This window comes from Anabrus simplex, chromosome 14 (assembly GCF_040414725.1).
Source record: "Anabrus simplex isolate iqAnaSimp1 chromosome 14, ASM4041472v1, whole genome shotgun sequence".
In the NCBI taxonomy this organism is placed as follows: Eukaryota; Metazoa; Arthropoda; class Insecta; order Orthoptera; family Tettigoniidae; genus Anabrus; species Anabrus simplex.
Window position 1 is genome coordinate 26,601,479 of NC_090278.1, and position 237,422 is coordinate 26,838,900.

Sequence of the window (237,422 nt, forward strand, 5' to 3'; positions counted from 1 at the left end):
GGATGAAGTTAGCTAGCAAATGGGCATGGAAATCCTCAATAGATGATTGCTCGGCAATGGCTCTTACGATTTTATCAGAGAGAATACCAATAGCATACGGATAGATAATTTGCAAAATTTGACATGGCGAAAGAGAAAAAACAAGAGCATGATCCTGAAATTCCACTAGAAATCTTAAAAATGAAATTACATCACTGGTGGTGTTGACGGAAAACTTAGAGATACCTCTAAGCAACATTGCCAATGGATGAGGCAAGCTACTGAACCCAGGTGACATAGTCGTTAAAGGTTTCAATGGCAAAGAAGTTAATTCCGAGCGGATGTTACCCAATGACGCACGGCGTTCAGATTCGTTGTTCGATGGGGCAGAGATAGTTTGAGCAGCAACGGTTATCCTATTGACTTCTCCCTGAGGAGGCTCTTCATCACTACCTACGTTCACTGTGGCGGGTTGATCAGTTTTGGGAGGAACTTCGCCGGTTAGCAATTGAGTGACCTTATTAGACAATTCAGAAATAGTTTCAAGGAGCGTATTAGCGTCCTTCCTCTGAACGTCATTCACCTTTAGAGACAACAGATCATTAACTCTATTTGCAAAGTGATACAGCCTGCCTTGCACACGCTTAATTTGATTAGGAGACGGATCGTTTTCATCAAAAAAGCTGACTACAGATGCTAGCCCAGTAATATTCTCGACGATCGTGGAAAGAGAGTCATCAATTTCTTTCTCTCCCAAATTGGGGATGGAAATGGGCAAATCAAGGGACTCTCTAAGCTTGTTGGTGTCGATTGCAACCGTGCCTCCAGATTGCACATTTCTGATAGTTAACTCGTATATCAACTCCTCTTTGCGCAAATAGTTAAGGAGGAGAACATCGCGAGGGCCGGGCATGATGACAGAACAATTTTGAAAAACTCAAAAAATTCCAGCAACTGAGACAATTGTTAGAGTTCGAATCAAAGCAATGTTTAGCCGTCAAAAGGGGCTAAATTGAGACCCATTCAAACCACGCTCTGCTACCACTTGTTACCGTGTTTTAGCGGTAGGTAGAGGCGTAAGAAGGTGCGGGCGTGAATGGGTTTCAAACTACGGAATCAAAGTTAATGTAAAATTAATTTAAAATTTAACTAGGTTATATTTTCTTTTCAAAAACAAAGCAATAACAGACATGGCAGGTACAATGTAGCAAAACAAGGGGAGATACAATATTTACAGGTTTTGGGCTTCACGCCCTGACTTCAGCGATCAGCTCAGTTTTACCACAAACACAAGTTTTAACAGAGGGGCAGAAAACCCCATTCATCCCTAGGAGCCCCTGGCTCCGAATTACACAGAAAAGCCTCCACGAGGCATATGACACTCCATTTTCAAAAGAGCGATCCGCTCTTAAAATTTAAGCCTCTCAAAGGCCACACCAAACTCTACCTTCAAGCTGTCCTCTAAGGACGTATTCACAGGGGTAAAATACCCAACCTACAGAGGTCTATTACATGAAAAGAAGGTTGATTACATGACCTCTAAAATAACAATTTGAGAGGAGGCGATCTTGCACTCCTAATACACTTTGTTGTTTTTTTTAAAACCTAATCTGGCTCTGGGCCGCTAACGCAAGGGCTAATCCCATACTACAGAGGTGACTTAGAGAAGAACACTTTACATTACATAAACGAAGAATAGTTTGAGAAAATAAGTTCACCTCAAAACAAATGTGAGTGGGAGCTCGAGAGGGTTAGCACTCTCTATCCCAATATGTAGCTTTACAAGAAAAAGATGAAAAGAGTAATTACATTTTAGGAAAAGGTTACATGATGGAAATGCTTCGAACCCGCCGCGAGTGTTAAACTGCCGACCTAGCAAGAAAAGAAGTTATTAATAGGCCATTACCTGGTGTTGAACGGCAGAAGAAGAAAGAGGCGCTTCCCGCCTCCTGCTATGTACTTAATACACTGAAAGATGGAACAGAAGTGGCGCGGAGACCCCAAAATCAGCAGTTTATATCCTCTCGCGGAAGATTCTAGGCGTTAGGGGAAATAAAACACCCTCCCTCAAAGTTTTTATTGGCTAGGGAAAAGAAACCCCTACATAGAAGAAGAAGAAACACATTATTGGTGGAAAATTAATTAAAGAAATTCGGGATTGGCTAGATCCAAAATAAGGGGAAAAAGAGGGGTATACAGCCAACTTAAACCATGACAGAAAGAAATTTAACAAAGAACAAACTCTTGAAATAAAAATTTCTCCAACAAAATAGTTCTTTGATCTCGCACTAGGTTGCACTATTGTAATTCTTCAGTAGTGTCCTCTAGAAGAGAAAGTTCACACTTCTTACTTCAAGCGAAACAAAAACACATCAAAAGTGACACAGTTCAAAAACTCAAAATTTTCCACGTGGTGACATCTTCTGAGAAAGTAGAGAATTAATAGAATAGATAAAGTTCAACCTTCCTCCAGAAGAGGAGTTTCAACTGGCGCAACTTTTAAATAAACGGTGTAGAGGTGTACCGCCCGGTACAATTATTATTATTATTATTATTATTATTATTATTATTATTATTATTATTTGCTTTACATCACAGGGACACAGATGGTGGTGGTGGTGGTGGTGGTGGTGGTGGTGGTGATTATTGTTTTTTAAGACGAAATACAACTAGACCGCCATCCTCTATGCTATATTACACGAATCAGATAGAAAAGAAGGAAGGGATCCGACGCTTCGAAAGATGAAGGTATCAGCCAAAAAATACAAGAGCCACGAAGAGCGTGAAAATTCAAAACTCCCTAGGCCTGGAATGCTCTAATACTGTCGGGGTGGGAAAAGAACAAGAGTTGACCAAGGGAGGTCGGATAGGATAGATGCAAGTGAGGAGCCTGGCACAAGTAAGCACCAACACAGACAGGTCTTATTGCGAAAATGAAGTAGGGCAGCGATAAGAGTGGGAAGGAAGCGGCCGTGGTCTTAATTAATTCCATCTCATTGACTCCTCTGATGAGTCTGGCGTCAGGAAGGGCATCCTGTCGTAAAAAGTGGCTACGAAGCTCCATATCACTTCAAAACTGACCCCGTAGAGAAGCGAGACTAGAGTCGGGCATACAGTTATTAAGCTTGTGTTTTACGTTCAATTACAGTACGGTATCTATTCTTACACTATTTAGGGTAAATTTCGGTTGTATTTTTAAACTATTGTTAAAATAAATTTCCAAATTACAAAGCTTCATATATATTACTGCCAAACATTGTATAGATTTAAAATTCTACCTTAAAATTCTACCCTTAAACTTATAAAAATACTATTAACTTCTATACTAATAATGTTTACTTTGCAGCTCTTATGAAAAATGGTTTGTTAACACGAAGAAGGATTTGCAAGAAATGAACATCACACATCAAGACATCCACAATAGAACCACCTTCAGAAAAATGTTACACACATCTGAGGGTTTCCTAGAGCCAGAAACAGCGACCAAGAAGAAACAACAATGGACGGCTGAAAGAAAAGAAGCAGCAAGCAGGAGGATGAAGGAGTACTGGCGTCAAAGAAAATTTAAATCATGAGGAGTTATTTACGTGGTCTACAGCTGGCCAAAATCGATGAAAGAAGAAGAATGTTTACTTTAGCCCTACGTATAACCGCGGCGGCTGGCATGACTTTAGGCGGCCACATATCATATTACTAACTCCAAGTCTATTCTGCACTTAACTCAGCTTTTCTCTTAATAGTTATTTAAATGTCTCTTTTACATTCATGTTACAGTACACTAATCTGTTATTATGTAGGGTATTAGGATGTTTTTTTAGTTGTTTTTTGTTTTTTGTTGTTTCGTTCCTTTTTGAAGTGATCGACTTAATATATTTCTTCGTGAATATTGGTTGTACAATGGAGAGGAAGTTACGAAGCTTAACTTATCCTACTTGCGTCCACCTTGAAGACGTTACAGAATGGAACTGGTATAACCATGTTTGTGGTGGCTGTTAAATAACTTAACAAGTATCTGTAACCGGTACGCGTTTGGACCCAGTTACTGAAATAACAGATGCTCGCCAATACTCGCGTGTACTCGGTTAACGAGGGCAGCGCGGGATGGTACACGCTACCAGTAACTGCCTCGAGTAATCCGTATTTCACTCATCTGTATTGGCTCGTAAACGCGTATATTTAGCAATACGGGAATTATGAAGAGGGCACAGCCGTGCGGCCGTACCTCCTCGCTGTTATTGGACATCGCCAATCTCTACAGCTTCTCCCACTGTTTTTGCTCGGCCGGGTTGCTCGTCAACTTTACTTCAGCTCCCTGCCGACCTCAAAAAATCACATGGCCGAACTCCGCACTGGAAGTTGGCCATTCCGCAATATACTTAGTTCTTCCGTCATGTCCTTCACCAGCACCACAACTACCCCCCGAACTCCACCTTCACCTTCACCCTACGATGCATCTCTTCCACAACGTTAACTTACTCCCATCCATCGCCAGTCATGTCTCCATCTGTTCCAATACTACCCAACTCTGAACGCCCCAGCCTTCTTCGTATCCCACCTCGCTACTTCCAGCACCAGCGAATCACCGACGCACCAGCCTCAACTATTGCAACCGCCGCACAACCAACTTCGTCACCACCACCGCCACCGCCGCCTAAACCCGTTGCCACAACAATCACCGAACAAGAAGGTGAAATTCAAGCAGCAGGCGTCCCAGCCCGGCGGACGTTCCGCATTCTGAACTCATCTGGTCCGAGCACCTTAGTACCCATCCATCTACCATCAGAAGACGCAGTCCATCGCCTCATCTCCAGTGGAGCACGCATCTACCGACGTCATCATCCAGTGGAACTCTCTCGTTCTCCTCCTCGACCTTCCCCCAGACGTCCTTCCGTCGCTACACGTTATCGCACCCGGCCAGCTCATCTTCCCTATCAACCTCGTCACTACGTACGCCCACCACTTCTGGCAACTCGTCGCTTCTTCCACCCACCTCCACATACCGATCTCTATCGACTCCTCACAACTTCCCTAAGTCACATCGCTGCAGCCCTACAATTCCTCAACCCATTCCTCCACCCTTGCACTGCCGTATACACTTCACTCCTTGTACACACCCACTCTATCTCACATCTCCCTAGTCAAGAGACCCCACTATTCCTCATCCATGACTTTGTAACATCGTTTTCACATATTTCACTTATGAAAACTTATTCGACAACAACGCAGCCGTACTCGATACCAGTAACTACCCCAGTAACCAGTATTTATGTACGTTATTTAAACTTGTAAGTCGGTAGGCCTAGATGCAGAGTGGGTCTCGGCCCATAAGTGACCACGGCTCGACCGTGGTCCAACAGCTCTGCACTCTGACCGGCCAACCGAGCAGAGGAGGGGTGGCCACAGCTCTACCTCTGCATTCAGGAGACGGGACAGTGCTGGACCTCACGGCTGGCCCCAATCGTCGGCTGTCCTGAGAATGATTTTCCGTGGTTTTCCATTCTCCTCCACTAAGACGAATGCCGGGACGGCTCCTTGTATAGGCCACGGCCACCAACCCCGTAACCTTCTCCGAGCATCTCCTTCACCGTAACGAATCTCCCGGCCTGAGAGACGGCGTCACCGCCTAAGAGGCCCGCCTCCCCCTTCAGGGGAGGAATGAAAAGATTTTAGTAGTAGTAAACTTGTAATTAACATTATGTTTAAATGATGATGGATGAAATTTTCGTTGTATTTGTCTTTCACGTTTCTGTTAAGCACGTGCCGTGGCTTTTCTATATAGTTATTTAAGCAAGGAATTTAAATTCATTTATTCTTGTGTCATTTGAGGTATTTTTTGTTATTTTAAAACTGATCGACTTCATGTATTTCTTCCGTGCGAGAAGTATCTGTCGGTAGAGTAGTATTTACATAAAAGGCAACTTAAACTACCGGGCGAGTTGACCGTACGGTTAGGGGCGCTCAGCTGTGAGCTTGCATCCGGGAGATAGTGGATTTGAACCCCACTGTCATCAACCCCGAAGACAGTTTTCCATGGTTTCCTATTTTCACACCAGGCAAATGGTGGGGTTGTACCTTAATTAAGGCAACGTCCGCTTCCTTCCCACTCCTAGCCCTTTCCTATCACATCGTCGCCATAAGTCTTATTTGTGTCGGTGCGACGTAAACCAAATTGTAAACTTACAATTATGGCTCTTAATTGAGACTGCTTACGTCAACCTTGCAGTTGGTACACATTATATACTTCCATACTCATCTGGCGCTGCTTGCTCCGAAGGGCCTTTGGCCTACTAAAAGTGACCACTCCTCTCCCCGAATGCCTGCAGATTATGATATGTCGCGTAGTCAGCGCAATGAATTCTCTGGGCCGTTATTTTCGGCTTTCTTCCCGGAGGCCGTCATCTCACCGCCAGATAGCTCCTCAAGTGTAAGCCTATATTAGGCGAATATTTAATAACGGACCGCTCTTATAACAGAAGTTATTTTTAACAGATAACGAGTATTTTTTGTAACTGCTTCACTTACAATAGTTAACCAAAAGTAACTGCCAAGTCCATTTCTACCCGTAACTTGTTTTATTGTTTGTTCTGTCCTCAGTTAAAGAAACTGCGGCATCCAAAAATTACACGTAATTATGCTTAACTGACTTACGTGAACCGAGAAAAGGTATTTCGTTCTCCTTTTTTTTTTTTTTTTTTTTTTTTTCCATTCCCCGCCCGAAGGACGGGGCGGGCTCCTCAAAGCGTGACGCGCTCTCTCGGGCCGGGAGATGTGTAGTGAGAGTGAGGTGTGATGAAAGAGAAAGATGGGAAAACGATGTTACAAAGTCATAGAGGACTTGGCTAGGGAGATACGAGATAGAGTGGGTGTGTAGAAGGAGTGACATGTTATACGGGAGTGCCCGGGTGGAGGAATGAGTGGGGCGTTGTAGGGCTGCAGCGATGTGACTTAAGGAAGTTATGAGGAGTCTATAGAGATCGGTATGTGGAGGTGGGTGGAAGAAGGAACGAGTTGCCAGAAGTGGTGGGCGTACGTAGTGACGAGGTTGATAGGGAAGATGAGCTGGCCGGGTGCGATGACTTGTAGCGTCGGAAGGACGTCTTGGAAAAGTGTCGAAGAGGAGAGCGAGAGAGTTCCACTGGATGAAGATGTCGGTAGATGTGCGCTCCGCTGGCGATAAGGCGATGGACTGCTTCTTCTGTCGGTAGATGGAGACGTACTAAGGTGGTCGGTCCAGAATAGTTCAGTTTGCGGAACGTCCGCCCTGCTGAGACTCCTGTTGCATGAAGTTCCTGGAGGACTTCTCCTTCGGTGATGGTTGTAGCAACACCGGAAAGGACGCAGCTAAACATGGCGGGTTAGACGGCGGCGGTCGTGGTGGTGGTGGTGGTGACGAAGTTGACGGTGCGACGGTTGCGGTAGTGGATGCAGGCGTTTCGGTGATTCGCTGGTGGTGGAAGTAGCAAGATGGATACGTAGAAGGCTAGGGCGTTCTGAAGTGACTTTCATAGGAACATATGAAGACAGTACTGTGGAGGGATGGGAGTAGGTTAAAGTTGTGAGAGGGAGTCAATGAGGGGTGAAGGCGGAGGTCGTGGTAGTCGTAGTGGTTGTCGTTGACATGGCACACATCAAGTGCGGAGTTCAGCCACTTACTTTTTAAGGACGGCGGGGAGCTGATTACAGTTGAGGAGCAACCCAGCCGAGTAAAAATATTAGGAGATGCTGCGTTTGGATATGCCCAGTAACGAGGTCGATGCGAGATGGCGAGATTCCTCCCTATTTCATTCCATAGACAGACCACATAAATTGAAAACAGAATGTATACCATCTATGAGTACTTTCAAGAAATTAAATACAATCAGTCTTTACGAGCATCGTCTTGTAACAATATGTATAACACGGCAATGAAACTACTGTATTGATAATCACGAAACGCATTGAATTATTTTAACAGGAATGAGTAAATGGTCCTGCATTGAAGTATAGAATTTGCAAAATACACAGATTCATTCAGACTCTTCAACTGAAGGGTCCGGCTTCGAAGTTTCTCCTGTTACACTGTTTTCTTTGAGAATTTGTCAAAGGTTTCAAAGAGACGACAGCGTTAAGATACGACTTAACGGCAGATGAATTTCTGCTTCTATAAAATCAGCATGAGTCCTTCAACAAGAAGGTACACGACCGATTCCACTGGCGTCTAGCAATGTACGTTTAAACTAGCTGTAACGGTGCGCTGCCTGGTGGCTATAACGCGAAGCGAAAGCAGTTTTTACACCGCCGTCTCGATCCTCCTATACTGCCTGCTCCTTAGGGCATTAATACATAATGACCGAAGGCCTGCTCTATGCAAGGCTTTTTGCTTAATAGGCTACGACAAACATTCTCCGCTAGATGGCAGGCATAGAAGCACAAAGTTCTTCGCGTGTTATTATGACGAGAGCCATCAATACACTTTGCAGTATAGTCATATGTTCATTGAAGCTCGTAAATAGCATCAGTAAAATTAAATATTGATAATATTACCTGTATGAAGTCGTAGTTGGCCTCTTCATGTCGTATTTTAAAGATTTTCCTGGACGGATAACCGCCGACCACAACGCAATTAGTGGTATTTTTATCTTCTATTTGTGCTCGGTGTCCAGCGTCAATTCCGACACCGTACGAGGCCACGACAGTTTATCGCTGTTTGAAAAGGTGGACTCCCAGGTGGACTAAGTGATTGACGAGAGGTGTCACCTTAGGACTTTCTAAGACACTCACATCTTAATTCGGCCGGATTCAGCAAAACCCAGGGATTCTGGGTCTGCTCAAAGGTCAAACGGGTGCCTCCCCCCTTCTAATCTTGTGAGATAGAGACTCATCACAGCATTATGTTCAGTACTGCCACCACCACCTCCGCCACCACAACTACCACCACTACCAACGTGTCGCTATCATCCAGCGCTTCGACGATCACCACTCCAGCACAAAGTTGAGGGGTACCATCACTCCGCAGCCACCACCTCGTCATATCTTAGCAGAACCAGTCCCACAAAGAACTACCAGGATCGCCATGAAACGCTCCATCTCAAATCCAACAGATGACGACACCACCGCCCGGAAGCGCCTTTTAGAAGCCGCCGCAAAATCAGGATCATCTAAATCATCAACCACCACCCCCATGGGCACTCCAACTCTCCCACCAGACATTAACTCCCTCTCCGAATTCCTACCCATATCGCGAGCCCGCCGACCAACTATTAACCTCCTCACTCTTCAGAAAACTCCCCAAGGCACACACACCTTTCTCCTGCACAACCCTTCACCAGAATTTCGCCAGCAAGGAAACATCTTCCCCACGCTCGTCAAATTCAACATGCAGCGCAACGAGATAACTGCTATCCGTCCAACTTCTAACGGTGTGATCACTAAAGTCAACAGGAAGGACGCCGCACCGCGGTTTACCCACACCAATGTTAAAATGGCTTGGTGTGAACATGATATGAAGCATGAAGTCCAATTAAAATCATATGTTAAAACTGTTGTTCAAAACAACAAATTGTCAATTATAAAACACCGTAAGTGGCTGTACAAATAAAATTATGTGCGTATTGTACATAAAACAGTGTTGTGGTGATGCCACATTGTAATAGATTTCTTGATTAGGAGGTGTAGTTATACTGATGCAAGTTGAACCTGATTGTGTGTTGACAATAGGGGCCTCCTTGCCCGTCCTACATCGACCACTCCACCTCAAGTGCTAAGGCTAACATTGAAGATTGACAAGACGCTATCACGCCGCGTCACAAGATACAAAGACTTTGCATTTACTTATTTTAATGTGTCCTCGCCTTATTTTTAATGTTATGTATTTGTATTTGTGACTGAAGATGTCCTACAAGAGGACGAAACATATTTCACGAGTGTAACTTAATGTAGTCTTTGTAATAAAGACAATTACAGTATTGTAAAGGTGGAATTATAAAATCTAAATTTTCACAAGTTGATACTTTGGCAATACGGGCTCTAATATGAAATTTATAACGTGCAAACCTGACCCAACTGCAAGCCGCAGCCAAACAAACCTTTAATATGCACTTTCAAACCTCCCACTCCGGCCTCAACACACATTTCCATTTCACCCTCTCTTGGGACCCTAGTATAATCATCGATAGTGTCCCCTCCCGATCCCAGTCTCCTAAGCCCATCTCTATCCTCTTCCTTAACATCCAGTCCTATCACTCCAAACGCCTCCATCTTCAAGCCCTTACAGCCTAACACCCCTTCCATGTCCTCCTCAATGAAACTATGCTCTGTCCTCATCCGTTCGCCCATCTCAATGGCTTCAATCTATACCGCTCGGACTACCCCTATGACATCGGCCAAGGTGGTTCCGCACTAGCTTCATGCACGTCACTCCCAGTCTACATCCACACACCCCTTTACCCGCTCTCCTTCCCTGAATCCATTGCCGCTACGATATATTTCCCTTCCCCAATCCTACATGTTGTCACCATTTAACACCGGTCCCACCTCCCACTACCTCTGACCTATATCTCCCACCTCCGTGGTACCTTTCCCCATTCTGTTCCTAGCAGACCTTTATCTAACATACCGCTCCCACGTCGAAATGGATATTTTGCAAAACCTACTTAACCACATCGATTGCTCCCTCATCCCTATACCTCGACACACCCGGCCTTCCTCCAACACCACCCCAGACGCCATCATCGCCCATAATTCACTTGCCCACCTCCTACAAGTCTCTCTACTTCCAAGTATTGGCAGTAACCACCTCCCCGTCCTTGTCCAAATCCCCTCTGCTAACCACCGTTTTCCACCTCGCCCCCCTATCCACATTACCACCTTCGCCCAAGCAGACTGGCCCTCCTACCAGACTCACCCAAACCCTGGAAAAACCCCTCTTCCACTGAACTGTCAACAATCCGTAGACACCCTGAACGCCTATATCTTATCCGCAATTACTGCTGCATCCTCAGCCCACATTCCCACTACGCTCCATTCACCTTCCGAACCCCGACTTCCACCCCGTTCTGTCCACCTCCAAATGCTCTCCCTATCCTGCCTTCGCCAATTCAAATCCACTCGCGATCCTTACTTCCTCCACCTACATCGAGAGACCCTCCGCACTATCCGGAACTACCTTGCAGCCCACACCCGTCGCTCCTGGGCCCATACCTGCACCACTCTCAACACCGTTCCAAATACTGGAGCAAGCTGAACACTCTCCTTGGTCAATCCTCTACTCCTAAATATCCGATTATCGACTGTGGCGTCGCTCCAGCCAACACCACGGAGAAACTGGAGATCTTCGCCCAGCATTTCAAACGCTGTTTCAACACACAGGCCAACTGTAATTTCGATATTTCAGACAATCAGCTTTACCTAAACCTAGTCTCTTCCCCCGCGCTCACACCCTCCACGAACCACACCCTCACAAACCACCCTCTAGACGATCCTATCACCCCCATTCGATATCCGTTTCGTCCTATCCAAAACCCGTAACACTGCCCCTGGACCTGAAAAGACCCGCTACCTACACATCCGTCAAGCCCCTCCGATCCTTTTCACCATCCTAGCCACACTCTACACCTTCATCCTTCAAACCGGCTTTTACCCTTCATTCTGGAAACACACCGCCATGCTTCTTTCCCCAAATCCGGTAAACCTCCCTCAGACCTTGCCTCCTACCGCCTCATCATCCTTATTACGGTCCTTGCCAAAATTCTCGACAAAATCCTCGTTTGCCGTCTCCACTCGCATCTACGCAGTAACCACTTATTTCCCCCCTCCCAATTCGGCTTCCGTCCTGGCCTATCTACTACTGGTCAACTCCTTCGGACTCAGCGAGGGATCCCACCCCTACCGCTTCAAGGGCAGTGTCCTGGAGCGTGAGACTTTCGGTTGGGATACAACTGGGGAGAATGACCAGTACATCGCTCAGCCAGCCTCACCTGCTATGCTGAATAGGGGCCTTGTCGGGGGATGGGAAGATCGGAAGGGATAGACAAGGAAGAGGGAAGGAAGCGGCCATGGCCTTAATTTAGGTACCATCCCGGCATTCGCCTGGAAGAGAAGTGGGGAAACCACGGAAAACCACTTCGAGGATGGCTGAGGAGGGAATCGAACCCACCTCTACTCAGTTGACCTCCCGAGGTTGAGTGGACCACGTTCCAGCCCTCGTACCACTTTTCAAATTTGGTGCCAGAGCCGGGAATCGAACCCGGGCCTCCGGGGGTGGCAGCTAATCAAACTAACCACTACACCACAGCGACGGACACTAGTTTCTAACTTTCGAATTTCAATCGTGGCTGACCGTAACGCTTAAAGTTCGTATGTGGCCAGTTTAATGGCGAACTTATGAATGGCGCTCCTAAAGTATCTCCTCAGATCGCTACTTATTCATCGCACTGTAGTGGAAGCAATAGGAAATTAACGCTGTTCTGCGTCCTCTCTGAAATATATGATAATGTTATCAGTGAGCGAGATAACTTGAATGTGGAGATACTGGTTGCTAGTTCGTGTTCTGTGCGCGCTATTGAAGCCAGTGTTATGAAGATCTGCAGTCACCACAAAATAGCTCAAGGTAAGCAGACGTTGAGTACCTGTTATTATTATTATTATTATTATTATTATTATTATTATTATTATTATTATTATTATTAATATTATTATTATTATTATTATTATTATTATTATTATTATTATTATTATTATTATTATTATTATTATTATTATTTGCCAGAAGACTGTGGGGCCTCTTAAAGCGGCTGCATTGCCGGTCCTAACGTTACGTCTCTGCACAGCCGCACACGTAGCAAAACAGACGTGGTGAATTTTACAACCTCTGAACCCCATAATGTCCACTGTCGCTGACAATTTAAAAAAAGCAAATGAAAATGTTCGGTTTTGTATGAAAAATAACTGAAAACAATTAAAACCATTTTCGATGAACGCTGTTCCCTGAAAAATAAAATTTTATCGACATCTTCAAAACCTGACGTGATAAAACAAAACGGTTTTCATATTTGAAATCATCACGAAAATCTGCACTAGAAAGAGTAAACATCACTTTCGATATCTACCCCTTATTATTATTATTATTATTATTATTATTATTATTATTATTATTATTATTATTATTATTATTATTATTATTATTATTATTATTATTATTATTATTATTCTCTTCTTTCGAATGGGCCACCAGAGGACCACGTGCCAATTTCAATTCCTTCTTCTTTGTTCTTTCCTTTTCTTCCAGTACGCTTTCATCTGTTCACTATGTTTCTTCTTTCTGCCTTCGGACCACTTTGAACCAGTCTTTTTTACTTTCCTACCTTGGAATCCTTCTATTTTCAATACTTTTTTCCCAAAAGCCTTCTCTATTATTTATTTCTTCTGTTGTTATATTGTTTTTTTCTAAATCCTTTCTTACTTCATTGACCCAGCTTGTCGTTGATTTCTTACCCCACAAATATCTGAAAATCTTACTGGTTAATCTACTATCTTGCATTCGATATAAATGTCCAAAAAACATAAATCTCCTTTTCCTCATTATATCTGATATATTTTCTATTTTTTTATATATTTCAGCATTACTTCGTAATTTCCAACCTTCTGCTGTGTTTTGTGGGCCTAATATTTTCCTCATGATTCGCCTTTCTAGTATTTCTAGTTTATCTAAATTATAGTTTAATGCCAGACATTCGCTTGCGTATAGGCATTCTGGCTTCACTACTGTGTTGTAATGCCTTATGTTTGCATTTTTGGATAGGCACCTTTTATTGTATATATCTTTGGTGACACCATAAGCTCTCTCCATTTTATGTACCCTCTCTTCTACTGCAGATTTTTCTAAACCATTTTCTTGGATATTTCCTCTAGATATTTGAATTTTTTTACCCTCTCTATTTGGCCAATATCTGTTTTCAGAAATTTTGGTGCATCCCAAATATTTGTTAAAAATTTTGTTTTTTCTGCAGAAATTCTTAAGCCAGCTCTGCTGGCGATTCTTTCCAAGACATTTACTTGGGTTATAGCAGATGTCACATTTTCAGAAAGTATTGCAAAGTCATTATTATTATTATTATTATTATTATTATTATTATTATTTCTTAATCTGCTTACCCTCCAGGGATGGTCTTTCGCTCGGATTCAGCGAGATATCTCACCTCTACCGCCTCAAGGGCAGCGTCCTGGAGCGTGAGACTTTGGGTCGGGGATACAACTGGGAAGGGGGACCAGTACCTCGCCCATGCGGCCTCACCTGGTATGCTTAACAGGGGCCTTGTTGGGGGATGGGAAGATTGGAGGGGATAGACAAGGAAGAGGGAAGGAAGCGGCAGTAGACTTAAGTTAGGTACCATCCCGGCATTTGCCTGGAGGCGAAGTGGAAAACCACTTCGAGGATGGCTGAGGAGGGAATTGAACCCCCCTCTACTCAGTTGACCTCCTGAGGCTGAGTGGTTCCGTTCTTGCCCTCATACCACTTTTCAAATTTCGTGGCAGAGCCGGGAATCGAACTCGGCCCTCCGCGGGTGGCAGCTAATCACACTAACTACTACACCACAAAGGCGGATTATTATTATTACCGGGGCTCGAAAATTCCCGGTAGTGTACTGGAAATACTAATCTGGCGCCTAGGTTTTTCCGACGTTTCTATTCCCAATTTTTACTTGCCACTACGTCTGATTTTTATGCCCATGGATGGCTTAAAAGCAGATTATAATAAATTCTTTACAGGATAAAGTTTAGTGTTTCAGATGTCCGGCTCCATGGCTAAATGGTTAGCGTGCTGGCGTTTGGTCGCAGGGGTCCCGTGTACGGTTCCCGGCAGGGTCAGGAATTTTAACCATATATGGTTAATTTCCCTGGCACGGGGACTGGGTGTATGTGTCGTCTTTATCATCATTTAACCCTCATCACGACGCTCAAGTCGCCTACGGGCGTCAAATCAAAAGACCTGCATCTGGCGGGTCGCAGTCCTCGGACACATTCCGGCACTAAAAGCCATACAGCATTTTTTTAATGTTTCAGATTTTATCTTAAAAAATATATTTAATTACGAGTGTACAATTACAAGGGTAGAATAGGAGTACCAGTATGTTGTTCTCTTCAAGCTGACAAAGAAGTATTGATGCAATATGGAACAAAACACTCACGAGTGAACGTAGCACCAGGGTGTTTGATGATACTTTTACCTCGCCAGAAAGGAAGGAACTATAGAATTTGGGAGAGAAGGAGATTGAATCATTGGCACAGCATTTTAAGAACCAACTTGTGGGTTCTGCCATGGACTTTGAAACAGTAAAGCAGAGCATTCTACACGAATTCAAAGTGCGGCAAGGGGATGAAGTGAAGCGAGCGTTTGAGAAAAGTTGTATCAAGCAAAGACAGATTTCCTATTTTAGGCAAGTTGCTTCGTATTGTGTCACCATTACCTGCGTCAAGTGTTCCTTGTGAGAGAGGATTTAGTGGGGTTGGAATACTTGTACGGAATGGCATTTGCACGGAGCCCTTCACTCTACCTAACAGTACTTGGTGAGTCAGAAGTAGGATGGTGATATTTGCACGAGGCCTCGATTTTCATACACTCCCGTATGAATAGACCCGAACAGTACATCTCATAGTCTCGATTGAAGAGCTGGCCTACCTCCTCGGTGTAAATTGTTGAAATCATACTCTCCGTCTTCCTCGCACGTTTTTTTTTCTACACTTTATCTCATTTCATTCGCCGCTTCGGATTTTAAACATGACCTGCCTCGCCTAAGACCATATTACTTTTTCTTGTTATTCTTCCTTTACAGACGGGCAGAGTGGCTCAGACTGTTAAGGACCGGGCAAGCTTGCATCCTGGAGACGGTGGATTCGAATCCCACTGTCGGCAGCCCTGAAGATGGTTTTCCGCGGTTTCCCATCTTCACACCAGGCAAGTGCTGGGGCTGTACCTTAATTGAGGCCACGGGCGCTTTCTTTCCACTCCTAGGCCTTTCCTGTCCATCGCCGCCGTAAGACCTATCTGTATCGGTGCGACGTAACGCCAATTGCAAAGAAAAAGGCTTTCTGGGCCCAAGATGGCAGGTTCGATCCTGGGTCAGTGCGGTGGTATTTGAAAGGGCTCAAATACGTCAGCCCCGTGTTGGTAGATTAAACGGCACGTAAAAGAACTCCTGCGGGACAATCTTTCGGCACCTCGGCGTCTCCAAAAACCGTAAAAGTAGTTATTGGGACATAAACCAATAACGTTATTATTATTATTATTATTATTATTATTATTATTATTATTATTATTATTATTATTATTATTATTATTGTTGTTGTTGTTGTTGTTGTTGTTGTTGTTGTTGTTGTTGTTGTTGTTGTTCCGGGGTATTTGTGGATCGCAGAGGGGAAAGAAGGTGCCGGGATGAACGGGTCTAACTACAATGTCAAGAATATAATTTAAAACTTAAAGTGAAGGTTATATTTTCAGACAACAAAGTTGGCAATTGTTTTACAAGTAGCAAACGTTAAACAAGATTGGTAAAAAATATAAGATTCAGAATCTTAACACCTTGGGCTTTAAGCCCCTAGCTTTAAATTTCCTGAGTTACACGCTCAAGTTTACACAAATCACAAACTTATTCAAGGGCAGAAATCCCACTAATTCATGGAGCACTTGCTCCCAACATTACAACATCTAGCCTTCCAGAGGCATTCGGAAATCTTACTTTGAGAAAGAGCTAACAGGCTCTCAGTTTCTTTTAGCCTATTCAAGGCAATATCAGAAAGTTCCAATCAGTCGCCATCAAGGCACAACTTACAAATTTGAAGCAGGAGTATCTTGTACACAACCTATTGGGCCTTTGCGGAAAAGAACAGGTTAAGTAAATGGCCCGAAACACAAATTGAATGGAGGCGTGTACTTTCACTCCTAGATATGAACTCTTAAAACCTAAAGGGCACTAGGCCGATGAAACAGGGGCTATTCCCAAACTACTGAGGTGACTCGTATAGAAATAACTTTAATACATGGCAGAAACAAAAAAAGCCGTAGCACCTCAAAGCAAGATGAAGGGGAGCTCGAGAGGGTACATTTACAGTTGAAGATTTTATGAAGTTATTACATTAGACGGCAGAAAGTTACATTTTTAGAAAAGAAGGTTACATGGTTAACGATTTCGGACCTTTCCCTCGGGTTAAACTGCGGAGCTAGCAAGAAATAAAGATGTTATGTGGCCATTACCTTATAGAAGTTCTAGCAGCTGACGAAGAGGCCTCCCGCCTCCTGCTTGACACACACACACTCAGTAAGATGACGATCAATTGGCCAAGAGACGTGAAAAACCGCAGTTTATAAACCCTCGGGGAAAGTTCGAGACCATTCAAGATTAACCTAGCCACACCCTCTCATTTTTATGGGGTAATTTAAAAGTTACACTCAAAAGCGAATGAGAAGAAGAAGAAGACTGTGATTGGTAGGAAATTAAATACAGAAATTAGGGATTGGCTGGATTCAAAACTGGCGGAAAGAAAAGATAAATATTGCCAACCCAAACATAAATGAACATCAATTAGTATAAAAAAGCTTATGAATACAAAACTTCTTTAAATCAAAAGTTCTTTCACTTCGCACCAGGGTGCACGATCCTAATTTTTAGCAGTGACATCTATGGAAGAATGTCCAAACTTCTTGATGAATGGCAAATTAAACAAATAGAAATACAGTCAGTTCAGGAAACTTCACAGTAACAAAATTATATCAGATTTTAGTTGTGACATCTTTTGAGTAAATTTATAAGTTGGTCTAGTTTCAATTTCACAGTTCCACCAGTAGAGGAGTTCTTTTTGGCGCTAGATTTAAATACGCAGCGTTGGGGAGTACCTCCCGGTACTATTATTATCATTATTATTATTATTATTATTATTATTATTATTATTATTATTATTATTATTATTATTATTATTATTATTATTATTACCGGGCGGTACACCTCTACGACGCAAGTTCAAATCGTGCACCAATTGAAACTTCTCTACTGGAGAAACCCGGAACTTTAACAACTGAACTAACTCTACTGTTTATCAGAAGATGTCACTGTGTATTTTTTATTTGCTTTTGTTTTTCAGTGATCAAGAAGTGTGGACATTCTCTAACAGATGTCTCTACCAAAAACTATGATAACATACTCTGGTGTAAAGGAATGAACCTTCTTGGAGAAATGTTGTATTCATAAGTTTTGTCTACTAAATTTTGTTCCGTCTTTTGTGGGTCGGCAATATTAAGTTTTCTTTCCGCCTGTTTTGAATTTAACCAATCCTAAATTTCTGTAATTAATTTCCCACCAATAAGGTGTTTCTTCATTGCATTGTGTATAAGTTTTTGCTGTCAACCAATAAAAATTGAGTGGGTGTGTCTACTCATTCCTGGAAGGTCTCGAATTTTCCACGAGGGTATAAAAACTGCTGATTTTCTTGTCTCCGGGCCACTTCAGTAACATCTAGCTTAGTGTGTGGATATGTAGCAGGGGGCGGGAAGCGCCTCGTTCTTCAGGCAGCAGATCTTCATCAAGGTAATGGCCCCTTAACATCTTTATTCCTTGCTAGCTCAGCAGTTTAACTCCCGGGGAAGGTTCGAAACCTTTAATAATATAACCTATATCTTTAAATATGTAAGCCATTTCAATCTTTGTAAATACTCCACTTAACTGGAACTGTAACTCGGGGATAGAGAGTGCTTTATCCTCTCGAGCTCCCCTTCATTTGAAATCGAGGTGACTACGTTTTCATAACCGTTTCTTCTCTTCCTTAATGTATTAAAGTTTTCTCATACGAGTCACCTCCCTAGCTTGGGATTAGCTCCTGTGTATCGGCCTAGAGCCACTTAGGTTTTAAAATGTATATTTAGGAGTGCAAGTTCACGCCTCCAGTCCTTTCTGTATTTTGGGCCAGTAACTTAACCTGATGTTTTTTTTTTTTTTCTTCATGCGAAGGCCCTGTAGGTTGGGTACATGATACCCCTGTTCCTTTGTAAGTGTGCCTTGAGGGCAGTTAGAAGTAGAGTTTGTTGTGGCCTTTGATAGGCTTGTAAGATTGAGAGCGGGTCAGCTCTTTCTGGTATTTTGCAAGGTGCCTCGCGGAGGCGTGACATTTTGATTGCTGGGAGCTAGGGCTCCATGTCATTTGGGGCGTTCTGCCCTTTGGTATTTTGTGGTTGTGAGCTGAGAGCTCAAGGACTGACGAATTTGGGCTCGTAGCCCAGAAATTGTAAAGACCCCTGAACTCGGGCTTTCCTTGTAAAAGTACTCTGGTACCTGATTTTGTTATTTCCCCTAGTGGAAACTGGTTAAATTTTTCGCTAATCTGGGACTTCTTGATCTGTACCTGATTTAACTTGTTGTTATTTGTCGTACGTTCAAAAATTCTATGTCACTATTGTTAAGTTTTGAAAATATAACCTTTATTGAAATCTTTATTCATCTTTCGAACTTGTAGTTAGACCCATTCCAGCCCGCACCTTCTTTCGCCTCTGACTTCCACGGATAACTCCGTAACTATTATTATTATTATTATTATTATTATTATTATTATTATTATTATTATTATTATTATTATTATTATTATTATTATTATTATTATTATTATTATTATTATTATGTGCGTATAGACCCAGTGGATCACGCAAGGCTCTATCGATTCTGTTTTCTGAGTTGCCAAACAGCTCTCATCCTTTCTCCATGGATCCTTTTTCGTTCTTCTGTCCACTTTGCTCCAGTCTTCTTTTTAACTTCGTTTTCTGGTTGCACTTTCCATCCCATTATTTTTTTCCTATAGAGGTTTCTGTCCACGGTGGCAGTTGAGTTCATCTGGGCTTTTTTCCAGATCCTTCTTCACTTCCAGTACCCATGGAATATTTTTTTGATGTTCTATGTAGGTGAGAATCTTGTGTGTCAGTCTACTTGCCGGCAGTCTGCGGACGTGCCCATAAAATTTCAGACGTCTTTTGCGGATGTCTGCTGCAATGTTGGAAAGCTCTTATTATCTTTCTCTTTCTTCCTTTCTTTCTTTCTTTCTTTCTTTCTTTCTTTCTTTCTTAATCTGCTTACCCTCCAGGGTTGGCTTTTCCCTCGGACTCAGCGAGGGATCCCACCTCTACCGCCTCAAGACCAGTGTCCTCGAGCGTGAGACTTTGGATCGGGGGATACAACTGGGGAAGATGACCACTACCTCGCCCAGGCGGCCTCACCTGCTATGCTGAACAGGTGCCTTGCGGGGGGATGGGAAGATAGGAAGGGATAGACAAGGAAGAGGGAAGGAAGCGGCCGTGGCCTTAAGTTAGGTACCATCCCGGCATTTGCCTGGAGGAGAAGTGGGAAAGCACGGAAAACCACTTCCAGGATGGCTAAGGTGGGAATCGAACGCACCTCTACTCAGTTGAACTCCCGAGGCTGAGTGGACCCCGTTCCAGCCCTTGCACCACTTTTCAAATTTCGTGGCAGAGCCGGGAATCGAACCCGGGCCTCCGGGGGTGGCAGCTAATCACACTAACCACTACACCACAGAGGCGGACAAGCTCTTATTATTATTATTATTATTATTATTATTATTATTATTATTATTATTATTATTATTATTAATCCTTTACATTTACTTTTCTTGAAATTGCGCCGTAATAAATCAGTTGATATGTATTGATATAGTCCACAATGTACTGATGTCCATTGTAAGTCAACAAAGGCTTCGCCTTGGTGTTCTTAGTGAACTCCATAGCTGTAGAACAATACCAGTTCAACACGGAACTCTTGTTGTCACCAGGTATCAACTGTAGCAATGAAATCTAAAGGCTTCTATCTATCTGTCTGTCTATCTATAGATCTACCGCGTGAGTATTTTCCCTGCTTCTGCTTTACAGCTCTCGTTGGGCCTCAGTGCAAGTGTCACTCTTTGACATACCCATGCTTAGTAATTTCTAGGAATGTCAGGTGTTCCGTGCAAATGTCAACACATTCCATGTCTGTGCAAGTGTCACAATATCGGATTTAGTTTCTTTAAGCTATTAAATAACAATTTGATGTCATCGATGGGGTCGGACAGCCTCAATGATATAATGTTATTTGTTACGGGGATACCCGTGGAATGCAGAGGTGAAAGAAGGTGCGGGTTGGAATGAGTCTAACTACAAGGCCGAGATACGAATTAAAATTGCATTAAAGGTTATATTTTCGAAAATAGCAAAACTTAACAATTATCGCATAGAATTTGAACATTCAACAAACAACAACAAGTCAACAAGTAATCAGGTACAAGACCAGGAAAGCCAAGATTTAGAGATATTTTAACAATCTGGGCCACAAGCCCTAATTGAGCACTCAGCTCACAACCACATATTACCAAAGGGCAGAAATCTCCTCATTACATGGAGCACTTGCTCCCACCTAGCACAGTCAGGCCTCCTAGAGGCACATATCCAAATACAAGAAAGAGCTCACCCGCTCTCAATTTTTCAAGCCTACCAAAGGCCACAACGGACTTTACTATTAACTGCCCTCAAGGCACACTTACAAAGAAATAGGGGTATCTTGTACCCAACCTAATGGGCCTTAATAGAAAAATAATAGGTTAAGTTAATGGCCCGCAACACCAAGTAGAATGGAGGCGAGTAGTTGCACTCCTACATGAAATCTTTTTAAAACCTAAGAGGCACTAGGCCGATGAACCAGGGGCTATTCCCAAACTATGGAGGTGACCCGTATAAAAAAATTTAAGACATTACAGAAAGGAAGAAAACCAGTTACAAAACGTAGTCACCTCAAATCCCAAAATGAAGGGGAGCTCGAGAGGGTAAAGCACTCTCTATCCCCGAATTACAGTTAAAGATATTTGAAATTTTACAAAACGATGGGAGATTACATGTTTATTACATAACAAAGGTTTCGGACCTTCCCCGCGGATTAAACTGCTGAGCTAGCAAGAAATAAAGATGTTAAGTGGCCATTACCTTGTTGAAGAGCTGCTGCCGGATGAAAGAGGCGCTTCCCGCCTCCTGCTACACTTCCATACACTATGCTAGATGTTGTTCGATTGGCCGAGAGCCAGGAAAATCAGCAGTTGTTATACTCTCGGGGAAGATTCGAGACCTTTCAAGAATAATTAAGACACACCCGCAGTCGTTTATTGGGTAGCTTACAGTTACACATCCAAATCGAAGAAGAAAGACACGATTGGTCAAAAATTAATTACAGAAATTCTGGAAATTCAAAACTGGCGGAAAGAAAATATTGATATTGCCAACCCACAAATGAAAGAACGAACTTTAGTAAAGAACAAACGTATGAATACAAAATTTCTTCAAATAAAGTTCTTCCACTTCGCACCAGGGTGCATGGTCATAGTTTTTTGTAGAGACATCTATCAGAGAATGTCCACACTTCTTGATCAATAGAAAACAAACAAATTGAACTCCACACAGTACTGACAACTTCGTAATCACAAAATTTACGGTAGTGACATCTTCTGAGCAACTTATGAGTTGATACAGTTTTTAAAGTTTAGAGTTTCTCCTGTAGATGAGTTCCAATTGGCGCAGTATTTAAAGTTGCGGCGTAGAGGTGTACCTCCCGGTACATTATTAATCATGAATTGCCCACCATTAGAGAATTTTGATCCATCCAGAACGGTGGAAAATTGGTATTTCAGACGTGTGCATGGAAACAAAGCACACAAAACACACACTGCTGCTTTGTAAAACTTCACTTATATTGCCTTCATTTGTTGTCATCTTCGAGGGAGAGCCTGTTCACTAAGTCAAGTCTGCACTTTTTATATCGGTTACTGTAATATAAGGTCAAAACATGTAGGCCTATGCATTACACTGCATTTGTATTATTGTGGCACCCGGTTTTCGGAACTGGCGCCTAGGTCAGATTTGCGGATGATTTAGCTTTCTTAGCCCTTGACTATGTCTTTGCTGGCAGGACGTAGTGTTTATGGTGCACTATGTCTTCTGGTATGGGCTAGAGCAATTTTGTTACTTTCATTGATTTGTCTCTGTCTTATCCTTGGCTTTGACAAAATGAAAGTGACTGAGGTATGAGTGATGCTAGTAATGCCATTCCTTATGCAGCCAGTCCCTGCTATGAATGGTATGAAAATGTAGCTAATAGGGTCAGTTGGTGCATGCATTTCAGTGGGCTTGGCAGACTGATATGTAATAGCAACTTCTGGCTCGGTGAGGAAAGCAACGGGAAACTACCTCAATCCTCATTTCCCTAGTACGCCTCTTCAGTGATGCCTAGGCCATTTATGACAGCTGATGGCGGAGCTGTTGAGGATCCAACCAGCCTTCGGACTGAGGACTAAACATACACATACAGCCCTTGACTTGGAAGAAGTTGCTGCCCAGATCACCAGTCTCCATAAACTCGCCCTAAAATAGGATTACAAATATCCTTTGAGAAAACTAGGGTCGCGCCTGAGCAAAGTCTTCATAAATGATCAAAAAATTACTATAGTTTTTCTTTCTTTCTTTCTTTCTTTCTTTCTTTCTTTCTTTCTTTCTTTCTCAATCCGTTTACCCTCAGCGTTGGTTTTTCCCTCGGAGTCAGCGAGGGATCCCACCTCTACCGCCTCAAGGGCAGTATGCTGGAGCGTGAGACTTTCGGTCGGGGGATGGAACTGAGGAGGAGGACCAGTACCTCTCCCAGGTGGCCTCACCTGCTATGGTGAACAGTGGCCTTGTCTGGGGATGGGAAGATTGGAAGGGATAGACAAGGAAGAGGGAAGGAAGCGGCCGTGGCCTTAAGTTAGGTACCACCCCAGCATTTGCCTGGAGGAGAAGTGGGGAAACCACGGAATACAACTTCGAGGATGGCTGAGGTGGGAATCGAACCCTCCTCTAGTCAGTTGACCTCCCGAGGCTGAGCGGACCCCGTTCCAGTCCTCGTACCACTTCTCAAATTTCGTGGCAGAGCCGGGAATCAAACCCGGGCCTCCGAGGGTGGCAGCTAATCACGGTAACCACTACACCACAGAGACGGTACGTAGTTTTACAATGTAAATATCTTGGAGAAATCATCACACACAACTTAGACGAGAAAGAAACATGGATAATAGAGTTAGCAAAATGAAAAAGGGCCCACTTTCTAACCTGGTCAACGTATAATAAGATTCGCCTGTCAATAGAGACTAAGATCCAACACTATAAAACCATAACTCTCCCGGAAGCTACTTACGCTTGCAAAACCCTGCCCCGAATTAAAAACGAAAGAAGAACTGATCAGCTCTTCAAAACGGAAAGAAGAAGCATCAGAACTTGCATAAATAAAAAATACCAGGTCGAAGGAGCCTGGAGAATCCTTCCTTTAATGAAACTGTATATCGAGAGATTGACCCAGTCATCAGTACAATGAAGAAGAAATGAATCTCGTATTTTTTTTTCACATCTTGTGACTTTTATGACAACTAGTGATTGAGAAATCTTGGAGAGAAGACAGGAGGACATGGATCCAGGAAATTCAGCGACATCTCAAAGCAGCTGGACTCGAGATAGCAGATGCAGACAACAAATATAAAATAATATAAACACCCTTCTTAAAACTCACAAATTTTCAGCAGAAATTACGCATAGAAAGGATATAGCGATTTCAGACGAAGTGAGAAAATTACGATCAGAACGAATGAAAAAGTACTGGACAGATCACAAGAACCAACCAGTACAACCTTCAAAAAGAATTATTATTAATATTATTATTATTATTATTATTATTATTATTATTATTATTATTATTATTATCAGCAGCACTTGTACCCGTTCTTCGCACGGGAATTTCCAATGGATTACTTTATTATTATTATTATTATTATTATTATTATTATTATTATTATTATTATTATTATTATTATTATTATTATTATTATTATTATTAGTCTATTATTCTTCTTTCTTCTTCGTTTCGGCCTGCTGTGGACCACGTTATTTCAACCGTTTGCATCCTTGAGCTTTAATTCTTCTCCAGTATTCACGCATTCTCGTTCTGTGAGCCTCCTTTCTTTCATCAGTCCACTTCTTGCCTGATTTCAACTTTGGCCTTTCTTGGAACCTCTTGTATCCCTGGAGCTTTTTCTGGAGAGGAGCACGTTTCTGGATGTCTTCGAGTGTGATTCCTATTTCTTGAAGGTGTTTTTCAACTTCGATAAACCAGCGTCCCTTGGTTTTCTTGTTAAGAAAGTAGGAAAAGATCCTATTGGTCTGTCTCTGTGTGCTCATGCGTGCTATATGACCATAAAAATTAATCTTCCTTTTCCGAATCGTGTCCGTTATCCTCTCCATATGCTGGTACAGACCGCTGTTGTGTCGTCTCCTGTACTCACCATTTTCTTTGATTGGTCCAAGAATCTTTCTCAGGATTTTTCTTTCTTTAGCTTCTATCTTCTCCATCAGACCTTTTCTGTTCATTGCAAGGCATTCTGCTGCGTACAGTGCTTCCGGGCGTACAACCGAACAATAATGCCTAAGATTGGCGTTGATGGACACTGATCTTTTGTTGTAGACATTCCTAGCCAGCTGATATGCCACCTCCATCTTGTTGATTCTGCACATGATTGCTTCTTTCTCAGAGTTGTTAGGTACTATCCACTCGCCTAAGTACTTAAACGTTTCCACCTGCTTGATTTTTCCCTGTTCCACAATGAGCTCTCTGGGAGCTGGCTTGATGTTGGTTATAAACTCTGTTTTTTGGAAAGAGATTTGGAGGCCAGCTTTTGCTGCTTGGATTCTCAGTTGGTTAATTTGTTTTTCAGCAGTATCTAGGGAATCAGAAAAGATCGCTAGGTCATCTGCAAAAGCTAGGCAGTCTATGGTAAGATCATCTTTCTTATATCCTATTCTAAGGCCATTCTCAACCTCTTCCTTGCACATCTCCTTGCGCCATTCCCGAATGATTTTTTCAGAACGCAGTTGAAGAGAAGCGGTGATATTCCATCCCCTTGCCTTGATTTCGAAGACGTTCGAAATTTCTCCCCTGAATTTCACCTTGGACGTAGTGCTGGTTAAGGTCTGTTGAATGATAGCCCTCGTTTTGTTGTCTAAGCCCATTTCCTTCAGAATGCGGAGGAGTGTGTGTCGATCTATGGAGTAGTAGGCTTTTTGGAAGTCAACAAAAGTAACTACAACATTCTTATTTCTGGATTTTAGGTACGACAGGACAGACTTAAGGTTCATGATCTGCTCTGCACAAGATCGTCCTTTTCTAAAGCCTCCTTGGTATTCACCCAACTGTGAATCAAGTTGCTCTTCTGGCCGAGTTTGAATGGCTTTGGAGAGAATTTTGTATGTTACTGAGAGAAGGGAAATGCCGTGATAGTTGTTTACATCTGTTTTGTCACCTTTCTTATGTAGGGGATGAATCAGGGCTGCTGTCCAATCATTTGGGATCTTCTCTGTTTCCCAGATCTCGCGAATGATCTCAGTTAGTTTATCGATCGCCTTTTCACCTGCAAACTTCCAGAGTTCAGCAATTATCGCATCTTCTCCAGGTGCTTTGTTGTTCTTTAATGATGTAATTATCTGTTTGATTTCCTCTTTTGTGGGGGGAGAAGAGTCTGGGTTGGGATGTCTGGATTCTTCAAAGGTGAATTCTGATTCTGGTTCTTCGCAGTTAAGAAGAGATTCAAAATATTTAGCCAAGATTTGGCAGTTATCCTTGTCGTTGTAGGCAACTTTTCCACTGTGATCTCGGAAATGTAGACTTGGTGGGGTGTACTTGGTGAGATTGCGTTTGAAGGCTCTATAGAAATCCCTAGTATTATTCTTATTGAAGTCCTGCTCGATCTGTTTCAGTTGTTTTTTGTCAAATGCGCGCTTTACTTGGCGGATCACTTTCGCTGCTTGTTTCCTAGCCTCCAGAAAGTCTTCATATCTTTCTGGAATCTTCAGGGAATTCCATCTTTGCCAAGCGACGTGTCTTTGTGTTATGGCTTCATCACATTCTTGAGTCCACCACGGATGCTTCTTTGGTTTCTTTAGCAATACTGTCTCCTCAGGCGTTTCAACAATGGCATTTTTCAGTTGTTCCCAATTTTCTGTGTCCAAAGACTGAAGTTTCTGAATGAATTCTTCGCTGGTTTTCAGCTTTTCTGTATCAAATTTGCTAGTTTTCTTTATCTTAACTCTTTTGGTGTTCCTTGGATGAAGCTTAATTTTGGTCTTGGATAGATAGTGGTCTGAGTCAAGGTTAGCACTTCTCAGGACTTTAACATTTTGGATCTCTTGTGTTGCTTTTCGTGCAATGGCAACATAATCTATTTGAAATTTTCCCAAGTGAGGATTTGGTGATATCCATGTCTTTTGTTTTCTCGGTAGATGTTTGAAGGCTGTTGACTTAAGAACAAGATTGAATGCCTTACAAAGCTCTATAAGCCTTTCCCCATTTCGGTTGGTTCGTCTGTGGGCTGGATAGTTTCCAACGATATTTTGGAATTTCCTTTCTTTGCCAATCTGCGCATTGAAGTCTCCAAGCAAAATGATTGTGTGTTTGTCAGGAATTTTTTATATAACATCTTCCAAGTCCTCCCAGAATTTGTCTGTTCCTTCTGGGTCTTTCTTGTTTGCCTGGTTGATTGGCGCATGTACATTCACAAGCGTGTGTACGTTGTTCATACTCCGAAAGCTAAGCATTGAGACCCTGCTGTTAGGAGAGCTGAAATCAGTGACTCAATCAATAATTTTCCTGCTGACAATAAATCCTGTGCCAAGGTGTGTAACAGTTTTCATCACGCGTTTGCCAGTTTTCCCTTTGAAGATTCTATAACCTTGTGATTCAAACGCATGTTCATCAGTAAACCTTGACTCTTGAATTGCTGTAATTAGGATTTCATGATGGGAGAGGACATCCGTAAGATGTTTGAGTTCACCAACTTTCAAGAGGGAGTTGGCATTGAAGGTAGCAAATAAATTTCGGTGTTTATGGCTGATTATGTTCCTAGGAGTCTCCGATACCTCCTTGCATGTAGGTGCAGGCTCTCCAGAATCCGAAGGCCTGCTTGCGTCACTCAAGGCGACGGTGGATTGGTTACCACCAGAGGTACAATTTCCTGTTGAATTTTCCTCCATGCTTTGCAGTTGAAAACTTGTAGTTCGGGGTCGGTGTAGTTTTACATCGACCAAGTTACTTCCAAGGTTGTAAGCCTTGGAGAGAGCCTGGTGTTCGACTTGGGATGGCATTTCCTCCATACCCCATGCTTCGGTTCTCCCGCCGGTACTCGGGTGGCTGATTGCAGTGGTTTCCCACTGGGCGATGGGGGCGCCACGTCCCTACGCCATATTAGTCTATTATTATTATTATTATTATTATTATTATTATTATTATTATTATTATTATTATTATTATTATTATTATTATTATTATTATTGTTGTTGTTGTTGTTGTTGTTGTTGTTGTTGTTGTTTCGTTTCAGCCAACTAAGAACCACGTCATTTCAACTGTTTCCCTTGAGCTTTAATGTTGGTCCAGTATTCCTTCATTCGTATACGGTGTTGCTCCTTTCGCTCTTTCGTCCATGCCTTTCCAGTTTTCAGCTTCGGCTTTGATTGGAAACTCTGATGTTCTTGGAGTTTTTTTCTTAAGTGGAACACACTCCTGGATATTTTCAAATGAGATCCCAATGTCCCGCAGATCTTTCTGTACCTCACTGAACCATGCCCACTTTGCCTTTTTCTCTTGGAGGAAAGTGAAAATGCGGTTGGTTAACCGTGTTGAATCCATGTGTCCATTATTATTATTATTATTATTATTATTATTATTATTATTATTATTATTATTATTATTATTATTATTATTTATTAGCAGCAGAAGCAGCAGCACTTGTACCCGTTCTTCGCACGGGAATTTGCAATGGATTACATGTTCCCTTTTTGAATTTATGAGAAGTTACATCCTTGTATTAAAACGAACGTTAAATGCGGCATGTTAAACTGGTACTTTTCTATGATAAGACGTGGCAGTAACGTGAAGTACAATAAAGATGACAGAATGGGGATAATTAGAGAGTTTACTGCACGTTTTTCCTTACTCTGTTTAATTTACCCAAATGAAACAAAATGATCGCTGCAAAATTGTACAGGCTAACTATATACTGTAATGTTGATGGAAGTAATTGTTATTATTGTTCAACTTTACCTTTCTCTCTCAATTCTAATTAAAATATCGCTGAGAGAAGTTCCGTAAAAGTGATGACAGTAGGCGCCGAACGCGACGGAGTGCGGGCTGTGGCTATACACAACTGTCTCGATGATCAGATGTTAAGATTTTTTACGGTACGCATATTTCCGAACGATGAGACACCGTTTCGTTATGTTATAGTGCAGTGATTGTCTGGTGCATCTCTGATTAACTGATTTACTGCATTCTTCAATCCTTTTAATAGCGAAATCGTAAGGAAATTTGTTACTGTATTTATTTTCTTAGGTTTAATTTGTGCCAGTTTGCTTAATGCTTATTACATTACTTTAAGTCAAAAGTATTCGAAAAGTGTGATCAGTCTTATTTTTGAAATTTCCAATTGAAAGTTCCAATGAATTAGGCATCCTGTGAGAAGTAATTTTTCTTACTTGCGGCGTTTAAAAACATACTGTAGAACTCGATCGCCGAGAAGAGATTTTGTGTGAAAGTACGATGGGATCAGATTATGTTAAATAAGAAAAGTTTTTCTTTTTGTCCATGATGTCCGCTAGATTCTTACTTTTACGAATAAAAACAGGCCAAGTAACAAAAACTTTTTTTTTGCTAGTGGCTTTACGTCGCACCGACACAGATAGGTCTCGTGGCGACGATAATACATTTGAATTAGGTCTTTGCTTTACAGAAGTTTTAAGTTATTAACATAGAATATTAAAGGAAAAATAGAGAATATTAGAATAATTTTTTGGTCTCTTACATTGCCACCCCAGTCAAAATGCTCAAATTACGCCCATGATTCTCGGTTATATATTGTTGTTTCTCTGACCACTGGAGTGGCGCTGTTGACGATAACCTCCCTTACCGTATTAACGTATCTGTTCTATAGAAAAAAGTAAAATGGCTCTTTAGTTCTTCCCGTTAACCCCCCTTGAAGTGCCACGCACCAAGTACGGTATTCCACGGGACTTGGACAAAAAATCCGACTTTTCGTAAACATCTCCGTTATTTACAGTCATATAATAAATACGTATACAACATAAAATAACGGAAATATATACAGTCTTTTGAGAGAACAAATATATATTAAGGTTGGTCATGTATATTTTGTGGGAGTGTTATTTTTTTATTATTTTGCTTTACGTCGCACCGACCCAGATAAGTTTTATGGCGACGATGGAACAGGACAGGCCTAGGAATGGGAAGGAAGTGGCCGTGGCCTTAATTAAGGTACAGCCCCAGCATTTGCCTGGTGTGAAAATGGGAAACCACGGAAAACCATTTTCAGGGCTGCCGACAGTGGGATTCGAACCCACTATCTCCCGGATGCGAGCTCACTGCTGCGCGCCCCTAACCGCACGGCCAAATCGCCCGGTTTGTGGAAGTGCAAAAGCACTGTTTATCCTCCTATAAACCCCAAGTCTATTCAGGGATTTAGAAATGAATTTGGCCCTAAAACCTTCCCAAGAACAGGTAGATTCTAAATATAAAGTTTCGTAGAAATATATCCAGCAGTTTTCTACTTGTAGCTCGACAAGACTATAACAGGTGAACCTCTAGGATTGTTCACTGGAGACCATGGGGACACAAGAGAGGCATTGGAAGACCCTAGAAGAGATGGCTCGACGACGTAAAGCTGTTGGCTGGAACACGCTGGTTCCAAGTGGCTCAAGACCGAAGACGATGGAAACATACGGAAGAGGCCTATATCCAGAAGTGGATTGAAATAGGCTAGAAAAGAAGAAGAAGAAGAAGAAGGACTCAGACAAACAGACACCAAAGCTAAAAAATATGTATGGTAGATTATTAGAACTGAGACAGTTAACTGTACGAAAATTTCACCAAAATATTTCAAATAACAGACACACAGTCGTTACGATTTTATTTATATAGATTACCGAGCGAGTTGACCGTGCGGTTAGGGGAGCGCAGCTGTGAACTTGCATTTGGAAGATAGTGGGTTCAAACCCAACTGTCGACTGAAGATCGTTTTCCATTGTTTCCCATTTTCACACCAGGCAAATGCGTGGGCTGTACCTCAATTAAGGCCACGGTCGCTTCCTTCCCGCTCCTGACACTTTCCTATCCCAACGTCGCCATAAGACCTATCTGTGTCGGTGTGACGTAAACCAAATTGTAAAAAAAAAAAAAAATCATATTCATTACATTTTTTGTTAATTTCATTTCTAAGTAGTTCAGTAACATTTAATACCTTCGGAATATGCTGTAAAAATCTTTTGTTTGTCATTTTAAATGGACATAACAACTCATTCTAAATTTTATAATTAAATATTGTGATGTTTTCTTTTTTTTTTTTTTTTTTTTTAGGATCACTCTGGTATAGCAGTTCTGGACGATGCAAGAACAGCATGTTACAGTCCCGTTTTGGACAGTGCTGGGGAATGTCAGTTTGGTATTGGAGACATGGAAATCCATGACCGCATCACTCCTCAAATGGTTTGTTCTGTGCTATAATATCATTCATTTTTAATATTCTCCTTAAAGTATAATATTTTTATACATGTTTTATGCACTAGAAGAGAGGTGCTCAGCAGGGGAGGCTGGCGTGACGTAAATGTGGGCAGCTTATGTAGCAAGCATACGTCACAGTGAAGCGAGAGAGCAAACACACTTTGCAGGGAAGCGAGGGAGCATTGACATTCAATTGTCGTTACTAAGCTATCCTCCACTGCTCAGCGAAGTGTTGAATGGGGGTAGATTATTTAAAATGAAACTCTATAATCGCAATAACAAAAACTGACCTTTTCAAGATATTCTGGTTTGATTAATATTGTGCTCGATATAAACGGTCAGTTTTATTTTCTTATATTTATCCATTCAATGGAAACCGACATTATAATTTTTGTGTTTCAATCTACAAAAGTACAGGGTTTGAGTGTACAAGCTACAATCTACAATTCCTTGGATGGGAATGACAGTATTTTGACTTTTTTTTTAATTCCTATTATTCATTAATTCATTAAGCAGAAAATAATACAAGGGTAATCCCAAAAATAAGGTCTCCTATTTCTTTATAAATACAGAACTCTGTTTGTGTGGCTGTTGGTCACAATATTGTGAAGAGTGTTTCCCGCGCTCGCATACAAACATGCACATGCCGCGCTGAAGCACTCAATCTTGGCTTGGCAGCCGTTGAGAATGGAGCTCCCGTTGGATGTTACCGCCAAGTGCGAAGTGCGCGCATTTATTCAATTTTTGAACGCAAAAGGTACTGAAGCGATTGAAATCTATCGCCAGTTGACGGAAGTGTATGGTGAGTCATGCATGGATGTCAAAAATGTTCGTAAGTGGTGTAGAGAGTTTGCAGCCGGTCGGACTGAAATTCACGACGAACGAACAAAGGAGCGGGAGACCATCAATTTCCATCGAGACAGTCGTGAAGGTTGACCAAATCATGCGTGAAGATCGGCGGATCACTCTGGATGATCTCTGCTCTTTGGTACCTGAGGTTTCCCGAAGCACCGCTCACAACTTCCTGAACAGCATGACGGCGAGCTGGTATGACATGGGCATACAAAAACTGTCACAGCATCTACAAAAGAGCATCAACCGAAATGGTGATTATGTAGAACAATAGCTAAATGTTCAAGCTGTAAAATGATGTAAACCATTGTAGAAATAAACAGGTCTACGTATTTATAAAAAAAATAGGAGACCTTATTTTTGGGATTACCTTCCTATAATTACATAATGCAACAATGATTTTGCACAATCCTGTAGTGTTGTGTGACTTCCCTGTCCACCGAATTTCTGAAAATAGTATTTAAAATTTAACAGGCGTCCGGTGATATGATAATAGATAACTTCTGAATGGCAAGAGGGAGATATTTACTATCAAAGATTAAAGTACAGCAACAATGTAAATGTACCTACCAAATAGATGTACAGTATCCTTTCAAATAAATAACCTCATTGATTTTATGCCCAGTAAACATGATTGCATTGTTGGTGAGTTTATCAGATAATTTAAACCCAAACAACCACAAGGCACAGCTTATCCACCTTAATTATATTAGAACTATTTCTATAGCACCTCTTAAAAAGTAATAGTGAAAATTGTAATTCATTACATATATTACAATAATATTTGAGGTTGTAGGCCTATTTATTGTATCCGGTCAGAATACATAAACTGCAATGAACATAAATTATTTTTTACAAAGTAAATTGAAAATGACGTGGATTTTTGCCCTCTTTCTTTTATTATTTTCTGCCTTCATTTCAAACTCCGGCATCGCCTCAGTGATCGAGAGTGACTGGGAGAACTTTGCCCAACCTTCACGACCTGTGACGTAGCCACGTCACTGTGTTTGAATAGCATACGCTGTGCTCATCGCCTGCCAGCCTGTACACTTACAGTGCTGGGCGCCCATGGGACGAAATGCCCAGCGTGAGCACCTCTGCACTAGTATAAAAGAGTTACAATCATCTTTCAGTTTATGCCAAGACAAATGAGACAAAGTACAGGAAATCTTAACATTACACCATGACCTCACTCCTCTTCATTGTTAGTACAGTCATCAGGGCTGAATCAACACATCCTTTTGTCTCCGGTGGGAAGAAAACATGAGGGCCTTATCACATAGCCTAATATCCAATAAGAAGAAAAAGAAGAATAGTTTGCAGTGATCAAAATAGAAATTTAGAAATGCTATCACAAAAAGGATATGATGCACCAAGAACAAATGGTCAATTTTCTACAAATCTCAGTACACAGTTACAGCTCAAGCAAATAATAGTCATTGATTAGCATACAAACGTGATTTATCTGAACTGTCTTGCCACCAGAGGCCATGAGCCTCCTTTTATCCTTGGCCTGTAAAAGGGCTCACAAACGCTACTCGAACGTAGTGGACTGTTGTTTCCGGCTACGTAAACCTCAACCATTTGACGTGCCTCTACAATGAAGAGAATTTACCCAGTTAACAGAGTTTGAGAAGGGACACATTATTGGAATGCGTAAGGCTGGATGGTCATATCAGCAAATCACCAGCCACCTATGCCATTCTGACCAGATTGTTAGGACAGGCACTCATAAGGACCAGGCTCAAGACTTCCTCGACTGACCACCAGAAGAGACGAATGTCGAATCTTCCGAGAAGCATGTGGTAGATCCAACTGTTATATAAAGTTCCATGTTTTTGATCCATACTGAATTTTAATCACAATAACAACTTAACTTATGTCATAATGGTCCACCTTTTCAATACTATATCACATTTTGTTTACATTACATTTTTAGTTGAGGAACTAGTTTTGGCCTTGACTGGCCATCATCAGCCATAATACAAAACTGTACAAACATATCTAATAAGTAAAACAAGTGTACAAACATATAAAAATGATGTTAAAAGGTATTAAACATCTGGAGATCTTAAAATGAACTACATAAACACCTAAAATATAAGATGAAATTAAAATAAGGCTCTTAGTGAGATCTAAAATCCTAGATGCAATGAGGCACACAAGAGTAGGCCATGCACCACATGCCGCAACGAAAGGTTAACTTCATGGACACAGCATTGAATTGCTAATATCTACTAGCTGTAATCTAAGAATGTGCCAGTTATTTAAACATATCTTCGTGTGCCGTCCTTGACTCAACCATTGACAACTTTCAATAGAGGAACTTTTTCAGCGTTTTTCAAGACATTTTAACAAGAAGCACTAATGAAAGATTTTAACATGATATAACACATTTAAGGATTTTATATCTCACTAAGAGCCTTATTTTAATTTCATCTTATATTTTACCAGGGGTCCCAGCCAGAAAGTCAAACTAATTTCCCTGACATTTCTCTCATTTTCTCTGACCAAAATATTGTATTTCCCTGACAAAAATTTGGCATTTGTGCAATTTTCAACAGCCTTCTCCAGCCCCATTAGCTGTCCAACACACATCTGTACACAACATTTATTACTTTAAATAGGAAATACAACATTTTGAACAGTACATACTATTTAATAATGATCTGCCAGATAATAATAAATGTTAATACATTTTATTTAGACATGGATAATGAAAGTATTACTATTAAAATTGCTAATGAACACACAATGTTGGTAATGATGTAAAAAAATGCAGCGCAACATCAAAATTACACACAATTTTTTCTGGCGTATTTTATCTTCAATTCTGGCTTCACATTCTTGTTACTGCATTCTTTTAACTTTTTTTTGTCTTCCAACTTTCTTATTTCATCACTTATTCTTCGTTTCTCAGCTTTTCTTCTGTCCTCTTTTTTGACCTTCAGGTGTGTCTTCTCCAAGTAATCCTGATATTTCTTATGAGCACATCTCACCGATAACAACATTCTATGATTAATTGGTATGCATCTGACACCTCCATAGTACAAAATGGAATCATACACTTGGCTTTGTGCAATAATTGATTCCTCATGCATGTTTTCTACCAACATTGATTTATTTATGGAAAAGCCATTGTCCACTGCAGCATTTCCATGAGACAGTATAAGACAAAGCTTTATCACTTGCCGAAGTTCACTATACTGTTTGTTTTCTGCTAAAATGTCAGTAAAGAAAATGTCTAAACCCATACTGTCATCAGATATTGAGATATATTAGGTGCCTCTGTAGATCAGTGTTAGAGAGTTGGCCTCCTGATCCCAAGATAGCTGGTTCAAACCCGGCAGAGGTAGTCAAATGTTTGAAGGGCGGAATAAAGTCATACGACACTCCATGTCGTACGATATTGGCATGTAAAAGATCTCTGGTGACACATTTGGTGTTTACCCAACAAAATTCATTATATCTCAGCCCTAGATGCCCAAGAGAGTTTCAGTATACTCGGTCTACCATCTAGTAGGCCTAGAATAAAACGGAAAATCAAAATTCTTGAGCAGACAGCCAGATAGCATCAAACTGAAATGTCTGCACATGCTAGCTGAGGCCATACAATTATTATTATTATTATTATTATTATTATTATTATTATTATTATTATTATTATTATTATTATTATTATTATTATTATTATTATTATTATTATTGATATATTGATATATATTCTTTGAATTTAGTTTCCAAAGCTTCCTTTGATTCATAACATAGAGAAATGTATTGTGCTTTAGCCCTGTCGGCCACATTTTCAGTTATTCTGTTAGCTTCATGCAACACTTCCAAGACATATTCCATTCGGGTCTGACCAAGATTTGGTTGCTGATACGTTATGTGTGGGTTCAAAGTCATAAAGACCTTTAACTAATCTATACTTTAAAGGACTCTTATCCAACAGTTTTGTCACAACTGCCACTAATATTTTCTGACATTCATGTTTAAGACCAAGAATTTCTCTCTCTGAAAATTTTAGTTCTTTAAGTAATTTTTTCGTACTAAATTCAACAACAACTTTACCTGCCTCAATTAAGTTTGTTGGGTCCTGTAGATCAAGCAAAATCACACTCCTAATATAAATGGCATTTTTCAGTTTACTACGCTTGACAAAGCGATTCATCAAACTTCTTAACAGTTCATTCAGATGAGAGTACAAAAATGGAGTAAGCGGTTTGTTACTTTGAAATCACCTGAGAAAAGGCTCACATTCCAAATAAATTGTTTTAGAAAAATGCTAGTTTGGATTTTTTCTTAAATATATTTACAGGACTTAACTTTCTGGCAACTTAGCATTTGCAACAAATGCCTTGATACGGTGAAATACTTCTAAGGTTTGTTCCAAACAATGAACATTTTCAAGCCATCGTACTGTACAACCAGTCACTGCAGTGAACTGGGCCCGGCGAGCTGGTCAGTCTTTGAACAAATAATACATGTTACGCAGGAATAAGTTATGCTCCCAATTTAGAGTCATTAAACCTGTTTTAACAGCTCCATTGATGACATGCAAACCACACTCTCCCAGGTTCAATAACTTTTTCCCATCAGGATTTTCTGTCTCCATTTCCACTTCAAGCTTCCTGAGAAAGCTCAAGTTCACATTAACCTGGATCCGCCCAAGATTGAATTTTTTGAGAATAAAGTTGTAACTTTTAGCATTGGATACCGTGCGCGCGGTTTCAATAATAAGAGTCCAAGAAGACTGTGTAGTTTGCCGTGCCATATATGGCACGCTGGGCGGATTCAGGTTAACCCCATCCACTGAGACCTGCAACAAGTTTTTTCTTCGAAGAGGTTGCAGTCCTTGATTAAATTTCTGCAGCAGATCTTGCGCAGTAGCACAACTCAGAAAAACAATGTTCCAATGCCTAGAAACCACTTTATGAGTGCTGATATTAAAAGTCAGACAATGAGATCCATTTGTCCTTGTCGCATTACCTTATTAGTTGCCTCTGTGGATCAGTGGTAGAGTGTCGGCCTCCGGATCCCAAGATAGCGGCTTCAAACCCGGCAGAGGTAGTCGGATTTTTGAAGGGACGAGAAAAGTCCATTCGACACTCCATGTCGTACGATGTCGGCATGTAAAAGATCTCTGGTGACACATTTGGTGTTAACCCAACAAAATTAATTAAATCTCAGCCATAGACGCCCAAGAGAGTTTCGGTTTACTCGGTCTGCCATCTAGTGGGCCTGGAGTAAAACGGAACGTCGAAATTGATGAGCAGACAGCCAGATGGCATCAACTTGAAATGTCTGCACACGGTAGCTGAGGCCATACGATTATTATTATTATTATTATTATTATTATTATTATTATTATTATTATTATTATTATTATTATTATTATTATTATTATTATTATTATTATTATTATTATTATTATTATTATTACCTTACTGAGTGACTCATCAAAAGAAACTACGTAGTCCTTACAAGTTTTCAAATGGTTTGTTAATAACTCACTGAAATGGTGCAATACCATGATTAATCACATAGGAACACTTACTTTCACCAAAGCTGAATTTTGATGCAATTGCACTATCTGGGAACGTAAGTTTAAATGTATCACGTATATCTGCACATGAACTCCTCTTGTATTTACTAGCAACAACTTTTAACGCCCATAAAATTTCTGCTCTGGCTACTTCATTTTTATCAAAATAAGAAGTAGCACAGTGTACCGACATTCCACTTTCTATCCCTGCCTCAGTCTTTACTGTTTCTGTTGAACTAGTTGCTACACCTCTTAATTCTGTTGATTTAGCGCTATTTTGACAAAAAATTATGACAATGATGGCTGTCTTGATTTAATATTCTGAAGCTGAGTGTGTTTTGGTCCAATCTATGTGAATGAATTGCTGAGTTTAAACTTCTTGCTGCACACATTACAGTAGTCTTCAAATTTATTGTCCGGTATCTACATCAGTGAGCCAATCTACAAACTCTGGATTAAGGGTTGAATCCAGCCACTGATAGTTGAAAGTTGTTTTTCTTGCCATATTATCTAATGCATAGGCCTAATCTGAAACAAAAGAAAAGCATGTTAATTGTACACAAAAACTATATCAAAGCACAAATACATTTATCTCAGCAATGTAAAGATAGGCTACCTTGTTGGGATAAAAAAATACTTGTACAGCTTGGTAGTGCCAGAGCCGCCACCACACACTGTTCAGTATTTCAACAAACTCATCTTGTTTTAATGCTACCATACCCCGAAACATGTAAAATTTTAATTTTTTTAAATATACCTCAACTTACCTCATCAATTGATCACTTTTCCTTGCTTTAAAGGAAAGATTCACAGGTTGCAGTTTGTCAGCAGTATGAATTACCTGACACATAACAAATTTGAGTCAACTTCCCTAACTTTCCCTGACACGCCAATTCTTAAAAGACTTCCCTGACAATTTTGTAATTCCCTAACAATCCCTGACTTCCCATTCCCCCTGTGGGTGGGGGCGGTAGAATAACACCCACGGTATCCCCTGCCTGCCGTAAGAGGCGACTATAAGGGGCCTCAGGTGCTCTGAACTTTGGAGCGTGGGTTAGCGACCATGGGGCCCTCAGCTGAGTCCTGGCATTGCTTCCACTTACTTGTGCCAGGCTCCTCACTTTCATCTATCCTATCCGACCTCCCTTGGTCAACTCTTGTTCTTTTCAGACCCCGGCGGTATTACGTATGGAGACCTGGGGATTCTTTCATTTTCATGCCCTTCACGGCCCTTGTCTTCCTTTGGCCGATACCTTCATTTTTCGAAGTGTCTGACACCTTCCATTTTTCTCTCTGATTAGTGTTATACAGAGGATGGTTGCCTAGTTGTACTTCCTCTTAAAACAATAATCACCATCACCACCACCATCCCTGACTTCCCCTGGCTTTCCAGGTCGCTGGGAACCCCATTTATGTGATGTGCACATAGTTTTTTTTGTTTTGTTTTTTATTTGCTACTTGCCTTACGTCGCACCGACACAGATAGGTCTTATGGCGACGGTGGGACAGGGAAGGGCTAGGAGAGGGAAGGAAGCGGCCGTGGCCTTAATTAAGGTACAGTCCCAGCATTTGGCTGGTGTGAAAATGGGAAACCACAGAAAACCATTTTCAGGGCTGTCGACAGTGGGGTTCGAACCTACTATCTCCCGAATACTGGATACTGGCAGCACTTAAGCGACTGCAGCTATCGAGCTCGGTCATAATTAATTTTAGGATCTCCAGATGTTTTTAATACCTTTTAACATCATTTGTGTATGTTTGTACATTTGTTTTAGTTACTAGATGTGTTTGTAGAGTTTTGTAATATGGCTGATAATGGCCAGTCAAGGCCGAAACTAATTCCTAGTTAAAAATATAATGTAAACATTACATAATATAGCATTGAAAAGATGGACCATTTCTGACATAAGTTTAGATATTATTTCAACTGTTTTGTCACCCATCATGCAGAGGTGGGTAAAACCATTGTTATAGGCTCCTGTGTCAGCCCAAATCATTTCCAGGTGCTTCGCAGAAGCGAATTTGGTTTCACAGCTCTCATTACGTGTCCTGTCAATGACGCCCACCCCTCACAGTGATGTTGGAAATGAGAATCCTGGACTGCTACAGACTACAACCTGGTCGTCGTTAGTGACTAATCTAGGTTCTCTTTGTGCTCTGTTGACGGCTGTGTTTGTATCCAGAGACATCGTGGTGCGCACCTCAATCATGCATTTGCTATGGCGTGACACACTGCCCACCACTGCTGGCGTGATGGTCTGTGGACATCCTTCAGCTACGTGTGTCGGCACTCACCGCAGGGCTTCCAGGTGGTCTACTCCAGCATGATAATGCTTGGCCGCACACTGCAAGGGTTTCATAGGAACGATTCCATATCTTTGTCAAACAGCCATGGCCTGTCTGATCCCCAGATTTGTCATCAATCAAACATGTCTTGGATCACATGTGACACCAACTTCAATATATAAGATCTAGAAAACCATTGCAGCAAATATGAACAGATATACCGCAGGATACTATACAAAACCTGTATATTGTATATTATTATTTGCGTATGGACGTTGTTAGATCACGCATTACATTTATGATTTGCCTTTCTAACAGACCATATTGCTTTCATTCTTTCACTGTGTGTCTGTTTTCTTTCCTCTGACCACATAGTCCCCAATTTTAGGGACTTCATTCTCTGGCTTTACTATCCATCTATTTATCTTCTGACAGTAAATGTTTCTGTCCAGTATTTCTGATGTATCTATCTGGGCCTTTTCCAGATCATTTTTAACATCTTGTATCCATGGTACGTTCTTCAGTTTTTCAATATATGTCAAAATCTTGTAGGTTAGCCTTGAAGACGATAGTCTGTGAACGTGTCCATAGAATTTCAGTCCTCATTTCCTGATGTCTGCGGCAAGGTTGGACAGTCTTTCTGTAACTTTGCATGATTTGAGTCTGTACCCGTTTTCTTTTTTTCTCTGGGCCCAGAATTTTCCTCAAGATCTTCTTTTCCTCCTTCAAGTTGTTTTCCAGATCACCTTTATTGTTAAGTACCAAGATTTCACTTGCATACAGCACTTCACCATATTATAATGTTTGATTTTTGTATGTAGGGACATGCATTTCTTGTTGTAGATGTCACGGGTTCTCCAATATGCTCTTTTGAATTATTGTTATCAGACTTTCTATGCTTCCTTTTCCAACCCTGTTGGTTCTAGGATATCACCGAGATATTTAAAGTACCGGTATGGAACTCGTTTGATCTGCCCATATTTTGTTTGTAATTCCTGAATGTCAAATTTAGTACATATTATTGTGCTCTATTATTGTTGTACCGGGAGGTACACCTTAACGCCATGCATTCAAAATTAGCACCTAAATGAACTCCTCTATCGAACTAAAGTGGAAACTACTACAACAGGAACTTAGAACTTTAATCAGAAGATGTCACCACCGAAATATTATGTAATTTTGTTATTGTGCAGTTTCCTAACCTGAGTGAATTTCTCCTTGTTTTGTTTGCCATTCATCAAGAAGTTTGGACATTTTTCCACAGATGACACTGCCAAAAGACTATGATCATGCACCCTGGTGCAAAGTGAAAGAACTTATAATTTAAAGAAGTTTGTATTTCTAGGTTTTTGTAACTGATTGATGTTCATTTATTGTTGGATTGGCAATATTTCCTTTTTTATTTCCGCCAGTTTTTAATCTAGCCAATCACTAATTTTAATTTTTCACCTATCACAGGCTTTTTGTTCAATTCTGAGTGTTACTTTTGAACTCTACCAATAAAATTGAGAGGGTGTGGCTAGTTTAGTCTTGAATGATCTCGAACCTTCCCTGAGGGTTTATAAACTGCGGCTTTTCACGTTTCTTAGCCAATTGATTGTCGTCTATCTGAGTGTATGTGTTAAGCAGGAGGCGAGCGGCCTCTTTCATCGGCAGCAGAACATCTATAAGGTAATGGCCACATAACTTAATTCTTTCTTGCTACCTCCGCAGTTTAACCCGAGGGAAAGGTCCGACTCTTTAGTATATAACAACCTTTTTAAAATGTAATTTTCTTCCAGCTAATTTAAAACTTCATGAAATCTTTAACTGTAAACCGGGATAGAGAGTGAAGTACCCTCTCGAGCTCCCCTTCATCTTGGTTTGGGGTGACTATGTTTTTCTCTAACTGTTTTTCCTACTGTAATGTTTTAATGTAATTTCTATATGAGTCACCTCAGTAGTTTGGGAATAGCCCCTGTTTCATCGGCCTAGAGCCCTTTAGGTTTTTTTAGTGTTCATTATCTTGGAGCGCAGTTCGCCTCCAGTCAGTTTGTGTTTCGGGCCATTTACTCAACCTATTCTTTTCTGCAAAGGCCCTATAGGTTGGGTACGAGATACCCCTGTTTCAAATTGTAAGTTAGCCATGGGAGGCCAGAGAGTGTAAGATTTTTTATGTTGCCTCGAGGAGGCTGAAAGAAACGGAGAGCCTGTTAGCTCTTTTTCAAGTTTTGTAATTGTAAAGAGTGCCTCTGGAAGGCTAGATACTGTATTTTGTGAGCAAGTGCTCATGATTTGGGGGATTTCTGCCCTTGACTTATGGTTGCTGATTTTTAACTTAAATTGTGTAAACTGGATCCGGTATCTCCGGAATTGTAAAACTAGGGGCTTGAAGCCCAGAGTCTGTAAATATCAATAATCTTGGATTTTCCCAATCTTGTTTAACGATTCCTATTTGTACCTGTAATATTGTTATGAAAAAGATTTTGTTCGGAAAAGAAATATAACCTTCTGAAGTTTTAACTCAATTTTTTATATTATAGATAGACCCATTCAAGCCCACACCTTCTTTCACCTCTGCGTTCCACAGACACCGCGGAACAATTGTAATCATTTATGTTCGGTACATCAATTGAACATGGTCCATGCAGTAGAGATAAGAAACCAGCTCTTGTGCTCGCCAGGTGGACCTATACTTATCTATACTCTACTCAAGGCCATAGCGAGGGGGACGGATTACTGGGGGGTTAGAACATCCCCCCCCCCCCCATCATGGAAGTTTTACAAGAAGAAAATAAACAGATAGTGACAATAAACTAAATAAACATTCAGAGACATAACTGTAGAACCAACAGATCTCACTTGCATCAGTGTCCTTATAATGACAAGTTATTCGTGCACCTTCTTTGTGATCATCCATCCTTTTGTAAGATCAAACACCCCCCACCATCAGCCAATCCTGGGTATACTACTGACTTATCTCTCCGAGCTTGTTCAAAACCAGACCTGCACAGACTTCACCCGCTTGTCTCTGTACTCGTCCTGTGTGCGTACACTTGCCAGGTTTACATAAAATCAGTTTCATGGTCCGTATCGCACCTCAATAGATTCACAATTAAGTATTTATTATTTTCCACCTAGTCGATACAATGATTGCTTAAGGCAATTTAATGGTTAAAAGTGGTACCCGTTTCGTATTTTATCAACATCTTCAGCCACAAAACACTGTTTAGATGAAAAATATATAAAATTGACAAAGTAATGCTTAAGAGGAAGTGTCCTTAAAATTGCCTTAAGCAATCATTGTATCGACTAGGTGGAAAATAATAAATACTTAATTGTGAATCACTCGCCAGGTGTCACCTGGTTTGCGCTGGCATTTTACTGGGTGAATCAAATATAAACTGGAATTATTCTTTTTACAATTTTATTGAATCCACCAACAAATACACAACAAGCCCTTCATTTTCTACATAGTCTCCCGAATTTGAGACACATTTTTTTCCACTGAATTGGCTATTTTTTTATGCTGTCCTAGAAAAAAGAATGTGAGTACAGCCAGTTGCGCACGTACTCCTCTACCGCTGCATCATCATGAAATTGCTTTCCTCTCAGTTTTTCTTTCAGTGGTCCAAACAAGTGGTGGTCACAAGGTGACAAGTCAGGACTGTAACGAGGATGTTCCAGAGGTGTCCAATGCATTTCCTCCAGTTTTTCCCGTGTTACAACAGCAGATGATACAGATGTTGATTCCCATAGGGAACCTGAAATATTAGTCCTGACAACAGTCGTGCAGAAGAAGAACATCTCAGATCAGTTGCCAGCGACATTTGTTGCGATATGTAGTTTTTGTCTCGACCAAAAGACGGCAGTAATAAGCTGCATTCACTGTCCTTCATTCATGCAAGAAATTCAAAGCAAAATGCCTGTATAGTCCCAAAAAACTGTTGCAAGCACCTTTCCAGCAGAAGGCGTGTTTTGGCCTTGACTGGGCCAGCTGCACCTCATTCCCGCCGCTTGTTTTTACTCCGGGGTGTAATGATGAACCCAAGTTTCATCAGAAGTCACAATGAGATGCAAAAAATCTTATCCTCCCTCCCTCGTAGCAATTCAGTTGCCTCTGACAAACATCCTGGCAGATATTTTTTTGTTTCTGGGTGAGGAGATGAGGAACTCACAAGCTTTGGTGCCTTCTTTCGCCAGAAACTTGATGATGATGCACTGCGCAATGGATGTGTGTACCTCTTGCTCGCTCATAGCGTACTGAAGCGAGTGGTCGCTCTTTGGTGTATGATGCATCAAGACCCCTACTCCGGACATCCCCACCAACAACTTATCAAAGCCCCACCCATTTCCATTTGCTAATTTTAAATTCCAGTTTATATTTGATGTACCTAGTATTTGTGTACTCACCATTCAACTGGAATGAGTGCTGAACTGCGTGGACAGGAGAATGAGAATAAGGGTTGACAAGTGTACTCGTGGACTCAGCGCGTGGGTAAATATGTCCCAACTGACGATCTTTGTTTATCAGAGATTTGGAAATAATTCCCATGAGTTCGCACTTGAATGCTATTACTTGTGTAGATATTTCCATTAGTTTATGTATTTCTTTACCTTTCTGTTTTATTTCTTTTCCTTGTACTGAAAAATACATAGATATTTGTAATTTGTGACATACCTTATTTTAATTGCTATCATAGTGTACATGTTTTAAAATGTTTAACCCTCTCCTGCCCATATTTGACTTTATGTTATCCACAGAAGGGGATGGAGTTATTTCTAGACACCATCCTGAAAATTCAGACACTTATAAAAAAAATATTGCTGTACAAAATTGTAGTAATGCACACCGCGTAAGCTGAGAGCCTGTCTCAAGAAACTTTCCAAATACAGATCTGTTGAAGTGAAGTAACATTTTGTCTGCATTAGTGTCAGGTATGGAAATAGAGATTCACACCAATATGTTGTTCCAAAGCAGGAATGCAGTATATTGTCATATTTCACTTTGGAAACATTCGTCCAAAATTCTTCTTCTGGTGACTGTGCCTTCGAGAATTTAGAACTGTATCAGAGTCATTTTGAAAAGTTAATATTCATGGACATTACCTTGCATATCCATTGAACAGTTGAGGAATTTTTGTTCAAAAGGCACTATTTTTTTTATGCTAGTTGCTTTACGTCGCACAGACACAGATAGGTCTTATGGCGACGATGGGACAGGGAAGGGCTATGAGTGGGAAGGAAGCGGCCATGGCCTTAATTAAGGTACAGCCCCAGCATTTGCCTGGCGTGAAAATGGGAAACCACGTAAAACCATCTTCAGGGCTGCCAACAGTGGGGTTCGAACCTACTATCTCCCGAATACTAGATACTGGCCGCACTTAAGCAACTGCAGCTATCGAGCTCGGTAAAGGCACTATTTCCACCCTAAGAAAGTTGTGGAAAAATGCAAGGAAATGTATAATAAAAGGCACATTGAATGTATCCATGATCGGGTATGATGTTCATATTCATCAGTACATTTATATTTCTTTTCAAAACCAACAATTCAGTTTTTTTCTTTCTTAATCTGTTTACCCTATAGGGTTGGTTTTTCCTCGGACTCAGCGAGGGATTCCACCTCTACCGCCTCAAGGGTAGTCCCTGGAACGTGGGACATTGGGTCGGGGGATACAACGGGGGAGAATGACCAGTACCTCGCCCAGGCGACCTCACCTGCTATGCTGAAAAGAGGCCTTGTGGGGGGATGGGAAGACTGGAAGGGATAGACAAGGAAGAGGGAAGGAAGCGGCCGTGGCCTTAAGTTAGGTACCATCCTGGCATTTGCCTGGAGGAGAAGTGGGAAACTACAGAAAACCACTTCCAGGATGGCTGAAGTGGGAATCAAACCCACCTCTACTCATTTGACCTCCCGAGGCTGAGTGGACCCCGTTCCAGCCCTCGTACCACTTTTCAAATTTCGTGGCAGAGCCGGGAATCGAACTTGGGCCTCCAGGGGGTGGCAGCTAATCACACTAACCACTACACCACTGAGGCGGACAATTCAATTTTTTATAAATAATTTGTGAGCTATTCTGTGTCCTGTGGCAAACATCTATTGGTGTCAGAATAAATTAATGAAGCATCTTTCTGGTCTGGATTGTGCATGGCATTCGATAGTATTCAACTACTGCAGTGCATGTGGATAAAATACAAAAAAAAAAAGTTTCAAGTAGAAATAGCACCTTTTGAACACATACTCCTCAATTGCGTGGTGGTTTTTTTTTTTTTTAACTGTACCTTATACAGCTAGAGTAGCCTTCTTGCTCACAAGGACATGGCAGGAATCAATTAGAACAAGTGTCCCCATACATCAGATCACCTGAATTTTTTACTGAATCAGGGTACCAAGGGAAAAGATATTCACCATACTGGGGGACTATGGAATAGTAGATTATTAAAAGCAATCAAAGGCATTTATGTTGACAATTGCGCTTCAGTGAGAATTGATGGTAGAATGAGTTCTTGGTTCAGGGTACTTACAGGAGTTAGACAAGGCTGTAATCTTTCACCTTTGCTGTTCGTAGTTTACATGGATCATCTGCTGAAAGGTATAAAATGGCAGGGAGGGATTCAGTTAGGTGGAAATGTAGTAAGCAGTCTGGCCTATGCTGACGATTTGATCTTAATGGCAGATTGTGCCGAAAGCCTGCAGTATAATATCTTGGAACTTGAAAATAGGTGCAATGAGTATGGTATGAAAATTAGCCTCTCGAAGACTAAATTGATGTCAGTGGGTAAGAAATTCAACAGAACTGAATGTCAGATTGGTGATACAAAGCTAGAACAGGTCGATAATTTCAAGTATTTAGGTTGTATGTTCTCCCAGGATGGTAATATAGTGAGTGAGATTGAATCAAGGTGTCATAAAGCTAATGCAGTGAGCTCGCAGTTGCGATCAGCAGTATTCTGTAAGAAGGAAGTCAGCTCCCAGACGAAACTATCTTTACATCGGTCTGTTTTCAGACCAACTTTGCTTTACGGGAGCGAAAGCTGGGTGGACTCAGGATATCTTATTCATAAGTTAGAAGTAACAGGCATGAAAGTAGCAAGAATGATTGCTGGTACAAACAGGTGGGAACAATGGCAGGAGGGTACTCGAAATGAGGAGATAAAGGCTAATTTAGGAATGAACTCGATGGATGAAGCTGTACACATAAACCGGCTTCGTTGGTGGGGTCATGTGAGGCGAATGGAGGAGGTTAGGTTACCTAGGAGAATAATGGACTCTGCTATGGAGGGTAAGAGAAGTAGAGGTAGACCAAGACGATGATGGTTAGACTCGGTTTCTAACGATTTAAAGATAAGAGGTATAGAACTAAATGAGGTCACAACACTAGTTGCAAATCGAGGATTGTGGCGACGTTTAGTAAATTTCAGAGGCTTGCAGACTGAACGCTGAAAGGCATAACAGTCTATAATGATAATGTATGTATGTATGTATGTATGTATGTATGTATGTATGTATGTATGTATGTATGTATGTATGTATATGGATTGATTTGTTTCCATTTACAGGTAGAAAAATTTGAAAGCAGAATACGACAAAGCCCTCTAGTCGTAATGGATGGCAACATCCCCAGAGAAACGATGAATTACATCCTTGGACTCTGCAAGGATGCTACTGTACCAGGTAGGAAATGACCTTTCTCTTTAATTCTATAGACCAAGGACAATGATCTCACTCAAGGCTCTACAGACTGAAGTAACTGATTCTCCCATGTTGCGATCTGTGCGACATACGAGCAAAAGTGATAGTAGTTGATGTATCATCGGCGGCTATTGCATCAAAACATTGTCCTCATGTGGAAGCGTGATCATAATGTGTATGCCGATAAATGTTGCCAAAAACATGCTGCATGCATTCTGAATTGTTATTCAACGATAACCGTGCACAATGTTTAGAACTGATGACTAGTGATCACAAAACCTTGTAATATATGGTACCAGTACTTTGGTGTTTTCCATAAAATAGAGCAATTCAGCTAAACAAATTCTATACCCTCTATTTGTATAAATGTTTTAGTAAAAGGAAAATAATGAAGATCAGCTCTTTTCGCCACTACAAAGCTAATACTGTTACGTACTTCACGAAATGTGTTTATGCTTTGTATGAAGAACCAAGGCCAAACTGAGTACCACGCATAGTTCAAAACAAAAACAAGTCACAAACTCTAGTCGTGACAAAAATAACAAATCATTGGTTTACTGGGCAACTATTATTAGGAGTATTACAAACAACCTTGTCTTATCTCAAGGAATATTGTGCATGAAATCATTATTTATAAGTTCACTCAGCTGGGTTCTCGGACCATATCAGAAACAGTAGATTTGATTACTCGCACACTCAACACAAACAACATTCAGCTCCGCCAAACCGTAGGCCTGCTAGAGTGCGATTACTACCTGATGACAAACCTGCACAAAACTATAAGCTTGGAGGAGAACAAAGGTGGTAGAGGGGATAGATGCTGCTGTGCTAATGGGAGGGAAATAAAGTCCCGTCATACTAACGTAGTCACCTGCTGACAGCAGAAAGAGAAGCACAGACAAGGGTATTCAATTACTAGCAGCCAACATGATCACTTCCACAGCAACTAGCAAAGTGAATGTTCGTTTCCACCCGCTCACGCTATAGCACATGGACTCGTCCATATACAAAAGTAATTTAGTGCACAACTAAGGTTCTGCACCATCGAATAGAACTCGTGCAGTGTTCTCCCTAGGACCATTTTAAAGGGCGCACTGCCGTGCCGTTTTTCCAGCCGCCCGGCTAATATAACCTAGATACATGCTAGTTACATAATATTAATACATATTTAAGTCACTGGATGCTCCAAATTAAAATGTAAATACTGTAAAACTGTTTATTTAATTGATAAATCTTCATTATTGTCAGCACAATTGCATCAGTTACATTGGAGTTTAAATGTTTAGTTTGACTATCATGTAGTGTCATGCGCGAACGGTGTCTGGAGTAATGCGGAATCGCATGCGAGCACTTGATTCCAATGACGTCACAAACCCATAATGCACTCCACACCAACCGAGCGGTAAGCCCTGGTGTTACATGATTATGAATGGGAAGAAATTTTTTTTTTTTTTGCAAGGTGCTTTACGTTGCACTGACACAGATGGGAGGGGCTAGGAGTGGGAAGAAAGCGGCCGTGGCCTTAATTAAGGTATAGGCCCAGCATTTGCCTGGTGTGAAAATGGGAAACCACGGAAAACCATCTTCAGGGCTGCCGACAGTGGGGTTTGAACCCACTATCTCCCGAATACTGGACACTGGCCGCACTTAAGCGACTGCAGCTATCGAGCTCAGACGGGAAGTAGAACACTATGAGTTCATAATACTCCGTTATGTCTTGTCCGTGATAACAACACTAAAGTCAATTTTTCAGTTAATGTTTGGTGTCTGATATTACTGAATGTCCTTTCTGGATCACTGGTAGAGTATCGACCTCCGGATCCAAAGACAGTGGGTTCAAACCCGGCTGAGGTAGTTGGATGTTTGAAGGGTGGAAAAAAAGTCCATTCAACACTCCGTGTCATATGATGTAAGCATGCAAAAGATCTCTGGTGACACATTTGGTGTTTACCCGATAAGATTCATTAAAACTCAGCCTTAGACGCCCAAGAGAGATTTGGTTTACTCTGTCATCTAGTAGGCCTAAGAGTACAATGGAACGTCGAAATTGATGAGCAAGCAGCCAGATGCCGCCAAATTAAAATGCTTGCACACAATACTGAGGCCATATGATTACAGTATTATTATTATTATTAATGCCCTTAGGGGAATAAGTTGAAATTTTATCATATTAAAATTTTTACGTAGTATTCCCCACCCGGCTTCTCACTCCTGCCATCCAGCTGACGAAAATTTCTGGGCAGAACGCTGAACATGATGCAGAGATGTCTTAACACCTCTTACAAGTGATGATCATTGCACTAAAGCTCAAGGAATCTTGAAATACTGTCTCTTACTGCCCATCCCTAGTGTTCAAGTGTATTTTGCCTCTTAAACAATGTGGTTGGAGTAGGCGCTTTCAGCACTAGCATAGACATAGGAGCATAGCAAAGAGGTAAATCTCGCTTTACCTAGCTTCAGTGCTCATTTCCTTAATATTTCTCACTTAACCCCTCAGCGACAGAGAACATTTGAGTGCCGCTTTAGCCATCGGACAGAGGTGATTCAGATGTGAGCACTCAGAGAATGCACCGATCTCTTTGAAAATTTACTGTTACCAGTAGCGGCGTCTAAGGGGGGCGAGGGGGGCAGTTGCCCCCTCACTTTGTAGAGAAAACATTACATTTTATTCTATTTTAGCCGGCTGAAACAAGGAACTATAGGAATTATTAAAAAGCAATTTCATCAAATTTTTAATTATTAAGAAAATTATTGTCGAAAATACGCACAAAATGTCGTTTGTCACAGCTAACCGATTTGTATAGCGCCACGGCAAGTAGTGGAGACTTCGCAAATGCTATGAGGAAGGGGTATATTTTTTGCTAAGGTCGTGTACACTGAGGTATGATTCACCTGCTTGCCGCGTGCATTCATCAGTCTGGCAGTCTCTTTAATATCGTCTGTTAGTTTCTTAGAGTATAGTCAAATACTAAACGATTTTTTAATTTTATAATCACGCCGTACTTCTATTTAATTGTAATACGTGTGTAATATTGTTTCTTTGGTGAAAGTTTTATTGTATAGCAGGGCCTCTCAGGGTGCATGCACAGTGCAAAAGATGACGTTCACTTGGTTGACCAGAGTGCAGACCCCCGCTCCTCGATTTGGAGCAACAATGCTGTCTCTCTCACTCGCTCTACCTGTCTCCCTCTTCCTCACTTGCTCCGTAGTGCTCCAAATCTGAGCCGAGTAGCCCAGAGACGAAGCGTTGGTCCGAGCCGAGCCAAGTGCGACCGATGCACTGTGCACAGGAACTCTGCGCCTCAGTTTGCACGCGTGAGATTTTGGGCATTTGAGAAGCCATTTGTTTAGTATTGAATCAAAATCTCAAAAAAACTATTATTGCTGCACTTAAGTTAGTAAACTATCAAACTTTACCCCTCTGTCAAAATTTGCTCAGAGAGCATAAACAACTTACCATTTTGTAGCTTTTTTGTTCAGTTTTGATGTGTATAACCCCCCGCTATATCCCTCAACCCGGCTACTTTCTGTTGTCTGTATATTTTATGCCCCCCCCACTTCTAATTCCCAATCGCCAATACTGACTGTTACAACTGTTTGGCTCTCAGACTATTTTCAAACATTTACAGTAGGGACTCAAAAGAATGTAGTGACGTTCTTGTATTTGCCTCGGTTGATTCACAGTAGAATGAAAACTAGGGTAATCGTTGCCTCAGAAACTTTGAGCAGAAGAACCGGGAACAATATTTCAAATATTCATTTAGCACAAATCCCAGCTTAATGGGATGATTAGTTGATGAGAAAGAGAGCAGGTGTTTTGTCGTCCATTACGTGGTCGTGCGCACTATGCCCTCCCATTCCTTATGTTAAACATTCACTCTCGCTTTCCTCAGTTCAGTCTGGTGCAGTGCTGTTATTGCCTGATTTATTAAAATTTAATTACTTCTCTTTCATTCAAACTGCACCATGCTATCCTTCTGCGCCATGCAATATCGTATTTCAAAGTGAGAGGGAGTCAAGTAATTACGAGTCTTAAGAGGTTTCAAGGTGTTAAAAGAATTATAGGAATTCTCACCAGATGATGTCAACATTCATATCAGTGAAGAGATGGTGATTTATACTAACAACCTTCATAAGGAAACATCCTGAAATGAAATATACATCCACTAGAATGCAGCAGAAATTTAAGTCTGCATGCTCGCAAGCGGTCACACTATTTCAAACACTTTAGAAAGGAAAAAAGCAGCATTGATTTAGGCGGATTCATACATACAAGGAAGGCAGAGATCTTCGCCTTCAAAGATATACCATTTCTATCTCGCCAACTTTAAAATTTACAAGCTAGAGAAAAATAAGGTTAGGCCTACAGGGGTCTATACCATGCATGGAGGTCGGCAGCATGTGAAGAACAGGTCTATATGACGTATGGTGGTCGGCGTCTAGGGGTTAATTGACCTTTAAAAATTCAATAAAATACCAGAAAGATGTATTACTGTCAAGAACAAGGACTTAATGTGAAGGATTAGGGAAGAGGAACTAGACTCGTGCTTTTCTAAAATTTGAAAGATGTCCATTTTCTCCATTCTGTCCAAAAGCCTTTCTTGTCTTTCCTATCATCTGTTAGGTCATCAGTCCAGAGGCTGGTTGGATCCTCAAATAGCACCACTAAAGGCTATGCGATTACAGGAAAACTACAAAAAACCAATGGTAGCAATGAAAATAAACTACACAAGATGAGGAGTGAGGTAGTTTGCCATTGCTTTCCTATCATACTTCTTAAACATTTCATCATGCTGGCCTGCATTTTACTCTCCTATCTTACCGTAAGAATCCAGGTCCCTGCCTCATTTATCAGTATAGGGAAATAATCCATCTTGTATCATCTTTTCTGTAATTAAAAAAATATAAATCACCTTGGGCAAAAGCCCTGATGGGTCTACCAAGCAACTGCTTCTCAGCCTAAAGCCCTTCAGATTATGAAGTAACACAGCATCAGCACGATGAATCCTATCGGCTGTATTCTTGGCTTTCTCACCGTCAGAAACCTCCAGAGTTGTTTTCATGAAGGCTGATGGGACCTCAAACCAGCACTTAGATCTAGGCAAAAACCTGACTACAAATCAAGTCCGTGCCCTCCAGGTAAAAGGTAGGCTCACTGCCCGAGACCATGGGATTAACTCTGTAATAAATTTTAAAAAATTAAAAATTGGAAGAAAAAAAACGTATTTTAATTACCAGACACTGTTTGGCTATGGCTGTTACAGGAGCCTTTAAGTCAGATCTCCCACAGGGTGGCTGGCTGGCGTGCACTATGTGAGGTATTGCATGTAGGTACAGTGGAGGAATGTGTTCTGCACAAGTCACAGAGAAGTGTAGACAGTCTCCAACCACTGGAATTAACGATCAATATGTAAAATCCCACAACTTGACCATGAATCAAACCTGGGGACCTCTGACCAAACTACCATATTATTATTATTATTATTATTATTATTATTATTATTATTTAAAACACTAGGCTGATTTCTGACAAAAGCTCTTGGCCTGTAGATTTACAGTTTGTCTTTAAAAGCATAAAACATTTCTTACCGCATATTTTTAAATTATTAAAGAAAAATGTAGCATTCTGATTGGCCAAAGCACTCGCCAGTACTTCAAAGCCACCTGCTGGTTCTGCTGTGCATGATGTAATTCTAAAGGGCCCACATGCATGCACCGTCTGGTACAACATTTTCTTGCTGTGGTCTACGTAACTGAGCAGTCAGTCATGGATTTGTGATTTGTCGAGCATATCACATACAATTTTTGTGTTCGCTTAGCTGATTGGTAAATGTGTTGGAAGATAGTCCGCCTAGTCAATACTATTCATTTATTTACCTTTCACCTTAACATCTAGTACATGTTTCGAGAATATAATGCATTCCCTTCCTCAGCTAGTAGATTAAAATTCATTATACAATAAGACCTGACTAAAATATGGGGGCCCCCATTAAAATTCAAAACAATGAGTATGACAATGTGACACTTAAAAAAATTTGGATAGTACAAACATAGAATTAAAATCCCATTTTGTCAAGTACAAATTAAATGGGGGCCCCCGTATTTTAGTCAGGTCTTATTGTATAATGAATTTTAATCTACTAGCTGAGGAAGAGAATGCATTATATTCTCGAAACATGTACTAGATGTTAAGGTGAAAGGTAAATAAATGAATAGTATTGACTAGGCGGACTATCTTCCAACATATTTACTGTTACTAAGTCAATACGGATCCAATCCCAACCATCATGGTCAAGATTATTAATAATAGCTGATTGGTAACAGTCTCAATGACAGCTGGAATCGTGTACATCATATCTATAGCGCGACATGTAAATACATTCTGTTATCACTAACTTTTACTATTTGAAAAGATCAACTACTTCCCAGATAATTTTGGCTGCTAAATGGACAAAGTTTTACGTGAAGCAAAATAACCTAAAACTAAAATTTAAAATTAAACTTCAACAATAACTCTAAAGCTACAAAATAATTTGCAAAAACCAAGCGAGTGGCTGCAGGGTTTGGGTCACGTTGCTGTGAGCTTGCTTTCGGGAGAGAGTGGGTTCAAGCCCCCCTCTCGGCACATCTGAAGGTGATTTTCCGTGGTCCTGTTTTCACACCGGTCAAATGCTGGGGGCTGTACCTTAAGGTCACAGTCGCTTCATTCCCACTACCGATGATGATGATGATGCTTGGTGTTTAAAGGGGCCTAACATCTAGGTCATCGGCTCCTAATGGTACGAAATGAGACAAAATGTTATGACAATTTAAAAATCCATAATCCTCCACTGACCAGAATAAAAAACGTGAGGACGAAGAAAGAATGGATGGATATGAAGTTAAAACAATCAGTGGATCTGACCCGCAATGCCCTGCATTCCCAGAAACTAGTGTTAAACAATAGTATTACTGACCAAGGGACTGCTTCTAAAGCATAACACTGAATCAATGATGCTTGTAGTCTGAAAGGGTCCAAAATCCAGGTCATCGGCCCCTCACAATGGTACTTATCACTAGGAAAATGGAACCAAGCTATTTGTCATGTTGCAATACTAATCAAAAGTAGCGTAGACTCGCGGTATTCCACATCCCCACTACTAGTCGTTTCATATCCCATCGTCACCATAGACCTATCTGTGTCGGTGTGACATTAAACATTTATAAAATAAATACAGTTTGTAAAATATCATTCATCAACACAATAAAGACATCTGCGAAAATTCACTTCACACATAATAAACAAGTAAAACAAATCCTAAAAGTAAGCGTTCAAGAAAGTGCCCAGGCAGCGCATAGAGCAATTTTATATCAAGACATGATACCTGACCTTTTATAACGAATGCTACAGAGCACCACGGTTTCTCTAGTTGTTGTTGTTGTTGTATTAAGCAAAAAAACCTACATCTTAGAAGCAGATTATCACAAAATTATTGAGACACATTACATTGTTGTTCTATGTTGCTTAATTTCTTTATTTGAAAAAGAGAATAATGTACATCATTTCACAATAAAAAAACAATAAAAGTAACAGGAAAAAATACTTGAAGAAATAATATCAAGAAACTACGGACGGAAAAAGACAGAATTCTAACAGATTCTTCATAGAACAATACATTTTTATTTCAAAATGTGACTGCAAGTAGAGCAGAATTCTTGCAACAGTAATTTCAAAAGACAGTGAGATAATATGCTCTCAAAAAGCCAATAATAAATGGATCACAAAGTATAATCAAAAGGAGAAGAAAAAGAAGCATTTTACTATTGAAATAGTAACAATGTGTATAATATCAATCTTAGGAGTAACAATCTTTACAAATGTAAAAAAAAAGATAATTTATACACAGTTGGGAAATGTTTTAATAAATTCTACATGTATAATCAATATAAAGTAACCATGTACATCTTATGTACTGGCACTGGTAGCATTAAATTTACTTCTGACTTTTTCCAGCACCATTAAATCTATCTCAGAAGACAACAAGAAAAATTGTGGTATTATTGTTTATGCAAATATTCTTATCATCTAATACAGTGCATCTCAAATTAGCTTTCATTGCAATATTTAACAAGAATACCTTTTGTTTATAGAGAATTAACCTTCCTGCTGTCATGGTATCTTGTAACTCTCTATTACCAAGGGAAATAATGCAATCACCCCACTAAAATTACAGGACATGATTAATGTTATTGGCTTTACGTTCCACTAACTACTTTACGGTTTTTGGAGGGACATGATTAGCACAGTGGGTTACCTACTACCTTCACACCCAGTTGGCCAGTTGATCCTGGGTTGAAATTTTAAGCTCAAAAATCACGTGGTGTCAGGAAGGGCATCTAGACTTAACACCTAGCTAAAACCAAAATGAACCTAGGTGGCTCCCCAGGCAACTAAACTCAACCATGAAGTTGATCATTGTGCCTCGCCTTACACAGGGTCTGTCGTATAAACTAAGACCGTCCAAACGGCGTTTTTACTCTCCGATACGTAAGCTGCAGTATTTGAGGCGCGCACATAGTTCTTGACCTTGCAAGGAGCGTGCATGTGTTCGACCTAGCATCAATAGCCAGTCTGAATTTCAGCTGTTAACACGGTGAGACAGTTATCATTGCAACACCCTATTTTCGTACATAAAAGTTATTTTAAGTACGAGTCAGCTCAACGGGGACGCGATGCATTTGTTCAGCAATTTCCTAGTGAAGTACCACCTTCGTGAGCACAGATTCACAAAATTGTAAATAAACTACTGGCTGAGTGCTCAATAAAAAACATGCACGCACATGAACAATTTTAACAGAGGAAAAGCTAGACGACATTGGTGCGAATCTTGAAAGATTATCAAATAAATCACTCACAAAATTAGCACAACTGAGGACCCGTGCTGCTCTGCAGCATTCATTATAAATAGGTCAAATAATGTATCTTATATGAAACTGCTCCTTGCGTTGCCCTGGTAATTTTTTGAAAAGTTTCTTTTAGGATTTATTTTACCTGTTAATGTGTCAAGTGAATTTTTGTGGACTTTTTTTTTGTATGACATTTCCCACTTCTTTTATTAAGTAAGATTTTATTTAAGAATGTATACACACTTAAAGCAGGGCGGCCACGCACGACATAAGGCAGAGTACAAACTCCGTGGATTCGGTCTTAAGTTTATATGAGAGACCCTGTACAGTCTCTACATCAAGCCCCAGAGGCCATCTTGAAACATCTGGAATCATCTAGGAGTTACCGGTGCTGTCATGTAACTTGAGGGCTCCTCCTGTTAATCTGCATATTGGTAATTTTTGTATAACAGGCATCAACGAACTACAGAGCTTTCCTCTAAATTCATATTGTTTAGCTGCTTCTTAACTTCTATAGCCTCTAGGATTTTTCTTTCAAGATTCCAGGGCATAACTATATTGTATTATTGCACGAAAATTCTATGTATAAGCAATAAATTTCATTGTTAGGCCTGTATTGATGGATATGACTTACTATGTATTGATTAGGTGGAGAATAAACTTATGTTTTGTAAAATGTAAGAAAATTATATGCAAAGCAATCTACTTTGGGATGCACTGTTCAAATATATAATTACACATTCATAAAATGTTGTATTATATACATAACTTCTACTCTTGTTAAATTACAGTAAAGACAGCTGAAATGTAGGAATCCACTTCCAAGAAAGTACAAGAACTAGTAATAAACTGGTGGTTTGTTCCTCCAAAGGTCTCAAAACTAGTTACATAACCAGGAAATTGCTACCTTTCATCTGCCATTTTCTTCAACTATTATTATTATAATATAATCACTTCATTTTTACTCCAGCTAATACTGCTACATATACTAATGTTTGTAGGATTAAACCTTGACAGCTCAAGAAAGATGTGGTTTGACTTGTAACTAAACTCCAGCATCTTAGTCTTTGTACTGTCAGGTTTCTTCTATTTGCTAAATAACCTGGTTGTCCTAAGAATGAAAAAAACTTTCTCCACTGGTCCATGATTTTTAATTCCCACTTTCTGACCTGAGATCTAAGCTCAATTCAGAGAAAATACATCATATATCAAACAGTCTCATTTGTATTCAGTTTATAAACTGAATACTGGAATGTTAAAAACGTTACACTGGGGAACAATTTTAAACTTATTTTCTGTTAACTTTAATTTTTATGCTTATTTTTACTAAAACGGACATTTTGATTCTGAATCTGCAATCAGTTTTCTTGTATCACGTCAGGCATTTTCTCTACTGCTTATCTCCTTGCAATAGGCATGCTGATTTTTTCTATCATATCAAGTTGTTTTTCTCTGTCACATCTCCAAGCGATGTTTACGATCTGCCCTCAAACCAGGTGATCCCAACATTCTACATGGATCACTTGTTGATAGAAAAAATATTATATTCCCACCTTTGCACTTGAAACTGGAGCTCATGAAGTAGTATGTGAAACCTTTGAAAACTGAAAGAGACTGTTTCAAGTATCTCCTTACAGCATTCCCTGGCCTGTCATATGAAAAAAAAAAAAAAAAGGCCAGTGTGTTTGATCGTCCACAGATTTGACAACTGATCAGAGAGCCATATTTCATTGGGACAATGACAAAACTGGAAAGAAATGCTTGGTTATCATTCAAGGTTATTGTCACCAACTTTCTTGGAAATAGAAGAGCAGAGAATTACACTGAAATCATCCAGAAACTCTTGGACTCGTACAGAATGCTTGGATGCAACATGAGCATCAAGGTGCATTTTCTGCATAGCCATTTAAATACGTTCCCTGAAAATCTTGGTGCCACCAGTGATGAACAAGGTGAATGATTCCACAAAGATTTAAAGGTCATGCATGGAAGCATGCTATCAGGGTAGATGGGATCAACATATGCAGGCTGATTACTGCTGCAGTATTTGGAGAGATTGTCCACAGATTTCACACTCCAGGAAAAGCTATAAGCACAAATTTTTGCCAGAAGTGGAATGAATTGATTAAGATTATATATATAGAAGTAATATATCTTTGTGTGAACAAAACTGCTCTTTGAATTGAACATTATTCTTTTACTTTCCATTCTAGAGTAGAGGATAGGAAAAGACAGGTGGAACAGGGTCATGGGAAGGAGAAAAGGGAGGAGGAAGTAGCTTCTGCAGCTATCAGGAAAGATAGGGCTGACCAGGAGGAGAGGGGATCAAATGAGGTGGGTAGGGTTGAGGCTCTGGTCATGGGGGATTCCATCGTTAGACACGTGGGGAAAGTGTGTGGAGGAAAGGGAACCAGGGTAGAATGTTATCCAGGAATTAGGTTGAGGCAGATGTTGAGGAAAGTAGAAGAGAGGGAGGAGGGGAAGGAGAAGGTGGTAGTGTTTCACGTTGGTACCAACAACGTAAGGCAAGCTGATATAAGTACCAACATAGTTGGAGATGTGTGGGATCTGGTAAATGCAGCACGGGGGAAGTTTAAGAAAGCGGAGATTGTTATTAGTGGAATACTGTGTAGGAGGGATACTGACTGGAGGGTGATTGGGGATTTAAATGAGACTATGGAGTGGGTATGTGGGAAACTAGGAGTGAAATTTCTAGATCCTAATGGGTGGGTAGGAGATAGGGATCTGCGCTCGGATGGCCTTCATTTAAACCGCAGTGGTACGTATAAGTTAGGAAATTTGTTTGGAAGGGTAATAGGGAGGTACATTCAGGGAAACGGGATGGCCTAGGGAGCGGTGATAAGGGAACAGGGAGCTGGAAATCAAGTAGGGATGACATAAAATTGTTAGTGTTGAACTGTAGAAGTATTGTAAAGAAAGGAATAGAATTAAGTAATTTAATAGATATATATTTACCAGATATTGTAATAGGAGTTGAATCATGGCTGAGAAATGATATAATGGATGCAGAAATTTTCTCACGGCACTGGAGTGTGTATCGTAGAGATAGGATAGGAAAGGTGGGAGGGGGAGTTTTCATTCTGGTTAAAGAAGAATTTGTAAGCTACGAAAAAGTTAAAGATGAGACACATGAAATTCTAGGTGTAAGGCTCATTTCTAAAGATAATAGGCAACTTGATATATTTGGAGTGTACAGATCGGGAAAGGGTAGCACTGATGCGGATTCGGAATTATTTGATAGGATAGTTAGCTATGTGGGAAACGACATGGAAAGAAATGTGATTGTAGCGGGAGATCTGAATTTGCCAGATGTCAATTGGGAAGGAAATGCGAACGACAGGAAGCATGACCAACAAATGGCAAATAAGTTAATATGGGAAGGACAGCTGATTCAGAAAGTGATGAAACCAACCAGAGGGAAAAATATTTTGGATGTGGTGCTGATAAAACCAGATGAGCTCCATAGGGAAACTGAAGTAATAGATGGTATTAGTGATCATGAAGCTGTTTTTGTGGTAGTTAAAAATAAATGTGATAGAAAGGAAGGTCTTAAAAGTAGGACTGTTAGTCAGTACCATATGGGTGATAAAGCAGGTATGAGGCAGTTTCTAAAAAGTAACTATGATCGGTGGAAAACGGTAAATAAAAATGTAAGCAGACTCTGGGATGGGTTTAAAGAAATTGTTGAGGAATGCGAAAACAGGTTTGTACCTTTAAGGGTGGTAAGGAATGGTAAAGACCCACCTTATTATAATAGAGAAATAAAGAGACTAAGAAGGAGGTGCAGACTGGAAAGAAATAGAGTTAGAAATGGCTGTGGAAGTAAGGAGAAATTGAAGGAACTTACTAGAAAATTGAATCTAGCAAAGAAGGCAGCTAAGGATAACATGATGGCAAGCATAATTGGCAGTCATACAAATTTTAGTGAAAAATGGAAGGGTATGTATAGGTATTTTAAGGCAGAAACAGGTTCCAAGAAGGACATTCCAGGAATAATTAATGAACAAGGGGAGTGTGTATGTGAGGATCTTCAAAAGGCAGAAGTATTCAGTCAGCAGTATGTAAAGATTGTTGGTTACAAGGATAATGTCAAGATAGAGGAAGAAACTAAGGCCAAAGAAGTAATAAAATTTACGTATGATAACAATGACATTTACAATAAGATACAAAAGTTGAAAACTAGAAAAGCGGCTGGAATTGATCAGATTTCTGGGGATATACTAAAGACAATGGGTTGGGATATAGTACCATATCTGAAGTACTTATTTGATTATTGTTTGGCCGAAGGAGCTATACCAGATGAATGGAGAGTTGCTATAGTAGCCCCTGTGTATAAAGGAAAGGGTGATAGACATAAAGCTGAAAATTACAGGCCAGTAAGTTTGACATGCATTGTATGTAAGCTTTGGGAAGGCATTCTTTCTGATTATATTAGACATGTTTGTGAAATTAATAACTGGTTCGATAGAAGGCAATTCGGTTTTAGGAAAGGTTATTCCACTGAAGCTCAACTTGTAGGATTCCAGCAAGATATAGCAGATATCTTGGATTCTGGAGGTCAAATGGACTGTATCGCGATTGACCTGTCTAAAGCATTTGATAGGGTGGATCATGGGAGACTACTGGCAAAAATGAGTGCAATTGGACTAGACAAAAGAGTAACTGAATGGGTTGCTATATTTCTAGAAAATAGATCTCAGAGAGTTAGAGTAGGTGAAGCTTTGTCTGACCCTGTAATAGTTGAGAGGGGAGTTCCTCAGGGCAGTGTTATCGGACCTTTATGTTTTCTTATATATATAAATGATATGAGTAAAGGAGTGGAATCGGAGGTGAGGCTTTTTGCGGATGATGTTATTCTCTATAGAGTGATAAATAAGTTACAAGATTGTGAGCAACTGCAACGTGACCTCGAAAATATTGTGAGATGGACAGCAGGCAATGGTATGTTGATAAACGGGGCTAAAAGTCAGGTTGTGAGTTTCACAAATAGGAAAAGTCCTCTCAGTTTTAATTACTGCGTTGATGGGGTGAAAGTTCCTTTTGGGGATCATTGTAAGTATCTAGGTGTTAATATAAGGAAAGATCTTCACTGGGGTAATCACATAAATGGGATTGTAAATAAAGGGTACCGATCTCTGCACATGGTTATGAGGGTGTTTAGGGGTTGTAGTAAGGATGTAAAGGAGAGTGCATATAAGTCTCTGGTAAGACCCCAACTAGAGTATGGTTCCAGTGTATGGGACCCTCACCAGGATTACCTGATTCAAGAACTGGAAAAAATCCAAAGAAAAGCAGCTCGATTTGTTCTGGGTGATTTCCGACAAAAGAGTAGCGTTACAAAAATGTTGCAATGTTTGGGTTGGGAAGACTTGAGTGAAAGAAGAAGAGCTGCTCGACTAAGTGGTATGTTCCGAGCTGTCAGCGGAGAGATGGCGTGGAATGACATTAGTAGACGAATAGGTTTGAATGGCATCTATAAAAGTAGGAAAGATCACAATATGAAGATAAAGTTGGAATTCAAGAGGACAAACTGGGGCAAATATTCATTTATAGGAAGGGGGGTTCGGGATTGGAATAACTTACCAAGGGAGATGTTCAATAAATTTCCAATTTCTTTGAAGTCATTTAGGAAAAGGCTAGGAAAGCAACAGATAGGGAATCTGCCACCTGGGCGACTGCCCTAAATGCAGATCAGTATTGATTGATTGATTGATTATGTATACAACTTGAATTATTTTGGAGGGTATTTGGTATTGTAAAAACCTGACATGACAGAAAAAAAAAAACTGAGGTCATATTTGGATTCCCCAAACGAAAGATTAGTAAAAAATAAGTCTCAGATCGAAGTCAACAAAAACTCTGTTCCACAGTGTTATTTTAGCATCAATGAATATTGAAATTTTCACAACTGCATTGTGTTTAAAATAAACTTTCAATGTATTATGTAGAGTTCAGTACATATTGAAGAGATGTTGAAAGTTTATTTCAATTATTAGTGTTGCTTTCCTTTTCCCATACATGTTACAAAGTTCATTTCAGTACTAAGATGAAGTATAAGAGCAGTTATAAAATTAGCAATAATTTGGATATGTTGTCAGACAACTGAAATTTATGGAACTATATATCAATGTCCTATGCCCAATTCAGGAAGAACTCCAAGCTTCATGTAAACATCTTAGTCTTCCTAAACCTGAAGTTTTATCGAAAACATAAGTTAAGAACCTTCATAAAGATTTAAGAACTTGCGAATATGAAACTTGGAAGACATTACATGGACGAGGTAGGGGTGTTGAATATTTTCAGATGTATCTGAGTCTAACAAGTGGATTTCTAACAAAGTTGGATTATTCACATCTGAATGGATCACCTGCCTTGAAATGAATGCAAACGTGGCGGCTGTCCGTACCATTCCAGGCAGATCCTAAGGCAGTACCCGATGCAGACAATGCACCGAGAACGAATCGCTTGGACATGTCTTCAGATTCTGTGACAGAGGAACATTATTACATAATTCATTCCATCACATGGTTAGGTCTAAGATTGCTAATGCTTTGTGAGAGAAAGGGTCGCAAGTGCACAAAGAAATCCACTGTATTTCCTCAGATGGATCTACTAGAAGAGTTGATATTATTGCATATTCTAACACCCCTAGGCATGGCATAATAATTGACCCTTCTGTCCGATTTGAGGTTGGTCTTCAACAAGCTGAGGAGTTGGAAAAAGAAAAGAAAGCTATCTATGAACCTACCGTTAATTATTTCAAAGACAGGTATAAGCTCAAATGCATTGATGTAATAAGTCTACTGATAGGAGCACAAAGTGCTATAGTTCGGGGTTTTCTTTCAAAATTTTTTTAAAAAAAATCAGATTCCAACTTCCGTATGAAATGAGAGTCACCATAGTGCTAAAGAAGATTTGTCAAATTCTGAATCATCCTCTTAATCCACACCTCTAGGAGTTGTCTGAAATTTTACATCATATTATTATATTTTCATATTGTAATTATAACTGTAATGCTAATTAACATTGTCATGTGGGTATACTGAGGAGTCCTTTGGGCTAGCTCCATTGGGAGGCAGTTTTGTAAATAAATAAAAATTTCAGTATATTTTATTTTGTTTTGTTTTAAAATGCTATTTGTTTGGGGCATCGACCTACGTGGATCTTTTGCCCCTACTGACACCATATTGTATGAACATGCATGTAATTGGAATGGCGGTAGTGTGGAATGTTGTGTGTGAGGAAAGGAAGATTAAGGACGTCACAAACACTCAGTCCCCAGGCCAGGGATATTAATCATTACAATTAAAAATCCCTGTCCCGGCCGGGAATCGAACCCGGGGCCGCCGAGTGACAGGCGGACGCGTTGCCCCCTACACCACGGGGCTGGACAAAATTTCAGTACCTAATATTTTAAAGATGGCAGCCAGCCATTTACCTATTTAAATCTGCAACTGTGGAATCAGATTGAATTTGCCACGGTTCTTTTGCGTCACCAGCCGCGCATATTTGGAAGAACCCTGCATGGCATTTCCAGTCTCAATATCTTCAATACTTTTGCAGTCAAATAATTTCCACTGTTGCTATCACTACCCTAGAACTCTGATTCATTTTCCAAAATGTAATTATTGCCATAATCGCCATCTAAAGCAGAATCAAACTCTCGTCATAATCGCGATGCCGGTTCTACTACATAATGGATATTTAATACCGATGAAAATAAACTGTTGTTCAACAATCCCAGTATCACACAGAAATACAGACAGCATTGTTTACCAACAGTACATGCCTGGTTCCGTACAGTGTTTATTGTTAAAATTTATATTGAGAAGGGATTTAATATGCAAAGATAAGCAAGACACTATGTCATTGCAAGCTGAGCTCGTCATTTGATTAATGTGCCAAAACACCGCGCACGACCACAGCTAATCAAATTATGCAAATGGGTTAATATGTAGGTATTTTTACTGACCTTGCACATGTTTTAATCTGCTAAAAACCACAATAATGGGCAAATCACAAAATAAAGCCTTGCACGTGTACTTAAAATTCAATTTTGCACAAAAAAATGTTTGTAACTCCAGTGGTGGAAATTATGCTTTTACGTTAAAACGCGCATGGCAGAGCTCTAATACTAGTCAACACGAACATTACGCTGTCTTTCATTGGTTGAAGTATGCTCTAGTCTCTGCTCCGGCACTCGTCTCCTCTAGGTAACCATACTGCTACGATTGTACAAAACTTGTCAATGACAGGTGGTGGCTATTGTCTTAAAGGTAACCATCCTCACGCATTGATGTAATAGGTCTACTTCAATACTTTTGCAGTCAAATAATTTCCACTGTTGCTATCCCTACCCTAGAACTCTGATACCTTTTTTTTTTTTTTTTTTTTAATATATTTCAACTTCCATACAAGATGAGATAGTCACCATAGTACTAAAGAAGAGTTGTCAAATTCTGAATCACCATCTCAATCCACACCTTATGCTGTTGTTTGAAATTTATATCATATTATATTTTAATATTGTAATTATAATTTTAATGTTAATTATTACTGTCATGTGGATATACTGAGTTCTTTGGGGCTACATCCACTGGGAGGCCGTTTTGTAAATAAACCAAAAATACATCCATTAGAGAATGGTACCGAGTTACAGAAAGGAACTTTGTAACAGCAGTAAAATGCGGAAATAGTTCACATCCGAATTATAATCAACATTTATCATGGAGGAAAGGAAAACACAGCTAATTTTTATCATATAAATTTTTAGCAGTATCATATAACATTACACACTTGACAGATTGATTGTCTACCACAAAGTAAAAAAATAATTTCTGCTTTCCTATTCCACAGAGAAGAAAGAGATACTACAAGATATTAATATACTACTTTATAGAAATTTATTTACTTTCAGTTTAATATTGGAGAAAAGATTCCTGTAAAGAGAGAAAGATTTCCTCTAAATGGATTTTAACTCCACATTCAGCAAGTTTTTAGGTTATTTATTAGTAAGTTATTTTGTAATTATAACAGATTTCAAATTCCTAATTTTATCAATTCATGTAAGGCAATTTATTACTAATATCAATCCTTATAACAGTTATTTTGAGCATAAAAGATATTGTACTAACATCTCCAATGGATTACAGAACAGATAGTGTTACAATTAAGAAAAGATGTGCAACTTCAAGACTTCATTAACAGGTTGATATTGTTGACAAAATGTATTTAAAAATCTAATGTGCACTTTTTATGTCATGACAGTAGAACCAAATCTACAGTGGCCATCCAGAATCTGTTTACCTTAAATTGCTTCAAAGATTTACAAAACTAGCATCAAATCACTCCTATTGCTTCTTTTAAGAGAAACTATAAGAACTTCATTGATTATTAATTATCTTCACATGTCTGTTTCTACAATCTTTTGAGTCACATCCAAGGATAGCAAACCAAGGTTTAGGTTCCACACAGAGTAGAAACAATTTTTTCTTTTCAATGCGTGTGAGTATTTTTCAAAAATATTTAAAAATAAAAGCTTGGAAAGTTCTGATATTATACTTTTGAATAAATAAATGTGTACAAATTGAGATAAGAAGCTAGGCCAGTTGTAGAGAAAAATTATAGTACAGTCTGAATAAGTGACCAGCAATTTCCAAACACTGGAAGGATATGCTATTCTAAAGATCTATTAATGTGGATATTAAAATACTAAAAACCACTACCTTCACTTTTTTTTTAACTTCACTATATAATGTCGGTTCTTAATATCAGAACTTTAGAAAAACCACGGTGCATATCTATGCCAATGATCATATCTCTGAAAACTCTGCTCAATTACAATCTGCCACTAAAAATTTCTGTATCTAAATTCTTGGTCTTCTACTTTCGTTGTATTAAATATTGTTGGTTAATAATGTACTTTACGATGGCAAAATAAGTAGTTCACTTGTATTTCTTAAGTAATAATTACCAATTATTTAATGTGCATTTTGTAAAAGAATGTTTAAAAATAAATGCTTGGAAGTCTTGAATGATTAGTCCATAATGACAGGAATGATAAGCATACACAATTGACCAAACCAGTTGGCTACACAATTCTGGTCACGTAGCTGTGAGCTTGCATTCGAGGGATGGGGGTTCGAACCTTGAATGTGATTTTCTGTTGTTTCAATTTTAACACAAGGCAAATCCTAGGGTTGTACCTTACTTATTAGTTGTCTGATGAGTAATTACTGGTGGCAATGAGGGGAACTATTTGCTATAAACAGAGTGATGCAATCTGTTACCACGACACAAGAAAAACAGTCATGTAATTGCAGAACACTTGTGAATTGTCTTAGCAATGGTATTGCCATAATTCATATGCTGTGAACTGCTATAAGATATCAGCTGATTTTCTGTGTTACTTCTGTGTTATTCAAGGTTACGAATTTCATAATTGTTCTTATACAATTGTACTGAAAAGGTGGATCCTTAAATATACCTTATTTTATTGTAATTACTTCTGTGTTGGTTAAAAAGCTTTTTGAAATGCAAATTCCTCCAAACAGTAATGTGAACTGATTCATTTTTCAGAATAGAAAGATTATATATAATGGTTTTGTAAATAAAAAAGAACAAAGTATCCAAAACTCTGAAAAGCCTAATGATGCAGGTTGAAATGACAAAGCATTGTGTACATTGCTAGGTAGTGTAAAATAGATGATAATGGAGGTCTCTGGCAAGTAAATCAAAGGAGAATTTAATTGAAGGTCTTAGGTGCTTATGGTAATTATAGTGTGATATTCATAAGAAAGAACATGGCAGATCTGGTGGGAGGAAATCATTGACCACAAAGGAAGAAGACAAAACTGAATGATTTTTAAAAAAGTGTTGTAGCCTACATTTTTGGATTATTATGAAGTACAGAAGTTATTTCCTGCTGGTGCCACGACATGGTATAGAAACTCGAAAGGATTATGACAGATGTTGTTGAAAAGCAGTCATCAAAGTGATGAGGAAACTAACACTGTGGATGTTGCAGCCAGTAACGTTGACAATAGTTTGACAGATACAGTGGATGAAGATTTTGATGACAGATGTTGTACTTCAGAGGTGCGCATTAATGCATTACTGCAGCAGGTGTCTACATTAAAATATACATAATATTAGTATCAACAGCATAACTGCATGCAATCTGTGTTCTACATTCTCAGCCTGCTAACAATCGCAAACTGTGTTTGTGTTTTGCAAGACACTCCTGTGCCAGTGCTATAGATACGAACAAACATCAGCAGTAATGGCTAATCGACTAATAATAATAATAATAATAATAATAATAATAATAATAATAATAATGACCTCACCTGCTGTGCACAGGTATTGTAATCTGACCACATTTAAGCTACCTGCATGTCAATATCAGACAGGTAATACCAAGGACTACCGGACAAGTTGACCGTGTGGTTAGGGGCGTGCAGCTGAGCTTACAACCAGGAGATAGTGGGTTCGAACCCCACTGTCGGCAGCCCTGAAGATGGTTTTCCGTGGTTACCTATTTACGCACCAGACAAATGCTAGGACTGTACCTTAATTAAGGCCACGGCCGCTTCCTTCACACTCCTAAGCCTTTCCCATCCCATCCCATCCCATCCCATCCCACAATGAGACCTATCTGTGTCGGTGTAACATAAAACAAAATGTAAGAAAAATACCACGGACTGCTCTCAAAGTGATACTTTTATCATATCCTTTGAAATTCATGTGGCCAGTGAGAATGTTTATCTTCTCATCGTACAAGTTGTTACCATGGGACATGATATCTCCTGCTTCATATCTTTATGTCATTTTATTGCAAGATGATTTCTTTCAGTTCAAAAACTGACTTTAACCAGTAAATAAAAACCTCTCATCAGTTTATTATGCCAATCCATCTGATGTATTGTACAGCATTTTACTTCCTGAACAATATAATCATAACAGAATAAAATGTATACCACAAACTTATATTTTACTATGCTTCATTTGTTATTGGAGTCTCGGGCAAGTAAATCAAAGGGGAATTTAATTAAATGTCTTACGTGCTTATGGTAATTATAGTGTGATACTCATAAGAAAGAACATAACAGATTCGGTGGGAGTGAATGAAACAGCTGCACACTTGCTTCCTATTGACTGCTAGTCATTTACCTGCGGGTACCGCTGTTATCACACGGTTCAAAGTTAAATGTTACTATTTGTTCTAGATAAGTATGGCAAGAAATACGTTATTACTGTCTGTGTAGAAGGAAATTCTGTCAGTTCTGTATTGTGAGCAGCTGTTTTTATTCTTGTAAAGTAATACACAGATTGTTACGTTCATGAATATCTATTAGTTATAAATGTGTGACAATGGCTCTTCTAGAGGAAGGGCTAGAATTTGCCCTTCACACGAGAGATCCTCCTGTGTCCATTGTATCTTAGTAAAATATGAATTACCAAAACATTTCCATTCCCCACCCTGAAGGGGAAAGGCAGGCCATCTAGAGGAACACTCCTTCTCTAGATAGGGATAAAATGTTTTTCTTTCATGAATCAACTGCATTTTATAAAAGTTTAAGAACTCGTTATTACCGTATTTACGTGAATAATCCCCGCCACCGAATAATCGCCGCACCCTAACTTTAGCAAGGCTCATTTTGAAAAAAAAAAAATGCCAACATTGACGCACATAAAACCCGCACCCCAATTTAGCGCCTCAAATTTTTTTAAAAGCTATGTGGGGATTATTCGCGTAAATATGGTATTTGCCAGTATTCTGACTTTTCTGCTTTCCGAGAAGTGGAAATTGACAATGCTCAACTCTTATCTCTACAATGAAAAATATGACTTTTGTATTTCATGCTTAGATCATTATAGAGTTTTTACCAGCTTACACATGATTACTACACTAAGGACTACAGAATCCAAAGAAAATAAGGGGGGGGGGGGGGGGGGGATGCCTGAGATTCTTTTGAGCTGCGTGCATTGTGTCAACAGTAAGTGATCGTCATTCTGGATATTTGATCCTATATTCAGCCTTACTGCTTGCCTACTGAAGTGGTGAGAGCTTCTTATACCTACTGTAAATCATTATTTATTCATTTATCTATTCATTTATTTATCTAGCTGATTGTATAGTTCTGTATTATTGTATGTTTAGTCAACTTAAGTGATGATTTTTTTTTTTTTTTCTCGCTGAAACAATATACAGTTTAAAACATGTTTGAGTTGTGGACCAGCAAGCTGCGAGGGCATCAGCTCGCAAATCAGTTGATTCAATTCAGCAATACCATTCAGCTGTTTTGCTCTCGTGCCAAATCTATCATGTTCTTTCTTATGAATATCGCATCATAGGCACTAAATTAAAAATACAGGAATGTGGGTCGTTACAATAATAAGAATTTCAAGGCATTGCAATTGTGATCTGGACAAACAATGTGGACATATTCCATTGCTTTGATCCAGAATCTTAGTACAACCTGTTCCAACCTGGCAGATTTTTTTCCCTTTGGCATCATTTAAATACAAAAAATTACTAAGATGAGCTTGGTGTCTTTCTCAATATAATATTATTGTTAAATTCTCAAAAATAACAGATAAATGTGTTATGAACAAATGCTGTTTTCCTGACCTTTTGGGCCAACTGTACGTACATACTAAAATAAAACTTGCATCGCTCTTATTTATAATTCAATTGAATATTTTAAATATTCTTCAGTAATCACTCAAAATATTCTTCTTGACTACAGAGAAATTGCCAGTAACAGTGAAATAAACATTGCCAAATCACGTGTGATAAAAGTCAACACCACAATTTAAAAGATCCACTAACAAATTACAACATTTATGTACAATACCAATATTTTAAGTTTTAAGTAGGCTCATACGTAATTAACATCTATAACAAAAGGCAACCGTAAAACAAAGACTTTACCATAATCTCCTAAACTCGAGAATAGTTGCGGGTCAAATAAAATTGTATTAGTGAGAACTTACATGATTTGTTCGTAACTACTACAATATAAAAAAGACTATAAACCACTTTGTATATCAATATATAATGCAGATATTCTTCATCTCATATTATCACATTATTTCCTCAACTCAGAGAGAACTGATCTTAGCTAACAAAGAATTAGAATGCACAAAAGTACATTTAAATGGTAAATATCAATATTTAAAATAGAAATGTCATTACTAATGGTTCTGTTCTTCATGTAAGAATAACAGAGAAAATAACTGATCAGATCTTGGGAAGTCAGAATGTATCTTTCAGTAAAAACTAACTGAAAGATGTAAACTCACAACAATCAATGTATTATTTGTCACGTTTTCAATTCTTCTAACCTGTGCAAACTATAAAATAGGAGCTAATAAGCTACAGTATCCTTTGTTAACATGATATTTGAAATGGTAAAATAAGCCACTTCGTCGTTTCAGATGAAGTGCCGTCATTTCAGCATGTGTACTAAAGTTTAAAATGTCAACGTAATCTCAAAGAAATTTACAGTTTTTCTTTTTTTTTTTTTTTTTTTTTGTATGTAACTAATGGAATCCATTAAAATATTACATAAGAAATACTAAATATTCTTCATGAAGGAAAATTCTTCATTGTATACATTACAGTCTTCACACGAATCCATTCCTTCCTTGGTTGGGGTGCATCTGTGCCACCAGGTTACGAGACTCTTTCCTCTGCTGCCAGCCTCTACGAGAATCCTATTAATCAAAGAACAGAAAGATAATCAACTTAGTAATGGAATTATTTTGTTGCTCCTTTTCTGCTAAAAGTTACGACCTTTATAATCATTTTCTGGTATAACTATGAATGATAGGAATTATTTTGATTTTCTGACCAAAATGCATCAACTCAGAAGAAAACTATTCCTGCATTGTAGTGGCATTACCATTTGTTTATGTTCGCACCTAACATACATAACTAATGTGAAGCTAGTTCCTGCACATATGGTGCCCTTGCATAGCTACTTGGACTACTCAAGAACTAAAATGAACGTCAGCACCAAGGCTGCCAGACTATCTTTCATGATCTCCCGGTCATCCTATATGATCTCCCTTGGTTAACTCTTGTTCTTTTCTGACCCCGACGGTATTAGGTTTGCAAGGCCTAGGGAGTCTTTCATTTTCACGCCCTTCATGGCCATTGTATTTCTTTAGCTGATACTTTCATTTTTCAAAGTCTCGGACCCATACATTTTTTTTCCCTCTCTCTGATTAGTGTTAACAGAGGATGGTTGCCCAGTTGTATTTCCTCCTTAAACAATAATCACCACCACCATTTAAGATTTAAGAAAGAATGTCGCCTGCCAGCTCTTTTAAGAGCCTTTGGGATCTGTTTTGAGAATCCTCCAGATCAACATTGAAGGAATAAGCAAGTCTAAGAGTGACTACCTATCCAACTTTTTAGAGGAAATGAGTGACTCGCATTGAAGCAGGCTTTGAGAAACAATTGAAGAGTGGAGCTGTGTTTTTAGATCTGACTGCTGCATACAAAACAGTTCTCGTGTTAAAATACCGAAAACCACAGTCCTTTTATCTGCGCACGTTACATTTAAATGGTTTGTTATCATTTCCAATTCGTAGTGACATGTGCAGAGAGCGCGCTTTCCAGATGACCTCAAGGTCACGAATAACTGTAATTTCTGAAGTTTTCATGATTTTTTTTTCTCTTTCCAATTTGATTGGATTAGTCACGGGCAGAATTGAATATAATGCATTTGAGAACTTTTGAGAATCGATACTTACATTCAAAACCATGTTTTTGAGTTCAACATAACCTTTAAAAGTCAATGTAGGCCTAATTTACGCGGTACAAGATTTCCAGAAACTGACTATGAACAGTATACCGGAGACCAAGTTACAATGGAAGATTAAGAAAAGAAGGGATTTCGCCATCATGTTGGACGCTTTTGTATCTAATGTGCTTTATTTTATTAGATGTGAGAATTAAAAACTACTTGTGGTCGATTGTCAATTGGCTTGGCGTTATTAGATTTTTCAAAGAGTTTCGCTAATCAAAGTTGCTGAACTGAAAGAAGTTTTCACGGGAAACAGACGAAGACTCCCCTGTAAAATTTAATATAAAGTATCAAGATTTTGAACTTGCATACCAGTAATTAATGTGGTTTCGTGGTTTAACATTTCTGTCTCTCATCCAGAGGGCCCGGGTTTGATTCAGACCAGGTCAGGCAATTTTACCTGGATATAAGGGCTGGTTCCAGGTCCACTCAGCCTGCGTGATTACCTTTAATTGAGGAGCTATCTAATGGTGAGATGGCAACCCCAATCTAGAGAGCCAGGAATATTGGCCGAGAGGATTCATCACAGTGACCATGCGTCACCAATATAATGGTCCACTATTGGACATTATAAATTTTCCAGCTAACTCATTCTTGGTTGCCTGCGTTTCGCCCTCGTGTGCTAAGTTGGGCTCATCAGTTGGTAATTAGCACACCTACCAAGACGCAAGGCTAGTGCATACCGTGTAGGCCACTGCATAGGCTACTTGAAGCCACCAGCAGTGCCAATGCACTATGAGAGACTATGTCTCACTTCCAAAAATTGATGCCTGCCTGGCCATCAGATAGCAAGTAGCCTATGCAGTGGCCTCCACGGTATGCACTAGCCTTGCGTCTTGGTAGGTGTGCTAATTACCAACTGATGAGCCCAACTTAGCACACGAGGGCGAAACGCAGGCAACTAAGACTGAGTTAGCTGGAAAATTTATAATGTCCAATAACGGACCATTATATTGGTATTATAAATTTACTCATTCAGGACAAATATTTCATGTTCCCTATGGGAATCAACATCTATATCAACCATGCGTCACCTCGTAATCTGCAGGCCTTCGGGCTGAGCACCGTTCGCTTGGCAGCAAAGGCCCACTGGGGCTGTAGTTTGGTTTGGTTTAGGAGTTTTTGTAAGATTATAATTATACACATTTCATTTTTGTGATGTTTAGCCAAATTATTGGTGGTTTTCATTCATTCCCGGATTTTCTGTTTTCCCGTGTTGTACGTTTTATTTTCATGGTCCCTCGAAAAACAGAGAGTCGAGGTTCCACTGTAGACTTATTTTCGTCAGTGACCACTACAAAGTGTTGTACCCAGCTATTGCTGGTAATTTTTTTGCAACCGCTGTCTGATTCATTCCATCATTCAAATCTTTAAATGCTTCTAATTTTGTATTAAAATTGATTTATGCTGAACAGAGACCTACCTATGTACTAGAAAATAACTGGAAGACAGATTATTTTTACAGGTTGTGTACTGTAAGCCCTACTACTAACTCACAGAAATTCCCATCCTCCAATTACGGTAAAAGCCATACCTGCTACTGTCCATAAGGCCAAGCGAATCACTTTCCGAGAACCATTCAAGGTCAGGGTACATATCATCAAAACAGCATGTATCAGAAACTGATTCATCACAGTAACAATTAACGTTAGTGAAACAGAAAGTTTGCCAGGAGCATACAAAAATATCAATGCAGCTTTGGTGTTATATCAAGCTTCATTTATACATAAGTTCAACTGTATATGGCATCTGCTACATGTTCTAAATGGTGCACGAACTTCCCTTTTAAGGATACTTACCAAATAAAGGAATAAAGATGCGAATAAATGAAATAAGAAAGACAACACAGCAAATCCATAAGACCAAGAGAGGTAATTGTAGTTGGGATACATCAGCCAATCTCGACGCCAACACTCGCCCCCAAAAATAGCCACAGCCAAGAAGAGAAGGCCAGCTGGAAAAAATAAAACAAATCACTGTACAGCCACTATTTCTGTATTCATTGATGCAATTAATACAATCAGATTCAGATTCAATACTCTAAAATTAGGTTTCATCATAAGCTATGTACTGAGGAATTCTGCCACCTCAAGTAAACCCTCAATTACCATGATCAAATTTCTTGGCACCATCTACATGTTTGGTTTCTAGGCTGGTCATGCAATCAGGATATCTGGGATAAAGCTAGGAATGGAAATGATCCTTATTTAAAAATCCATTATATAGAAAGAAGATAAATTAATACAATTAATACAATGTGGCTGAACATATAAAAGCATTGATAATCACAAAAACTCCAGTCAGTATCATTTAGTAGTAGTATGTAGTGTTACATGAGAAATGAGTTGATGTATTTATTTTTTATTTATCTTTTTACAATTTCATTTAGGTCACACCGACACAGATAGGTCTTATGGCGATGATGGGATAAGAAAGAACTGGGAGTGGAAAGGAAGCGACCATGCCTTAATTAAGGTACAGTCCCAGCATGTGTCTGGTGTGAAAATTGGAAAGCATGGAAAACCAGGTTGCCAACAGTGGGGTTCGAACCACTATCTTCCAAATGCAAGCTGATAGCTACATGACCCAAACCTCACAGCCACTTGCTCGGTTTTTTTATTTATTTAGCTGTGGCAGATTTGACTCTCATGGGCGACCTGCACATCTAAGTGTAAGACGATGGATGATAGCAAGGTAGGAAGAGGGTGAGACCCAATGCTGGCACACAGCCTACTCCTGTCGAATAACACCAAGCGGTCTGCTCAAGGCTTAACACCTCCATTTGATGGACAAATCACCATCAACATCATCACACAACCTCGCTCCATATGAACACTGTGGAAAGGCATTTGGCATGCAATATAGTGATTAAAAATTGTACACGACCACCTCTCCTACCCTGCAGGCCAATATTCTGATGGTGAACATTTTTCCACCAACAAGACTCAAACCAACTAACTATGGAGTCAGATAACAGAAACTTGACACTTAAACTATCATGAGAGAAGATATGGCAGTATCTGTGAAAGAGGAAAGTGCTTGAAGGACTTGTAAGGAAAGTCCAGATGGTGTGCAAGGATTGTACCAGCTGCTTGCGATTTGGGGAGGGGCACTCTGCATGATTGATGACCAAGAGTGTTCTTCAGCAGGACAGTGCACTGCGCCCACTACTGTTTATCATAGTTACGGATGATGTAATGATGAACATTAAGGAAACACTGGGTGAACTCGACACATTTGCCTTTGCTAATGACATCATGATTTGGGAGAAAACAGAAGAGGAGCTGCAGGCAAGACTCGACAGTTAGAGGGTCGAGTTTCAGAAGTTCAACCAAAAGATCAGTTAAACTAAGACGGCCGTGATGGCAGTGAACAGAGATGGCCGACCAGCAAGCTTCAAACTAACGTATCACCAGTTGGAAGTGTCGACAGTTTCACCTACCTTGGCAGTCTCGTCTCTTTTTACATGTTGCTTTACTTCGCACCAACACATATATGTCTTATGGCAACAATGGGATAGGGCTAGGAGTGGGAAGGAAGCAGCCATGGTCTTAATTAAGGTACAGCCTCTGACATTTGCCCGATGTGAAAATGGGAAACCACGGAAAACCATCTTCAGGGCTGCCAATATTGGGTTTCAAACCCACTATCTCCCAAACAGAAGCTCACAGCTGCACGCCCCTAATCGCACGACCAACTCGCTTGGTAGAATAGTCTCCAGAGACAATTTAGCCTCAAGAGAAATCACTAACAACGTGCAAATGAGCTCCCTCTTGCACCAACAAGTGATGATAAGATTAGCGATGTTCAACAGCTATTTGCGACCGATTCCGACATATGGAATCTAAACATTCACCCTCACAAAGAGACTGCAGGTGTTAGAGGTCAATGACTAGGTGAGGCAGAAAGCTGGGATTAAGAAATCTCTACTAGACAAGAGTCGGTTCATCCAGACTAAAGTGGTTCGGACATGTGATCAAGATGAAGCCTATGAGAACAGACAGAGTGCGCTTGGAAAGAGAGGCAAAAGGAAAAACGCTGGCTGGGGCCAACCTACAAACTGCTGGATGGATACGGTCAAGACAGATATTGCAACTAGGGGAAGACACTGGATGATGTCGTGAAAAACAGGACATTCATGAATAGAGGAGTGTGGAAGAGACTTATCAACATTACACAGGATACTGGAACTGTAAACCAATGATGATGATGATGATGATGATGATGAAAAGAGCATATTTTTTTTTTGCTTTATGTCGCACCGACACAGATAGGTTTTATGGCGACGATGGGATAGGAAAGGCCTAGGCATGGGAAGGAAACGGCCGTGGCCTTAATTAAGGTACAAAGGGCACTAGGAAAGTTTTGCAATACCCAAAAACAGTTGGCTGGGCACCCCTGTTATGTTGAGGGATGAAAAGAGGGGTGAAAACCAGTCTAGAAGATAGCGAGGCGCGACCTTCACACCAGTTGTTACCAAACAGTGGGATTGAAAGCAATTTAAGATGTCAGTGTGGTCTAAAGGTGAATATCGCGCAATTATCCAGTTTTTCTCGTGGATTAACGGTTGAGCAGTGCCTGGAGGTAATGACTCCTGTGCTGGGGAAAGACTGTCCACATCGGACAACAATTTTCCGCTGGTACAAAGAGTTCCAGAGGGAAAATTTTGGGGTTGAAGATGATCCTCATTCTGGACGACCGTCTGAATCAGTGACTGAGGAAAACATTGAAACTGTGAGCAAAATGTTGCAGCAAGAGAGGCGGTTGACATATCAGCAGGTAGAAGAGACCCTCCACATCCCTGTACCAGCTATTCATTCGATTCTACATGATCATCTTCGTGTTAGAAAGGTTTGTTCCCTTTGGGTCCCCCATTCACTTTCAGAGGAACAAAGGGCACATAGAGTGAAATGGTGCCGGAAAATGCTAAAGCAGTTTGAAAATGGGACTTCGCGTAACGTCAATAGCATCATTACAGGTGACGAAACTTGGCTTTATTATTACGATGTCCCAATAAAATCCCAGAACAAGGTGTGGCTGTTTGAAGATGAGGGTACTCCTGTGACTGTGCAAAAGTCAAGGTCAGTGAAGAAAAGGATGATTGCAGTATTCTTCACTAAACGGGGCATCCAGACTCGGGTTGTGCTAGAAACACAAAGGACAGTTACTGCGAAGTGGTACAGTGAGACTTGTCTGCCTCAGGTCATCCAGGCTCTCAAGCAGCTCCGTCCAAGGTCACGGCTCAGCACTTGGCTCCAGCACATCGAGCTAATGTAACAATGGATTTTCTTTCTAGATCAGGGTTGACTGTGCTTGATCACCCTCCATACAGTCCTGATCTTGCCCCATGTGACTTTGCACTCTTTCCAGAAGTGAAGATGAAGCTGAAAGGGCAGCGTTTTGCATCCGACAAGGAGCTTCTGGCAGCATGGGATCAAGAGTGTGAAAATGTAACCGGAAAAAAGTGGCAGAGTTGGTTCAGTGACTGGTTTTGACGTATGGAGAAGTGTATTGAGTGCGGTGGAAATTATTTTGAAAAAGTCTAAAGCGTTCACTCACATTGCAAAACTTTCCTAGTGCCCCTTGTACAGCCCCAGCATTTGCCTGGTGTGAAAATGGGAAACCACAGCAGTTTTGTTAATAATTTTATCTGTGACTAACTGGTAGGAAAGAACTTAGTACGAGGGCTATCTTTAAAGTAAGGACCATTATATAATAAAATAAAAACTACTGAATATTTTTGGGCAATTTATCTTTCAAGCAATTCTACAAACATTCAGCTACTTTTCCACATAGTCTCAATTTTTGTTCAAACATCCGCCATATCATGAAAAGTTTTTGTAAACTTTCATCACAGAGGTCTGCTGCCTGCGATGAGAGCCATATTTGAACCCTTGTTGCCACTTCCTTGCCATTGTGGAAATGCTTGCCGGCAAGGAGCTTTGCCAGATGAAGGAAGAAATGGTAGTCACAAGACGCAAGTTGGGTGTCGGGGTCAAATTTCTGCCAACCAAACTATTCAATGTAAGCTTGCATTAGAGCTGCAGAGTAAGGTTTTGCACTGTCGTGAAGCAACAACTCTCTGGCAGACAGAAGGCCATGGCTTTTATTCTGTATTGCGAAGCCAAGTTTTTCAAGGTTGCACAGTACACAGCTGCATCGATTATTGTCCCTACTGGCATAAAGTCCATTAGCAGAACACCACAACGTGGTTTTTATAATCTTACAAGTTGAGAAAGTCTGCTTGAATTTCACTTTTGTTTGAGATTATGTGTCGCCACTCCACTGACTGTTTCAGTGGTCACATGGGACCCCCATCTCTTTCCCTGTGATGATGTGGTCCAATGGTACCAGGACAAAAATGTTCACAGGAACATTTCTTTATTCTGTGTTTTTCGATCACCATCTTCTAAGCCCGGGACTGCGCAACTTTCTGCAATACACACAATTTTGTAGAGCCAGGCTGAGTAGCTCAGGTAGTACAGCTCTGGCCTTGTGTGGTGGTGGTGGTGGTGGTGGTGGTGGTGGTGGTGGTGGTGGTGGTGGTGGTGGTGGTGGTGGTGGTGGTGGTGGTGGTGGTGGTGGTGGTGGTGGTGGTGGTGGTGGTGGTGGTGGTTACTGTTTTAAGAGGAAGTACAACTAGGCAAAAGAATGGAGGGTATCCGACATTTTGAAAAATGAAGATATCGGCCAAAGAAAGACAAGGGCCATGAAGGGCATGAAAATGAAAGACTCCTTAGGATTTGGAAACCTAATACCGTCGGGATAAGAAAAGAACAAGAGTTGACCAAGGGAGGTTGGATATGGTAGATGAAAGTGAGGAGCCTGGCACAATTAAGTGAAAGCAATGCCAGGACTCAGCAAGGGCCCCATGGTCGCCAACCCATGCTCAAAGTTAAGAGCTTCTGGGGCCCATTTTAGTCACCTCTTACGACGGGCAGGGGATACTGTGAGTGTTATTCTACCGCCCCCACCCAGAGGGGGAACTGGCTTTCTGAGCCCACTTGGCAAGTTCAATCCTGGTCAGTCAGCTGGTATTTGAAGGTGCTCAAATACGTCAGCCTCATGTCGGTAGATTTACTGGTACGAAAACAACTCGTGTGAAATAAAAATCCTGCACCTTGGCATCTCAAAAAGCCATAAAGAATAGGCTAAACAGTTCCTTTTAAGTTTAGTGTATGTAAAGCTTGAAAAGATATGGCACGCCAAGGTGTCACTGGACGAGACTATTACAAAGGCAAAGCAAATACACATGTAAATAAATGAAAATACATTTGCAAAGTCCTTGAAATATCCTGCACAGGAAATAAATTTGTGTGAACAAGTGAAAAAAAAATCATCTTTGGGTGTACTACAGTTTAGAACTTTGAAACCCATAATATCTTTAGCATAAATCTAAACTATATGGACATAAGAAAATGGAGTCTGCCACACAGCAAAACAACAACCTTACCTGAAGTGGCATTACAGACGAAGCAAATTCCTGACAGTATCCATTCAAACGATAGTACTAACTTCAGAGGCCACCGAATGAGTTCAAGCACAATGATGATCTGAGATGTGAAGGACAGTATGAGAGCCAGAGTAACAAAAGCCTGGACTACCATCAACCAGCCTGCGAAAGAAAAAAAAATCAAACATTCTTGTCGCTGAAATGGAAAATTTGCTTTTGAGAAAGAATATTCTCAAGTATCTAAACTGAGAAATGTAACTACAAAGCAAGCCAAACAGTTTCCAAGTAATCAAGGCACATTTTGCACCACATTCTGAAAACTCAACAGGACAAATTACACTCATGTTCATAAAAACCAAAACACCATGAAAGACTGGAGATAGGAAGTTCATTTTCACAAGATATGTGCATTAGTATGTTCTGAAGAAATGATTAGCATTTGAACCATGTCGACCCTAAGGTTCAAGGTCCACATTGATATCTCGGCGCACCACCCCGACAGGTAAAATATACCTGCGGCTCTCGTTGTCGTTATAAACCGGAGGTAATGGATCAGTGTGACTTGAGCAGACGTTCAGGATGCCTTGTAGACGTATGCGAGAACCGTAACGTCAAATGAGTGAGTTTGAAAGAGGGCGCATTACTGACATGAGAGGACATGATGCATCCATCAGGGAAATTGCTGCCCGTGTGTCGGCAGTGCAACGGATGTGTACAGAATAGTTCACAGAAGGCCGTAGAACACGACGAGATGGGTCTGGTCACACCACCCAGACACACACACACACCCCTCCCCCGAGAAGATTGACACCTCATCCAAATGGCATTGCAGGACAGATCTGCGTCCTCCTCGGCTCTGGCGCAACAGTGGAACAGTGCAACACATCGTACACTGTCGGGAGTGACAGTCCGTCGCCGTTTAATATGGTGTGGGTTACCGGCGCATCGTCCACTTCTCCGCCCACCTTTGACTAATGTGCATAAATATGCTAGTCTGCAATGGTGTATGGCACAACGTCACTGGGAACAGGAATGGCAGCAGATAGTGCTTTTGGACAAATCCAGGTTCTGTTCGTTTGAAAATGATGGCCGCATTTTGGTTCGCCGCAGACAGGGGGAGAGGCATCACATTGACTGCATTTGCATAAGACATAGAGAGTCAACGTAAGGCCTCATAAGCACCCCGCACGGTGCTATTGGGTACAATCACAAATCACAGTTGGTGCGTGTCCAGCGCACTGTGACCAGTTTGACCTACGTGAATGACATCCTGCGATCCGTAGCCATACCCTTTCTGCACAACACCTCTGACGTCATATATCAGCAGGACAATGTGCAACCAGAGCCTCCGTGGCTCAGACAGCAGCGCGTCGGCCTCTCACCGCCGGATACCGTGGTTCAAATCCCGGTCACTCCATGTGAGATTTGTGCTGGACAAAGCGGAGACGGGACAGGTTTTTCTCCGGGTACTCCGGTTTTCCTTGTCATCTTTCATTCCAGCAACACTCTCCATTCTCATTTCATAGCATCTATCAGTCATTAATAAATCACTTTCGGAGTGGCAACCCCATCGTACTAATAGCCTATATCTACTTCATTCACTCCATCCCTGACCCGGTCAATGATTGGAAAACAGGTTGTAGGTTTTCATTTTCATTTTTCAATGCGCAACCACATGTTGCTACAGGTGTACAATGTCAATGAAGCAAGCTCCTATTAGAGAGGACTTCAGCCTTCTTACAATCATTAGATAAAGTCTTTAGACGGTGCAGGAGAACTTCAATTTTTTTGAGTTTCCCGGTTCAATCGCAAGTGCGCACTCGATCTCTGGCATGTTCTGCCATCTGCCTGGGCATTATGTAGAACTAATTGATCACAGCTTATAGCTTCAGGAAGTAACTTACAGAGCTTTATGTAGACGTCTATGGAGTTCATCTGTGATGTAAACAAGCCTGGCAGAACAACAAACTACACTGAAGAAAATGGAAATTGCAACACCCAGAAGGAGTGGTGCTACATTGCTGCAATTGAACACGCAGGACAAGTGTTCGGTTGTGCTTCAATGATTACTTTCAGGTCCCACTGACCGCAAGTTTGGACAACAATCAATACAGGATGTGCCCACCACGAGCTGCAATACATTGATGAATTCGTCAAGGCATGGAGTCAATAAGGCCCTGGATCGCTTCCTGAGAAATTGTGGCCCATGCTTGCTGCACTGCACGGGTCAGTTGTTCCAGAGTTGTGGGTGGCTGAGGACGGTTGGCCAGTTGTCGACGCATCATGTCCCACACATGCTCAATAGGACTGAGGTACGGGGATCTGGCGGGCCATTCTGAGGTTGTGATGTCATGGAGAGCTTTTCTGGAGATGCGTGCAGTGTGAACCCGGGCATTGTCCTGCTGAAACATCCCATTAGCAATGTTCTCCATCATAGGGTCAACCACTGGATTGAGTACCCTATCAACGTACTGTCGAACAGTCATGGTGCCCTCAACAAGCACTAATTGCGATTTCACATTAAAGCCAATAGCTCCCCAGACCATAATGCTTGGTGTTGGCCCTGTGTGTCTCTCGACAATAAGATCTGGGCGGCCCCTCTCCCTGCTACGTTGGCGCACACGATTCTGGCGATCACTGCGGGCAAGACAGAAGCGCGATTCATCACTTAAGACGACCCTATGCCATTCGTCGACCCACGTCCTTCTTTCTCGACACCAGGCCAGCCTTACACCTCGCTGTTGTGGGGTCAATGGAACACCTTCTGCAGGGACACGGGCTCATAAGCCAGCTGCACGCAGGCGATTACCAACTGTTTGTTGTGTAACATAGGGTGCCACAGCTGCTCGAATTTGCACTGCTGTTGCATGGGATTCCATCCGGGCCATCCGAATGATGCGGCAATCCTCTCTCACAATTGTCTGTCGCGCTGGGCCTGTGCCAGGTCTACGAGTGTGGGTACCTTTATTTGACCACTGCTGCCATACACGTTGTACTGTAGATGCCTGTCGGCCAACACGTGCAGCGACAGTCCTTAGCGATAATCCAGCCTCACACAGCCCAATTATCCGAGCCCTCTCAAACGGCGACAGTTGTCGATAGCGTGCTCTTCTCTGTCATCGAGGCATGTTTGACGGGGAACACTTCACTGCACAGATTGCAAGTCAATTACGCTACACCAGAGTCCATATACTGGAGTTGATTCTTCCGCGACCAATCACGTGGGGAGACCTGTAGCAACAATCCAATAGGTCTAAAACTTTGATCGTTTATATACCTACATGGCATCGTTCCATATTGAAAATCAACACAAACGACCAATGCCTTCATGGTGTTCCAATTTCCATTTTCTTAAGTGTAGTTGCTCTCGCAGCAATGTTATTTCGGATCAAAGAATCTTTCAGTTATGAGCCACGGCAGAAAGTGATAGAGATGATGATTTTAATGAATTGTTAAGCGATTTTGAAAGTGAGAGTGATACAGTGAGTGCTGAAAATATTGTAAATGAGAAAGAAACAGAGCCTCTTTCTAAATGAAGGAAGAAGAAAAACATGAGTTCAAAAGCTATTTCATCACTATTTTTGTGGCGGATGGATGACTTTTATTTCCACCAGACTACTTTCAAGTAACTGTGACAGGCTTAGTGTTTGATGACAATCCAAAAATCATTGATTTTTTAAAAAACTATTCTGCCACTGGAGTTGGTGCTGCTGGTTGTTGATGAAACAAGTCAGTATCACAAACAACTGGTGGAAAACATGGAGCTGTCACCACATTCCAGGTTTAGAAAGTATTTTAAAATATCAACTTATGTACTTGTAAGGATTTACATGTATTAGTTGCCTACAGATTTTAGGAAATAATTTTATTTTGGGCTCTTTACTTTGTATAAAGATGCTGCACGTGTGGGCACAAAAAGTGTAATTTTGTTTTGTTGAACATAAGTGTAGGATTTTCCATTTGAATTTAGATTCATATAGAACCATCATTTATAGACATTTTAAGTTAATCACCCCACTGATAAGTTAAAAATTGAGGCTTCTACAAAAAAAAATACTTTTGAATGTAAAAACTCAGCAATGAGGTACCAAACAGTCACCTAGTAACTCAGCACTTAAAAGGTTAACTTCTGAGTTAATGTGGAATGGTTCTGTATTCAAATTATTGCTGATGACTGCTGCAGTCTTATCTTTGTACAGCAAACTCAGGATAGTGTTGAATGTAGGTGGAAAGCCAATATAAAGCCAAGATCTTCCATAAAACTGCACGGTTTACAGAATTCTCCACTGTTGTTCACATATGGCTCTACTTGTTCTTCTCTTGGGGCAGGTTGGTGCAGCATCTGAGTCTTTTCTGTGTTAATCTGAAGACCATTCTTTCTGTATGCAGTGTTGAAAGCATTCAAAATGGGTATCAGTTTGTCCCCTGACTGTGGTATACTGGTATTATCATAAGCATATTGCTGTTAACTAACTCTTCAGCAGATGTTCATGTTCTTGCTCTTGGTCTGCTCAGGTTAAAGCCTCCCATCCATTCGGTATGTTGTTTGTATTCCTGGAGGAAGATCATCTTTGACAAACTGCATCATTACTGTGGCAATGTAAAGAAAGAATGAATGAATGAATAAAATGGGAGCCATTACACAACATTGTTTAACCCGATAAGTTCATTCTTACACTAGCTCACCATGACAGCATGATGTGTTGATTATTTTAACCATGACGGTTCAATCTTGTCCGTATTGACGTGCATTCAATTTCTATGAAACACTCTTCTGCCTTGTCAATACTTCACATTTTATTATACTTACCTACTGTACATGTTTCGAGAGCTCAACTGCTCTCTTCCTCAGCAGTGAAAAACATCAAACAAAAATCCTTGGACATGACACATTTGTACAATACAGTCATCAACAAAACAAATTATACATCAATCTTGAAATCATCCAATTATCTCTTTTGTGTTTAAACTGTTCACTTACTATGTTATCTAGTAAAAACTTTTAAAATAGCATCATTTTCAAATCATAAAATGAATAAAACCTATAAAGTTTGTCACTATATACTAAAATTTGAAATACTGTCTGCTCTGTTCTTGAAAACTTCTCCTTTCCTTAAATCCTTATTTACACTGCTACAGTTCTAAGACCTTTCATATAAATCAGAATTTCTGAACCAAAAGGATCTCGGTGAACGACAATTCCAAAATGATGAGGAGGTGAAAGCAGTTGTCTCCAGGTGGTTACATAGCACTGGAGGTGATTTCTACACATCTGGAATCAAAAGTTTGGTTTACCATTCCGAGAAATATTTACAGTCTCTTGGGGACTACGTGGAAAAGTGAATTTACATTGTATGTTGTCATAGCCATATTGCCTATGTGTAGGTGGTTTCATAAATGGCCATAACCTGGAAGTGTAACTTACCTTTTGATTCACCCTCGTAAATACATTTCCTTACCTAAGTAGTATACTCTCTTCAAACGCAGACATTGACCTAGAACTCCAATACAGAATTAACCATGCCAGTACATCTCTTGACAGTCTGAGAGCTAGAGTCTTCGACAATCATAATATCAATGCTGCAACCAAAATTCTTGTGTACAATTCAATTGTAATCCCCACCTTGTTATAAGGGTGCAAACGTTGGATAACCTATAGAAGATATATAAAAAGACTAGAACACTATCACCAGTGATATCTGAGGAGAATACTTGGAATAACATGACAAGACAGGCATATAAATATCAGTGTCCTGGATGAGGCTATGTTCTCAAGATTTGAAGCTATGATTGTCCAACGACAATTATGCTGGATGAGCCATGTAGTCCGCATGTCTAATCACTGCAAAAATGCGGTATCGGAGCTCCAAGAAAACGCTTTAAAGATGTGATTAAAGCAAATATGAGGTGCAACACTGGTATTAATGAATGGGAGATATCAGCCCTGGATCGTACATATCGCAGAACATTGGTAAGCTCTATTTTAAAGAAAGCTGGTGACAGGCTGAGATTGGCAGGAAACAACAAAGGAAAGAAAAGGAAATTCTCAGAAGGAATGGGAGGTTTCTCATTCAACATCCCAATTAAACCTGCACTCACTGAAGCAAATTATTTGCTTCATGCACTGGGTAAGGCAGCCATCTAAAAACCCACTCATGAAGTTGGAAGATCAACCTACTCGTGTTCGAGTTTCTGCTGTTATGATTATGTGATCTTATTCATGTGCATATCTTTCTATATATGACCTGCAGAAAGACATGGATGACTAGCTGATTGTGCCACTAAGGCTGGCTGTTTAAATTTAGATAGTAAATGAAACAATAATTCACTTACTGCTTCCACTGATAAAAAAACAAACAAAATCTTCAGGGATAATAGCACATCCACTACCTGTCTTCGGACCTAAATTATCAAGAACATCAGTAACAGGGTGTTGTACTGCTAAGGCCATGAAAATTAAACACTAAATTATGGGTAAACCTTAATATCAAGATTTGCTAAATATATTTCACTGTATTACCAACCATTAAAATACTGCCTGTAAAATACTTGCCTGGTAACAGCCATTCGCGTATGACATAATATTCTTGGCTGAAAATATAATGGCACCCATCAAACTGTTTGTCAAATTGATAGTATGGATAACGGAATTGATCAAAACAGTATTCCCACAGGCCCATATGCTTGAAGTTGCTGAACGTGTCTTGGTATGACTGGATCCAGTATGGACTGCAAAACAGATGATACAAGTATTAGGAGTCTGTCATTTGAAATTGAGAGGAAAAAATAAGCTATTTATAAATCAAATACTGTACGTATTGTCACTGAAAATATTAACATCACTTAAACCAACAAGAAACAAATTCAAAAGCATCTATTTGTACAAGGTCTCCAGTAAATGGCAGAGCATGCCAAAAGAGGATGACACTTCCCTGAAAAGAAAATGCAACACACTTTACTTCAAAATCCTGTTTGGAAGATATAGTCCACAGAAACTGTCGTGAGAGTGAGGATTTGACAACACTTGCGACAAGAACACAGCCTGGCACCTGGCTTTACCATTGTTTAGAGCACAGAAACCCGGCAGCTGACTCCACTACATGCACGTCTGTTTACATCACGGCCACATATCCTGTGTGAGGTTGCCAACTGCACTTAACGTAGAACAGTCTAGCATCCTTTCACACTTGGCATTCTCCTGAGCTGGGCATGCTCTACTTTTTAATGGGCACCCTGCAGATTGATGCTTTCACAGCTCAGATTAATAGACGTAAGTGCTTATAGAGGCTTGAACCTTTTTATTCTCATTTTTCACAACTTGTAAACCACCTTTTAATGTATTTTGAAAATGCAGTAAAATATCAAATTTACTCAATACAGTATATGAAACTGATATTCTTTTTCAAAACTTAAACCAAGAAGTTTGTGCCCCCTGCAAATGGTGTTGGCTGTTAACACTTGAGTTAGCCGAAGTAACTCTGCTATGTACTTGAGCTCCTACCAAAGTTGTATATGCTGAAAGATATTTAGTAATTTTAATTATAGGTGATAGGAGAACCTGAATAACAGAATAAAATATTCAGGTATGTTCTAAGATTTCCTTCAACAGTATCACTGATGCATGAACATGAAAAGTTAATTTTGTATACCATATGTACATGAATAATGCCTACACTTTTTTTTTTCCAAAATCTAGCATCAAAAGGTTGGGGTGGGACATCATTTGCGTAAAGGTTGTACAGTGCTACTAACATACCAACATGTTGAAGTAGATGAATTTCCAAAAATTTAATATCGGTTTGCACCAGAGAAATTTGTATTTACTCTCATAAACTTGTAATGCAGACCAGACGTCGATATATTACGATTATGTTCCCATAATTTTGTAATTTATTGTACTTCAGCAATTACAGTTTTCAATATAAATATTTAACAAGGCCATACAATTACTGGTATAAAAAACTTTTTTTTTCAAAATTTCCCTTCCTAAAATTAGGGTGCAGAAATTATTAATCTATATACCCCCCCCCCCCCCCTTACAGTATTTTATTTTTATTATTCCGATTTTTCATCAATGTTTCAATCTTCAGACCATATGAACTTAAAATAAATGAATAATTTTATTACACTTAATACATTTTTCCTTTGCTATTAGTTCTGTGCAATGCAGTTTTAATTTCATATTATCAAGGCACATTAACTTACCTATTTACCAGAATTAACTGATATTCTATATTTTTCTTCAAAATCCTATAAAGTTAAATGACAAATGTATAAACACTAAAAATCAGCACCCCTATTTATGCCATGTGAAGGAGAAAAACTGCCGGGAAACTTATTGTTTCACAAAGACTTCGTTCTGCGTCCTCGGAGGTTCTACTAAGCAATTGTGATCTGTAGTAGTTCACTTCTGAACAAAAAGTTTCCCTGGCCAGGCTGAGTAGCTCAGATGTTAAGGCACAGACCTTCGAAGCCCAACTTGGCAGGTTTGATCCTGGCTCAGTCCAGCGATATTTGAAGGTGCCAAAATACATCAGATAGATAGATAGGATTTGTTTGTTTGTTTGTTTATTTATTTTAAAACTGTCTCCCATTGGAGATGGCCCCATCAGACTGTAGCATAGTCTCACAATATTATTTTTATAATGTACAAATTGTTTCATTTATGAATGTGATGGACTAAAATTTGGGATGATTTCTTCTGCACCACTGTTAAAAATTCTGTATCATAAAGATTAAGGTAATCCGAATTTCTTCAGAACGGCTGCAGGACAAAATTTTGGCACCTCAGCATCTCCAGACGCCATAAAAATATAGTTGTAGATGTAAAACCAATAATATCATTTACTAAATTTCCCTGTAGTTTCTTTCTTTTTCACAGCATAAATCCTATGAGACCATCAGATCAATGCCTCCAATTTGCTTTCAGTCCATTGGGCTAGCAATGAAAGCGTTAATCTCCTTATAATCCTACGACTGCCAGCACTATAGGCTGTGTCAATGAATGTCTGCTTATGTTCATATTGCTCCCAGTTCAACAATTATCACCCAGCATAAGTATTTTATACAACATTTTAAAGCTGAAAGTTCAAAGAAAACGAATTGATTCGTGGGTTTCAAAGCATATTACGCAGCTAGTTGTCGTCAACTGAATGGATTCATATTATGGGCAATAACGTGTGCCTGTGAAAAACAGCAACAAATCACTGCAGAGACAAGATTTGATACACTGCATATTTGTACTGGGAATGTGTTACATGCTGGTCTTGTGAAACACACTCGTAATATTCAAATGATATTTTCTCGCAACTGGAGTAGGACTTGCGCTTTGCAACCCGGTGAAAGTTTCCATCATGGTCTGCATACAGTATATAATGAAAGTGGATCAAATCGGTGCGGACATGTTGGTAAGGTCTCCTTGCAAAAATTAATCCCCCAGCAGAAACAAGGCTATTTCACAGCTACCTTCCCTGTGGCCTCTGATCAACTGAGCAAGGAGTAAAAAGAGTAAATCACCTGTCAAATGTCAATATTCAGCTACCTAATGGCTTGACAGGAAAGAGAAAGTAAGAAAAAAAGAAAAGGTATATATAATAGCAGGTAGGGACCCCTCTTCGGAGGCAGCCCTGCCCAGGGAGTGGCGCTCCAGTCTATGTGAGCCCCAGTGCACAGTGACCCGGTGCGTATCGTCTGGTAAGGGTCCCAGCTCAGGGTTACGAGTGAAGACCTCAACGGCAGTGAAGGCGGAGATGAAGATCATTGGTACGGCGTAACTGGCGGAAGAGGCATCCTTGCTTTTTGGGATAGTAATAAAAAGCCTGTTTAAAATCCAGGTGCGTCCTGAGTGGTATCCACCGGCTTCCTGGTCCGCGTTTGACACCTTGTGGGTGTGGCGGCAATACCAAGCTCCAGGAACTAACAATCCCTGGTTCTAAGCACCCAGCACTGCTGGATCTCCTATTACAAGCCAAACATGATTCGTGAGTGTAGTAACAACATTACCCCAGGTGGTACCCAATCCACCCGTTGCATTGAGACGGCAACCAGGCTTTCGGATTCTGGGGAGCCTGGACGACCACGAGAATATGGAAGAGAGTCGGAGCTCTCTGGTAAACTGTCCCAACAAAACATTGGTGCATTCAATATCAACACTTTGATTCAACCAGGAAAATTATTAAATTTAGTCACAGAACTTGATCGGCAAAAAATTCTTATCCTTGCCCTGCAGGAAACCCGATTTACTGATGATACCACCTTGGATTATGAAATTACCGTATATTCAAAAGTAAACAGACCAAAAGATCTAAATAGGACCCCTTTATTTGGTATGAGCTTTGTTGAACATAAAAGTATACTGAACTTGATCCAAGAAGTTAATTCCATCAACAATCGCCTAATGACCATGACGATTCAGTGTCCCAATAAAAGATATACATTCATAAATGCACACGCACCTACAAATATAGACAAGAAGAACCCCCAAAACGTGAACAAATTTTGGAACAAACTTGAAAAGGTAATGTCAAAAATTCCAAAGGGTGACGTCAAAATCCTCTTAAGCGATTTCAATGCACAAATCGGCCGAGAAAAGGAACACAGGAAAACCGTCAGACTCTACCCAGAGCACAAATTTACCAACAAAAACGGTTCAAGACTCATTGAACTATGTCAACAGTGCAACCTTAAAATCATGTCCACATCCCTCAGGAAGCATCCCAAGAAACAAAAAACCTGGACGTCCCCCACTGAATCCATTGGCGAATTTCAGATTGATCATGTAGCTATCTCATATCCGCTACAGAAAGAGGTACACGATGTACAAGTGAGAAGAGGAGCAAACATTGACTCTGTTCACTATCTGACAAGAGTTAAAGTAAAATTTAATTCAAGAAAATACCACCCCAAGAAAATCCGTCAGAAATTTGAAATAAAAAAGATTCCTGTTACGAATCCAAAAGAAGCATGGGAAAATCAACCAGCGAAGACATGGGAAGAATTCCACACCAAAATCATACAGAAGGCACGAAAAATGGTACCCTTAAAAAGGAATACAAAACACCCCTGGTGGAACTCAACATGCTACCACGCCCTAGAGATGAGAAAATCCGCATTTCAGAAATACAACAGTAGAAAATCCCAGAAAACTCGACAAGAATTTTATGAGACTAGAAAACAGGTATCCAAAACCATTAGGCAAGAAAAAAGAAAACACCTGAAAGAACAACTGGACTCAATTGAAGACAACTTTAAAAACCACAACACAAGGGATTTCTACAGAACATTCACAGAAAAAATCCGAGGATACATTCCACAGAACTTATGTTTCAGGAAACAAGACGGAAAATTGGCGCTTACTAATAAAGAAAACTGCCAAGAACCTGCACGGTACTTCTCAGAACTTCTTAACTGCCCCGAACCCACTGAAAGATTTCTTGAAAAAGCATCCAGTTTCACTCACCCAGAATCACCTCCACCAAACCAGGAAGAAATTCAGAGCCACATTAAACGGCTAAAGAACAACAGAACCTCAGGAAGAGACGGGATTTTTGCAGAATTCCTTAAGAATCTTGGTCCAAATTCACTCAAAGAACTTACAGAAACCATACAGAAAATCTGGAAAAATGAAAAACTCCCCGAAGACTGGAAATGTGCCTTGATTCCCCCACTTCACAAAAAAGGAGACAAAACTGATGTCAACAACTATAGGGGAATTTCCCTCCTTGAAGTCAGCTACAAAATTTTCTCTGCATGCCTGTTGAAAAGAATACAAGAACAACTCGAGCATAAGATTGGTGAATATCAAGCTGGGTTCTGCCCCCACAGATCGTGCACTGAACAGATCTTCAACCTCAAAACCGCTCTAAAATTCAGGGCACTCAGAAACCTTCCAATCATCTGTACCTTCGTAGATTTCAAGAAGGCTTATGATTCAGTTGATCGTCAATCTCTGTTCCTCATCCTGAAGGAACAGGGACTAGACTCCAAAACGCTAAACTTGACCAAACAGACCCTCACTGACATGAAGTCAAGAGTGAAACTCATGGGAGAAATCTCAGACGAATTCCTGATAAAAACTGGTGTCCGGCAAGGAGATGGATTGTCACCCCTCCTCTTCAACCTCGTCCTAGATAAGGTGATGAGGGAATGGAAAAAAGAACTGAAAGCACAAAATAGATGGAACCCAGTAAACATTGGGACACGAAAAAACAAGCTTGAAATTCCATGCTTAGCCTTCACGGATGACCTGGCCCTTTTGTCCAGCGATGAAGTCACAGCGATAAAGCAAGTTGAAATTCTCCAAGAATGTGCCAGAAAGATAGGACTTCATATCTCCTTCCAGAAAACTGAATTTTTCTGTTCAAAACTGGACATCCATAGTCTCAATACAAAATACGGACAAATCAACAGAGTCCCTCACTTCAAATACCTGGGCGAAATCCTCGAACCAACCGGACAAGAAAAAATAGCCCAAAACAACCGTGTCCAAAAACTCAAAAGAGCATATGGGAGTACAAGAGAAATCTACAACAAAAAATGTATGTCTCTCCATGTTGAGATTAAACATTACAATACTGTAATTAAATCTGAGGCTTTATATGCAGGGGAAACTCTTAACACTTCATAAAAAGGGCGAGCTCGAAAATATCCTAAAAGAAGAGCGAAAAAACATGGGGAAAATTTTAGGACCAAGACACGCGGAAGAAGGGTACAGCCTCCAAACCCGGAAATCCAAAGAATAATTATCGAATATTGCGGCAGACCTCAGGAAAAGAAGACTAAAATTTTATGGACATGTTAAGAGGCTTCCAGAAACCAGACTAACCCACCAAGGTCTTGAAAGAGTTGATAAACTGAAGAATTTCCCTTGGATACAACAAACAAAAGCAGACATGAAGAACGCACAAATTCAACCTGAAGACATTTTGAATCGAAATATATAGCCTATAGAAAGAAAATTGACAAGTGGGAAGTTACTCCAGAGAATGAAGTACTAAAAAGAGCAGGTACCAAGTGGACGGAAGAAAGGAAGAGGATCTTTAGTCAACAGATGAAAGCATCCTGGATCCTCCACAAACGAAATCATAAATAAAGCTTCGTGTGTTCTGAAAGGGACCATTCACGCATAATAATAATAATAATAATAATAATAATAATAATAATAATATATATACATATTTACCTTTTCTTTTTTCTATATATACATATAACTGGCTTACCTAGCAAATGCCATAAGCAGCATCAGTCCAGCAATATATGTAAGCATACCCCCAAATACGAGGGCATCTGAAACAAAAACAGGAAAAACATCATAAAATACCACTAAAATTAAACCAAACAGTGACTGGCAATTCTTAATATAATGGTCACACACTTTACACTCCTTTTCTGCAGTCTCTGGAATTCTTCCACAGTAACTTAATCTGTGTAAAAATCACCTGAAGAAGTAATTCTGAATGAAGTATGTTTATTTAAATTGCTCAGCAAAACATAAAGAATTTCTCTTTGTTTTCTTTGACATGGCAAAATCCCAAATCATGTCTATAAAGTATGTTTATTTTGTAATTTATCTCAAATTCATTCTGAGAAATGAATCATTTCAGATAGTACTTTAATGATGCTTCTGGAATGCTGACGTTCAGTTCAGTAATGGAAATTCAATTCCGACTACCTATGCAGGGGCACCACAAGCAGGAATCAGCTTCAAGTTATGCGGTAACTTACCAGCTGGGGAATGCAAGCTCAAACAATGAGAACTACTGCTTTAGCACTGAGCTACTCTGGAGCAGAATATGCATGCCCTGTTTGGTATAGATCGTGTCATACCAAACAGGTAGATATTGCTTTAAATGAAACTTGCTGGCTTATATAACTGGTTGCCTAGGATCTACACCTTGTGATAAGATATATTGCTTGGCTGGCATTGCTCCCCCAGATATCAGACGTGAAATAGCTGCCAAACATGAAAAATCTAAAGTAGACATTTCCCAAACACATCCATTACATGATTATCAACCTCCTCAACAACGATTGAAATAGAGGAGAAGTTTTCTTCATTCTACTGAGTGCCTTTTGGAGTCACCTCAATCATCAAGACTAACTTCCTGGAGATCCAGAAACCTCCATCTCAATGGATGGATGGATCCATCTGAAACTCTTCCAGCTGGTTTTGAAGAGTTGTGGTCTACATGGAAGAGTCTAAACAGACTGCGGTCTGGGGTCGGTCGATCTAAGAACAATATGAAAAAGTGGGGTCTATCTGAAGAGTCAACCCTCTGTGGCTGCGGAGAACAAACCTGGTGCAACTCCTGCCCTCTCATTTTCACCATGCAAGATTTAGTGAAGGCCACATCAAATGGTTGAGATCTTGCCAAATTCTGGTCCGATATGATATAATTGTTACTTTGAATGCACCTCTGTATGTTTTTACCACTTAGGCCTATCTAATTATTTCTCATTCTTAACTAATACTTTATATGATGTATTGCTTCTAATACGAATAAATAAATAAATAAATAAATAAATAAATAAATTTCTGAGAAGAGGCCTGAGGTACTATCTATAGCAGATATCTTCAAATGGCGGACTCCAGTCTGGATTCGGACCCTATTGCCTTTTTTCCTGGACCTGCATGGTTCATACAATGTCAATAGTAAGAAAGAAAGGGAAAAAGTGCAACTAAAAACAGTAAACATACTTTAGGGAGTAATGTACAGCTTATACATCCCCCTGGCTCAGAACAATATCTGCTCCAAAGATGGGAATACCGTATTTTGAAGATATGGGAGTGAACAGGTTTTCTATTTGCTCTGAAGATGACAGAGTGTCTACTTTCTTTCTTTCTTTCCCCCTCCCCAATATTCTGCAGCCTCTTCCCTGCCTCAGTTTGTAGTTAGCTGTTCCTTACTCTGCACTGAAATCCAAAAATAATGTGTGATTTATACATCAGTGTAAGTTGTCAATTCAATATTTTCTCAAGAGTATTTTGTTTTTAATGTTGTCATTTAATCATCTTATGCTATTTTTAAGGACACTTTCTTTCAAAGCACTGATACTTTGTCAATAGGCCTACAATATGAATTTTTCATCTAAGCAGTGTTATGTGACTGAAGATGTTAATAATATACGAAACATGTACCACTTTTAACTAATAAGTTCCCTTAAGCAACTAATGTATCAACAAGGTGGAAAATAAAAAATAATTAGTTGTGAATTTGGCTAAATTTGATGAAAAGAAGAGATAGAATGATAGGACACATCTTAAGACACCCAGGACTTGTTCAGTTGGTTTTTGAGGTAAGTGTAGGGGATGAGAACGGTAGGTATGAATATGACAAGCAGATTAGAGTAGATGTAGGATGCAACAGTTACATAGAAATGAAAAGGTTAGCACAGGATAGGGTGGCACAGAAAGCTGCATCAAACCAGTCTATGGACTGATGACCCAAACAACATCATGATAATTTCACAATGATAATGATAATTTCAACAAATACTTCATCTCACTTCATATCCGACCTCGTATTGTGTTTAATTTATCCAATATGGCTGACAGGATAGTGTTGGGGATGTTTTTCATTGAAGGAACCTTGTTCTCTCATAATACAATAGAGAGTGTTAAAGGCTGAAGGATATATGACCAAATTCTGACCAGCGCCTCAAAGTCTACGGTAGAACACCCGTTTGGAGATGATCACAGTGTTAAAATAAATAAATATAATTATCGGGGTTAAAGCCACCTATTTATTACTAAAACAAAGCGTATATATTATTAAAACAAAGCCGAGCTTTTCGCCAAATTACGGTACATTGGCCTCCATTAGGGCATGTGAAGTTCTGCTTTTGACAGTGATCATAGAAATTCTTGAAAGAACGTGGAAGTCACGACCATATTATCCACAGCCTCCCCATTAACTGGACTTGGGTATCATCGCGCTGTGCTGTGGTGGTTGAGAGTTTGACTTGAGAGGGAAGCCATATAACTTCAACAGGGAAGACAGCTTCAAATTATCAAATACATGGAGACCTGTTCTCCATAAATACATGCATAACACCACCATGGCACAGCGCGACACACTCCAGGAACTGTTGACAGAGGGCGGTGAAACAGTAACTTCACTCCCAACCACCACAACACAGCACGATGACACCCAAGTCCAGTTAATGGGAAGGTCATTGATAGTATGGTCGTGACTTCCACGTTCTTTCAAGGATTTCTATGATCACTGTCAGAAGCAGAACTTCACATGCGGTGATGAAGGCCAATGTAATTTGGCAGAAAGCTCTGCTTAGTTTTAATAATAAATAGGCTTTGTTTTAGTAATAAATTAGTGTCTTTAATCCAGATAATTTTATTTATTTTAATAAAGTGAGCCACAAAAACCTAAATTCATTAATGACCACAGTGTGTTTCAGCATGATATTGTTCCATGCCATGAAGCAGGATCTGCTCAGGATTGATTTGTGGACACCAAGCTTCAGGAAATGGACTGGACAGGCCTCAGCCCCAAACTCAATACTATCGAACACCTCTGGGATAAGTTAGACCAGCGATTTCGCTGCAGACCTGAACGACCCCAGCTAAGTTTGCTTCAATGCTGTAGGGAGAATAGTCTGCCATTCCCAGATGTTCTGATACCTGGCAGACTGCCTCCCCTACAGAGTTTGAGTTGTAAAAAAAGCTAAGGTAGGACCCTTATTTGTCTCCACAACTGGACAGTAGGTGTGTACCCAGGAACTCTTAGAGGACAGTTTCCAGTAAATGTCTGGATATTTTTGACCAGCTAATATGTCTTATATTTCTTAACATGATGCAGAAATATCAACCAGAATTTCACACATTTCCTATTGGCATATGCAAGACTTGCTGCCAGGTCAATTCAGAGTTGGGAATGTCATGACAGCCAGGTGGCATCGTCACTGACTTAACATACAGCAAATGTATGAGGAATTTTACAAATGGTAGGGCACGTACCCCTCAGATATTTTAATTTTATTTTTTTCCAATTTGCTTTACGTCGCACCAACACAGGTAGGTTTTATGGCAATGATGGGATAGGAAAGGGCGAGGAGTGGGAAGGAAGTGACTATGTCCTTTATTAATGAATGCCTACAGTCCCAGCATTTACCTGATGTGAAAATGGGAAACCATGGAAAACAATCTTTAGGGTTGCCGACAGAGGGGTTCGAACCCACTGTCTCCCAAAACACCTCTGATTTAGATTCAACTCAACTAGAGGTTGTTTGGTGATGATCAAAACATCAATAGCAGAATAAAAGAGAACCTTTTTTCTTTCTACGGTCCAATACTGCACAAACCAGGCTAATCGAAAATGGTGAATTTTTGATTGACAGGAGCTTTTTACAATTTCACAGGACTGTAACCAGATGGTAACCCTTAAAGGAAACTAGTTTTCAAGGTGTCAATTAAATGTTATCCATAGTTTGAGACCTATAACTTCTCAGGAATAATTAGCTTAAATTACTGCTACGGAATTCTTCTAAATCAGGTATTTAAGTGCAAGGGTAGGAATCGTAAGGTAAAAGGACCAGTAGATGACAGTGGACCAGTAGATGGCACTTGCAGATGTTAAACCAATTCTTAAGCTTGTAACGGAAGTAATAATAGTTTTCAATCAATAGTTCCCTTCTATGATTCCAGAGTGCAGCATATGAAATAAAGGGAAATATAGTAGTACCTTCTCCATATTTCCAAAGAGGTTTTATTAAGAGCCGTATGAGCATTAGATGTAAAAATGGCGTCTGCTTAAAGTTAGTGTTAACGAGGAAGTAACAATACAGGTATGTTGCCTGGCAGGGTTTTGTTGTACCTTGGTCATTTTATTCATTTTTACCAAATACATTCTTTGGAAGGGTAATATTAGCATATTAGGAAGTTATAACTTCGACTGAAGAAATATATTGTTAGTGTCATCTATTGGTCCCTAATATAGCTAGTGGACTAGTAGTTGGCAGGGTATGCCATCTTCTCAACCCTTCCACAAGACCTCATGGATCTAGTAGTTGACATGACAGCCTGAATGTGTATACTTCAATGTGATAGCAAATTCTGGTGAATACAGTAGTTCATATCAATCTCTAATTGGTAAATTATATTGTAGGAAGGAAAGGAAAACTTAAAGGTGATGGAATATTACATACATGATAAGTAGCAGTCTATGTACGCCTATAAATCATGGCATGGTTATAAGCACTCTTAGGACAGAGGGTATGGCCTGTTTTGATCTATTTAACTTCAGTCAGAATTAACAGAATTTGTTAAACATTATCAAATTTAGGTACATGTGTGTTTAAGTGCATTCCATAGATACATTTCTGATAAAGTAATGTTATAGCTCAGTTACTACAGTTTGTTGAAGGTATGTTAAATTTGCAGGTTATGCTCTGAGCTAAACATTGCTTTTGTCATTAATTTCAGAGTCCTGTATCTATCTTATCATGCCTGCCAGGGGGAAAGGATCACTTTTTAAATACTCATTGGAGGCAATGCAAAATGCCATCGAAGCAGTTAAGAAGGACACACCATATGCCACTGCAGCTACTAGATATGGTATTCCACGTGCAACATTGATGAACATTTGCAAAAAATGCAAGAGTGAACAAACGCCTTTCAGAAGTAAAATGGGCCCACCAAGTGTTCTAAATGAAGAAGAAGAATATGTGCTGTTTGACTGGATAGTGAAAATGGGAAAAGCTGGTTTTCTAAAAAAAAAAAAAAACTCTTAGTGCACGAATTAAAGCGTGGCAATCCGTTTACTGATGGTAAACCTAGCAAATCCTGGTAGACATAATTCATGAAAAGACACCAGGAATTAAGCATATACATCCAAAGCATCCATTGATTTTTCAAAGATTCTTTCGACTGAGGGGAAGGAAGAAGTCCCAGTGTTTCGGCAACCCCGCAGCATGTGGCATGGATAGCAAGTAGCCATAGAAGTAATGGAAAAAGAAATTGGTGGAAGTAAAATTGATTACTTCAAGCAGAAAAGAATTGTGGCAGCTGGATAGAAGACATTGAAGAAGAGGACAGAAACTTATTTTTATTGTGGAGGAAGTTGGTGGAAATTGTTGAAGTCCGCTCACCTCCCATGATGAACAGCCCATTAGTAATCAATAAGGACATGTCAGTGCTTGATGCCACACCTACCGTCATGAATCAAGTTACTATTCTGGCAGTTGCAAATGAAAACACAGCACATATGCCTCAAAATGAACTGTCATTGTCAGAGGTTTCTCCTTCCACAACTCAGTCACCAACAAGGATCATCATCAGATTTTCAGCCCATCCCCTCAACATCAACACAGAATGTAAATCCAACTGAAAATATTTCAATCACTCCAACAATGCAACCTTCACTTGAGGACAATAGGTGTCATCATACCAATGCTACTGGTGCGGAATGTTCCACAAGCAATGTCCCTTCTCCCTTCAAATGAGCGTTATTTTACCCTAAATAACTACCTTCAACAACACCAAAAAAAGAAGGAAAAAATTCCAAGTGTAGTGATATCAAAAGATTGGCAGTTATTCCAGGAAAGGAAGCAAAAACAAAAGATGAAGCAGAGAGATTGAAAGAAGAAAGAGCAAGGTTCAGAGAATAAACTATGAAGAAAAAATGTGCTGAATTAGAAATGAAAAAAGTCAAGAAGAGGCTTAAGTTGACTGAAATTGCAGAAAATGACAGTGAATCAGAAGGACGTGTTTTGAAAAGTGCCCCAACGAATTTCCGTATGGGATTTTATGTGATATGTGACTATGAGGGTGAATATTATCTTGGAATTATTTTGAAGTTAGATACAAATCGGGCATATATCAAAGTAATGGCCGTGGCAGGAATTAATGCATGGAAGTGGCCAAAAACTGACGATGTGTGTTGGTATGATAAGGAAGATATAAAGGAAGTGATTTCAAGACCCAAATTGTACACTAACAAAGACACTATCGAGTATCAGAAATTAATAAATATCGCACATTGTAAGATATCTGGTTCAATGATATAACCTTGTTTCAGTATTGCTTTGTATTCCCTTTATTTAACGTTTTCTATATATGAATAATGAAAAGTTTGTGAGTTAGTAACTTTTTATAAACAAACTGTCAACAACTGGTGTCATGATGTGTCACCTACTGGCGCAATGGCTAAAGACAGATGCCATCTACTGGTGACTTGTCATACCTGTTTTTCTTGTTCGATTTTATAGTTGGGAAGGAATCCATTCATTACTTTCATTATATTTTTAAGTGAAGGGATTACTGAAGTAAACAAATCAATAATAAATTTAATAGTTCACCCTGCATGAAATTCAATATGAATATTTGTGTCTGAAATTTCCCTTAAAGTGTCATCTACTGGTCCCATTACCTTAATTGTAATGGCAATTGAATTCGTGACCGACATCACGGAATGAATCAAAACTGAAATTAAAATGTAGGCCTAAATACCCATAAGGTAATTTATTATTAAAACTCAAGGAGGTCAGTACAACTTTTTCATAAGTAATCATTCTAATACGAACGATTAAGTTCAGGCTTTGAAAGACGAAGTACCGTACTGCGATTTGAGATTGGTTTCGGCAATCATCCTGAGTAAACAACGTACGCTGACAACAAAAGGACATTTATTTCCATAATATCCATTGATTTACATCTCAACGCCTTTTAAATTCCTAAACAGAAGCTGAATTGCAAATAGCAGTTCTCTTATGCAACGTATTACTTTTCGTGAGGCCGTCATTGATCATGTTTACAAAACACTGTTTGCAAACAAAGATTCGAACACGCAAGATTATTTTAATACTTACTTGACGCCTTGGGATAATCCTGCTTAGCGACCATTGTGGAATAGATCTCTTCAATACACTACACCAAAAGAAATGCCTGTGTTATCTTTCTGCTTCGAATATTATATTAAAATTCTAGCAAACATAACACATCCTCATACTAGCACACAACTGCAGTGGGTGGTATGATCACTGATCCCAATGCATACAGCCACGCCTTATTCAAGGAAGTTCAGTTCTTTCGTTTCTTCTTGGTCTATATCCTAATCATTAAGAATAAGAGACTTATATTCTTCCAGAAACTTGTCAAATACTCTCCCTATCTTTCGAAAATAAGACTAAAACAATTTAATGTATATGCACACTGCTCTGACATACTTTCAACATTCACTGTTGGCCACACTGAACTTTTAACAAATGAGAACTGCTGTCTGAAAACTTCCACGTTCCAGGTATTATGAAAATTACGGGGACGTAATAGAGGCGATACACTCAGAGAAAGTTAAAATATATATCTATGCAGATGACATTGTGATGGCCTCAACATCGAAAGAGGATCTGCAAACCTCTTCCGATCAATTGGCAGACTGGGCGGAGAATAACGAGCTATGTATTAATAAAGAAAAGACAGTGACTATGACATTTAGAAGAGGCGGGAAACAGGCGACTTTCTTCCATAGAACAGTTCCCCTAGCAGCAGTATCACATGTGAAATATTTGGGAGTGATCATGCAAACAGGTGGAGACAAATTTTCTTAGCACATTAAGGACAGAGTCAGCGCAGCATTTAGAAGCGCAAATAGCATAAAACATCTGAGGAAATTATCACAAAAACAGCAGTAAAATTGTTCAACGTCAAGGTTTCACCCACAGAACACCAATATATAACAGAAGTACACAGTCCATGTTAGAACTTGGAAACAAAGATGACCGCAGCGCTCGTAGTGGTCTGGATGCTAAGTGATAGCACGGCCGAATGGATCCCTTCCTGCGCTAGCGAGAGCGACGCATCAAGTTGGCCGTGGTTATTGGTATGAGAATCTTAGCTTGCAAAGTACATCCTGGTATGAGAACTTTCGTTTAGTTATATAGGATAGCTCTCCTCCCCACGCGTTTCTCAATATCTTAACATGTTGAATAATATGTAATAGTCTACATTTTTTCTCTCATAATGAATATGGCATGAATGAGCAATATGTTTTATTACTGGTTCATAAATTACTTTGTATTTTCAGACTTTCGTATACACAATGAAACGGAATTCAATATGTTATTCAATAGGTTAAAATACTGAGAAACGTGTGGGGACGCAGGATATTCTAAATAACAAAACGAAAGTTTTCATGCCAGGAAGTACTCTGCAAGCTAAGATTCTCATACCTATCACCGCAGCCAGCTCACTAATTTCGGAAACCTACAAGCTGAAAAATAAAATTTGTCATTGGGAACAGGACCACAACGTCGCATACAATGACACTGTGTGTTCAATTTGGAATGAGGAGCTTTGAGTGGTTTGTATTCTGTGGGAGAAAGACTAACGTAATCTTATCAACCAATAAAAACAAAATCATGACATTTGAAGTTTATTGAATTGCAACTTAATACATTGAAAACACTACAAACATTATAAATGACAACAGGGAAAGCAGATGAAACTGATCTTTCCATCAGAGAAAGGACAGGTACATGAAAGAAGACAATCAGTCTGTCAATCAATCAATCATCAGCGATCTGCGTTTAGAGTTGTCGCAGAGGTGGTACCGGTAGTTTCATTACAATGTTCACAAACAATACAAGCAACCATACAAGTCTTCAAATTGCCTAGGCCTTCATCAGTTAATGAAGACTACAGTACCATGGTTTCAGCAAAAGTACAAGCATCAATAAAATACATATATCTTCATTATAGACGGTTATGCCCTTCACCGTTTACCCTACAATTCTCTGTGAATTAACTATGTCTCTTCAGAGCCCTCATTTCGCAATTAGCTCTGTGGTTTTGTTTAGTTCTCACAACTAGCTCCGTGGTTTCGTTTAGTTCTACACCTCTGACTTTTAAGTGTTGGTGATGGTGATTATTGATTTGAGAAGAAGTACACGTAATCAACCATCCTCTATAGGCCTATAATACTAATCAGAGAGAAAAAAATGGAAGGGATCCGACACTTCGAAAAGTGAAGATATCGGCCAAAGAAGACAAGGGCCATGAAAATGAAAGACTCCCTAGGATTCGCAACCTAGTACCGTCAGGGTCGAAAAGAACAAAAACTGACCAAGGGAGGTCTGATAAAATAAGATGAAAGCGAGGAGCCTGACAAGCAATTGGACGCAATGCAGTACTCAGCTAAGGGCCCCATGGTCACCAACCCACGCTCCCAAGTTTGGAGCCACTAGGGCCACTTTTAGTCGCCTCTTATGACAGGCAGGAGATACTGTGGGTGTTATTCTATCCCCCCCCCCCCCAAGGTGAACCTGACCTTAAAATCCCTGAAAACTCTGTCTAATCATTGCCCTGGTCTCACCCTCCATAATGATCCCAGGACTGTCAGGACCACTTGCTAGGCCACTCAACCTTTGCCCATGGTTCACGAACTAGGATGTGACTACAGAAACCCACATCATGAACCCATACAGTATATACAGATAATATTTACAACCACACAAGACTTAAAATTCCTCAGCATGCATATGGCAATGTGTAACTTAATCACTGAAAGACAAGCAGTAGGCCTATACAATAGGCTATACATACATAATGCTTACAACCACACAAGTCTTAAAACGAAATTACCTAGGCCAGCATATGGCATAGCAAACCCAATCGACCAATGAAGAAAATATATTGGTGCCAGCAAATAGGACAAGCAATCATACAGTCTATACAACTGCACAAGTCTTAAAACTACCTAAGCCTGCATACAGCTAACCTGATAATAAATTCTAGCAAAATTAACACTGTTTACAAATAAAAACTGGGACTTGAATTTTTTAAACCTTTTTTGTTATGTCCAGCTGGATACTTTCTCTCAACCAAATGTTTACACTCTTTTAAATGAGAAATGTAAGAGCTGCCTGCAAAATTACATTTTCAAAACAATGTTTCCTACAAAAGGAGTAGGCTGGCCTGGAAAATACACCTTTAAGGCTATCAATGCTTCTGTATGACCATATTTGTCCAAAAATATATAGAATGGGTCATGAACATGAAGCAGAAAATCTTTCATTTGTTCACTGGCGTACTGCAAGTTAGCTGATTTACTGTTTTCTTTGAAATGGCCTTCAGTCAAGTTAGGTGAATGTAGATTTCCCTTGCACACATCACACTCATTATTTATACCTAAATCTTTCAAAATATATCCTTCTACATATGTCACAGCTTGATTGTCCTCTTAAAAGTTCAGAGTGGGATTTACTGGTCTGACTTGAGACAGTAATTTATGCCTTCATGATCAACAGAGCCAGTGCCACATGTACTCCTGGATTGTCATCATCAGCAATTTTAAAAATTGATATAAATAGCCAAGGGGAAAACAATTATCACTATCACACCCATAGTTTTGAAGGGCAAAGCCATATTATTTCCAATACAAGTTTTTAAAGGTATTACAAACTGAAAACATGTAGGATTTGTGTTGGAAATGCCATGCTGTCATATGCAACATAATGCGTTCTCTAAGGGCTCCTGACTGACAGCTTTCATATTAAGAAACCTGAATCCTACTTTCTTCTACCTATTCCAAAAAAACATAATAGATCTTATAGTAATCTGCCACCCATCAATGAAACTGAATGTGCATGTCTTATCTCCACCAGTTTTGAGGTCTCTTATTTTCCAGGTACCTATCTCTTTTAGAATAGTGTTCCAAAACTCAATGTGTGGAGAATTTCCTGAAAGGGCACATCTATACATCTTACTTTCATGGGCATTCTGGTTACAACTGTTCAAAGAATCCAGAAGGTTGTCACTTGCTTCTACAAATTCTGCTATGTATATAGCTTCTGAGGGCAACACTTTTAGTAGCTACATATGTTTCAATTACAGCTGCCACAGTATGGCTTAACTGTGCAGCAGTAAATTTAACTTTAATTCACACAGCCATCCTGGAAGTTTAAATGTTTTTTTCTCAGTTTGGGCAAAGATGACAGACTGGGCAAACTGGAGCAAATATTCATTTATAGGAAGGGGAGTTAGGGATTGGAATAACTTACCAAGGGAAATGTTCAATAAATTTCCAATTTCTTTGAAATCATTTCTGAAAAGGCTAAGAAAACAACAGATAGGGAATCTGCCACCTGGGCAACTGCCCTAAATGCAGATCAGTATTTATTTATTGATTTAAATATTTTCTCTTGGTCTATATTGTATATTGAATGTATTTCAATTTCACCACCCTGTGATCATTAACCTGAATCTTATTTTCAATTAACGCACTTCTGGTATTTTTCAGAAGGGGAACATGATACATGACAACAATTCCTTCACTATTCACAAGAAAATGGAATGGACTGGATCTATCTAAATTACCTTGACAATGCTTTCTGATTTCTCAAGTCATGGTCACAAATTGTGCAAACAACTTTCAACCCTTACTTATAACAAATTCAATCAGCTGTTGTAAGGCTACATTACATCCTGGTACTGAATTTGTGGTGAAATAATAGGCAATTACAGTATTTGTTTCCAAATTCTGTGAATACCTCTTAACATGAAAACTAATGCATGATTTGCTAGTACAGATGACCTTCCTAAAAGACCAAGATCTTCATACCCACATATGCCTTGTTTATTAGCCTCATAATACAAACCCTTTCCTAGCGACATTTCATCAAATAGGAGGGCACAGTATTTGTCAATATCAGACATTTTAGAACCTCTACTTTCAGCACTTCAACTATGGATGGATTCAGACCAGTGTCATAAGGTACTTGAGATGGTAAAGAGTTCAAACGCCTGACAGAGGGAAGCTTATCGATTAACCAAATATTGATATAAGCGAGACCCACATTTATAAACTGAAAGTGCCATAACCTTATCCTCATTCCACCACATACCATATAGAGCTTTGTTAGCATTCTGTAACTGAGCACTGATAAATGATTTACTGACAAAAAAATGATACTCACCAGTTTGTGTGTTTTCTCCAATCTCAACCTCTTCAACATCACGTAATACTGAAAGATCTAGATTACAAATCCTGTTTGTGAAATTACTGAAATTTAATTCAGGAATACATTTCTATTTTATGCCATGCTATTACTTGACACACGCATGTCTAAAATAAGTTACAGGGATTATAGGGAATAGTTTCCACATGTTTAATATGAAGATAAAGGTGGAATTCAAGAGGACAGATTGGGGCAAATATTAATTTATAGCACAAGGTGTAAGGGATTGGAAAAAATTATCAAGGGAAATGTTCAATAAATTTCCAAGTTTGTTGAAAATATTAAAGAGAAAGCTAGGTAAACAATTTATAGGTAATCTGCCACCTGGGCAACCACCCTAAATGCAGATCATTGATTGATTGATTGATTGAACAACATTAAAATTAAATTGCTGCCTAGTGTGCCGGTAGTTAATAAGATTCTACTCAATAAAATGAACTTCACAAACATAAAAACTAGAACAATTTACACCATCACTCTCACGACACACATACTTCCACTCCTTCAGAGAATCCTTATTTATAAAAAATGCGTATTCTTGATGTTGAGATTGCCAGTCATATCGACATAATAGCCACTTGTACATGTTGAAAACTTGCAGGAGTACCTTAACCTCAAGGTGTTACCTCTCTGAAATAAAGAACATGACGTTCATAAACAAAGTTTCAATACCGAAAACAAAGAAATGGAAGGAATGAAAAAGTATAATTTAATACACTATTTACAATTTTATTTCCATAACTTACCTTCGCTGTACTTAGCATCTTCGGGCAGAAAATAACAATGTTTATGTTCTGATTACATGTAGCTTACAATGAAATTGCAAAACTACAGAACTCAAACATACAGCAACACTTGGACATTAAGCGTACCGTATCTAAAAACTGTAACCGGTTCCTTCTTCGTCGCAACTTCTTGTCATAACCATACAGAATTAAACAGTAATAAACAGTACAGAACTCAATCTCCATTTTCCATTTTACGAGCATAGGCCACGAGCATGAGGCAAGCCAGCCAATCAAGACGCGACTCTACACCCTGCAGCGCTTCCAAGTGGTCTGGATCTGAAATACGGCCTGTTGTACTTTTGTCGTATCTCACCTTCACCCCCATGGTTTCACCTGTCATCACCTACGGAATAAAAAACATCTGGCCATACGTAACTAAAGCTCAACTGTCAAGCATAGAAAAAGTTAAAGCATCATTTCTGAAGAAAGCTTTATGTGTCTCCAAGTACACTACTACTATTAAACGTTTTCATTCCTCCCCTGAAGGGGGAGGCGGGCCTCCTAGACGGTGACGCCGTCTCTCAGGCCGGGAGATTTGTTACGGTGAAGGAGATGTGCGGAGTAGGTGAGTGGGTGGGCGGCCGTGGCCTATACTACGAACTGTCCCGGCATTTGCCTTAGTGCAGGAGAATGGAAAACCATTCTCAGGACAGCCGACGGGTGGGACCAGGCGTGAAGTCCGGCACTGTGCCCCTGGCCGTCTCCCGAATGCAGAGGCGTAGAGCCGTGGCCAACTTTCCTCTGCTCGGTTGGCCAGTCAGAGTACAGAGCTTATGGGACAACAACCCACTCTGCATCTACCGACCAAGTACACTCCATCTCGCTTGGTTTATGTATTGGCAAGGGAACTATTCTACTTAGAGGAAATAAGGCTAAAATTTCTACTTCCAGCCACACCCGCGTACAAATCTACCATGATGGAACTTACATCAAAGAGAGAAGAAATCTGGGAAGAGTTCTATGCCACCGATGCCATGATCATACCAGATTGGAAACAACCAAACTATGACCTTAGACATGTGACGACTCTGTTTGCGGTACATGGTTTTCACCACCTATTATGCCAGAAAGTAGGTTTCCATTCTCCAGGACAAGAATGTGTGTGCAAGCGCTGTGGTGGGCTGTGTGACAGATATCATACGATCTTTTGCAAGCAAAGGACCGAATCACTGACTTCGTTCTGTGCTAGAGTCAACTAACCATATACTGACTGTACAGCTTATGCACATTGTGCGAATTTTCCTCTATTATTAAAATTACGGTGATAGTTATACCAAATACAGTATTGTTTTTAATTACCGGTATGTCACCAATTATATCATTGGGAGTATTATACTTAACAAGCTACTGTTTGAGATTCCCAACAGACTTTAAAATAAAATATATATTTATTTTATAAATATATAATCTATGTTGGTGTGTAGTGGCTGGAAGTGGTAATTTTTATCAGAGCTCTTAAGATTTTGAAATTCCACAGCCTGTTTCCAGACATTTGACCGGGTCAGGAATGGAATGAATGAAGCCCCCATCTAACGGCGAGAATGGGAATTGTGCCGGCTGCCAAAACCTGTCGCACTCTGAGGCAATGATTAATGAAATGAAATTATATTGGAGAATGTTGTTGGAATGAAAGATGACAGGGAAAACCGGAGTACCCGGAGAAATACCTGTACCACCTCCGCTTTGTCCAGCACAAAACTCACATAGAGTGACCGAGATTTGAACCACAGAACTCAGCGGTGAGAGGCCGGTGCGCTGCCGCCTGAGCCACGGAGGCTCACAGCTCTCAAGAATTTAACAGGAAAAAATAATTGCCTAACAGCGGCACTCATTGACCCATTTTCTGTCTTTTAGTAGGCTATTTGAGTAACGAATTAGAAATTACATTGATTCTCGAGAATTCCTATTAACGTAATCGAATTCTGGAAAGATCTGTTTGGATCAAGATGTTTTATTTATCTCCACATCTTTGATTTACCCGGCGCGATTATTCTTATCTGCAACACTGCCAATACGTAACCCCTGTGGGTGGGGACAATAGGAAACACCCACAGTAACCCCTGCCTGTCATAAAAGGTGACTAAAAGGGGTCCCAGAGGCTCTCAACTTGGGAGCGTGGGTTGGCGACGACGAGGCCCTTAACTGAGTCCTGACATTGCTTCCACTGATTTGTGTCAGACTCCTCACTTTTGTTCCCCCTGTGGATGGGAGCAGTAGAATAACACCCACGGTATCCCCTGCCTGCCGTAAGAGGTGACTAAAAGGGGGCCCAGGAGCTCTCAAATTTGGAGCGTGGGTTGGCGACCAGGGGGCCCTTAGCTGAGTCCTGGCATTGCTTCCATTTACTTGTGCCAGGCTCCTCACTTTTATCTATCCTATCCGACCTCCCTTGGTCAACTCTTGTTCTTTTCCGACCCCGACGGTATTAAAGCACTCAAGGCCTCGAGAGTCTTTTCATTTTCACGCCCTTCGTGGTCCTTGCCTTTCTTTGGTTGATATCTTCATTTTTCAAAGTGTCGGATCCCTTCCATTTTTCTCTCTGATTAGTGTTTGTGGGTTACTGTAGTCACGTCCTAGTTCGTGAACCATGGGCAACGGCTGAGTGGCCTAGAAAGTGGTCCTGAGAGTCGGGATACCAGTTGCTATGGAATGGGAGTGGGCATCTTGGACATATTCTGAGTCATGGCCCTCCTTGTGCTCAGGCGGCTAGGACTATACAATTCACTGGTGGTCCATAACCCGTTAGAGGAGAGATCCTCACTTGGGCTATGTGCAAGTAGGGTAGTATCCTGCTTCCTGAATTTACCAAACTAAGAACATTTTAAGCAAGCCTCAGACCTATGCGAGTAATGGAGTCCCACTTCCATTTGACAGGCGAGGGACTCCTTGGAAACAACTTTGCTATTTGCTTTACGTCGCACCGACACCGATAGATCATATGGCGACGATGGGTTAGGAAAGGCCTAGGAATTGGAAGGAAGCGGCCGTGGCCTTAATTAAGGTTCAGCCCTGGCATTTGCCTGGTGTGAAAATGGGAAACCACGGAAAACCATCTTCAGGGCTGCCGACAATGGGATTCAAACCCACTATCTCCCGATTACTGGATACTGGCCGCATTTAAGCAACTGCAGCTATCGAGCTCGGTTGGAAACAACTTGGCGAACGAAATGAAATTCGATGGGGAGCTATTAATATTAATGGGGCTTATGGAAGAAAGAAGGTAGAACTGGCTGAGTCAGCAAAAAGGATGCATCTGGATGTGCTAGGAGTAAGTGATATTCGGGTAAGGGGAGATAATAAGGAGGAGATAGGAAATTATAAAGTGTACTGACGGGTGTTAGAAAGGGAAGGGCAGAGTCTGGGGAAGAGCTCCTTATCAAGAATACAATTGCACGCAACATAGTTTCTGTTAGGCACGTAAATGAGCGAATGATGTGGGTAGATTTGTCAGTTGGAGGAATTAGGACAAGAATTGTGTCCGTGTATTCACCATGTGAGGGTGCAGATGAGGATGAAGTTGACAAGTTTTATGAAGCATTGAGTGACATCATGGTCAGGGTCAAAAGCAAGGATAGAATAGTGCTAATTGGGCGATTTCAATGCGAGAGTTGGGAATAGAAAGGAAGGATACGAAAGGGTGATTGGTAAATGTGGGGAAGATATGGAAGCTAATGGGAATGGAAAGCGTTTGCTGGACTTCTGTGCTAGTATGGGTTTAGCTGTTACGAATACATTCTTCAAGCATAAGGCTATTCACCGCTACACATGGGAGGCTAGGAATACCAGATCCATAATAGACTATATCTTAACCGACTTTGAATTCAGGAAATCTGTTAGCAATGTACGAGTTTTCCGGGGATTATTCGATGATACAGACCACTATCTGATCTGTAGTGAACTAAGTATCTCTAGGCCCAGGGTAGAGAAAGTGAAATCTGTCTGCAAACGAATAAGGGTAGAAAATCTCCAGGATGAGGAAATTAGACAGAAGTACATGGATAAGATTAGTGAGAAGTTTCGAACAGTAGACAGTAAGCAGGTTCAGGATATAGAAAGAGAATGGGTGGCATACAGGGATGCTGTAGTAGAAACAGCAAGGGAACGCCTAGGAACAACTGTGTGTAAAGATGGGAAAAGGAACATTTTGGTAATAACCTGGAAAGGCTAGGTCAAGCAGCAAGGAAACCTTTCTGGACAGTAATAAAGAATCTTAGGAAGGGAGGGAAAAAGGAAATGAACAGTGTTTTGAGTAATTCAGGTGATCTCATAATAGATCCCAGGGAATCACTGGAGAGGTGGAGGGAACATTTTGAACATCTCAATGTAAAAGGAAATCATCCTGGTGGTGTTGCAAACAGCCAAGCTCATGGGGAGGAGGAAAATTATGTTGGTGAAATTATGCTTGAGGAAGTGGAAAGGATGGTAAATAAACTCCATTGTCATAAGGCAGCAGGAATATGAAATTAGAGCTGAAATGGTGAAGTATAGTGGGAAGGCAGGGATGAAATGGCTTCATAGAGTAGTAAAATTAGCGTGGAGTGTTGGTAAGGTACCTTCAGATTGGACAAAAGCAGTAATTGCACCTATCTATAAGCAAGCGAACAGGAAGGATTGCACAACTATCGAGGTATCTCATTGATTAGTATACCAGGCAAAGAATTCACTGGCATCTTGGAAAGGAGGGTGCGATCAGTGGTTGAGAGGAAGTTGGATGAAAACCAGTGTGATTTCAGACCACAGAGAGACTGTCAGGATCAGATTTTCAGTATGCGCCAGGTAATTGAAAAATGCTACGAGAGGAATAGGCAGTTGTGTTTATGTTTCGTAGATCTAGAGAAAGCATATGACAGGGTACCGAGGGAAAAGATGTTCACTATACTGGAGGACTATGGAATTAAAGGTAGATTATTTAAATAAATCAAAAGCATTTATGTTGACAATTGGGCTTCAGTGAGAATTGCTGGTAGAATGAGTTCTTGGTTCAGGGTACTTACAGGGGTTAGACAAGGCTGTAATCTTTCACCTTTGCTGTTCATAGTTTTCATGGATCATCTGCTGAAAGGTATAAAATGGCAGGGAGGGATTCAGTTAGGTGGAAATGTAATAAGCAGTTTGGCCTATGCTGACAACTTGGTCTTAATGGAAGACTGTGCCGAAAGCCTGCAGTCTAATATCTTGGAACTTGAAAATAGGTGCAATGAGTATGGTATGAAAATCAGCCTCCCGAAGACTAAATTGATGTCAGTAGATAAGAAATTAAACAGAATTGAATGTCATATTGGTGATACAAAGCTAGAACATGTTGATAATTTCAAGTATTTAGGTTGTGTGTTCTCCCAGGATGGTAATATAGTAAGTGAGATTGAATCAAGGTGTAGTAAAGCTAATGCAGTGAGCTCTCAGTTGCGATCAGCGGTATTCTGTAAGAAGGAAGTCAGCTCCCAGACGAAACTATCTTTACATCGGTCTGTTTTCAGACAAACTTTGCTTTACGGGAACGAAAGCTGGGTGGACTCAAGATATCTTATTCATAAGTTAGAAATAACGAACATGAAAGTAGCAAGAATGATTGCTGGTACAAACAGGTGGGAACAATGGCAGGAGGGTACTCGGAATGAGGAGATAAAGGCTAATTTAGGAATGAACTTGATGGATGAAACTGTACGCATAAACCGGCTTCGGAGATGGGGTCATGTGGGGCGAATGGAGGAGGATAGGTTACCTAGGAGAATAATGGACTCTGCTATGAAGGGTAAGAGAAGTAGAGGGAGACCAAGATGATGATGGTTAGACTCGGTTTCTAATGATTTAAAGATAAGAGGTATAGAACTAAATGAGGCCACAACACTAGTTGCAAATCGAGGATTTTGGCGACGTTTAGTAAATTCACAGAGGCTTGCAGACTGAACACTGAAAGGCATAACAGTCTATAATGATAATGTATGTATGTATGTATGTATGTATGTATGTATGTAGTGTTATATAGAGGATGGTTGCCTAGTTGTACTTCCTCTTAAAACAATAATCACCACTTCACTTTCGTCTATCCTATTCAACCTCCCTTGGTCAACTCTTTTCCTACCACTGCGGTATTAGAGCATTGGAGGCCTAGGGAATCTTTCATTGTCACGCCCTCATGGCCCTTGTCTTTCTTTGGCCGATACCTTCATTTTTCGAAGTATCGGACCCTTTCTATTTTTCTCTCTGATTGGTGTTAATAGAGGATGGTCGCCCAGGTGTACTTCCTCCTAAAACAATAATCACCACCTCTGTCAATATATACCACCCAAGAATGAAATTGTAGCACACTGAATTTTCTTTTTAAATGAAACCGGATTTCATTTAAACAAACAGATATATTTCAAATCCCCGCAACTTGTGAGACAAGTATGGTATGATCACCATTAGGCCTGGAATTTCACATTTTATGCCTTAGACTCATGTTCATGACTGCCCCTCCTCATATATATACGAATATTAAAACTATTGAAAATCTTTCATAAGCTATCATTGCTCAACTGATTTTATGTTAAATATTGAAGGAATTTTTTATTATTATTATTTTCCTTCATTCATTCATAATCAATTTTGGCCAACTATGGACAATATAAATAACTGTACAACACTTCAGTTTTCTTTGGCACCAGTATTCCTTCGTTTGCTTGCTAACAGCTTCTTTCTTTTCAGCCGTCCAATGTTGTTTCTTCTTGGTTGCTGTTTCTGCCTCTAGGAACTCCTCAAATGTGTGTATCTTGTTCCTGAAAGTGGTTCTGTTGTGGATTTCTTGATCCATGACGTTCATTTCTTGCAGGTCCTTCTTGGTTTTAAAAAACCATTTATCATTAGAGTTGCCTTTGCTATTGGGCTTGTTGAAATGGTTAAAAAAATTCTTAGTGAGTCTGTCGTCGGGCATTCTTGAAATATGTCCAAAGAATTTAACTCTTCGTTTGCGTATTGTATCTGAAATCCTGCTGTATGTTTTATACACTTCATCAGTATGTGTCACCACACCTTTTTGGTCCGAGAATTTTTCGTAAAATCTTTCATTCCTTCTTCTCGATTTCTTCAATGTCTTTTCTGGTTGTTAATCCTAGGCATTCTGAAGCATACAGGCATACTGGTTGGATTGCTGTCTGATAGTGTCGTAGTTTAGATTGATAGAAATTCCTTTCTTGTTGTGAGTGCTTTTCATAAGATGGAAGATTTTATTTTTAACATATTGTCGATAAATAGCCTACTTGTTTAGCATTAAAATTACCTAACATTAAAAGTTAATGGAAAATAATCTTGCTCACGTTCTGTCACACTATATTCTGATTTGTATATATACATCATCATTATGGACCGTTATGCCTTTCAGGGTTCAGTCTGCAAGCCTCTGAATTTACTAAATGTTGCCACAATCCTCTATTTGTAACTAGTGCTGTGGCCTGATTTAGTTCTATACCTCTTATCTTTAAATCATTCAAAACTGAATCTAACCGTTGTTGTCTTGGTCTCCCTCTACTTCTCTTACCCTCCATAACAGAGTCCATTATTCTCCTAGGTAGAGTATCCTCTTCCATTCGCCTCACATGACCCCACCACCGAAGACGGTTTATGCGTACAGCTTCATCCATCGAGTTCATTCCTAACTTAGCCTTTATCTCCTCATTCCGAGTACCCTCCTGCTATTGTTCCCACCTGTTTGTACCAGCAATCATTCTCGCTACTTTCATTTCTGTTACTTCTGACTTATGAGTCCACCCAGCTTTCACTTCCGTAAAGCAAAGTTGGTCTAAAACAGACCAATGTAAAGATAGTTTGGTCCAGGAGCTGACTTCCTTCTTACAGAATACTGTTGATCGCAACTGCGAGCTCACTGCATTAGCTTTACTACACCTTGATTCAATCTCACTCACTATATTACCATCCTGAGAGAACACACCACCTAAATACTTGAAATTATCGACCTGTTCTAGCTTTGTATCACCAATCTGACATTCAATTCTGTTGAATTTCTTACCTACTGACATCAATTTAGTCTTCGAGAGGTTAATTTTCATACCATACTCATTGCAACTATTTTCATGTTCCAAGATATTAGACTGCAGGCTTTTGGCACAGTCTGCCATTAAGACCAAGTCGTCAGCATAGGCCAAACTGCTTACTACATTTCCACCTAACTGAATCCCTCCCTGCCATTTTATACCTTTCAGCAGATGATCCATGTAAACTACGATCAGCAAAGGTGAAAGATTACAGCTTTGTCTAAACCCTATAAGTACCCTGAACCAAGAACTCATTCTACCATCAATTCTCACTGAAGCCCAATTGTCAACATAAATGCCTTTGATTGATTTAAATAATCTACCTTTAATTCCATAGTCCCCCAGTATAGTGAACATCTTTTCCCTCGGTACCCTGTCATATGCTTTCTCTAGATCTACGAAACATAAACACAACTGCCTATTCCTCTCGTAGCATTTTTCAATTACCTGGCGCATACTGAAAATCTGATCCTGACAGCCTCTCTGTGGTCTGAAACCACACTGGTTTTCATCCAACTTCCTCTCAACAACTGATCGCACCCTCCTTTCCAAGATGCCAGTGAATACTTTGTCTGGTATACTAATCAATGAGATACCTCGATAGTTGTTGCAATCCTTCCTGTACCCTTGCTTATAGATAGGTGCAATTACTGCTTTTGTCCAATCTGAAGGTACGTTACCAACACTCCATGCTAATTTTACTACTCTATGAAGCCATTTCATCCCTGCCTTCCCACTATACTTCACCATTTCAGGTCTAATTTCATCTATTCCTGCTGCGTTATGACAATGGAGTTTATTTACCATCCTTTCCACTTCCTCAAGCGTAATTTCACCAACATCATTTTCCTCCTCCCCATGAGCTTGGTTATTTGCAACACCACCAGGATGATTTCCTTTTAAATTGAGAAGATGTTCAAAATGTTCCCTCCACCTCTCCAGTGATTCCCTGGGATCTATTATGAGATCACCTGAATTACTCAAAACACTGTTCATTTCCTTTTTCCCTCCCTGCCTAAGATTCCAGAAAGGTTTTCCTGCTGCTTGACCTAGCCTTTCCAGGTTATTACCAAAATCCTCCAATGACTTCTTTTTGGATTCAACAACTGTTTGTTTCGCTCTGTTTCTTTCATCTACGTACAAATCCCTGTCTGCCTCGGCCCTTGTTTGGAGCCATTTCTGATAAGCCTTCTTTTTACGTTTACAGGCTGCTCTCACTTCATCATTCCACCAAGATGTTCGCCTTTTCCCATCTTTACACACAGTTGTTCCTAGGCTTTCCCTTGCTGTTTCTGCTACAGCATCCCTGTATGCCACCCATTCACTTGCTATATCCTGAACCTGCTTACTGTCTACTGTTCGAAACTTCTCACTAATCATATCCATGTACTTCTGTCTAATTTCCCCGTCCTGGAGATTTTCTACCCTTATTCGTTTGCAGACAGATTTCACTTTCTCTACCCTAGGCCTAGAGATACTTAGTTCACTACAGATCAGATAGTGGTCGTTATCATCAAAATATCTGCGAAAAACTTGTACATTCCTAACAGATTTCCTGAATTCAAAGTCTGTTAAGATATAGTCTATTATGGATCTGGTACCCCTAGCCTCCCATGTGTAGCGGTGAATGGCTCACAATCTTGTAACTTATTTATTACTCTATACAGAATAACATCATCCGCAAAAAGCCTTACCTCCGATTCCACTCCTTTACTCATATCATTTATATATATATATAAGAAAGCATAAAGGTCCGATAATACTGCCTTGAAGAATTCCCCTCTTAATCATTGCAGGGTCAGATAAAGCTTCACCTACTTTAATTCTCTGAGATCTATTTTCTAGAAATATATCAAGCCATTCAGACACTCTTTTGTCTAGTCCAATTGCACTCATTTTTGCCAGTAGTCCCCCATGATCCACCCTATCAAATACATTAGATAGGTCAAACGCGATACAGTGCATTTGACCTCCTGAATCCAGGATATCTGCTATATCTTGCTGGAATCCTACAAGTTGAACTTCAGTGGAATAACCTTTCCTAAACCCAAACTGCCTTCTATCAATCCAGTTATTAATTTTGCAAACATGTCTAATATGAAATGAAATGTCGTATGGCTTTTAGTGCCGGGATATCCCAGGACGGGTTTGGCTCGCCAGGTGCAGGTCTTTCTATTTGACGCCTGTAGGCGACCTGCGCGTCGTGATGAGGATGAAATGATGATTGAAGACAACACATACACCCAGCCCCCGTGCCATTGGAATTAACCAATTAAGGTTAAAATCCCCGACCCGGCCGGGAATCGAACCCGGGACCCTCTGAACCAAAGGCCAGTACGCTGACTGTTCAGCCAGCGAGTCGGACCATGTCTAATATAATCAGAAGGAATGTTTTCCCAAAGCTTACATGCAAAACATGTCAAACTGACTGGCCTGAAATTTTCAGCTTTATGTCTATCACCTTTACCTTTATACACAGGGGCTACTATAGCAACTCTCCATTCATTTGGTATAGCTCCTTCATGCAAACAATAATCAAATAAGTACTTCAGATATGGTACTATATCCCAACCCGTTGTCTTTAGTATATCCCCAGAAACCTTATCAATTCCAACTGCTTTTATGGTTTTCAACTTTTGTATCTTACTATAAATGCCATTGTTGTCATAGGTAAATTTTAATACTTCTTTAGTATTAGTCACCTCTTCTATCTGGACAATATCCTTGTAACCAACAATCTTTACATACTGCTGACTGAATACTTCTGCCTTTTGAAGATCCTCCCATACACGCTCCCCTTTTCCATTAATTTTTCCTGGAATCTCCTTCTTGGAACCTGTTTCTGCCTTACTATACTTACCCTTCAATTTTTCACTAAAATTTGTATGACTGCTAATTATGCTTGCATCATGTTATCCTTAGCTGACTTCTTTGCTAGATTCAATTTCCTAGTAAGTTCCTTCAATTTCTCCTTACTTCCACAGCCATTTCTAACACTATTTCTTTCCAACCTACACCTCCTTCTCAGTCTCTTTACTTTTCTGTTATAATATAGTGGATCTTTACCATTCCTTACCACCTTTAAAGGTACAAACATATTTTCACATTACACAACAATTGCTTTAAACCCATCCCAGAGTCTGTTTACGTTTTTATTTATCAGCTATATGGTACTGCCTAATTGTCCTAATTTTAAGACCTTCCTTTCTTTCACATTTATTTTTAACTACCACAAAAACAGCTTTGTGACCACTAATACCATCTATTACTTTGGTTTCTCTATAGAGCTCATTCGGTTTTACCAGCACCACATCCAGAATATTCTTCCCTCTAGTTGGTTCCATCACTTTCTGAATCAGATGCCCTTCCCATATTAATTTATTTGCCATTTGTTGGTCATACTTCCTGCCGTTCGCATTACCTTCCCAACTGACATTTGGTAAATTGAGATCACTCGCTACAGTCACGTTCCTTTCCTTATCATTTCCCACATAGCTGATTATCTTATCAAATAATTCTGAATCAGCATCAGCGCTACCCTTACCCGGTCTGTACACTCCAAAGACATCAAGTTGCCTATCATCTTTAGAGATGAGCCTTTCACTTAGAATTTCATGTTTGTCATCTTTAACTTTTTCGTAGCTTACAAATTATTCTTACACCAGAATGAATACTCCCCCTCCTACCATTCCTATTCTATTTCTACGATACACACTCCAGTTCCGTGAGAAAATTTCTGCATCCATTATATCATTTCTCAACCATTATTCAACTCCTTTTACGATATCTGGTAAGTATATATTTATTAAATTACTTAATTCTATTTCTTTCTTTACAATACTTCTACAGTTCAGCTCTGACATTTTTATGTCATCCCTACTTGACTTCCAGTTCCCTGTTCCCTTTATCACTGCTCCCTAGGCCACTCTGTTTCCCTGAATGTACCTCCCTATAACACTTCTAAACAAATTTTCTAACTTATGTGTACCACTGCAGTTTAAGTCAAGGCCATCTGAGCGCAGATCCCTCTCTCCTACCCACCCATTAAGATCTAGAAATCTCACTCCCAGTTTCCCACATACCCACTCCAAAGTCTCATTTAAATCCCCAATCACCTTCCAGTCAGTATCCCTCCTACACAGTATTCCACTGATAACAGTCTCCGCTTCCTTAAACTTCACCCGTGCTACATTTACCAGATCCCACACATCCCCAACTATGTTGGTACTTATACCTGCTTGTCTTACGTTGTTAGTACTAACGTGAAACACTACCACCTTCTCCTTCCCCTCCTACTTTCCTCAACATCTGCCTTAACCTAATTCCTAGATAACACTCTACCCTGGTTCCCTTTCCTCCACACACTTTGCCCACATCTCATTTATTCCCCTTCCCCCTCCCCTCCTAGTTAGTCCTTTCTTTCCTGACAGCTGCAGAAGCTACTTCCTCCTCCCTTTTCTTCATCCCATGGCCCTGTTCCACCTGTCTTTTCCTATCCACTACTGCACATTCCCCTTCCCTACTTTTTCCCTTCCTCCTACTTCCACACTTCTCAGCAATAGTTCCCTGTTCCTCATCTTCCCTCGGTTCTACCTGCAGTGACTCATACCGATCTCTCAGACACACCTGTCCTGAATTATGATCCTGAATGGAGCCCTTAGTCTGCAATCTCCTTCCCCTTAGAACATTAGACCACCTGTCTTCTACAACTCCCCCCTTTCCTCCCTGTCCTCTGGGAGAATCCTAATTATCTCCCTCAAACTCTCCAACTCCTCCCTCATACTCCTTAATGCCTGGCCACACCCACAGTTCCTACACTTGCACTCCTTAGCCATTCTTTACTGAATAATTTTTAAAAAGGAAAAATAATATAACTTATTCTGTGCAAAATAAAAGTGAAAGGAAAGAAATTTTGTCTAGGATAGTTCACAAAGTTCACACGACAATAAGGTAATTAATATACAGGGTGAAGCGTAATTCGTGCACTCGGGCGTCGCAGCGCTACTCCTCACATGCCAGCAATAAAAAAATGTCTCTTACAAAATTTCGTCTTGCGAGTATATCCGGTAGAAAACAGACGTTGAAGAGTAGCAATCTGGCAACACTGTAACCATATGTAGGGTAACTACCGCTGTCAGCACGTTCTCGTCGTGCTGTACAGTTGGTGCAGTGGGTAGAGTTTTGGGTTACCATGCAGGAGGTCGAGTGGTCGATCCTGGGTTCAGGCCTTAGTTTTTTCTTTCGTAAATGTAGTACAGGTGGTATGGTATCTGGCATCTTAATCGTCAACGGCAATTGCAGTGGGTCCTCTAGAAACCATTTGCACTTACATACTACGATCCTAGAAATGGACGAACAATCGTTTTCATTGGTCAGCTTTGAAAGGCGCCCTTTCTACGTCGTGAGGGTGAATTTATTCGCACCACTTCATCTACTAGATGTGAAACCTGTTTGTTTCAGCTGTCTATTTCTTATTAGTCTAACCAGGTATTTGTTGTTTAAGCGTTACAAAATGTTGTAAATGTACGATACATGTCACCTCAGAAACGGTGTCTTACTGTATTACAGTAGGTAATGTCAGATGGAAATTAGCAAATAAAAAATGCGCCTCAACCCAGGATTGAACCATCGACCTCCTGCATGCCAACCAAAAACTCTACCCACTGCACCAACTGTACAGCACGACGAGAACGTGCTGACAGCGGTAGTTACCCTACAAATGGTTACAGTGTTGCCAGATTGCTACTGTTCAACGTCCGTTTTCTACCGGATATACTCGCAAGACGAAATTTTGTAAGAGACATTTTTTATTGCTGGCACGTGAGGAGTCGCGCTGCGACGCCCGAGTGCACGAATTACGCTTCACCCTGTATATTAATTACCTTATTGTCGTGTGAACTTTGTGAACTATCCTAGACAAAATTTCTTTCCTTTCACTTTTATTTTGCACAGAATAAGTTATATTATTTTTCCTTTTTAAAAATTATTCAGTAAAGAATGGCTAAGGAGTGCAAGTGTAGGAACTGTGGGTGTGGCCAGGCATTAAGGAGTATGAGGGAGGAGTTGGAGAGTTTGAGGGAGATAATTAGGATTCTCCCAGAGGACAGGAAGGAAAGGGGGGAGTTGTAGAAGACAGGTGGTCTAATGTTCTAAGGGGAAGGAGATTGCAGACTAAGGGCTCCATTCAGGATCATAATTCAGGACAGGTGTGTCTGAGAAATCGGTACGAGTCACTGCAGGTAGAACCGAGGGAAGATGAGGAACAGGAACTATTGCTGAGAAGTGTGGAAGTAGGAGGAAGGGAAAAAGTAGGGAAGGGGAATGTGAAGTAGTGGATAGGAAAAGACAGGTGGAACAGGGCCATGGGATGAAGAAAAGGGAGAAGGAAGTAGCTTCTGCAGCTGTCAGGAAAGAAAGGACTAACTAGGAGGGGAGGGGGAAGGGGAATAAATGAGATGTGGGCAAAGTATGTGGAGGAAAGGGAACCAGGGTAGAGTGTTATCTAGGAATTAGGTTAAGGCAGATGTTGAGGAAAGTAGGAGGGGAAGGAGAAGGTGGTAGTGTTTCACGTTAGTACTAACAACGTAAGACAAGCAGGTATAAGTACCAACATAGTTGGGGATGTGTGGGATCTGGTAAATGCAGCACGGGTGAAGTTTAAGGAAGCGGAGACTGTTATCAGTGGAATACTGTGTAGGAGGGATACTGACTGGAAGGTGATTGGGGATTTAAATGAGACTTTGGAGTGGGTATGTGGGAAACTGGGAGTGAGATTTCTAGATCTTAATGGGTGGGTGGGAGAGAGGGATCTGCGCTCAGATGGCCTTGACTTAAACTGCAGTGGTACACATAAGTTAGAAAATTTGTTTAGAAGGGTTATAGGGAGGTACATTCAGGGAAACAGAGTGGCCTAGGGAGCAGTGATAAAGGGAACAGGGAACTGGAAGTCAAGTAGGGATGACATAAAAATGTCAGAGCTGAACTGTAGAAGTATTGTAAAGAAAGGAACAGAATTAAGTAATTTAATAAATATATACTTACCAGATATCGTAATAGGAGTTGAATAATGGTTGAGAAATGATATAATGGATGCAGAAATTTTCTCACGGAACTGGAGTGTGTATCGTAGAAATAGGATAGGAATGGTAGGAGGGGGAGTATTCATTCTGGTGTAAGAATAATTTGTAAGCTACGAAAAAGTTAAAGATGACAAACATGAAATTCTAAGTGAAAGGCTCATCTCTAAAGATGATAGGCAACTTGATGTCTTTGGAGTGTACAGACCGGGTAAGGGTAGCGCTGATGCTGATTCAGAATTATTTGATAAGATAATCAGCTATGTGGGAAATGATAAGGAAAGGAACGTGACTGTAGCGAGTGATCTCAATTTACCAAATGTCAGTTGGGAAGGTAATGCGAACGGCAGGAAGTATGACCAACAAATGGCAAATAAATTAATATGGGAAGGGCATCCGATTCAGAAAGTGATGGAACCAACTAGAGAGAAGAATATTCTGGATGTGGTGCTGGTAAAACCAAATGAGCTCTATAGAGAAACCAAAGTAATAGATGGTATTAGTGGTCACAAAGCTGTTTTTGTGGTAGTTAAAAATAAATGTGAAAGAAAGGAAGGTCTTAAAATTAGGACAATTAGGCAGTACCATATAGGTGATAAATCAGATTGCCAGATTGCTACTCTTCAACGTCCGTTTTCTAACGGATATACTCGCAAGACGAAATTTTGTAAGAGACATTTTTTTATTGCTGGCATGTGAGGAGTCGCGCTGCGACGCCCGAGTGCGCGAATTACGCTTCACCCTGTAGAGTACTACTACACTACAATACTACTTAGTACTACAATTTTTTTCCTACAACACCCTAACAGGATGAAAATTGCTGTTAATTACTGAAAACAGAAAATAATACATAAGAATTACACAATTCTAAACTGCAGTTAAGTCTACCCTAATTACTACACCAGAATTCTAGTTAAAATTTTACTACAGATACCACATATACTACAGATACTATACTACACAAATATTTCACAGTAATAAACACACTAATTTCTAATAAGATACTATAATACACTACAATAATTTTAAACTATGTTCAGATACTACAATAATTTTAAACTACGTTCAGACGTATCCTGTTTACAACAGGTTATTACTAAGCATTAACAGAAAGGGAAATTACAATTAAATTTTGAAATTTGCAAGACTACTCAAGATAATAGAATAAGCGCTCTAATTTCTAATAAGTTACTACAATACACTACAATAATTTTTAAACTACGTTCAGATGTATCCTAATTACAATAGGTTATTACTAGGTACAAATTGAAATGAAAATTCTAATTAGGCCTAAAGTTAGAAATTTGCAAGAACTACTCAAGGATTACCAACAAAGTTAAATGCGTAGACAGATTAATATTAGTACTACTTTATCCTACTATGCTGAAAATGAAACCTGCCGTTTACTTTTCCTCATATAAATGTTTATTTTTATTCAATCTTTACAACAACAACAAAAAAGCAGAACAGCGTATGAAAGGTACATATTTATTTTCCTTCATCTGTATAAATATGTGAGTTGCTCAAATGAAGTAAAGGCACAGAAATATAGTAAGTTTATAAAAAATAAAATTTTTAAAAAACAGTTCAAATATTCCAGATAGAAAATTCAGGCTAAATATTATCCCTGAAAAGTCACAACTAAATGAACACATTTTGTAGTAGTTTCTGAACAAGAATAAGTTTTAATTAGGTGAATATCCTACAAAAGTCATAATGTTCACATTTTCTAAATGAGCTGGCTGTGCAGTTCAAGCCATTTAGCCATCAGCTTGCACTGTTGGCAGTCCTGAAGATGGTTGTCTCTAGTTTCTCATTTTCACGCAAGGTAAATGTTGGAGCTGTAGCTTAACTAAGGCCCTAGTCACTTCCCTACCCTTCTTATCGCATCGTTACAATGAGACCAATAGCTAAAATTTATTGCTATGGTTGTTTTAGGAGGCCAAACACAAAGGTTGATATGTTGTGTTTATTATTCAACAACAAAAAAAAAGTAACCTTGCTGAATACTTTAAACAACAATCCATTTAACTCTCTCAGATTATTGGTTTTACCCCCCTTGAGGGAGGGAGTAGGCTTCCAGATCCAGTGGACAAAGCACTCCTCTTCTGGTTCCGTTACGCATGCCTTACAATGTAAGGTTTCCTGTGGAGGAGTTAAGTTACCTCTGTCTACACACGATCAAGAGTAATTCTGGGGTCCAGTGTCCTCATAGTACTACAGGGAAGTAAGTTCACACAGTACCTGTGTGTTTCTCATTTGGTCCCCCGTAGGTGGGGGCAGTATCCCCTGCCTGTCGTAAGAGGAGACTAAAATGGGCCCCAGGGGCTCTCGACTTGGGAGCGTGGGTTGGCGATCACGGGGCCTTAGCTGAGTACCGGCATTGCTTCCACTTACTTGTGCCAGGCTCCTCATGTTCACCTATCTTATCTGATCTCCCTTGATCAACTCTTGTTCTTTTCTGACTCCGACAGTATTAAGTTATTGAGGCCTAGGGAGTCTTTCATTTTCATGCCCTTCGGGGCTCTTGTCTTCCTTTGGCCGATATCTTCATTTTTCAAAGTGTCAGATCCCTTTCATTTTCTCTCTCCGATTAGTGTTATATAGAGGATGGTTGCTTAGTTGTGCTGCCTCGTAAAACAATAATCACCACCACCACTTTCTTATTTGTTGGACTAGCTGTCCTCACTTTGCCCCTGTGTAAGTGAAAGAGTGGTCAGCCATTCATGAAGTGACCATACAGAATGTTGCTTAACTGCGAGTGTGGTTGTGACCCTCTCAATGTACCAGTGTTGTGGTGTAAGGACATTTCACAATATCCCAGTATAGGGACAACATATAACAGTCGCTCATTGAAGGCCCCCCTATGTATGTTGCTTAACATCTGGTATGAAACCGTATGTGTGTGTGCAAACGTGATTTTTTTTTGTAGTAGCTTTACGTCGTACTGACACAGATAGGTCTTCTGGTGACGATGGGATAGGAAAGGCCTGGGAGTTGGAAGGAAGCGGCCGTGGCCTTAATTAAGGTACAGCCCCAGCATTTGCCTGGTGTGAAAATGGGAAACCACGGAAAACCATCTTCAGGGCTGCCAACAGTGGGATTCGAACCCACTATCTCCCGGACGCAAGCTCACAGCCGCGCTCCTCTAACCACACAGCCAACTCATCCGGTAACTTGTGATTTTTATCATTTCTTCATTTTTCTTAGATATCTAAAGTGTACGTATATAAGATATTCATTATTCGATTACATAGAACAATTTATCTTGGGTTTGGTGACTGGAAAGTATTTGTTTTGTCTAGGTTTTGTTCAAAGCATGCCTCTGATTAAACTAAAATATCTTTATGTTTTTGCATATTAGTAATATTTTGATTCCTAAGGGTCACGGTTTTCTTACATGCTTCCTTACGGTTGATACACCCATTCTTTTTCGGATCATTTAATTTTTTCTTGGAAGTCCCAAAGCCAAACATCAGACAAATCAGGTGTTTGTTTCTACTACACCCAATGTGAAGGATATTGTGATAAAACATGTAGTTTTATCCTTGAATGCAGAACTATTACAATTGCACTTTTTTGTGGCTGCAGGATTTAAATAAACTAGTGGACCCAAGCTGCTCCACAGCATTCCTTATAAATAGGTCAGATAACTCTTCTTATATGCCTGTCATAGTCATATTGCTCTGCCTGCCCTTTTCGATAGTTTTATGAGCATTTAATACTGCTGCATAAATAACCGATTTATTCATAATTTAGTTTATAACACTTCTTTTCATACAATATTCTCCGTGCTTCAACCATTCGGCTGTATTTGGATCTTAACATTTTCAAACGATCTTGCCCGAGATGGTGCAACGCACAATTCGCCGTGGCTGAATACTGGTTCAGGTAAGTGGACTACCCAGTTTTTCAAGCGTTTGTCCCTGCATTTTATTAATGGTCATACAGAAGGCTAGTCGATTTGATACATTCCCGTCTGTACGTAAGTAGACTGTTTTCTCTCAGCAGCGTGTAAGTTATTAGGAACGTACTGCCATCTGTTGTGTATATTCAGAATATCATCAGATGAACGTTTTTCTTCTTCATAGTTGGCTCTTTTTTTTAGTCCGAGGATAACTAGCCTTAATCTGAACGAAGTTTAGTCCTGATCCTGAGGTTTTTTGGCTGGTGACTACCTTCATTAATATGGACTTCGTGAAGTTTACTATTGTACGAACCCCCTGTGGGTGGGGGGGGGGCGGTAAAATAACACCCACGGTATCCCCTGCCTGTCGTAAAAGGCAACTAAAACGGCCCAAGGGGCTCTGAACTTTGGAGCTAAGTTGGCGACTACGGGGCCCTTAGCTGAGTTCTGGGATTTCTTCCACTTACTTGTGCCAGGCTCCTCGCTTTCATCTATCTTATCTGATCTCCCTTGATCAACTCTTGTTCTTTTCTGACCCCGACAGTATTAAGTTATTGAGGCCTAGGGAGTCTTTCATTTTCATGCCCTTCGGGGCTCTTGTCTTCCTTTGGCCGATATCTTCATTTTTCAAAGTGTCATATCCCTTTCATTTTCTCTCTCTGATTAGTCTTATATAGAGGATAGTTGCCAAGTTGTACTTCCTCTTAAGCGCCACCGTGTCAGTTGAACTTGGCACGCACTGAAAGCATGTTGGAAACTTCGAGCATCATTTTCCTGGAAATGGTTGAGTGTGTATGGATAAGCCGAAACATGCGTTTGCTTATTCTGACCCCCTTTTTTACTGAGCGAATTTTCTGCAAAATCAGGTCGTTACAGGTTCCCCTTGTAAGGAATGCAAGTGCAAAGAGCTGCAATGGTAATGTTCTGTACAAGGCTATAGGCTCAAAGCCAGCAACAGGTAATACTTTAATGCCCCTATTGAGAACAACCATTGTGGAAAATGAACTGAATATATTCCATGAAGAAAGCCTGTTGGATTCAAGCACAATAAACAAGGTAATTTTTAAAGGCTTTATATATGAGGGGTGTTAGTCGTAAACAACCACTAATCGTGCCTTAGGCCATACTAAAGTTAGAAAGGCAGGCTTCTATTGGAAGCATGCTTGTGTAATAGGTTAGGACCCACAAGTTCTATTAGATCTCTTGTATTGGCTTTGGTAAAGTGATATCCATTTTTGAAATTAATATCATCGAACTTCAGGAAGATAATTGGTTTTATTCCATATGTCTTTTCAACTCTCATATATTATGTACAATAGTAAGGTGGTAATTATTGTTTTAATTAGTTTCGCACCCCGTGTTCAAATCGCAATTAATTGTGTGTTTTATTTATCTACTTATGTCTATTGACTATTACTACACAAATGTTTATCAAGTTAGTGGATACAAGGGCGTTATGTTGATTGTAACTGGGGTTTTACACACACACACACACACACACACACACACACACACACACACACACACACACACACACACACACACACACACACACACACACACACACACACACACACACACACACACACACACACACACACACACACACACACACACACACACACACACACACACACACACACACACACACACACACACACACACACACACACACACGTCTTTCAGGAATTTCAATGTTCTGTAGGTTCATTCTTATATTGTCCGGCTCCATGGCTAAGTGGTTAGTGTGCTGGCCTTTGACCACAAGGGTCCCGGGTTCAATTCCCGACAGGTTTAGGAATTTTAACCATAATTGGTTAATTACCCTGGCACGGGGACTGGGTTTATGTGCTGTCTTCCATCATCCTCATCACGACGCACAGCGTCAAATCAAAATACCTGCACCAGGCCTCTCCAGAGGCCACACGGCTTTTCAGGAGATAGGGTGCAATCCCTTGGACGATACCGATCGTAGAAACATTTTGCACACCACGAGCATCACGTGGAGGCAGGTTTGCCACAGTTACATTTCTGGGTGGTAATATTACTCGAGAAAGAAACGTCATTAATATTATTGTACATGCCATGTGCGACAAACAGCACAATAATAATAATAATAATAATAATAATGCTATTTGTTTTACGTCCCACTAACTACTTTTTCAGTCTTCGGAGATGCAGAGGTGTCGGAATTTAGTCCCGTAGGAGTTCTTTTACGTGCCAGTACATCTACCGACACGAGGCTGACGTATTTGAGTACCTTCAAATACCACCGGACTGAGCCAGGATCGAACCTGCCAAGTTGGGGTCAGAAGGCCAGCGCCTCAACCGTCTGAGCCACAGCCCAGCACAAACAGCACATATCGGGTAATTTTTCCGAAAAAAAAAAACCAGCCTCAAATAAGTTGTTTAATTCATTTATTGATGTTTTAAAATTAGTTTACCAGACGAGACAAATAGGGACAAATTTTTTAAATAATGTGAACAAAACCATTTTTGTAGTAATCGTCAATGGACAAAGGTAAATAAATGAACTGAAAAAACACAAATCATCGGGATTTGAACATGGGGTGCAAAAGTGTAAACCGCGGCGAAAGCCACTTTGTGGGTTGAACTTGCTAAGCACTAATAGGCACGTAAAGCACGTTGGAAACTTTGACTGTCATTTTCTCTGAAGCGGTCGAGTGTCTACGGATAAGCCAAAACATTTATTTTGACCCCTCTTACACTGAGAGTTTCTGAGAAATCGGGTTGTTACACCTGGTATGTTCCCCTTGTTAATTTTGAAATATTTTGCTGGTCAGTCTCGTATTTTTGGTGTATTTAAGTATCTGTGTGTTAAGCAAAAGGCACTTTCTTTATCGGATATGGAAGCATAGTGAAAACACCATTCTTAACCACAAACAACTCACCGCTCCATTAGGTATCCTATCATCAACCATGTATCATCTTGGCATACAGTACGTGTAGCATTTACAGTATTGTGTACGCAATATTTCAACGTGATGTGTTGTTTTGTCGCCTCTGGAGATGTCTGATGCAGGTCTTTTTAGTTGATGCCCATGGCGCGACCTGCACATGTGGGTGTGTGACATTGATGACAAGGTAAGGAGGGTGAAACAGTGTCAACATACAGCCCACTCCAGCCGAATAATTCCAAGGGGTCTGCTCGAGGTTCTACGTCCCCTTTCGACAGACGAATCACCATCAGCAGCGTCCATGGCTGCTTTCAACTCTGTTGATAGCAAACCAAGACTTCCATGCCAGGTCAACACCTGGAAGGAGTTGGTGTACATTAAAAAAAGGCCAACACTCATAAGCATCTTTGCTGCACCAATCACTGCGTCATTCATTTGCAGCACTGAAGTTGCCTACACAGAGCTCTTGAGCTGTTTGAATTGGTGGGGGCCTAGACTTCAGGCGTTGAAATACACCACCTGAATGGCCGTGGATAGGCAGACATTGGTTCACAATTATTTTTTAGTACTCTTGGACCAAGTTGTTCAATCTCCTTAGTCTAGGAAGTTCAATATTACGGAGTACAGGCAGCCAGAAAAGAGGGGTGGATTTAACTTTGCCAGTGATAGTCATCATGGTCTGATTCAGGACAACATAAATCTTACGAACACGCGAGCTCTTAATCCACACTGTAGAACAGTAAACCGCTGCTGAATAAACTAACCGAATAGCTGATGTGTGAAGCAGACTCCCAATGTAGCAAGTTTGTGAAGAATGTTGTTCCTTGTTCTCAATTCAGCAGCACTGTCAGATGTTTACAGAAGACAAAGTTCGATCGACAGCAATTCCAAGGTACTTGGTTTATGAGTTGCGAGCTAGCGAAGCCCCACCGACTGACAAATTTATTCTAGTTTTTTTTACTGCGTGTTCAGATGAAAGAAACTGGTCTCTGTTTTTCTGGTGTGTGGAGTCAAGACACCATTTTATAAAATACACTCAAAATGTTCAGGTCAGCATATATTATATTTCTGTCATCTTGAGCAGGAGAAATATGGCTGTTGCTAACTTAGCACCTCCTAAAATGGGGTCTACTCTTAACAGCATCGTAACTGTGCATATTTCCATTACAAATGGAAGAGAATTTCTAAACTTAACTGCGATTGTGGTGCCTCTACGGAGACCATCCAGCGTATTATCACTGAGTGTCCAAACAGAAAGTACAGTAGCAACATCAGTGATTTTGCTCATGCATTTCCAGAGACAATTAGTTACATAAACAACCTGGACATAAAGAAATAGTCTGTTTTCCAAAATCATGTACGTATTGTATCTGTAAAGCCATATGCTAAATAAATAAATAAATCTCATCCACGAAGGTGTGTACTAGATCATCGGCATATGCAAACTAGCACGAGGAGGTAGCTGGTATGCCAATGGTGTACAAATTAAGCAATAATGGTGAGAGCACAGATCCCTGAGGCAGCCCGTTATTGAGAACTTTCAGTCTGCTACACTTATTGCTCATTACTTCCTGAAGCTTCCTATTCGACAACATATTGTTTAACAACTGTGTCATTAACTTAAGAGTTTTAAAAACTTATATACAACGCCATCTCTCCAAACTGTATCACATGCTGCTGTGATCTACGAACGCAGCTCCAATCGTCAATCGTTTCTCGAAGCTTGATTCAATGAAAGTTCTCAATGCTAAAACTTGATCTTCACAACTTTGATGTGTTCTGAAACCCACTCATTCAACTGGAAGGATGTTAAAAATTTGAGGACCCATGCTATTATAAAGGAGTCGTTCTGGTAGTTTATACCAAATACTCGATAGGGCAACTGGCCTACAACTTTCAGGGCAATCGGCAGGCTTCCCTGGTTTAAGGAAGGCTATCTTAGTACACTTCTTGTATGATAACATTAACCTACAAATTGGTCAAATGCTTCTTTTCACTTTTCCTTACACAACACAACTACACTAATTTCCTAGCAAAGAGTGTACTGGACAAATGTATCTTGACAAGTATGACAAGAATTATATCAGGGGATGAAGTATACAGACTGATTCTTCTGTACATGGTATTTGGGTCAGGAAATGTACTATGTACAGTACAATGGAACCTCGATTCTCCGTTTTTGGAGGGACCACCGTAAAAGAAATGTACAAAACGGGAAAACGGAAAATTCGGGAATGAATGAACCATGAACAATTTGGCTAAACATCCCAAAAAAGAAATATGTATACTTAAAATCTTACAAACATCTCTAAACCAAACTAAACCACACCCCCAATGGGCCTTCCGGCTACCAAACGACCGCTGCTCGGTCCGAACGCCTGCAGATTACGAGGCTACGCATGGTCAGTGTGACGAATCCTCTCTGCCGTTATTCCTGGCTCTCTAGACCGGGGTCGCCATCTCACCATTAAATAGCACCTCAATTAAAGGTAATCGTAGAACGAGTGAACCTGGAACCAGCCCTCATATCCAGGTAAAAATGCCCGACCTGGCCGGGAATCGAACCTGGGTCCAAGTTCAACCGCGGGGCCAGCTTCAAACATTAATTACCGGAACGCGACTTAAAAGTCTTGCAACTTTACATTCAGTTTTACCGGGAAAACTTCGTCGGTTTCCTCTGAAAACGTCTTTCAGTCCAGCAACTTTGATCGGTCAAACTGTTCGAAAAACCTTATAACATCAAGCCAAACATTCGGCCACAAGTATTTTTTAATTCTCTAATCTAATAAAATAAAGCACATTGGATACAAAAGAACCCAACATGATGGCGAAATCCTTTTTTCTTTAAATCTTCCATTGCAATTTGATCACCGGTATACTGTTCGTAGTCAGTCTGTGGAAATCTTGTACCGCGCAAATTAGGCCTACGACCTACATCGACTTTTAAAGGTTATGTTGAACTCGAGAATATTGTTTCGAATGCTTATAGTCAATTATGTTCGTCACTAATCACGATTAAATTGGAAAGAGAAAAAGTATCATCAAAACTTCCGAATTTATGGTTATTCGCGACCTGGAGCTCAGCTGGAAAACACGCTCCGCTGTCCGAGTCGGTACGAGTGCGAAATGATGCAAAAGTTTTTACATGTAACATGCGCAAATAAAACGACTGCGGGTTTAACATTTTAACAGAATAACGTGAAATTCCTAGTCTTACATTAGGACCAAAACAGTACCAGGCAATCCCAAAACCTCCCATGGCTTTATGTATGTAAGGTGCAACATCTGTTCTGGTCTCGATAACATAATATTAATATTAAAATACTAAATTTGAGTTACCGGTACTTAAGGAGGAGCAGTTTAGATTCCTGCCTGAAAGCTCAGTTACTAAACAGTGCCCTGAGGGAAGTGCCGAAAACCTGTTCGGCGATACACTGGGGGGGGGGGGGGGGGAGTTAACATCTAACCCTGGACATAATGTAGACGCTTTGCAAGTACGAACATTTGACGAAACTCGTTCCGTCTTCAAGTAGAGCTGTCGAAATGCGCTCTGTCTCCTTCCAATTGTTGTGGACATTCTCTGCTTTATGATTTCAATTCTCTAAACAATACCACCTGAATGCGATGCTAAGATGGTCCCTTATGCAAGTTCACCGCCGATCGCTTTTCCGCTTCCTCAAATTACCGCAATGACTGGACGTTAACACCAAGATCCAAAAAATGAAGAGCCTTTCCAACATCCATGTATTTTGACGTCTTTCAATACCTTATAAAATACGACGTAATCTTCTTCGAATATACAACAGCTAAGAAGAAGCCAGCATTCAACCTACTCTTCTTCTTTATTACAACATTTAGTGCACAGTGGTCTTTTATAATATACGGCGCACCGAACTTTACATAACTTCCGCTCAGTGCTTCGTCAATTGGAAGAGTTATTATTTTTAATATATCTCTTCTCAACTTCCCACATGGTATGTACCTTTAAAAAGACTGTACTTGTGTTTACATTGTTTATGTTTTCTTCGATATTTACGCTTTAATTTACTTCAGGCTGATGATGACCTATTACTAGGTCGAAACTAGTCCCTATGTAATTTTCATTTTGTATTGAAAAGGTGGACCAATAATAATATATTATTTTACTCTATTGTAATCACAGTTCAATACGGATCTATCATTATGAAACTTATTTCTTTTAATCCACAGGTATGCCGTCGCCGTCCTTTCGTGAGATACAGTTTCTTGAAAAACGCGTGATCGAGGATTTAGCGTTGATGGGACTGAAATTTCTGAACGGTTGATACGGGAAATCGTTTCTTCGAGGAGCGGATAATGCGGGATTTTTACAACGTGATTTAATTAGGATGCTCGCGGGACCTCGTAATTTGAACGGATAATACGGGAAAACGTAGTTTCCGGGAATGTATAATCGAGGTTCTACTGTATTTGAGACAGAAGTTCTTATAGTATAAACAATCTTATAGTACACAAGATATAAAGCTAGTCTTTGGCATTTAATGGAAATATTTTAAGAATGTTATTAAAACAAAGGATATAGATGTCATTTTTTATTTTTTAGTAAAATTTATATGTATTTTAAAGGGAACACATGATCAAACCATGCAGTGAAACACACGCACGCACACAGTATACTCCAAACTCTGAAAATATCATGAACACATTACAACAGTAACTGCCATGTTAATGGAAACACAAGCAATTTGGAATATTTGGAAAATAAACATATTTTCCCCTGGTACCTTCAGTTCTGAAGTTATATAAACTCAAAAGGAATGTATCTTAGACTTGCTGCACCAATATTACGTTATAAATTACATTATAAATTATTTAAACAACAATAATTGGTCCACTAGACAAGCCAAAGGCTTGTAAATGGATCTAATATGCTAATACAACATTTAATAAAAGCTGCAGGATACATAAAGGCATAAATTATATTGTAATCAGTGTTTTATATTATTGTATTCTGTTTTATGGTAATAGGTTGTCGCTGCGCCTACAAAAACCGCTATGTGATAATATTTAAAGTTAAGAACTTCATTTTGGTCCGTATTGAATTTAGATTTACACTATAAATTGAGGATAGTTATGTCCACCTTTTCAATACAAAAACAATGTGAGGTCATTAACACATCACATATTTATTACCTTTCAAACATTGGGACCGGTTTCGGCATTATTTGTATGCCATCATCAGCCATAGGAAACTTAGTGACAAGGCCTAAGTACAATATTAACATAACTTACAACATAATTATATGTATATATAAAAATGAACATATTCTTACAGTGACTATTAAAAATGTTTGGTGTACACCATAAAACCTTATATTAAAATTGGTAGCATATTTTATGCGATATATTATGACTTTATACAATTATTTGACTAAAGTTAAAGCTTATTGTCAGTTTTTCTAAATATTACCAAATGTTAAAAGAGCATCCAGATAACAATTTTCAATCTTTAAAAACTTTTATAACTCCTAGGCGTTAAAAATAATAGTACATTTGTTTGGTCAATAGTGCTAAATTGACATGCATTAAAATGAAATCGCCTACTGTCAGATGGGAAACAGTGACCTATTTGTACTAGGTATGGAGATAAGTTACATTATAAGTCTGTAGTAATTCTATAACTTGCGTTAATATAGTTTGGTTATTTAATAACAAGTCGAATAAAATGATAAATTCGGCTGATATTTTAAACTTTAAAATATTAATTGTCCATTGTAGAGGTCCCTTTTTCAGTGAAGATATATAGTGAGCAAAGCAGTTCCTCTTAGAATTGATTGCAGGTTCACTCTATTTTAGGTGGATTTTGGATTGAATAAATTTCTTATTTCGCAATGTAATGTCGTTAAGCAATGATCGTAATGTAATATTCCGTCATTTATGCTAATGTTGATAAAATGTAGATCGACATTGGTCGAAGTGGACTGGTGAACCAAATTTTCTTGGACCATAACATTCAAGGTCTTTGAGGTTCTAGAAATATCTCGATCCAAGACGGACCCTAAGCACTGTGTTGTCGAGAATGAAGCCGATGAGGAACTGTCTACCGGAAAGGCAGAAAGCAGGTCTGCTTTCTGCCTCTGCTTTCTGCCTTTCCGGTAGACAGTTCCTCATCGGCTTCATTCTCGACAACACAGTGCTTAGGGTCCGTCTTGGATCGAGATATTTCTAGAACCTCAAAGACCTTGAATGTTATGGTCCAAGAAAATTTGGTTCACCAGTCCACTTCGACCAATGTCGATCTACATTTTATCAACATTAGCATAAATGACGGAATATTACATTACGATCATTGCTTAACGACATTACATTGCGAAATAAGAAATTTATTCAATCCAAAATCCACCTAAAATAGAGTGAACCTGCAATCAATTCTAAGAGGAACTGCTTTGCTCACTATATATCTTCACTGAAAAAGGGACCTCTACAATGGACAATTAATATTTTAAAGTTTAAAATATCAGCCGAATTTATCATTTTATTCGACTTGTTATTAAATAACCAAACTATATTAACGCAAGTTATAGAATTACTACAGACTTATAATGTAACTTATCTCCATACCTAGTACAAATAGGTCACTGTTTCCCATCTGACAGTAGGCGATTTCATTTTAATGCATGTCAATTTAGCACTATTGACCAAACAAATGTACTATTATTTTTAACGCCTAGGAGTTATAAAAGTTTTTAAAGATTGAAAATTGTTATCTGGATGCTCTTTTAACATTTGGTAATATTTAGAAAAACTGACAATAAGCTTTAACTTTGGTCAAATAATTGTATAAAGTCATAATATATCGCATAAAATATGCTACCAATTTTAATATAAGGTTTTATGGTGTACACCAAACATTTTTAATAGTCACTGTAAGAATATGTTCATTTTTATATATACATATAATTATGTTGTAAGTTATGTTAATATTGTACTTAGGCCTTGTCACTAAGTTTCCTATGGCTGATGATGGCATACAAATAATGCCGAAACCGGTCCCAATGTTTGAAAGGTAATAAATATGTGATGTGTTAATGACCTCACATTGTTTTTGTATTGAAAAGGTGGACATAACTATCCTCAATTTATAGTGTAAATGTGATAATATTTCAGCTTAGAACTCTGACCAGAAAGGTTATGTTATTTAACGTTTAGTATTGCACGAACTACATCAACAAATGTTCATTCTAAGCAATACGGGTCAGCATTTCCCCCATTACCAGCATTGTCACATAACAGTATTTTGAGGCACAACAATGAAGTACCAAATCCATTTCTGTGCCAAAATGAACAATGTCAACAAAAAAAAAAAAATGTTTGCAAATGGAACCAACATTAAACTGAGGGAATACATAAATGAAGTAAAGCGTAGTATTCTTGTAGACAGATTTTGTCGTCTCCTGAAAGATTTGTGCATCGATATGATACCTTTTGGATTTAAGCTTCTCACACACCCATATAAAAAAATATAAAATAAGATAATAATCATAATATTAATAATCAGAGAATGAAACCTATTTTACATCATAAAATCTATTCATCAGACTCTGTCAAGCGACATGAAAATGTTACCAAACTGTTGGAATGCTCTGTAAATGTGTACCTGACAATACTGTACAAACAATGGAGCTGCTTATTAAAATTATTCAACATTCCTACATTATTCCAGTAATACTAATCATATAAAGGTTGAGATGAAAAATACTTATCAAAATACTAGTCAATCGACTTAAAAATTAACATTTTTAATATGCATACAAAAATGACAAAGTACACAAGAAGGTCACATATTCAGTGGTTAGTCTGCAAATGCAGAGAATAATAACTGTAGCTAAATAATGCATTCACCATAGTGAAAGACCTTAATGTAGATGGGATCAAAATGTACGACAAAGTTTTAAACTGAAACTAATCAAAACTCTGTTGTACACCATCTAATTTTTTGTCAAATTCAAGACTTCACAAGTACACCGTCAAATCGCTCACGATACTTGAGAAGTATTCTTCAAAAGTCTTGAAAGTCAATTAGAACATGTTCTAATAAGTCAAAGAATTGTCACGGCTTTGACAGAATTGACCAATGGAATTTGAGTATTAACGCTGTGTGCTAAACCGGCTAGGCATGCTGAGAATCTAAACAACGAACATGGCTTCGTTTTCATGGTTGAGGGATTTGTGTGTGTGCTAATTGCTACGCATGAGGCACATCCCTGCCTATATTCAGTGGGCTCCGTAGAATACCACAATAAAAAAGATAAAACAGCAACATACGAGGAGATTGCAAGAGAAATATCTCAAGGAAGTGGACAGCTTTTATATTTATTTCCAGACAGTAACCTATCATATAAGTAAACACTTATCAGCAATTTATGACTATATTTGCATATTATTATTAACCCATTCACTGCTAAACCCGTATATATACATTATTGAACGCCGTGCCTCGTCCGCCGAACCCGTATATATACGTTTCGGTGCAGTGTGTATTTCACCGATCTTACAAATGTACGCGATATAGTGTCATGCTTTGAGATTCCATGGAAATGCTCAAGGAAGTTCTGTACGGCAGATCTACCACTCCATTTTGCGTGTTTTGAAAGTGATCTGGTGTTATTTCAGCTTCGTTGGAGTGGAACATCTTACGCGTAGCCATCATGGCGTCTTGAAGTATATATTCATCTCTTGTTGACAAAGAAATTGAATGTTTCCTCATAAATAGTGATTCTGGAGTGCTATATTTTGATAATGAAGATGGAGAACATCTAAGTGGCGATATTAAAATACAAGAAAGTGCACGGCAAAGTAGTAATGATGAATCTCATGAGGAATCGTCACCCCTTCCTCAGATAAATTATTTTTCCCTAAATGTAAATACTTTTGATAATACCAGTTCTTTGATCAACAATTTTATATTATATTTCAGTAATAGTATCACTGAGCGGCGTAGCCGCACGTATTAACATGCTACGTCTATGGAGCCAAGCTCTGCACTCGGCAGGCGAGTGGGTTCGAACCCCACCGTCAGCTGTCCTGAGAATGTATGTTTTGTGGTTTCCCTTTTGCCGAGGCAGTTCCTATTCATAAGCCACAGCCGATTCCTTCCACTTCCATACCCATTTTCATTCACCATTGTTCATTTCATATTCATTATCTTCTCAACTGAGATTTGCATTGGGAAGGGCATCCAGCCGTAAAAATATGGTGTAAAATATAATCTCACTTCATCCCCGAACGTGAATTGCAGGGCTAAGGGGACGATATGCATTCCATTAATTGTATCAGTAAACATGTGTCTCTGAAAGTGCTTCTTCCTTTAGAAAAAAAAAAACCCGGCCCAGAAGGCTCGCCTGGTCATCAAAACTCGGCAGTGAAAAGGTTAATATTACTATTGTCATTATTAAGTTCCCAATGTGTTTTCATGTAATAAGATATGAATTTCCATTGTACTGCCATAATTTTTATTTGATTCATGTTAGTATCATATTACCCAATATAACATAACATCTGCAAGTGAATGTTATGGCAGTAAATACATTGTAAAAATGATGTTGGAGGCTATCACATTAATCTTTTCTCCATGTAAATTATGCTTTACTGCACGTTTCTCTTCCTTATATCCCACTGCTAGTCCAGGAACCACCATTTTAAAACAAAAATGCTATCAAACCTTGACAATCCTTCAGCAATGCTGATCAATCTGACAAGATTTGACAGTCCTTCTTGTGAAGTATTGAAATGAAAGAAGAATTTGATAGTGTATGTGTTGAATTTTGTATAAAATATATTTTTTTCTTTTGCTGACAAACGAACTATTGAACAATCAATAACAAAATCAAGAAAAGGAAACATACACCCTTTCTTCTAGACATGGAATCTCTGCAGATGTGTAACAATACAGGATTTACTTTCCACTTAAGTGAATGCAATGTACAAGTTTAATGCATAACATTCCAACACTTAAATATCATAAATACAACTTATGATTTTAATACAGCTAAAAAGGAAAGTAGAACATCATTTACAACAATTGTCTTTGTAATTCTGAACTACCCATTCATTGAAATGTAATGAGGTATACTGTATGGTAAGGAGAAATTATTATCTAAAACATCTCCTTTGGTCCCAAACTGAGTATCGAAAAGAGAACATTCCGTCATTAGGAAAATGCAGTGATGACTTGTAGGAAGCACAGCATTTCTTCATATATATGAAGATTGTATATAAATGCAAGAAATTTCAGAAAAACAACTAATCAACCTAAACACAATATTTTTTCTCTAGTTGGATACACTCAAAAGCGTAATAAATGCCATGTTACTGTCAGAATGTTTCCATACAAAATGTTTTGTTCACATTGCACTTGATCCAACATTTTCAAGCAGTGTTCAATAATAAGGTTTAATAGTGCTTCAGAAGTACAAATGCACTATACCCTGTGTCAAATGAGAAGCCGTTTCCATTGGGTTCATTTTCATGAAGTGAAAAATTTTGGCCTGGTGGAAGTGATATTTTACGCAGTGAAATCTTCTGCAGACCACAGGATGTACAGAGGGTGGGATAACACAACATCATAGCAGCCACTTTGTTGGACAATTGTGAATAATCTCTCCAGGCCAAAACACTGATACTGACTATAAGTAAAATGCCAATTAAATTTATCTTAGATGCACAAGGAGAAGTAATTATTTTCTTGTGGGAGAAGCAACATGATTTTAGAATTTGTTTAAAAGAGAACAACAGAGATCTGCACCATATATAAGCAGGAAAAAGAGTTTTAAACAGAGTTTTGAGTAGATAACACTCAACTCGAAGAACTTAGTGTAAGGAAGTTAAGAGGAATGCTAAGGAAAAAAGAGTATAGGAAATGGTGTGCATTAAGAACTCCTCTATCAGGAATATACACCGGCTAACCGATGGATCGACACCCTAAATGGATTCTGCGGATCAGAGTGGAAAGGCGCGCTGAAAATACACTACAACATGGTTCCTGTACGGGGCCACCCTGAACGTAGCCGGAATGGAGCTCACTGCAGACACTATCGTGAGCCTGAAACCCTAGCTTGTGTTCTTGGTTCGTGTCCATGGGGGGGGACTTGCCTAGGAATGTTAGGCACAACAGAATAAGATCTAGAATTGCAGCAGGATTCTCCCAGAAAGGTTACGAGGTACATGAAGAGGTGGCATGTGTTGCTGACGGTGGAAGCAAACAGAATAGATATAATCGCAATTGACCGATAAAAGGACTTTATCTATATTCTGGACCCCATCATTAGATTTGAGGTAGACTCAAGTCAGCCAGCAGAGTTAGACGCAGAGAAGCGAGCCATCTATGAACCAACCATCAGCTACTTCAAAGAATCATACATAATCTCCAATATAAGGGTTGTAGGACTTTTCATCGGATCAAGAGGAACGATACCAAAATTCTTAGTTGAGTTTTTCAAAAGTGTGGGCATTCCAAGAATCTGTAATCACCCATCTTGGCCATTAAAGGTTCTGCCTAAATTGTTAGAAATCACCTCTATAGTACTGCATACAGGAAGGATTAACTCCAGAAAATTCTCCATGGTTACACATATATTCAATATTCAAGTGTTATGATATATTTTGTCAGAGTTAGGCAGCCTATCATTGTAGGAAGTACAAATAAATAAAATTTCCATTAATCATTGTAAGAAATCCAAAATCAAATAGGAGGGTGATTTTATGAACTTTTCAGAAAAACGCCCACTACAGGATATAATTGTTGAAGTAGAATACATGTTCTGAATGCAGATGAAGAGCAGCAACTTAAGAATGTATTTAACAGTACACAAACAGACTAAGAAATATAAAAAACTATAACATTTGTCTAAAATGTTTGGTACAACTTTCACTGGATCACTGATTTCTCTTATCTCTGTATCCTTACTCGGCAAGTTACTGCTCTGCAGTAGTTTCCTCAATTTGTATTACGATGCTCTTACATAGCAAAGAACACAAGTAACTGTTAAAAGTTTACAACATTATCTTAAATTTGATAACACACATTAGTGTTTTAAAAAAAACATGAAAGCAAGGCAGATTCGTGCTGTTACACTGCATTTTCAACATAATGGAAGTGCATTTCATTAAGTTAAAAAGTATATGTAATGCCCCAGGTCATACTTGGCTCTGGTAATTTATATTTACATTCTTCGTTCGCTGATAAGCCTTCCTGTATGGATTGTAGGCTATAATTTTCCTATTCCAATTTGAATAAACCCTGGTAGACAAGGTTCAATATTAATTTACTTTTCTAGAAATCCATTTTCAAAATTTATCAATTTTCTCTCACAATACTACTTAAATATAAATAAATAAATGAATAAATGAATAAATAAATAAATAAATAAATAAATAAATAAATTTGTTCTATTCCTATACTAAAACAAAAAATATGTTATTTCAATTAAATAAATGATCCACCCCCTAGAAATTTCAACTGTTAACTTTGTGAACCTAGCTGAAGGGTAGAAGGTATTTTGTGCTGACAATCCTTGGTCATGAAGACCGTTTCCTCATATGATAGTGGCTATGGCTTGGGAAGTTTTGATGTGGACTATTGCTGATTTCACAGCCTATTAGGATGTCTAGATCATCTGCAAAGGCCACACAATTCACTTTAGTATTGAAGTTTCCAATATTCCCTGCATCTTCAATAATACACAACTATTCTTAAGCTGTGAATGAGAACTTGTTGCACTGGCATGCATATTTAAGATGTGATTCACACCTCTGTTCTAACTAGGTAACTGACTCCATGCGTAAAAATGAATATAACAGGATTTAGGTATTATGAAAGCAGCAACAACCTTATCCTGAATAATGCATGTATCTGCATTTTTTGTGCCAACTTTTGAAGAAAAGATATATTTATGGAGTATTATTCACATAATTTTCATTTCCCCTTGTCCAGCTCCTGCCAGGTCGGGGTCTCGATGGCACTTCTCCACATTTGCCTCTCCTTCCACCACTCCTCTTCAGTAATTGTATTCCAGTCCAGTCTTTTTTTTTATTATTATTATTATTTTTTTTTTTATACTGTTCTTGACAAAAGTTCATCCATCTTGCTCTGGGCCTCCCTCTTGCCTTCTATCGTAGCTTCCAACACTTGTTTTGGTATCCTTCCCTCCTCCATCCTCATATGTCCAAACCATCTCAATTTACTCTTCTCCATCCTAGCACTCAGCTTTTCTACCCCTATCTGTTTTCTGACCTCGACATTTCTTACTCTGTCTCTCCTTGTCTTACCTATCATACCTCTTAGGAATTTCATCTCACTGGTCTGAATTTGGCTCTCATTTCTTGCTGTCAAAGTTATGTATATGGTAATTACGACAACAAAGATTTACATAATGATGGCCACAACTCCATGTGGCACAAATTCCATATTCTCTTTCCAAACTTACATTTCTAAGTTCTTTGAAATCATTTACGAAAAGACTAGGTAAACAACTGATAGGGAGCAGTAGTCCTAAATGCAGATCAATGATGATTGGTTGATCAACTGAAGAGAGTACTGTATACATGAATTATATGGAGGCAGCTGTCTGTATGTATGGTACGACACTTTGATTAGCTGGTTTGAGTTCTAGTGGTGAGGGAAAAAAATATTTACCATCAGAATGTTGGCAGCAGGGTACAAGAGGGGTGGTATTCAATTTCTAATCACTAGATTGCATGCCAAAAGCCTGGTCATATAATCCTACTGATGGTAATTCAACTGTCGGATGAAGACATTAAGCCTTGAGCAAACCCCTTAGTGTTACTCTGCAGGAGTAGGCTATGTGCCAACATCAGGTTTCACCCTGTTTCTACTTGATCATGATGATGATGATGATGATGATCATCATCATCATCATCATCATCATCATCATCATCTCACACCCAGATGCAAAGGTCACCCATGTGAGCCAAACATGTCTTTGAACACTGCTTGTTTGTTTGTTTGTCCAACCCTTGTTCCGCTTCTCTACGGGGTCGGGTATGAGGTGAGATGAATCTGTCGTGGCGGGTTTTTATGACCGGATGCCTTTCCTGATGTCAACCTCATCAGAGGAGTTAATGAGATGAAATGAATGACGAGATATATGATAGGGATTGTGTGAAACTTGGTGCCGGCACATAGCCTATTCCTGTCAAATAGCATCAAGGGGTTTGCTCAAGGCTCAACATCCCCATCCGACGGAAAAATCACCACCAACAGCGTCATATGCTCTCACTCTATATGAGAACTGCAGAGAGGTTTGGAATTTAATCCAGGCTTTTGGCACGCAATCTAGTGATTAGTGTATACCACCACCTCCCGCACACTGCCAACCAATATTCTGATGGTGAACATTTTTTCGACCAACGAGACTCGAACTGGCTAACCTCGGTGTCAGACCGTTTAGACTTCAGCGCTGTAACAATGACGGCCATCAGGCAGAGCACTAAAAGACATATGCTAAAATAATAAAAAATATATGGATTTCTGGGACATTCAATATACTATATAACCGTTTTTGTAAATATATAGTGTTCTCTTTCCATACTAGCAAAGCTTCAGGTCCACTAACATTCAATCATTCTAAAACAGTCTTTACATATTATACATTCCTCAACTAATAACTGCTGAAAAGCTGTCTTTCTACTGTCTCAGTAAATATCTCAAAAACTAATACATACTTATAAAAGTATCAGAATATTTAAAATGGACGGACACAGTATTTGTGTATGCAGAGTGGACGGAGATTCAGATAAATATAGATATATTAACATTCGATCACGCCTTTGATTCGTTTTCAAGCTCAAATCTTGCTTGTGAATCTTGAAGGTATTTCCGTTTCTTTTTCTGAATGTGCGCTTCAACGAAGAAGAGTGCACTTGCTATGAAACACATCACAACACCAACAACGGCAAGTCCAAATGCCCAACCCAGATAGTTGTTATCATGTTCTGGCATCCAACCTTCTGCATTGCCCAGGCACGCAAAAATGATCACAGCAATGCCACCACACAAACCTATGGAAAGAAACAGAACACAAGTGAAAAATAAAATATTACAACAGTTTTACTTTAATGAAGATTGCAAATGTATGTTCATGACCCTGAAACAATAATTGCCCTTTCCATTCTGCACTCTTATGTATTTTTTACTGAAAAAAAGTATGAAAACATTAGATGTAAATAGTGACAATATAAACATTATAACGAAACCAGGAGCAATATCTGCTTTTGATTTTTGTGCGTTATTCTCCAGTTCTATAAATACAAAATAAGAGTTTTGTCTGTACATTGCTCAGAATTTAGAAAGAATGATGTTTCTGTATCAGTCGTGTCCACAATAATAAGGAAATGCACTTTTTAACTCTCCGTCATCTCTGTCTGTCTGTATGTACGTACACGCATCATGAAAAAATACCTGAAGGTAATTCAATGAAAATTGATACATAAAGTCGGGGAATGAGGCACTACATTCTAGGCTATAAATAATTTTATTCATGCTGAGTGAAATGGTAGTTTAGGGGAAGGCCTAAAATTTAATTCTCAAATATCCATCATCCGTTTGAGCATCCTTCCCTGTTCCATCCTCTTAACATGTCCAACCATAGGTACTTTCTTTCTTCACACCAGGTTTCTATCATACTAGTAGAATGCATTTCCCTGTTGAATTCTTTTACTGATATCCAATTCCAGCCCTGCATCCTGCAGCATCAGTTCACTTCCCAAATACTAGAAGCCCTCCACAATTTCATGGTGTTGTCCGTTTATTTTTATTCAGTGAAACCTTGTTAGCGCATTCCTCATTAACAGGTTTTCCAGCTTAGCACGTCGTAAATTCGAAGTCACAATTCTCATTGTATTAAATCAAAAATACCCCACTTATCACGTCATGAATAGTTTGGATTGCTCATATTTATGCTAATCTCAACGCAGAACCATCGTGCGGGTATATGACACTTGTGCCTTCATCAAATATCTTTGTATTCTAACTTGTTTGTGCCTATAATTCCCATCTATACTAATCAAATCAGATAATACACAGCCTAATGCAACACCCTGGCTACCCCTGAACTTGAGTACCAAGCTTCAAGAAATTCTCTTCAGCTATTTTCCTATGATGTCTACTCAAACAAACAAACAAACAAACAAACAAACAAACAAACAAACAAACAAACATACATACATACATACATTTGACTAAACCAACTTTTTATTTTGTATTAATATGAGATAAAAATGACATGACACAAAAGTGAAGTGTACAGACAAAATTATAAATTTTATATAGATGTTCATACATCAGAAATAAAGGAGCAAGAACTTACCCGAATGCAGCAATACTATAGCAATGAGTAAAATGAGAATACGGAAACGGGTCTCCTCGGGTCCAAAACAAAGAGCAAAGATGAGAACTAGGATGAACGATATCACTACTCCAAGGAAGCAGAGAGTGAAGAAGAACTGGGTTGCTATCATAAAAGCTGAAAACAAAAATTATAAGTTATTATTTAGGAAGGAGAGATTATCAGTTACTTAATGAACAGAGTATCAGATCCTCTTAGCATTACAAGGAAAAAATGTAATAAAAAGAAAAATTCAGAAAAAAAAAATCTTTTAACCCTCAAAACGCCATGCAGGGTGTTGACGTATATCTTTTCGGCTGTCGTTATTGATCACTGTTACTGTAACCTTCAGTACCTCTAAGAGACAAGCTGCTAGATCAGCGTGTGCAGCATTATTGCTGCTAACAAGGAACTTGCTGCCAAGTGCTAGTACTTTGTGGATTTCACTACCTGGTTCTTGAAGGTAAAGATTTTTCACTGCTGAGTGATTTTGTTGGACCCTTAACACTTTCAACACTATCCCCGTACAGGATACGGGTGCACTGTTTTCCTGGTTGTGGACGGCGCCTGTATACCATACGGGCATGATTTTATTTGCGCATGTTTACAGGCAGCTGCATGTATTCCATACGGCTCCCGTCCCTTGCTTGGAGGTAGTAGTTTATCTAGTGTCCACTAGAACGCAGCAGTTATTGGGAAGTTCAAACTGAAACGATAAAAAGGGTAGTTCCTTTCTGCCGTGACCACTACCAAAGGACTCGATTGTCAGGTGCTGAGCACGCCAAATCTGTCGTGTCAGCTGTGTTATTGTACAAACATGTCCCCACGCCGGCTCAATGATAGTGATAACTGGAATATTTTATCCGGAGAAGCGTGTTTAGAAATAGATGGCAGCGATGAATACTCTGATTATGAACCATGTAACATGTCAAGTGATAGTTCGGGCATGATTTTTATTTATGTCACTTTCGAGTGCTAGTTTTTTAAGCTGCATTATGTCATTCGGAATACAAACGACAGAAATACTTCACCTCTCCAGACATTTGGTCTTATTTTTTTCATTTAGACGAAGAGACAAACAGTGATCATTCACCTGTACCGTGAAAACAAAGTAGATTGTGGAGCAAGGTTGGACTGTGCATAGCCCAATGTTTTCAGGGCTACTATAACAAAACAAACTATTCCTAAATAGGTAAATTTTGTATTTCAAATGTAATTGTGTTTATTTGTGGCTTAAGTAGCCACATTAAATGATTCATTTTTATTATTTAAACAGGCTTATTGGTAAAACTTTTATGTAAAAAATTTTTCCCATACATTATTAAATGTTTTTTCATAAGACTAGTATAATTAAACTACTTTACATATGTACCTCCTGATTAACATTTTAATTTTGGTTGGCCGACACCTTCATATGATAAAAAAGTCAGGTATGTACTATGTTTTGCTGTTGTGTAATAATATATTAAAATTCAGGAAAAAGACTCGGTTCACTGCCAGGGTCCATGTTAAAATATGATAGTGTTGAAGATGTTAAGAAGAGCGTACATCATTGACAGGTAAAGTTTAGACCTTTTTTTATTTCGTCACACTTATTTTTTAGAGTATGAGACAAAAATGTCTAATTTTTCATTTAATTTGTTTAAAATTACAAGTTACTTTGCAATGTTACAGTGTAGCTACTTTTACTAAATGTAATAAAATAATTTTCAATAAATGACTATCATTATTCACGGTACAGAACAAAATAAAACTTGGCACAACTTCCAGAGGGTTAATACCATGCACGGTATGTGTAAATCTAGTAAGCAATTAGTCTTATGCTGACAACCTGATCTTAATGGCAGACCGTGCTGAAAGCCTACAATCGAATATATTGGTGTTTTGAAAAAAAAAAAAAAAAAGGCATGTGGCCTCCGAAGAGGCAAAAGAGGTGCAATGAGTATGGTATGATGTAGAAGAAAAGAAATCTAAGAGGAGTGAACGTCAGGTAGGGGATACAAAACTGGAACAGTATTCAAGAAGTGTGTTCTCCTGGAATGATAGCATACTAAAGTGCAGCAAAACTAATGCAGTCAGCTCACATTTTGCAATGAAGAGTCTTCTATTAGAAAGATGTAAAGCTCTCAGATGAAATTATCTTTACTTCAGTCTGTTTTCAGACCGTTTTTGCTGTACGAGAGTACAGGTCAGAACAACAGCAGGAAGGTAATTGGAATGAGGAGATAAAGGAATGCAACTTTACTATCATTACATCAGTCTGTTTTCATAAGTTTTTTTGCAATTTTACAGTATGTACATACAAAGGGACTTCGATATATAATGAAACACTTTTCTTTTTCTAAAACCAGGTTGGTTTTATGGAGGATTCAAATACACCATGTTATTCCCGAATCCTTTTGCTACAACACCCTATTTTTTTACATAATCTCCGTTCAATGCTACGGCCTTATGCCACCATAATATGAAGGCCTGTATGCCTGCATGATACCACTCGACTGGTCGATGTCGGAGCCAACGTTGTGCTGCATCGATAACTTCTCAATCATCCACGTAGTGCTTCTCGTGGAGCACATCCTTCATCGGACCAAACAGATGGAAGTCAGAAGGCGCGAGATCCGAACTGTAGGGTGAATGAGAAAGAACAGTCCACAGAAGTTTTGTGAGCTCCTGCCGGGTGTGCAGACTTTTGTAAGGTCTTGCGTGGTCATGGAGAATTGTCCACTGCCAGGTCTCCTTAGACATTCTACAAGTGCCTATGAAAATCTGTGATGCCCTCATTTTCCACCAAAAGAAACTCAATAACTGCTCTCTGTTTGGTATGCACCTTCGTTACAGACACCATTTTGAAGGCTAGTTTTAGTGCTACCACCTATCGAAAATTAATGAAACTCTATGAGACGAGAATATTCAAACATGTCCCAAACAAAATTCCAATGTTTTATAACCAAATTGGCCGAAAATAAAATGTGTTTCATTATATATGAAATGCTCCTCGTAACTGCACCCACAGGAGAAAACAAAGGAAACTGGGAACAGTCCCAGTCCATTTCCAGTTCTTTTTTTTTTAAAGGAAGATGTCAGGTTAGTCTACAGAATGACCACAAAAGCGAAGGTTAAACTGAAAAACTTTCTTCCTTGAATACCTGAAGAAAAGGACAAGGAGGAGAAACAGTGAAGATTAAAGAAGAAACAGTTTTACATGAATATAATGGCAGACTCGACACAGAGAAATTTATAATGTAAGGAAATACTTACGTGGCATCAGAAATCCCCGAATTTCATCGTAGCCAGTGGTAAACGGGTCGTACACCCAACGACAGCCCACAAAAAATCTTTTGAAACGATCATCATTGGGCTGGTTTAAAGATCGGAAACAGTGCGACCAGAGACCCAACCTTTCAAGTTTGGCTCCTGTGATTCGGTAGTCGCTGACAAGCCATGCAGGAGCACAGAATGCCACTACAACACACACCAGAGCAAGCACAAATACGCCAATACCACAGTTTCCAGCTAAACTTCGCTTCTTCATTTTGCCGCTCCTCCCCCTCACTTCCCTGGCTCTAAAAGCACACAAGAATAAAAAAAGAATCACATAATGAGATAAAGGCATGTATCAAAGCCATGTCATACACAGGAATTTATTCTTAAATGATGTTATATTATGGTATTACCGATACCTAATAGTTTCTTCTCAACATCCTCTTTTGATATCAAGTCACTAGCCTACATATTTGTTTTAAATAGACTATTGTTGCATAAGTGTACATTTAGCCAGGAACATGCCTATTCATAACATAACTATACAAGGGATCCAGAAGCAAACCTCTGAAAGTGTATCAGAATTTCAGGACACACAAAAACTTCTAATTTTGTACGGTTGACGGCTATTTATGATCTGTTTGTTTTTTGCGCTAGTGCCTTTACGTCGCGCCAACACAGGCAGGTCTTATGGCGACAGTGGGATAGGAAAGGGCTAGGAGTGGGAAGGAAGCAGCCGTGGTCTTAATTAAGGTACAGCCCCAGCATTTGCCTGGTGTGAAAATGGGAAACAATGCAAAAACCATCTTCAGGGCTGCCGACAGTGAGATTCGAACCCACTATCTCCCAGACGCAAGCTCACAGCTGCGCGCCCCTAACCGCACGGCCAACTCGCCCGGTGCTATTTATGGTAGATTTTTACTATAATTGGAATTACTGCAAACAAAAATATTTGAGTTTGCCACATTTTGCACATGTAATGATTGATTTACTGAGTTTTGCTTCTGTATTTAGTGCTTTAAAGTTATTGTTTATGGTACAACTGTAACAAAACCTGAATAATGCTATGAAGGGCAACAAAATCAATATATTGATACAAAGAAAAACTTTTTGAAGAGGGAAGAAAAAAAACTACAACATTAGATGTTCTATTGAAACCAATCATACTGACAGTGGAATGGTAAAATATAAAAGTAAAACTATCGTAGAGTCCTCTGCAGTTACCTTTGGTAAAAAAAAAAAAAAAAAAAAAAGTCATTACTATAATTTTAGTAACTAACTGCACAGCTGTCTATTTACTGATTACTGTATTTAAGAAATTAATCCCTGCTTAGCCCATCAGTTAAATATATATTTGAAACAAACCTACAAAAAGGACAAGGCCAAAACAACTAAAATATGACTAGATACCAACTGACTGTTTCTATTGCGCTTTATTTGCTTGTCATGCACAGTAATGCCACCTGAGTAACTTAGTAGCCATAGGTTTGGAACCACCAGAAAAGTAGGTGGTGATAAGGAACAAAAGAATGTGGGTATAACCAGTTCTGCATCTGTCAAGTTCCATGGGTCGTGATCAGGATAGACCAAGTCTTGCTTCATTATAAAACAGGTGGATTCACTCAGTTTTGCTTTTCAACCAATGGTGTAAAAACCGAGTTCTGCATCTGTTAGATCATTTTACACCTTACAGAAGCAGTTCTGCTCTTGTTTTAAGCTTCTGGTCACTAGAGGATGAAATAGTAGAAAGAACTAATTTTTGAACACTATGTTTTACCAAGTTTAGCAATTGGATGATTAGTATATAAATGAATACTACCGTAGTGGTCTAGGCTATCACTGCTCACTCCATGCTGGTTCTGACTATGCTGTTGATACTGTAAGGTATCCTTTACAATTTGTCCTAGCATTAAGTCTGTACCATGCACAGCCCAGAGCCTGGTCTACAGGTCTGGCTATGCTCAAAAGACCACTGTAACTATTGACAACATCGCACATGTGCACAAATTCACAGCAATGTCCGTGTAGCATCTTGAAGGGTTCATGTACACTTGCTCCAAAACTGTAGTTCAAAAAGTGCACATACAGGATGGGCGAGAAGTTTCCATAACTCTTCAGTATCAATGTTATTTATGCAGATTGGTAGTTATATTACTTATTAATTGCTGAAATCAAGTGTTGGAATACACACCATCACAGTCGAGTGTTAGTGTGAAGCCATGACAGATGTGAGCAATAAGAGTTACACTATTGAGGAGCGGTTAGTGGCAAGGGTGTGGGTGCACGAACAACAACACATAGGACAGACAATGAGACAGATTATACCAAGCTCGATAGCTGCAGTCGCTTAAGTGCGGCCAGTATCCAGTATTCGGGAGATAGTAGGTTCGAACCCCACTGTCGGCAGCCCTGAAAATGGTTTTCCGTGGTTTCCCATTTTCACACCAGGCAAATGCTGGGGCTGTACCTTAAGTAAGGCCACGGCCGCTTCCTTCCCACTCCTAGCCCTTTCCTGTCCCATCGTCGCCGTAAGACCTATCTGTGTCGGTGCGACGTAAAACAACCAACTAAAAAAAAAAAAAAAGACAGATATAGGAGCATTCCAGGAAAGATTTAATAAGGCTCTACTGCAAAAGACATGCTTTCGCCTCGGGCAGTGTTAAAGACAGGCTGCGGATTGGAAGGAAGATATGAGAAGAAACACGTGCTTCGACTGAACAATCTCCTATGAAGTCGATGCGTAAACATGCTTCAGAACTCGCTATAAAAAAGACCTTAAGTTCAGACCTTTTCAACCAAAGTTTGTAAATGAGTTATAGAGATAGACACTGAAATGAGCATGTTTTAGCATGCCGTGCTTTGTAACTAAATTCCCAAATGCACTGAGCCATCCCAAGGTTATGTTTTCAGATGAATGTGCTATTTACTGGAACTCACGTGCTAGAAACATTGCCAAAGAGAATCCTCATTAGAGAGTTGAGTTGGAAAGGAACCTGCCTCATGTGACGATATGGGCAGCGACGACATCACAACATCTGCTTGGACCGTACCTTTTTGAAAAGGCTCTGAATGGTGCAAATTATTTACACATGTTACATAGTTAATACCCCAGCTGGAGGAAAGGGGCCTGACAGAACGCATATGGTTGCAGCAAGACGGAGCAACTGCTCACTATGTTCTTGCAGTGCGTGAGTTCCTAAGCGAATATTTCCCAGGACGGTGGATAGGACGTGGTTCACTAGCAACACCAGCTCCCTTGAAACGGCCACCAAGAAGTCCTGACCTCACCATACCTGACAACTCATTATGGGGAGCCATTAAGGCACATCTATCTGCATGCTGTTATGCTACAAACGAAGAACTGTGAAATGCTGTTGAGGATGCATTTCGCACTATAACACCAGACATTCTCAGAAATATGTCGAGAACATGGAGGCGTATAGAACTGTGTTTACAGCATATTTGTCTCTGGTGAGACCCTAACTAGAGTATGGTTCCAGTGTATGGGACCCTCACCAGGATTACTTGATTCAGGAACTGGAAAAAAATCCAAAGAAAAGCAGCTCGATTTGTTCTGGGCGATTTCCGACAAAAGAGTAGTGTTACAACAATGTTGCAAAGTTTGGGCTGGGAAGACTTGGGAGAAAGGAGACAAGCTGTTCGACTAAGTGGTATGTTCCGAGCTGTCAGTGGAGAGATGGCGTGGGAGGACATCAATAGACGAATAAGTTTGGATGGTGTCTTTAAACGTAGGAAAGATCACAACATGAAGATAAAGTTGGAATTCAAGAGGACAAATTGGGGCAAATATTCGTTTATAGGAAGGGGAGTTAGGGATTAGAATAACTTACCAAGGGAGATGTTCAATAAATTTCCAATTTCTTTGCAATCATTTAAGAAAAGGCTAGGAAAACAACAGATAGGGAATCTGCCACCTGGGCAACTGCCCTAAATGCAGATCAGTAGCGATTGATTGATGATGGGGAACATACAGATATATTGGACACTTAAGTTAATACGTAAGTAACATAACCTAAACAACATTTTATACTAAACAGTTCTAGGGGTACGGGAACTCTTCGCCAACCCTGTACACATTTCTGATGTTTAATGTGACTTTGACCTTCATCACAGGTTGTCTGCCTCCACAGCATAACAGTCAGTACTCGCAGCTGCTGTCCTTGGGAGGCCCAGTTTCCATTCCTAGCACTTCCAGAGATTTCAGAATGGCTTGTTGGTCATCATCATCTGCAGTTTCCAGCTGTTGGCCGGGTCTGCTTGGCTCCTCTTGTCTTCCCACCACTTCTCCCTAGTCAACCTTGCCCAGTCCTCTCCTCTTCTCTGTACACACACTTCCACTCCTTTTATCCACTTGTCTCTTGGTCTTCCTCTTGGCCGTTTTCCTGTTATATCCTCCTCAGTATCCTTTCCTCTGTCATTCTCTTCATGTGTCCATACCATCTAAGTCTAGATGCCTCTATCCTATTCTGTAGTGGCTCTTCTTTTACTATGTCTCGAACCTTCTCATTTCTCCTTATCCCATCTTGTCACTCCTAATCTGGTACATTCAACTCATCTCCAAGGGCGACCAAGAAAGTCATGTTTCAAAAACCTGGCTCACCGAATGACCTTCTGTTATGCTAAACTAAAAAGAACTATTCATGACAGACCTCTATGGTTGCAGCAACAAGGTTGAAAGCATGAAGGAACAACTTCACAACTTTCATGGTCAAAGAATTAGAATTCTATTTTTGGGATATAATGACATACATTCATCCATATTCATTACAGATTGTTATGCCTTTCAGCATTCAGTCTACAAGCCTCTGTGAATTAATTAAGCAATTCCACAATGCAATTAGCTCTGGTTTCATTTAGTTCCTAATATCTTATCATTAAAAACAAGTCTCCTACGTAACCTATCCTTCTCCATCCATTTCGCCTGACCTCGCCACCAAAGCTGGTACACACGTATAGCTTCATCTATCAAGTTTATTCCAAACCTAGCCTTTTTCTCCACATTTCATGTATCCGTCTTCAACTGTTCCTACCTCTTCTTATCGCCAATTGATCTTGCTACTTTCATGTCTGTTACTTCTAACTTTTGAATAAAATATAAGCTCACCGGACAAAAAACTAGTCACCCTAGCGTGCCCATACAGATGGATTGTTAAGCCTGTACAGATGACTCAGCAAATGAGTCCCATGTTCAACCGCATGCGCACCGCATTTACGTGAGCATAACGCAGTAACGATCAGTGAGACATTGATGTCTCAAGCGGATAGTGTACGTCAACGTGGGTAGATGCAAGGATGTGACAGAGTGACAAGTGGGCAGATAAATATTCTGACTGAGAGGGACCAGAGACGCGTTTCACGGTCTGTGATTGCTGCAGTCTGTGAATGAAGGTCCATCCCAACCTGTTAGCGAGAGAACACTGCTATAGGAACTGCATACAATAAACATTTAGAGTCGGTTGCCTTGCAAGAGGCCATTGCTCACACAGGCACATAAAACTGCACATCTTTAATGGGCTAGAAATCACTAAGAATCAAGAATCTTTATTAACCGTTGACCGTATACAATGAAACAGGCTGTCGAACGTGGACAGTAGCTGACTGGCGGAAGGTAATGTGGTCTGACGAATCACGTTTTTGCCTGTATTCCAATTATGCATGTCGTCCAGTGCACTGAAGACCAAATTAAGCATTTCATCCTGGATATGTGTAAGGTCAGGTTCAAGCCGGAGGTGGGTCTAATGTTTCGGGGGTGTTTTTTGTATCATGGATTGGGTCCGCTTACTGAGGTGACCACTAACATGAACCAGCATATTTAAACATTCTGGATGATCAGGTGTTGTCTTTCAGTCAACATCAGCATGATGAGTATGCTATATATACCCTGATTTTTCAAGATGATAACAGCAAAGTTCATCGGGCTGGACGCATATGTGACTGGTTTTATGAACACTCCCCCACTCTATTACGTCTCGATAGGCCCGCAAATTCACCTGACTTGAACCCCATTGAAAATCTGTGAGACATTTTAACAGTGAGTAAAATGCCAACATCAACATCCCAGCAATTTGATGGAATTGCACAATCAAATCCTCAGCGAGTGGACTCACTTCCTAACAGAATCCAGGTGGTTATCAAGTCCAGGGGTGCAGTTACACGGTATTAAATGATGCCAGCAATGATTTCTCCAGGGATGATTGTCCGGTGAGCGTACTTGATCCATCCAACTTTCACTCATGTACAGCAAAGCTAGTCTGAAAATCAGCCAATGTAAAGATAGTCTCATCCAAGAACTCGCTTCTATAATAATAATAATAATAATAATAATAATAATAATGATATTTGTTTTCACGTCCCACTAACTACTTCTACGGTTTTTGGAGACGCTGAGGTGCCGGAATTTAGTCCCGCAAGAGTTCTTGTACATGCCAGTAAATCTACCGACACGAGGCTGACATTCAAATACCACCGGATTGAGCCAGGATCGAACCTGCCAAGCTGAGGGTCAGAAGGCCAGCACCTCAACCATCTGAGCCACTCAGCCCAGCCTCACTTATTTCAGACAGAATAATGTTGACCTCATCTGTGAGGTCACTGCATTAGCTTTGCTGCACCTTGATCCAATACTATACTACCATCCTGGAAGTATACACAAAGTACCGTAAGTACTTGAAATGATCTACCTGTTTGTTTTGTTTTCCCTACCTGGCATCCAATGCTCTCAGGTCTCTTCCCTACTGACATCACTTTTCTTTTTTCGCAAGTGGCTTTACGTCACACTGACACAGATAGGTCTTGTGGCGACAATGGGATAGGAAAGGCCTAGGAGTTGGAAGGAAGTGGCTGTGGCCTTAATTATGGTACAGCCCCAGCATTTCCCTGGTGTAAAAATGGGGAAACCATGGAAAACCATCTTTAGGTCTGCCGACAGCAGGATTCGAACCCACTATCTCCCGGATGCAAGCTCACAGCCATGCGCTCCTAACCGCACGGCCAACTCGCTCGGTTGACATCACTGTAGTCCTGGAAATGTTCATATTTGTATCACACTCGCTGCACCTCTTTTCAAGTTGAGATGTAATTATTAATCATAAATAATAAGTGGCATGGAGAGCTGCATCAAACCAATCTATGGACTGATGACTCAAACAACAACAACAACAACAAATAATAATAATAATAATAATAATAATAATAATAATAATAATAATAATAATAATAATAATAATAATAATGCCAATGTGAAAATATCTTGCAAGGAGGAATTCCAGCAATTAACCAATACAGAATTGACCCTGCAACCTTGCATGTTACAGCACCAAACATAAAATCATGCATCGAGCAAGATTAACCACAATTCTAAGATAAAATAGGTGAACATACAACAGCCCTTGAGACTCAAATCCCAAGTTAGTTACGTGTTCAGCTCTTTCACCTTAGAATAAATTATGACTGCTTTAAGAGAAGTTATCCCTAAAGCCAATTCTAAATCCTAACCTTAATCATGCCGACACAAGAATATTAATGGAATGGAACATAAGAACTTAGCCATTAAACAGCATCAGCTTATTTTCCCATCATTCTCTGAAGAATGTTCAACCTTCAGTTACCCATACCAACCATGTTAATAAAATAACGCATGTGCAAGCCAGTTGTTAAGCCTGATATAAAACTAGCATTCTTATGTGTAGTGAGACCATAGACCAATCTAGTAACAGAATCCTCTGCGCTTAGTTACTATTGAGGTTAGTTCTTTGCGAGGATCTGGCTAAGTTTTACGGACAGATGCCCTACCCGACGCCAACCCTATGGAGAGGGATATATAATTGTGTATTCCTGTCACCAACTCTTATCGCAATATTAGCGTGTTTACATAATAAACACAGGTTGTGAATACCCCACTTTACTTACAGTAAGTAAGCCTGGTATTTCCTTCCTTTTGATGAAGAGGACTGTTCCTCTCTATCAAAGGAATGTCTGGACTTCTCCTTAACAATCTTATAAATGCCTCTGTTCGATCTTGTTGTTGGTAGTGTGAATTGTTGTATGTTAATGAAGACAAACACAAACACCCAGCCTCCAAACCAGAGGAATTAACCACGCACAGTTAAAATCCCCAGCCAGGTCAGGAATTCTTCAATGTGTCCATATATTGACCTCTCGCTGCAGCAGGTGGTTTAGAACAGTCGTACTGTTTGCGAACCTAATCATAACAGACCAACACACGCATATTCTCACACGGTTTGCTAATATAACCACCACACACTGTATCTCTTAAGCAAAGTCTTTCAGCAGACATCTTCCTTCATTTTTTGAGGTAAATTCTACAATAATAAAAGCTTATAAATGCCTAGACCTACTTATGAAAGTGACATTCACTATGATTTTAAACTCATTTTCAGTGCATTCAGAACTGTAGCACATAACTCTGCACTTTCATGCTATATGATAAATTCGTTAATTTCCTCCTTCACCTTCTGTTAGTTACACACTGGGTACCCTACTCCCTTAGTACCATATACCCAACACCATAGATTATCAAAGTTAAAAATTCTTGTAATAAACATTGAAAATGTGTATTCTATTACCTTTAAAAATGGCACGCTCCGACTCTCTTCAAATTCTTCCCACTGTTGTGAGCATGCAAATTAAGAGAAACACATGATTTCAGTAAATTTGCAATTAGAAAAAATGAAATAATGCTTGCATTGTCAGATATAAAACTGACACACACCTAACCATAAAAAAACTGTGGAAATATATGAAATACCTTCAAGTACGATTGATTAGAACTGAAATTTACAACACACAAGAGGTTAGCCGTCACACAAAAGCAGGTTACTTTTTTTTCTGACTGCACTGAATTGCAACGTTGTTAAAAACTCATTTGTAGTCCGGAAATAAAGTATCCCTGTCACCAACTCTTATCGCGATATTAGCGTGTTTACATAATAAACACAGGTTGTGAATACCCCACTTTACTTACCGTAAGTAAGCCTGGTATTTCCTTCCTTTTGATGAAGAGGACTGTTCCTCTCTATCAAAGGAATGTCTGGACTTCTCCTTAACAATCTTATAAATGCCTCTGTTCGATCTTGTAGCCTGAGTTTGAGACATTCCACATAATACAAATGTAACGTCGTCTACTGTTACTGTGTGCTGGTGACGCCCTTACTTCGTTGTCGTTGTCAATCCTTCACCCCACTCTTAGAAGTCTGGAACACCTGTGCTTTCTTGCGGTATATCTGTAAACTAAAGAACGCATGAACATGGTAGCCAACATAAAATTATTATCTGTAATCTAATAACTTCCACCAGGAGTCAAATTCTTCATTTAAATATAGTTTTGTATCATTTATCACTAAAGAAGAATCAGTTACGAAGTAGTGGCCATAATATAGAGATATGTAAATAATAAATACGTGTTATTTTTTAAATGCAATTGTTGGCTGTACTTTTGAATGTGACGCACGAGGGTTATGGAAAGGTGTGTCATGAGAATTAGTTCTTATTGTAGGAAGAATTTTGAGATTTCCTCACGTCCTTGACAAGTTCTCATAATTTTCTGTCAAGGCTCTTTGTAAACAATCCATACACGTGTTTATTATGCTCGCTTCGCTTTTGAAACTCTCCCACGCCTTGCATGTTAGAAAGTATAGTTTTCAATGACTTGAGAACAAGTGGTTGTGAAAGTTTGTCATTCTGATTCTTAGTCACCAACTTAACGTAAGAGAAACAAAACTGCTAATTAATTAGTTGACGCATACGACCTTTTGTTGCTCTGTTTTCGGCATGATTTTTCTGCATGACAATAGAACTTCGAATCAATTCGGGACATCTTACTCGTAATTCGGATATAGCCTAATCAAAATATAAGTAGGCCTACCGTAAGAACAATGATTACGATATAAACCTATGGAAACAATGGGAGGAGGTTAATTGTATTTGTAATCTCGAGAGAAACTCCTGGTTAAGGCATTTGATGAAGCTGTGCTTATAAATCACTCAAGGTGGTAGATTCCTGTAACGCAACTTCCTCTAGAATTTACAAGCCCCGTTCAGATATACAGAAACACTGCGCAAATTGCATGAGCGTGTTATTAATGACGAGTTCGTAACTGAAATCATCGTCCACTACCGGCCTACAGTTCAACAGGCGCGTGGTGTTTCTGTATGACGTATGAACTACTTTATATCGCAACAATAACCATACAGCAGGCCTCATACCATTAGATGTCACGTTATCATATCTAATTGTGATCCTCTATGCACATTGTGCGGAATAAATTTTATTATTAGGCCTAATACCAGATGTGTAGTCGAGGGAATACGCCGTGTACTCTCTGGTTAACTCCACTTGTTCGAGTCAGGGTTGCCAGACGTCCCGAATTTTACGGGACAGTACCGTATTCGTGTTAAATGTCCCGCGTCTCCTGTCCGGGTGGTAATTGTCCCGTATTTTGAACCTCGAGGGAAATACGCCAGTGTTTCCATCTCTGATAAGTACCGTACCAAGAGCTTTTGTTCAAAGAGGATAGATTTCTTCACTCCTTGGTTTCTTTATCTGGTGTGAGTTCGTTAGATTTTTAAAATTGTTTTTATTTTATTTTTTAAATTCTCCGGTTGTCCATCCTGGCGAATAAGAAATATGCGAAGACGAGGCTGAAAATCACCGTACTGCAACACACACCAATTCAAGAGTGTGTTCTGGCGAGAAGTACCTACCGTATAATCAGAAATTTTAAAAAAGAGGCACTTAGGAGCTTTTTAAAATAAATAGATGGAAGTGGGTCCAGTAGAAGACTACTATCTACGCAAACTGATGGATTAAAGAATTTCTTCTTTTTCAGCTTAAAATGTTTTCTGTACACTTCTGTTATGCCAAATTGAGGGAAGTATTGTAGCTGCAACCCACTAATTTCAGATGCCAGGTTTGTCTGGCTCCTGGGATTTGTTATGGCCTGACTTAGTCTTCTTCTGCTGCTACCACATCTGTAGGGTCACGTGTGCGAACTTTATCGCGCATGTGGATTTGGCCCGGATCCCCTTCCTGACACCGACACTATGTGGAGGGATGTATTATCACTACGGTATTGCATATTTTTGTGGTGGCTGGTAGTGTGTTGTCTGAATATGAAGGGGAAAGTGTTGGGACAAATACCCAGTTCCCGAGCCAGAAGAATTAATCAGCCGCGATTAAAATCCCCGGCCCAGCCGGGAATCGAACACTGAACCCTCTGAACCGAAGGCCTCAACACTAATCATTCAGCCAAGGAGTCGGACGCTCTTGACTTAAGAGTATACCGTACCCTGCAAACATTTTGGAACTACCACGCTGCCTAACAATGAAAATACGGAAACTTAAATTAGGTGCATCTGCATTAGTAGGCCAATAATAAAAGAGGTTTACATTCAAATGAAGTAATTAAACATGAGTGGCGTACACTGAGGGCTACCAAGGCTATCGGTGAAGCCCAAACATCAAATGAGACAATGGAAATCTAAAAGCACATTATAATGTTCACACCTGACACATTGTTCCATTTACAAAACTTGAAAGCAATGAGGAAAAATGTCGCTCGTAATTCTGAGGCATCGGAGACCGACATTGCAACCCTGGCGGTACGTCCTTCTCCCCTCGACGTCCTTCTGTATATCAGATAGGTGAGGGGTCCGAGGGGATAGGTATGCAAAGCTTCGGTCCGTCAGATCGCCACTGCTAACCAGGGAGAAAGAGCACCCATGCACTCGTTATTACATATACACCTCATACTTAAATTATATAGATAACAGAGTGCTAGTATTTCACTCCCGTCTACTTCTACATCCTTGTAGGAAGACACTGCAATGTCTGCTGTTATAAGAGTAATATAATTTTCTTTTATACGTAGATCTACTAAAATGAAATGCAATTCTTCAGGTTTAGTATTCTCTTTTGTTGTTTGAAATCGAACCCGTGATCATGGGTCGGACACCACCATTGATCTACCGAGAATGTTAATAAACTGTGAACGACGTCTAGGACCGCTTCTAATGCTGTAAAATTCCACATGTTCATTTGATAATAATAATAATAATAATAATAATAATAATAATAATAATAATAATAATAATAATAATAATAATAATAATAATAATAAAACCCACAACCTGTTTCCAGTCATTCCACCGGGTCAATGATGGAATAAGTGAAGCCCCCATCTAGCGGCGAGGATAGGAAATGTGTCGGCTGCCGAAACCTGTCGCACTTTTCTGGGGCAATGATCAATGACTGATAGATGAAATGTTAATGGAGAGTGTTGCTGGAATGAAATATGACAGGGAAAACCGGAGTACCCGGAGAAAAACCTGTCCCGCCCCCGCTTTGTCCAGCACAAATCTCACATGGAGTGACCGGGATTTGAATCACGGTATCCAGCGGTGAGAGGCTGGCGCGCTGGCGCCTGAGCCACGGAAGCTTCAATAATAATAATAATAATAATAATAATAATAATAATAATAATAATAATAATAATAATAACAATAATAATAATGTGGTGCATAGCCTCTGGATAGGCTTGGTGGTGACTCAATGAAGATGTCATAAACACCCAGTTCCGAAGCGAGGGGAATTAAGAATAAGAGGTTGATTCCGAGAATTGAACCTAGGCCATCGGACCAAGCGCTAACATTCTACCCATTTAGCCATAAAGAAGAACTTTTAAACCTGAAGCTACCTACCATTTCCACTGATCAGGTGTTGAGTATTGGCAATGGCAGCGGCCAGGGCAGTAAGTTTGAAACAGCATTGGCAGCACAGCAAGCTACAGTACTCCGGTGGCTCAAAACACTTACGGCTCGACGTTTACTAAACCAACTATCGGAAAGGAGTAATAGTCTAGCGGTAGCCCACGTCTTGATCGCAGCATACGCCAGTATCCAGTGTGCCGATAAGGAGCCATGTGTGTCTTGTATCTCACCGAGCTGTGATTGCGCACGATTCTTTCAGTGTGCCATGATTCACTGTGTCTCGCTGCAGCGGAAGCTTGGCTCCCCGCCAATGTCCAGTGTCCCACTAGTGAGCCGTGAGCGTGCCATGCAGCACTGTCCGCTGTGACTCAGCTGAATCGTGTGCCGTGAGTTTGCTGTTCCTGTGAATAGATTCACTCGGACACTTGAATGAATCAATACACTGCTTCGAATCATGCAATCAGTAGCCAACACTAGTGTCCATGACCTTGGCAAAAATATACCCCTGCCACTCTTCCTCACAACCCATGCAAAGTCTCCACTAGCTGTGGCGCTATACAAAACGGTTCGCCGCGGCCAACGACGTATTGTGCGTATTTCCGCCAATGATTTTGTTAATAATTAAAGAAAATAAAGGAAAGAATTAGCTGATAAGGCAACAGGGCTTGTAAAGATAGTTTTTTGAAATAATTCCTAGTTTCAGCCGGCTAAAATTGTATAAATTTTGTAATGTAATCACCGCTACTGTAATAACACTGCTGGTTTTTATGAAGAGGCGGCGCTTCTGCAAGGGGAAATAGGCGGCTGCCCTAGAGCCCTGCAAGGAACGAATTTCTCAGGTTTTTTAATACCATAAACGCTTTAAATGTCTATTTTATTCGGCTATAACCTGTTTATGATAAGAACATATGAATATAGGGAAACAGATCATGACCTTACAGAAAATAACCTGTTGAGGGGAACAAGAGCATGTTACTGTTACGAAGTCGTCAACAATGCCTTTGCGTCGTGATAATTAAAAAGAATGCTCTATTGTAAAGAAGTAGTAAAGAGTAGCCTATTGTAAAACAGCCCGCCTGGTGCCGCTGTTAGTTAAGGCGTGAAGTCTACATGGTCTTACACAGTGGTTAGTCGGTTCGAGTCCTATATTGGTCAAAAAAACATTTCACCATCAGAATGTTGGCCGGTAGGGTAGGGATTCAATTCCAAACCTCTCCGCAATGTTCGTAACGAGTGAAGGTATATGACACTGTTGATGATTATTGGTCCGTCGGATGGAGATGTTGATGCTATTCGACAGAAGTAGGCTATGTGTCGGCACGGGATATTGCTCTCTCTCTCCCAACTACATATACCACATCTTTCATTTCATCTCATGAAGTTGACGTCAGGAAGGGTATCCGATTGTAAAACTTGTCGTGGGTATACATCTCACTTCATAACCTATTCCTGAGTTGGCCGTGCGCGTAGAGGCGCGCGGCTGTGAGCTTGCATCCGGGAGATAGTAGATTCGAATCCAACTATCGGCAGCCCTGAAAATGGTTTTCCGTGGTTTCCCATTTTCACACCAGGCAAATGCTGGGGCTGTACTTAAGGCCACGGCCGCTTCCTTCCAACTCCTAGGCCTTTCCTGTCCCATCGTCGCCATAAGACCTATCTGTGTCGGTGCGACGTAAAGCCCCTAGCAAAAATGGGTTGCGCGGCGTGCACATACACGCACACACAGTCTATTGTAAAGAAGCAATCGTGGCAAAAATGATTAAATTAGAAGCAGTTTAACCTGTAACAATCCGGCTATCGTGATAGATTTGGGAGATCATTGTAAAAATTCATTGTTAAAATTTGAAAAAATATTTTATGAATTACTAGCAAGATACCCGTGCTTCGCTACGGTATTATAATGAAATTCATAATTGAATCTTAATGTTTTGTATATAATCCGCCGAAATTCGCGATCTAACTCGTTTTCTAAGAGAATCCGCCAAAATTCGTGATCTGACTCGTTTTCTGAGAGATTACAGCAAAGTTCCTCCCATATTTCAATCTTTCTTTCCAGCAATCGATTTCGTACTTCCCGGGATAGGTCCAGGTATTCCACCCGGCCAGTTGGTCCCTAAATCTTTGCCATCTTTTCCTATAAGCTTTTTTAATATGGATGAAAACCTTGAGGAGCTCCGGCGTGGTGTCATCTTGGGTGTCTTGGTGGTACTGAACCCGCGGCCGGACTAAAATCGCAGTCATGACCAGGCCAGGACCCGTTTCCAGCCCGGTCTGCACGTTTTGACGACGGTCCAGAACAGTATTATTATTGTTATTATTAGGGTGCGTGATATTAGTTGAATTTAGCTTATTATTATTATTATTGATGGTCTGGAACCCACAGCAAGATGCAAGACCGCTACTTGGCGGTAAATTACATCCTCTGCCTTTGTCATTGCTGACAATGTGACCAGCACCATCGTCGCGCGTAGGAAACTGCGTAAGATTTCTGGCGACACGAATGATATACTTCTGTGAATTATTGACCTTATTATAGAGGTGAACAATTGCACGGTCAATATCATTCATATCGTTTATTTCAAATGTGTTTAAATTTTTATTTATATGCCAGGAGAATCTACTGTAATCTAACTTTATGTACTCCAAAGGAAGATGGTTCTTGAAAACGAACCCAGGAAAGATTAAAAAAGATCTATTTATGATCAGAATAAGAACATTATGAACAGTAAATGCCTTTGCTGGCGGAACCTAGTGTTTACAGTGCACTAAGTCTTCTGGTATGGGCTAGAGCAATTTTGTTACTTTCATTGATCTGTCTCTGTCTTATCCTTGGCTTTGACAAAATGAAAGTGACTGAGGTATGAGCGATGCTAGTAATGCCATTCCTTACGCAGCCAGTCCCTGCTATGAATGGTGTGAAAATATTGCTCATAGGGTCGGTTGGTGCATGCATTTCAGTGGGCTTGGCAGACTGATATGTAATAGCAACGTCTGGCTCGGTGAGGAAAGCAACGGGAAACTACCTCACTCCTCATTTCCCTAGTACGCCTCTTCAGTGATGCCTAGGCCATCTATGACAGTTCATGGCGGAACTGTTGAGGATCCAACCAGCCTTCGGGCTGATGACTAAACATACATACATGAACAGTAAAATCAATTGGTCTCAACTCCTTTTCACACCACTGCCGTTAAGTTGACTTACCTCCCCCCCCCCCCCCCCACCAAAAAAAAAAGAAGGCGTGTTTCCTATGTTTAAAGATTTCAAATACAAATATTCACGTCTGTTACCTTCAGTTCTGAGATATAATTATCCCCATAAAGAGAATTCCCTTTTTTTTCACTTCCTTTCACACGCTCCCCCCCTCCCCCGCCTACGTAAATTTCCCGTTAAAAATACTTGTCTCTTTAATAGTAAAGGATCTTCTAAATACCAATTATCACGACTCTAACATCTTCAGTTTTGAGATAAAGTGTTTACATAAAAGGAATTCAACGCTTTTTCACCCCCGCCCCCCCCAAATGATTTCGCCAAAAAACGCTTTTCTCTTTGTTTTTAAAGAGATCCAAATATCAATTTTTATGTCTTAACAACTTTAGTTTTTATTAGATGTAAGTATCTTCATATAATTAATTCTATTAAATTTTTAATTTTTCACCTCTCCCCCTCCCCTTCATTGGATTTTCCGAGAATACGTGTTTGTTCAATTTTAAAGCAGATTCCAAATACCAATTTTCACGTCTGCAAAATCTTTCGTTTTTGAGATAATAGTATCCTCATACAAATAATTCAACTAATTTTTCAATTTCTCTCCTCCCTTTAGGTGGATTTCCGAAAACAAAAAAATATGTATTCATTTATTATTAAAGGAAATTCCAAATACCAAATTTCACGTCTGTAACATCTTCAGCTTTTGAGATATCAGTATCCTAATTAAAAGAATTCAACCCCATTTTCAGTCACTTTTACCCCTCCACCTAAGTGGTTTTTCAGAAAACAAAAAGTACATGTTTCTTTATTTTCAATAGGGATAAAAAAATACTATTTTTCACTTCGGTAACATGTTAAGTTTTTGAGATATACTGTAGAAATGCTCATTTTAAAATTTCACCCCCTTTTTAGTTCCCCTTAATGGAGTTTCCAAAAACAAATCACCTATGTTTTTTTACTTTTACAGGAGATTCCAAATACCAGTTTTTACGTCTGTAACATTTTACGTTTCTGAGATATACTGTAGATATAGTCTGTCTAAAAATTCACCCCAATTTGTCACTCCTGTTTAACCCCCATTAATTAGATTTTCCAAAAACTAATAAATACGTGTTTCTTTATTTTCAAAGGAGATCCCAAATACCAATTTTCAGGTCTGTAATATCTTCTGTTTCTGAGATATAAGTATCCTCATTTAAGGCATTCAACCGTTTTTTCACCCCTCCTATTGGGATTTTCCGAAAACAAAAAAATTGTGTTTATTTTTAAAAGGGATTCTCAATACCAATTTTTACATCTGTACACTTTAAAAGTTTTGAGAGATATATACACTCATTTTAAAAATTCACCCCCTTTTCAACCCCCCCCCCAATTAATTGGGTTTTCCAAAAACAAAAATTATGTATTCCTTTATTTTTTAAGGAGATCCCAAATACCAATTTTCAGGTCCGTAACATCTTTAGTTTCTGAGATATAAGTATCCTCATTAAAGGCATTCAACTCCTTTTTCACCCTTTTCCACCTTTCTTATTTGGATTTTCCGAAAACAAAAAATATGCGTTTCTTTATTTTTAAAGCAGATTCTAAATGCCAATTTTTACATCTAGAAACTGTAAAAGTTTTGAGATATTGATACACTCATTTTAATAATTCACCGCCTTTTCCAAAAACAAAAAAAATACATGTTTCTTTATTTTTGAAGGAGATCCCAAACACCAATTTTCAGGTCTGTAATATCTTCAGTTTTTGAGAAATAAGTATCCTCATTAAAGGCATTCAACCCATTTTTCACCCCTTTTTACCCCTCCTATTTGGATTTTCCTAAAACAAAAAAATACGTGTTTCTTTATTTTAAAAGAGATCAAAAGTACCAATTTTCAGGTCTGTAATATCTTCAGTTTCTGAGTTATAAGTACCGGTATCCTGATTAAAGGCATTCAACCGCTTTTTCACCCTTTTTCACCCCTCCTATTAGGATTTTACGAAAACAAAAGAATACGTGTTCCCTTATTTTTAAAGAAGATTCTAAATACCAAATTTTTACATCTGTAAACTTTTAAAGTTTTGAGATATAGATACACTCATTTTAAAATGTCACCCCCTTAGCGACGGAATATCCAAAAATCCTCTCTTAGCGAGCACCTACATCTTAATATGAATGCATCCCCAAAATTTCATTTCTTTATGTCCAGTAGTTTTGGCTCGGCGATGATGAATCAGTCAGTCAGTCAGGACAAGTTATTTTATATATATAGATTGATCAGTAGTATTTATTTCAATGTACTGCCACAAGGCCAAAAAAAAAAAAAAAAAAAAAAAAAAAAAAAAAAAAAAAAAAAAAAAAAATTGAAAAGATTAAGTACATATATTTAACACAAAACATCATGCAAAATCAATTTCAAATATGTAGATGTGTGTTCATGTGTACATAACATGGGACACTTGTATGACTAAGTGAAATGTCAGTTCATAGTGATAAACAAAATACAAATAACAATTATATTATTATTTGAATTACACCATTCTTTCTTGAAAATCGCAAGTATTTTATGCCACCTGGGTTCGGTGTTTGCTCAAGCATGATGTAAGAGAAATTGTCTGCTGATGATCAACAAGTCGTACTGTATCTCGTAACCACCTGAGTGACTGTTGTGTTCCAAAGAGTAGTATTTTGAATTCTAGTGCTGAATGATTGCATGGTCGGATGAATATGTATTGACTAATGGACAGGGTTTTTGGAGTAAAAGAGGATTAGCGCGATCTGAAAGACCAACATGATGGATGTTAGATCTTACCTTTATTCATTGGAAACAACTCTGAAAACAAGAATGATAAATCCATCTCATTCTTATAATACTGAAAGACAGACTTTCAAAGAACTAGATTCCGTCAAGGCACCTTATGTTATGTTTCCCCAGGATGTTCTAACACTCATGGACTTTACAAGTAACTAATCTCATTTTGTTCTGTATTGAAGATACAATATGTAAACTCTTTCAAGATTAAAAATATTGTGTCCACCTATTCAATACAAATATATGTTTTTAGTGGTTAAATTCTACATGAATTAAACACACCAGTTAGGGACATGTTTTGCCCTAGTTATGGGCATCTTCAGCCTATATTAAACTTAAGGTCAAGAATTAAAACTATAACATTGGAACTTATAGTAAACTAACTTATGGGGTGGAACATGTCCCTAATTGGTGTGTTTAATTCATGTAGAATTTAACCACTAAAAATATACATTTGTATTGAATAGGTGGACACAATATTTTTAATCTTGAAAGAGTTTACTTACTCATGGACTTGCCTCTTGAATGTAGGTTACTGACGGCATTTTCCAAATTGAACATATTTTTAAAATGTTATACCATGTGCAACTCCGCTGCCAGCATCTAGCATATGCTCATATTATCTGAGCTACAATTACGGGATAGTTGCTAGTTAAACTGATGTATTAGCTGAAACTTATTTGATTCTTTCTATTCAGAAACATGTGTTAACATCGAACTCTCAGCTTAGATGAGTATTGGTTGCTATCTTTTTTGATGGCCAGAAAAAAAATACATAATTCTCTTCTTGCTTTGAGCTTCTATCATCAGATGTCAGTGACAGCCTGCTGATGTGCCCCATCAAGGAGCCTTGTGCATAATCCCTTGAGAAAACTTGTTTTTTGTTTTATTTTTAATATTCTGAATTTCACTGAAGTGGTGTTGAGAGACTTGGGACATGCCCAGGTGTTGAAGATACTGAAGAAGTATATCATCTCCGAATTTAGAGAAACTTTTTTAAGTGCTATTCTCAGGAATTTAGTGACAAAGACATTGAAGCCACAAGCATTTGAAAAATTTAACTATCTGCAATCATATTTTAAGAGGTTTACTATAATTCCAAATTTTCTAGTGTTATTAGAAAAAGTAATTATGTATATATTCATAATCTATTCTTTGCGGGAAATCTGCAAGCAGGTGACGCTTCATAATACAGTCTGCAGAACCACCAGAACGAAACATATAAAATACAGTGAAGCGATCCAATCCTTTACATTGTGTGTTGTTAATCAAGCCAAAGATCGATACCCATTCAGTTACAGGTGATCTGGCAACACTGCTTGTCTCTGCGAACAACAGCACATTAGGTTGAAAGCATGAGAACACACTTAACTACAGCTTTCTCTGATAGATGGCTAAGAATCTCCAATAAGGTTCTGAATGACCTGAACGCATTGCAGTACAGCTAGCCTCTTTGTGTGTATTGGAGGAGCTGTGTTACTGAGACGTCTCAATTCTTGGAATCGTTGACACTTCCTCCCAAGTGTGGCTGTAAATCACATCCTCTCCTCTCTTGGACTATCGCCTTCTTTGTTTCTAACATGCCCATTCAGGCCCCCACAGTGAATAAGGAAGTCCTCTAGAAAGCATGCTGATATTTGATCTTGCAGCTCCAGCCAAAAGTTATCTTTCTCTTCATCACAGCCAGTTTGTGGAGCACAGGCTGAAAATATGCATGGGTGGTAGGGTGCAGTCTTTATGACAATAGACATCAAACAATCAGAGCATCGAAGAACCTCAGTGACATGGCTACGGAGGTCACCATTTACAACAAATAGCTACACCATTGTTGATAGATGTAATAATAATGTTATTTGCTTTACGTCCCACTAACTACTTTTACGGTTTTCGGAGACGCCGAGGTGCCATAATTTAGTCCTGCAGGAGTTCTTTTGCGTGCCAGTAAATCTACCGACACAAGGCTGACGTATTTCAGCTCCTTCAAATACCACTGGACTGAGCCAGAATCGAACCTGCCAAGTTGGGGACAGAAGGCCGGCGCCTCAACCATCTGAACCACTCAGCCTGGTGTTGTTACATGTCTCATCATAAATGAGCTTATATCTATCTCTAATGTCGCAAGACTTCTGTCCCTTCCATTATTTTTCTTGTATGCAAGCAATGTCTAACTTGTGTTGCTTCGGCAAATCTGCCAATTCATGGCTGCGCCCAGTCAGGGTACTGATTTTCAGTGAAGCAACGCAAAATTGTGTTGCTTGGGCTAGTTTCTTTAGTCGATTCCGCCCTTGAATACTTGTCACAGAGGTTGGGTGAGCCCAATAGTCGTCGCTTCAAGGGTATGTTGTAGCATTTCTACAGTTCCTCTTGACAAATTAATCCCATTTAGTTGCAACAAATATTGGCGGCCAACCAGCTTGTTGCCCGAGCCTAACGTCAGTTACAAATTAGGCCGCTCTTGACATGTTGTGAAATAATACCATGTACTGTACTTAGTTAAAATTGGGAGAAATCCTGCCGAGGCTCTTCTGTGATCAAGCAGTCCAATCAGGTATCAGTATGTTATCATGTGCTCGGTGAATCCCCAAGTTCCCAAGCTCATAGCTGCAAGTCTGCAATGTGTTAGTTATGCCTCGTGTTGGTTCGGTAAAGTGGGTGCGATTGGTGATGTAGTTAAATTAAGGAATGCGATGATGAAAACTTCTCAATTAGCACTGTTATGCAAATATGTAAACATGTTTGGTAGTAATATTTTCAGTGAGGATGGCAAAGTCTTTATTTTGTTTGATGTGTGAAAAGTGTTTCTGCAAAGAAAAAATATGACATTGTGCGGCTTATTAATACAAAAAAAAAAAAAAAAGCATAAGAAGAGGGTTAAGAATAAATCTAATTTAAATTAAATCAGCAAATAATTACAAGTGGTGTAGGTGAACAATCGAGTTAAAGTGATTCAGTTTACATTTTACATTATGAGTTACAACAGTCCATTGTAAAAATTGAATAATGGGCAACTTCAGCAATTTTTAGAAAAATACATAAACAGAAGGGTGCTGGATGAATATATATTTTGCTAAAACTATCTTTCACAGTGTTTTCAAGATATGATCTGTAATCTCCAGGATGAACTGAAGTACAAAAACATATGGATTTCCACTGATGAGACCAGAGATGCACAAGCAGGGAACAGATTATTTCTTCTTAATGTACAAATACTTGACTGAATAAATCATTCTACAGTTGCAAAATTTTTCAACGACTCATACACTTTCTCCTGGCCAGAAAGGGTACAGTACGACAATGTACTGTTACGTATTTCTCAGTGATGCTGTTCCATATACTGTTAAAGTGGGATCTGGATTAAATGTTCTTCACCCTAAATTAGTTCATCTGACCTGACTGCTCACAGTTTACATTGTGTCACTGAAAATGTTCAAAGCCAACATAAAGACGTGCATGTTTTTGGCTCTGGCATGAAGAAAGAGTTTGTAAAGGCACAGATTAGAATTCAGTAATTTCATGAACTCCATCCAAGTTTGTCTTTCCCTCCTCAGCCAGTTTTAACTTGATGGGGTTTGTGGTTACAAGCTGTGTCATACTTCATGGAACATTTCAGTGAAGTGAAAACATTTTTATGTTCCTTAAATGCAGAAGCAGCAGCCAACATTGCCACAGCCCAGGAATGTATTGCTAAAGACAGCATCCAAGAAAAGGTACAGTTTCTCCAAAACACATCAAAATAATTCGTGGAAACATTCCTTTTTTACCAATAGATGAAATTTCAGCAACGCTGTTTTCAGAAACACACTGTTTAGCTAAAATTGCATTCGACATGCTCAGTAAAGTATTACTGAAAAATTTCTGTCACAAAATTGTGTCAGATTTCTAAAATGCTTTGTAGTGAAGAAAGAGATATTGAAGAGGAATTCAGTGAAGAACTGTGGTGCTTTCTCATACACCAGTGACATCATGTGACGTTGAAAGAACATTTACACTGTACAAATGACAGATGCAGAAGCTTCACACAAGAAAATCTCAGAATGACCTTCCTTGTTTACTCTAATAGAATCAATAAGGTCAGAATTCTATGAAACAAATAATTTATCAGATTTGTATGTATTTCTTATTGCTTATCTTTTTCCATTTTTTGCACATATTTGCTTCCTTATTTTATTGTTTGATTAATCCAAGAAATCCTGGCAGGAAGATTATTCATTTATTTGGGAAACCAAAACAGCAAGATGCCGAATTACAGAGTTCCGCAATTAAATATATATTTACAATGGAGTAGCACAATGCAAACATAAGAAAATAAGTGGAAGAACGATGAGGAAAAAAACAACTAATGATCAAAATAGAAGAAAAAATTAAAAACTAACAAAATAACTGGAGAGACACAACAATTAACTACAAAACATAAAGGCAAAAGAAACAACAATGAAAATTAAATACTGAACATAAAACGAAGAGAACAACTTATAGCTAGGCACAGTAAGATAAATGCAGATATAACACATAAGTAACGGTAGAGTACAGTAAAATATATATATATTACATTATGTACAGTAGAGGGGACAGCAAAGAGAAGAGAAAAAAAGGAATATGAAGGATATGAGCTAGGTCCAAGTTCCTGTTAGAAGATAAGAGTTAAGGAGGGTTGGAATGCAGATATAGCCGGGCTGAGTGGCTCAGACGGTTGAGGCGCTGGCCTTCTGACCCCAACTTGGCAGGTTCGATCCTGGCTCAGTCCGGTGGTATTTGAAGGTGCTCAAATACGTCAGCCTCGTGTCGGTAGATTTACTGGCACGTAAAAAGAACTCCTGCGGGACTAAATTCTGGCACCTCGGTGTCTCCGAAAACCGTAAAAGAGTAGTTAGTGGGACGTAAAGCAAATAACATTATTATTATTATTATTATTAGGAATGCAGATAAATAAAGTTCTTTGAACAAGAAAGAGGTGGGAATACAGAACATGAAGTAATACAAAATAATTAAAAGTAATAATCTTACCATGTCTGGTTGAATTTGCACTTCTGTATGGGAAGTCAACAAATGACAATATTGAGAAATATGGTATGAAAATCAGTGTGGAGAAGAGCAAAACAGTGATGATACAAAGAGAAAGGGATGGAAAAGGAATCATTAGTATCAGGGGAAAAAAAATTGCGGTTGTTGAATATTTCAAATATCTAAGAAGTGAAAAAGATGCACGGTTGGATAAGGAGATCAGCAGAAGGGTACAAGCCGGAAATACGTTCTACCAGAATGTACGGAACCTGGTGTGGAACAGAGAACTTCCTATGAAATGTAAAGAGCTAATGTACAAGATGTACTATACTCCTATATTAACGTATGCATCAGAGACTAGGACTTTGACAGCAAGAGATGAGAGTAAAAGTCGGGCCAGTGAGATAAGTTCCTAAGGAGTATGGTAGGAAAGACAAGGAGAGACAGAGTAAGAAATGCTGAGATCAAAAAAGAGATAGGGATATAAAAACTGAGTAAAAGAATAGAGAAGAATAAATTGAGATGGTTTGGACATGTTATGAGGATGGAGGAGGGAAGGATATCAAAACAAGTGTTAGAAGTTAAGATAGAAGGAAAGAGGGAAGCCCACAGCAAGATGGATGGACTCTGTCAAGAACAGTATAAGAAAAAGAAGACTGGACTCGAATACAATTATGGAAGAGGAGTGGTGGAAGGAGAGGCAACGGTGGAGAAGTGCCATCATCACCCTGACCTGGCAGGAGCTGGCCGAGGGGAAATGGAAATGATGTTGAATCTCACCATGAGCGCTATCTACACTGCCCGAACACACAGGCAATAAATGAACAAGATTCCTGAATTATGAGTTTATTCATTCAGAACAAATATTTCAGGTCCCCTATGGGAATCAATATGTGTATTGTTGGAGAGGACGATGTACACAATCATCTACGCATCTTTCAGGGACATAAATTTAGCAGACTGCTAACTGAGGAGTTACCAGCGATTTAATTTCCTTCTTTTCAAGAGTATGTTAATAGCTTAAAATAATATCCATCAGACATTGCACAACACCCTATAAACCTTCATGTGTCACCCAATTTGGAAAGCATGAGGTTAGATGAAATGTGGTTTCCCATTTAGTGCCTCCTTCTCTAAACAGAAAACAAAAACAAAAAACTCCAAAGAGAGTGGTATTGCCCAAGAGTAGCTAAAACATGGAGATGATGGTGATTGCTGTTTTAAGGGGGCAGTACAACTGGGCAACCATATTCTCTTTTAGAGGAAAGAATGGAATAGTTCTGATCCTTCGAAGGATGAGGGTATCAACAAAAGAAAGAGCGAGAGCAAGGGCATCAAAATGAAAGACTCCCTACGCCTCGCAAACTTAATATCATCATATCTGCCAAACTTCGAAAACAAAAATTGGGAGATTGTCAAAGCATCACATTTTCTGCCACATGATTCCAAAAAAATCAGAAAAATATTTTTTCACCATAATAAAACAACAAGCCTTGAAAGAGCACACTATGTCATATTGTAATTATAACCAATATGATAAATTAAACTACCTCTTACACACCCACACACAAAAAAAACTTTCTCTACCATGTGAACGAAGACTTCAAAACACTTTCTCTAAACAAAACGATATTCACTGTTCGTTTTAAAGCAGACACCCAGAACAAGACTTCAGCCGCAAGGCAGCTAGGAGATGCACCTTGAGCAGTTCATAACGGCCAGAAAACGAAGGATTTTGTGCTTCACGGTAATCAATAAGAGAAGGATCTTCAACCTTCGAAGGAACATCCTAAAATGGCAGGAGTTTCAAAACATATTTCAAGTTCTGCGGTCATTGACTTAAAATCGGGAGAAAGAATTAACTGATCGAGGCATCGGAAAGATATGTAAAAATTGCGAGTTTCCCGCATAAATCAGAAGAGTTGGAGGGGATCAAATATAAATGGGATTTTATTTTTTATTTAAATTCATTTATTGAAAAATACAAGGCAATTACAATTTATTTTTCCACATAGTTTCCTGCTTTGGAAATGCATTTGTCCCAGCTTATGAGCAGCTTTCTGATGCCCTCATCGTAAAAAGAACAGGGTCGTGCAACCAGCCAGTTCTGTACAAAGTCTTTCACATTCTTGTCATCTTCAAATCGTGGTGGACCCATATTTCATCGCAGGTGATGATCCAACTCAAAAATGCATCACCTTTTTCCGCAAATCTTGCTGTAAGCCTCCGACAGACCTCCAAACGTCTCAACTTTAGATTTTCAGATTTTTGGTCAAAAGGCGAGGGACCCATCTGGAACACACTTTATGGAACTGAAGGTCATTTGTGATGATTGCTTGACAGCTCCCATAACTGATTCCGATTTGTTCTGCAATTTCTGATACTGTCGCCCGTCAATCGTCGTCACTAATGTCTTTAACCACACTAATGTTTTTGTCTGTAATGCTAGTCTGGGGACGGCGATCGTGTTGCTAATTTTCCACATGTTCTCATCCTTCCTTGAACTTTTTATGCCAGGCAAACACACGTGTCCATGACAATGTTTGATCACCGAACTGTGCAGTCAATCTCTGGCAAATTTCTGCCGCTGTAACTCCTTCATGAGCAAGAAATTTTATAATTATGCGTTGCGCAGTGGAGGGGTGCACCTGTTGCTCCGACATCGCGAGCGTTACTGACGAAACGGCAGGAAATATCTAACAGCACGATCCCCCCACTCCTAACGGACCCGCCTAAGCACAGCAGAAGCGCGGGGCCAGTCCTAACAACTGTTGATGTTCAGGAACAAAAATCCTGTTTATATTTGATTGACCTTCGTATCATCAATGAGAACAGCAGCTGACTGAGGGAAATCGGATAAGAAATTCGGAAGAGATAAACCTCGTAAGTGAGAACCTTCATATTTGATCCGCATTGACATAGTATTCAGGAGAATAGGAGAAGAATTATCCACCTTTCAATACAAAATTAAATGGAATAAGTAAAAATTACAAACAGATCACTAGCACAATTGACATGTAGGAGGACAACAAACAGTGTCCTCAGTAATCTGATCCTATTCGACATGGTCAGGAGGATACTCTTGGACTTATCCAACCTAATTGCATCACCTTTCATTTTAATTAGGAACCCCTGGATACATGTTACAGCCATATATTCAATACATTATTTTTAATCCAAAGTATCAACAGTCATTTTATCAATATCAATTCAAGAAGACAAATAACAGTATAACTGAACACTGGAACCTCTATAAAGCTAGATATACATGCAGTGATCAAATGTGATGGGTGTGCTTTTCGTGACAACCATTCATGTGGTACTTCTTCAAATAAATTAACATTAACAAAATTTGACAAAGTTTTTATCAGTTCACATATAGCAATTTAAAGTGTTTTTAAGCTCCGTGTATGTAGTAAGTGTTTTTATGTTTTTGGATGTGTTTTTTCCTAGGTCTTAAATGTTTTGTATACTTTTATTTACTTGCCAATTTTAAATTACATGGCTAAAGATGACTCTACACAAGGGTTGAAACAGGTTCCATGCATATGGAATGGTGTCATTTTTAGTTATTCTGTTTAATTTTGTATTGAAAGGTAGATAGTTCCTCTCCTATTCTTCCGAGAGAGAAACCTGACAGAAATAGGTGCAAGCAATGTCAGACTTGGCTAGAGGCCGGTGGTCACCAACCCATGCTCCCACGTTTTGAGAGCCCCTTGGGATTACCCCTGTGAGTCGGGATGGTACAATAACACCCGCGGTATCCTAGGGTTCTGAACTTGGGAGCGTGGGTTGGCGACCACGGTGCCATTAGCCGAGTCCTGGCATTGCTTTCACTTACTTGTGCCAACCTCCTCACTTTCATCTACCCTGTCCGACCTACCTTGGTCAACTCGTTGTTTTCCAACCCCGACAGTATTAGAGCAATTGAGGCCTAGGGAGTCATTCGTTTTCACGCCCTTCATGGCCCTTGTCTTTCTTTGGTCAATATCTTCATTTTTCGAAGTGTCAGATCCCTTCCATTTCCTCTCTCTGGTTAGCGTTAAATAGAGGATGGTTGCCCAGTTGTACTTCCTCTTAAAACAATAATCACCACCACCTTTCCGTAGTCACTTTATGACAGGTATGGATATCATAAATGTATTCTACAGCCCACATCCACAGGAGGTAGTTGCTAAACACTGCTGCCACTAACACGTGTTATTGTTAGTATAAACAAATCAGAAGTGTTCTTAATACAAAAACAGATCATGATGTTGAATGATATCCAACATACGAGCGTAAAGGGTTAAATGATTTCAAGTTAATAGGTGGACAGTTTGAAGGAGCAATATTGAACAAAGAACCATTTCATTTACTGTTGACAAGAGTTTGCTGACTGAATGCTGAAAATCATAAACAAACGAGAGCCACAGTTATAATTTAATGAAGGCATTTTTTATTCATGTTAAGAGCTTAGATACCTGATATGGTCAAGTAAGACACAGGTGAAATGCTTGATATTCTTGTGTACAGTACTCAGAAAGAAACAACATTTAACAGATGATAGAATGTTTATTGTATCTTTCTTTACAAACACATACATTTCGTTACCCCTGCGGTTTGGAATGTTACTTATATTTCACAATAAAAATAATGTTGATTTACTTTATTTCATAACAATGAACATTATTCAAATAGTGTATATACTACAGACAAGATATTCCCTAATAAATATAATAAAAATGCTTTTGGAAGTTAGTTCCTTTGTATGAAAAATAAATTACATTTGTTTTAGCTACTTTTTCAGCGATGATATTGGACGGTAAAAAAATAGATCCTATTTTATGAAAGTATTTGAAAGTAAATGTAATTCACAAAATGGTACACAGCTGAAGTTTACAAGCTTAAAAGAAACAGTTTTGTTTGTCAACTGTAGCTGTATGATTTGATCTGAAAGGTGAGAAATCAGTGCCAAAGCTTGAAAGTTTTACATTTCAATAGAATCCATGAACTTTGATGTGCGTTTGAAACGCTGATGTACATGGATCCTGCTGTTCACATGACACCATCTACTATGCTTGGCAGAATCAACAGGGACAATGACATTCTCAAAAGTAATTGTATTTTTGTGCAATCACAGAAACTAAATAACAGACTATACTGATATTCTCTTTGTGATTTTCAATCAGTTATGATAATATTTATTTAAAACTAGGATTAAAAAACAAAAATATAGATGTGTACAAACAATTACATTATTATTTTCTCCTTAAGTATCTCTAAAGAGAAATATTGCAACACATTGCTGACTTCTTTGGCTCATGGTATTATGACACTAATGCAAAAAATGCATCCCTTTTAAAATATTTAAGGCAAATTTGTCAAGCAGTAGCAAGGAGAATAAATAAGGCAAGAAATGAGGAAGTCAGAGATATACACAAGGAACCTCTGCAGCATAGAGGACCAGAGAATACTGAGAGTCAGAGATGGAAAGAATTTCAATAAAGGTTGAAGATAAAAAAGAAGGAACTGAACATTAGTGATAAAAGAGAGATGGACACATGGCAGTGGAGAGGCTTATGTTTCAACAAGGCCTGATGAGTGGCAGGAATTTCCACTTGGATCTTCCAGCAAATAGCCAAAGATAATCAAAATGGATATACAGAAAATGGGAATCACATGAAAAAAATTAAGTTTGCAAAATGAAAGCATAATTTACTTCTTCCACCAATTACAAATATATCAACAAGAAATTAAAAGTTTTCAAGAGGTGTGGCATTCTAACAGATGATTGTGCTGTCACACTGGTAATTACACTAATACAAAAGTCTAAACAGCCTGAATGAATACTTTCAGTTCTTGTTGATAATATATATAATTTCAAGTAATATGTATACATCTAATAGTGAAACAGATGATACAGAAAACTGACTGCTTATACTGTATACAGTATGATTCGCATATTTTTTAAAAATCAGTTCTTGCAAAATGTGCAAGAATATCAATAATAATAATAATAATAATAATAATAATAATAATAATAATAATAATAATAATAATAATAATACTTAAATCTAAACATAAATGTTATTTGTACTTAAATAACTATATGGGCTTAACTGGGTTCTACAATGAAGCCATTCTTATATCTGTTTTATTCACTTGAGGTCATAATACAGTTAGTCTGGAAAAAAAAATCAATTGTTTAAGAGTATCACTTCATCAAATTAAGCTATATTAAAATATAAAAGTCATCTCACTGTTACTGGTAGCTTGCCTTAAGTTGAGCCAAGCACATCACAGCTGTTACAACTTCAAAGTGTTCCTATATCAATTAGACCAAGAAGGGGAAAATTAATTCTAATAAATTTCAAACTGATACAGCATGTAAAATGAAAGAACAAATGCAGAAAACGTGTTGGAGAGGAAAATGTGGGAACCGTGAAAACAATACCAGTTTATAGGTGCCTGCTTTAATCAAGTAACTTTATAAAGAAAACTTTGTTTTATATAAGATACAAACAGCTTCAAAGTCTAATGAAATTAATGGACAACTTATCAGGCACAGACAGTGCATGTGCATAGTCATTTCACGCAAACAACACAAAGAAAAACTTCATCATTACTCAAGCAAATTAGTTCTCAGTCTACTTAGTTCTGTCAAAACATCCACCTCCACTTATTTAATTGATAAGAGACAGAGATGGGTATGGGCTACAAAAAAACCCTCTTCAACAGGGAGTCACTATTTTCTTAATTTTAAGATTTGTGGTCCCTTTCTGCTTAAAATGAGTAATCTATCATTGTAGATAACAATAAGAAACCATCATTGAATCCCCTACCTCCAATACGCTCCACAAACCAATTAGTACAAAAAATTTGACAATTTCATGTAAGCATTTTTAACTACAAGAGACGGGGAAAAATTATTCCTGTAGGAAATCAGGTTGAAGACTTGCTATCTACTAGGGATCTTGAACTATTGAAATGATGGGAAATGTGTGAAGTCTGATGATCTTGCAATTATGTTAACATAATAAAAAGTAGCTGTCACAAATTACACAGTATTTCTTTACAAGAGCTATTTAAAATCCAGATACCTGTACACACATAAAATAAATGTATACACAAAAGATAGTTCAATGCATATCCCGCCAGATGCAAAGTATCTTCATGACTCAACTTTCTATTTAATACTGTCTAGAAACCTTGCTGTATATCATGAATATCAATAGCTTTCAGATTCCCTCTAATTTCTTTTATAGATACTCACTGTATTTGAATTTATAAGTAGGTTTCAAAAGTAAGTAAAATATTCATAACAATACATATTCTATCAAATACTCTTATACAGCTGAACTGTCACTATAAGTAGAATATATAATATACAATGCAAAATACATATATAAAAGAATACTCTATGAATACTTATAAAAATACTGAAGTTAAAAGATTCTTCACCAATGAGTACATCATTTAATAGCATTTAGTCACATGACTTGGACGGATTTGTTTGGAATGGATGGACTTCAAAATCTCCATTGTTAAACAAAATTAAAGGGCTATTTACACTCAAGAACACAACAAAGGTAATGTGAAAATAATGGAGAGATCAACTGTCAGGTATTTTCCTCCAAGATAATATCTGAAACCCCAAAGATCAAACAATCTTTAAGGCAATTTAACCAGAAGCCACTCAGTAATCAATAAGTTTGGATCCTTCTTTTTAATGCATACCACTAACATGAAAACATGAGATTTGGTTTCTGAACCATGGTAGTTGTTTCACAAGTTGTGACTGTATTTTTTTCTTTTTCCCAGCTTTATTCTTCCAAGTACCTGGATCCAGCCCAGGACTACTTCTGTTCTTTGAGATATTTTCTTCCCAGCCGAGAATACTGCTTAAAATAGAGTTCTTGCAAAATATACGTATCATACAAATGCATGGGTTCATCTCTAATTTCATCTTTAACCCTTTCAGTCCCAAATTATTATTTTTGAGAGAATTTTTTTTCTTGTTTAGAATAGTTGTTTTAGAACACAGTGATCATGTTTAATAACAATTTTCAAAATTTCCCAAACAAATTTAGAAAATCCAGCATGTTGCTCTAGATTAACATTGGGACTCTGTGGTAACATTCAAATGCGACATATATATTTCACAGAGGTATTTACATGGTGTTCTTCTGTACACAAAATTACATCTAGCGAACAAAATAAGCTATTTTTAACATTTTATCACGATATAATTCTACAAAAGTAAATAGAATAATAAATTAAGCCTCAAAAGTAATGTTTCTTCAATTACTTGTTATGAAATTCGAAGTAGTAGTTCTTAGCTCCTGTCAAGCACAAATTAACACTACATTTAGAGCAGGTCAGCTGGGTGATTCCGCCAGGACAACATTTACATCAGCCTTTCCTTTTTTCATACTGAGGCAAGTGTGGATATGCATCATACCTTACATCATCGACTGGTCTTCGAGCAAACTTTTTTCGACTGGGTTCTGGAATTGGACTGTCACTTGGTCAGCCATGCTCTTGATTCAGAACTTTCCCTGCCCTAGTCAATGCTTGAGATATTTCTAACTGAAATTGTACAAGGGAATACATGCATTTTTCTCCTTGGTGCTTTTTTTATGTTTACCGTACAGTAGCCATCCATGACTACTGCAACAATAATACACCAAAACACAATTCTCATATACTAATTGACCGTTCTAATGTCTATTTTGTATAGCTCAAGCAGCATATCTGCTAGATCTACTCCCCCCATGAATTGATTGTATTCTTTCACCGCCGGGCTGAGTGGCTCAGACGGTTGAGGCGCTGGCCTTCTGACCCCAACATGGCAGGTTCGATCCTGGGTCAGTCCAATGGTATTTGAAGGTGCTCAAATACGTCAGCCTCGTGTCGGTAGATTTACTGGCACGTAAAAGAACTCCTGCGGGACAAAATTCTGGCACCTCGGCGTCTCCGAAAACCGTAAAAGAGTAGTTAGTGGGACGTAAAGCAAATAACATGATTATTATTCTTTCACCACTTGGGGACACACTATTCCCACAGTTTTCTTTTCCGACTGGCTTCATCGTTGGCATTTACGTATCTACTGGGTCTACACGGATATATGTAGAAATGAAATGGATTGCCTTCCTACTGAACCTCGGAATGAGGGCAATGTTGTGTTCCTCTTCCACTCTGTAGACATAGGTGTCTCTTCCTTTCTTCTTTAGGTCATTTTCAGACATAAGCGGACATTTCCCCATTCTGTCATTTAGGATGGTACCAACGCAAAGAATACCCCTTTCTTTCGGGGCAATAGCTAACTGTAGGGAGGAAAACGAATTGTCAAAGTAAACTTTAAAATGTTTATGATCAGGAAGTTCACTTGTGAGAGCCATTACAATGTCGCCAGAAAAACCTAGACCCACATCTTTGCAACTACCCTTCCCGGTATAAAATTCAAAACGATACTTGGGACGTTTTTTTCTTTTCTGGGACATGTTCACTTATCTTGTTGTCTAAACTTCCTCCAGCACATTGTTCTCCATAATCTGGATTTGCATCTGTGACCTACAGAACAAATTATTAAATCAAGGCGAGTATGATGTTCATAATACACTATTTATATATAGGCCTATATAGTTACAAAATTCATTACTTGAATCACTATCTTCAAAGTCAGAGATTGTCCCGTCAATAAGCTTCTCGAGAATATCCTCTATTTCTGTCTCTTTCAGTGCCCTACCAAAACACTTCATCTTGCTCATTATTGTTTTGAGGTTAGGATATGGTAACACAGTTTACCCCTTGAGTCCCAATGTTGCTTTAGATTAACAACAACTTCAGATATATTTATAACAAAATGATATTGCTAAATGTAAGTGTATGTGATACACACGGTATTTTGAAAGGTTTTTACACAAAACATAATAAATACACTCCTAATTCAACACACCCTCACTTATAAAATGCAGAAAGTAAACACCAAGACATCATCCTCCATGACCATGGAGTGCACCTCTGTCAACTTTTTTATCCAAGATAAATTATATTCAACTTTTCTGCCATCTCTTGACTGATTATGGAAGCTTATATCTGTAGTTAATTCAGAGCAACATTGGGACTTAGGGGAAAGTAATAAGCTTAGTGCATGTGTGCACTGAATATCATGTTAACCTAAAGCAACATTGGGACTGAAAGGGTTAAATGTACGATAATACAAACTTTTAAATTACATTATATGAATGCTCGTTATTACCAGAGTATTTATACTAAACGAGAGCAGAATAATTTTGCTCCTTCAGTATCATGAATGAGATATCACTGAGGATAAATTTCAAATGGTATCTGGAAAAAGAGCCAAGCTATTACTAGAATCTCTACTGAAGTGGATTTTTCTAAATACCGTATATGTTCTAGTTTGTTTCATACACAAGTTGAAAATTTTTCAAAGTTACTTGAGAGAAGTACAGAGCCTGCCTGGTGGCCATGATCTTTAGGGCATGAAGTCTAAACGATCTGACACCATGGTTAGCCAGTTCGAGTTCCGTTGGTCGAAAAATATTTTAACAGCAGAACGTTGGCCGGCAGGGTAAGGAAGATGGTAGTGCACAATTTTTAATCACTAAATTGCATGCCAAAAGCATGAATTCAATTCCAATGAAACACACAAACTGACTGATGAAATCCAAACAATCACACATTAACTATTACATATCTAACATAATATATTTTGAACATCTGTTCAGATGTGCAAGTTCATAGATAATGAGTTTATGTTTCATATCAGCAACAGGTGAGCAGAGTTAAGATGCTATTAACTTTCTGGAGCATAGTAAATATTCCAGCATTGTTATACACTGCTGCAACAGGTGAATGGAACCTATGAGCTGTTGAAATATTAACAGCTGCCAGTTTTATGAGACTATCAGTACTGTGATCATAGCCATGATTCCTCCAGTTATACACGGAATCCAAACCATAGTCACCTTGATGAGAAGCCAGTGACTATGCCACTCATCTATCACGCCCCAAGTGGCTCAACATACCCGACTATTAGAAATGGAACAGATTGCACAGAAATGAGAACTACAGTACACAGAAATGAGAAGTATACTGCATTTGCTAACAAGGGAGAGTTACTTTCTTGTACTTTTAAGTCATTCTGTATATGATGTCAGGAAATAATGTGATTTGCTCAGTATAATTTATGCATCTATGAAGCTGATTATATTTCGGAAGTTTCTGCGGCATATCCCAACATGTTATGACACATCACGTAACTTTGAAACATATTCAACACATTATACTACTCAATTATGTAAATTCTCTTATTAATTAATTTATAAATACTGAAATATTGCATGTACTTTATAAATACTGAAATACTGCATGTATCTGAGCTTTAGTACACACGACTCTTCATTGTAACTGCCATAGGCCTCTTCATAAATTTCTGAACCAGATTTATGCTCAAAGCATTGGTTTTCCAGAATTCTTTTTTTCGAGAAACTTTGGTATGAATTGAGATTTAGTCCAGTCCTTGTAAATATGCTAAAAAATAGTCTCACAGTTGACATTGCTATGTGGAAATGATAAAATAAAAAGCATTCATTATGTTAAAGATTCTGTCATATTTAAGAACACCACCAGCTGACTGCATCTGTCTTGCCAGTGCTTACTGAATATCAATTCTCTCTAACTACTTAAAGAACAAGGAAAAACCTTGAGATTTTCAAAACATACAGCTTTACTAAATCTGTTCTCAAATTTGGGAGATAAGTCTCTGCGAACAGAAGAGAGGGAGGAAGGACCAAAAATAGGGAGTCTCCCACTTAAATCGGGGGAGTTGGCATGTCTGATACTTATTGGACTTACTAGTTGATTCCTGTGAACTTCAACGAGTTGTCAGTCTGTCTGAGGTTCTGTCTGTTCTCTCCTCAAATAAGGACTTCAGTTAATGACACAGCCACCGAGAGAGGCACTGATAAGTACCATATGGTAAAACTCTAAGATCTAAAGATTTAACAAGAGATTATTTCTATTTAATAGAGAGAGTGTGTGTGCGTGTGTGTGCATGTGTCAAAAAATTAACCAAGAAATCTTGGAAAAATCAAGATGATTTTTAATGGAGGGAGAAATACAGACCATCAAGCCTGCAAATAACATGGTGGTGTTGGCAGAAATGTAAAAAGAACTTCACATTACCATGGTGGGTACTACTGGAGGGAAACAAGAGTTAACAAACAACAGCATGACAAAAGTGATGAGAACTGAAAAGGAAGCAGACACTATTACAGTATGCACAACTTTTAGTGATACCTGGGGTCCCTAGTGCTGAATTGGTAGACCTCGGTTATCTTCGAGATTCGTATTGGTAACCTTTGAAACAACAGTATTTAAATATTTTATTATTAAGGTTCACCTTTTCTATACAAACTGTACAATGCTTCACATTCCATTTACGTTCAGGGACTAGTTTCGACCTAACTGTAGGTCATCATCAGCCTTAAAGCAAATCACACAAATATATTAAAGAAAATAAACAATGTATAGACACAAAGGTCTTAAAAAACTGTATGCACAACTCATAGAATTGAAGTTAAGACTGGTTACATAAAATAAAATTCTGTTGAAAGTTCAAGCAATTTAAGACACAGTGCAGTGTCTATGAGACAAAAGTGTTAAGTACATACCATGTATGAATTAAGGTAAGGTTCAAGAGATGCGCTGCACTACGTTAAAAAGTTGCTATTTGATAGAGATTCATAAAATGCTGGTGCGCTGCACTACATTAAAATGTTGCTTTTGATAGAGATTCTTAAAATGCTGGTTAAGGATGATGCATAGAAGTTCAATTAAGGCTGTCTCCTTAAATATGCTGCTTTCTATTTAAAGTTCAACTGGGCTGAAGTTAAGCTGTCTTCTCAAGAAATTCACATATTCAGTATACAAGAATGTGATGCATGATGTTAGAAAGGTTCTTCCGTTTTATATCTTTTAACCTTTGAAACACAAAATATGAATAGATTACGCATCACTGTGAGACATCTGCCATACACTTTACGTACTAGTACTGTTGTTCACACAGCAAAGCCAAAATATACAGTACCTGGCCACATTATTAGACTCAAGGACCTTTTTAGCAATTCTTTTCACTTGACACCCTACTTCTTGGATTTATGTGACAGCAAACCCATTGTTCATACTTGCATTGTAGGACATGGTATTCTTGATAATAATATGAATTTTGGAACTTATTATTTTTACAAATTCCCACCTTTTTTACTTTATTAACGTAGTACCTACCTTGCCATAAACATATGAGGTAATAATTCCTGCAGTTTTTGTGTCAGATGTGTGTTTGGTTTACTGATAATTAACTTTAACAGTTTGTCTTGCTGTATTTTAGATATTTACGCTAAATCTGTGTTGATAACAGGAACTTTATGAAGTAGCAGTGGTTTTAAATTTGTTAGGGAAATCAAACAATTTCTTGAAAACAGAGTTATGGGGAAGTCTCAGGACCTTTCTCCTCGCAAAATTGAGTTTGTGAAGGGACTTTTGCAGCATGGAAATCTGACACAACGAGAAATTGCTGCCCATTCAGGAATATTGCAGACTTCTGTGCGTTGTATAAACAATACAAATAAAACTGGGAGAGATTACCCGAAGAACAGAATGTGGTAGGAAGAAAATTCTGACTCCAAGAGCAGAACGTTTGCTCGTCAAAATTGTGAAAGGAAACAGAAGGGCATCTTATGCTACTATAACCCAAGAACTGAACAACAGTGGTATCAAGGTTTCTGAGAGAAGAGTGCGTCAACGTACTTGCAGCTTGGGGTACCGATGTCGTCGACCAGCTAAGAAAGCCAAACTTACTGAACGAATGATAAAACGGAGGCTACAGTGGGCAAGAAAACACCAACATTTCACAGCAGAAGACTGGAAAAGGGTAAGTTCCTTATATAAATTCCTTAACAAATGATGTTTTAGCTAGGAAAATTCCAACGAGTATTTACAACTTTAAATTTCATACACATCATCTTAATTTCTACGTTTGCTTCAGTGATGAATCAACTTTTGAGGTGTCAAGCGAGAAATACCGGTTTGTAAGAATATTGTCTAGTGAAAAGTACGAGAATAATTGCGTCCAACAAACAGTAAAACATCCTACCAAGGTCATGATTTGGTCAGTGATAAGTGGAAAGGGAATGGGACGTCTTCAGATTGTGGAGGGTATAATGCGTCATGATCAGTACAGACAAATACTTGAAAAGAGACTGTTCCCTCAATTGAAGGACTGGTTTAGTGAAGGTAAAAACAAGATTTTCATGCAAGATGGGGCTCCATGCCACACAGCAAAATCTATTAAGCTTTTCTGAAAGAGAAAGAAATTCCTCTTTTGGAATGGCCTGGTAATTCACCCGATTTGAACCCGATTGAGAATGTGTGGCAATGTCTGATACGTGAAATTGGTAAAGAGTGTATCACTACCAAGCTTCAACTACTTGAAAAGATCATATTTCATTGGAACCATAATGAAAAGTTGTCTCCAGCAGCTTCATCTTGCATTGCAAGTATGCCTCGCAGGGTGCAAGCAATCATAAAAGCTAAGGGTGGACTGACTAAATATTGGAATTGCAGTCTTAAAACTGCGTATGACATCGTAAATTAAACATACTGTAATGCTATCCGTTAGTGAATGTGTAATATTCCATTAAAAGTATGTTAATATAACATTTTGTTAGAAAAATGAAGATTTTTATGTTGAGTCTAATAAAGTGGCCAGGTACTGTAGGTTAGGATTGAACATGAGTGAGGAAAATCCAAGTACATCACAGGAACCACCTAGAACTCCTACACGGAAACGACCATCAAGTACTATACACAGTGAGGGAAGAAAAATAATAGCTCATGTTGCAGAGTGCTGTGCTGAGGAGAAACAAAATAAACAGCTGCTCTCCCCCTCAACAAGTCTATTCAACAAGGCACGACAGTGTCATGGAAACAGGCATGGACGAGATTGTAATTAACAGTACTGCAGATAGCAGTGACGATTGTGAAAGAGATTGTGGAAGTGATATTTCAGAGAATTCATGCTAAGATAATAAAGGTTTAGAAAATTCATATTGATCGATCATACTATCGATTCAATTCAGATATCATTTCCATTCAGTTGGCAGTATTACCGGAACCAGGAGAGCTCCCTCCTTACTCCTCACCCCCATAAATCCAGGTATCACTAATAGTTGCACGTACTGTAACGTATTACTAAAGGGATGCTGCTGGAACAGGTTAAGTCATTTCAGTTGGAAAGTTTGGTGACTTGGATTGGAAGTTGTACTGAGGAAGAAAGAAGCAGAATTTCTATGGGAAAAGAGAGCTTTTCAGAAAGGTAAAAGGTTTGCTGAGTGCCAGGAGCACCCCGAAAAAGAAGAGATTTGCCAAGTGTTTCGTGTGATCTTAGACTCTGAAACATGGAAATCCAAGTGCTCGGAAAGGTTTGATATGCATCAGTGGAGAAAGTGAAATGGACAGACAGAATGAGGATGTACTGAGGGGGGCAAAATCTCTCCTTCCCAGTACTGTCGAAGGCAATAAAAACAGGATCAACTTACTTTTAAGTTCACTGAGGAGCTTCAAACTGCATATCTTAATCCACAACACCCTACCTGTTAGGAATCCTTGGCCTAACAAGTTATTTGAGTTTAAATCTTTTCCTGATAAAAGTACATTTTAGGTTTATTAATACACTCAATTTATATAGTGGTGTGTCCTTTGCGCTGCTCCATACCATACTCCGAGCGTTGTGATGACTGGGCCATTTTCCGCCTGATGTGGTGAACGCGCCCTTCAATTAGGAATAACACACCACCCATGTAGAGGAAAAGTACTCCAAAAACAGCCAGAGCATAGGACCACGATATATTGTTGTGTTCCCAGTTCGGCATCCAATCACGTCCATCTCCACGAGCTCCAAAGATTATTACAGCGATTGTACCTGAGAAAGCTGGAAAATATCATACTAGTAGACATTTTTTCAATGTGGTAAATAATTTTTATAACCTTAAAAAAAAGTCAAGGTTTTTCCATCTGGTTCATGTTATGTTCATACTAGGGAAATAAACTACAAGAAACTGAATCTACACAAATCTTATTCTCAAAACACAGTTTCTGGCTTAAGTCATAATAGGCTTTGAACACAAACTGTAGGATTTTCTAAACTTTGCTTAAGAACGGCTGCGTTGACAAGCTAAACCAAAATCTAGTTTAAAAAAGACTTGCGTAAAACAATTTAAGAGATGACTGAAAACACCAGTTTAATGAAAGCTGCAATGCATAATGCCTTTTGAACACCTACTTACAAATGAAATTATAGCTCAATTAAGATGCAAAGAATCACAGAAAAATTAAGCGATTATTATTTTGTTAGGCTTCAATATTTATTTATTTTTATTTTTGTCAGCCCTGTGGTGTGGGGTAACAGGCCATGGGTTCAATTCTTGGCCATTCCAGGGATTTTAATTCTGGGCTGAGGGTTAGAATGAAGTTCATTCAGTCTTGTGAAATCAGCTGACAAGCCGTCTGATACATGAGATAGCAGAACCAGTCAAGACAACCAAGCAACAGAGCTGAGGATGTCGTCAAACAGGCCACGCGGCACTTAAGTATCAGCAGTTCAAGACTTTTTTCTTTTTGCTATCTTGCTTTATGTCGCACCGATACAGATAGGTCTTGTGGCGACGATGGGACGGGAAAGGCTTAGGAATGGAAAGCAAGCGGCCGTGGCCTTAATTAACCCTTTCCTAGCCAAATTATTTATGAAATCACTTTTTTGGAACTAAACATGTTTTTGTAGTGATGGAATGTCAAGGAATGAGAGGCTATTTTTTTTTTTTTTCAAACACTGGAACTGTAAAAAAAACGTGGGGACTATATATCCCAATGGCTGTCAGTATGCCTAAAGGCCGGTCTCCACTGATTAACATTTAACAGCAACATGTTAAATGTTTAAAGTGTTAAATGTTAACTGGTGACACCATCAACATGGTAAATGTTGAATACTGTTTCAGTTAACATTGCGTCCACACTTAATAAACATGTTGAACTTGACTTTCTTTGTTTATATATAGGTAGGTAGTTCATCATATCAATTTGTGTAATACATTTAGGTGGTGTCTGGTATTTTCAAACAAGGACAATGGACTCAGATGAAGTGGATTTGGCCTTTCTTCTTGCCATAGTTGCTCCTTGTTATGATTTAGAAATGCAGTTCTATTAGACACATTTCCTCCCCTCATCCTGCTCATGGCTTCAAAAGCAAACCACTTGGAAGCTTTGAAGTATAAATTTTGTCGGCTCCCGCCCTCGACTTTTCTGCAATACTCGATTGTACTGGGAGCCTAGGTTTTTTCTTTGATACACTCGCGGAAACAATTATAGATAATTTAGAGTTCCTGGAAAATGTTGGCTTTCTTCGCTTTATCCCTACATTACTTTGATGAGACATCCCACAAATAAGACCTTTCTATTATATCATTAATTAAGTCCAAAGTAATCTTGCTCCACTCCATTTCCGACTATAAATTTTATTATAGTGCAGAGAGAACGACACGCGTGCGCGTATCGATACCAGTACTGTATTTGTAGCTTATAACAAAGAGAATGAGTGTTGCGGAGTGTTGTAACTATAATCCTACTTCACGAGAAGCACGTCGTTTGCATCGTTTGGCTATCTGTTTACATGGAAACGGAAAGGAAGTTGCCGAAGCTGTGCCAACATCTCACGAAAAACGAATTGACTTGACATGTTTTCCACTTGGAGTGGAAAACACGCCAACATGTTAAAAGTGTTAACCTGAACATTCTGAGTTAACATGCAAAGTCAATTGGAAGACACAATCACAATATACATGTCAATTGTAACATGTTAAATTTAACATGTTGGTGTTAAATGTTAATCAGTGGAGACCAGCCTTTAGTGACACAAAACTGGGAACTATACTACCCAATAACCAAACGTTAGCACATACAAATCAGAACATAGAATGTGAATATGTGCATTCATTTTATACCACACTGAAGTATAAACAAACCGAGCTCGATAACTGCAGTCGCTTAAGTGTGGCCAGTATCCAGTATTCGGGAGATAGTAGGTTCGAACCCCACTGTCGGCAGCCCTGAAAATGGTTTTCCGTGGTTTCCCATTTTCACACCAGGCAAATGCTGGGGCTGTACCTTAATTAAGGCCACGGCCGCTTCCTTCCCACTCCTAGCCCTTTCCTGTCCCATCGTCGCCGTAAGACCTATCTGTGTCGATGCGACGTATAACAACTAGCAAAAAAAAAAGTATAAACAATTTACACTGAATACAGCTGTAACCATAATTTTAGGTAGAATAAGGGGTGTACAAAGTGAAAGCCAAACAAATAATACATCCACAATTATATATTGGAAATGTAACCTGAACTCATTTATTTGTCATGAAACAAGCTACTAATACATTACATTTTTCTTTTCATGGAATTTCTGGAACTCAGTAACATAATAAAATGAAATAAAATAAAATAACAAAAGAATTCTGGAGATGAATACTCATGGCAAGGTGAAGAACTTATGTTCCTGTGTTTCACCTTTACATAAATCCTATTTTATTTACCCATGCTGAGACAAGAATAAGCTCAATCTATGTCTGAAGCACTACAGAATAATTTATGATAACGTAAATAGCTTAGAATTACTAAGACACATCTTTCTGGTGCAGAAAATCACTTCACTTCCCAAAAATGCATGCTTCTGGCAACCATTACACTACACACATGTAAACAAACACATCCACTAACCTAGAAACTGCAAATATACCAGAGCAGAATTTTTTCTATATTTTCTGATGTCCTCATCAGATAGCAGTACAAATCAAACGTGGGAATCAGGTTACCCAATGGCCCAGTAGCGGAAAAAAGTGAGTGGGAATTATATCACCCATTGGACAGGAAAGGGTTAAGGTACAGCCCCAGCACTTGCCTGGTGTGAAAATGGGAAACCACGGAAAACCGTCATCAGGGCTGCCGACAGTGGGATTCGAACCCACTATCTCCCGGATGCAAGCTCACAGCTGCGCGCTCCTAACAGCACGGCCAACTCGCCCGGTGGTCAAGAATTAATGGGTTGTTGTGCCATGGTTCTTTTTCATTTTTTTTTCCCTGTCACAGTGTTGAGATTACAGACGACATTCCCAAAAAATTCACTACCTCTACCAGGTCTGAACCTGTGATATTGGGATCTGGAACCCAACACTCTTATTACTAGCGCGCGGATGTTTAGGAAAAGTCATATTTTTTTCTTTGTCTCTATTTTCTTGCCTGATTGGATTTTGGTGCAAATCAGGTGATTATAGTCACAATTAAGTGATTTTTATTTGTCATATAAATGCATATTTTGGCTATTTTTTTGTCATAAGGTCATATTTTGAGCTATTTTTGTAGAAACATCATATTTCAGCGGTTTGGTGACAGCTGTAGCTGTGCAAAATCATCGTCAACTTTCTGAATGAGAACTAGTATTTACAAAACTGCTTTTTCGTATCACATCTGTAGTTAATACAAATGTAATACTCTGCCTCTTCTATCAAGATCGGGCAGGAATTGTTTTCCTACAGTTTGTCAGCAAGTCGGACATATATTAAGTCGAACTTTGGAATTATATAGAGTGCAATTACACGTTTAGAAGCTGCGAGCTTAGAAATTCATGCAAGTATTGAAATTGTGAGCACAACAATCACATGGAATAGTTACAGCAGTGTAAAATGGAAACTTTACAATGTACTTAATCGAAGTGTCGGTTTTCGCTGAGTGTGCAAGATAAATGATGTTCTTAGAGTAGAAGGTACCAGTACATTTCAAGATGAGTGCATACTCGACAGCAGTGATTTAATATTATTTAAATATGCACCAACAACATCTTGTAACGTAGAAAGGAGCTTCCCTTCTTACAAGAATGTGTTAAGTGATAATCGGAGGTCTTTTGCGCCTGATGCTTTGAAGGAGAATCTTGTCATACACTTCAATAGCACCCGCGGAGGAGAATGAAAAAGTTATGCGAATTTGCACTATATGCTGAGCCGCCCTACCATAATGTATCGAAATACATCTGCTTAATTTGTTTTGTGGTGCTCAATTTAAATTTTAACGCATTTGAGCAATATTAATGTAATCTGAGCTTAAACGTTCCAAAATATGTTTTTAAAAATTGATTGATTTCTAGTTTTCTTCGTATTTCAAACGACCAGTGAAGGGTGCAAACATATTTTTACTTTTAAGATGTTGTGTGATCTATAATCTTAGCGAACTTAGTACTTTATAGGTATGCGTTCACAAGTGAATCGAGGACAATAGACTGTGAATACCTGCTAAACATGTATATTCAGAAAATTAATATGAACGTAACAATAAAGAATTTAGTTAACAAGTATGTATCACAGGATTGCCGTTTCGATTTATAACTTATTTTGAATTGGCCATATTTAGATTAATCATTTTCGGGTTAAATTTTGTAATTTTTACGTCATATTTCGTCACTTTTAAGGTCATATTTCGTCACTTTTGAGGTCATATTTGCTTGCTTATTTGGGCTATTTTTAGGTCTTAAACATCCAAGGCCTACTTATTACGGATCCATAAAAAGACTCGAGCTTTGTCAGACCAGGACAAATGCAAACTGAGGTGATATGATATCAGACTAACCGTGAGGTGTTTCTTGTTTCCCATGATTTGTCCTCCAATACTAAACTTAAGAGGAAGGCGAAGTCAATACTCAAAAGGCTATCCTTCATGTTTGAAGCTGTGCTATCCAAATTCAATGGTGTTAGGATTCGCAGTTATCACAGTCCGGTAGGTGGGATAGGCAGAATATACCCACATTGTAAGAGGCAACTGAAAGGGGGACCAGGGTCTCTCAACTTGGGACTGTAGCTGACTCTAGCACTGCTTCCACTTGTGTCAGACTCCTCGCATCCTGTCCAACCTCCCTAGGTCAACTCATGTTCTCTTCCTACCCCGACGGTACAAGGGTGATTTTTAATGTTGAAAACATTTCTTAGCAGACAAAGTAGGGGTCCCCATACTGCGAAAAATGTAAAATTAAGCAATTTCCTCAATTGTGCAGAAAGTTGAAGGGCTAAAGTGCCCGGGAAGGTTTCAAATTCCGAGTCTTGGTTAGCTCTATGAAACTAAAAATGCAAATTTCAAAAAAATCACTAGTTTTCTTTCTTATCCAAATTACCTTATTTACATAATTATTTCTGTAATGTGTTCCTCGGTTCAATACCCTCACGCATGTTTTGATTTTTTGAAAACTGTCCACACCGAATGTAGTTACGAGGCTTAAGTGAAACTTCGCACTGGCTCACATTAGCGCTCGTAGTGCTAGAAAAAGGCAAACTGCTAATCCAATCAACCAGATAACATTGATTAAGAAAAGGATTGTAATTTTTTAGGAATAAATAAGGAATATATTCTCATACTTTATTATATTTTATTTACCTAAAATTCATAGCTCATATCCGTAGGATGTTTTCAACACTGAGTTGCTTACCTGAAGGGCTAGAACTGTGGATCATCATCTCTTTATTTTATACCATTTGCTTCATGTCGCACTGACACAGATAGGTCTTATGGTGACAATGGGATAGGAAAGGGCTAGGAGTAGGAAGGAAGTGGCCATGGTCTTAGTTAAGGTACAGCCCCAGCATTTTCCTGACGTGAAAATGGGAAACGAAGGAAACCAATCTTCAGGGCAATGAGGTTTGAACCCACGATGTCCCGGATGCAAATTCGCAGCTGCGCTCCCCTAACCACACAGCCAACTCACCTGGTGGTAGAAGGTTTGCAAGGCCAAAAATTATGTGCTGTTTCCCCACCTTTTCCACGCATACTATTTAGATATTTTATTAAAGTGTAAATTGTTATGCGGTATATACCTACAGTATAATGTCCAATAACGGACCAACTATACAACTATATTGGTATTATATACCTATTTGACACAGTCATGAACCAGAGTTGGAAAAATCCAACTAACCTGCAAGAGTAAGATCCGTTCCGACAACCAGCAGTAGCAGTACAAACCGGTCGTGATGTTTACTGCAGCACATGTAAAGTGCTACCAAAAAACTAGCAATCAACAGCAGTGTGAAACATAATGTGAAGAAGAATTGGGTAGCCACAAAAAATCCTGAAACAGAAAAATTTATTATCACTGTGTACAACATCATCATGCCTAAGAAAAATGCTAAACATGCTCCTAAACAGTTGGTCTGATAAATAGCCTACTGAGAGAAAACCTTACCAGGAACAGCAAATCGCTCTTCCACAGACAGTCCTAAAGAAAAAATTGTGTTAAGTCACACAAAGTTTAAGAATGAGAAGAAAACTTACCCGATTATCTTTTAAAAAATGAGCATGTATAATACAGGAAACACTGTCTAACAGGGTAGGAAAAATGTTTGAGGAATACACACTTACCTAGATACACAAACATGAGGGGAGAGAAATAAGTTACACAAAAACAAAACAAATAATTCAGTACCGGTATTAAATTTCAAGAGAGTAAGAGGAAATAGAATCAGGTGGCAATGAATCATATCTAAACATTTGTAGAAGAGGGCATAAAATATTACTATTCATCACTTGACTTTTAAATTTAATATATAACTTATACCATGTAAAACAGAAGCACACAGATAGAAATACTTGAATGGTAATTACAATCAATATTCTGTAGTCGAGTCAACAGACCAGTCAGAGAAATTTCAACAGCCGCGAAGAAATTTCACATTGATGAATTCTAAACAGTCAATTTAGTTCAATTTCTTGCATCAATTATAAATTTAGATAATACTATCATCGAGCCTCTGTGGCTCTGACGGCAGAGTAACCGGCCTCTCACCGCTGGGTTCCGTGGTTCAAATCCGGGTCACTCCATGTGAGATTTGTGCTGGACAAAGCGGAGGCAGGACAGGTTTTTCTCTGGGTACTGTGGTTTTCCCTGTCATATTTCATTCAAGCAACACTCTCCAATATCATTTCATTTCATCTGTCATTCATTAATCATTACCCCAGAGGAGTGCAACAGGCTTCGACAGCCGGCACAATTTCAATCCTCCATTCCTGACCCGGTCGAATGACTGGAAACAGGCTGTGGATTTTCATTTTTTCAATACCATAATCATGAATACTGTAATTATAACTAGAGTGTGGATTTTCCCTTTTTGCCTATTTGACTCCCTTGTCCAGATTTTTAGGCTCTTTATGGATAAATACATCTTATGCTAACTGCTTGCAGACAGTTATGTTTTATAGTGCCTATTCTAAGAATCATTAATGCCTGTCAGTATAGCTTCCTTTACAGTACAGGTGAAGTATTTACACCAAGAAAAGAATTATGCTTTGGATATTCAAACATTTGATACGGTTACGAACGACCAGGGTTTACATTCTCACAGACAAAAATGAAGTATTATATGCAGCCACGAGTTCATTACAATAATGCTGGCTGCTGCCCACCTTCTCTGTTTTGCTTTTGTCTTGCATGCTGTGTTGTGTGTTAGCCAATTTGATGATTTTACATGTATGGTCAAGGCAGTGGCGAAGCTATTAGTTGATGAATGGGTAGGCAGGAAATCGTAGCTTAAAATTTCTCGTAGAGTAGTTCCAAACGTCGAGTTTACTTGGTGGCAAAATTATCAATCACATGGTCCTTCAATAGTTCATCATTCATCAATTCCTTCACAGGCTTTTTCTTGATAGAAATGGTTCTAAGACTGTTGAGTCTTTCATTGTATTACACAAGAAGCTTTATATCCTCTTCAGAGTACTCATACTCCTTTCAGAGGAAGCCGTGATCACAGGAAATGTTAATATTAAGTGAATCAATTTTAACAATTCAACATACACTGGTTCGAGGTCATTGAGGACAATATAATGTACAAGCTTATATTTCTCTATTAAAAATGGGTTATATGATCATAAGATTGTTCAGTTTAATAGCAGGGAAGCTCTCTCTGTAAACTATGAAGCGAGTTGGATCCAACAATTCAACAAACTGAATGCTTTCAAAATTGACAAACCGTATTTCCATTTGCATACCTAAAGTGTCACAGACGTCACTGTTAACATTTTGAGCATTTGGAATGTCCCGTCATCTATATCTCACTATTTATTTTACGACATTTTCAACGCAAGAGGATACCGTGTTTTCTGATCGCATATCCTTGAGGATACCAGTGGTTTTCCTAATTTCAGTATTGCACAGAATTATATCAGATGTGGTTTTTTGTTGCAGTAGAACAAGGAGATGGTTTGTATAAATAAAAAATAAAAATAAAAAATATCTACAGAGACAGAGCAAATAAATGAATTGGGCCTTCCTGTGTATGTTAAGCAACCCAACAGCACTCAGTGCATTATTGGCAATATTAGTGACAATTCAGACATGGAAACAACTAATTCAATTTCTGAGTTTTTGTTGTGTAAAACGAGACTGACATCATCTGGTTGAAACTCGCATTTAAATAATGAGTGGAGCAGGCCCGTTTGGGAACTTTACAAGTCTTTTGAACTCTTGAAAATGTAAACCGTTCTCTTTTCGACTTAGAAGAGAAGTGTGAAGTCAAAAACAAAAGATGTATGCTTAATTTAGATATTAAGCATTTTGACGATAAAGTAGGTAGAAATTTTTTTGGTAATAACCTGGAAAGGCTAGGTCAAGCAGCAGGGAAACCTTTCTGGACAGTATCTTAGGAAGGGAGGATAAAAGGAAATGAACAGCGTTTTGAGTAATTCAGGTGAACTCGAAACAGATCCCAGGGAATCACTGGAGAGGTGGAGGGAATATTTTGAACATCTTCTCAATGTAAAAGGAAATCTTCCTGGCGGTGTTGTGAACAGCCAAGCTCATGGGGAGGAGGAAAATGATGTTGGTGAAATTACGCTTGAGGAAGTGGAAAGGATGGTAAATAAACTCCATTGTCATAAAGCAGCAGGAATAGATTAAATTAGACATGAAATGGTGAAGTATAGTGGGCAGGCAGGGATGAAATGGCTTCATAGAATAATAAGATTAGCATGGAGTGTTGGTAAGGTACCTTTAGATTGGACAAAAGCAGTAATTGCACCTATCTATAAGCAAGGGAACAGGAAGGATTGCAACAACTATCGAGGTATCTCAATGATTAGTATACCAGGCAAAATATTCACTGGCATCTTGGAAGGGAGGGTGCGATCAGTTGTTGAGAGGAAGTTGGATGAAAACCAGTGTGGTTTCAGACCACTGAGGGGCTGTCAGGATCAGATTTTCAGTATGCGCCAGGTAATTGAAAAATGCTACGAGAGGAACAGGCAGTTGTGTTTTATGTTTCGTAGATCTAGAGAAAGCATATTACAGGGTACCGAGGGAAAAGATGTTGGCCATACTGGGGACTATGGAATTAAAGATAGATTATTAAAAATCAATCAAAGGCATTTATGTTGACAATTGGGCTTCAGTGAGAATTGATGGTAGAATGAGTTCTTGGTTCAGGGTACTTACAGGGGTTAGACAAGGCTGTAATCTTTCACCTTTGCTGTTCATAGTTTACATGGATCATCTGCTGAAAGGGTCCGACTCGTTGGCTGAACGGTCAGCGTACTGGCCTTCGGTTAGAGGGTCCCGGGTTTGATTCCCAGCCGGGTCGGGGATTTTAACTTTAATTGGTTAATTCCAATGGCACGGGGGCTGGGTGTATGTGTTGTCTTCATCATCATTTCATCCTCATCACGATGCGCAGGTCGCCTAAGGGTGTCAAACAGAAAGACCTGCACCTGGCGAGCTGAACCTGTCCTGGGATATCCCGGCACTAAAAGCCATACGACATTTCATTTCATCTCCTGAAAGGTATAAAATGGCAGGGAGGGATTCAGTTAGGTGGAGATGTAGTAAGCAGTCTGGCCTAGGCTGACGACTTGGTCTTAATGGCAGATTGTCCCGAAAGCCTGCAGTCTAATATCTTGGCACTTCAAAATAGGTGCAATGAGTATGGTATGAAAATAGCCTGTCGAAGACTAAATTGATGTCAGTAGGTAAGAAATTCAAGAGAATTGAATGTCAGATTGATGATACAAAGCTAGAACAGGTCGATAATTTCAAGTATTTGGGTTGTGTGTTCTCCCAGGATGGTAATATAGTAAGTGAGATTGAATCAAGGTGTAGCAAAGCTAATGCAGTGAGCACGCAGTTGCGATCAGCAATATTCTGTAAGAAGGAAGTCAGCTCCCAGACGAAACTATCTTTACATCGGTCTGTTTTCAGACCAACTCTGCTTTATGGGAGCGAAAGCTGGGTGGACTCAGCCGTGATCACAGGAAATGTTAATATTAAGTGAATCAATTTTAACAATTCAACATACACTGGTTCGAGGTCATTGAGGACAATATAATGTAAAAGCTTATATTTCTCTATTAAAAATGGGTTATATGTTCATAAGATTGTTCAGTTTAATAGCAGGGAAGCTCTCTCTGTAAACTATGAAGCAAGTTGGATCCAACAATTCAACAAATTGAATGCTTTCAAAATTGACAAACCGTATTTCCATTTGCATAACTAAAGTGTCACGGACTTCACTGTTAACATTTTGAGCAGAAGAGGCATGTCTAAACGGGCTCTACATTTTGCAGAGAGAGGGGCGTGGGCGGTAACCTAACTTTTCTCCACCCAATCTCCAAGGTGGTGAAACACAAATAAAACAAAAAGTCCTGGGTGAGTCAAGTTATTTGCTGCCTCCCTGTCAGAAGTAGTAGTCCACTGTTACTATCTAGCGGGCGATCAGCGAAGTACATAGCCTGCTGTCAACTATGTAGTACCCTATTGAATAGAGGTTATTGTAGTTTTAGCACAATAACAACAGCAGATACATTTCTTACGATATTTATATAATTTAATCGTATTTCTTAGGGTAGGCATTGCCTCAAATAACTCCAGGTAGTTTCACCACTGGGTCAAAGTTTCTTGGTGAAAAATTGCTTGAAAGAGTTCAATCTGATTTTTCGTAGGTTTTTAATAATAATAATAATAATAATAATAATAATAATAATAATAATAATAATGTTATTTGTTTCACATCCCACTAACTACTTTTACAGTTTTCGGAGATGCCGAGGTGCCAGAATTTAGTCCCGCAGTTCTTTTACTTGCCAGTAAATATCCCGACACAAGGCTGACGTATTTGAGCATCTTCAAATACCACCGGACTGAGCCAGGATCGAACCTGCCATGTTGGAGTCAAAAGGCCAGCGCCTCAACCGTCTGAGCCACTCAGCCTGGCCGTAGGATTTTTACTACAGCAAACTCTCGATTATCCAGGATAATCACCGGACAAATTTGCACGCATAACTGAAAACATGGATAATATGATTTTGTGCATTTTAATGCACATGAAACTTTTAATAATAAAGAACATATAATACTTTTGAAAATGCAATAATGTCAAACAATTAACACATTCAATAACCACTTTTATCAATAAAGTAGACCAATATAAAAATTAATTATAACGTCTAATTCCAAGAGTTTCTGTTTGCTATTTTTTAATGTTTCTTACTGTCTGAACACCAATTCTATAATCATTCGCTAATTCTTTACTTATTCTCCTTTCTCAAACTTGTCAATTAATTCAAGCATTTCTTTTAAAGTTAAAAGCACTTTCTTTTGCTTCGTAGCCATGACTGCTATCACAGAACACCAACAGAGAACTGCTATACAGTACATAGCTTAGTGGTTAGTTTTTGAACAAAGCATACCACCAGCACACTTGAAGTAGAGATTGCAATCGAATTTCAAACACACTGTTCACATGTATCCAAAATGCCGTGACAAAAAAAAAAAAAAAAAAAAAAAAAAAACCTCGGGGGTGCATAGACAACCCACAAACCGGATAATATGAACCCAGATAATCGGGAGACTGCTATATTAATCTCCTCATCACTTTTCTTTGTAACATGTGTCCTTTGATAGTGCAACTGGAGCTTCAATGATAATGCAAAAGGACAAAAGTCCTTTTGGGATCAGAAGATAATATCCACATCTTACTGCAGATAAAAATATTTTCTGCCACATTTGTTGTAGAGAAGTCTGCAGTCAGTCCACTATATAACAATCAGCGCAAAATTACAGCATGACAGAACTGTAGTAAATTAAATATTTTAGGAAAAAATGTGAAAATCACTTAGAATATAAAAATTTAGCAACAAACACAAAGAAAACAAGAAAAGCATATCATCACTGCAGTCATTTTTTCCAGCACATTATGGTAACCAGAACCAGCAACTATTTATGCGAGGTTTTGTTGGCCACAATTCTCTTGAAAATGCCGAAAGGCTCCTCTATTGGAAGTTGTCAAATGGGGAGTCAAGGACAGCACATGAAAATATGTCTAATTAGCTGTCACTTTCTTAGGTTACAGCTGGTAGAGAAGTAACATTCGCAATTCAATACGGTGTCCATGAAGTTAACCTTTCGGTACAATATGTGGTGCGTGGCCTACTGCTGTGTGTCTCATACTAATGGACAGGAGTTGAGACTGGAAAGTAAGGCTCGAAGGGAAACCCTTCCCACACTCCGCACTCTCCCTTCCCAGGTTTCTCTTTGTATGAGGCACATAACAGTATGCATTCCAGTGGGCTTGGCAGACATATGCAATAGCAACTGCTGGTTCAGTAAGGAAAGCAACGGGAAACTAACTCATTTCCCTAGTATGTCACATACTAATGGACAGGAGTTGAGACTGGATCATAAGGCTCGAAGGGAAACCCTTCCCACACTCCGCACTCTCCCTTCCCAGGTTTCTCTTAGTATGAGGCACACAACAGTAGGCCATGCACCACATGCTGGCTTACAACTTCAAAGTTTCATAAAGTTATACGCTATAAACTTCTGGTTTTCACAAAAATGATCACAAATTTATCTATTATAAAGATAAAAGGTAAACATAAACAGCAATTTTCCAACTTAGTATGGTTTTCTAGAGTGTGTGGCATTTAGAATTACAGAAACATACTTTACATCTGGGCTTTAAATATCCTCTGAGATATCGAAAAAATTGAATAACAGAACTTCAAGTTAAGACAATTCTTTTGAGATATCAAAAATTCAAGTTATAGAAGTTTGACTGTAAATATTTCCTGAAATTCATGCTTTTCAGAGCTGTTAGACACATGCTTTAATGTTTCTGATACAATTAATCCAGATATGACATGTATGCATGTATTTTTGATGTGTTATTACCTGGAAGTAATATGTCATGAATGATGTAGTATTCTTCTTCAAACACCCACCAGCAGCCTTCGAACTTGGTCTCATAAAAGTGATGAGTATCCTCCATGCCATTGAAACACACCTGCCACAAACCTGCAGGATAAATGAACAAGCTGCATTATTTGGAGACAGAAATAATTATAAAGTATTTCTTAGCAATGCCTTTGCTGGCAAGACGTAATGTTTACAGTGCACTATGTCTTCTGGTATGGCTAGAACAATTTTGTTCCTTTCATTGATCTGTCTCAGTCTCATCCTTGGCTTTGACAACATGAAAGTGATTGAGGTATGAGCGATGCTAGTAAAGCCATTCCTTATGCAGCCAGTCCCTGCTATGAATGGTGCCAAAATGTTGCCCATAGGGTCAGTCGACTGATGTATGCATTCCAGTGGGCTTGGCAGACATATGCAATAGCAACTGCTGGTTCAGTAAGGAAAGCAACAGGAAACTAATTCATTTCCCTAGTATGCCTCTTCAGTGATTCCTAAGACATTTATGACAGCTAATGGTGGAGCTGTTGAGGATCCAACCAGCCCTTGGGCTGAGGACTGAACGTACAGTACAGTAACGTGTTTTTAAATACAGTCAAACCTGCCCTACCGGACACCTCCACTTATGGACATTTTTCCACGGAACCGATTTTATTTTACGTAAGACACGTGTTAAATAAGCCTCATTTAAGTAAAACTCTTTCTTGAATAAAATTACTGTCCACCTATTCAATACAATTATATTTTGTAGTGATTAAATTCTACATGAAATATAAACACTAGTTAGGGGCATGTTTCGCCCTAGTTTGGGCATCTTCAGCCTAATACTAATATTAAGGTAAAGTCTTAAATCTATTAACACTGGAACTTAATACTAAACTTAAATTAATATCAAATACTAAATACAATGGTCTTATGCTTATTACAAAGTTGTGTTTTAGGTGATATTTACATAGTTTACAATATGTACATTAACTAAATACCAGAATTTGTGAACAAGGAAGCAATAAAATATTTTATTTTACAATGACTAGAAAACATCTGAAACGTCTGGATGAAAGTTTATGCAGATGAGTACGTATTGGCTAGAGATTGATCACAGCGAGAATTGGAGTTTCGTTCAAAGGAGATTATGGTCATTATCATAATATTGTTGCAAAACTGGAACCACGGTTTGAGAAGCCCCAATTCACGCTGTGATCAATCTCTAGTCAAACAGTTGGAGAAACTCCAATTCTCGTTGTGATCAATCTCTAGCCAATACATACACATTTGCATAAACTTTCATCCAGACGTTTCAGACGTTTTCTAGTCATTGTAAAATAAAATATTTTATTGCTTCCTTGTTCACAAATTCTGGCATTTAGTTAATGTACATATTGTAAACTATGTAAATATCACCTAAAACACAACTTTGTAATAAGCATAAGACCATTGTATTTTGTATTTGATATTAATTTAAGCTTAGTATTAAATTCCAATATTAATAGATTTAAGACTTGACCTTAAGATTAGTATTAGGCTGAAGATGCCCAAAACTAGGGCGAAACATGCCCCTAACTAGTGTTTATATTTCATGTACAATTTAATCACTACAAAATATAATTGTATTGAATGAGTGGATACAGTAATTTTATTCAACAAAGAATTTTACTTATTGTATCTTCAATACGGAACAAAATGAGATTAGTTACTTGTAAGCCTCATTTAAGCGGACACTTTACACGTTCCAGTACTCTTTCTTTACACAAGGCTTTATCATAAAATTATTCTGAAAACACACAGGAATTCCTTTTGAATGTTTGTACTATTACATGTGCAAGGAAAACAGAAAGAAAGGTACATAGGAATACTTTGCATGGTGGCCTAAAGCTGAAAAGCTGAAAGTGAAGGGTTGTCCAAAAAAAATTTATAGCTAATGCAAAATTACTTCACAAATAGAAAAGTGCACCTGATCATTTGCGGCACAACTGCGATAAGAAACGTAGATTGAGGATGCCCACAAAGCTCTGCTTGTAGCCCGGGACTCTGGGACATACTCAATGATGATATTCTTCAACAGAAGCTTCCCCATAATTGTTCGCTAACTGCTTATGCAGATGATGCATTACTACTAGTTAGGGGTAGAACAACAAATACATTAACATCTGCAGCAAATGAAGCACTCGACATACTTCTAAGGTGGGGACAGAACAACAAATTGAAATTCAATGCATCTAAGACTGTTGCTATGCTAGTCACCAAGAAAAGGAAATTTGAGACACCGGTGGTTAAACTAGACGGCCAAAAATTAGATATTGTAGACAGCATGACATATCTAGGAATAATTTTAGACAGCAAACTTTTATTTAGATCGCACTTTCAACATTTGGAAACCAAAGCAGCCAAACTGTATGGGAGCCTGACAATGGTAGCACGACCCACCTGGGGACTAAACTCGGAAATTTTGAAGATTATATATTGTGGAGCTGTTGAACCAATGGTGCTTTATTGTGTCACTGCTTTCTAACATGTTCTGCATTAAAAATGGGCGCTACAGAAATTGTCTCAAATTCAAAGAGGTTTCGTGTTACGCATCACACGCACTTACCATACAATATCAACAGACGCTGACATTATTTCTGGTATAGAACCTCTGCATCTCACAGGACTCAGCATGTCAACTTCTATCAACTGTAAGAAGAACAGAATACGTCTGCGGGATTTGGAAGGAGTGGAACTTGAACTTCCTGCACATCATACTGCCACCGGACATCCAGCAGATTATATGAGCTCTGTATTTGACCAACCATGTACCAAAGATCACAGCCATTGAATATACATAGATGGTTCTCGCATTTCCAGCAGCGGAACACTAGTGGGCTGCGCCTTCATGGTATATGAGGGTGAAGACGAAGTTCATTCTGAGAAAATAAAACTAAAGGAATACTGTTCTGTGTTTCAAGCCGAGCTGCTTGCAATACTAAAAGCACTCGAGTGGTGCATAAACAAAAATACGTGTGCGACTATACTCAGTGATTCACAAGCGGCGCTAAACTCCATAAAAGATAAATATAACTTACACAATTTGGCAGTACATGTAAGAGAGAACATATCAAAGTACAATAAACATAGATGTTTCGGTTGGGTGCAAGGTCATTCCGCCATAAAAGGGAACGAAAGAGCTGACCAATTGGCCAAAGAAGCTTGTAATTCTAACTTGTCAGAGAGTTATACTAAATGCCCAATTTCTTTGGTCAAAAGAACCGTAAAGGATGAAATGCTCTCTCGTTGGAATGAACTGTGGTTAGCAAGTAAAAATGGCTCAGTAACCAAAGACTTGTTTTTTTCCAAATGTATATAGTAGGCTGGGATGTAAATATATAGTGTGCAACTTTCATTTAACTCAAGTGCTTATCAGGTCATGGTAAATTCAATGTTTACTTCAAGCGATTCAAAATTCCAACACAAAATGGCTCACTGTGCTTCTGCACTGAAGATATTCAAACTGTAGAACACATTCTGTTCAACTGCCCTGCTTTTGAGAGAGCACGTTTTGAACTTAAGATACATTTGTTAATTTGCAGTTGCTATTTCAAAAATCCACTAAATTACATATTTTACAAAAAATGCTGCACTTTTCAATTTTCAGAATTTAATGATTACGTATTTAAACATATATAATTTGATACTGTCTGCTAATTATTGTATTTATTATGATCTGATATTTTAAATATTAGTACTCTAGTATTAAGGATTGTATATACGAAGTGTGTTTTTTAAGTAAGGTCCGTTTCGTTGTAGAGACTAGAAGTTTCCGCGTATATCGCAACAAGCATGTGCGTCATGTACCGGCATGTCTCAGGAACAACTGTGCTCAATTTCAGCTCTGTAGCTAACCTGTATGGTTCTGTTCTGTGCTTTCAAAATGTTTAAGACTATCAACTCGCCCGCCGCGTGTGAGGTTCGGTCGGTGATACGGTTTTTGACAGCAAGGAACCTGTCTGCTGCAGAAATTCATCAACAGATTTACGAAGTGTACGGTGATACTGTTATGAGTGAAAGCAAAGTGCATAAGTGGGTACAATTCAAAGATGGCCGTAACAACGTCCATGATGAGGACCGCTTTGGTCGCCCTTCTTTGATTACAGAGGATTTGGTGGCTTCAGCTGAAGCGAAGATTCATGAGAACAGGCGCTTCACAATAGCAGGTCTCTCAAACGAATTTCCTGACGTGTCGAGATCAGTGCTTTACACACTGTTTCTGAACACCTAAAGTTTAGGAAACTGTGCTCCCATTGGGTCCTGAAACGCCTAACAGAGGACCAGAAAAACCAAAAATTTGAGTGTGTGATGAAGTTCTTGACTCGGCTTTTTGAGTCAGACCGTAAATGGAGACGAAACATGGGTTTCGCATATCATGCCCGAATCAAAGCAACAGAGCATGGAATGGAGACACACACTCGCCTGTAAAGGTGAAGGCCAAAGAGACACTGTCCCAGCGCAAAATCATGGCATCAGTGTATTGGGATAGGCATGTTGGCATGGTGTTTTGTTGGTCGACTTCACTCAACGAAGAATCACTATCAATGCAGAAGCATACTGCCAAACCCTGAGAAATCTACGCAGAGCGATTCAAAACAAAAGACGCGGCATGCTGACAAAGGGAATTGTCCTTCTCCATGACAATGCAAGACTTCACACTGCAGGTCAGACCCGCGATTTATTGGACAGTTTTGGCTGGGAAGTTTTAGACCACCCACCCTACAGTCTTGATCTTGCGCCGAGCGATTACCATCTGTTCCTCCACCTCAAACAACCATTACAATGATAACGACAATGTGAAAACAGCAGTGAACTCTTGGTTATCGGAGCAGGCGGCAAGTTTCTATGAAGAGGGTATTTTAAAATTGGTTATGAGGTACGATAAGTGTTTGAACAAACTTGGCAACTATGTCAAAAAATAGAGTGAAGTATGTACTTTCTGAAAATAAATTTACTTTTTTGAAATAACCTTTCGTTGTGTACTTATTTTCAAACAGACCTTACTTAAAAAACACGCCTTGTATCATACTTTTATCTTTCCATTTCTGTTCATGTCTATTTTGCTGTTTATGTATTGAATTTTATCAGAGAAATTGTATATTTTGTATAAACTACAACCCTAACATACCTTATGGTAAAATAGGGTTCACAGCACTTTGGAGATTAAATAATAATACATAGGAATGCTGAAGTAGCCGTGAAGTTAATTGTTCTGTACTGAGCTCTTTCCAAACATCTCGTTAGGGTCGTCTTTTGTTGTAATTAGTGTACATTCTGAGATTTGTAGTTGCCTGAAAATGCTACCAGTGAATGTTTACTCATGAGTAACCAAGGGATTTTCCAGCATATCTTGCATCATTCTATTCATAACTCATATTGTCACTGATAAGGTTGAGGTCATGTAGTTCAGTTAAACTTGACAAGGAAGAGACTTTCATGTGCTGATCGTTGAAGCAGAAATACCATAGCATTTCGATCGCCCAGTAAACATGAGGAGGGGCGAGTGTGTTTAGATCTCGAGATAAGAAAAAATGTAGTGCGAAAGGACTTAAAGTGAGAAAAGCTCCCTGAAGAAATAAACTGAAGAATAAAAATATTTTAAGTGAGTGGGAAGTAAATAGGAATCAAGGAATGAAAAGAAAGTGGGAGTGTTTTGGCAGACGTGAACATTGTGGTATATGAGTGATTCAAATGTGTTCGAGCAAACAAAACGTGAGTGAGTGGGCCAATGTTATAAGAAAAAGCACGAGAAATTGCAAATAACCTGAAAAATTGAGGTTAATTGAATAAAGAATGTGTGTGTCACACTGGGTCGTTATTCCCTTTTCGAGCATATCGCAGTAAAGAAATATGTGCTAAATTTGTACACCCAGCTGAATGATTATTTCCCAAACCTATAATGAATTTAAAGGCTGTAAAATCACTTGTAATATCTCCCAGACATATATTTAATTATATATTATTTAGATTAATAAAAATAAAGATGTATGCTTATATTTAAGGTGGATGTTCTTTGCCGTTAAAATGTTCCATTAATTTTTACAACCTTATTTTGGTAGACACCTCTCGTAACGGACATTTGTCCACAGAACTGACGGTGTCCGCAGAAGAGAGGTTCGATTGTATCATAAACAGCTAATGCATCAAAATTAATACTTTGGAAATTTCTAACCCTTATTTCCAGTAGTGGTCAATGGAATCCCACACCAGTAACTATTCAAAAAATAGAGTATAGAGTAATAAATAATTTACAAGATTGTGAGCAACTCAAAAACACCTCGACAATGTTGTGAGATGGACAGCAGGCAATAGTATGATGATGAACGGGGTTAAAAGTAGGGTTGTGAGTTTCACTAATAGAAAATGCCCTCTCAGTTTTAATTACTGCGTTGATGGGTGAATGTTCCTTATGATGATCACTGTAAGTACCTAGTTGTTAACATAAGGAAAGATCTTCATTGGAGTAATCACATAAATGGGATTGTAAATAAAGGGTGCAAATCTCTGCACGTGGTTATGAGGGTATTTAGGGATTGTAATAACGATGTAAAGAAGAGGGTATACAAGTCTCTGGTAATATCCCAACTAGAGTATGGTTCCAGTATAAAGGACCCTCACCAGGATTACTTGATTCAAAAATTGGAAAAAATCCAAAGAAAAGCAGCTCAATTTATTCTGGGTGATTTCCAACAAAATAGTAGCATTACAAAAAGGTTACAAAGTTTGGGTTGGGAAGGAGACGAGCTGCTCGACTAGGGCCTAAGTGGTATGTACTCTAGAATAAGAACTTTGTTGGGTGACCTATGGCCGAGCTGTAAATGAATTTTGTCTGAAAAGTGTCGACTGTGTCACCAGAAAACTTTCTCTAACTTATAATAAGTGGTATGTTCCCAGCTATCAGTGGAGAAATGGCACGGAATGACATAAGTAGACGAATAAGTTTGAGTGGTATTTTTAAAAGTAGGAAAGACCACAATATAAAGTTGGAATTCAACAGGACAAACCTGGACAAATATTTGTTTATAGGAAGGAGAGTTAGGGACTGGAATAATTTACCAAGGGAGATGTTCAATAAATTTCCAAATTCTTTGCAGTTATTTAAGAAAAGATGAGGAAAACACAGACAGGGATTCTGCCACCTGGGTGACTGGCCTAAATGCAGAACAGTGGCGATTGACGTAATGGAAACGTCAGTAGTTAAGGATTAATAACAGCAATAATTGTACAGCCTCAGCTGCTATGTGCAGATATTTTGATCTGAGGCCACATAGGCCACCTGTCTGCCTGTTTTTCTCTAATAGATGGTAAAGAACTTTGTTGGGTGACCTATGGCCGAGTTGGAAATGAATTTTGTCAGAAAAGCGCCAACTGTGTCACCAGAAATCTTTTACAAGCTGACAACGTACGGGGAGTGCCCTTCATTAATACAACAACCTTTGCCGGGAATGACCCCACGATCTTGGGATCCACCACTGATCCAAAGTAGGCCTATACAGGTGATCCGATTTTCTCTGTGGTGATGGTGGTGGTGGTTATTAGGAAGTACAACTCGGCGACCATCCTCTATATAACACTAATCGGAAAGAAGAATAAGGAAGGGATCCGATACTTTGAAAAAAGAAGATATTGGCCACAGGAAGCTAAGGACCGAGCTCGATAGCTGCAGTCACTTAAGCGCGGCCAGTATCCAGTAATCGGGGATAGTGGGTTCGAACCCCACTGTCAGCAGCCCTGAAGATGGTTTTCTGTGGTTCCCATTCTCACACCAGGCAAATGCTGGGGCTGTACCTTAATTAAGGCCACGGCCGCTTCTTTCCCATTCCTAGGCCTTTCCTATCCCATCGTCGCCATTAAGACATATCTGTGTCGGTGCGACGTAAAGCAAATAGCAAAAAAAAAAAAAAGGAAGCTAAGGACCACGAAGGACGTTGAAATGAAACGCTCCCTAGCCCTCGAATGCTCTATATTAACGCCGGGGTCGGAAAATAACAAGAGTTGATCAAGGAAGGTGGGTAGGATAGATGAAAGTGAGGAGCCTGGCACATGTGGAAGCAATGCCAGGACTCAGCTATAAGCCCCGTGGTCACCAACCCATGCTCCCAAGTTCAGAGCCCCTGGTGCCCCTATTTGTCGTCTCTTACAACAAGCAGGGGATACCGTGGGTTTATTCTACTGCACCCAACCACATGGAGAAATTTTCTCTTAAGGGTCTAATGTTATATTTTACATAATTCCTGTATGTCAAATTTAGGAAGAATATTAATACTGTATATGTTCAAAAAATTATACAGCAAGAAAATCAAAGTAGTGTGTTCTATTTTAGTTAAACATTACTTAGTTTATACAAACATTTCACTGATTCATGTGTCAAGAACTCTATGAGATATGCTGCTTTGCATTATATACGAATTATAGTTTTATTTATTAGCCTGTTAAGATGTTACTACAGTCCATTATATACAATTTTGGACAACAATAACATATTTTCATAGCTTAACTAGGACCACATAAACAACAGTTCGTTTTTGAACCACACGTAAGTATTGAATGAAACTTATGCTTGTCCACGGTCACTTAAAGGATTGTGGTTGTTTAACAACTGAACAAGAACAAAAATTCTCTAGGCCTAGATTTATTTACTCCCACCAGTCTCCCTTACTGTGACAGGATTCATGATTCACTAAATGCTGAAGATATGATAACCTTAAGTAACAAAATATGAAGATGAACTATAAAATTTACAGTAGGTTGGATTTCGTTACTTCATGCACTGATAAAATTGTTAATTACTTCCTTCTAGACCACGCCTTTGGCATGCATACAAGTCTTACCTATCCTGATGAATTTGGGATCCTTCAATTTTCCGTCCGTCTCTAACCAATACGGCGTAACGAACGCTATGAAGATAAATAAGAATGCCAAAACCGTACTATAAGTGGCTGTCAAGCCTGTTTTGGACTTAGAGCCCATCTTAAAAATTATTTATATTAAGGCCCTTTTCTCAATGTTTGCATTTATACCCAAGACGTTCGTGTTGGTGTTATTAACGGAAACCCATGATACCTTGCGCTAGTCTTGTCACGTATATTTCCGGTTAATAACAAAAGAATGGCGGTAGATTTGAACGGACGAACCTTTGTGATCTAGAGCCGACAGCCGATTCTCTAGGAATGGGTTTGCGAGACAAACAATTTGAGGACATTGTAAGAGGAATATTGAAGGATTCCGTTCATATCTTGAACAATGATTCGATATTGGAACACTGGTGGTACGTTGAAGCTGAAAGACTCGAAGATATGTTTATTATCTTCAATAAATAAATGCATAATAATGTTATTTTTACGTCCCAATAATTACTTTTACGGCTTTCTGAGATGCCGAGGTGCTGGAATTTTGTTTTGCAGGAGTTTTTAGACTTGCCAGTAAATCTGCCTGCCAAGTTGGGCTCAGAAGGCCAGCGCTGTACCATCCGAGCTACTCAGCCCAGCACAATTTTATTTCAAGAAATAAATTATAGTACGCGAACCTTTTCTTGATACCAAGTTCCCATTCTGCACTAGGGAGCTCAGGTATCAAGAATAGGTTCGCGTACTATACGAGAATTACTTTTTTTTTTTTTTTTTTTTTTTTTTTTTTTTTTTTTTTTTTTTTTTTTTTTTTTGTAAAAAGTAACAATAACAAGTAGAATTTGCTATGAGTGTAATCGTTACAAATAATCCGATTACTTTTACTCAGTTACTTTCCATTACAATTATTCCCTAATATTCTGACATGTGAATGACCTAAAATATTGTTTAGAGATCGCCGATAATCATTCTGAAACATCTGACGTTTAAAAAAAATTCAATGTTGCGAATTTAAAAACTTCATTGACCACATTCGCCAGATAAATGTTTAGTTATAGTATCAAAAGTGACGTTTGACTGTACTTTAACTATGTTAAGATAAACAACCATTATTATTATTAATAAGTTGGGCGTGCACTAAGGGGCGTCCAGCTGTGAGCTTACATTCTGGAGATAGTGTATTCGAACCCCACTATCGGTAGATGTGAAGATGGTTTTCCATGGTTTCCCAATTTTACACCAGGCAAATGCTGGGGCTGTACCTCAATTAAGGCCATGGCTGCTTCCTTTCCACTCCTATCTGTATCGGTGCAACGTAAAGTAACTTGTAATAATAATAATAATTTGTAAAAACGTTTTAGTGTTGAAGTAGATTACTGTGCATTTTGTTCCTTCACATGAAATAATAAACACCGTACCGGTATGTCTCTATCCTGTTCTTGTCACAACCTCCCTAACGGTACAGGTCGACGACGATGAACAGCTGTATCAATGGACCATTTGCGAGTAGCAGTAACAGCACTTCCCAGTACAGTGACATAAGATTAGCATGCCTGCCTCTTAGCCGAATTTTTATGTGGATTGGAAGGTTGTTTTCATTAATTGTTTTAATAATTTATTTATTTATTAAAAATACTCATTTCATTCACTAAAAGTTTAGGGAATATGAGGATTTCTCTGTACCAGCAATAAAACGTGAACCGTATTTTCTTTCAACTAACTTAGCCTTATATTTTATTATTGTATTCAGAGGAAACATATAATACATAAGATAGATAAACAAGGAATAGTAAACCAAGCAAGTTGGCTGTGTGGTTAGGGGTGCACAGCTGTGAGCTTGTATTTGGGAGATAGTGGGTTTGAACCCCACTGCCGGCAGCCCTGAAGATGGTTTTCCGAGGTTTACCATTTTCACACCAGGCAAATGCTGGGGTTGTACCTTCATTAAGGCCACAGTCACTTCCTTCGAACTCCTAACCCCTTCCTATCCCATTATCGCCATAAGACCTGCCTGTGTCAGTGCGGCATTAAGTCAATTGTAAAAAAAGGAAAAGTAATACATATAACAGTCAAGATGCCAGTCCGCCTGGTGGCCATGATTGTTAACTCTTTGAAGTTTAAACGGCCTGACACCGTAATTAATCGGTTCGAGTCCCGTTGGTTAAAAAATTCTCACCATCAGAGGTGGTGGTATACAATTTCTAATCACTAGATTGCGTGCCAAAAGCCTGAATTAAATTTCAAACCTCTCCGCAGTGTTCATATGGAGTGAGGGAATATGACACTGTTGATGGCGATTTATCCATCGGATGGTCACGTTAAGCTTTGACCGGACCCCTTGGTGCTATTCGACAGGAGTAGTCTATGTGCCGGCAGCGGATTTCACCCTCTCCCTTCCTACTATCAGATATCACAACATTTATATCATCTCATTAACTTCTCTGATGAGGTTGACTTCAGGAAGGGCATCTGGTCGGAAAGAACCCACCACGACAGATTCATCTCACCTCATACCCGACCCTGTAAAGAAGTGGGACAAGGGTTGGACAAACGTATCAGTCAAGATGCCATTTTAAGTCCATGGCATAGGAAGCTATTTTCGTTCAGTCCGTGATATCCGGAATTGTTTTACTGTGGGTATGTGTGCGATGCCCAGCTAAATCTATGGGACACAGAGATCTGAAATTTTTAACTTACATGGACTCAGCATTTCACCGAACACGGCTGTATGAAAGAGAAATGTTTGCTCCAAGAAATGAAGCTGTCAGTGTCATCAGCAAGCAACTCCTACTAGAATTACCCGGTGTTCTACAAATTTACAAGTCTACCAACATGACATGTAATACATTAGGTCAACTATAGGACAGAGCTTTTGAACAACTTGGAGTCAAGTCGAACCCACCACGAGTCAAGTCTTCAAGTGGACGATTAGGGCACCAATTGTCCTTCTCAGGTATAAGAATCCTCCTTCCCTCTGCAATGGGACAAGACTCTCAGTAAAGAAACTGATGTCAAATATTGTTGAAGCCACCATAATGATTGGACAAACTGCAGGCGTATAGTATTAATTCCTCAGATTCAAATCATCCCTTCGGATATACCATTTCAATTTATACATCTGCAGTTCCCCTTTTGTTTGAGTTTCACCATGTGATCAAAAATGCACAAGGGCAATCGCTGAGAGTTGTAGGACTTGATCTTTGGAAATAGTACTTCTCCCATGGTAAATTGTTGTGGATTGTTCAAAAATAGAAAGGCGAACACATAGCTCCAAATGGAAGGACACTTAATTTAGTTCACCCAGAATCTCTATAAGGAAAAATTGTTTTTTTAATATGTAATATTATCTTTTATATTATTTTAATATCATTTGTACCATCCACCAACCCAGTATTCTTAAGCATTAAAAGTAACAATATAATTAAAAATAAAATAATGTTTTTCATGCAATTCATGTAAAAATGGTGTGTGTTAATAAATATATGTTTTTCTTTTATATACATGGTTTAGAAACATCTATAACACGATTGAATTAACAAATGTGGGTGTAGCCATGGACACATGCTAGTAAATAAATAAACTTGGTAGCATGAGTTGGAGACCATGGGGCCCATAGCTGAATCCTGACATTGCTTCCACTTATTTGTTTCAGGCTCCTCACTTTTACCTATCCTATTCAACCTCCCTTGGTCAACTCTCGTCCTTTTCTGACCCGACGGTATTAGAACATTCAAGCCTAGGGAATCTTGTCTTTCTTTGGCCGATATCTTGGATTTTTCAAAGTGTTGGATCCCTTCCATAATTACCCTCTGATTAGTGTTAATAGAGGATGGTTGCCCAGTTGTATTTCCTCTTAACATAATGATCAGTGCCTAACGCTCTAATTAACCAAGTCCTGAGATCACTTGAAGAAGTGTGTCGAGGGAAAAGGTGGACATTTAGAGTAATTTGTGTGGAGTGAACTGAAAGTAATAAATAACATACCTACTGTATATGCATGTAGGTGTAACTTTTCTTATGGTTTGTGGTGTGACTAATTAATACATGTTTCTTGTTTCCCTTTCAGTGTGGTTTGAACCAACAGACCTAAGAAAAGCTGCAAAGCCATTCTCAACTGATCTCTGGAAAACCATGAGCTTCATATCACCTAACTTAAATGAGCTGCGGATGATAGCCAAAAGTATAGGTAAGACTCTGTGTATTGATTAAGGCAAAAGCTAGTAAATTTAAGAGTATTAGCTGTAGCATAGTTCTTAATAAAGTATTTACAAAAATCACAGGAATAGACCCAGCTTTTGGGTGGTTAGGCCGTGTGCATTTCCATTCCATTTGGGCTCATTTGTTGGATTGGTATGCCCCTCCAAGACTCTGCTTAGCAGCATTTACAAGCTCATTATCAGCTGGACAATGCTGCTAGTGGTGATTGTTGTTTAACCCTCAGTTGGTCATGCTTTGGACTCTTCGCCGCCGTTTTCCCTTCACCCATTGATAACACTGGTTAAAGTCTCCTACAGTGCTGTTTCTCATTGTAGCTTCTGTTCCTTCGTTAAACTATAAATTATGGTCAATATTATTTATATTTGTTCCTTTGTTTTTGAATGAGGTGTTGATAAACATAGGGTCAGTCGTTTAGACCGTGGTGCGCCTTTTGTAACAATGGAGTGTTTTCATTCTGCAAATCCGAGTTATACATTGTACATTTTCTTTATAGTTGGCAGACTTCTCAATTTTATGAACTCTTAACAAGAGATCCTTGACAAGGATGAAATTAGTAGATATAACACGGACGCTGAGAATGAATTTTCTGATGAGGAAGCTAATGTGGTGAGTGGTTTATCAAATACCAATGGCACTTTCATTTCAGGAAAGGATAATACAACAATGTGAACATATATAGCACACAATTGTTTTATCATCAAAATGTTCTAGTTTCCTACACACACGGGAAGAGGAGGTGATAATCCTAAAAGAAAGAAAAAGTTGTGACATTGTTTAAAACAGTTTTTACTTCATTTTTTCATTCCTCTTTATGACTTGCAAGGCTCTAATAATCATGTAACGATATAACCAGCAATTTTGACACAAGAATCAAGAGTGGCGAAACAACCGACATGGGACAACTAGCGTTACAGAATGAAGCGCACCTCACTACGGGTTAAAGAGTCAAAGAGAACAGAGAGAAGAGACCTCCTCTTGGTCTTGTTGTCCACAACATTGTCCTGACAGCTACGTCAAATTATCTGAAAATAGATCTTCAATTATTATCCTCGCCAGATGACATCCCTACATGTTCAGAAACCTCTTTCCTGCTGAGGTATCCAGTTTATTGTACAGAAAGTTATGGCAATTCATTCATACACTACATTGCCATTAACGACCAGACAATCCTAGATACTACCTTAACTGGAACTGCTATGATGTCAAGTGGTATTGGTGATTATTGTTTTAAGAGGAAGTACACTGATGGAAAAAAAAAATACAATTTTGGAAGATAAAATTAATATATTTTTTGTTTTCATCTGAAAGGAGTAGCTTTATTTTTAACATTGGCATACAACTTTTACAGTTTTATAGCTAATCACAAGGGAGAGCTAGTTATGATCATAATCCAGCCCATTGGCTCCTCAGTACTCTCATGGAGCTCAACTACAGAGGTGAATGGAACACAAAATACTGAGTCCGAACATGAAAACACAAAATGCTTTTAACATTTTTCATTGATAGTATTAACTTTACAAGTAATGAACTTCATTCTGGTTCTGTATTGACTTCAAATATCTAAGATCAAATTCTAAAGAAATTTATTTATATAAAGTCCACCTGTTCAATACACTTCTGCCATTTAATAAATGGTCTGTTTAAAAAGTTACATAGTTGTTCAAAAAACTACCTAGGACATGTTTTGACCTAGCCTAGAGGTTGTCATCAGCTAAAATAACATAAAGAAGAAAGACATAGAACAAAACCAGTGATACATAAAAATCCAAGATAAAATACAATCAACGAATGCAATGGGAGTATGTTTAAAATGTACATAGTTTCAGTATTAAAAATACACTTAACAAATACAATGGAAATCTGTTAAAAATGTACATGGATTCAAACTTGAACGAATTTAGTTATGAGTGTGGGTCCAACTGTATTTAATAAAATATTGGTTAGCTGAAGGAAATACTTAAAGAAACTTGCAGATCCTGGCTATACTTGTATTCTCCATGATGCAATATAACAGATTTTTCAAAAACTTCACTCTGTTTCCAGAAACATGACAAATTAGAACAACATCTGTCTTCACAATTCTTTTAAGTATTTCCTCCAGCCAACCAATATTGTATTAAATACAGTTGCATCCACACTCATAACTATATTTGTCTAAGTTTGAATCCATATACATTTTTAACAGACTTCCATTGTATTTGTTGAATGTATTTTTAATAAATTTTTAATAAAGCTATGTACATTTTAAACATACTCCCATAGCATTCGTTGATTGCATTATCTTGGATTTTTATGTATCACTGTTTATGTTATATGTCTTTCTTCTTTATTTTATTTTAGCTCATTATGACCTCTAGGCTAGGTCAAAACATGTCCTAGATAGTTTTTTAAACAACTACCGTATGTAACTTTTTAAACATACCATTTATTAAATGGCAGAAATGTATTGAACAGGTGGACTTTATATAATTAAATTCTTTTAGAATTTAATCTTCGTAGTAACTTCCACGCAAGATTTTCTTTTCCCTCGGTTCATCTCTGTATGTAATGTAAGAATCACCACTAACACTTTTTCTATTTCTACTTTTCCCTTTCCCAATTTCCGATATTATCTTTTACGTTTTCTGTAACTTCCACTGGTAGAACTCTGATTATGTTTGCTCCAGTCATATATAGGACATACTGAATCATATGTTAGGGACTCTCTGTATTTCGTCAATAAGTTGTCACATGTAATTAATCTCATAATGGAACTGTATTGAGGATAATATATTAAAATTATAAAATTCTTTTATTAACAACCACCTACTCAATACAATATTGTAATATAATATTGTAATATAATATTGTATTGAGTAGGTGGTTGTTAATAAAAGAATTTTATAATTTTAATAAAATAAGTTGTCAACCATAACCCTTCAACCCACTGCACTTCTAGTGAGTTTCGATGTGGAGTCCTTGTTCACTAAAGTGCTGATTGACTTGGTCATGTATCTGATTGAACATTATTAAGATATTTCATCATTGCGTGACTTCCAGCTATTTCTTGTTGGATGCACAATTTTACAAACAGATGGATGGTGTGGATGTGGGAAGTCCACTTTTGCCAGTAGGGCTGATTTCTTTATGGAGCATTTTGAGAAGGAGGCTATAACCCAGTGGCGTATCCTGGATTCCCTATGGAGGCATGCAACTAGTAACCATGCAGTAGCACAATGTATTTAGTAAATTCCAATTCTTCTTATCCTAGTTACATGTGGGTGAACTCGACCCTGCAATTCTTTTTTTTAGAATTCCTTGGTGACGTCTGAATATTGCCCTCAATTCTGATTTAAGTCATACTGTATCAAAATATTTTGCATAGACTTCAATCAATTTACTGAATTGCTCTTTAGGAAAATCGCCGGAAAAAGTGGAAATTGCTTACAAATATTGTGTGGTGCCCCAATATTTTAGCTTAGAACTCTGGCCTGTAAGGTTCAGTTGTCTAAGGTTCAATATGATGCGAATTTCTGTCAAAGAATTATCGTTCTTTTATACATCTGCTGTGTGCCAGTACTTATTCGACAACATTGTCACATAGCAATATTTTTAGACACAATGGCGTGAAGCAGTTCTGATGTGTACGTCATTTGCTCTCTCTTTCTTTCTTTCTACAGTGTCCGACTCGTTGGCTGAACGGTCAGCGTACTGGCCTTCGGTTCACAGGGTCCCGGGTTCAATTCCCGGCCGGGTCAGGGATTTTAACCTTAATTGGTTAATTCCAATGGCACAGGGGCTGGGTGTATGTGTTGTCTTCTCATCATTTCATCCTCATCACGACACGCAGGTCGCCTACGGGCGTCAAATAGAAAGACCTGCACCTGGCGAGCCGAACCCGTCCTGGGATATCCCGGCACTAAAAGCCATATGACATTTTTTTTTTTTCTTTCTACAGTGGATTAGATGGTGAGACTTAACACCAGCACCACAAGTAGTCAAGCAATGGAACTAGTGCAGTTCTGTGGAACTTTGAAACTTCTGACAGATGAAATTAATAATAATTGACTTGAAACAACCTAAAATCGTACTTCAGACAGTTCTTTGAGCTCTCATAATGCATGCAATGAATGCCTTGTATGCAAGAAAAATACGCCCCTGCTATAACCTATGATTTGGTGGAGGATTGTTGATGATACATTTGTGTTCTGGACAGAAGGTCCTGAGAAACTTCATCTATTTCTAAACCACCTATATCAGTGCATACTTCAATTAAATTGACTATGGAGTTGGATGGATGCCTTCCTTTCTTGGATGTTCTAGTAAGAAAGAAACTGGATGATTCCTTAGGACATATCATCTATCATAAGCCTACCCACACAAATTGCTATCTCCATGCAGATTCTCACCACTATCCAGCACAAAAACAGAGCATGCTTACGACACTCACCATGAGGGCAACACATAAGTCACATTCAAGGGTAATGGTTGAAATGATGTACAGATTCTTAGAAGTGAAGGGAACTGCCTACCTGCCTTACATTCACAATACCGCAGATCGAATTACTGAGGTCCTCATTTATCCACAATAAAAACAAAGACAAATTGTCCCCATTGTTACACCCTGGAGTGTACAAACGTCCCTGTACTTGTGGCAAAGTAAAAACTGATATGGCGTATGGCCTTTAGTGCCAGGAGTGTCCAAGGACATGTTTGGCTTGCCAGGTGCAGGGTTTTTTAAATTTGATGCCATAGGCGACCTGCGTGTCGCGATGAGGATGAAATGATGATAAAGATGACATATACATCCAGCCCCCGTGGCAGCGGAATTGATCAATGATGGTTCAAATTCCCGACCCTGCCGGGAATTGAATTTGGGATCCCCGTGACCAAAGGTCAGCATGCCAACCGTTTAGCCATGGAGCCGGATTACGGCAACGTACACATTGGCCAAACTTACTGGTGCATTGGTACTTGTATCTAGGAACACCAACAAAATATCTGTCTCAACCAGCCAGACTAGTCAGGAATAGCTGAGCATGCCCTGTCAACGGGTCATGATGTTGTGTTTCAAGATTTCAAGCTCTAACCCACACTAAAACTACAGGTCTAGGATTATACAGGAAGCCATGGAAATACGTACATAAAAATCCTAACAATTTCAAAGTCTTAATTAAAAAACTGTTCTCTTCTGCTGCTCTTCTTTTCCAAAGTGAGTGTTGTCATTTGATTTAACTTTGTGACATTGGGTCTCTACAATTTTTGTTTATTGTTTGTTTTTTGTTTTTGTGTCCTTAGAGGGGTCTAGCGGCATCTATGTTAATTATTTATATATATTTTTAATTAGCCACATCAGCTGCCTCCAGACGTAACATCGACACAAAAAAGTCCTTTTCAAAAGCTTTTTCAAAAATGAACAACTTATAAAAGCATACAGATCAGATATGAACAAAAGTTCTATATACTTTAACATTTTAACATCTATTTAAGTTAAGTTAAGAAATTGTTTTAACCTAGGTTAGAACATAAGCAGATCCATCTTCCCTTCCTACTACATTGCCACATTCAACCCTCCCCACCTATTTTAACTATTTTTATATTTTTTAAATTAGTTTTGTTTTAAGCATAACAAGGGTACTATTTTATGATGGTTTTTTGAGAAGAAGAAAATTCTCTGTAATTTCACCTAAGCAATGTTATTTAGCTGAAGATGTTCCTAAGGAATGAAACATGTTCTAGGAATAATGAATTTGCTTAAAGCAAAACAGGTGGAAGTTTACTTTTATTGATTTAATGCAGTACTGTTCCAGCTGATTGTTGCATTCCATCCAAATGCCAGCCACTGCTTGACTTCAAGAGTGAAGTCGCCTTCACAGTTAATTTTAAACCCCTACCGAGCTCGATAGCTGCAGTCGCTTAAGTGCAGCCAGTATCCAGTATTCGGGAGTAGGTTCGAACCCCACTGATGGCAGCCCTGAAAATGGTTTTCCGTGGTTTCCCATTTTCACACCAGGCAAATGCTGGGGCTGTACCTTAATTAAGGCCATGGCCACTTCCTTCCCACTCCTAGCCCTTCCCTGTCCCATCGTCGCCATAAGACCTATCTGTGTCGGTGCGACGTGAAGCAACTAGCAAAAAAAAAAAAAAAAATTAAACCCAAGGGAGATGAAATCCTTAACCAGCTCTATTTCTTCAAGGTTGATTTTAATCTTAACATTTATGTTTCCTGTACCATGGTCTTAATCTTCTTGGTATTTAAGTACAGCCATAGCTTCTTACTTCCACCCTTTACCTTCCTGATGACATATTCAAATACCTCCTTGCTTTCAGCCAACAAGGTGTTATGGGTTGGTGCATAAGTTCGTAGCATTTTTCCATAAGTTTATTAAACATATCAGATACACGTAAGAGGGAAGCTAATCATCAGTAATATATTCTACTTCACTATTTACAACAATCTGCCAACTTTTCGATTCCGCACCTGTAGAAATCACGTGTTTCTGAGTCGAAGAACTCGTCAAGTCATGTTCAGAGCGCATTTTCTTCCGGAAATGAAGTTCCTTGAAGGTTGTTCGACAGAGAGCAGAAAAGGTGAAAATCTCAGGGCACAACATCAGGTCAATAAGATGGGTGCAGAATGACTTCTCAACCTAACTCCTGTATAGTGTTTTTTGTCAGGTTATCAGAGTGTGGTCGGGCATTTTCATGGAGCAGCATCACTTCACCCAGTCTTGTCGGTCGTTTTTCATGGATTGCGTCTGCTAGACGTCTCAGTTGTTGGCAATAAATATCAGCAGTGATGGTTACACCTCAGGGAAGCAATTCATACTACAACATACCGTTGCTGTTCCACCAGATTTTTGTTTATTAAGGGATTCTCTGAAGCTGATTTCTGTCTGATGTTATGAAAAAGTTTCCCCAAAGTCTTGATGTGTCATCGACCTACTGTGGATGTGTACAGGTCTTTATACGGGGAGTTGCTTTTTTTTGTTTGGGCTCAACCATTCCTGTTTTTTCCCCCTTATGTTTGCATAAAGACACCATTTCTCATCACCTATAACAATACAGGATAGGAATGGACGGTGTTGTTCATGAGCCAATAGATGACGAGCAAGCAGAGATGCACATACGGCCAGCCACTGATTTTTGTGGATTTTGTTCAGAGCATGCGGTACCCATACACCCGATTTTTGAAACTTGTCCATTGAATGGAAATGTCGCATGGTGGTGGAATGATCACAGTCCATCACATTTGCCAGTTCTCAAGTACAGTGATGTGGATCATTTTGGATTAATGCATTTAAACAATCTTCATCAAACCCTGAAGGTCTTCTGGAATGTGGAGAGTCACAAATGTCAAAATGATTCTCCGTAAAATGAAAAACCATTTTCTTGTCGTGCGCTCTCCAGTGGCATTATCCAAATGTTTCTGGCCGTCTCCACTTCTTTCACTCAAAGAAATGTTACAATTTCTCCACTTGGCGCTCCATTTTCTAGCATCCACAGCTCTACTCACTATCTGCAAATGACAAAACTTCAATATGTAATCACAAATACAAACATTGAACTCATCATCATCATCATCATCATCTGTTTACCCTCCAGGTTCGGTTTTTCCCACAGACTTAGTGAGGGATCCCACCTCTACCGCCTCAAAGGTAGTGTCCTGGAGCTTCAGGCTCTTGGTCGGGGGATACAACTGGGGAGTATGACCAGTACCTCGCCCAGGTGGCCTCACCTGCTATGCTGAACAGGGGCCTTGTGGAGGGATGGGAAGATTGGAAGGGATAGGCAAGGAAGAGGAAAGGAAACGGCCGTGGCCTTAAGTTAGGTACCATCCTGGCATTCGCCTGGAGGAGAAGTGGGAAACCATGGAAAACCACTTGCAGGATGGCTGAGGTGGGAATCGAACCCACCGCTACTCAGTTGACCTGCTGAGGCTGAGTGGACCCCGTTCCAGCCCTCGTACCACTTTCCAAATTTCGTGGCAGAGCCGGGAATCGAACCCGGGCCTCCGGGGGTGGCAGCTAATCACGCTAACCACTACACCACAGAGGCGGACTACGAACATTGAACTACAAATCAAAAATGACAATCAATAAATAAACCCGTAGCAACCAGACTACCAACTTGCAAAACAAAAACATTACAGACTTATGCACCAACCTAATAAATTCAGCATATCTGTGGAGGTTAATACTTCTACCACCAACTTTCATACTCATCCTAGACTCAGCGAGAGCAGTCTTTCTCATGACAGCTTCTGCATGAATGTTGAAAATTGAAGGTGATAGAATACAACCTTGATGTTGAACAAATCTATGTCCCCATATGATGTTTAAACTAGGGACCAGCATATATACTACTGTATTTATATTACAGGTGTCTGCAGTTCATCGGTGGAAATACCCATCAGTGAAATGTCACCAGGAGAGGTGTTGGAAGAAACTTGTTCTCTGGCAAAGGAACTAGCAGAACATATTTATATGGTGCTTGTCACTCTTGGTCATCTGGGAGTAATGGTACATATTGTAATTTAATTTAATATTTTTGAAAATAGTGATTTTATGTTTAGAATCAAATGAACCTCATTTCTTGTTCTTGGACTGAGAAGAATGTTATAGTGTAGTTTATTATTTTCATGTCTGTATTGGTGACTAGGACCTTACTCACGAGATCCGATGCAGAATTGAGCAGGCCAGAACTTCTTTTCAGAGACTTAGGAAACTTTTGACAAGCCGTGACCTTTCCATTTCACTACAGACACGACTACTCCGGTGCTACGTTTTCAGCATTTTGTTATACGGCGTTGAGGCATGGACACTAACTGAAACCATGTGCAAGAGATTGCAAGCATTTGAAATGTGGACGTACCGAAGGATGCTGAAGATACCTTGGACAGCTAAAATGACCAATATAGACGTTTTGCACCGTATGAACAAAGAACCAGAAATTCTCACTACCATCAAAAGAAGGAAACTGGAATACTTTGGTCATATGATGTGGAACTCTAAATACCACCTTCTGCAAGTAATACTCCAAGGGAAAATTAATGGGAAACGTGGTCCGGGGAGAAGTAGGACATCATGGCTCGGCAACTTGAGCCAGTCGTTTGGGGTGACAAAGCTTACTCTGTTCAGAACAGCTATGAACAAACAACAGATCATGCTACTGATCGCCAACGTTCTGCAAGGACATGGCACATGAAGAAGAAGAATTGGTGAATCTCACAATTATATAATGGGGATAATTCCACCTAATCAGTACTAACTACTTGTTACAAGTACAATGTATTTACATTAAAAGTACTCCATCTGCAAGACCGGTTTTGATCTACAATATATGATCCTCAGCAGGGCAATAAGCATCTGGCTTCACCAACCAAGTAAGTAAACTAAGACCGCACACCCTCCATCTCATATCCCACACAACAGACGTTCTCTCACATGTATATTTTTTTTTTTAAATTTCCATTTAGATTCCACAGCTACCTAATGGCTCAAAATCAAGACTATTATTCTATTGGATGATTCCACCTATTTCAAATGCATAATAAACAGCAAGTTCGTCGCCATAAGACCTATCTGTGTCGGTGCGACGTAAAGCCCCTAGCAAAAAAAAACAGCAAGAAAACTTACATTAATAGAACACAACAACCAATATCCACAAGCCAATGTGTACCAATTTAGAAGGGTAAACAATGCCAATTTAATCCATTTTGGCTTTAGAACAGCTCTGCTAGCACTAAATGTACCGTACCTCATTACCATATTCAACAATTTTGTACTCATGTCCGTATTGGCAAATCTCACAATTAAGTGATGTTCAATTATTTGTATATGGTATTTTATCTTATGTTCTCAATCAGCTGAGGGTGATGGATTGTAGATCAAAACTGGTCCTGCAGATGGTGTATTTCTAATGCAAATACATTGTACTTGTAACAAGTAGTATTGATTAGGTTGAATTATCCCCATTATATGTCCGACTCATTGGCTGAACGGTCAGCGTACTGGCCTTCGGTTCAGAGGGTCCCGGGTTCGATTCCCGGCCGGGTCGGGGATTTTAACCTTAATTGGTTAATTCTAATGGCACGGGGGCTGGGTGTATGTGTTGTCTTCATCATCATTTCATCCTTATCACGACGCGCAGGTTACCTACGGGTGTCAAATAGAAAGACCTGCACTTGGCAAGCCGAACCCGTCCTGGGATATCCCGGCACTAAAAGCCATACGACATATCATATATCCCCATTATATAATTGTGAGAAGAATGTTTTTCTGTTATAAATTGGTGTGATTCCATGGAAAACAATGATTAAGCTTGGAAAAGTGGAAGGAACTTGGACACAAAGGTAGCTGGCACTGAGATGGAGAGATTTTATCTCAGATACAATGAATATGACACTGGAAGAACTGAAAGGATTTGTGGAAAGCAGGAACATCTGGAGAGACTGCAGCCATGCAGTCATTAGGAGTCATCATCAATCTGACAGCATGTAAAAAATGTATATTCCTTTAAGAAAAGACTGTTTTCATCTTAGCTACATTACCCCTTGCAATAAGGCTTTTGTTTGGACCTCGTGGTCTCTTAAGTGCTGCTTGACTGAAGAAAGCAGACTAACAGAAGACGTCACCGAGCTCGATAGCTGCAGTCTCTTAAGTGCGGCCAGTATCCAGTATTCAGGAGATAGTAGGTTCAAACCCCACTGTTGGCAGCCCTGAAGATGGTTTTCCGTGGTTTCCCATTTTCACACCAGGCAAATGCTGGGGCTGTACCTGAATTAAGGCCACGGCCGCTTCCTTCCCACTCCTAACCCTTCCCTGTCCCATCATCGCCATAATACCTATCTAAGTCGGTGCGACATAAAGAAAAAAAAAACAGAAGACGTCGACAACAAAGAAGCACAGTAGCCTTCTTTCATAAGAAATGATATATGTATTGTTGAAGTATGGCAACAGATAAACTTCAATAAAAGAAAAGATGTATGGTATCTTATGTAATAGGCTACAAGCTCAACACTACATAGAGCTACTTATATTTTGTTTCTCACTATTCTCTGCGCTAAGGTAAGAAAGTGTACTAGTTGTATAAGGGGCGATCAAAGAGTTTCTGTTGGATGGCCGTATAGTCCTGAATCGGGATGCCAATCGGGCAAAATCACCGTGAGAATGGAGACACTCATCCCACCTATGCACCGGGTTGAAGATCCCTGTGTGGTAAAACACCATGTTCTGCTGCGTGAAGAAGTCCGTAACCGCCTGCTGCACATCCTCGTCCAACACGAAGCGCCGACCATTCAAAGCCTTTTTGAGGGGACCGAAGGTGTACATGGGGAGAGATCAGGACTGTAGGGTGGGTGCTTGAGTGTCTCCCACTTGAGTTGGCGTAATGAATGAGGCTGGCCTCCCATATCAACCGGCGTCTTGTGTCGAAACGCGACCCGCACTGAACTTGGTGCACCATTCCACAATGGTGGTTTTCGACAGACATGTTGCCCCATACACAGTCTTCATTCTCTGATAGATTTCTGCCAGTATTTGTCATTCGGCAGCCAAGAACAGAATAACAGCACATTGGTCCTGTTTGGATGCATTTAGTAATAATGTTGCCATAGTTCACGTGGCCGCATTTAACGCACGCACCTTGGCACGACACGACTGCCACACTAATCCCTTTTCCTACATGTCTGTGCTTATATACCCACATCGGAGTCGCACTATGTTGCATGTTCGCTGCAGCAACGCCATCAAACAGAAACTTTTTGATCACACCTTATACGCCAACTCAAGTGGGAGACACTCGAGCACCCACCCTACACTCCTGATCTCTCCCCATGCACACCTTCACTCCCCTCAAAAAGGCTTTGAATGGTTGGCACTTCCTGTTGGATGAGGATGTGCAGTATGTGTTTGTTCTCACTTTGTACATGTATCTTTCCTATCCCATGATATTCTACAGTTGCAGGTTTTGAATCAAATGCATATAATCCATTTTTAAATTTGATTGTCTTTTTATTAACGCTCACCTTTGGCATCACTACAATACTGGCTTTAACCAAACATTGCAGAAAATGTGTCCACTTACTGACTGCTGCTATAGTACTGACCTTGTAGGCACTAAATGATGCTTGATTGAAGGAAACAGACTAACAGAAGATGTTGACAACAAAGAAGCATAGTAGTCTACTTTCATAAGAAATGTTGTATTGTTTAGGTATGGTGACAGATAATCTTCTATAAAATAAAAGGAAGAAATCCAAACATCACTTATGTAATGCCTAAAAGCTGTTTCCTAAGCATTTTAGGATATTTAACCCTCAAGCACTTGCACTCATTTTCATCACTCAAGCACTTGCGTGTGGTACACTGGGTGCTCCATTACATATTTTAAAGTCTCCTTCAAAGTTAATTACATTAAATGCCTAAATTCCATGTTATATCATTGATCAATTAATTATTTAAATATTTTCTTCTTCTTCTTCTTGAGGTGCCTTCTCCTAACGGAGGTTGGCGGTCCACATAGCCAGCTGCGGATGTGATGTTGCAGCATGGAAAGCATCTTCTGAAGTGCAGTTGTGCCATCTTCGGATGTCCTTCATCCATGAATTCCTCCTCCTGCCAACAGACCTTTTCCCCTGTATTTTACCTTCAGTGATGAGTTGTAATACCTGGTACCTCTCGCCTCTCATAATGTGCCCTAGATATTGGGTTTTTCTTTTTTTTTTTTTTTACAGTAAGTAATAGTTCTTTTTGTTTCTTCGTGCAATGAAGAACTTCGTCATTTGAAATTTTTAGCACCCAAGGTATTCGGAGTAGGTGGCAATATAGATACATTTCAAAAGCATCAATTCTTTTTTCTAGATTTTGGTCAAGGGTCCAGCTTTCACATCCAAAGAGAAAAATGGAGAACACATAGCACCGAATCATTCACATTCTTAATTGCACACTTAGATCCGATTTTGTAAATAGCTGTTTCATGCTAAAAAATTATCTCCTGGCCTGTTCTATTCTAGATTTTCTCTCTCATCACATTCCTCATCCAGCAGAGTACCCAAGTATTTGAAGGAGGATACTTATTCAATCTTACTGCCTATTATTGACAGGGTTGGTTGTATTTTTCTTTTAGATAAGACTACAACTTTGGTCTTGGAAGCATTGACAAACAGGCCAAACTCTTCACTGCGCTGGACTAATTTGTCTATCATGCGTTGGAGTGCAGGAAATTTGCTATGACAGCAGTATCATCTGCGTACCTGATATTGTTAATTGCCTGTCCATTTATAACTATCCCACACTTTTCTTCCAACAACACTTCCCTAAATATTGCTTCAGAATAAATGTTGAACAAGAGAGGTGATAGCACACAACCCTGACGAACACCTTTTCTGACTGTAGTCGCTTCTGATGTTCTTTGGTCGATTTTGACATCTGCAGTTTGATTTCAGTACAGTGCGCTGATAATGCATAAATTGCATTGGTCAATACCAGTTGATCTTAATATCTCTACCATCTTTTCATGTTTCACACAGTTGAAGGCTTTTTTGTAGTCAATGAAACAAGTATATACTGTACATCAACATTCATGTCCCTGCACCTCTGCACTAGTACATTTAAGGAGAAGAGTGCTTTACGTGTGCCGACCCCATTTCGGAAGCCAAACTGGGTCTGATCCATATGAGATTCACATTTCTTGTAAATCCAGGTGTGTATGATTCGCAGAAATATTTTGAGGACATGGGACATCAAACTAATCATACGGTATTGGTATGAAAGTTGATCTCAGCCAGTCATAAGGTATCTTTCCTGATGTATAGATGATGTTGAACAATGATGTTAGTAGACTGAGGCCAGTTGAGTCCTGTTCAGCTATAACTTTAACAATTTCAGTGTAAATTCTGTCTGTACCAGTGGCTTTACCATTCTTCTGAAGTTTAATGGCATTCAATACTTCACTCTTTGTTATTTCAGGACTGGCTTCATTGATTCTTTCGTCAGGTGGTGGAGGATCATCTCTGTCATCTTTGAAGAGATATTCGACGTATTCCTTCCATCTTTTAAGTTTTTCTTCAACTCCTAAAATAATCTCATTGTTTGCGTTCCTTGATATTTGTCCGCATCACTTCTTTTGTAGACCACCCAGCTCTTTCACCTTTTTATAAAGGTTAAAGTGATCATGTTTCTCCTGAAGTTCCTCGATTTCCTTGCAATTGTCAGACATCCAGGATTCCTTCGCTTCTCTGCATTTCTACGTATCTCTTTGTGTAGATTTTTGTGTTTAATGGAGTCTTTATCTTCATTTCCTTCTTTCATTCATAAGCTTCAGGATTTCATCAGTCATCCAGTTTTGCTTTTTGCTGCTGTTGACATATCCTATGTTATTTTCCTGGATTTGAGTTATGCTATCTCTTATGGAGCTCCATGTGGATTCTATTTCTATATGTTGAGACTCTTTTATTGCTTCCATCTTTTCTTCCAGAGCAGCACCAACACTAGTTCTGACATCAGAACTGGCCAACTTTCTGATGTCAATGCATCTTGATATTTTAGCACACCCTGTAGCATTTCTAAAGCGTTGCATTTTAAAATCCATTACTGATGATGATGATGATGATGCTTGTTGTTTAAAGGGGCCTAACGTCGAGGTCATCGACCCAAAGTCCATTACTACTGGGTTGTGGTCACTGTTAATATTGGCACCAGGATCAGTTTTTACTGATTTCACGAATTTCTTCAGCTCTTGTTTCACTAAAATAAAATCGATCTGATTTCTGACAGTCTTTTCTTCATCATCTGTGGGTGCAGTCCATGTGTATAGCCTCCTATGGTGAAGTTTGAAAAAGGTATTAGATACAAAACGAAAACTTCATGTTGTGTGCAAAACTGCACCAATCTGTCTCCCCTGTGTTTCGTTCACCAAGACCATAGCTCCCTACAATATCACCTTCAGTTCCGAGGTCAATCTGAGTTGAAATCATCCATGACCATTGTTATCTCTCCTTTCTTTGTAAGTTTCAGTGCTTCATTCAATGTATCATAGTATGATTCTATCTCTTCATCATCTTTGTCAGAAGTTGGTGCATGAACCTGGATGATATTCATAGGTCGGTCTGATGTTTGCAACCTTACTAACAATACTCGATCACTAATTGGAACGAAATCTAAAACTGATTTTGCAAACATTGATGACACAATAATGCCAACTCCATACCTGTGGTTAACATCATTTCCCCCTGAAAAGTACAAGGATCCTTCCTTCATAATCTGAATCCCTGATCCAGGTCATCTTACTTCACTTAACCCAAGAATGTCAATTTTCAGCCTGCATCTTTCTGCTTCCACATTTGCAAGCTTCCTGGTCATATATAAGCTGTGTACATTCCATGTAGCAATTCAAACTTTGTTGTCATACACTTTGATCTTTCCAAAACTGTCGGGCTTTCTAGTCATAGCAGCGTTCAAAACATTCCCCCCCTGGAGATCCGAATGTGGGAATAGAAACTCCAGATAATAATTTTACCTTAAACAAAGTCATGCCATATGAACTCAAAGGGATATCCTTCAGGATCTTTAATGCAGTGGTTTCCCGTTGCCTTCCACATCCTAATGTCGTTGACCAGTTGTAGGTTCATCTGCCTTTTGAGACCAGTTCTCCGTCCGTCCATCCATCCATCCTGATCTGCATTTAGGGCAGTCGCCCAGGTGGCAGATTCCCTATCTGTTGTTTTCCTAGCCTTTTCTTAAATGATCACAAAGAAATTGGAAAATTATTGAACATTTCCCTTGGTAAGCTATTCCAATCCCTAACTCCCCTTCCTATAAACGAATATTTGCCCCGATTTGTCCTCTTGAATTCCAACCCTTATCTTCATATTGTGATCCTTCCTACTTTTAAGGACACCACTCAAACTTATTCGTCTACTGATGTCCTCCTCTGACAGCTCAGAACATACCATTTAATCGAGCAGCTCGTCTCCTTTCTCCCAAATCTTGCCAGCCCAAACTTTGCAACATTTTTGTAACGCTACTCTTTTGTCAGAAATCACCCAGAACAAATCAAGCTGCTTTTCTTTGGATTTTTTACAGAATCAAGTAACCCTGGATATTTATCTTTTAAATTGTCATCCAACAGGTGGTGAGGAAAGGCACAGCCGATGACATTTTGTTTCAAGCAGGGAAACTTGTACACACCACGAGGAACAATGACCCTGTCTCAGCTAGACTGTACAGTTGTCCCCAAGTTGAGAAACTGGTGAATGTTTCAGGTGCTGGAGATTGGTGAGTTTAACTGATGAGCACTTTAATTCACAGTGAATAGAAATTTTAAGATGTATCTTATATAACAGACTACAAGCTCAACATTACATAGAGCCAATTATAGTTTGTTTCTTGATATCCTCTGTTTTCAGTTTCCTTTTTATTGTTTTTTATACCATTAAACAGGGTAACATTGGACACTTTTGAAATTAAACTGTCAATAAATCTTACAGTTTGAAAGATAAAATGAATTTAATGGCACCAAACTCTTAATGAGAGACTGCATTAAATATATGTAATGTTTAATTCGGGTTGGACTTCATTTTATGCCTGAAAAGTTGAAAAATAAGGGTATTCAAAGTTAGACCCTTGAGTGGTGTAACTTCGAACGTGCCTTTGTTTTACACTGCTGACCATAGATGTATTATCCGCACACTTTATCTTGGTGCATTTGTGTACGGGGGTGAGGAGTAAGGAGGGAGCTGTCCCGGTATCGACAGTGCTGCCTGGTGCTGCCAACTGAATGAAAATGAAATCTGAATTGAATCGAGAATATGATCGATCGATATGAAATTTCTAAACCGTTATCATCTTAAGCCAACAACTATGTCACATACACAATATATAACATTATAAAACATTTTTCGATGCGAATCTTGTTCCTAGCATGAATTCTATACTTTGGCTTTGTTGTGTAAACAACAACAGTACTAGTACATAAAGGGTACGCCAGATGTCGCACAACAATGCTTAAGCGATTCATAGTTTGTGTTTCAAAGGTTGCCAGTATGAATCTCGAAGATCGCCGAGGTCGACCGATTCAGCACTAGGGTGTAAATGCACCAAGATAAAGTGTGCGGATAATACATGCTAAGTCATATAACTATCACTTCATATTCTCACATTATGCTTTATCATATTCCTTGCTCTACATGAGCTCGCAACCAACATTTGTGCTTAAACTACTTGTGGCTGTTAATAAAACCAACAATTGTCCCTTGTCTTACAAAAATTTTGATTTCAGAGGTCTACCGAATGGCCACTGATAAAATCTAAAATGAGATCTGTCTCATACAACACTTTGATTGAGACAGATATAATATACAAAATATTCTCAACCAAAATTTCACACGTGTGTCTGTCATTTTTAACTAAAGTGTCCTTTGCTGCTGATATTGATTTGAGGACGGTAACCTCCAATTCTTGGGTAGAAATCATTTTGTTCACAACATATCTATGTCAGTATACCTTCTTCTTTCTGGGAAGATAGTTGATGATGATGATAAATAATAATAATAATAATAATAATAATAATAATAATAATAATAATAATAATAATAATAATAATAATAATAATAATCGTATGGCCTCAGCTACCGTGTGCAGACATTTCAAGTTGACGCCATCTGGCTGTCTGCTCATCAATTTCGACTTTCCGTTTTACTCTAGGCCCACTAGATGGCAGACCGAGTAAACCGAAACTCTCTTGGGCGTGTATGGCTGAGATTTAATTAATTTTGTCGGGTAAACACCAAATGTGTCACCAGAGATCTTTTACATGCCAACATCGTACGACATGGAGTGTTGAATGGACTTTTTTCCGCCCTTCAAAAATCCGATTACCTCTGCCGGGTTTGAACCCGCTATTTTGGGATCTGGAGGCTGACACTCTACCACTGATCCACACAGGCAGCTGTTGATGATGATGATGATGATGATGATTCTTGTTGTTTAAAGGGGCCTAACAGCTAAGGTCATCAGCCCAAGGGAAGACAGTTATGATAAAAGTTCCCTCTTTTATAGCTTCCCCACACGGTGATAGGACACTTTAAATTACTGTCTCTGTTGTTTCTTCAGAGACTGAGATCAGGTGCATAGAAAACATGAATGTTAAGGCATTTACTCTGATTCAAAAACAAATGCACAGTTGTGGGACTTTCAAATCGCTGTACTGATGTCCAAAGTTACCCTGTTTGACGGTATTTTTTCTGTGATATTTACAACATATTCTTGTAAACAATGTTTACCACTTTTCCACAGGTGCATAAATGTACAGATTTTTGCCTTTGGATGGTGGATAGCACATTGAGAAATGTAAGCGATACATATCGTAGGTTATTTTTAGTTATGCCCGTGAGGTTTAGCTTTTATCAAAAGAGCTTTCATGACTAAGAGTCCAGATTTTTATGTAATTACACATTTTAATGTTGAAAACATTTCTTAGCAGACAGAGTAGCGGGCTGCTTACTACGAAAAACCTAAAATTAAGCAATTTCCTCAATTGTGCCAAAAGTTGAAGGGCTAAAGGGCCTGGAAAGGTTTCAAGTTATGAGTCTTGGATAGCTCTATCAAACTCAAAATACAAATTTCTAAAATCACTTCTGGCCTAAATGCAGTTCTGGAAAAACCGCCAAAAATGACTTGTTTCTGTACTCGTTTTCTTTTTGATTCACATCCTAGCCAAATTAACTTATTTACATAATTATTTCTGTATTGTGTTCCTTGGTTCAATACCCTCAGGCGTTTTCTGATTTTTTGAAACATGTCCACACCGAATGTAGTTAGTCAAATGTTTGACTGCATTTTAACTATATTCGAATCTAGGGCTTAAGTGAAAATCTGCATTGACTCACATTACCGCTCGTAGTATTGTAGATTTCAAAACACTCTGTCAGTTAAATAATCAAGACAAGCATTGCTGTGAAGATGACACAAAAGAAAAGGGAAGTGTTAAATACTGAAAAAAGTCACACATAATATGATGACTAGGAAATTGGGAAACAAACATAAGACATAACAAAGGAATTGTGTGTATCACACTGAACAATTTCTACAATATGGAAAGACAGAGAGAAAATACAGTTTCATTTCAAAGAAAATTCTTTAAAAGTCAAGCAGACCACATTATTTGAGCACAAAGATATTGAAGAATCTTAACTTAGATGTTTTAAGCAGCAAAGAATAAATAATGTGTGCCGATCAATAGACCTATTCTTCAAGTGAAAACCAATGAAATTCCTTGCAGTTCTACTCCTCAAATACTGTACTGTAAATACAATACTTACTTTTGTCTCTAAAATTTAATTTTGTTAATTAACCATATAAGTGTGCAGACTAACACTTACAGATATGACATTTTTAGCAAAAACGAAAAACAAAACCGGTTTGTGCGACTATCGGCTATAATAATACCAATATAAATGGTCCGTTACTCATTCGGAACAAATATTTCAGATTCCCTACGGGAATCAACACTATATCATCTATATTATCGGCTATAATGACTGTTGACTGGCGGTTCCTTTGGAGTCATTTTAACTAATTTTGACTGTAATTATTGGAGTATATTAATAGAATGAAGCTTGTTTTTCTCATTTGTTTCCCATATAAACCTATACATTCATAAATAGAAGATTTAAAATCCTAGATCACTTGGCAAAATCTAATTATATACAATTTCATGTATTGTTTGTTGTTTTAGCTTTGCAGCTGGTTTTATCGTGGCCATGCTCCAAGGACTTTCAGAGTGTCGTTGTGCTGCCGTAGGCACATCCTGTGCCGCTCTTGCACTCCAGACTTCGTCAGCCGTTCCTGCACAACTTGTCCCTGCCAAGAACACTGCATGGTCTCTAAAGGCTTGCTTTCAACAGCTACTGTAACTGCACTGTTTAGACAGATTGAGTGCAGACTGTATTAAAACTATAAAATGAACATTATATATACAAGTTTCAGCAAAATGTTACTGTCAAAGACAGAATGTGGACAATAAATCAAGCTGGAGAAGGCAGTAAAGTAGAAAGGAAGAGCAATTAATGTAGGCAAGGACTTGGAGTATGTTGTAAAATAAATAAATAAATATAAGCCTATAAAGTTATCCGTTAACCCTACAAGTGCCAATGCTATATTCTGTAGTGCCAAGAGTGAATGCTGAAAGTGTAGTGGTTTAGGAAATATTTTATAAAATCGGTAAATATTATCAGAAACCAACAATATATGCATCATTTTGATCAGAAAGAGTTTTTCACAATGAAAAGACATGTAAAAAATTAAAATATTAAAACTAAAAATCCTTTATAGAAAGCAAACCTTTTGCTGATTTGAATTTTTGTTATCTTGAAAACACAAAGTGAAATTGCACAAAAAATGTCATCATAACAAAAAAAAAAAAAAAATACAAAATGTTCATCATACAATGCTGAAATAACCCTGAAAGTTTCAAGAAAACCTGTGCATAATTAGCACTCCTGGAATACTTTTGTCACAATAGGGGAAAAAGGAAACATTCACTATTTTTCTTTTTTCAAGCAGCTCATTCTGATTCTACATCCTCTTCCTGGGTTTTCTTCTTTTTGTGTCCCCTTGCTCTGAAGAAGTGCTCTAATTGATCCCAGCATGTTTCATAGACTCCCACATTACATCCTGGACACCAATGAGTCAATCACTCTCCCTTTTCTGCTGTCGTCACACATACATCGCATTTCCTCAGTTGTCTGCAATGGTGTACCGTATCTGACAAAATATCCAAAGTTTCTCCAGCCTCACCTGGATTTTCAATGTTCTCGGAATCAACTTCACCAATGTCACTACCCTCATCAAGAGCTTGTGAAATATCTGATTCAGTTAGCAATGTTTTTGTTTTCGATGCTAACATGTTTCTTTACTACAGTCACATAACCACTGCTATATATGAGATTCTTATAGACATGAAACTCAAACAAATACTTCCAAAAGCGACAATAGTGGTGATAAGTGGGAACTAGAGATATTCAAATTGATATAATATGAATGTTTTACCAACAGAAGACTTAACACTCACGAAAACACACATTTATTGAGGATCTCAAAAAGCTATCCTATCACCACAGGAAGGTGCAGTGCGCCACTTTTAGCGATCCTTGGCACTTCTTGGGTTAATAAGAAACGGAAAAGAGTAGAGGCAAGTAGTTCAGTACACAGGCCTGGATCTTTCCATTCACTTGAGGTTGACACACAATTGGCAAAATGTCACAAATTTCTTGCCTAGGAGCGAGGCTGAATAACTCAGATGATAGAGCGCTGGCCTTCTATCTCCTGGGTGGCAGGTTGATCCTGGCTCAGTCCAGTTATTTCTTAAGGTGCTCAAATACAGCAGCTTCCTGTTGGTAGATTTACAGCGCTCAAAAGAACTCTAGTGGGACAACATTTGGCACCTCGGTGTCTCCGAAAACCATAAACATTGGTAGTGGGACATAAAACCTTTGTGCCTGGGTAATTGCAATTCCTCTCTATTTTCACCTTATCCAACTTTATGAACTTAGGACAGTGTTTTCCAGCTTTCTTGTCTGAAGGTACCACCTCTATCTGAATTCTAAAGACAACAAGAAAAGACAAATTTTTAAAGACAGGACTGTATTCTGCAGTATATTCCTTGTTAATGACAAGGTAAGTTTTCATCTTCTTCTTCTTCTGCCTCTTCCAATCCTCTCTTTTTCTCCACATTTTATCGTTTATCACTGTCTTCCATTGTAGTCCTCTCCAATTTATGTCATCCTCCACCTGATCCCTCCATCTTGTTTGTGGTCTTCCAATTGGTCTTCTTCCAGATTCTGTCCATTCCAGAGCTCTTCTTGGTAATCTTTCTTGTCACATTCTTTTGACATGGCTGAACCATTTCAGCCTATTTCTCTCCATAGTTTCTTTTAGGGGGTTCATCTGTAGCGTATTTTGTATTGTTTCATTTCTTATCTTCTCCCCTCCTCGTTTTACCCAAGATCCCTTGCAGAAAGCGCATCTCTGTCGCCTGTAATCTACTCAGACCTTTCTTTGTCCAAGTCCAACATTCTGATCCATAGATCAATATTGGCAAGTAATATTGGCAAGAAATTGGAAATTACCTGCCAAAGCAAAAATCACAATATATAAATGGCAAGATTAAGGCCCTCTTTTCCATCTAACCAGAAAATACAGTATTTATATGTGCAAAATTAAAATAAAACATCTTGCAGCTACTAAACAATATAATATTATGATAAAGAGCAATAAAAAAAATAGGAAAAAATATGACTGATATACAGTAATAAAATTTGAGTAATTTCCTATCCTCTCCAAAATTTCTTCCTTGATGTTTCCTTTACCATTTAGCTTACTTCCTAGGTATTTAAAAGCATCTACTTCTTTAAGAATTTTTCGATTACACTTAACACCCTTCATTTTACACTTAACACCCTTCATTTTGTTGTTTTCTCTGCTGATTTTCATTACCTCACTTTTCATTAAACTTATTCCATGCCTACTTCTTCAATTGCCCTCCACCAGGTATTTAGGTGTTCTTCCAATTTTTGTTCATTTTCTTTCCATATCATCACATCATCTGCATTTATGTTATGACTTTCATATCATTTGCTGTTGACCCTTGAAGAACTTTCCTCATAATGTTGTCCATCACTATATTAAAGAGCACTGGTGAAAGTACACTTCCTTGTCAAACTTCTCTGTCTGTTCTAAACCATTCTAATATATACACATGATGAAGCTGAACTTCACCGACAAACTTTGGAAGTTGTTCAGGGACACCTTCTGCATA

General features: G+C 39.0%; 4 protein-coding genes and 1 pseudogene across 7 annotated transcripts; 1 reads left to right on the forward strand and 4 right to left on the reverse strand.

Moving 5' to 3' along the window:
* The first annotated feature begins 12,440 nt into the window (after positions 1-12,440).
* LOC136885543 (uncharacterized) lies at positions 12,441-236,852 on the forward strand. Of its 2 annotated transcripts, XM_067158162.2 has the most exons (8): positions 12,471-12,565; positions 15,789-15,910; positions 31,461-31,589; positions 47,827-47,941; positions 214,474-214,593; positions 222,987-223,126; positions 230,736-230,881; positions 234,342-236,852. In XM_067158162.2, exons 2-8 carry the CDS (start codon positions 15,878-15,880, stop codon positions 234,517-234,519), a joined length of 861 nt encoding a protein of 286 aa, XP_067014263.2. In that variant the 5' UTR covers positions 12,471-12,565; positions 15,789-15,877; the 3' UTR covers positions 234,520-236,852. The 2 variants fall into 2 exon arrangements, with proteins under 2 accessions (XP_067014265.2, XP_067014263.2); XM_067158164.2 differs by lacking the exon at positions 15,789-15,910 and having other exon boundaries at positions 12,441-12,565; positions 234,342-236,851.
* pck (Claudin superfamily protein pickel) lies at positions 67,475-101,319 on the reverse strand. The gene is made up of 6 exons (XM_067158014.2): positions 100,958-101,319; positions 93,355-93,421; positions 86,691-86,866; positions 80,138-80,299; positions 74,484-74,638; positions 67,475-71,587 (listed from the first exon to the last, which is right to left on the reverse strand). Exons 1-6 carry the CDS (start codon positions 100,989-100,991, stop codon positions 71,498-71,500), a joined length of 684 nt encoding a protein of 227 aa, XP_067014115.1. The 5' UTR covers positions 100,992-101,319; the 3' UTR covers positions 67,475-71,497.
* On the reverse strand, positions 101,155-105,021 carry LOC137503010 (uncharacterized; annotated as a pseudogene).
* On the reverse strand, positions 142,742-157,673 carry sinu (sinuous). 3 transcript variants are annotated; one of them, XM_068230404.1, is made up of 5 exons: positions 157,469-157,606; positions 157,071-157,112; positions 148,462-148,766; positions 145,186-145,341; positions 142,742-143,878 (listed from the first exon to the last, which is right to left on the reverse strand). In XM_068230404.1, the coding sequence occupies exons 3-5, from the start codon at positions 148,733-148,735 to the stop codon at positions 143,640-143,642; spliced, it is 669 nt and encodes a 222-aa protein (XP_068086505.1). In that variant the 5' UTR covers positions 148,736-148,766; positions 157,071-157,112; positions 157,469-157,606; the 3' UTR covers positions 142,742-143,639. The 3 variants fall into 3 exon arrangements, with proteins under 3 accessions (XP_068086505.1, XP_067014599.2, XP_068086506.1); XM_067158498.2 differs by lacking the exon at positions 157,071-157,112 and having other exon boundaries at positions 157,469-157,673; XM_068230405.1 differs by lacking the exons at positions 157,071-157,112; positions 157,469-157,606 and adding an exon at positions 156,394-156,499.
* kune (kune-kune) lies at positions 187,004-210,587 on the reverse strand. The gene is made up of 4 exons (XM_067158166.2): positions 210,393-210,587; positions 201,517-201,639; positions 194,281-194,433; positions 187,004-188,212 (listed from the first exon to the last, which is right to left on the reverse strand). The coding sequence occupies exons 1-4, from the start codon at positions 210,529-210,531 to the stop codon at positions 187,962-187,964; spliced, it is 666 nt and encodes a 221-aa protein (XP_067014267.1). The 5' UTR covers positions 210,532-210,587; the 3' UTR covers positions 187,004-187,961.
* Positions 236,853-237,422: the final 570 nt, after the last annotated feature.

What these genes read in the sequence shown, in the direction of transcription:
- kune (XM_067158166.2), bottom strand. Translation starts at nt 210,531, where the DNA reads ATGGGCTCTAAGTCCAAAACAGGCTTGACAGCCACTTATAGTACGGTT. An exon ending in TCCCAAATTCATCAGGATAG is followed by an intron (nt 201,640 to 210,392) that starts GTAAGACTTGTA and finishes TTTATCCTGCAG; the next exon opens with GTTTGTGGCAGGTGTGTTTC. An exon ending in TCATGACATATTACTTCCAG is followed by an intron (nt 194,434 to 201,516) that starts GTAATAACACAT and finishes TTTCTGTTTCAG; the next exon opens with GATTTTTTGTGGCTACCCAA.
- sinu (XM_067158498.2), bottom strand. Translation starts at nt 157,599, where the DNA reads ATGTCTCAAACTCAGGCTACAAGATCGAACAGAGGCATTTATAAGATT. An exon ending in TCGGGGATTTCTGATGCCAC is followed by an intron (nt 145,342 to 148,461) that starts GTAAGTATTTCC and finishes TTTTGTTTTCAG; the next exon opens with CTTTTATGATAGCAACCCAG. An exon ending in TATAGTATTGCTGCATTCGG is followed by an intron (nt 143,879 to 145,185) that starts GTAAGTTCTTGC and finishes TTCTTTCCATAG; the next exon opens with GTTTGTGTGGTGGCATTGCT.
- pck (XM_067158014.2), bottom strand. Translation starts at nt 100,991, where the DNA reads ATGGTCGCTAAGCAGGATTATCCCAAGGCGTCAA. An exon ending in ACGCGAATGGCTGTTACCAG is followed by an intron (nt 80,300 to 86,690) that starts GCAAGTATTTTA and finishes TTTCTTTCGCAG; the next exon opens with GCTGGTTGATGGTAGTCCAG. An exon ending in CGTCTGTAATGCCACTTCAG is followed by an intron (nt 74,639 to 80,137) that starts GTAAGGTTGTTG and finishes TATTTTTTCCAG; the next exon opens with CTGGCCTTCTCTTCTTGGCT.
- LOC136885543 (XM_067158162.2), top strand. Translation starts at nt 15,878, where the DNA reads ATGGTTTTCCGCGGTTTCCCATCTTCACACCAG. An exon ending in ACCGCATCACTCCTCAAATG is followed by an intron (nt 31,590 to 47,826) that starts GTTTGTTCTGTG and finishes TTCCATTTACAG; the next exon opens with GTAGAAAAATTTGAAAGCAG. An exon ending in TTGGTCATCTGGGAGTAATG is followed by an intron (nt 223,127 to 230,735) that starts GTACATATTGTA and finishes GTCATCCAACAG; the next exon opens with GTGGTGAGGAAAGGCACAGC.